Here is a 288,358-nt window from a genome sequence, read left to right on the forward strand (position 1 = left end):
AGGAATCAGGTGAATGCAATGTTTCGTTTTCGCTGGGTAGGTAGAGGTGGGCCTATGCCCTGGCCTCCTAGGTCACCAGACATAACATGTTTAGATTACCTATGGGGACGACTGAAATAAATTGTTTACCAAAATCGCCCTACAACGGGGGACGACATGATCGAGCGCATAGTTACTGCATGCAGGCAGATTAGTGAGGCAGAAGTTATTGCAGCACAGAATGATTTCAGTGTCCGTGTGCACAGGGACGGCGACAGGGGTGGGCACAGGTGGGCAATTGCCCACCCAAAAATTGCTGTTCCCAACCGATTGCCCACCCAATCAAATTCAACAAATATATAGACTTGGGAAAATGCGAATGGTTCAATAAATAAGTTGATTATGGTGTTCACTTCATGTATATTTTACTTGTGAATATTATCTATATTACAGACAAGTTCACATATTATCATTCAATAAAAAGCTTTGTTGTCCTTTGCCGAAACACTGATTTAGTAAATAGGTTTACGAAAGTCAGAGTAAATAATAAGTTGAATGGAATTAATTTAAGCTTTTCTTTCAACTTCCTTAACTTTATCATTGGAAAGCGAAAGGAATTTCCAAAGCTTTTGAGACAAAAACTAATGCCCACTTGTATGCTTAAGCAGCTAGTAGGCTTAAGAGGCTTTATGAGAGGCTCAAAATTGTGCAAAATATGATCAAGATTAGAACAGGATTATGGGCCTGAGGGCTGCATCTCCTGCTTTGAAAATGTGCCACATAATGAAAAGAAATAGATACTTGAAATGTGGCAAAAATATAGAAATATAATTAACTGTCTGCCATAACTTGGCCAAAAAGTTATAACTGAAACTGGGTGTAGAAGGGGTGAAGTGGAGTTGCTTGATGTTGTCAACTCCGGGCTTCCGGCCTGGGTATGATTAAGGTAATCTGTTAAATAAATAAAAACCTCTTCTTCGCGTTGCTTCCTCCAGCAACACATAAAGTTGTTTAGTTAGGTCTATATTGAAATACTAAGACAGAGGTAATTTGATATGTTTCTTTCATCATCACGATTTTATATACCTGTTACCTTCTAATTTCGATTTGGTATCCAAAATAAAGAAAACAACAATTTTATATTCGTTCTACTAATAAGAAGCAATCACAAAAATAGATTTTGATAAAACAGCTCTGTAAGTTTGAAAAATAGCTGTAGAATTATTGACTTGATAATAAGTTAGCAACCATATTTAGAAAATTTCTTATATGAGTTGTTGTTTTACGTCCACTTTATGCACAGATAATCGGGACTGGACCTACAGTTTAAAATGGGATCCGAACCACTATATGCCTTCACCGGTTATTGAACCCGGGACCCCTTGATCACAAGGCGACTACTCTACCACTATGCCATCAGGGAGGCAAAAAAATCTTCTTGGAGATACATTTTCCCTATCAGCTATGTAATCATGTGATTTTCCTTGTGGTTAACTAACATAGAATAGGGACAACATTTTAGAAATTTGTGCTTCATAACATAATACATACAATTTTATTTATTTATTTATTACTTTTCGGTGATATTTTGCCAAAATGTTCCTCTTTAGGTAAATATTATGCAGAATGAACTAAAAATTTGATTTATACTTGGGTTGCTTATTTTACATTTTTCTAATAAGACATTATCCATATTTATCTCAAACGCTGAGCTGTATTGGGCGCTCGGAATGCACACGCGATGTAGTGACACTTATCAAGAAATTTTGAAGGACAGGTTCCGTTGCCGACGAAAGCCGGCCTGGAAGACCAATGACAGCAACGGAACCTCCTGTCCTCTGAATTTCTTGATAAGTTTGGCCACGTTGTCATCAGTGGCGTATGCTGGTTCTAACGAGTAGTGTTGTCCACGGGACGAGACGGGACAGGCTTTTCAAAATTCGAGACGAGACGAGATTGACCATGTGTCATGAGACAAACGAATATTTTCGAGACGAGACAGCATTTCCACGAGACTTCCACGAGACGAGACAGGCCAAAGTCTCGTCTCGTGGGCAACACTACTAACGAGTGGGTAATCTCCGACCCTTGATCCTCAAACTCCAAACGTTTCCGTGCAATTTATGTCAGGATCCATATTGGATTTAGGAATATTGTGTGGGAATATTTGTCTTATTGCTACGACCACAATCAATTAATTCTCGTTATTGCAGTTTAATATACGTGTAGAATTTCAAATAATAAAACAAGACAGTATTATAGCTATAAAAAAACACCTGTGAAATATAATATAAGAGACGTGCACTAGTGAAATAAAACCCGCAATATTAATTTAAGTGCAAAGTTCAACTTACTCCAGGACCCGATTACTTGTGCCGTACCACATCCAAAGCACGCTGTTTGTCTGTGCGAAAGATTGCAGCTTAACAAAGGAAGTTATGTGACTTTTTGATTTTTCATGTTTGTCACAAGCGTTGCAAAGATGTTTAGATTACAGTATCCGCCACGCGTCCAAACATTCTTTTCAGCTCTGAAAAGTAAGCACGGCCAACAAAAAAGCTTATTAACACTTATACTTATACTTCCTGTCAACCATGGTGTTTTGTTATAATTTGCTTGCGAAAATGCCTCACATATTCCCGATTTTTGTCTTTGTGTGTAGAAATAAGTTTAAGCGATGGCACTGGCCTACCTGTATTAACAATTTGCAACTTCTCCTGAAAAGATCTTGTTCCAAAGGCACTATCACGACAAACACTAACACCTAAATAAATAATAAACTTGAAGCAAAGCACGAAGCCAACGACTACACGCATTCAGATTCACGTGCCAAACTTATGTTGTGTTCCTGGCTCAGAATGAAATACCCTATGAATGATAAAAAAAAATCCCTTTCCTAGCTCGAAATTACCTGCAATGACAGGTTTTAAAAGTTCGAATCATTGCAGGCCAGAGCCAGAATTTTATTTCGGGGTGGGGGTGGGAATCAGCCCTTACTAGCAGCCGCCACATAAAGTTGAAACAGTGGGGTTAGAAGTCCTGAAGATGAATCTCAGATTATTACAACGTATTATGCAAGGTGTTTAATCCTGCTAATGAAGTAAAATTAATTACAACTATACACTTTTTAAATTAGATATTTGTAGGATTTCAGAGATGGGGGTTTCAGCCCCCCGAGTTCTCCACCTGGCTACGTGCCTGGTGTGTTTGTTCCTTTTATGTTTAATTCGTTCATCTTCATCACTATTAATCTAAAGAGGCGGAATATAGCAACTTAAATTAACTAATATATATATATATATAATTTATTTTTTATATCTTTCCCTTTAAAAAATATTCAGTTCCGTGAAAGATGTATTCTCGCTGCTTTTGAAGATTAGAGAGAAGAAACAATCACTATTTTTGTAAATATAAGAATGCAGGGAGTCAACATATAGGTGCTTTAATTGCTTAAGATTTAGTTTGCTTCATCTTCAATATTTAAGCTTTTTCCTTTTGATAAATTTATGTTCAAGTAACAGACATCAGCAAGACAGAAGCAAATGTAAATTGAAAATTAGCGTAGAATTGGTTTGCCCATGTTATTCATATTTTCCTGTTCTTCGCACTCTACCGGGTATGTTTTCCCTATTTCCCTTACAGAAGGCAATTTGTGAACCCAAAATTTCCGTTCCTGAAAAATTTCCCTGCCATAAAAAACACAGCTTCTATGTTTAGCGACGACACAAAAGCAGAGTGCGACCAGTGGACTCTCACAAGAAGGAGGTTACCCTGGCCACGGAATCACCGCGCCTGAGAAGCAGTGTTTCCTCCCCCTCTTTCCTCTCTCCTCCCTCCTCGCCAAGGGTTGTAAGGGAGGGAAGCGGTTTGAATGACGTCTGGGTGAGATTCCCTAACGTCATTCCACCGGCTGGAGAAAGGTTCCCGGACATTCAGCGGCAAACTGTTGGAAGCATTCGCGCGCTGGAAGCAAAGAAATGTATGCATCGAAATTGGTTTGGAAGAATATTGCGAAGAAATGTATATATATATTTAAAAAAAAAATAAATAAATAAATAAAAAATATAGCCGGGTCATCTGCGATTACCTAGATGACCCAGAGTATACGCCGCTGGTTGTCATGGGTTATCTGCGTTCTGTGAGTTGCATTGAATGCACGTGCTACCTGGCGGGTGGTACCACTCCCAGCCAACAGAATGATGTCAATCCGTTCTTCCTTCTTTAGTGACATCTCTTTTTCATTGGTTCACCTGTCTGAAAAGAAAAAATAAACATTTGTCACAGTTTTCACCATTTGTATGGAGACTTATGACTCAACCTGTATGTTTGAATTTCACAGTTCATCGATTTCATCAACATGTCATACGTGAATCTCACGATTCACGATTATTGGTACTGCACGACACTCTAAACACGATGGGGACATTTTAGAATGAAGAGTCTTGAATTTCAGTCCGCATTTGTTGGAAATTCTTTGTCCTGGCCAGTTTGTAAATGCTTGTAAATACTTCTTACAGCCATAGGTGTGCGCACGGGGTTGCCAAAGGTACCTGGCTACCCCAAATGTCTTCTCAAAAAATAAAAAAATATATGTTGAAGTACCATTAAAATAATGAAAATAATATCCGTGGTAAAAAAGTAAGGAATTTTGTTTCATTTGAGATGACCAGCTCTCTCTCTCTCTCTCTCTCTCTCTCTCTCTCTCTCTCTCTCTCTCTCTCTCTCTCTCTCTCTCTCTCTTTCTCTCTCTCTCTTTCTCTCTCTCCACAAAACAATGTATGTGATATTCCTTTACTATAGTAATCAGTAATTACGCAGTAAATAAATTATTTTTTCCTTTATAAATCGCAGAGCCCCTTCACACATATCGGCCCCAACTTATTCTTTTTCCGAGGACCGACTTGTTTGATAATGCAACCTTCCAACATTTCCAATAAGACTTTCATGTTCAAGGACTTTCATGAATGCTCTCTTTCCCTTCTATTTCAATGACAAGTGTATCAATTTTCAGATTTTTGCTTGCATCTGAATTCTACGGTTTAAAATGATATATGACACATGCCATTAACTATCGAGTGACCAGGTACAGCAATATATTTTATGAAGTAATGTGCATTATAAAACGTGGTAAAGTTGAAACTTCCTGAAAATGATTCAGCTGATAGTACCTGTAGATATATAGCCTTGTATTGATCATTTTCAATAGTTTCATATCATTACTTAAAATATCGACAGAGTGATAATAAAACCTGTGCTAAAGTGATAAGAAATACTCATTCTCTAATGTTAAAATTTCATGTTCATATACCTAACAGTTTCTGTGAAAGGGAACATGAAGTTACGACTGTTAGGCTAGCCTTGTCCCGATAGGTAACTGAAACTTCCCTTAAGACACCCCAAAATAAATTATTCTGCGCACACCTATGCTTACAACGTTGCAAGTATAATTATTATTTTATATTTTGCCTAAAACTCCCAAGTTGTTGTTTTCAATTCAAATGGCAACCTTGCTACGCGTCCCTGCAAGTTACGTCAGAGCGATCGTTTGGTGAGTTGGGTTGCATACATACAGGTTAGATTTTCAGCGCTCATAGATCAGAAACTAAGCACTTTCGAGGTTGTGTGTATGAGGAAAACGTCCTTGTTTTTTTTATATCTACCAGCATCCAACCGTTCTTGAAGTTGTTTTAGGACACCCTGTATATGTTGGAAAAGGGGGGGGGGCATGAGTGCATGTAAAACTCACATAAGGTCTTACATTTTTACTGCCCACCCTAATTTATGAATATATAGCTTCTGCCCACTCGGTCGAAAATTTCTGGCGCTGCCCCTGCCCCTGTGAGAAAAGGACCTTTTTCGTTTGCGTAGCAGCCGTTAAACATGCCAACGAATTCCTTATTGTGCGTTACAGTAAACCATTCGTTGCAAGTCCTAAGCCTGGAGAAAGTTGCAGCTCAAACAAAGCTTACAGTAGTACGGTGTTTCAAGAGCGGACCCATTACCATAATTGTTTGTACAGGACCTCATGTACTCTGTCCAGTGTTTGTGTTTTGCTATTTACGTACGTAATTCCTCACTTTGAAACACCAATTCCAGGACTCGGAATTGTTTTGGTCGCCATTTTGAAACCGGTCAGTGGATTACAAAATCATGTTCGCATCCTTTTCACGTTTTCTGTGACCTTTAAAACGAGGCATTACTCGACCCCCCCCCCCTCGCCATTTGAAATATTCGAGTTTTTCCCTAACTGTAGATCCCCTTTTTTGGGTCTCGCGGTTTCATCCTTTTTTAGTCCCGCAGTTTTTTAGTCCCGCAGTCATCATGTGGCATATCGTTGGAAAGCTTGTGTCCTACACTTTCCGAAACTGTTATGGTGCTGCAGTTATCTTCATTGTTAAGCTCGGTACACTCTATTTGGCTCACCTTCCTTTTCTTGCAAAACCATTTTCTACACGGAAAACGGTAGGTGGTACAGACAAATGTTTCATATCACAATCGTATTTTCCCCCCGCCTTTCCGAACCTGAATTCCAAACATACCCTTCCAATTTGAAAATCGCACGAACGGGGCATGTGCCCCCCCCCCCCACTAAAACCACAAAGGGTGACTTTCAGACTGCTGCAAATACTTTCTATGGATTCTTTTGGCCCAACTTAGTCGTGCATTATTTTGTCTCAACTTTTACGATCTCCTGTTCTCGAGAAAAAGGTAGTGTCTGGGTCGCTCTGAAACACCCTGTATAAACTATGAGCGTACAATTGCTTGCACAGTATTGAACCATGTCCAGTACAATATAGTGAAACTATTTTCAACTCTCCCGTCTTGGCATGGCCTCTGTGGGAGACAGGCAATTTCAAATTTTGTAAAAAGAAACATTTTTTAAAAACTTCCTGTTGTTCTACCATCTGATGGAACAAAATTGTTCTCTAGTATCGTATGCTTGTAACCTGGTCTGTACTGAACAAAAAGTAATGATTTGTAATGCTACAATTACTAGTTACCGAGATATTAAATTTTGACAGTAGAAAACTTCTTACGTCACGTGCTGGCAACATATTTGTTAAAACACTAAATTGACACAAACAGCACGATGAAAAACACTTAGGAGTTCTTCCGAGCTTTCGACTCCTTCACGGAGTCAACTTCAGGGCTGGTCGAGGGAAGACGGGGTGGACGCGGTTGTAGTTTAAAAGCTCGGAAGAACTCCTAAGTGTTTTTCGTCGTGCTGTTTGTTTAAACTGTAGGACCAGTCCCGATAAGCCTTGTTGTGCATAAAGTGGACTTAAAACGCCAAATCAATCAATCAATCAATCGTGCTGTTTGTGTGTTACTTTAGTGTTTCAAAAAATATTAAATTTTCTTCATAGAAAGTGCGGACTCCCTGTTTGGTGCAAATACCAGGAAATCATTTCCCGTGTTGTTAAGGTTAAGCATATTTTTGTAACCACAAGAACTAATTCTCAAACCTGTCTTTCTTTCTTTTCAGAAAAAGTCAAAAGTGGCTTGGAAAAATTAATTATATTCATAATGTGTCACTAACTTCAAAAGGCGAGCCAAAGATTATTCTTTCTACTATTTATACATTTATGGTAAGTAAATTTATTCCTATATTTAGTTTTTTTACAATTTCTGTGTGTCAATATATGAAATTAAGGAAACGCAAGAGACTTATCAGTCAAGCTGAAACCTTTTATATGGCATGACCTGACCACAAGTTGATTGACAAAATGTATATAATTTCACCAGTTTTTAATTTACTCTTGAGTAATTGTGATACGATAACTATCTTGAAAATAGCTTATATATTTTTAAAAGTTCAAAATTATTTTATGAATATTGCTCTACAAGGTTACGCATTTTTTTTAAAAAAAAATAATTGAGAACTCTTGAGGTCTGTTCTAAAATGGAATGGCCCTTGTTTATACAGAGTGTCCGAAAAGTCACGCAACCCGCTGTTTACGACCGTATAACGGAATAACAAAACGGAATGAGAAGAAACGCTTTCTGCCAAGAGAATACCCTGTATATTGGGAACATTTAGAGAGACAAACATATGTAAGAACATGCATGTTTTAATAACAAAATAAGCAGAGTGTTGCCAAAGTCGTTTTTTTTTTTTTTTTTGCAAATCGTGTGTATTGATGCACAGAACTCACTGAGGTAAATTATTGCAACATTTCACAAAACCAACGAACAATTTGGATGGCCATCTACTGAATTTGACAGAAAAAGAACTTTGACGAAGTTTAAAAAACATTGCACAAGGGAATAAATGGGCTGTTCCAAAAATCTATGTTTTCACAATATTGCGAGGGATACTGGCAACACTGTTGCTATCACGTGTCACTAACAGACGTGTTTCACCCCAGGCTATCACACTAAGGCACTTTTAACGACAAAGGAGAAAGTTGGTTATTCTCGAACATATGCAATAAATTACATACACCTTGCAACCCTGAAATGTGGGTACAGAAGAACGTGTGTCAATTGTTATCTTTTCTGTGCTTTAGGTGGTTCCTGTTAGCCGCGAACGGCATTCCAGATGGTGTCTACTTATGCTGACGTCGTGTGTGTTTTCAACATGCCATATTCTACACAGGAAAGAGTGTTTATTGTTGAAGAATATATCCGAACATCTTCATATTCTGGCGTAAGAGAAGCATTTAGTGCCAAGTTTCCGACTACTCCCTCTCCAGATAAGTCGTCAATTTTTCGTCTTGTGCAAACTGGGTCAGTACATGACAGCATACTTTTCTATGATGACAGCAACGTTTAGGGTGCCCTTCTGTGTTAGGAGCTGATGTTCTGTAGCGTGTTGAACAAAGAATGGTGACGTCGCCACAAAAGTCTGTTTGTAAGCTCGCCTCAGAATTGGACTTACGCAAGTCAACTGCTCACAAGGCTTTACGGTAATTGAAATTTTACCCGTATTGAATTTGTGTTCATGAATTGAAAGCGGTGGATGTCCCGGCACGGTTGCGTTACTGTCATTGGTTTTAATCATTCGTTCGACAAGATGGTGTCAATGTACTGAATAAAGTTTTTTTTTAGCGACGAAGCCTGGTTTCAATTGGATGGGTATGTCAACAGCCAAAATTCCAGGCATTGGGCGACAGGAAACCCACATCAGTTGCATGAACTACCCTTGCACTCTCCGAAAATCGGTGTATGGTGTGGAATGTCGCGACGTCGTATTGTGGGACCGTTATTCTTTGAGACAAGAATGGATACCGCTGTGTACGGGGATCTCATAATGCAATTCGTTGCTCTCCTGGAAGAAGACGAACGTGATGCTTGGCTACAACAAGATGGAGCAACTTGCTATACATCTACTGAATCTCTTCGTATGCTGAGAGAATTTTTTGATGATCGTCTAATATCCAAGGATTTATGGCCCAGTCGCTCGCCCGATTTAACATCTGCAGATTTTTTTCTGTGGGGCTACTTAAAGGGGAAAGTATACCAAATGAGACCCAGAACATTGGAGGAGCTGAAACGAAACATTACACAGGAAATTGATAATATCGGTGCTGCAACCCTCAGGAAGTTATCTGAGAACATGATCAACCGAACCAACTTATGTATCCAAGAAAATGGTGGACAAATCGAACATTGGCTTTAATTTGTAGGGATACCCACATTTCAGGGTTGCAAGGTGTATATAATTTATTGCATATATTCGAGAATAACCAACTTTCTCCTTTGTCGTTAAAAGTGCCTTAGTGTGATAGCCTGAGGTGAAACACATCTGTTAGTGACACGTGACAGCAACAGTGTTGCCAGTGTCCCTCGTAATATTGTGAAAACATCGATTTTTGAAACAGCCCATTTATTCCCTTGTGCAATGTTTTTTAAACTTCGTCAAAGTTCTTTCTCTGTCAAATTCAATAGATGGCCATCCAAATTGTTCATTGGTACTGTAAAATGTTGCAATAATTTACCACAGTGAGTTCTGTGCATCAATACACACAATTTGCAAAAAAAAAAAAAATCCGCCTTTGGCAACAATTTGCTTATTTGTTATTAAAACATGGATGTTCTTACATATGTTTGTCTCTCTAAATTTTCCCAATATACAGGCAGGGGCGCCGACTTGTCAAAATTATTGGGGGGGCTCTGATCACTGAAATAAATTAATGAATGACTCACTCTCTCCCTTTTTTAAGTTTTGGCCTCAGTGTTCGGAATCTCATAAAAGCTAGGGGTGTGCGGGATACCGAAAAGTCCACGGAGAGTAAAACAAATCTCCCTAATATATCAATGATCTCATTCTGAATGTCATGTGAGAGCCATTTGTAGCCCGAACGTCCCATCCACAACCCTAGTTCATGCACATCGTCATTTGAAACTCTTTTTAGTAAAAATTTTAACAATACTCATAATTACATACTTATCTATAGTAATAAGTCATGTGTTTTGCTGTCTCTGGTCATAGCCTCCCCAAAGTTTATGGTTTAGCGGTCTCAACCCCCCAAACTTGATGGTCTAGAAAATTATTTGGGGGCTCTGCCCCCACATCGTTAATATTGGGGGGCTCGAGCCCCCCCCCCCAAGTCCCATGGAATCGGCGCCTATGTATACAGGGCATTCTCATGGCAGAAAGAGTTTCTTCTCATTCCATTTCGCTATTCCGTTATACGTTTGTAAAAACCGGGTTGTGTGACTTTTCGGACACTCTGTACAAGGTAGGATAAAAGTCACTTTCCCCAAAATCTTAAATTGCTAATTTCTTTGCAAAGTTTGTTCAAAATTGAGACCCTGCTTCGTGATGCACAATTCACAACATTTAGGCCCTGATTTACAGATTTTGGAATATAAATGACGATCTTTATCGATCTTCTCAAATGCCAGTTGGATCACTGTTGCAAGTAATGCAGATCCTTTGGTTTCTGAGAGTAAATGTCACCTTTCACGGTACCCCAAACTAAAAAATCACATGGCGTTATGTCATATGATCTGGGTGGCCAATTTGTCCTGCCATGACTACCAATTCATTCTAGGAATTACTGATTCAAGAAGTTCCTCACGAACTGCAAAATTTCTGTGTACTGCTGACATCAAAATTAGAATACATTCCATATATTTTTCTTTCAGGGTTATATTTATCCAGCATACAGTGTGCCAAAAATTTACAATGAACTACATATAGCTTTGAAGAACACTACAATAAAGTTGAAGATAAATGTGGATGAAATTAGCAGTTCTCCGAGCATCAGACCCCTGACTGTACATCAAAGGAAATGTGTCTTCAAAAATGAGATACCACTTGATGTCGCTCCGTTCTATTCATACCAGGCTTGTAGAATGCAGTGCAGGAAGAGGTTCATTGAGAAAATGTGTAATTGTACTCCTCATGTCTACCAAGAAATAGCAGGTAAATTATTGTGAAATTGTATGTGTACAAGCTAATTACATATTGGTAAGGTAAAGTTGTTTGTGCAGGTGTAGGGCCCCACACATTCTCGATCTCGGCCATTTTTGAGGTGATGTGATCAGTAGCATGCTCCAGCCACCTTTACCCCAGGTAGCTATTGATTTGAGGCTAGGTGAGCCCCAGAGCCCCTTTATGCGGGGACAAGGCTGGAAAAATTCCAACCTTAGATCACCCACCCCGGGGATCAAACCTGGGTCAATTAGATATTGATATATGGTTATTATTGTTAATTGATCCTGTAATGAGTGGGGGTGATGTGATCAGCATCACGCCCCTGACCGCCTTTACCCCCCCCCCCCGAGTTTCCCCCAGGTACCCATGTCATTCGATGCTGGGTGGGTACCGGGGCCGCTTCCAATGTTAGAAAAGTTCCCGGATTTGAACTGGCCGGGGATCGAACCCGGGACCTTTAGCATGGTAGTCGGATGCATATAATAATAAACATTCCTCTCAACTTTTTATGTCAATTTCATTAGCGAATTATATGTTCTTGCTATACCTAGGTATATATTGTATCCGATCGTGACTTTTGGTCCACGCTGAATAGGCTGATTTTGTTATCAGCACATGTACCCTCCTGTTACCTCACTAAATTATTAAAAAAAATAATCAACATCGCCTATTTATCAAGTCGCATAAATTGCAGATGGAAACCAAATGACAAGATTGTATGTATGGCAAGAACTTGACTTTCACCTGGACAAATGCCACTTGACACATAGTTCTCACATTGAATGTTTGTGAATTTTTGTGATGTACTTAAACGTTTAGAGTTTTCCTGTCTGTTGGTGCCTAACACATTATTCTATTATAAATGGTTCCCTTGTAACAAACACATACAGTTGTTTCGTTCATTTATAAGTACAGTAATACGTAACTTACGTAAATTCGCAGTTACGTAATAACTGTACGTAGCTGTCACAAGACATTTTTTTTATTTGAAAAATGGTATTTCAGTTTGTCATGCAACAATGACAATGTGTTTTTATTGTTATTGTAGTGTAATGAAGTGTATTTTTCAATTTTTACTTTGGTGTAGTGATGTAATGTACTACACAATGTTTCTTCTTTTTTGTTATGATGTACTAAACTAATTATTATTTCATTATGTATCTTGACGTTTTCCATGCCCAACGGAAGAAAATAAAATTCAAATTCTTTTATATATGCATAACTCGGGAGGTTACTGTATTCTGTACTTTTAATAAACAGAGGTGTACTGTGTAGTGTGTACTAACTTAGTCCCAAACAAATGCAGACAATATTACTGTTCATTTACCTTTAATTATTGTGAATGTTAAAGAGAAAGAAAAAAGTGTCCCTCTCTCCTCTGGGCATTCCATTATGCCATAAAGGCACATTGAAACGAGACTTACGTATGAGAAATATAATTAGACTTACTGTACAGTATTATATTTCAACAATTTGTACAGAGTATGACAGTAGAAAACTTCTTTTGTCACGTAACGGCAACATATTTGTTAAAAACATGAAAAAACACGATAAAAAAAACCTTTAGCGGTTCTTCTGAGCTTTCGTTTCCATCTCGGAATCATCATCAGGGCTGAACGAGTGGTGACGGAAGGGATGCGGTTGGAGTTTCATTAGTGCTACTCACTTTGTCTGTGTTTTTTTATCGTGCTCTTTGTGTGTTTTTTAGCGTTTTTAACAAATTTGTGGTTAGCACATCGCGCTGCGATGCCAAGGATCCCGGGTTCGAACCCTGGTCGGGCTTGGTTGTTTGTGAATGTCCATTCATCAATTTCATCATTTCATCACTCATCCCCATCTTCGCAAATTAGCCAAGAGGCACAAAACGCGAAGTAAAATAAACTAAATCAAATCAAATCAAACAAATTTGTGCAGACTTATAAAACTTTTTTTTAAATTATTTTTATATCCCTATTTTGTTAAAAGTAGAGAATTTGGTTTGAAATGACAATAAGTGTGGGAGCTATAATAGGCAAAATGGAGGAAAATTATCTAAGAGTGAAAAAAATAATTAAAAGAAACTATTATCTGTTAAGAAACAATCACTGTGTAACTATGAATAAAAAAATATGTTTCACTGAACATCTAGGTCTTTGTGAGTCCATTTCAATGCTCTTGGACCAATAGTTTTTCTTGTATGTACGCATTGCTTGCATTATAGAATTATTTTCCTGTAGTTTACGGTTATTACAAGCATAAGAAAACAGTTTTTCTTTGTGACGTTTCAGGAGAACACACGCTCCTTTCATCAGACATTTATGTCTGATGAAAGGAGCGTGTGTTCTCCTGAAACGTCACAAAGAAAAACTGTTTTCTTATGCTTGTAATAACCGTAAACTACAGGAAAATAACTCTTGGACCAAGCTTCCAAGCTATGTTCTGTCCTCCCTGCAATTTCCACAACTTTTCTCTGTGTGCTGTTTCATGTAACTAGTTCACTTCTAAGCTCTAGCCTTTTTGGCAGTATTGGTATATCCTGGTCCGTAACCATCAGAATATATTCCATAGGGATGGGCCGATATGAAATTTTGGCCGATACCGATAAAGTACCGATATAAAATTTACCGATACTGATAACCGATATTCTACCGATCCGATATAAAGTTAGAAATGGTCCTTGAAGAACCTGAAATGTTCATTGATATCCTTAATAAATGTGTGTTTTGAGATGACAGCAGTGCAAAAGAAGTTGAATATTTAGACAATTACTTTTTTAGAAAGTAGGACATTGAGATTATCCATAAAAATTACAACAAAATGGCAGAATTTTGCACTAAATTATAAGATATTTATCGATATATCAGATCGGTAAAATAATCGACAATTTTACCAATACGGCGATATCGGCCGGTACCGATAGACTACCGATTAATCGGTCCCATCTCTAATATTCCATGTCTGTATATTTAATAAAAATCAAATCAATTTAGTAATTTTTATTGTTCTTTGCAGGTGCAAAAGTGTGTGGAATTCAAGGTTTAGCATGCGTCAGCACTTACAAAGGTAACTTTATGCTAAGCTCAGGCAGTTGAGTTTAAAACTTGGCTCACTCCATGTGCCAATATCATAAAATATGTAACAAAATGTACTCACTGTAGCATTAAAAATATATGCTCATGGGAAAGTAACAATGATTGTAACACTACTTGTAAAGATGAAGGTAAAATTGTTGTTTTTTTTTCCTATGGAAGTGTGGCCTGCATTTTGCTGTCTCCCAACATGTAAGTTCTAGTGTTTCAAAATTTATCCCTGAAAGAGCCAAAGGAATTCAGCAAAATATGGGATAACAACTTTAGATCATGCCAAGGTGAGTACTTTTATTATACTAAGCAGTTGCAGTCATGTGCTTAGAGCATACTTCTCTTATCTGGAAAACAGACAGTAACATATTCTCCCATGTTACTTTTTAACATATATAGCAATTGCGATAAAATTTGAAGTTTTTGAACTTCTGTTTTGTTTTACTTGCATGGTGTTTTATTTCTATTATAGGGACATTCCACGAAAAGTGGTCCTACTCCATGTAAATAACAAAATGAATTAATTTGGAAATTATTATTTCATATATATATATGATATGATATTCATATGATAGCATGGACAGAACAAAGATTTGGAAGGCTCTAAGAGAGAAAGGAGTCGAGGAAGAGATAGTGTGTAGAGTGAAGAGCACATAGATGGCCAGCCAGAGATGTGTGAAGACATCAGTGGGAAGAGCAGAGCGGTTCAGTATAAGTCATGGACTAAAACAGGGAAGTGCTCTTTCCCCACTGCTCTTCATAATTACAATGGATGCAATTAAGAGGTGGGGTAGAAGATAGGAGAGGAAGAGATGAAGACCTGCTTTTCGCTGATGATTTAGTAATATGGGGAAACAGGGAAGAAGAATTACAGAGACAGCTTGATAGTTGGAATGAGGAAATCAGAAGAGCAGGAATGAAATTCGGTGCAAAAAAGAGCGAGGTTCTAATAACAACATGAAACAGAGCCAGAAATGAACCAAGAATAAAGATGGACACGGAAGAGTTGAGGATAGTGGAGAGCTTCAAATATCTAGGAAGCATAATTGAGAGAAGTAGAACAATAGATGAGGAGGTAAACAGAAGGAGACAAATGGGTGGTGGACTATATCAAAGCATTGGAAGATTAATATGGAACAGGGATGTACCCATGAAATGCAAGAAGGTAATATATATAACACATACTATGTGCCAATAATTACGTATGGAGCAGAGACTTGGACAATGAGAGAGAGAGACAAAAGAAAGATGCAGGCAGTGTAGATGAAATAAGGAATATATTGGGGAAGACTAGAAGGGATAGAATAAGGAATGAGGAGATCCGACAGACAGTGGATGTGGTGAAGCTTCAGGACAGGATAGATCACGTACAGATGAGATGGTTCGGACACATGAAGAGGGTGGATGCAGAAAGACTACCAGTAAGAGCTTACCATGTACAAGGAGTGGGAATAAGGCCAAGGGGGACCAAGATGTTGGTGGCGGATAGTGTTAGGAGAAGAGGACAAGATTGGAATACCGTGAGAAGAGAGGAGTGGTGGAAGACCAGGAAAAAATGGAGAGGCTTGACTTCTATGCCGGCCCAGCCAGACAGGAAATGGCAAAGGATGATGATGATATTGTTTTTAATAGCATTAAGGTTTATTTTCATATTACGGGAGAGAGAGATGCGGTAATAGATAATTCAGGTACTCACGTTTTCCGCGAAGCTGTTTTAAGTAATTTTCTATTAATTCCGGTACCCACTGACACCATCCTCGTTGGAATTCGAATTCCGACAAAACGAATTTCAACGAGGATGGCGGTAGTGGCTACCGAAATATGAGAAAATGACTTAAAACAGTTTCGCGGAAAACGTGAGTACTTGAATTAAGGTTTAAATGTGTGTTAATGCACATAGTTTGCACGTTTTACCAATAAAAGTTACTAGCATCTGCAGCCTATATGCTTCACAGACAAATTAAGTCAAAATTTGCTACATTTTTAAAGCGTCGCACACGTAAGCCACTTTTGTTAATTCTTTTCATGCATTCAGCCTGTGACGTGTCCTTTTGGTTTTGAGGTTATTGATGCCCACGAAGAATCGATATGTTGGAAGCAATGCTGGCGATGGTAATTGTCAATAACCTTGATTATTTTAAACCTAGGCAAAACGCCCAAAATAGATTTCTGCAACGCCTTTACCGCATGTGCATCCAACAGTTGCTTGATCCACACGCACGTAACGGCGAGCAAAGCCCTGTTATAGCAGGTCGAACGGATCACGCATTCAATACGTCCGTTAGGTACCAATTTTACCAACAAAAGATATAAATGATTAATATTTCTCCCCTGCCAAAGGTATTACCCACATCAAAAGCTAACCCCCAAAATTCAAGACCAGAATATATGTCAACGACTGAAAACAAACAATTTTAATTACACAAAAGGAATACACCATATATTTCAAATACACTTAAGATTACACGGTATGTGCGTTGCGCGACAAAATAACGTATGGATGGTTACTAAATTTACGTTAGTGCCTAGTGATGTGTAAACGTAAAGAAGGTACAAGCAAAAACGTTAACAATTGTGACTTTTATTTACTTCAAAACTTGTCACTCAACAATTAAATGTACACGTATATGTAAATATAAATATATTCAACACATCTCTCAACAATATTATTGTCATATTAAATAACAGACATTAATTTAACCACAATTTATGCGATAGGCCCTTTTTTTTTTTTGTGCATCTAGTAACATTCGCACATAAGGTTTTCGTCCGTTACGAACAACTTGGCCAGCGAGCCTGACATATCTATATTTGTATTACTACAATATTCAGGTACAAGGGTTTAGTTTAGTTACATATTTTTTTATCCCATCCAACAATTATTTATATTTTTTTGAGGATTTGTTCATCTGTAACGCGTTACTTACGCATGAATATATAACGTTACTATCACAAAAAGCCAACGATTTTGACGCTACTACTTGGAAGGAAAAACTTAATGGAAGGCAAAATTGCAAGAAGGGGAGGGGGAATTTGACGCATAAGAATTTACGTATGAGGCCCTTTTTGGTTAAATATTCTTTTGCAATCCCTCTTCAATATTCCACAAAGACGAATAATCTACACTGTAGCAAAATGGAGGTTATCTTTAGTCAGTTCCCTGTTTAATGACACATTCACAATTCTATGGCAGATGGGCAAAATCTAGAAAAATCATGCCCGTGGAGACGGCTTGACTACTGGGTAGCCGTTTCGCAAATTTTATGAGAGCATGCTCACAACGGTCGAACAGTAGGATATTGTTTCCGCTTAAGGAACAGTCAAAATTTCACCTTTTTGTGTCATGGTTTCTTTTCAAAAGGGAATGAATAAATTCGTGCTTCAAAAAAAAAAAAAAAAAAATAACAAAAAGGTTCGAAAGTAGATGGGTACGGCAAGCTGCACTAAGTTCGAGATTTTATGTTCACTTCACTATAGGTCTTTTTGGCCGCAATTTTACCAGAACTTTCCGATTCTACGTACCTTAAATGTGTATTACACAATCTGTCTTCGGTACCATGGCGAGTCAATTCACAATCCAGGATCTGGATCGTCTAAAGCATGCTTCTGTTGCTCGTCATGAAAAACCTCAAGTTCTATGGTACGGTACTATAGATCGACCACAAGGAAAAAAACCTTGGGACGAGAAGTCCCCGCGCAACTTTCCCTTCTTCCCTCCACCTCGGGCCATAAAGAAGCATGGTCAACTCTCCCCCTCCCTTACTCGCGGGGGTACGGTGCACATGACTCGCGGGTCTGCGCAGGTTGTTTTGCTCGTGGTTCCACTATAGAAGATCGGGCTGATAAAAGAGCGACTGCAGTTGCCTGGTGATAGTATGTCCCTTCAGGTTCCCATCTATGCACGAAGTGGAAGTGTGTGAAAGTACCAGCAATTTCCGCTTAAATTTTTGGGGAAGTACCAGGTAGTGTTGCCAGGAGGCAGCACGCCTGTATACAGCAGACAGAGGGAGCTACCCTCTGGCGGCGGACATGAGAACTTCGTTTTTTTTTATCTTCTTTAAACGAAAGTTCTTTCTATAAACTGTGACGATGCGGGTTTTTATATAATATATAATCGCATCGTCACAAGCCTATGCCATCATGCTCAAATTTTTGTCATTTGTTAGGAGCCACCACAAAGTACAGTGCAATTCAAAAGTCCCCAAACTCTGATTTCATTCTTTTTTTTAATGAAAATAGTGAAGGACAATCTAATTGAAATTATTTTATATTGTGACCCATAACTTTCTTGAAATTTGTGCTTACATATAACCACACAATATTTATGGAAGATGCTGGAAATGTCACGCGACGACACATGTTGGACCCCCACTTTTTTCAATATGTTACTTGGAATGTCCCTCACGGCTCTGATTATGTTGCTTTGCAGATCTTGCAGTGTCCTGAGGTTGTTGTAGTACACTGTATTTTTTAGATACCCCCCATAAATATAAATCTCTAGTACTCAGATCTGGTGAGCAAGGCTGCCATGATTTTTATGAGATCAGTCGATTTTGGAAGGAAGATCTTGCGGAGTATCTCCATTGTCTCATTCAAAGTGTGGCAGGTTGCACAGTCTTGTTGGAACCAACAAGAACATTCCTCTTCTTCAAGCATTGCATTGAAATTATGTATGATGTCTCCATACACAGCTCAATTAATGGTCACACAATTTGCAACCTAGAAATTGTGCACCACACTCCAGCTTTTGAAAGTGAAGTGGGTCTTCATGTAATGCGTGCGGATTTTCTGAAGCCCAGATGTGAATGTTCTGACTGTTAACATACCAGTCCAAATGAAACCAGGCTCCATAGCATCACAAAAAAAGCTTACAATGTATCAACTCTCTGTTCTTGCTCGAGACTCATGGTGCACGGGATTTTACTTCTTGCCAAATCCCGCACATGCACTGTCACGTGCAGCTATCCTGTGGTGCAACATGTTTCCGAGATCACCCACATATCACCATAAGCAACAATACTCCGAAATATTTTCTAGTTTTACGACAATGAATTTTAAAATGAGAGTTTGGGGACTTTTGAATTGCACTGTACTTCATAATTCTATGAAATCAGTTCATTATGAATATTTTAATCTAATCTCATGTGTAGAACCTTAAGTTTTGTGTGTTTGTATAATGTCACACACATAATGCTGGAATGTCCATATATCTAATGCATATACATATTACAAATATAGGGGTGTAAGGGGTGCTCCCTCCACGAGGCTCTGGCGACTGGCCTTGTGGCCAGTATAATTATGTTTGTGTTGTCCTGTGTTTTGTCCTTATTTGTGCTGAGTGCTCCTTTACATCCTCAGCTTTTAACGAAAGTCAGAAGATTTTAATATTTTATGATTTTAGTTGTGCAACGTTAGAGTTGTTATGTGTAACGATAAGGGGCTGGACCCCGTATAATGTGACGGGTGCAAAATAGCCTTAGTGCTGACACACCCAAAATTTTAAATTCAAATATTACAAATACATACGATAAATAACAATTGTTGCACTGAAAAGAAGGGAACATCTTGAACAGTATGAGAATGTTGAATATGACTGTAATACTTTCAATCAAATATTCATTCCATATTTGTATACTTGAAACTAAAGCCTGTGGTGGAACAACCCCTTGACAGTAAATGTGTACTCTGGAACTTTTTATTAGGTAACATTGTTGCATTATATTCCTGTAGTTTACGGTTATTACAAGCATAAGAAAACAGTTTTTCGTTGTGACGTTTCAGGAGGACACACACTCCCTTCATCAGGCATTATTTTCATTTTGACTAAAGATACAGTTATAACAATGGTTAGCAATTTTTTAAACAAAAAGAATCTGTTATATAATGGATGTTGTCAATGTTACATTGTTGTAATATAGCAACTTAACTGTGAAAAGAAGCAGTCTGTGTTATTTTTATTTCAGATAAAAACAATTTGATGGCTTTGAATTACCTGATGATATTTGGGATTCATAATTTTAAATAAAAAATAAAAAAGGTAAAGTGTTCCCCTGTGCTTAGCACCACGCCATGAAGGCGTATAGGGGGTGTGGGGGTAACACCCCACACTTTTTTGATCCGGTCGTGAGGGGGGGTGATGTGATGAGCATCACGCCCCTGACCGCCTTTACCCCTCAGGGTTTCCCCCAGGTACCCATGTTATTCGACGCTGGGTGGGTGCCGGGGTCACTTCCAATGTTAGAAAAGTTCCCAGATTTGAACCTGCCGGGGATCAAACCCAGAACCTCTAGCATGGTAGTCAGATGCATTACCGACTGAGCCACTGTGATAAAAAAAATTTTTATCGGAAATAAAAATAAAACAGACTGCTTCTTTTCACAGTTAGGTTGCTATATTAGAACAATGTAACATTGACAACATCCATTATATAACAGATTCTTTTTATTTAAAAAATTGCTAACCATTATTATAACTGTATCTTTAGTCAAAATGAAAATAAATGTCTGATGAAGGGAGTGTGTGTTCTCCTGAAATGTCACAACGAAAAACTGTTTTCTTATGCTTGTAACAACCGTAAACTACAGGAATATAATTCTACAATGCAAGTAATGCATACATACAAGAAAAACTAACATTGTTGTAAGTTGTCAACTTTTTCTAACATATTCATGAACAGTATTCTACTGCAACAGATTATACATATGTAGTGTGTGAACCTATGTTTTCTCTTTTGAACTGGAGGCAGTGCTTGTATTTCCCACCCTGAAGCTACTATAAACAAAGTTATACTGATGTAGACACTAGAGAACACTCTGGAAATTGATTTGAAATTAAGTGGTAAAACTGGAAAAGCAAGGAAACTTGTTTCTTGAATGCTAGTCTAGGTTAGGTTAAAATGCCAACCACTTTAATATTTTAATTGTTATTTATGTGTTATCGTAATGATATCTAGTTGTATGAGTTGAAAATTCGTGTTCTCACTATTACTTCATTGTTATTTATTTTTCAAAATACTTTTAATTTATCGCAATCATTCTATTTTACAGATCAGATAGTAAGAATTGTGTCTGGAGATGATGGCTGCTCATGCTATCCGACATGCGATGTGTATGTTTATTCAGAAGTAAATGGATTTGATTATAGGTCAAGGTAAGCCTGTAGTAGTAATAATAATAATGTGTAGTCATTTTAGATGGAAGTTTTTGAGCTATTTGATACTACTATCTGAAGTGACAGTAGGGTGTTGGTAGCCAAAATTAACCGGAATTTGAACCTAGTGTACATTCATTTTTTTATATACACTGCCCTCTTCCATTTATATGTTTTGGATTTTTGTGCCAGTCCCTCATTCTTGCAAATGAAAAAAATAAAGGTGCTGTGATTTGCCCCAATCCTCGTATAAAGGGGTCCAGAGAAAGATAAGATGATTGCTCCATCTTTTAAATTTTTTTTTATCGTTCAAAATAGGCCTATGTTGTTTATCAGTAGCAGCTATTTTGATTTTATTGCTATTTCAGGACTGAAGAAATTGGATTATCACAGCTGGTAGAAAAAGAAACACATTATATTCAGTAAAGTACAGCCTGCATTTCAGTACTACATAATTAACACAAATTTCAGTCTTAATTCTGAAATTATACACTAAAATCTTGATTCACATGTGCAAACAGAAACGCTTAAGATATTCAGTGTTAGTGAGTGTGCATATCTCTACTTGTATATTTACTGAGTTACATATTGCATTATATTGTCACTCTATAGATAGAGAGAAGAAAATTTTGGGGTATTCTACTCTGATATGGGTTGTAATTCCACTAACAATTATGGATTGTATATTTGGTACTCATCTAATGTTTCTTTCACTTTTTATATCAATAAATTATGTAATTACGTTCCTTTCAGGAACACCAGAACAAATACACTGGGATGCCAAATTGCTATGTTTCCTGTAACACGTTATGTGCGTGACATTCTCTACAGTTGGATTGACCTCCTGGGTATGTTAAGTAGTACTCAATCTTCTGTTTAATTTTTCTTAGACAGTTTTCAGTCTGAAATGACAAATGACATGTGCAGTCTGTCGTGTTACTTCAGTATGAAAGGTTGCATTTATTTCTGAAGGTTCATTTCCAAGTAGGGTGGAAAAAATCCAAATTTTTATTTATTTAATTTGGTGTTTTGTCTACTTTATGCACAGAAAGGCTAATTGGGACTGGACCTACAGTTTAAAGTGGTATCCAAACCACTATCTGCCTCCACCGGGTATCGAACCCGGGACCCTTGATTACAAGGTGACGACGCTACCACTGAGCCATTGGGGAGGCCAAAAAGTTTGTTGAGTGTGTTAATGAAACTACAATAATTTCAGTAGCTTTCTTTTTTCCATTTTAAACATTGTGAAATAAAAATGTTTTTTAGAATATTTGTAACTGAATTTTGGCGGGTTTTATTTTTATGATAGTTTGCAAAATATCAACTACCATGTTTATTTACAGCTTAATGATAATGACACCATTTGCATGATTAGTATTTTGTGTATTATTCAACACAAAGTTTTTGCTATTTTTGCCCATAAAAATTATTTGATTTTAAATCAAGAAAAATTTTAGTGTGTTTACAGTTTACTAATTACATTTTCCTTTTGTGAAATTTGCACCCCATCAGTACAGTGGCGGCGATTAGAGAGAGCATGTTGCCACTTTTGCCCCTGCACTATGGTAAACCTTATGTACCCAATTGCTTCCACTGCATCAGGACATGTATTTTTTCCCTCGCTTTTCCTATCTTAGACCCTAATAGTCATCATTGAATGATTACGAGATTAATGTAATTTCATCAAAAGTGTAACATATGGACTTTATATGTTGAAACAGAATTATGTTCTGGCAATATAAGTGATGTCATTGTAGGATCATGGCGACTTACATGTAAAGTAAGCTGCATACACAGTGTCGAATAAACAGCCTAAATTCTGGATAAAGCGTGTGTTATTACCAGGCGTGGTTGGCCTTATAGCGCACAGGATCAGTGAACCCCCAGTAATATATGGCATTTACTTCGAGAATGGACAATAAACAATGTCTTTACCTTTTGACAATTTTTCGCTAAAATTTCTGCACAAGAAGTTATGTATTTGTGTCCGTAACACGGCAAATTCTTTTGCTGAGAAAGAGAAACCTCGAATCGACCGCCCTCGTGCAGACCCTCAGCTGAACCCCCATAGGAAAGCTCCTGCCATAGTGAAGGTTTGGGCGGCAGGCAGAAGCTCGGGTTAGCTATATGGGCAAAATATATGGCAAAGAATACTGAGGAACCTCATCTCCACCAACAGTCATGCGCAGTTCGTGCTCCCTCAGAAGCAGCAGCAGAAGCCAGAAGGCACTGTCCTCGCTGCAAGTGAGGCCCAGCTGGTTCCTCCCTTCCAGTGTTGCCCTGTGAGGTTCAAGTTTGAAGCGCATTTGTTACATATTCTACCTTCTCTGTTGAATAATTTTTGTGCCAAACTTCTTGGCATAAATGCAATATTGTGGCAGAGAAGGATGATTAGAAATGAATGAAAGCTGGAATTCGACACGATGAATTAAAATAAAAGAAATACATTACTAAAATAACTCGTGCATGCATTCAGACTTTTTCCTTAAAGATGGAAACACTTCGGATATGTGAAAGTAAAAGAATGGCGCAATGTTAGACAAGAAAGGAAGACGTGACACTATACCATTCCATTTACAGAAGATATTCTTAGCAAACTGGCAGGAAAACAAGTGTGTTCAGTTCTAGACTTGAAGGATGGATTTTGGTAGGTCACATTAGATGGTGAAAGTTCAAAATTGTGTACGTTTAACACACCATTTGTTCGGTATTGCTTTAATAGATTGGCGTTTGGAATTTTGTCTGCTCCGGAAGTATTTCAGAGAAAGAACTTTGAAATATTTGGACATCTACCAGGTGTAGAGATCTACTTCGATGATTTAATTATAACAGGCAGAGATGAAAAAGAGCATGATGAGAATTTAAAAAGAGTACTAGAATGTGCCAGAAAATGTAACGTCAAGTTTAATGAAAGTAAGATACAGTATAGAGTGAATGAAGTGCGCTATCTTGGCAGAATAATATCAAAAACAGGTATAAAACCAGATCCATGTCATGTAAAGGCAATTGTTGAAATGGAACCACCAAAGGATAAACAAGCACTAAGATGATGTTGGGAATTTGTTAATTTCCTATCCAAATTTATACTAAATGTGTCAGATGTAACTGCTCCTTTACGGAATTTACTTAAGCAAAATGTAAACTTTGACTGGTATCCAGAGCATGCAAAGCGTTTTTTCATTTGATGGTAGCAAGAACATTACAATCCAGTATGACAGTAGCAAAGATGGACTGGGTGCTTGTTTAATACAAGAAGGACATTCATTATCATTTGTTTCTAGATCATTAACTGACTGTGAGAAATCCTATGCACAAATTGAGAAGGAATTGTTATCAGTTACTTTTGCGCTACAAAAATTTCATCATTTTGTGTACAAGATAGTACAAAGTGATCATAAACCATTGGAAGCAATAGTATGCAAACCAATAAATAAAGTATAAGCTAGATTGCATCGAATGCTTCATAAGTTGCTTAAGTATGACACGAAACTTAAATACTTACCAGGAAGTCAGATGGTCCTGACAGACCCATTATCAAGACCATTCATAAAAACAAATTCAAAAGAGTTGGATGAAGATATGCTAAATGTAGTACATTCAGTAATCACATCATTGCCTATGGGTGAAAGAAGAATTACGTAATTTCAAAAGGAAACTGAAAATGATGTAATCCTGAAGAAAATATGCAATTTTGTGACATGTGAAGAAAACTGGCCTAATGTCAAAAATGTTAATGACCCTGAAATTAAACAATACTACAAATTAAGACATGAATTACATGTAGAACACATTGAGAAAGGATATGCTAATGTTAATCCATGAAGCTCACTTCGGAATCGAAAAGTGCAAGGCAAGAGCAAGAGAAGTAATGTACTGGCCAGGAATGGGCAGGGCCATTGAAGAAGTTGTAGTACAATGTGAAGTCTGTAAAAAGTTTTAATGGGCTAACGCAAAAGAGCCTGTACAGCCACATCCAATACCTAATAGACCTATTATTTTCCTGTAGTTTACGGTTATTACAAGCATAAGAAAACAGTTTTTCTTTGTGACGTTTCAGGAGAACACACGCTCCTTTCATCAGACATTTATTTTCATTTTGATTAAAGATACAGTTATAACAATGGTTAGTAATTTTTTAAACAAAAAGAATCTGTTATATAATGGATGTTGTCAATGTTACATTGTTGTAATATAGCAACTTAACTGTGAAAAAAGCAGTCTGTTTTATTTTTATTTCAGATTTTTAGATTATTTTTTTTTTATTTTTTTTTTATTTTTTTTTTTTATTTTATTTTTTTTAAAAATTATGAATCCAAAATATCATCAGGTAATTCAAATTCATCATTGATTTCACAAAGTCTCTTGATGTTTTCTGTTACATTAAATTTTAAAGATGGTGGCTTACTCCATTTGTGAAAAAGAAAACTCCATACTGGATCTATGTTACCATTTTCATTATTTAATTTATTCCAGTGTTCTTCTGCAATGAACGAAGCTTCCCAGACATTCAACTCTGTGTTTCCCGTTAATCTTTTTAAAACCCTTCTCTTTTTAATCAAATGCTTCTCTTCGATGATATGACTTGACAAACCTGTTCTTGGGTTTAGGTTTATAATGTCCAAATCGTGTTCGTGCCATCTTATTGCCATTTTCCTTGCTGTTTGTCCCACATAATCTTTTGAACATGAACAACTTATATTATATATTCCTGTGGTTTCCACATCTGGTAGAGAGTTTCTCATTTTGAATTCATTAAATGTACATTCCAAACTTCTTGGTGATTTAAAAACAATTTTGAAATTAAAACTTCTAAAAATTTTTGCAATTTTATGTGAGAATCCCTTGTGGAATGGAATGCACACAAATTTCTTTTCAAAACATTTTTCATCTTTGTCTGTATTTCTCTTTTCCTTTAGTTTTCTTGCAACTTGTTTTTTGATTTGGTTTATTCTGTTAGTGTGAAAACCATTTTCTTTTGCTATATTAAAGAGCCTTTCTTCTTCATTTTTGATATCCTCATTATTAGAACATAGTCTTTGTGCTCTCAGGAAAAAATTAAAAAATATGTTATCCATTGTTATACGCGAATGTTCTGATTTGGCATGGATGTATTTTTCCCCCGCTAATTTTTTCCTATGGACTGATGTTTGAATTGTTGAGTTAGTTGTCTTAATTTGCAGATCAAGGAAAGAAATTACATTGTTATTCATGGGTTCACAAGTGAATTTTATGCGATGATGCGATTCATTTAACAATTTAAATACGTCCATGATGGTGTTCTCATTTTTAGCGATAATTAGCACATCATCCACATATCTGATGTAGAGTTTGATATCCGCACCTATGGCATTAACAATTGGAGATTCTATGTAATGAAGGAAAATGCTGGAGATGATTCCGGATACTGGGTTTCCCATTGATAGACCATTACTTTGCTGATATATTTTGCCATCAAATATAAAGTAATTGTAATTTGCACATACAGTAAACCATCGAACCATTTCCCATGATTCTACTGGGTTAACCTTCATCTCAATAAGCCATCTGTGTAATGCATCTGTGTAATGCAAAAAAAAAAAAAAAAAAAAAAAATCTAAAAATCTGAAATAAAAATAAAACAGACTGCTTTTTTCACAGTTAAGTTGCTATATTACAACAATGTAACATTGACAACATCCATTATATAACAGATTCTTTTTGTTTAAAAAATTACTAACCATTGTTATAACTGTATCTTTAATCAAAATGAAAATAAATGTCTGATGAAAGGAGCGTGTGTTCTCCTGAAACGTCACAAAGAAAAACTGTTTTCTTATGCTTGTAATAACCGTAAACTACAGGAAAATAATTCTATAATGCAAGCAATGCGTACATACAAGAAAAACCTAATAGACCTTTTGAAAGAAAGAATAGGGTGTGATATTTTTGAATTTGATAACAAATCATATCTTGTTGTGATAGAGAATTATTCTAAATGGATAGAAGTATTACCTTTACAAAGTAAATCAGTACAAGAAGTGATAGCAAAATTAAAGTTTGTGTTTGCCATGTTTGGTGTGGCTGAATTAGTAATTATCTGACAACAATCCGTTCAATAGTGCAGAATACAAACAATTTGCAGCAGAATGGGATTTTCAGTGTGTATTCTCATGTCCTCATCACCACAGAAGTAACGGTATGGCAGAAAGAGCTATTGGAATTGCAAAACAAATAATTAGGAAAGCAAAACATGTGAACAAGGACTATTATGTGGGATTTATGGAATATCGAAACACACAATTAGCAACAATTAGGTTATCACCAGCTCAAATTATGTTTAGTAGAAGGTTAAGAGCTAAATTGCCTATGTCTAACAAATTGTTGAATCCTGAATTGTTTAAAGGAATTAGAGATGTATTACACAAAAATCAGGTAAAACAGAAAAGTTGGTATGATAAAAACTCAAAATCATTAAAACTCTCAAACAAGGTGATCATGTATTTTGGAGCCAGGAAAAATGATATCTGTAGATAACAGTCCAAGATCATATATCGTACAGAAACAGAGTGGTAAGGTAGTTCGTAGAAATCGTGTTCACCTTCAGGAAAACAAATCAAATGAACAATTGTTAGAACAGAAAACAAATAATGAAAAAAATCAAAATTATGTCAACGGTAAACTTGATCAAAGCTCAAGGTCAAACCTTTGTAGCAAGGAGAATGTAAATAATGAAACTGTCAATGTAACTAATCCAAATGTACCTAATATTACTTCTGATGTCAAGTTTGAAAGTAATGGAAATGTATACACTAGATCAGGTAGACTTATAAAGGAACCAAAATTCTTGAAAGACTATGTAACTGATGTATAATTAATAATCAATCATGTTTGTAAAAGTGGGGAGATGTAACATATGGGCTTTATATGTTGAAACAGAATTATGTTCTGGCAACATTAGTGATGTCATCGTAGGATCATGGCGACTTACATGAAAAGTAAGCTGCATACACAGTGTCGAATAAACAGTCTAAATTCTGGATAAAGTGTATGTCATTACTAATTTATACTCACGATAAAATACAAATGATATATACAAGTCACTTATGTACATTATTCTATAAATTATTTATTTAAAGTGATTTCAATCCACCTGATTTAAATCAATCAATCTTTTTTCCAAGTGACATGTGTTGTATGTTGCTTGTCACTTGTCATTTGGGTCTAAAAGCTGCCTTAAATTTTCTCTGTATTTTGGTGAAGGATGTGTTCATGTTATTGCCATGACTAGGGCTCGGAAGTTGAGGAAAAATCCTTTTTTTCCCTAGTGTCCGAAGACAAGGCCCAACATAATATATGTTCATTTTTGGCTCATTGTAGGCCAGAAAACGGTGGGTTTTATTTGCCCTTTTTTGCCTTTTTCGGCGTTTTTTGGCTTATTGGTCCTTTTTATGCCTTTTTAGGGTCTTAACAGCCCTTTTTTGCAACTTCACCTTCTTTCGACTACATTTTTACTGCCCATTCTCAATTCGAATCATCATCAGTTCATCACTTCTTAAAGAATGAATGAAAGAAAGAAATATATTTGAACCATCCCTGAAACGAGAGAAAATCCTTTTTGGACTGAAAGAAGATGCATTTCATTAATATATTTTTTTCGCAGTGTGTGTTCCATACCACCAGAATTTTGTATTTTTTTATTAATTAAAAATGGAATTAAAACTGAAGTTATTAATTAATTTGGATCACATTTATACGTCTTTTTTTCTGTTTTTGGTCCTTTTTTTATATTTTTAGGTCTTCTTATAGGTCTTTTTTTTGGCAATTTATAGGTATTCAACTTCCGAGCCATAGCCATGACATACCATTTACCCACACCTCTTTAGCTTTTCATTAAAAATTCTTGCCAATGAATATACAACTTTACTTGATACTCTCAAGTAAAGCAATACTCTACTATCTTCATGCCTTATACATGTTCTTTGTAGTTATGCAACCCTAACTTGCACTAAAATTGCAACCCTGTTAGAATTACATTGCATCTGTTAATGAATTGTTCTTAACTATAACAGTGGGCTATATGGTTTGCAACGTTGCCCACACCAATTTGCGCAGCATAAACCATTATTCAATTTATTTAAATTTAGAAGTCTTCTGCTTTTCTAGAATTTCTTTCTTTTTTCTTGTTTTCAGCTTCTTTCGGTGGAACAGCATGTTTATTTTTGGGTTGCAGTCTCATATCTGCCATGGAAATTGTTGTTTACCTCATGTTTCAAATCATTCATTCCTTCTGGAAACTGTTTAAGAGAATTTGGAGAAAACATAAGAAGTTTCTGGGTGTTGACTCACGTCCAATCAAAAAATACAAATTCGCTCCTCATTTATCTCTGAAGAATTGCTTCATAAAGAAGAGAAAAGTTGAAACAAAGCAGATTCATTATTCTACTACAGTACCACAGATTGGAAGAATTCATCAAATTATTTTGCATCGTGACATGAAGAGGTAACTATTTTGTACTCACTCATGCATGCACTGCCGCTCACCTTTACTCACTCACTCACGCACACACTCTCATATATTCACTCACTCAATGGCATGCCCAGGAGTTTCCAAAGGGAGGGGTTATGTATACTTTTTCTTGGCAGACAGCCCACATTTTGTCATATTTTCCTACTTTTGACGTTCTTTTTTTTAGGAATACTGGACGAAAGGGGGGGTTATAACCCCCATCAACCCCCCTTGGGCACGCCACTGCACTCACTGTAACTGTTCAAATCTGTTTAATTCTGTTGACATATTGCTTGAAAAAAGATGGAAACTGCAAAAATAAAGCATAGAATCTCGAGAAATAAAGCCACATAAGATAAGTTATGGATGAAAAAATCACTTTTTTTTACCAATTACAGAAAATTGCCTACTCGTGCCACTACACTACACTACATGCAACAGAACTAGTTTTCTCTATTTTTATATTTATTTCATTTAATATACTGAAATGCCTAGTTGTGTTATTTTGTTATCTTTTACATGCCTTGTATGTATTTTACTCATAAAGTTTATGTTCTGTAACCTTTTACACCAAAATCTTATTTTTGTAATTTTGAAAAGTAATGGATCAATTTGGTACTGGTAGAATATGAAATTCTGACCAGGGTCATACAATCAATTTTTCCATCCAATGCATTTTTTTACTTCCATTATTTTTTGTGGAATACTAGTACTTAACTGAACTTTACTTTCAGTTATCAATTATAATTATGATAATAATAATAAGTTTTCTGTTTTTTCTCCTAATTTGGAAGAAAATTGCTAATTCTCAGTAAGGGTCATTGAACCAGTTCAACCCCCCTCCCCTCCCTGCCTTTCTGCCAATGCCCATGCTCTGGATATAAATTGAAAGAAATGCAACTCTTTTTCTGTTTTTCTAATTAGATTTGTTTTCCATACTTTCGTAATTAAATGTTATAATTTCATAGGTAAGAAAATTTTTAATTAAATTAAGCACACACACGAGATTACTATGTAGATATTTCAGCGCAAAATGCAGGCTCGACGAGGACTTGAACCCGTCACAACAGGCAATCCATGCCATTCCTCTACCACTGCACTACCGAGCCTGCCTGGGTTCACCTGATTTTTCACTGTCACTGTTTTACCTGTGCGGAATCGTCTCTGCAACAGGGTTGTTAAAGGTCCAGGAATTTTAAATAAATTCAATTCCAGTGCAGGAGAGAAAATCAGCAAGCGTAAATCTGTTCTGGACCGTAAAGAACCTTTTTATCTGTAACGTATTTCAATTCGGTCCAGGAACCTTTTTTCCTGATCAATTTAAATACAGTCCAGGAACCCTTTTTCTGAATTAATTTAAATATGATCCGGAACTTTTTTCTGAATGAATTTAAAGATGGTCCAGGAACCTTTTTTCCGAATGAATGTAAATACCGTCCAGGAACCCTTTTTCCAAACCAATTTAAATATGGCCCGGGAACCTTTTTTTTCTAATCAGTTTAAATAGGGTCCAAGTTCCGTATTGAAATGGAATAACACACAACTTGGATCGATTACGGACCTGACGATAAACAATTATCCACTTGTGAACATGAAAGACTAATCCAGGTGCTGGCTGCCTCGAGAATCTAAGGTACAAGGTAGAAATGGGCGAAATGCAACGCTGCAGTCATGTTACCCCCTCTCCATGTAGCCCCATTCTCTCGCCCACGTTCTTTCACTTGGTTGTAGCAGCACTGTCTTTCCCTGTTGCGATATCTGCTGGGAACACAGCAGCCTGGCGTTACCACATCGATGACTCCTATTGGCTACGGTTTCTGGGTTGGATGCCAGAGCAACATGTGATGGGTTTGTTTGAACTCCATGTGACGCCACACATAATATAGTCCATTGCGTTATGTACAGTAACTCTTTGACGAGAGTTTTTGAACCTGGCCCACGAGAGAACAACACTCCAATGTAAAACGTACTCTCAGAAATTTTTAGAAGGCAACTTTTAATCGGTCAGCCCTGGTCCAGGAATTGTAAATAAGTTCAATCCCAGATTGGGAGAGAAAATTAGCAAACGTAAATGAGTTCTAGACAGTGTAGAACCTTTTCATATTTAAAGCATTTCAATTGGGTCCAGAAACCTTTTTTCCAGATCAATTAAAATATGGTCCTCCAACCTTTATTCCAAATGAATTTAAATTCGGTGCAGGAACCTTTTTTCAAGAATGAATTTAAATTCAGTCCAGGAACCTTTTTCCCGTATCAATTTAAATATGGTTCAGGAACCTTTTTTTCAGGAACAATTAAAATATGGTACAGGAACCTTTTATCAATGAAACAATACGCATGTTGGACCGAATTTAAATTGTGCGAGAAAAATTATTCTGGTCCTACAGCAGAACCCAATAGAACCCATAAGAATTTATGGGTTCCTGGACCTTTAACAACCCTGCTCTGCAATATAATTATATAATTAATAATTATATAATATAATTATAATATAATATAAAAAATATTAAAACGTAAAACTATATTAAATAAGTGCTAACACAACGGGATCTGTAGCCTTTGAAACACTGTAGATGTCAATGTTGCCTGGTTCCTCCCAGCGTAGAGATGTCTATTCATTCAGTATATTATCGAGCCCCTGTGGCGGAATGGTTAGAACATCGCCTTATGATGCCAGAGGTCCTGGGTTTGAATCCTGCCCTGGGCATGGATATTTGTGAGTGTCCATTCATCAATTTCATCATATCATCACTCATCCCCATATTCGCAATTAGCCAAAAGTGTCAGAAAAGAAAAGTAAGATAAAGCATATCATTCAGTATATTCATTCCACACAGGTAAAACAGAGACAGTTTTTCTTGTATGTACGCATTGCTTGCATGATAAAATTATTTTCCTGTAGTTTACGGTTATTACAAGCATAAGAAAAACAGTTTTTTCCTTTGTGACGTTTCAGGAGAACACACGCTCCTTTCATCAGACATTTATTTTCATCGGACAAGGAAAATAAACCTGTCCTTATCCGAATTAAGGACTATAAAGAAAAAATGGAAGAATGTTTCAAATTAAACAATTTCACAGAAACCTCTCGAAACCCTATAACTAAAATAATAAATGAGGTAAAGAAAGTAATTGAAAGCAGTATCACGATACCAAGAGAAATGAAGAAAAAACTCATTGTCAAAAATTCAACCCTGCCGATTGCCTTTGGACTACCAAAAACTCACAAACCGGGAACTCCAATACGACCCATCATTGCAACTTTCACACATCCTGCATACAAACTATCCAAATATTTAGTTGAAAGACTTGCTATAATTAAACAACAAACACCATTCAGTGTTAAAAATGCATATGAAGTGAAACAGAAACTAAAAAATATTGTTTGGAATAGTGAGTATCGTATTGCAAGTTTTGATGTTGAAAATTTATATCCTAGTGTCCCAATAGAAGGTGCCACAGATGCATTACACAGATGGCTTATTGAGATGAAGGTTAACCCAGTAGAATCATGGGAAATGGTTCGATGGTTTACTGTATGTGCAAATTACAATTACTTTATATTTGATGGCAAAATCTATCAGCAAAGTAATGGTCTATCAATGGGAAACCCAGTATCCGGAATCATCTCCAGCATTTTCCTTCATTACATAGAATCTCCAATTGTTAATGCGATAGGTGCGGATATCAAACTCTACATCAGATATGTAGATGATGTGCTAATTATTGCTAAAAATGAGAACACCATCATGGACGTATTTAAATCGTTAAATGAATCACATCGTCGCATAAAATTCACTTGCGAACCCATGAATAACAATGTAATTTCTTTCCTTGATCTGCAAATTAAGACAACTGACTCAACAATTCAAACATCAGTCCATAGAAAAAAATTAGCGGGGGAAAAATACATCCATGCCAAATCAGAACATTTGCGTATAACAATGGATAACATATTTTTAAATTTTTTCCTGAGAGCACAAAGACTATGTTCTAATAATGAGGATATCAAAAATGAAGAAGAAAGGCTCTTTAATATAGCAAAAGAAAATGGCTTTCACACTAACAGAATAAACCAAATCAAAAAACAAGTCGCAAGAAAACTAAAGGAAAAGAGAAATACAGACAAAGATGAAAAATCTGTTGAAAAGAAATTTGTGTGCATTCCATTCCACAAGGGATTCTCACATAAAATTGCAAAAATTTTTAGAAGTTTTAATTTCAAAATTGTTTTTAAATCACCAAGAAGTTTGGAATGTACATTTAATGAATTCAAAATGAGGAACTCGCTACCAGATGTGGAAACCACAGGAATATATAATATAAGTTGTTCATGTTTAAAAGATTATGTGGGACAAACAGCAAGGAAAATGGCAATAAGATGGCACGAACACGATTTGGACATTATAAATCTAAACCCAAGAACAGGTTTGTCAACTCATATCATCGAAGAGAAGCATTTGATTAAAAAGAGAAGGGTTTTAAAAAGATTAACGGGAAACACAGAGTTGAATGTCTGGGAAGCCTCGTTCATTGCAGAAGAACACTGGAATAAATTAAATAATGAAAATGGTAACATAGATCCAGTGTGGAGTTTTCTTTTTCACAAATGGAGTAAGCCACCATCTTTAAAATTTAATGTAACAGAAAACATCAAGAGACTTTGTGAAAACAATGATGAATTTGAATTACCTGATGATATTTGGGATTCATAATTTTAAAAAATCTAAAATAAAAATAAAATAGACTGTTTTTTTCACAGTTAAGTTGCTATATTACAACAATGTAACATTGACAACATCCATTATATAACAGATTCTTTTTGTTTAAAAATTACTAACCATTGTTATAACTGTATCTTTAGTCAAAATGAAAATAAATGTCTGATGAAAGGAGCGTGTGTTCTCCTGAAACGTCACAAAGGAAAAAACTGTTTTTCTTATGCTTGTAATAACCGTAAACTACAGGAAAATAAAACAGAGACAGTAAAAAAAATATATTTGTTTATAAGTGTAAGTTTAATTTCATTCATATCTAATATCCAATATTTTTTTCCAGCTTGAAAAAAAGTCCTGTAAAGAAAGCAATATATTGGGTGAAAGAAATGCTTGAGGATTATGTGAAGAACACGTCCGTACATGGGATTAACCACATAAATGAAGAACATTCCAACATATTCCATAGGTAAGATTTATTAATAAAGGTTGAATCAGAGGTATAATAGGGTCCAGTGGCAGAATATGCTGTTAAACCAGGAGTTCTAGGTTTATGAGTAAAGCATGGACATGCTTTTCTGTTTAGGACTTATTGTTGCAGTAATTTATAGTTCAGAATATAATTTTAGATGTATTCTGATATTTCAAGATGTTATTTACCTGCCAGTCATCTAGGAATGTACACTACACTACTCACATGGTGAGCAAAAGACTCTGACCATCACTAGTTGTTGGAAACGAAACTGTTCAACCTTACTAAAGGGTTTATTCTTCTTGTACTCACAACAATTTTCTAACCTAAAGATCCACATCGTTATTATTCCAGATTTCTTCATACTTCTGTAATACCATAAAGTAAAGTAAAGTAAAAGTAAAGTGTTCCCCTGTGCTTAGCACCACGCCATGAAGGTGTATAGGAGGTGCGAGGGTAACACCCCACACTTTCTTGATCCAGTCGTGAGTGGGGATGATGTGATCAGCATCACATCCCTGACTGCCTTTACCGCCCAGGGTTTCCCCCAGGTACCCATGTTATTCGGCGCTGGGTGGGTGTCAGGGCCGCTTCCAACGTTAGAAAAGTTCCCGGATTTGAACCAGCCGGGGATCAAACCCTTTAGCATGGTGGTCAGACACGTTACGGACTGAGCCACCGCGGCCACTGATAAATCTTTCAGTTTGTAAATTTTGTAGCCAGGTTAACATCTCCAGGTTACTCTACTTGTCCTTCTAATACTAGATACCTGTGATACTAAACAATTGATAAAATAAAATACGAACAAACTCAACATTCCAACAAAAGAACATACAACTATAATGTATTGTCCAGAACATTACAAAGATTACATACAATAATGAGTGTTACACCTTTTGCATCAGGATTACTACTGCAGCACAGGAAACTACCCTAACTCTTTATGTCAGAGAGTGATGAGATTCTTGAGCCTTCCCAGTGGTGTGTGTGTGTGTAAATAATAACATTGCAGATGTATCATTTTCCTTCCTCTTGGATGTGCCTCTTTCAAGGCTGACTGTGGTGTCATTCGTTACCTATTTATATGATTTGAGTAGGGCACCCTTTGAATTGGGTTCTGTTTTGCTTTCAGGATTCCATGTAATATTCTACGTCCTTCTAATAATAATAACCCATGGTGCAACAGCCCATGAGAGCCAGGCCGTACCTACAGACTGCCGGCCTCACTCCCACCTGCTGAGGTGGAAGATTATCCAACCGGTTATGGGGTGACGTGCAGTCAGAACGACGAACCTGCAGTCGTCGTCGTACGTTTCCATGACAGGGTTACGCTACTCATTCGTAGCTTCCCAATTTTCCCACAATGGCGGGTGGCCACCGGTCCCATACACAGGCCGAAATCTCAGGAGAAAAGTTGTTACGCTTGTCGGAATCCAAAGCATGATGCCTTGGACCGCACAGCCATGGTGCAGGACTCTACATCCTTCTAATAGCTTCAAAACTCAGAAATAGAAACCAGTTCTGATGCAGAAGTACTTGTTATATCGACAATCTCATTATGAGTTTAACACAGGCTTCTTGTGGTGATCTGTTGTTTTCTTGTAGCAATCATTATTCTCAAGCATTTCATCATTATTACTAACAAAAATAATTTATATAATAATGGAATAATTTTAAATCTGTATTGGAATTAAATGAGTGAGTGAGTAATAGAAATTCAGTATCTCCAGAACAATTCATCCAATTAGAATGAAACTTGAAGCACTCTTGAACATAATGTTTCCTCTATCCATCCATGTGATTTATTAACTTTATCCAGTAAGAATAAATACCTTGTGATAGATTAAAATGATGTTCTGATGAAATCCAACACGGCATAACAAAACTGTTCATAATAGTTATAAGTATTAATACATAGTCATTTAATTGCAACTCCACAATACCAGTCTATTTGCATTAGGTATCTCTTGATTTGCATACAATATAATCAAGAAATTAAAATATTTTTCATTAATCACCAATCTATTTTCACTACACAATATTGGTACAGAATTAATAAAAATTGTACATCTTTCATAAGGACTGATAACAACAAGAATTTCATCATGTGTTTAACAACTGTTTTTGATTGGCATCATTACAGTTGGTTTGAGTCAAACAATTTTGGCATGAAACAGTTGCACATGTTCAATTGTCCAAGGAATATTTGGACTTTGCAAAATATCTGTTGGCATTTCAGTATGTTGCAAGTACCAAAAATATATTCAGGGGATGGACAAAAATATGGAAACACCTGCAGAAATGCACATTACTTTTATTAATATCGAGTAGGGCCACCTTAGGCACGCAGAACGGCCTGCAGTCGACGTGGAATGGACAAATACAGGTTGTCAAAGGGACGTTGTACCATTCTTCCTCCAAAGCAGCTGCAAGTTGTTGTAGAGACGATGGTGGTGGGTAGTGAGCCCTGCACCTTGGTCTCCAAAACCGACCACAGGGGCTCAATAATATTGAGGTCTGGCGATTGTGGAGGCCATGGCAGATGTGACACTTCATCTTCGTGCTCATCAAACCAGTCCTGGACGATGTGAGCTGTATGAACAGGGGCTCTGTCATCTTGAAACACGGCATCACCATCTGGAAACAAAGTTTGCACCATGGGATGCAGCTGGTCACTCAAAATGGTTACGTAGTCCCTGGCAGTGACATGTCCATGCAGGGTGATGATGGGTCTGTCAGAATACCAGGAGATGGCTGCACAAATCATCACTGAACCACCGCCATGCTTCACTCTCGGTAACAGACATTCTGTACCGTATGCTTGTTCTGGCGTTCTCCACACGTACACTCGGTCAGCAGTTGGAAATAATGTAAAGGATGACTCATCCAACCAGATTACAGTCTTCCACTGCTCCATTGTCCAGTTTTTATGGGTGTTGCACCACTGTCTCCATCTAGCAGCATGGTGAACAGTCACGAGTGGTTTGGGAATTGCAGATCTGCCATGAATACCCTGCTTGTGGAGTTCTCTTCTGACTGTTTTGAAGCTAACAGGGTTTGTAAGCACTGTATTCAGCTCAGCAGTGACTTTTGGAGCCATGGTGATCTTCTGCTTGGTCACAATCCTACCCAATGTGCGTCTGTCTCTGTCACGTAACAAACACTTGCGTCTACGCTGGTGCTTCGCTGATGAAGTTTTTCCGGAAGTCTCGTAGGCAGTCATGATCTTCAAGACTGTGCCTCTTGATACACCAAACATTTCTGCTACTTTCGTCACGGAAGCTTCCACCATACGCGCACCCACAATTTGCCCTCTCTGAAACTCTGTCAGCTCAGACGTGATTCACGATAACCTGCACGGACTGGTTGCTGAACTGTAACTGGCCCATCTGTCAGGTTGGCCAGAGTGTATACCTTGCAGGAAGTGCCAGTGACCACAGCACCACCTACCATTCAGACGCAAATCGTGTTTGAAATGGCTACCTGTTTTATACCAGGTGTTGCCATATTTTTGTCCATCCCCTGTACATTGCTATTGCTTTGTTAATTTGAACCAGTAGCCTCCCCAATGGCGTAGTGGTAACGTCGTTACCTTGTAATCAAAGAGTCCCAGATTCAATGCCCGGTGGAGGCACATAGTGGTTCGGATACCACTTTAAATTCTAGGTCCAGTCCTGATTGGCCTATCTGTGCATAAAGTGGACTTAAAACAAACAATCAATTGAACCAGTACTTTCAAATATAAAAAGATACTGATATATGTTGAGGCTAACGTAAAATTTGAGACAGTTGTTGTTGTGATTGTGCTTCAGAATTGTTTTTGCCTCAAAGCAGAAAGTGGCAAACTTAGGCTAATGTGAATTCTGCCTAACATTATGCAAATCCTTCTTTCACACCTTGACCAAGTGTACTTTTCCAAGGCTGTGGCTTGGTAGATTCATTACAAGTTTCCTTGCGAACACAAACAATTTCATAGTTTTCACCATGCACGTGTTTAACATCAGTAAATAAATTTAGTAATGACTGTTATCAATCTTTACATTCTAGGCTAACATGGATTCTAGTTTTCATTGTCTCTGTGACATCTGCTGGTTGGTTTTCTTTTCTGATGTGGAATGAATATAATACAAGAGTTTCTGCTTTAGAGGTTGACACTGACTATTTATCCTGGAATGTCACTCTTCCTGCTGTCACTTTATGTCCCCTGGTGGCCCCACCACCTGAGTACGGTTCCAGGTTTGTGTTTCAGTGTTCATTTATGTTATGTTGTAGTCTTAACTTAATTTCCTGATCAGAAATGAACCTGAATTCCCTTATTTACAAGGCAACAGCATTACCACTATGCAATGGAGCCTTGCCTGGGATTCAAACTCGGAATCTTTGGTAGTAACATTTTGAGACAAACACTCAGTGTACTTAGATACTGCAATTGTGCTGTCAATATGGTTGAGATGTTTCAACAACTATTCACTAGTGAAAGAATAGGTAAAATACTAGAAACATTTGGACAGAGTATAAAATGGACTTATTTCCTTTATCAATGTTATGACAATAAAGTTAATATATTGTCATATTAAAATTTGAAATGGTTAGGCTAAGTTCAGAGTTCCACATTTGTGCAATAATAATTATAATTTTGGTCATATGATTACTCCAAATGTGTCTAATGCAATTAAATGTGTCTGAAATTACTATTTGAACTAATTTTAATAAATATGATGTTTAAAAACGTCAATTTGTACAGAGTGTCCGAAAAGTCACGCAACCCGGTGTTTACGGCCGTATAACGGAATAGCAAAACGGAATGAGAAGAAACGCTTTCTGCCAAGAGAATGCCCTGTATATTGGGAAAATTTAGAGAGACAAACATATGTAAGAACATCCATGTTTTAATAACAAATAAGCAAAGTGTTGCCAAAGGCGGAAAAAAAATATTTGCAAATCGTGTGTATTGATGCACAGAACTCATTGAGGTAAATTATTGCAACATTGCACAATACCAACGAACAATTTGGATGGCCATCTAATGAATTTGACAGAAAAAGAACTTTGACGAAGTTTCAAAAACATTGCAGAAGGGAATAAATGGGCTGTTCCAAAAATCGATGTTTTCACAATATTACGCAGGACACTGGCAACACTGTTGTTGTCACGTGTCACTAACAGATGTGTTTCACCTCAGGCTATCACACTAAGGCACTTTTAACGACAAAGGAGAAAGTTGGTTATTCTCGAACATATGCAATAAATTACATACACCTTGCAACCCTGAAATGTGGGTATCCCTAAATGCATCTCTTACGCAAGAATATGACGATGTTTGGATATATTCATCAACAATAAACACTATTTCCTGTGTAGAATATGGCATTTTGAAAACACACACAAGATGTCAGCATAAGTAGACACAATCTGGAATGCCATTCGCGACAAACAGCAACCACTTAAGGCACAGAACACATAACAATTGATACACGTTCTTCTATACCCACATTTCAGGGTTGCAAGGTGTATGTAATTTATTGCATATGTTCGAGAATAACCAACTTTCTCCTTTGTCGTTAAAAGTGCCTTAGTGTGATAGCCTGAGGTGAAACACATCTGTTAGTGACATGTGACAGCAACAGTGTTGCCAGTGTCCTGCGTAATATTGTGAAAACATCGATTTTTGGAACAGCCCATTTATTCCCTTCTGCAATGTTTTTGAAACTTCGTCAAAGTTCTTTTTCTGTCAAATTCATTAGATGGCCATCCAAATTGTTCGTTGGTATTGTGCAATGTTGCAATAATTTACCTCAATGAGTTCTGTGCATCAATACACACGATTTGCAAATATTTTTTTTCCGCCTTTGGCAACACTTTGCTTATTTGTTATTAAAACATGGATGTTCTTACATATGTTTGTCTCTCTAAATTTTCCCAATATACAGGGCATTCTCTTGGCAGAAAGCGTTTCTTCTCATTCCGTTTTGCTATTCCGTTATACGGCCGTAAACACCGGGTTGCGTGACTTTTCGGACACTCTGTATATTAATACAAAATTATCAAATTGTGCAATATTTTGAATTCATATTTATAACAGTTATTTTTGACTGATAATATCGATTCTGCAACAAAGAATTACGCTGTGCTGCAGTGAAATCGCACCAGAAGTGCTTTTGCGAGTGTCTGCTGACTGGATTACGCGACTGGAGTTAGGCATTCAACAAGACGGTCAGCATATTGAACACATCATTCAGCCGTCCAGTGTCAACTTTGGATGCCAATAACACCTACACCATAACGGTTATGTGAAATCTGATTCCAGAAATGAATTCCTGGCACAATCTTAATGTGTTTTGATACCCCACATGACCCCATTCCCATTTAAAAAAATGGACGGCAATTCAAAATTGCAGCCATTGTTGTGTTGTGCCCCAAAAGGTATTCAAATGTTTCATTTTCCTTACAACTTTTGAAATAATAGGCTGTACTGCGACTTTTGGACCACCCTGTACATTGCAAAATAGCTGTAACAGAGCAAATATGTACATTACTTCACAAACATCAAGGCCGTTTAGCACTTAGTGACAGAAATATAAAACTAAAACAATTGGAGATGACAAATGCTAAAAAATCTTTCTGGAACTCATCACTCTGATACTAGTGGTCTGTGACAGTGGGAAAAAAATCTCATGATGGAATAAGGATAAGTACAAATGTAGCAATTTGTGATGGCTTTTTATTTGTACAATTATTTATGTATTTAAAAAATTATACTTTACAAGTTAATCTTAGTTTGTTTAAACTATATAAAGGCATTTTTTCTCATAACTAAATCTTGAAAGAACTTTGATAATGGCATACTTAAAAAAAGATTTGGAACTTGTGGAATAACCCAAAGATATATGAAAAGTGGCAAGTTTAATTTGAAGCAGGGAATTGTTATCTGCTTTCATCTGTATTGTCAAGCAAGCATACAAGTAATGCAATACCTCAAATGAATGTTTTGAAGAATAAGACATAAAGTGATACAAATATCTTCTACATTTTGGATGTGATTGAACCAAATGTGGAGTTTTGAAAATTGAAGGATGGAAGCCATCTTGTAAGGTACAATAAGATACTATTTATTTCATCCATGAATCTTTTATTTGCATATACAGGCAGTGTTATATGACATGTCAGTTTGTTTACAATATCATAAACAATGCACTATAATAAAACAATGAAATACAATTTATGGTTACAGTAAAATATAGTAAAATTATAATACAATAATATGATGTCAATACAATACATGGTAACTGTGGAATATAATAAAATATTATTGAGTACAACATAATGTAATAAAACTCTGCAATGAAAATGTTACCTTTTACCAGGAACCACACCATGTTTGGAACCTCTGATGCACATTGAGATGCCTCAATATCAGTATAGTATAATGTGGTTTATGTTTTACGATACCTATTTTTATTTTAATAAGATATAAATTAGCGAAAGTTGTGAAGAAAAATACACACATACGCATACATTATTGCAGGCTTAAATATTCATCAATTGAGTAGAAGCAGTGTTCCAGCATGTATTTGTACAGATCTTTCTTAAAAGCTTTGCAGGTTTCAATGTTTTTTATGTGGTTTGGAAGGTTGTTATACAAGAGAGTCCCTGAGTACTTAGGTCCTCTTTATAGGACTGTAGTGTGAACAGGTATTAGTAAGTTATTTCTATTTCTTGTGTTGTAATTGTGTATGTCATGGTGGCACCTAAACAAATCATAGAAGTTTGCTTTTACACAAGCATGAGAGTGGCAGAAAACCTAGATCCCTGAACAGCTTCCTACATGGTTCCTCTGGTCTTGCCCCCATCATGATTCGTAGAAATCCTGGATGAAGAAATTGACATATTGAGTATACACAAATTAGATCTGATGCATGCAAAAATATAAGAAAAAGACTTATTCTTCTTCAAGAGGGAATTTCAAAGAAACATTTTCTTTATTTAAATTACATTTATATGGTCTTGTTAACCAATGCATAATTTGATGTTGTAACTTTTGTTTTTTCTTTGTTTTATCAATATATTTTGCATAAAAATACTTATAACTGTTTCAGCATAAAATAAATGCTATTCCTTAGGTAAGCTGGTATTTCCTTTGTAGCATATGTCTGTAGCTTCCTACTGTGTTAACACATTAATTTGAATTCTGATTGGTTACTATCACACACCAGACAGGTATATATGTAAAATGATGTGCCGGTCAGGACTTCAGATTTAACCGAGGGCATTTACCAAGGTGATTAGTGAGATAGATTAAAAGAATTGGTTTACCACGCTGTCTTCTCTATTTACTCTGTCTCGCGGCTCATTTTTCGTATTAATGTACCATTATGATGTGTTCTTACCTGCTTTAAAATCATGATAAAGGAAGATACAAAAACATTTAGACTAAAGCTCTTTAATGATAGGGATATGATACTCTCGAATTATTGATATTCTATTAATTTTTTTGAAATTATTTTTTAATCTTGATTTTTTTAATCCTGATTTTAATTAAGTAATCTTTTTGTATGTGGCATATTCTCACATTTAAAACAATGTTTGTTTGTATTGTATTGCAGAGGTACCGATTTCTTTATGTTCGTAGAACAGTTAATGTATCCGGATTACTATTCTCGACAACGCTGTGACCATCCTAGATGTCCAAAAGAGATTAATATGAGACATTTGTATCAGGTAAGAATACTTGCTTAGAGCATTCAAAATCTCTGGACTCGCAGTTTTAAAAATTACTACTAGGGTATTTGAGTATTTCAGTAGGGAGTGGTATAACCTTGTTGTACTAGTTTCTGTTATTTTTAGAACTGTTTAGTAGTTACCATCTTTTGTGTGAGTTGCAAGTCAATGGCTTTTAAGGAGCAGATTGCTTCGTTAGAAGAATGTTTCAAGTGTTAATTTTATATAAGGTGTGCAGAGAAGTGGAGATGTCTATTTTTCAATGGTCCAACAACAGGTAAAATTTCTGTGAATGATCTTGTACACTATAAATGGTCTGCTCAGTTGTTAGCATATGCAGATGATGTAGACTTAGAGATCTGTAGGAAGACAAAGACGAAGATGGAGGATAACTTTGAGATGGACCTGAAGAAAATTGGTAAGGAATTTATTTTTTAATGTTTCGAGTTCCCTTATGGAAATTTTCATTACCTTACTTTAAAATAACGAGTAGGGTATGTGTTATTTAATGTTTGTGTGTTTTCTGTATCACATATATCATTCAATCAGAATAATAAACATGTCATTATTATTTTATTTTTTTTACTGTTGCTAGCCGAATTTTAAAATCTGTGCCAATATGGTAGTCAACCATATATTAGAATGTATTGCATAGTAATTCATGGTGTTACCAGTAGAGTCTGCAAGAATTAATTACTTTGCATCCAATCTTGTATTAATTAATAAATTAAATGTTTTAAGATCATATTTCAAAATGTGTATTTTTATCTTAGTTAGATTCTCACAGCTTTCTTACACCATATTTGCCAGAAAAAGCTGGCTCCAGAGAAAAAGGGGCTGGTGTGTGAATTAGTTTGTTCTTTCTGCCCCCTGTGTATAATAGTTATTTTATGAATTAAGAATGACTGCATTTCCTTATAAATTTAATTTCTTTTGCAGGACATATGGAACTGCTCAAGCAGGTTGTTTGTACAATGCGTACTGGATGGAATAGACTTAAACTGCTGCGAGATGTTTGACTACATCTTAACAGAAGTTGGCCCTTGTTTAACCTTCAACTCTATTCAGACAAGGTAAGCAGAAGTAACTCTCAGATTGTTACAAATGGTGTCTTATTTTAGGATGAATATTCATGAGTGAAAAACAGAGGTGTCTGCTCCTTGATAAATGCCTTCTTTGCTATAAAATATTTGAACTTTTCTATTTTTTGTCTTCAGCCCTCATGCACATCCTTGGTTCATCATTCATCTTCATATTTATGATTAACTTCTAATGTATGGGAGCCTCTCCAGATGGAAACTTTTCAAGCGTACAATTTTGAAACTTGCTCATTTTCAAGGTGTGTGTGACTTAATCGCGTTATGTATATTAAAAGTATATATAAAAATATATCATAAAATACTTACGTTTCGTGAGTACTTATCTGTTTTACGAAAGAACGATGTTCGGGATCCAACTGTTCCCTTCTTCAGGTTCTCATTCTAGGCCAGATGTTTTAATATTTCAAACTTGGCACAAAAATACAAAAAAAAATTATAACTCGAGAACTAATTGTCATAGAGATGATTTCCCTCCCTGAAATAGCAGAGCTTTTAGCAAAGGTGAAATTTATACACTACCTCCCAATAATGAAAGTTAAAGTAAGGAGAAGAAGATTTTTTTTATTTTAATTGGTTTTCAACATGCTCCTGTTGCCACTACAGTAGACCAAAGTGAATGAAAAGAATGTAGTATGTAGCAGTTGTACATTCCTACAACAATGCAAAGTTTCTCTGACAATGGGCTGATATCTCTTAGAGAAATGAATAAGAACAATGTATAAGAGTGTCAGTGTTGTCAGTTTACGGAAAGAATTTCCGAAATTTCACTTGTAGTGTCGGCCATATAGACGCTGCTTGAACCAAATTTACAGGGAAGCACAACAAAAGGTCACTCTTTTAGGGTAGTAATTTGTGATTGTTGAACTTCCTTAATCCTTGCACAGCTGTTACATGATATGGCTTTAAATCTAAACTTTGGCACATCCAACTGGTGATGTGTGTCTGTTTCACCAATGTACATGTTGACTTCTTTACACTTAGCATAATCCTTCAGTGGATGTTCTCTAGAGCTTTCAGCATGCAAACTGAAGGGGGTCTTTGTTTTGTAGTGTTGTGTACAGACCCATAGTTTTCGCCACTGGTCCTCTACTTGGAAACTTGTTCAGGAACATCTTGCAGGTTTCTTTAATTAAACCTGTTCACATGTATGCTTCCACAATCCCCATTTTTTCCTCTACTAAGTATGGTTTACAGAAACTTCAACGTGACTGCAGTGCTAAGAACAGTAAAGTAAAGTAAAGTAAAGTGTTCCCCTGTGCTAAGTACCACGCCATGAAGGCGTATAGGGGGTGTGGGGGTAACGCCCCACACTTTCTTGATCCGGTCATGAGTGGGGGTGATGTGATCAGCATCACGCCCCTGACCACCTTTACCCCCCAGGGTTTCCCCCAGGTACCCATGTTATTCGACGCTGGGTGGGCAGTGCTAAGAACAGACTGTTGATTACTTGTTCTCTCACTTCATGTGATATAAGTGCCACAAAATAACATTCAGATAGCAAATAGGGCACTTTTCCTGTATACCAGTAAGTGTATTTTTATTATTATTATATTTGTAACTGTTTAACTGTATTATTTGTATTTACACTATGCTACTGACCTGGACTAGTTTTTCATGCAACGCTCTTTGTAATCATCATCATCCTTCGTCTTTTCCTGCCTCTGACTGGGTTGGCATAGAAGTCAAGCCTCTCCATTAACTTCTGGTCTTTCACAACTCCTCTCTTTCCACTGTGTTCCAATCTTGGTCTCCCCTGTGACCTTGTTCCCATTCCTTGTACATTGTATTCTCTTGCTGGCAGTTTTACTGCACCCGTCCACTTAATGTGTCTGAACCATCTCATCTGTGTCTGATCTATTGTGTCCTGAAGGTTCACCACCCCCACTAATAATATACTCTCTGTGATCAGAAGTATCCGGACACCCACCTGAAAATGAAGTACAAGTTTGTGTGATGTTTGGCTTATGAACAGCTGCTCAGCCATGGAAACCAAGTTGCCGCACCTCGCACCGAACAGTCATGGTGCTTGGAGTAGATCCTGATGCAGTTTGGAATTCCTGTGTGATGGTGGCGATGGATGATTGACGATTACGCTGTACGACCCTCTTCAACATTCGACGGTCTCTGGCGGTCAACATGGGAGGTCGGCCTGCATGCTTTTGGGTTGTACACATCCCTTCATGTTTCCACTTCACTATAACATCGGAAACAGTAGGCCTAGGGATGTTTAGGAGGGTGGAAATCTCCCGGCACAGAATTCTTACACAAGTGGCAACCACCTAACCACATGGAAAGTCCGTGAGTTCCTCAGACCGTCCCATACTGCTGTCTCGCGCTGTCTGCAGACTATACTGAGATCACTGACCATGTGTTCCATGCAGTAGATGGTAGTACTCTGTTGCCCAAACACACGTTTCACGGTGTGTCTGGATACTTTTGATCACACAGACATGGGCGTCCGCAGGATTTTTTCCAGGGAGGGGCAAGGAAGGTATTTTTTTTCCAGGGGGGGCCAACATGGCATATTTTCCCCAGTAATAGTGTTCATCCTTCAAAAAACATTGCTTAAATTTGAATTTATCATGTTCGTGCAATAAGTAACGCACATTATTGTGGCTGAAATTAAATTATATGTGTAAAATATGTAATTTTTGGTTGACTTTCGTTTTCCAGGGGGGGCCACGGCCCCCCCTTGCCCCCCTTTCCGGACGCCCATGCACACAGAGTATAATAACAACACTGACAGCCTGGTAAGATTTAAATCACCTCACATATTGAAGAATTGATGGTACATGTCTTAGTCATACCTTATTTTTTAGTAAATTATAGTGATGGACTGATATGAAATTTTGGCCGATACTGATAAAGTACAAATATAAAATGTATGGATACAATCTTATATAAAATTCCAAAAGGTTCATCGACCTCTTTAATAAATGTTACCAGATGAATCAAGCTTTAGCAATGCAAAAGAATCTGCATATTTAAACATTTACTTAAAAAAAAAAGTACGAAATGGAGATTACATATTTAGACCCATAAAAATTATAACAAAATGGCACAATATTGCACTAAATTGTAAGATATGCTTGTAATAACCGTAGACTACAAGATAAATAAATCAGGATAGAACCTGGGTCCTTGGAAGACTGTAAGAATATTCTAACAAGGTACCAAAACAACCTCTGACCTCCTGACAATTAATTGGTAAAATTACCAATATGCCTATATCTTTATTTCTCTTGTACTTTACGGTTATTACAAGCATAAAAACACAGTTTTTCGTTGTGACGTTTCAGGAGAACACTTGCTCCCTTCATCAGACATTTATTTTTAGTTTGATTAAAGATACAGTTATAACAATGGTTAAGAATTTTTAACAAAAGAGAATCATGATGGTTACGGTAAACGTGGTTTAAAATTACTTATGTGAAATTAAGAAAATTTCGCACATCCGCATTGCACAGTTTAATGGTTAAATCCTATTAATTTTGAAGATCCACTGTCTTCATTCACAAAAGGTTACGGCGTTTGAAGCGGATGATAGCATGGGTTTCCTTTCCTGTCAAGGAAACCCATGCTATCATCCAACGGAAACCAGCACTGATCCTGGACAGTAGACAGGCACACCGAACTTGGCACCCTGTCCTCAGAAAGATCCCAACCTGAAAAAGAAAAGATGCGGTACACATACTCAACCCCCAACCGGCAACGCCACCTGACAACAGGAAGCAGACGATGCAAACCAGGATGCACACGCCAGCATCGCCAAATGGGAGAAATCGCAACTACCACCACCCGGGAACAAACAATGCAGTGACACGGTACCATCTCCGCTTCAAACACCGCACCCTTTTGTGAATGAAGACAGTGGATCTTCGAAATTAATAGGATTTAACCATTAAACTGTGCAAGGTGGAAGTGTGAAATTTTCTAAATTTCACATAAGTAAAAAGAGAATCAGTTATACAAAGGATGTTGTCAATGTTACATTATTGTAATATAGCAACTTAACTGTGAAACGAACAGTCTGTTTTATTTATATTTCATATAAAAAAATCATTAAATTAGGCACATACAGGAGATGTACTATGTAGATTTTTCAGCGAAAAATGCAGGCTTGACCAGGACTCGAACCCGGGTCTGGAAATCCGTGCCATTGCTCTACCACTGAGCTACCGAGGCAGCATGGCTTCACCTGATTTTTTGCTGTCGCTGTTTTACCTGTGTGGAATCGTCGCTAGTGCTACAACTTAACCCCCTCCTGCCCTCCCTGTCTTTCTGCCAATGCCCATGCTCTGGATATAAATTGAAAGAAATGAGACTTTTTTCTCTGTTTTCCTAAGTAAATGTGTTTTCCATAGTTTCATAATTAAATGTTAAAATTTCATATATAAAAAAATTACACACATTTTTTAAAAAAAATTACAAATCCCAAATATCATCAGGCAATTCAAAATCATCATTGCTTTCACAGAGTTTCTTGATGTTTTCCGTTACATTAAATTTTAAGATGGTGGCTTACTCCACTTGTGAAAAAGAAATCTCCATAGTGGGTCTATGTTACCATTTTATTATTTAATTTATTCCAGTGTTCTTCTGCAATGAACGAAGCTTCCCAGATATTCGAATCTATGTTTCCCATCACTCTTTTTAAAACTCTTCTCTTTTTAATAATATGCTTCTCCTGGATGATGTGAGCTGACAAACCTGTTCTGGGGTTTAAATTTATAATATCCAAATTGTGTTCATGCCATCTTATTACCATTTTCCTTGTTGTTTGTCCTACATAATCCTTTGAACATGAACAATTTATATTATATATTCCTGTGGTTTCCACATCTGGCACACATTTTTTTTTATTTTTGTATTCATTAAATGAACATTACATACTTCTTGGTGATCTAAAAACAATTTTGAAATTACATTTTTTTGAATGAATCCCTTGTGAAATGAAATACGAACAAATTTCTTTTCAACAGATTTCTAATCTTTGTCTGCTTTTCTATTTTCCTTTAGTTTTCTTGTGACTTGTTTTTTTGCCTGCTGATACCAATAGAGAACCTATTAATCTGCTCCATCCAGGGGTGCCCACAGGGGGATTTCATGACGCGCCTGCGTCATGGGAATTTTGGGGGGCACAAAATTTTATACCAATTCTATATATCTTCACACAAAAATGGGGGGGGGGGGATTGCATCGTTTGACTTGTTACTGATTTTTAGTTTTTCTTGTATGTACGCAATGCTTGCATTATAGAATTATTTTCCTGTAGTTTACGGTTATTACAAGCATAAGAAAACAGTTTTTCTTTGTGATGTTTCAGGAGAACACACGCTCCTTTCATCAGAATGGATGAATCATCTGTTCGTATTCCATCAGAATAAACCAAATCAAAAAACAAGTCGCAAGAAAACTAAAGGAAAAGAGAAATACAGACAAAGATGAAAAATCTGTTGAAAATAAATTTGTGTGCATTCCATTCCACAAGGGATTCTCACATAAAATTGCAAAAATTTTTAGAAGTTTTAATTTCAAAATTGTTTTTAAATCACCAAGAAGTTTGGAATGTACATTTAATGAATTCAAAATGAGAAACTCTCTACCAGATGTGGAAACCACAGGAATATATAATATAAGTTGTTCATGTTCAAAGGATTATGTGGGACAAACAGCAAGGACAATGGCAATAAGATGGCACGAACACGATTTGGACATTATAAATCTAAACCCAAGAACAGGTTTGTCAACTCATATCATCGAAGAGAAGCATTTGATTAAAAAGAGTAGGGTTTTAAAAAGATTAACGGAAAACACAGAGTTGAATGTCTGGGAAGCTTCATTCATTGCAGAAGAACACTGGAATAAATTAAATAATGAAAATGGTAACATAGATCCAGTATGGAGTTTTCTTTTTCACAAATGGAGTAAGCCACCATCTTTAAAATTTATAAATTAACAGAAAACATCAAGAGAGTTTGTGAAAACAATGATGAATTTGAATTACCTGATGATATTTGGGATTCATAATTAAAAAAAAAAAATCTGAAATAAAAATGAAACAGACTGCTTCTTTTCACAGTTAAGTTGCTATATTACAACAATGTAACATTGACAACATCCATTATATAACAGATTATTTTTGTTTAAAAAATTACTAACCATTGTTATAACTGTATCTTTAGTCAAAATGAAAATAAATGTCTGATGAAAGGAGCGTGTGTTCTCCTGAAACGTCACAAAGAAAAACTGTTTTTTTATGCTTGTAATTACTTATTTTTAGTTTTGGTTATTATGTTTAGTTTTTCTACCTACCTGTGGGTGATCATGACGATAGGGTTGAAATGAAACACCACCTCTTGTGGCTTTAGAATCGGTTTGGATGGAGGGGGGAAGGGCGTGGTATTCGCATTAATAATGCAAGGTTAGTCGAGCAGACAAACTGTGCAGAATAAGGTTGACGAACAGTGGCAGTGAGCCTAAACATATATTGCTTAAATATGTCTGTAATATACAGTGACACAACTACAGGGGGGTCATTGCTCCCCAAACCTTCGACAGAAGTCAATTCTAGGGTAGCAAAGGGGGCACAGAGGAGCAATTACCCCTTCGATTTCAAATTTTATGCAAATAAAAATTCATTTTGTAAAATTTTCTTCCTTGCTTCGCTCGCGTTATCTGCTTTTCTCATTTTCATCAAGTTCAGAGCTGTAGCTAGGGGAGGCGGGAGTCGGCCATGGCATTGAATGATCTAAAAGAAAGTTGTAAAAGAGAGAATGCCATGGCGTCCAGTGAAATTATTTGCACCCTATTAAATCAATATTGTTTTCAATTGCAAAAATTTGATCTAAAAAATGTTCTTGCTCGCTTCGCTTGCATTCTGCTTTTTTTGTGTAATGTAATGTACTTAAATAATATGTGTTGTATATTTGTATTAAGTGAGCTTTGAATATGTACACAATTTAGTGTTAACTTGTTGCATATGTATTTTCTATTTTATGTCGCTCCATGTTGCATATGTGTAAAACATATGCTGTACATGAAAGTTACACATGTATCTTCGAAATACATTTATCATTCATTTTCTGCCTTTCAAAAATACAGTTTGTCCCCTTGATTTCCATTATTAGTTAATGTGAAATTGATGGTGTTGAAAAAATATTTCAAATCGTTGTTCCAAACAAATGCTTTAGCATCGACTTCTACCCCCTTTTGCGTAATTTATGAGGATAATAACGTCTTTGATACTACGACTACTGGTAGTAGTAGTAGTAATAATAAAAATAAAAATAATGAAGCCATTATTAATGTTATTGTTATTATTATTGGTACATTTATCCTGGTACTCCCCCCCCCCATACCTCTGGTATTATATATTTCCACAAATTTTGTCTGACAAAAATAATTTGAGTAATTAATTTGGCATAAACGGGGGGAGGGGAATGTTCTGCCTTTTTGGGGGAGTGCATCATGTGCCTTGGGGGGATGGGCACCCCTGGCCCCATCCCTAGTCAATTATAGTCACTAGGACTGTATTATTATGAGGACCATTATGTGATTATTATTGAAGTGATGCCATGTATATATTTTTGCAGGGACGATCTAGAAAAGTTTCCTGTGGATCCAAGTAAAACAACAGTTAGGTTAGAACTCAAATTACCTTCACGTGAAATCAGCAACATTGAATATAAGGTATGTCAAACATTTTCAGAAACTTTCAGTTACTACTTCATATCAGTTCCTACATGCAGGGTTCCCACACACCTGGAAAACCTGGAAAACCTGGAAATCTCAGGGAATTTGAAAAAAATACAAATCTCAGGGAAATCTCAGGGAAAATCTTGTAATTGATTAATGGTTCCCAATTACTCAAAACTGAGGGATTATAATATGCTCCTGTCTGTGGATAGTCCAAGCTGTTGTAGCATTTCTCTTTCAGCAAGGAACATATCTATTTGTTTGTCTGTTTCTTGTTTTTAAATGTGATTCCAGGGCTGGTGACCAAGTGTATACCCTCATAAATTTTGCGATTTTTAAAATTTAATTAACCGATTTCGATCTTTTACATGACGTAAAATATATTTCAAGATGTGGAAAACGCATAATAAAGATAACCTGATGTGTAAAGTTAACCAGTGTTCATCTGATTTCCTTCATTTGAGAGTAGTTTTAAGTTTTTTCTTCCTTCTTTTTTTACAAAATAGTAAAAAAAGTGGAGTGTCCTGTTTAGGGAAATATTTATTTTCTGCCATCTTTTGTGTACAATATTGTTGATTGTGTATTTACTGCATTTAGAACAGAATTTTAAATATTTACTTTCTAGTGCCATATATGAATTATGTACTGTTCATAAATACTTGTTCATATTTTAAGTTTTTGATCATGTTCAACTATTGTTATAGTCTTGACATGACATGCGAATTTTTACAGCCTCAATAGCTCACATATGTGTAAAATGGAATTACTTGTAGAACCAGCAGATCTACATCAATATCATGTAGTGAAATAGTTTTCTCAACAGATATGCCAGAATGACATATTTGACAATGTTCCAAACCCCCAAACCTATGTTCCCATTTCTTCATGACTCCCTAGAAAGTGTTGTTAGAGATGTAATGGGGAGATTCATAAAAAGTGACATCTTGGACAACGCAAAAAATAGTTTTAAATTAATGCAAATTGATGTCAGGAATTCTGACAACTTGATTCCTTTGACAAAGATTGATATTGGAATTGGTGCCAAAGCTGCTTTGGAAGCTAAAGAGGTGAATGAAAAGAAGAAGCTTATGTTTTTTACTAGCTGTAGAATTTTTTTGCAACCAACAACAGAGAAGATTGTGGAACGTAGTCCCCTTAAGTTCAGGTTGGTGAGAGCCGCCAGTTGTTTAGTTCCGAAGCAAATGACTCAGTTTCCAAAGCGATGTGCTCAGTGCATGGAAGACGTCATACAGGAACTTCTCAGGAGAAAGAGAAAGAAGGCTGTAACTGGTGATAAAGTAATTCGCCAGTTTAAGACATTGTTGCACAATGTCAGTAGTGAAAAGGAATTGAAAAAGTTTTGTAACTTTTCAATCAAAACTGATGCACTAGATTCTTTTTTTACAAGTGTCATGAAGGGCAAGGATGACTTCTCTGAGTTATGGAGCACTGTTAAGTTCGTTTTGATTTTATCACATGATATTGCATATGTGGAAAGTGGGTTTTCTGTAAATAAGCAGGGTTTAATAGAAAACTTGAAAGAAGTTTCGGCAAGTTTATGATGCAGTGAAAGTGGTAGGAGCAGTGTAGTGTGTATGTAGAAGTAAGCAAAGATATGATCCAGAGTGTTACAGGTGCACGTATTAGATACGAAGAAGCATTGCAGAAGATGAGAAAGAAATGTGATCACAAAGAAAACAAAAGGAAAGAAATGAAACGTAAAGCAAGTGACATCTGTGCTTTACAAGCCAAACAACAAAAGATGCAAGAAGAAGCAAAGGCTATTGCAGAACAATTAAAAAAAACTTGAAGCTTCTGAGAAGTAAAGTTTCTTAATTTGCTGTATTCGACATTAAGTACATTTCTTGTTTTATATTTCAGTCTCAATAACTTATTATTCCTTTTTAAATTGCTACTAATAATTGTCACTTCATTTTTATATGTTTTAAAAATTCCAATAATTTGTTTGTCTTAACTATTATTGTAAGCATTACAGATTAATTGATATTGTATCCATTTATAAACATCTATGAAAGTGTGAAAATATTTCAATGTTCTAAATCAGATATGTTAGAAATTGTTTCAGAGTTGTTTAAAGTTCTAGAAAACTGGTCATCTTTGTTCTTAATTACATGCAAAGAAGTGTAATTTTATTTTATTATTGAACTAGTTTTGTTATTTGCATCAGAAAACAACAGTAATAAAGAAGGTGAGGATGGTATGGCTATGAGGGGAAATGGAGGAGGCCATTGTAAAATTATAGTAGTCATTTACTGTGCATTCAATACTCTGGAAAAAATATGAGGATTCTGGAAAACTCAGGGAAATCTCAGGGAAAATGGATTTGGAGTTTGCGTGGGAACCCTGTACATGAATCTAATGGCCTAGAAGTGTTTTACATATACTGCAAATGTTGGCAGTCAGATTTAACACACATATAGGCTGTTTTTGATGGTCATTTCCAAAAGTAAATCTAATACCTCTCAATTAATTCTTCACTCAGTGTACTGAAACTTGAACTATGTAACAACCTGTGCCAATCTATGTGAATTAATCATTTTGAATTAAAAATGGTTACTCGATATTTTCTTTTTTTTAATGTGTAATATCATCGAAGTATATGCTATTCAAAACTGATAGTATTTTATTTTTATCACATGTGCTTCAGAAATGGCAATCAGGTTTCCACCATTGGGTTAGGAAACCATATCCCTCACTTCCAAAGAAAAGATCTCATATTTCTGTGCTCGTATTTCAACCCTGAAGCTGGGCCTCCCCCAATGGCATAGTGGTAAGGTTGTCAAAGGGTCCCGAGTTTGATACCTGGTGGGGGCACATAGTAGTTTGAATCTCACTTTAAATTGTAGGTCCAGTCCCAATTAGCCAATTTGTACATTAAAATGGACTTAAAGAATTAGTTTTTAATCTATTACATTGTACTTCCAGTAGTACGTAACAGTGCTGATAATGCCTTTGCATTATATTTACAAAGTAAGTGTGGGACAGAGTAATTGATACTCTATCTTTATCAGCCAGTGTATCAACAATCTGATATATATATATATATATATATATATATATATATATATATATATATATATATATATATATATATATATATATATTAAGCTTGTATTTAGTGCACAGTTCTACCATTTTAATATTATTTGTATGGATACCAATACCATTTTTACTGTGAAGAATTTGCACACTTTCGAGATTTTTGAGTTTACACTTTCAATTTCTATGTTTACACAAGAGGTTGGTATGAGATCATACCTATGTGGGACTTCCGTAACAATAACATTTGTGTTTTGTATACTTTCGAAGCACTTTGTAGCACTGGTATCACATTTTTTTTGTTCTGGTTACTTGGTTACTGGTTACTTGGGATATCAGATTGACATAATATTGCCAACAGTAAGATTTATATTAGTACGTATTAATTGTAGAAGTCCTACAGTTGTGCTGATATGTATTTATGTTTTTGTCTCGTATGTTTTCAACTTTCAGTACTATGTTCATGACAAGTCAGATGTCCCTTTATGGTTCTCGGACATTAAGCATAATCTTTGTGGCTCCCAAAAGCTATTCGTTCCATTTGAAGATAAGGAAATGACGTACGATATTGAAGAAATTGCAAGCCAGGATGACTTGAGGGAACTCCCAGTAGAATCACGAAAATGCCGTTTCCATGATGAAAACAAAGGCATATCAGCATACAAGTACTACAGCTATAGTGCTTGTTTGGTGCAGTGTCAGTCGAAGGAGATGTTGAGATTGTGCAACTGTGTCTGGCATTTAATGGGAAATACAAGTAAGTGCATGGATATTATGAAGATTAACATGAATTAATGACAGAACAGTATAATTAATGTTAGTACCGGGCAGTCGCAATTAAAGTTACCATACTCGGAGCCCTCTGGGGCCTGTTCAAAGCAACGGGTTGTGCTGAAACTTGTGATAGAGGAAGTGAATGCTGACAAAAAAAGTAGTTCAAATTTTCATCACCAGGTCGAAATGTGGTCTCGAAATAAATTTTGAGATATTTGCATCCTTAATGCCAATCTGAATTTTTGTAACACTGTTTCTCAGGATGGAATATCTAATTTATTCTAATTGCAGTCATTTGTTTAACTGTCGACTCTTTATTATTGAAGGGAAATTTTGGTGAGTTGTTATTACATGTTTGTACTATGAGATGGGGCCATAATTATTAATTAGTGGGACTGGCAGTATACACCCAATTTCCTCAGTTACACAAAATTTACAATGTTTGCAAATAAATTACAGGATTTTTTTCAGCATGTAGTGACGAGGGTTTCATGTCATCGAAGTATGGTCTTTTGTCATGATTAGCAGAAATTTTAAGCCATTTGCCTCTATATGTCTGATCTAAAGCCAGTTCAATATCATTAAAGACCTTATCTTGAAAAAATTAACTTCTGTAGAAAGCATTTGTAGAAACCACTAACCATTACTGTATAGTTTGTTATTCTAGTATATCATCAAATTCAATGTACATGAATGAACAAAAAACAGAACTAAGATATCGTAAACTATTTTGGACATGTGACATGTTAAATGTCGGCATGTGGTGCTGGTCCACATTAGGGACCAAGTGCTCCTCAAAGGAGTATTCATTGATGGTCCACATTGTTTTCCGGCAGTTCACAAGGGGTTAAATATCCTGATTTGTTAATTGTTACATAAACATGCTCATTTTGTGTGTAATAATTACAACATTCTTTTTATTATTGTTTCAGATGGGCAAAAAGTGTGTGGCATAAGTGAATATGAATGTTTCATAACCCACTTTGGTATGTATTTCACTATTGAGGTTGTTTCTTTTGGAAACAAGGGAGAAATTTAGGTTGTAATGGAATTCCAACATGCAGTTTTACCAGACAAGACTAATTTAATTGCTAATTGCAAATAATATAATGGAACAAAATGTACAAGAATGAATTCAAATTAAAAGCACAAAAAAATATTTACTTGTGCACTTGTAACACATACTTACTCTTTTCGATTTTCTAATATTATGTCGGTCCATTTTCTGCCTCTACAGGCTAGTCACAATGAAGAGGATAAATGATTTAGATGAAATTGATGAGGCGACACTCAGAAGGTAATGCCCATGCCCAGGTCAGAGTTCAAAACCATAACCATTGGTTGTTAGATTGTGAGTATTATTCGATGCACTTCACACAGATACAGCATAGCACATTCTGACATTTTCTGTGTTACACATGCATAAATATTCAGTTGAGTTCCCATGTTTACAAATTTAAATATAAAAAATATAAATATAAATTAATTTTAAAATGTCATGAAAATGCCCCTGAACCAGTGTTGAGGTTCTATTTATAACTTTGCAAAATTATATGCATATCAAATTGAGTGTGAATCATTCATAAGTGCCTCTCGCAGATCAGCTACGTAATGCATAACTAGACTGCAATATAAGATTTCTGAGATTAAATAAACAATTCATACATAAGGTTGATTTTTCTATCTTAAAAATAACAATTACGTCTCTTGTAGCTTTCTGTTACATTTTTCTGATAATCTTGACATGGTCTTAAAGGTGACTTCAAATGTCTATAAGGCTCATACTTCCAATAAGGTTCACTGGAATTTAACCCATAAAGATAAAAGTAATTACAATTTTAATACCAAGAAGAACACACAGACACATATATTTGAATAATAAAAAGATTTGGTTTCAGTTAAACTCACAAACATAATAAATGTGAAAATTAATTATGACACGAATTGATAGCTTGGTCGACTACAAAACAAACAGTGTGTGCACATTTATGAAATTAAAATACCTCGTATTGATAAAACACCAAATATGGGTAGAGTCATTGGTATGGTTTGGTGGATCATATCAATTTGGACATTAGCAATCACTGATATACAGATTGCATGCACTATTTAGATTATCATCACTATGGATGTTTATTCATGGATTCAGCTATGTAATAAATATATGTTGGTTGAAATTAATGTTGTTTTCAGGAGTTTTAATAAAGCTGAATTAAACTGTGTATTTATTCATTTATTTTTCATAAATATTTTCAAGTAATTCTTTAATTTGGTTGCAAGTTCCACATTCCATTAAAGATGTCATAATTAATTTTCCTGTTGTTTTGTGGGGCATTCATTTCCATTACATCATATTGCAAGTAATCTACCCTTTATTTTCAGTATATTTTAGTAAAGAACTAGGGAGATCTGGTAGATGTTCCTGTGAGGAATCATGTTCGGATTCATTTCATCAGTTCAACCATAAGTGGGTTAGCAATGGGTAAGAAAATAGTTTTCTTTTCACTTAAAGGTAAATGCAGTGTATAGTAATTCTAAAAGAAATCGTACTGAAACTGTACCACTGTATATTTAAGCATATTTAATAGACCTGAGATTTGCAAGACACTTTTACAAATTTGTTGGAAATTGTACAGAATGCACAATGTTATTTAATGTTTTTGCCATCACTGTGTGATGAAAGTGAATTTGGGGATTATTAAAGGACAATTATTTTAATATTTTAAGTATCTCTTATGTGCACATATGAATATTTTTTAGAAAAACTTTAGTGTGGTGATGGAGTGTAGTTGCAATGGAATGCTTACATGTGTACTATTAACATTTATAAATATTCTGAACAATTTTAACAGTAGAAAACTTCTTACGTCACGTGCTGGCAACATATTTGTTAAAACATTAAAATAACACACAAACAGCACGATGAAAAAAAACACTTAGTTCTTCCGAGCTTTCGACTACTTCACGGAGTCATCTTCAGGGCTGGTCGAGGGAAGACTGAGTGGACGCGGTTGTAGTTCCATGTTATTTTAGTGTTTTTAACAAATTTTAACTAGTACAATATTCAAGTTGTGGTACTGGCCCAACGTTAGTAAAAGTACTTAAAGTTACAAAACTCATGGCTCAATGTGAGCTCAAACCTGGATGTTCAGCATTCTGTTCGACTGCTCCATTGCATCTCCTCCAATTCGCAATTGATTTACTTTTTTGAAAAATGTAGCACATTTTTCAACGTCTTTGTTTTTCAGTACCTGTAACCATCAGTGACATATTCTCCATGTTACTGCATTTTACGGCCAGTAAACCAACTTGTCTTATCTATTTTATTTTTTTTATTTAGCTTTAATACATGGAAAATTATTTATTATATGAAGGGCTCGATGCAAGAAGGAGCTAACCCTCAAAAAGTTTTTTCGAGATATTAGAATTTGAAAGTTTGAAAAAATCCATAAATCTGAATATTGTTTGTATTGTCGTATATTTGATTTCAAAAGCATGTCTGAAGTTTCCAGTTTACATGGACACATTCAATTGTGGTACTATTATTGTAAAGATGATTAAATTAGTTGTTTTTTCAGTTCATTATTTCCCATTGTTGGTTAGATCCTTATTGCATCACAATCTTTGGTGTCAGTTTTGTGGAATAACATCAAACAGGAATGTATAACCATTATATTGTGAACAAAAAAATATACATAAGAATGAAAAATCAAAGTTATTTTTGTAGGGAGAAAAAATGACATACACGTTTAATTCATATGCAGTGTCAGCCGAAATATTCTCAGCACTGACACCAAATAGTGGCAAATGATGCAGGTTGCACAAACTATTCTGAATTCAACTGATCCAGGCCCTCCTAATGTATCAGTCATCAAGTCCATCGAGAATTTCTGCACTCCCCTCGCCAGCTACTTCCGTCGGAACAAGGCTGAGATAAAAATTATGGTATATTGGAGGAATCCATTCCAACAGGGACATTATGTCTGAATATTTCCGGACATCTATGGGAATCTGTTCCTTGTACTTGCATGGCAAATCACCTAGGGGTACCTCTGGCAGTGGACGACCTCTTTTCTTTAGGGTGCACCTAGTCCATACTGGCGCTTCTTTCTGGTATGAATAACTCACATGCAAAATATGGGGAGTAGCAGATTCCATCATGAACACCACAGCCTCTTGAAACTTGAGCAGCTCCTTACCATCTGTGGTGTTTTTCTTGGTAATTGATGCCATAAGTGGTGTGAGATCCTTGAAGTCGGTTTGCTGCGTGCGTGTTACATGAAATTTCTTCTTTCTGTTTGCACTGCTGATCACATCTGCTCATTCATCTGTTGTATACACGATGGGATGATGCCTCCTTGCGTACAGCTCTATGCGACCAAAATCACGATCACAGGGCAGTTGTGTGTGTCCAACGACTGGGAAATGATGAAAAACTTTCTTAAATCATCCACAGCGAACCAGGGCATCGTATAAGCCAATCAAGGTCCAATTTTTATTTTGCCCTTTGGCAATTGTCACTAATAATATGAAGTTCTTTACCATGCACATGATTTCCCATTATGTAGTTCAATAGGCAACTGGAAATCTCTGAGGAACTGCGCTTCGCTGTATTTTCACTCCACAGAAACATGAAGCCAATGTCCAAGCCACAATCATGAACTGCGAAATTGTAACTCCAAAGTTTTGTTTTGTAGAAAGCAGGACCAACCGTTGTTAATTTTGGAGTTGGGTGGGTCTTTTGTAAATCAACACAGATGACATGATTTTTAGTAGTATTTGAAGAAGCAAGCAGTGAGAGATAGGTGAGTTTTTCCTTAGCGGCTAGCCAAGTCCTAGAATGTGTGAAAAATGAACTCTGCATCCCACTTAATTTTGTTCCAGTATTTCTTTGGACAAGTACATGGCTCGCTTATCTTTCTGGCTGAAACAACGTCCTTTGTGTGCCCGGATCTGTACTGCTCCCCTTTATTTCTTCTTCTCATACGTTTCACTTTCTCCCAGTTATCTTGGTCGCATCGTCCATTTCTGGCTGGAGGATGTTTCACAGGAGATCGCTCTGTCGTCCTTGTGATGTGAAGGTCATTCTGAAATGGATCAGAGTAACGAATTTATTTGAAAATGTAAACTAGCACGAAGCAATAACAGTCCAATCCATTGGACAAACAGAAATTTCCGAAACACATCATTTTTCCAAATAACAAAACAATTCTGATCATTTATCTTCACATTATTTCTACAATACCTATCCTGTTGATTGATTGATTGATTTATTTTTTTAAGTCTACTTTATGCACAGTAAGGCTAATCGGGACTGGACCTACAGTTTAAAGTGGAATCCTAAACCACTATGTGCCTCCACCGGGAATTGCACTCGGGATCCCTTGATTACAAGGCGACGACGCTACCACTGCACCATCTGGGAGGCCACCTTTCCTATTCTATACAATTTATCGCAATGTCCTTGATGGTATGTTGTCAGAATTTGTCATTAATAGGGAACCATGTATGTGTGTCATGTCGATTTCTTCGTGATTAATCATTTCAGCAATATGGTGCTAACCTACATTCATTATGTTAGCAGCAGTTGTCATCAGAATAAGTTCATGATTTTACTGTACCAACTTGCAAGAGGCCTGACGAATGCATAGTGAGCTGATTTGCACATTAACATGCACATCACGACGCACACTTACCAACAGTTTTAACCGTGCCCTAGTCTGAGACAATAAGGTGTTAACCAACATTTTCAAAAAATACAAAAAATAAAAACTTCTTTCTTACCTCAGAGTCGGTGCTTTCGCTGCTCGACACTCCACGCACATAGTCTGGGTCATCAAAGCTGTTGTCACCGCACAGAGGGCCATTTTCCTAATCAGAATCGCAAATATATGAGGAAGTGCTCTCCAGACCTTCCTCGTTATCCGACATTTTCCTGTGGCTTGACACCTTGTTGCACAGAACTTTCTGTTCGTACGTTCCTTTCGAAGAAGGGTACCACGTCATTGCGTGCAAATGTGACACAACACCAGCTCCACCGCTTGGTGAATGCAGCAGACGTTCATGCCGCACGTACTGCACGGTGTCTTTCCATTTTGACGGAAGTGAGGGTTAGCTCCTTATTGCACCGAGCCCTTCATATATTACACAATCGTTTAAACCAGAATTTAAAGAAACTATTATGAAACCAGTACAGAACGAACGAAGAACACAAACAGTTTGTGTGTGTTTGTTTTGTTAAGTTGAGAGTTCACGTTCCTGCCGCTTAGAGATACTCACATCATTTAGAGTGCTTTTAAGCACAAGATCACCAGACCTTACACCGTGTGACTTCTTTTTTGTGGAGGTTCATCAAAGACTGACACAAGACATTCGTCCCACTGATGCCATTCAATATAGTACAACGAGCTTATCATTGCAGCGATAGACACTCAGGCCCATGTTGATGCCAGTGTGGCAAGAACTTGACAATTGTGTCAATGTGTGCCCTGTCACCCATGGTGCACATATTTGTAGGTGTAAAAAAAAAAAAAAGCTCGTTCATTCTGGGCTGGTTTCGTGTAGTTTACTTGTAATAAATTTTTGTAACCCCTCAATTATTTCTGAAAAACCTGGTATATTCAGTTCACCTTTCTTCCCTTGAAAAGAAAATATGTATTTTATTTCAACAGTGACGATGATGGGAAAAGGTTAATTTTTGTCTTCAAGAGGCCTCTGCACAGGCTCAGAAGGAAGGTTATACGTGGCAGACTCGACACTGTTGGTAAGCTTTCTTGATTTTATTGAACTTCATTAAGAGGTGACACTATCCATCAATTTCAGTTCATCATTATCAACATTTTGTCAACTAACTTTAATTATGACATTAAAAAACTTCTTAAGCCGCGTGCCAGCAAATTCACATAAAATAAAATTTCACATAAAAAGCACGATACAAGTTTGTCCAAGTTTACGACTTCATTTCAGAGTCATCATCGGGGCTGGTCAAGAGGTAAAAAAAAGGTAAAGTGCTCCCCTGTGCTTAGCACCACGCCATGAAGGCGTATAGGGGGTGTGGGGGTAACGCCCCACACTTTCTTGATCCGGTCGTGACTGGGGGTGATGTGATCAGCATCATGCCCCTGACCGCCTTTACCCGCCAGGGTTTCCCCCAGGTACCCAATGTTATTCGACGCTGGGTGGGTGCCGGGGCCGCTTCCAACGTTAGAAAAGTTCAAGAGACGGTGAATAAGACACATCGTGATTCCGATGACTTTGCATGAGCAATTAATTATATAGAGAGATAGCTGAGTACATTTCTAAAAGCTATATCTTCACCCCTAATAGATATTTGCTAAAGGCAGTGGCATCGCATGTGGGTCACATGCGGGTGTTCACAATTTATACTGAATGCAGATTTACTCCTCTTCCTTATAATTCCATCCTTAATTGAAAAAGTGAGAATAACAGTTCAACTTATTTTCAACAATTTACCCCAAAAATCACACTATATTTGAAGTAATAAAATATTTTTTTATACAATTAACACCTTCTTAATTATGTTATTTATAATTAGTAATGGCTAGTCCAAACTAATTAGTATAACATGCAATCTTAGGTATGTACAACGCAAGACTACCATACTTCGCAATCTACTTTTTATTACACGGACCAGATGTTAACCAACAACATTCATTCAGCATTGAAAGCACGTGCATCATAATGTATTATGTGTATGTAAGATATTTGGGTATTATACAGAATGCCCCCCACCCACAATAACTCACTTGCGATGTCAATGTAACATTGCTCACATTCCTTCCTTCTCCCATGTTTTGTATGTCTCCTCCTAGCATAATTTTGCCATGGTTCCGAGAGATTGATTTTTGACTATTTAAAGCAACGGTTCCCAAACATCTTCGCTTCACGATGCCCATAGTGTTTCAAGATTTTTTCGGTGGCGAATGTAGGCGTATACAACACTTGCAACGCTCAGTAACTTGTAAACTATTTAGGCCATAAGGTCCCATGCTATTCTGACTATAGTTACTGGGAAAATGCACGTTGAATTGATGTAAATATAGTCGGCACTTTCCTTTGCAATTTAAGTTGGTGAGAGTTAATTTCTTGGCATGAAAGACATACTAAAAAAAGTTGCACAGTCTGAATGAGCATTAGATGCACATGTGCAAATCATATAAACCTCGAAAGATATTATGTAACTTCTTCAGTATAGTTTCTAAAAAAAAAGCGCTTGTCACTCTTTTGTGCATTTTACCACTGCCAGGTTTAGCGAAGTTTGCAACTATGTAACACAGATTTTTTTGAGTCCCCCTTGACACGCCTTGTATGTGTTTAATGTAAATGTAAAGTATTGTCGCTTACATCAGTGTTCGCACAGTGAAGTGAACATCTTCGGGATATAGTAACCAACAGCCCCTTAGCTGTCAGTTTTATGCAACATGCACAGCAATTGTGTTTAAAGCCCTCCGATGAACACCGTGGAAGTCAGTGTTACCAACTATCTAGAGTTGGTTATCAGATGTGTGGGTGCATTTAATATGTACATAATTTAAAACATACGCATGAGTGTTCATGTTCTCGTGCGAACATTATCAGGTGACGTGCCTGCCTGAAGGCAATGCATATCTAAAATAAAAAGCAATAACCTTACAACACATATAATAGAAATTTTACTGTATTTCTCGTGAAAGTTCTGAGTGAATCTTTGAGAGAGAGGCATGGATGTTTCATTGTGTCCATTCTTTCATTACTTCATAATTCATCTTCCTAATAGACATTTATCAACAAAGAAAGGCAATACAATAACTAAAGTACAAAGTAATCACCTTACAAAATACACAGTAATAATGTACATATATTTTTACTGTACAAGGTGATTCAAAATTCAGGTTATATAGGGATTTATAGTATATATTCAATGTGTGCACCTTGAACATCAATGCCTATGTGCACACAACAGTACCAAAGTACAGACAGGCATAAGAAGAAACCTCAGTGAGGATGATCCTACCCGTCGCCTACAATTCTGTGAGTGGGCACACGACCGCATCAATGAGAACTCTATGGGCATCCCCGATGGCACAGTGGTAGCGTCATTGTCCCAGGTTTGATACCTGCTGGAGGCACATAGTGGTTCGGATCCCACTTTAAACTGTAGATGCAGGCCTGATTAGCCTTACTGTGCATAAAGTGGACTTAAAGCACCAAATTAACCAACCAATGAGAACCCTGACTTTTTCATCTACTGTTTTGTTCAGCAACAATGCGTTATTCTTTCTTAATGGGAAGTTAACAAACAAAACTGCTGTAGCTGCAACCACATCCACCCTTTTGTCTTTTGTCAGCATCTTCCTTCACTCACATTGATCTGAAACGAGACAAGGAAAACTTCCTATGTAACCTCACTCAGTCATTTATATGAATCTTTGAGACACATGAAATTCGTCAGAATATTGAGAAAGAATGAAACAGTCAATGATGTATTGCGATTAAGATCTTGCAGGAAAAATAGTGTGTTTATTACTACCGACAATTACATCAATATATATTCTGTAATGTACTTATATAAAATCAAATCACATACATGAATATTAGTCATAATTTTTCATTTCAGTATCTCTTGGAGGTCTTGTTGGCCTCTTCGTTGGGGCAAGCATGTTGAGTATTGTTGAATTTATGTATTACGTCCTTCTCAGAATGGTGTGCTGTGAGCAGCGGAAGAAGCAATCAACATAAAAAGTGTACTCTTGCACATTTCTTGTTGTTACAATCACGTTACCTGTAAGAAATTATTAACGTAGTGTGACATATTTGGCACAATGCAAAAATGAGTCCTGAAGATGTGTGTTCTTTTGAGTTTTCGTTAATTTACTTCATCAGTATCTGAATTGGTGTCGGCTCAGCCCTAATTATTACTAATATAAGTCTTTATTTTGTGTGGTTCACCTTTTGTATTACTTAACCGCAAGAAATCAACACACAAATACTTTTACAATAAGTTGTACAATTTGGCTAAATGTAGAATCATGAAAATAAATCCTTAATTATTGTACTTAGAAAGTTTTTAAGCTAATCACTAACACCATTTGTGCTAGCTCTATAGGATGTCTGCAAAATCATGTTGCTTATTGATGAATTATGTGATTTAATTACATGTACTAATAAAGGGAATTTATGATGTATATCATGTAAGTGTTTACATACTTTTCGTCTGTGTTTATTCTTTGTTTATGCAGTTACTGAAATGGTAGTGTAAATTATATTTTTCCCTCTAGATCTACGAGTTGTAGCATTTTCTAAAACACACAATAAAATCTAGATGATGATGATGATACAACTCATAAATAAGACTTACATTTTTTTTTTTTTTATATTTGAACACTTGGCAATGTGCCTTTGTCCAGTCAAAAATATTAGAACACGCATGTCTTATTCATTGTATGAATAAGACACAATCAGGATATCAGTCCGGAAATCCTGGAAAAGTCATGGAAATTTCATGGAAATTTAATGTGTTTCTGGAAAAGTCTATATTTTTGTAGTAGTGCAGTAACAGTAGGTTTATGAACAAAGAGAGAAGTTTAAAAGTTTTTGTTGACAAACTGTACTTCAGTGTAATATACTGCATATTACCAGTAGTTACAATAAAAATGTAGAAATCTTCTACAGTGTTGGAATTTACCTCTTTCTTGTTTCAATTTTTGGTGGGTATTTGGTAAATACGAGGTAGTTATTAGGATTAATACAAGTTACTAAATGTTGCTATAATCTGTATTATTCATGCAGTAATTTATGATTTTTTACTAAATTATAATTATTATTATTATTATTGAGTTTTCAGTATTGTTATTGCCTTTTCATGTGAAGTAAATATTCCCAGTGCTTGGTTAAGTGGCCTTTAGCTAAAATATTGTGAATTTCGTCCAGACATATTCATGTACACAAATTGCCCTAGCGATTTGGTGTGGAAAACTTTGGTTCTTATTCTGTAAGAGCTGGAAAAGTAAGGCAATTTTGTTTTTTCAAAATTGTAGACACCCTGCTGATAAAACTGCTTATTCCAAAATTAGTTATTTATATATAACTAAGTGTCTTGTGGATAAAGTAAGTGCTTTGTAGAAATTTGAGCAAAAAAATGCAGGCTCGGCCAGGACTCAAACCTATGTCTAACTGGGCATATATTCTACGTTTACTAGTCTTATATGTGAAGCCTGAAGCGTGGAGGGTAAAACATGAAAAATCGATTAGAAATTTTGAGTTAAATTACTCATTTCAGTAAGATGATTGTTGATCCTTGAGTTAGAAATCTGATGATTTTTTTTAGAAGTTTGCAACCTGTCCCATTGGCATGGTAACTTGGCTTCCTTGAAGACGTCGAGAACAAGTAAATTTAAGTGTCTAACCCCTTATATGAGGGCCTAAGATCACGTGTCATAGTGAGATAGTCCAGATCAGTGGTGTATTCTGCCATGTGGTAAACGGTGTATACTAGGGATGGAACAGATTAATCGGTACTCTATCAGTATCGGCCGATATACACATATCAGTGTATTGGTACGAGGGTCACTATTTATATTTTGAGCCTTGGCAACACTGATTGAAGTTAGGCACGATTTGACGTTTGCACGGAATCGTCTGGCATTATTGACCATAACGTACTTCAAATGATTTGTCAATAGCTTCATTTGTGTTGTTTATGTTGCCTTGGAGATTGCGCGACAACAATAAAATGGAATTAACTCGAACATTTTCGTGCGATGATTTTTTACGATTTTCGACGTGGATTATCAAGACAAGAGTGCATCGATCAACTTACTTTCACATTTGGCGATGAAGCCCCATCCTTTGCCACTGTGAAATGCTGGTATAACGAATTTAATCGTGGCCGCCATTCGCTCACCGACGAGATTCGCGAAGGTCGTCTAAAATCAGTTGTTGTTCAAGAAAACATTGATGCTGTGCAAAACCTAATACTGCAAGATCGTCATGTGACATATTGTGAGATTGAGGCAACCATAGGTATTATTTCCACCAGCATATATAAAATATTACATGATCATTTAGCTGTGAGAAAGGTATGTTCTCGTTGGATCCCACACAATTTGACAAAAACTCAAAAAGACGCTCGCGTCAATTGGTGCAAACAAATGCTCAATAAATACAATCGTGGTGCTTCAAAAGACGTATATAAGATTGTAACAGGTGACAAATCATGGATATATGCATATGAGCCGGAACGTAAACAGCAGTCGACTTTATGGGTGTTTCAAGATGAACCCAATCCAATAAAAGTTGTTCGCGCTCGAATCACATCGAAACAAATGGTCGCCTGTTTTTTCAGGAAAACTGGTCATGTGGCAACTGTGTTTTTAGAGGAACGTAGAACGGTCAACTCTGAATGGTACACAACAATTTGTTTGCCAGAGGTCTTCGGTCAAATACAGAAAACAAACAAACGCCGTCGGATCATTCTTCATCAAGACAATGCCAGCTGTCACACATCTCGTCTAACAACCGACTTTATGAACAGTCAAAAAATCGAATTGATGGGTCATCCGCCGTACAGTCCTGATTTGGCACCCAATGACTTCTTCTTGTTCCCGAATGTCAAGAATAAATTGCGTGGACAACGATTTTCGTCGGCGGAAGACGCCGTTGATGCGTTTAAAAACCATATTATGGAGGTGTCTCAAGAAGATTGGAAAAACTGCTTTGACAAATGGTTCAAACGAATGCAAAAGTGTATTGACCATAAAGGAGAATACTTCAAAAACAATAAAGCAGTTTTCAATGCCAAATTCCTGTTTTTTCATTGTTAGGCTCAAAATATAAATAGTAACCCTCATAGACATCTCCAGGACGTCCAACAGGCAAGTAATTTTTTCCAATAATTTCTTTTAAGGACGATGCTAACTGTGTATACTTTTGCAACAAATGTAGAACGCTGTCGGTGTTAATACATACGTATTTTATATGTCTGGTACTGCTCGCACTCGATCCAGAGGAAGCAAAGTGCATCCCACAAGCACTGGATGCATGCCAGAAAGAAACTGTGCAAAGCCAATTGGCTTTCGTAAATGCACACTTTGCATCCCTCTCTTCGATTTTGACGCAACTGGAGACAGAAGGAATGTCTTTGTGTTCTGCTCTCACTCTTTGGGAAAATGTCAAGAAAGAAATTGTATCCGTTCCAACATCAGGGTGGAGAATTATTGCAGAAAAGGCAGATAAAGTGACTTCCAAGAACCCAGGTTTGAATTTTTTGTGCAAAGTGAAAGCTGTGCTACAAGGTGAATCAGCAGAACTAATACAAGATCTCACGCCAGAGGACATAGCTGCATTGAAATATTGTCCAGTGACAAGTTGTAGTGTGGAGCGCACCTTTTCTTCATACAAGGATATACTAACTGATAAACGGAAAAATTTCACTCTAACCAATTTAGAGAGATATGTTGTAGTGCACTGCAATTTACATAAATTCAAAACCACTTAACGATTTTCGTTATATTGTGTTGAACAACTGGAAATAGTAAATTCAATTTAATACAAGATTTTGCAACCTTAATTGACATGGAAGCTGTTGTTACTTCGTCTTTACCTTGAATGGTCACTATGTATATGTAGTACTTTAAAAAATAAACGTAGTTCCAGGAATTTTTTTGTGCATATATTTTTCCTTTAGTGCATAATTTGCATATTTGAGTGCATATTTTACTTGTTTTTAGTGCATAGATGCATGCATATTTTCCACTTTTTTAGTGCATATTGATCCGCACTTAAGTGATCAGTCAGCATCCTCTGGTTGCTTTATAAGATATAGTGATTCGAAAATGAAGACATTGACTACAGTAGAACTTCCGGGGCCTCAATGTAGTGCTAGTTCGGGTCGAGGGCCTGCCCCCCTCCCTCTCTCCCTCCCCGCCTCTCTCTCATTCATAAAATATCAAGTATTAGGTTGTACCCAAATTTTGTGACTGCATTGAAACTATTTTTAACTCTACCTTTGTCTGTTGCATCTTGTGAAAAGAGTTTTAGTAAGCTAAAGCTTATAAAGAATCACTCCCCTTCTTCCTTGAGTCAAGGAAAGCTGAAAACCTGGATATTTTGTCTGTTGAAAAGTACAGAGTTCAATCACTTGAGTTCGATGATGTTGTTAATGACTTTAGCCTACTGCTCGAAAGGCAAGAAGAGAAACTGTAGCTAGTATGTTCGCACAGGAGAATTGTCAAATAATCGTGTACTGATTGTAGTTCTTAATAAGTTTTTGTTTTTATTGTTGTAGATTTCAGCTGATCAGTATAACATTTTGCAATGTAAATAGGTTTTACTTAGTTTATTTCACCTCGCGTTTTGTGCCTCTTGGCTAATTTGCGAAGATGGGGATGAGTGATGAAATGATGAAATTGATGAATGGACATTCACAAACAACCAAGCCTGAGCAGGATTCGAACCCGGGACCCTTAGCATGCAGCGCGATGAGCTAACCACTCGGCCACGGTATTTGAAATAAAAAAAAAAACATTACATTACATTAATGATCTTAGAGATTTTTCTGCTGCCTAAGAAATATATATGCTATTCATATGGTAAGATATTTTCTTTTTGCATGGATTAGTTTCATTTCTAGGATTTTTATAATTGCACACCGAGAGGTCAATGATGATCCTTCATTCAGAAGAATATGTGTATACGTACAAACAACTCGATACTTGTAATTGCTACAATTATTAGCATAAATGGAACATCAATTTGAATGAACGCCACTATTTAAGTAAGGCACAACAACAAATGCTTCTATCCTCCCTTAAAAGAAATGGTAGAAGTTCGACAAGACGAGTGTAGGGGGCGCCGAAATTTATTCTCGCCCCGGGCCCAGAAATCTCTAGCTACGGCTCTGTGCAGCAATGGTTAATTTACGTGAACAATGCAGCACACAAGTTGAATTACCATTCAAATTTCAATTATAAAAATAACCCTCCCCCCCCCCCCCAAAGCTCCAAAGTTGAGTGGACACAACATGCAGTGGCGTACGCAAGGGGGGTTACGGTGTTTAACCCCCACCCTTGACCTTTTGAAATATTATGAAAAATGCTGTGAAGAAAATTAAAAATGGCCAATTTATCACAGTCAAAGCTCTGCGGCAATACTGCTACTAACTTACTACTACTAATAATAATAATAATTTGAATTGTTATTCCCATGGAGAAAAGCACAGAATTCCAAACACACGCGTCTTTCAGAGTGAATGCCTTGAAAATAAAATATGAGGGCACCAGTGATTTAAAAGAGAAAAAAAAAGTTGTTTTGTATCTCAGCTACAATAGTGTTCAATTAACACGTATTTTTTGTGTGCGAACGATGAGCATTAACTAAAGAAAGTTCTTGGTTCGTTGTAAACGGGTATGTATAGACAAAAGCTAGGCGGACAAGAATACACAGCCACCAGTCCGCCTTCCCATTGTTTACCCTGGCACGTTTAAATTTCTGATTTCAAACGACAATACGATTAAGTATTGTAAAACGTTTTGTTGGTAAGAACAGCGAGACAATCCAGATATCAATTATCGGGGACATGAGCAGAAAAATTCCAACCAATTCCGTGAATCGTACCCTGATCACCCGCGTGGTTGTCAGACTCCATACCGACCAGACCGCCGCAGCTCCTTGGATGACTTCCATACTTCGATTATTTCAATTTATTTTAATATGTTTTGTTTTTGTTTTTACGGATTTTCTTCACACTTAAAATGCCTCACCTCGTTGACTAGAAAATTAATTCGTAACAAAGAAACAAAAGAACTCTCCTAGAATCTATCAAAATCGAATTACTAGAAAGTAATTTCGTTCTATTCCTTTCATAAATACTATATTTATGTAGATCTCTACTACTTAATAGTAGTAGTGGTATTAGTAGTATTAATAATAATAATAATAATAATAATAATAATAATAATAATAATAAATTCTTTATTTCCGTAGACCCATATCCATGGGTGTGGAAAACGTCATATAATACTAAATATTACAAATGGAGTAAGATTATAATAAAAAGAACAAAATACAAATAAATCCTATTTGTTCTCTCCGCGCTGCCCATTAGTAGTAATTCAACTAATTAATAAATTATAAGTATTATTAATTAATTATGATTATTATTATTTAATTAAAGTATAATGAAACAATGGTAATGCGCATTTGGATGAAGCTTTAGAAACCCCCCCCCCCTTGATGAAATCCTGCGTACGCTACTGGCAACATGCATCCAGAAACCCACCTGTGGGCACCCCTACCCCTATATACTTTATTTTCTTCGTCTAATGGATTCAATATGGTGGATTTAAGGTGTAAACGTTTTACATATATTTTAGAAAAATATATAAATGTTGAATTTCATATTATTTGAAGGTTAAAAAAAATCCCACCCAAAAATCTCGATGTCGCAGTCTGCGCCATAATACCCCCCCCCCTTTCCTGTGGGCACCCCTGGGAGCTGGGGTGTTTTCTGGTAGGGTATTATCACTGGTATTATTTCTATGGTATTATCTTAGAGAAGTGTTGGCGCCAAAGAAAAGACAGAGGAGAAACGCGAAGAGTGCAGTGATACGTATTTTACGTTTATTATACCCTTACATTTTCATACAACATACAAAAGTTCTGCTTTTAGATCTCGCACAATGCCTTTTTCACAAAATGGGCAATCCCGCATTTTTTGCGTGAATGTTGTCTATTCGTTTACTTAAGGAATTATCGACGGTAAAGCTTGATATTTTATATCTATTCCTTTAGTGTTCTGATAATAGTTTTCACATTTTTCCATAGGCATGATTTCAGTTGACAATAACAAAAGAATCTCCTTTGAAAACATCCAGCAAAAATAAATCCAACGCCCTATCATGGGCAGCGCGGAGAGAACAAATAGGAGTTCCTTTGGAAGATGATAAATCGAAAACTATTGGGCACATTTGAATCAATTTTGTGATTCAAATTGATTAGAAAGGATGAATCTTAACAGTAAAAGTTGTAACTTTTCCCCTGCTACTATATTTTAGAAGATATTCGTTGTCAAATATCTCAATATTTGCGTAAGGAACCAGCTTTTTCCGTGCCTAGCTTTTCAGCGATGACGTAATGCATCCATGGACAACTGAGCATACGATCTGCGCCGCCGAACGAGCAACCCCTGAGTATTACTCACCAGATGGCAAAATGATAATTTTTTAGATAAATTGACTCAAGTTGAGCAATTTTTTCGAGATATTTATTTTTGTAGGACAAGATTAATTGTAGAAAATATACCTTCCATTAGTTTTTAATAGTTTCCTGTTTTGAAACTTGTTTATTTCATAGTTTATATTTTGTAGACCCGTCTTATCTTTATATTATATCGATACGTAAGTATTTATAATATTTAAACTTCCTTGTTCCTAATAACCATCAATCAGGATTTTCTTTAAATTTTGACGGGAGCAAATTAAGGTTATTTTATGACCAACCAAGCTCTCTAAATTGTAATAATGAATCTAATTCTAATAACTGTTATATATTAAAAATTGTAAACTAATACATCTCTGATATTGCTAAACCTGAAGTTTTACCTTACCATGATAAATCGTCTCTTCACAATTGGTGAAAATTCTATCTTGCGCCGCCCCTGCAAAAGGTTACAATCAAAATTCTAAATGACCTAATAATGGAAGTTATTCTACTCACCCCCTTACAGGGCCAGATTTCTTGTAGCACTTAATAGTTCGTAATGTAAAGCTATTGAGTTTTAACATTAATATATGATTCGTATCACACAAGAACCAAATTAAACCATAGCGATGATGACAATCCAAGAATTTATTTTTTCCATGTTAGGATTTTCCTCGATGAGCACTGTTGCAAATGTTAATTGTTGGTTTTCCAATTCAAATTTCTATCAGTCTTTGTCGAAGTTTTAGTTTTGTTTTATGCCTAGACAGGCTAATCGAGAGTGTATCTGCAGTTTTAAGTGAGATCGACCAGTGTTGCCACATGTGGGGAAATTTCCCTAATTTTAGTTGAAAAACCAAAAGAGAAATGTTCATGAAAAAATATCAAATTTGAATATGACGTTCAAGTTTGAATTTTTCTACTTTCAGAAGCATTTGTTTGGCCTTCGACAAAGTGGAAACGTTTGATTCGTGTAGGATTTATGCCATTACTATGTCAATTATGCTTCATATGAAGTACATTGAAGGTATTTTGTATGTTGAATAGGAAACTTAATGGATAATTGTGTTTTATTTCCTTTAAGCTAGACATTAAAGTTACAAAACTTGTTTTATATTAATTATTAATTAAACTTTTAACTTTAAAGTTCTTATGTTACTTAGCTCAGTTACAGTTGAATTCGAATTGAACCGAAACACGATTGTTTGAGGTGATTATACTCCAGTAAAAGCGGAAAGTAACAGAATCAAGCGTGAATCAAATATGAGTATTTCCCGTTTTTGCTATTTTAGATGTTTCTTCCCCTTTTCCTGTAAATGTTTGGCTACAAAATCCCCCGTTGTCCGTCAAATGTGCATACGTTTGCCGTGACGAGAAACTTTAATTTCATTAATTTTTTCTAACATCAAAGTCTGTGTAATTCAAAAACATCTTGCTCTTACGAAAAGAAAATGTAGTCATGAGAATCTAGCTATTTTGATTGCTTTTCAGGAGAGAAGGTAAAGGAAATACTATTGTGGATAAAATAAAATGGGAGGAGAAGATAGTGACACTTTTGCTGTTTTATGTACGTGACGTAATTGTTTCGTACAGTCGTACCAAGATAAGAAAGTCCGCGGACAACTGTCGAACTAAAGTAGACAACCATTTGTTTCCTCGTCTCGCAGTCACTGAAGACGAAAGTGTTCCCCTTCGCTTGTGCCCGACTGTCCCCGTGTTGCCAATAACGTTTAACATTACGTCTCTTATTTTGCTGTGTACGGTTTTCCCCCACCGTGATGATACAAAATCTTAGCGAAATGTAAAGATTTTGTTATATTTCTGTTTCATTTGTGCCAGATTGATGGAATCATTATTAATTTTGCCACCATAGGTCAATAGAATCGGTTACGCAATGACGTAATAAGGAAGCCTCGGTGCAACCTCGCAGTTATATATGATATATCTATATTTGGTTTCTTCCTAGAAATTCAAAAAATTATAGAACTTAAAATTTTCCCTACACATGATGTTCTTGTTTTATTACTAGACAAAGTACACGAACGTTTAGTTCCTAAGTGGTTGAAGCATCTTCGAGAAGGTGTACAATGGCAGCAGCTAGTAAATTAGGCAGGAACGAGATTATCCAGAAGTATGTGCTGTGCAAGCAATCAGTGAGGAATCCCCACTTCAGTTTTTCTTAGAGAGAAAGCGTTGTCCGTTGTTACTGCAAGTGAATTGGACAGAATCCCATTTCTTTGAACTTGTGATCGAAAGGCTACTCCCAAATGTGTCAGAAATATTATTGTTTCTAGATTTTCCAAAAATTTATGCTCAATTCGAGATAATACGTACTCGAAAAAACTACAAAAGCACCTCACGGTAAAAAGTGACTTTTACCGAAGTTTCCAACAACAAAAGGGAAAGGGGGAAGAAAAGAATGTAACTTATTTTAAGGAAAATATCCCCAAATTCTGTTATAAGTGTGGTACAAGACATACAGCCTCGCAAAAGTGTAACTACGGTTCGCATAATGGACATTTCCACTCAATTTTTTTTACAACAATTTAAAAAACTACACCTTGGAAAAATAACCCCTGCAAGTTCTCGCGTTTCTCTGCGTCCAGTTCAAGGCAGAAACGAGACTTACAAAGTTGCGAGGATAGCGTTGCGCTGAAAACACGCCGCCGCCATGTTACTATACACTCCTTAGGGAGAGCTCGTTTGTCGTCTGTTTCGGATGGGTAGCCCACGGTGAGCGAACACGTGCAGCAGTTTGACAAATTTGTACCGATTTAAATAATGGAAGAAGGAGCGATAGGAGAAAGGAAAGCAATGCTTTGTAATGATCATTCTTCTATGAAATATCCGTGCTGCTCACGTGCAAGATAAATGAAAGGGTTCAGCTGCGTGTGTGTTCTCAGGCCGTGCGAAAAATATTGCTTATAAAATTGGTTGCTGACCAGACACTCAAAAATATTTTCTAAACTTATATTTATCGATATTTACCGTAACCTATGTAGTGCAAAATAGGAATTTTCACATTCTTCACTTTATTTATAAAGCCTATTTAACTTTCTTCTCCATAAAGCAATTTCAGTTTGTGTTCCATTTCTGTTGTGCAAATTATGATCAAATATTTTTGTGCAGATAAGAGAAAATACACTGAGAAGATTACATTAGTTGCACAGTACATATCTATACTTAGTTTATGTATAATCATTACAAGGAAATAATGTGTATAACCATGGGCGTATTTAAGGGGGATTCAACGGGTCCAACCCCCCCTCTTTTTTTGGTTCACTAAAATTACAAGTTTCCTTGTTCTATCCGCTTGTTCATAAAAAATTCCTTCGGACTTATTTCATTCTCTTAAATTAGAGACGTATAGGACGGGATACGGATGGGAAGGAAATTTCGTAATTCCACACACCAGATGGGACTGCAGACCAATATCTGCAATTTCCTGATAGTTTCGGAATTTCTGCGATAAGAAACTGCATTGAGACTGTCAAATCAGTTATTTTTCCCCCTCGAAACATATTAAAGAAATTTGGTTCTTAAAAACGTAGTGACACAAGATGAACAGAAAAGTATCAATACTAAGTAGCGTGACTTCCTGACTACAAACACACAACTTTGTCGGGTCCAACATCCCCTCCCCCCATGCTGCCCAACAAGCTTCCGGCCATCAGTGTCCTGGATTTTCACTTATGAAATAAAGCAACCCTAATCATACCAAAAGTTGATCCATCCCTTCCCCCCCCCCCCCCGTGAACTATATATACACGTCCATGTGTATAACAATATCTCATACCATCATGTCCCATACTGAAATGGTACGATATAATTATTTTGTACTGCGAAAAAAGCCGCCTCATCTCGTTACCCCGAACTCATTAATTGGTTGGTTCACAACTTCACCACTAAGGATCCTATCGAGACGAGACATGGCAGCCTTGGTCTCGTTCTCGTTGAGAGTTGTAATTGTCTGTCTCGTGTTTATTTGTAAATATCTCATTGACAGTCTCGTCTCAATTTATAAACATCCATCTCGGTTTGGGAGGGTAATTCTCGTTCTCGTCTCTTGTCTCGAAAAATATAGAATTAACAACGTATGCAAAGGCTTATCATTATAAATACAAAAAAGAAACTTTCTTATTTTTTTGGGGTGGGGCGACTCCTCGTTTCGACGGTACAGCCCTCGAAAACTAAATATTATCCTGCTTATGCCGCGTGAGACACCTAAAAGTACCACCTGAAATAGCGAAGAAACCAGAAACAGTAGCGATGTGAGGTTTGCGGGAAACAATAATATCAAATGGGGCTCGTAAATCTGCAGATTCAGAATTACCAGGAATGAACTGGCGTTGTAATTATTATACACAAAATTCATGATTTATCTGAGGAAGTCGCATGTTCCAGGTTTGACTCTCGACCTGGGCATGACTGTTTCCTTGTGAGTGACATTTCATTGAACTGGAAATTATTACATGGGAGGATGTTTGCTCGAGACTTTGGGGACAGCTAGAGGGATGCTTCTATTGTTAATGTTAGTGTCGCTCACGAGACGAGGCATGTTCCGTCTCGTCTCATAAAAGGAGATGGGACAAGTGAATGTTTTCGAAATGAGATGCGACAGAAGAAAAAGTTCGTCTCTTATCATGGCAGCTTGGGCGATACTTAGATTGTGCAGTTGGTGGTAGTGTGTGTGTGTGGGGGGGGTGTACTCCTGCTTCCCGACTTCGAATACTGCTTGTAGTTATTCATCTTCATTGTAGCGATTAGCCAAAAGTGGGAAGAAATGTGATGTTAGAGATGATACATAATAAATTAACCATGCGTTCTCATCGTTGCGGTTAAACAAAGTGAACGGAAAAGTGACGTAAAAGTAGGCTAAATACAAAAATTTGCAATATATATATATATATTAACTGAAGAAAACTGTCATTTACTGCAGGAAATTTAAAAACTCACCGTACGTTTTTATACCGTATCACCTCTTATATTGTAGAAATTAGCGTGTAAACCAGTGTGTTCTAAAAGCATTATCTTAAAATTTGTGAAGAAAATATTATGACGAAAATAATTGTAATTCCAGAAAAGGCGTTCCTATAACATTAAGTTCTTGTCAGTCAGAACTAACCTATGTATTCGCAATGAACAGCGCTGTTCATGTGTTCAGCCATTGACTGTTACAAGGTTTGCTTTGTCACCCTAATGGGAAAACTCTCTACCGAGTGGCTGAATTATGGTAAATACTACTATACTGCTAGGGCATAATTCATCTCCAAGAAATGGAGCACAGATTTTTGCACTGGAAGTTGTAAGATACTTTGTTTTACACAGTAACAAGTGAATTTGCTGTCGATTCCGCGACTCATGCTAAGTTGACGGGACGAGCAGAAGCTCCGCCTACACGCATTTCTAAGTGATGACGTCAGAGGACCTCCTGTCTGTGGAGAGGACGTTTTCAAATCCGTGACGTAGTAGGTGCATTTCAGCGGTGTTTGAATGTATGTTTCTCGAGAACCGAAACAAATATCGCCGAGATATTTTGCACGTCTCATGTTTGTGTCATTATCTGTAAAATGAATGGGTTTAAAACGTTTTTCATGTCAAAGTGGAAATGTCCATGCTAACTTGCTACAAAACATGCGTGTTCAAGAAACGCCAGAAAAAAGTGAAAAAGCCACTGCAGTTTTTGTAGATACTACATTAAACAAAGTGATGAATGTTAAAGAATGTCTTGATACCGGAAGCACAGAAAACTTAATTAGTAATAAAACATTTCATTTGTTACGTTCAAAGTGTCCAGTTAATGTTCAAGATTGTTATTTAAAGATAACACAAGGAGAACAGAACGTCATCCTTAAAAAGGTAGTGCAAATTAACTGTACAGCTTGAAACATTGACTTGGCCCATATGGGCATATTTATATGAAAACCTTCCAGTGGACATAGTACTTGGTGTAAACTTTATGAAAAACAATAATCTTCTTCTTGACTTTCATCAAAAGTGCGTTACGGTTCCGTACTCTAAAGTGAAAATACCGATAAGATGGCATTTGAACAGTTTGTTTACAGACTTTAATCGTTACACACAAGTTATCCACAGCAATATTACAGGCATCAGGAAGTCCCGTGTACTACGCCTCCAAGGTCAACTCTAGCGGGGCAACGCTACGGAACAGGTGGTGGAAGAAGAAGAAGACAGCCAAACATGGACCGGGGAAACTTTCGCTTTCATCAAGCTACAACACCTGGACAGGCAAGTTTGAACTTCGAGACTGAGTCAGGAGGACGATGTGAAGTAGGCAGCACCAACCTCCAGGCAAATCAGGATGAGGACTACTGGAAAGAAGAACTTGGTGAATTGTTACATTCTTATAATACGGTAGTGACTGAAAATGTGGGATGTTTCAATGGGTGGAAATATACGATTCATGTTACAGACACTATTCCTGTGCGTAAACCTCCTTGTTATGCACCGAAGGAGAAACAAAAGGAAATAGACGAATTGTGAATTAATAGACGCCAAGCTGGTTGAACCGTGTAATTCTCCTTATGCGAGTTCTGCATTTATAGTTAAGAAGAAAGGTTCCAATAAACGATTAGTAGTAGATTATTCTGAACTGAATAAAAAGATCGTGTAGGATTCATACCCAACACAACCTATGCAAGAATCTCTTTCGTATCTCTCTCGGGGAAACGTATATTCGATTCTCGACGTCAGAAAAGCTTTCACCAAGTTTTATTAGATGAAAAAAGTAGAGATCTTACTGCTTTCCTTACGCCAACGCAACAATTAAGATATTGTCGGGTTCCATTTGGTATGACCATAGGTACAGCTTGTCTCGCAAGAATGATGGAATGTATATTAGGAGATTTGCGAGGCAAGTGCCTAGAATATTATGCTGACGATATTATTGTCATAACTAAGGATTTTGAAACTGTTTTTGAACGTTTGAAAAAATTCGGGGTAACAGTTTCAAAAAAGAAAAGTACATTTATGACTAAGGAAATTAAATTTATCGGTTTCTTAATTAAAGATCACAAAATAGAAATAGATCCTGAAAGGATTGAAATAATTCAGAATTTACCACGTCCCAAAAATTTACGTGCATTGCGACGTTGTCTGGGATTTTTCAATTTTTTTCATACGTGGCTCCCAGGGTTCGCTGAAATAGCAACACCACTGTAAGAGCCTAGTTCATCAAAAACACCGTTCCAATGGGAAACTATTCATGAAGATAGTTTTAATCAAATGGGTATAAATATTTTGCAGGATTCTTATATGGTAATGGTATAAGATATATCACCATCAGTGCTTATAATCCTCTTGCAAATTTAGCTGAAAGAATTATCAAGAATTTGAAAACTTCCTTGAGATATTTTTGCTATGATGATCACAATTCATGGTTCAAATATTTAAACTATATTCAACTTGGACTTAATTCTATTTGGCATCAAGCCCTTAATCTTACTCCATTTGAATTATTCCTGGGTAGAGCTCCCTTAGATCCCTCATAAATAATTGGAGTTTAACTGAACAAGAACTCTTGCAGGATAAGGTTAATCTGAGTGAAAAATGGAATAAGGCAATTCACAAGATGAAATTAGAATGGAATAAAAGAAACAGGCTATATCGAAGAAAGTTTCAAATACCGAAGTATAAAATACATGCTATAGTTTTGGTAAAAACTCATCCAAGGTCTTGGCCTCCCCGATGGCGCAGTGGTAGCGTCTTCGCCTTGTAATCAAGGGGTCCCGGGTTCGATACCCGGTGGAGGCACAAGTGGTTCGGATCCCACTTTAAACTGTAGGTCCAGTCCCGATTAGCCTTACTGTGCATAAAGTGGACTTAAAACAACAAATCAATCAATCAATCATCCAAGGTCTTCATTGCTATATAATAAGACAAAGTCATTGTCATTAGCTTACGAAGTCCCATACAAAATTGTTAAAATGCTAACCGAAAATAGTGTTCTTCTGGAAGGTCCTGATGATAATACTAACATTTCCGAAACATGTAGAATTTGTGTATATACTCGTACATATAGATAACATTTGCTTTGGGTAAAGTTTTCTGCAGTACATAATAGTTACTTTCTTAATATATTGTCTTTCAAATTATGAAGATAAGACTCTGTCCATTTTTGTCTCGACCTTAGCAAAGGAAGTGTTTATCAGAAATGCCAAGCATAAACATGCCCGGATTTTCCAATAGGCCTGCCTCATAGGCCCGGGCATAGAACGGCACTTTGGTAGGGGTGGCACGATTGTTTGTTTTAATTCTCGGATTGCCTCTTTTTTTTCAGCCCACACACGAATGACTTAATGTAGTTGTATTGTAAATATAAGTTAAATAAAGTAAAAATAAAAGTCTTCTCTGAAAACAAGGTAAATGTTAAAATGTAATTTATATAATTTATGTCATATCGCCTTGTTAAATTTTTTGTACAGTATGTAACATTGTTATTCGTACACACAGAATTTCGGAGGGAAAAATCATATCTACTAGTAAATATAATCATTTTCATATGTACCTGGAAATTAATGTTAATGAAGGTTTCGCCAACAAATGTCAATAAAAATGTATGTTCAAAGTGTATAAACAGAGCATATAATTTGTGTGAAAAGAGGAAGACACGCTGTTTCATGCAACATTGTTATTCGTACGTTCAAGAGTATCAATCTTCCTCGCATACAGCGCCACCGCTATTCGGGCGATTTCGTGCAGTTTGCAACTTCGTAACAAGTTTGAACAGGCAGGCGCGCTCCCCGTCAAGCGGAATGCTGGCGTAGGTATTGTTGTAGGCCTATCATCTATCTATCAGCGTGTTCGAAATGGGCAAGGTGAAGGAACTTAGTTCCGATCTGAAGGATGTTATTATAAATTTGCCCCTTAGAGGTTATTCGTTAAGAAAAATTGGACAAACAGTCAATAAATCACACTCCACAGTTCAATACATAGTAAACAAATTTAGAGAGGAAGGTTCAACACAGAATGTGCCGAGAAAACCAAAAGAGAGACGGTTGAATAAACGTGATGAACGCTTTATTTTAAGTAGAGTGCGAGAAACCCCCCGAGTAAGTGTTCCTCAGTTACAACAGTTATTAGAAAATGTTGCTGGCAAGATGATGTCCGATCAAACTGTCCCGACGTGCCTTGTGGAGCATGGATATCATGGCAGAATACCACGAAAGAGGCCGTATGTAAATAAGGTGAATCGCAGGAACAGACTTTCATTCGCGAAAGAGCACATCCACAAGAACTAGAAATTTTGGGATAGTGTCATATGGTCCAGTAGCGTACGCAGGATTTCATCAAGGGGGGGGTGTTATTTCTAAAACTTTTTTCCAAATTCACATTATCATTGTTTGATTATACTTTAATTAAATAATAATAATCACAATTAATTAATAATACTTATAATTAATTAATTAGCTGAATTAATACTAATAATACTACAAATACCACTACTACTACTATTAAGTAGTAGAGATCTACATAAATATAGTATTTAGTCATTCGATTTTTATCAAATCCTGGGAGCATTGTTTTGCTTCTTTGTTACAAAATAATTGTCTAGTGAGACATTTCAAGGTGAAGAAGATCCATAAATACAAGAAAATATATTAAAATAAATTGAAATAATCAAAGTATGGAACTCATCCAAGGAGCTGCGGTGATCTGGTCGATAGAGCGTCTGACAAGTGACAATCACGCGGGAGATTCGGATTGGATTCCGGCAATTGGTTGGAATTTTCCCGACTTTTTCACCGCATAAATGTCCCCGATAATTCACATCTGGATTATCTCGCTCTTCTTACCAACAAAACATTTTACAATAGTTAAGCTTATTGTCGTTTTAATAATTGTCTAGTCAACAAGGTGAGACGTTTTAAAGAGAGACATTCAAACGAGCTGCGGTAAACAATATAATGGGAAGGCGAATTGGTGACTGTATTCTTGTCCGCCTAGCCTTTGTCTATACATTAGCCTCTTACAACGTACCAATAACTTTATTTAGTTAATTCTCATTGTTCGCACACACAAAAAAAAATACATGTTCGTTGAACACTGGCGTACGTAGAGGGATGGCCGATGGTGTTCCAGCCCCTACCGAAATTTTGATAAAATCAGAATTTTCAATCAAAAATCCGTTAAGAATTTTAAAAAATCAAAATATGTAAATGCGAAACCTCTTTTAAAGTGAATCCCGATTACCATTTTTGTCTTTGAATACAATTTTAATAGACTGAAAAGCTCCAAAAATACGAAATATTTTATTATGCATCCTGCCCTCCAAATCGAAGCCATTTGCTATCCACATTTACTATTCCAGCCCCTCCCGAAAAATAAATCCTGCGTACGCCAGTGTGTTGAAGATTGTTGCAACTGAGATACAAAACAACTGTTTTCTCTTTTAAATCATAGTTACCCTAATCTAACCTCATAAACTCGTGGTTATTTTCAAGGCATCACTGAAAGACGCGTGTGTTTGGAATGCTGTGCTTTTCTCCATGCTGCATGGAAATAATAATTCAAATTATTATAATATTATTATTATTAGTAGTAGTAGTAGTAATAGTAATATTATTGTCCCAGATCTTTGACTGTGAAAAATTGGCTATTTTTTTTTCCACAGCATTTTTCATATAATTTCACAAGCTCAAGGGGCCCTCCCCGATGGCGCAGTGGTAGCGTCGTCGCCTTGTAATCAAGGGGTCCCGGGTTCGATACCCGGTGGAGGCACATGGCACAGTGGTTCGGATCCCACTTTAAACCGTAGGTCCAGTCCCGATTAGCCTTACTGTGCATAAAGCGGACTTAAAACACCAACTCAAACCAAGCAAGCTCAAGGGGGGGTTTAAACCCCGTAACCCCCCTTGCGTACGCCACTGATATGGTCAGACGAGTCCAAGATTAATATATACGGGTCAGATGTGATAAATAGGATCTGGAGAAAATCAAATAAAGACAATGATCACATTAACACAGTCCCAACGGTTAAACACGGTGGTGGGTCATTAATGATTTGGAGCTGTATGTTGTCCAAAGGTGTTGGTACCATTCAGTTTATTGATGGTATCATGGATGCATATGTCTATTTGGACATATTGAAGAACAATGTAAAGCAGAGCGCCTATCTACAGATTCCAACAAGACAATGACAGTAAGCATAAGGCGCGAGTTAGCATCAATTGGCTAATATGGAATGTGCCCAAACTTCTACAAACACCAGCTCAAAGTCCAGACTTAAATCCCACTGAGCATTTATGGGCAATTTTGAAGAGGCGAGTCCATAAAGCAGGCGTCAAGTCCAAACAAGAGTTGAAAACTGTTGTGCAAGCCGAGTGGAATAAAATAAGCTCTTAAACATGTCGGAAACTGGTTAATTCTATGAAGAACAGGTGTCAAGCAGTAATTAAAGCCAAAGGATAAGCATCAAAGTATTAGAACTGTTAGTCAATTTGCTCTGAATATACTTTTTCTTTTAAATTATTAAGTGTACGAATAGAAAAGTTGTACAAAAAATGGTATGTTTCTCTTTCAGTTTCATTTAATTTATTAATGTCATTGGTTATACAGAATTTGCGTAAGATTTTATGTTCCTAATGATATTAGTTTTTGAATTGTAAAGAAACAATTTCAAAAGAGTGTATTTCCTTTCGGATATTAAATCATTTTCTTTGAAAATCCATGTGTACGAATAAGAATGTTATATACTGTATGTACCTATCATTTAATTAATCCTGCATGCCGTTAATAGTAAACAATACAGAAAATAATGATTTTTTTCATTCTTGATAAACCGTATGTGGGTGGGGGGGGGCGGCAAAGAGGTAAATCTGGCCCTGAGCATAGATAAATTGCTGTCGAGGATCATCCAATGTGGAAGACTTATGGTGGCTCGCCTAGAGGTTATTCCACTGAAGGCCTTTTTATAGGGCCCATTCACATTTATTGTGTACGCGAATGCCACAAGAATTAAATATTTTGTGAAAGTGTTTGATTAATATATTTTCCCCCTTTATGTTTGCCGAGGCGAAATTGATGGACCAGTTAATCTATAAATGGCCTCGACCCCTACACCCTCTTGTATCATTGACACAGGCTTGTAATGGAGATGAATTTAAAAGTCGAGGAAGTAACTTCCACACATACATGATGAATGCCTCATGCATGTGTACTCTCTTTGCTTCTACATGTATTGCTAAAATAAATATCGACGACACTTCATTCATTTTTATCGTATATGGCTGTCTTGTAAATAAAATTCCGCCATTTTTGAAGTTGCTTGTATGCCCTCTCAAATCTGATTATTCTGTGGCAGCAAGGGAAGCCCAAGCCACTTTTTTTTTTGTTGGTGCCAAGCGAAATCAGGTAACATTCGTCCTTAATTATTGAAGCATAAGCCATTATTCGCGTTTACATAGATTACAATCACTGTATTTTATCTGATCGTCGATAGTTGTCACTTATTTCTAATTAGCATTTCGTAAGGGCAACTGCATTTATGATTAGTTGTAAAGTATGATTAATGCAACCAATCGAACTTCTCAGTTATGTAAAGCGCGGGAAAGATTGTTTGGTAGCTTGTGGGTTGATAGTACGAAAGCTGTGATTTTGCAAAGCATGGTTATAATTGTTTTTCACTGTAGAATGTGAAACTATTTCTCATTTACGTGAACCCAAGTTCAAGTGTTCGTGTTTTTGTTGAAAAAAATGGAGAACTTTATAAAAATAGAAAAGATCGGAGAGGGAACTTATGGGGTTGTGTACAAGGCCAAAGACAAAAAGACTAACAAGCTGGTAGCGTTGAAGAAGATCCGGCTAGAAACGTAAGTACCGGTAAATTATTATTTGAATCTCATGTCGTAATTGATTATTTTTTTAATAGTAGTCATGTCGAAGCTCTTAACATTTACACTATTAAATTGTTTGGGCGGGAAGTGCAAATTTTTTAAATGCGTGGAGAACCTCGTGTATAATTGTACATAAATAAATATTTTGGTCTGTGTACACGTTTCAAAGTTCCACTTAGAATTGTATTGCCGAATTATCCTAGAGCTCATATTTGTGCAAGGCCCTTATTACCAATCTGGATGGTGCTCGTCCGTGAAATGAATATAATGAAATGGGTTAAATTGACTGAATAATAACATAACGTAATAATTAATTTCAACAAAATATTACAAACGATCGGGTCAAATTTTTCATGATAAAAATTTCGTATGTATGCATAAATTTTGCCAGTTCTATATAAACAGAAACCATGTTAAATACATTTTTGAGACCCATGGTCTGGCAAGCAGTTTTTTTTTTTTTTTATTGAATGTTTTATAACCAGCAGATCGAGTCCCATGAACACTATTTTGTAGCTTTCAATTGGAGCCAGATACTTCAACTGCAAAATTTGGGGGATTGAACTCTGAACAACCTACACCTGCAAGATGTGCACAAGATAAGTGCAACAGTATATTCGGAGCGATTTTACAATACCGGACACTTCCCCAATTTCGTTCATAGGTAAATTTCTCGTATCGGACAAACAGCTGAAATTTCCTACTTCTTTTCATTTCAATATTCGTACTTACGTATTCTGCATTGACAAACATTGCTGAAGGTGACATTTCGCTAATTTCACCGAAAATAGCTATATTTGCGACATATCGAGTAAGTTTTCTTGGTTGCTTCTTCCCTTCCGTAACACGAGAAATGGCCGTCACAGTTTCACCACCATAGTCCATATGCAATGTTTCAACCCCACCACGCGTAGAAAGTGCAAGATAAGCGAAATTGAGTGATCCGCGATCGGCACAATTGCTCATTATTTACCGGTGAGGAGGAATGTCGGAAATGTGTTCGGGAATGTAGTTTTGATCCATTTTAATGCGAATGCATGTGGTTTTCTACGAAAATCTATTTCCGACGAGCTATTGCTGCTGCCGCTATTTGCTTTCTGCACGAGAGCACAATACACGCTATTGCTGCTGCTAGAAGCCGATGTTGTCCGAATGTGGGAAACGTGTTCGGGAGTGAAGTTTTGATCCATTTTAATGCGAATGCATGTGGTTTTCTACGAAAATCTATTTCCGACTAGCTATTGCTGCTGCCGCCATTTGCTTTCTGCACAAGAGCACAATACATGCTATTGCTGCTGCTAGAAGCCGACGTTGTCCGTATATGCTAAATTGAACGAAAGGAATGCTAATGGAACCTAACCTAACCTTGTAGGCATACCTCGTCCCCGTGATGGTCCGTGGGGCTATCGTGAATTTTTAGGCTAACGTCAATGGTTTTTGGGGCTACCCGTGGATGGTTTGAGAGAAATAAAGAACAACAGTAAGTACTCGTTAATGTAAGAAATATACATTAGTTTCGTTACAAATTCATTATTTCACCTAAAGAAATGTTCCGCAATGCAGAATGTTACGTTAACTACATTAACGAGTACTTACTGTTGTTCCTTATTTCCCACAAACCATGCACGGGTAGCCCTAAAAACCATTGACGTTAGCCCAAAAACTCACGATAGCCCCACGGACCATCACGGGGACGAGGTATGCCTACTAGGTTAGGTTAGGCCTGTTCGGTTCCATTAGCACTCATTTCGTTCAATTTAGCATCCGCGCATCCTGCACACGTCATTTTCAAAACGTTGATCACGTTCAACTGATCATACGTATTTAAACGTGTGACCAGTTACATAAACGTATGTTTGGAAACACTGGCCCAGATTACGTCATCATGCACAGGCTACATCCACCTGGAAGTAAATGGATGCAAGAGCTCTCGTGCAACGGTCACACATTTATATCGAAAAAAAGATGATTAACCAGCAAAATTGAATGAACGATGCGAGAAAACACTTCCCCGAACTTCCACAACTATAAAAAAACTGCATTCGGTAAGTAATTTCTCCTGTAAATTTGATGAAATCCGTTTGTCCGATACAAGAAATTTACCCGTTCATATTTCGCACACTCAATAATTTAGGGCTCCTAATCATGAATCTGCAGTTAAAATTTGGCGCTCACGTGTGGAACTTACAAAATAAGGGGGTCCGTGATTGCAACCAACAATGCACAATTGCTCATTATTTATCACAAGATTTTGCGTTTCGAATACTTAAAGAACGAAATATATATTCCTGATATTACTACGACCCCAAATTTTAACTATGTTTACCCCTAACCTAACCTTGCCATGCATGGTTCGTGGGGCTACGCGTGCATGGTTCATGGAGCTACCCCTGCATCGTTAGAGGGGTTTAAGGCTAATTGCGACCAGGCACTGTCAAAAAACGTAAGTTTCATAGCACTTGAGCGACAAATTTGAACCACAGAATCATGATCAAGTGTCCTAAATTAGTGAGTATGCGAAATATGAATGAATGCCCCCGTATTCGGATAAATACCATTGTTCAGTTAATGCATGTTATGTTTGAATGATTTCTACATCTAAGTTATGAGACATAGAAGTAGTAGCCCAGAAGCACAACATAGGAAAATAATTACAAGTTCCTGAAATTCCAGCACTTAAATCATTCCGTTGTGCATGAAAAATAGTCCATGTATTATCTGTGGTAATAAGTATTTTTATTTCGTATTTATTTATTTCACCTATAACAGAGCTTTAGCTCCAATTACAATAGGCTTACATATATATTTTAAACAATTAAAAAATTATAATTCTAACAATACAAAACAAATGAAGAAGAATGAGAGCAGAACTACAATAATAAAGAACACCAACACAAGTGTTCTAGAGAACATAAATCCAAAAATCATATTCACTGTGGTAGAACAAGATACATATCTATATACAGACTGAGACATTTATAACTATACACATGTAAATACTCATAAATGAACAAATATACACACATACAGGCATAATTGTATTCACAAACATACCCATGTACACAGAAAACATCTATAATTATTTATTATTTATTCATGATATTCTTCGAAGGACAGACAGGAATTGCATGAATGGCATAGCGAAATCCAAGTCTCCACCGTTTCTGACTATTTCATTATTTTCTATTCATTTCATTCTGACTGTTTCATTTCAATTTTTTTTGTTTCGTCAATTTTTGACATTTGTACTTACGTATCTGCTTCGCGGAACATTCCTGAAGGTGTTTTGACGTTGTTTTGATGAAAGTAAGAGCAATTTTTCACATTACCAGTACTTCTTTCTCCTAGCCTTTCCGCTCGCCTCACACACAATATGGCACGTACACCTTCCTACATAATGACGCATCAGGCTTGTCTTTTCTCGATTTTCAATTGTTATGCAGTGTTTCAACCTTCGGAACCCAAGAAATGCCTGTGAACAAAGTTCATCAGATCTATTTCTTTTTTATTTTTTTTTCGCGTTGTTTTACGAAGAAAATTGTAATCTTTCGTGGTGCTATCCGTGAATGGTTTTTGGGGCTATCCGTCCTGGAATAAGTGGGAAACATGCAGAAATTGCAAATTAAGCTAAAATAAGGCGTTAGTTTTCGGAATGGAAACTCGATTTTCGCGAATTTTTTTGTTTCACAACCAAATATATATATTCCTGATACTACCACGACACCAAATTTTAACTATGTTTGCCTAACCTAACCATGCGTCAATGGTTCGTGGGGCTAGCGACACGCCATCCTTCTAACTCTCGTTGCAAACGCAGACAGTTCGAAACACTGGATACCCAATGAACATGAACAAAACACAATCATGACGTGTCATGATACAGTCACGACACGTGATGGTGTACGAAGGTGTACGTGCCAAACGCTATTCTCCGTCGGAGAATTAATTTTCAACGAACAAAATGAATTTCAGCTATGAAACATCCCACATCACACAAAACACCTTCCCGATGTTCAACAATGCTACAGGAACTTATTACAGTAAGTAGTTTCTTCTGTAAAAATAAATAAATGTGTCCGAAGGATAGTAAACTAGTCGCGGATTTACTGTAATAAAAAGGCTGCCTGAATCGTAACATGTCCTTCTTAGCATTAAAGTTTAATGTTTGGAGGAGCCTTGGACTGTCGACGAGCCCGTTGACTAAGTTATACAACCTCTGACAATAAAGTTTGGTGAATGATCCTGAATATCGAAAGTAGACGAATTCTTAATGAAACCTACCTTACTGTCCTTCGAAGTAGTCCCCTCCCATGCCTATGCACCGTTGAGAACTGCTGTACATGTCCTGGAAACTTTTAGAAAAGTCTTCTTTCGGGATGGTGTTCAAGACCCTCGTCACGTTCCGTTGGATGTCCAGAATATCCTCAAATCTCTGACCTATCAATGCAAATTTTGAGGCGTGGGAAAAGAAAGAAATCTGGAGGATTCAGATCCAAATTTCTTGCAATGAATTGCTACAGTGGATGAGAGCTGGTGTGTGAGGTACGAACCTGAAACGAAACGCCAAAGCATGGAATGGCATTCTCCTGCATCACCCCGTCGGAAGAAGTCCAAGGCGGAAAAATTGTTGTTCCCTCCAGCAGGAATTCCTTGTAGATCATGCCATCACTGTCAAAGAAAGTGATAAGCATCGTCTTGATGCGTGATTTTTACTCCTTGACCTTCTTCCGACGAAAGTGATGCAGGAGAACGCCATTCCATGCTTTGGCGTTTCGTTTCAGGGTCGTACCTCACACACCAGCTCTCATCCTCTGTAGCAATGCATTGCAAGAAATTTGGATCTGAATCCTCCAGATTTCTTTCTCTTCCCACGCCTCAAAATCACTTTGAAAGGACAGAGATTTGAGGATATTCTGGACATCCAACGGAACGTGACGAGGGTCTTGAACACCATCCCGAAAGAAGACTTTTCTAAAAGTTTCCAGGACATGTACAGCCGTTCTCAACGGTGCATAGCCATGGGAGGGAACTACTTCGAAGGACAGTAAGGTAGGTTTCATTAAGAATTTGTCTACTTTCGATATTCAGGGTCATTCACCGAACTTTAATGTCAGAGGTTGTATAAAAATAATTGTTGTGATACTACTCTCCTTTTGTACAGTGGTGTAACATTGAATTCTTTGAGTAGTTGTTTAAATGATACCAGATCCTGAAAAGACTATCTTTTGTGTTTTTTTGTAATATAAGTAACGAACAAATTTCTTCTGAATTCTTTCTATCTTCTTGCTATTACATTGTGTGTAAGGTGACCAGACTACACTTGCATGTTCTAATTTGGTTCGAACAAGGCAATTAAACAGGCTTGTCAGAGCTCTTTCATTATGCATATCTTGTGAACTTCTAATTAGGAACCCTAACGTTCTATAAGAATCATTACAAATCTGATCAATGTGTGTTCCAAAAGATAATTTATTATTTAATGTAACTCCTAAGTCGTTTATCTGATTTACTCTTTGTAATGCACGATTATTCATTGTATACTGATAAATATTGGGTTTGATTTGCCTGGAAAAAGTTATTGCAAAACATTTTGTGACATTAAAGTTTAATTTATTTTCGATGCTCCATCTTTGTGCATTTTCCAAGTCTTTTTGCAACTTATGTGCATCGTTTGGATCTTTCATTACTTTATACAATTTTAAGTCATCAGCAAAAAGTAAGCATTTTGAGTGTTTAAAAATTGTGGGTAGATCATTGATGTATAATAGAAAGAATAATGGTCCAAGTTTGGAGCCTTGTGGTACACCAGAACAGACTTTGTAAGTGTATGACTTAGCTTGATTGTATGTCACAAATTGCATTCGATTGCATAGGTAAGAGGATATTAACGTAAGAAAGTTATGAGAGACTAAACTTAGACAATTTACTCAACAATACATCGTGATCAAGAGTATCAAAGGCTTTGGCAAAGTCCATATATATTGCATCAACAGAATTCCTATCATCGAGGGAATCGGATATAGTCTGTGTGAAATTGACCAGATTAGTTGAAGTAGATTTTCCAGGACAAAAACCATGTTGATCTATTGATATATAAGGTTTAATATGGTTGTATATCCTGTCATATAATATACAAAGACTGTCGCAGAGAAGGTGAGACAGATTTTTACCTGGCTTGTCAACGCTGCCTATGGTTTCGGCACTAGTTGCGTCGTGTAGGATGACTCATTCTGTTTCCGTAGCAAGTTGTCACGTGTTGCAAAACCACGTTAGTGAGCAGCTGTGTTGATTTACGTGGAACATGTTTCGTTTACCCCTCCAGGTTTTTGTGTATAACATTGCTTTTCGCAATGAGAATTCAAGATGAACAGCGACATGCCATAAAACTTTGTTGGAGTTTAGGGAAAAGTGCTGCGGAAACATATGCAATGTTTAAACAGGCATATGACGATCAAGACAAACTGAGTAGAGCCTCAGTATTACCAAGGAGTATTTGAGACTCTGCCCCTGCACGTAGCAAAAAAGGGGCATAATTCAAAGAACTCCATCATATTGCACCACGATAACGCACGCCCACATACCATACGGGCTTTTCAGGATTACGCGATTAAGAGAAAAATAGGAATTTTCCCAATCCAGCATACATCCCGGACCTTGCACCCTGCGACTTTTGGCTATTTTCACTTTTAAAGGCCGCTTTACGTGGTCGTCATTTCATGAGGAACAAAGAAGTGATCAACGCAGCGCAAGTTTTCTTCAGTTTGCTACCTGACGATGAATTTTCAAAGACATTCACAAAGTGGCAGGAGCGTATGGATGCTTGCTTAGCTGTCAATGGTGCCTATTTTGAAAAAGATGTACGTCTACTCGATATGGCTGATTCTGAATAAAAATTTTGTGGTTTGTAATTTTTTTGTTTCATTTTAATGATTCTTGGAGGGGTCCATGTACATGCTTGTCTTTTAACTGCTACGCAGTCATGACTTTTTGACCTATTGCACTCATTTTGGTCTCAATTGGCAGCTAATGAACCAAATTTTCACCCTAGTACATTTGCTAGCCAATGGAGATATCTGTTTTCCTATACAGGAATTAGTCTCACCTTCTCTGCAACATCCTTTGTATATTCAAATATTTTTGAAGGAGCTGAGATTAGTGAAATGGGTCGGTAATTTGTAATTTCGCATGGGTCTCCCTTTTTTAAAACAGGACAAATTTTACTGATTTTCCAAAGATCAGGAAAACTTTGCATTTTTAGAATAATATTGTAAATATAACACGAAGGGGTGCATAATAATTCGGCACAACCTTTGAATATGTATGTTGGCAATTGGTCGGGACCACTTGATTTGTTGATTTCAGTTTTTTTATGGCTTCATTGCATTCTGCATTGGTGATAGAATCTACCACCAACGACTGAGATACTATCATGTCGGAGGATTCAATGATGTTATACGTTGAAGGATTTGAAGCATACAGTGTTTGAAAATATTCAGCAAAACCATTAGTAATTAATATGTTCGTTTACAATCTATTACCCTTATACATCATATGAGCTAGTTTCCTATTTGTTTTTTTCTTGTTTCTTATAAAATTCCAAAAATGTTTGATGTTGCTTATTAAATTGTTCTCCATTTCTGATACATATGTTTTATATGCTATATGTATCATTCTTTTTAGTTTTCTACGTAATTCAACAAATTTAGTTTGATAATAATCTGAATATTTCAACTTTCTTCTGTATGTTTCTTTTCTTCCAACATGGATAAGAACGTTTTTTACATATTGATATTTTCGGCACATATATGTCTATCACACCATTAATTACCTTGTAAAAATAGTCTAAGGCTAATAGCAAAATTGTCCCATTTTTCATTTTCCAAGTGTTTGTACATATTGTAGAAGTCTGGCCTTGCATAATTGTATACAGTAACTGGATTTGATTTAACACAAGTAACCTTTTTGTTTACAAAGACCTGAATAAGTAGTGACGGGTGGTGGTGGTCTTCCTCAAGCAACGGGTGTAAATTTCTAGTAAGAGTCATGCTATCACTTATGTTTGTCAATAATAAATCAAGGGTTTTCCCATTTTTATTTTTAACATGATTGACAGATTTAAGATTTCCCATTGATAAAAAAATCAGCAAGAGAGGTATTAATAGGTCCACCTTCCAATAAATTAAATTGATCATTAAAGCTATGCCGGTTAGCAATCTCCTCAACAAATTCAGAAAAATCTTGATACTTCTTAATTGGTGATTTTGGTGGAAAATATACTGATATAAAAAAAATAACTTGTATATTCAAATATAAATTTGATACATACTATTTCTACATGTTCTATAGTGATTTTAAATTCCTCAACAGAATATTTGTTTGCTACAGCAACCAAGACACCTCCCCCTCCCTTATGGACCCGATCTTGATGATAACCATTGTACCGTTTATCTATGAACTCTCATCATATACACTTACATTTAACCAAGTTTCCATTAGTATGATTACATCATAATTTTCGATGGATATACTAGAGTATAGTTTGTGTAATTTTGTATTTAACCCTCTAACATTCTGGTAGTAGGCAGATAGTTCATTACATTTTTCCGAAGCCATTTATTGTTTCAAGTTATCTAAGTCATCAGTTGTTCTTACTACATATACATCCTTGTCACCCTCTCTCTTCCTCAAGCTTATATTTCCAGAATTGTCAACCCATACATAGGCATAGTTTCTTTCCTGTTTAATTGACCTGGCTTCGCTATATAATTTCCTTCTAAGGGGGGGGGGGGGTGATACTTTGGTTAATGTATACCATATCATTGCTAGTTAGTATAACCCAAATGAAGTCAATTTACATTTCTTTTTACTTTTCTTCTTTCCATAAATTTATCCTTATCTACTCGCCTAACAAATTTAACAATGATGGCTGCAGATTTTTGTTGAGGAGGCTTCTTTAATCTATGACAGGTGTCTATCATTTGATTATGAACTTCAATATCTAATACTCGCCCTACATTTTTTACAACTTCAAACAGATTTTCATTCTGGTTAACAGGAACACCACATATTTCCAATGTGTTTCTTCTCCCATATTGCTCTAATTCATCTAATTGCAATTGTGATTCGTTTAATTTCTTTTTTATAACAATATTATCTTCTTTTAACTGTTCTATTTGAAGCAGACACGTTTCATGCTAATTAATCAAATGAACGTTTTAAGCAGCAGACAGGCATTTGTTGAATTTTCTAAACTTGAACACCACTATGTCTAGTTCGTCAAAGAGCATTTCCTTGCACCAACCTGACACCGGAGTTCACCTGCACTACACTGAGTGTCAACAAGTGCAGCGAACTAGATGGGGCTAACGTAACTTGGGTTCAACACCAAAGAGTTAAATATAGTAAGATGCAACATGAATCTGAAGGAAATAAGGGAACTGTACGTTTGAACTAAAGCTGAATCGAATTCTATTTGTGTAGGTATATAAGTACACATTGATGAACTTTTATGTATTTGAGTGATTTTAGCATTATAATTATGCTCCTATGTGATTGTTGTAACAATCGGTACATTTTAAGTGTGATAGGTTTCATCGTCTAAATATTGGTAGGTTTCATCGCCTAAGTATTTACAAACTTTCCATGATCTCTTAAAGTTTATAATGTTTTCAATGTGGAAACAAAAAATCGAAAGCAGCAATTAGGAGCACGAGTAATCGCGCAACATACGATTCAATGCATCATTAGTACTCACACATTACAATTTTCTGCATCTTTAACATGGACAAATTGTTTTTCTGAACTTTAAAATTATTTCAATGGTGATTTCCAGTATTCACGATGCCTTCCTTTTCCTGTGAAACTTGTAAATATCATTACATTACACAATCTGCGCCATTACCCGTTCACATATATTAATCAACATATGATACGCATATGATCCCATTGACAACTTTTCCCAATAAACAAAATCATTTTTACACTGTAAATACACAGGCCCCACATAAGAGTGAGCACAATTCATAACTAACTAACCTTTCAAGATTTCCTTTATAAAGATCAGCTCTGAATTCCCCTTCTTGGATTAGAACGATGCACAGATAGCAAATTTTAGTTGTACTTTTTATTTCCAGTAATTCTTGAAGCTTTTTATTTCAAGTTCGTCAATTTTTCAATCGACATCACATTCGTATGTGATGTCGTGTATAAATAAACAGTGACTACAAAACACGATTTTTCTTATAGCCTACATGTTTAAGAAGTGAAAGGCGAGGAATAAAATATAAAATCACGTCCAATTGATTATTATTGATTAATAGAGACTTAAATACATTTTTAATGAGAAATTTAGGATTTAGCATCGATGGTGGGAAGTAACCACCAGATTTAGCATCGTTCATGCACAGACAAATTAATTCTGAAATTTACCTTGTTCGGCTTTTTGCCGCCGGTGCAAGGGACCTGGTTTCATACTTACATTTAAGAATACAATTTTTTATCACATAATAGAAATTCAATCAAATCAGAAATAATTCTGAACTTGCTTCTAATCAAGCAAAATATGTTTTCTTTGTGCGTTTTTGTGTATCTGTGAGATACTGTTTTCTGCACCTTAAATTATTAAGGACCACAACTGTATTATGTTAATGTTTTTGGATACAATGGAAGAGCTACAAATTTTGTAGTGTTGGTATTTATGGTGTTCTACTGTAGTATGTTGAAAATGATTATAACTTGTATTAAGAAAATATTCTACAGAGCGATCCATTGAGGTATAGACTGCCGCATCAGTGTTTTCGTGCTCGGCTAGGAACACACTCAGAGCACTGTAGGCTGTGAAACATGCAAGTTTCCATAACTAGTTTAAAGAGTGATTTATTTGCAGCATGGAACGTTTACACCTGGGAATCTAGTTTGAAATCACCTTTGAACTAACATGCCAGTTGAGTTACACATACACAGTCCGTCCAGTGGGAAAGGTGACTGATTTTTTTTCCATGGAATCACCAGTGCCATCTATGGAGAAGTATATGTACTACGTAGCGACACATTTCGACAATCCACAACCAGGACTCTCAGTGAGTATGCAAACTGACAAAAATGTCCAAAAAATGGCGTAGATTGTACGCAAGGATTGTTGTGCATCTGCAAGGCTCTTTGGGGATCTCACTGGAATTCCGAAGTCACAGTCCATGTCATTCTAACCGAACATTTGGGCAAACGGAAGGTCTGTGCACAGTTTGTGCCACACACACACTCGGCGACGAACAGAAACATTGCAGAGTGGAACACTGCAAAGGCATGAAACAAGCAGCTGATGGGGATCCAGGATTCATGTCAGGCGAACCACTCACATAGTGTCAGACCTCAGAATGGAAGGGTCTAGGCTCTCCAAAACTGAAGAAAGTGTGCATGCAGAGGCAGGCACGTATCCAGGAATTCCTTTGGGGGGGGGGGGGGCCTCAACACCATTTTTTTAAGGGGTATAGTAAGAACCTCACAATTGTATGTTTAAGACCAGCGGTGGCAATTGGGTTCCAAAATGGGGGGGGGGGGGCAGGGGGTGGAGGGCGTTGCAAGGAAAGTTGACTTTCTCTTGGTAGCCAAGGCTTAGCATTAAGAGGTCATAATTTTGAAGCAGAAAAATAAAAAATGGGGAGCAACTATCCCTTAAATCGTTGCCACTGTAAGCCTATCATTTTAATCAGAACGTGACATCGGAACATTTTTTACCACTCGACTCCTCTGTTTCCATGCATTAATAATGTGTGCCGGAACCATCTCAGTATGTGTGTTTGTCCATTTCTTCTCATCAGGTATAAAAACATCTATGGTATCTTTGAGTGTTTCTACGAAGCTGTTACACATGCACGGGATGGGCAATCCACTCGACAACGCTAGATTCAAATTGTGGGTTGCGAACTGGACACAGACAGCTCTCGAATATTTCTCTCTGATTCGAGCCTGAACACCACTAACGTGTCTTGTCCTCCCATTTTTCAGCTCTTATTAAAGCCGAAACCCACCAAATTGTTCAGATTCAGGCCTTAGCACTCACAAGTGTTCAAAAATGCCTGTCACAGCTTCCGCTGTCTTGTTATATATCGGCACGAAACAAAGGAAGTCTTCTCGAATACAGGTGGATCACGAAACAATTAATGCATAATGAAAACCCTTCATTTCCCAACACATCTAGTGTTTCGTCTCCCAGTATGATCAAATGCTTACTCATTTATCTCCAGTGACGTGCCCAAGGGAGGGTTGGTGAGGTAATAACCCCATTTGACCCCGTATTCCTTTTTTTTTTAAAAAAAAAAAAAGAAAAAGAAAAGAGGAATGTCAAAGACAGGGAGAAAAATGGCAAAATCAGGACTGACTACCAAAAATAGTATGCGTAACCCCTCTCCCTTCCGAAAATCCTGGGCATGCCTCTCTTTATCTCGGACACATTTTTTAAAATGAACTCACCAGAAGCTTTTATTATCGTATTGGAGATTGGAGTAAGATGCGTTCTTCCTGCAGGTTTGAATATGGTCCTTTAGGGTGCTGTCGTCTGCCTGCCTTCACACCTAACCTTAACAAGGCCCTAATTTTCCATCCTTGTGACTTGGATTTTCAAGACTTAGGAATGTTTCAGACCTAAGGGACACGCGATACATGTCGATTCGAATGGGCCAATCAACAGCAACGTTTCACACCGTAGTGACACAAAAGGCTGCACAAACCTAATCTTCAGGTGACACGGTGTGAAATCTCCCTTATTAGTCCACTGTCATTGTCACCTCAAAGTAGTAGCTCTTGTTGACCACAGAAAAAAATTATCCTCAACCGGTGATAATGCTCCTCAGTTTTCTTCTCTCTCCTATATTTTCTGTGCTTGTTCACTATACAGGCAACACCTTACGATTTGATATACACAGGACATGTACTATGTAGACATTTTAACGAAAAATTGGTTGAAGTCAAGGATGACTAGGTGGCTCAGTTGGTAGAGCCCTGATTTGTGTCCTGGTAGAGCCTGCAATTTCCACCTAAAATGTCAACATATGCAACATCTTCCTTTCTGTTCTCGACATTCATAAAATTTTCACTGTCTCTTTGTGGTAGTTAAGTGTTTGAATGTGTTTCGAACCCAGTAGGCTTAAACAAAAGTATTTTTTTATATCATGAAATTCTCAGACTGCGAATACGAAATTTAGTTCTGGCAAAACTAAATCATCACTCAAAACTTTGATTTTCAGTTGATCTATGCAGTTTAATATCCGGCACTGATAAATATTCACTTTAGAGAGAGAGAGAGGCCTTGATCTCTTCAGCCCTCGAACCGAGCTAGCACTACTCTGAGGCCCCGGAAGTTCTGCTGTCGTCAATGTCTTCATTTTCGAATCACTATATCTTATAAAGCAACCAGAGGATGCTGACTGATCTGATCACCAATCGACTGTATGAATTGTCACACTTACCTCTGAAATCTCATTAACCGATTCTTTGTACAGATCAATCGAAAAATTGAATCGGCGTATTTATATCCTCATTATATTGTAGAACGTTCCGCAGATAAAACGATTCGTTAATATCGCCAGTAATTGACTCCTTCTCTCATTCAAGAACGTACCCTCTCCCGCCTTCCAGAGATTAGAAATTACAACGAATCGCCCTACGTGTGGCTCTACCTTTGTTGTGCAGCTTCCAAATGCTGACAAGTCTCTACATAGTCCTCAAGTGCGCTGAGACATCGCCGAAAGCGCAAGAAAAGTGTACGTGCAATATTACCAACAACAGGGTTATAGAACATTCTCCGTCTTGCCTCGATACTTGTCTATCTCCTTAAATCATCGTCACATTATTCAAAAAGCCAAAAACCTAATTTCATCTAGTGTAAAATAAAAAAAAAATCCTGGGGGGTCTCGAGCCACATCAACCCCACCTTGGATACGTGCTATAAACAATAATAGGGTTATAGAACATTCTCCATCTTGTCTCGATAATTATTTCTCCCAAATTATCATGACATTATTCAAGAAGCCCAAATCCTAATTTTATATAACGTAAAGTGAAAAATTTCCTGGGGAGAGGGTCGAGCCCCCTGTGCCCCATCTTCGATACATGCTATTATCAATAACAGGGTTAAGGAACATTCTCCGTCTTGCCTCGATAATTATTTCTTTCCTTAAATTATTGTCACATTATTTTATTTCACACCACAATAAACAAAAAAAAACTCATTTTATCTAGTGTAAACCTAAAACTTTCGGGGGGGCCTCGAGCCCCTAAGCCCCCCCCCCTCTAGATACGTGCCTGTGCAGAGGAGCCAAATCAAAACTCTGCTCACTGTTTTCTTTGATTCCAAAGGCATCATCCACAAGGAATTCACTCCAGAGGGTCACACTGTGAACACTGAGTAAGTATTACGTGGGTGTCTTGCATCGTCTATTAGCCAGGATTTGTAGAGTTTGGCCTGAATATCGGGAACAAGGCTCGTGGTTTCTGTTGCAGGACAATGCACCCATGCACAAGAGCAGGTTGGTATGACAGTTCTTGGCCAAAAGAGGGATAGTGGAGCTCGATCACCCCCTTATTCTCCAGACTGAGCTACATGCGACTTCTGGCTATTTCCAAAACTGAAATTGGCATGTAAGGAAGGCATTTCGACACTATTCCAGACATCCAAAAGGCTTCCTTCAACCGCGATTTTGGAGGAAATTCCGAAACAGGAGTAGCAAGACTGCTTTACAAAGTTCTACAACTGCTTCAGTGCATGTATTGTAAACTAACAGTCCACAAAGTCTTGTCTTTCATTTCTCATTAGTCACGTTTCCCTCTGGACGGACTGCGTATGAATCAAATAAATACATGCTGTGCAGTAGAAGACATTTGCTGAGCCATAACAAACTGTCGGCCTCCCCGGTGGCACAGTGGTAGTGTTGTCACTTTGTAATCAAGGAGTCCCAGGTTCGATTCCCGGTGGAGGCACATAGTGGTTTGGATCTCACTTTAAACTCTAGGTCCAGTCCCGATTAGCCTTACTGAGCATAAAGTGGACTTAAAACACCAAATCAATCCAATCCATAACAAACTGTGGGGTTGAATACATTAGGATGAACACAATATGTAACAGGCACCCTATCACTTCAGTCACCACACTAATAAAAAGGCCACACAGTACAAAACAAGGACACATCACTTTACAGTCTCATGTCTATTTTCAGGACCTCAGTTATTGTGTGTCTTAATAAAGATGTATCAAAATTGTGTGCGCATTGTATTCATCTAGTTTGAACAGCTTCTTTCATAGATCTGGTAAGTAAAATAATTACAGAAACTGTTGTGCACTTGTTTCATCGACATTCTACGATCCCGACAAACAACCGCAAGAACCTTGCTTGCAAATAGCTCAAACACTGACACAGCTGTCTACACTTCAATGAATCACTCTGTATATGGCAACTTGATGTTCCTAGCCATATATATATATATATATATATATATATATATATATATGTATATATGATTTTCATTTACCCTTGCAGGACAAAGTCTGCAGCTTTTCCTTACAGGTAAGCAAGTTACTCTGATTTCAAAAACCTAAAATTTGGAATTCAATTGACTATACCAAATTTATTATTGGACTAACTGATTTACTTGTGTAGTTTTAGTACATAATTTTTTTCTTCTTTACAGGAAAATGGATTTTATCCCAGTACTATCAGCAATATATCAACTAATTGTTTCATGAGTTCATGAGAAATATTTATTAAATCACTGGAAATTATTTTAAGAAACCTTTACATTTCTGATGATTCTTGCATAATTTTTGTTAAACGGTTAATGATTTTTTGGTGGTGGCCTCTATAGATTGGTGTATATTTAGTTGATTCTGCAAATATATGAACATTGCCCAAAGAATTGACCTGTTCAGTTAATGTTTATCCTTGCTTGGTGTAGGGCTGGTATTTGAATTTTAGTAATGCAAGAACTACAGATTTGACTTTTTATCTGAAAAAGATCAATTGTACAGGCACAAGATGTGTTTGTTTGCAGATGCTGTTGATCCTTTCAACAATGGTACGGAGAACTTTGGCAATAGACAGCAGCTGGTTTGCCAATATCCTTGGTTTTCACTGACCAACCCCACTGTTGTCTGATCTGTTGGCAGAATGTCAATGGTTTGGCATTTTCCCATTTGACTGCACATTGAAAAACTGATATTTTCACTAACTTCTGTTACATGCTATAAAGTGGCCACAAAAGAAACAACCTTCGGCAAGAAGCCTTCGTGCATCTTCTCTTTTACCTGGTGCTGGTTTAATACTGTACATATGTTTCATTCGAGTTAGTGGTAATGTCAACTGTATGTGACTATAGAGCGACCACAAACAAAAGAACCTTCGGTGAATAGTCTCCGTGCCCCCCCTTCTTCCGCTCATCTCGGGCCATAAGGAAGCATGCTCCACTCTGCCCCTCCCCTCCACGTGGGAGTAGGGTGCACAGGAGTCACGGGTCTGCACAGGATTTTTTTGCCTGTGGTTCCACTATAATTGGTAATTAATAGCATAGATCGAGAATGCATGGCACCTTACTTCGACATCCTCCGATGAGCATTCGTGTTTGAGTGGATTTTTTTTCTTTCCCTCCTACATTATGGATGCTATTACCAGCTTAGTTTGCAGCAAAAAAAAAAAAAAAAAAAAATGTTGAGAAAGTGAAATAAATTGCCCAAGAGTTCCAAACCCGACCTTATAGAACAAATTAGAATATTACTACCTACCCTGAATCAACTCTTCCCAGGAAACCTTGCATCTGTTTGAAAGTATGACAGCAAGGTTCATCATGTAACAAAATCACCACCATACTTGCCAAAGTGGTGCAGTGCTTGCCAAGGAAACAGTGTGATATTAACTTGTCTGGATACTTTTCATCATATAGTGTATGTACATAAAGTCTGAAAGTGAATATGCAAAGAGGTAGTTCCTACATGGAGAAGATGCTCTTCTTGATGGGAACGTCTGCATGCAAGGCTGTCAGATGTAGGAACTCACACTGTGGTATATTAAATTGAATTATATCACAGTGTTTGAGTTTCCTATATCTTACAGCTACAAATCTGCCAGGAGCCATTTTCTTTGTATTTGTGAGCTCATCTGTGAAGAATTTTCCAGTTCAGACACTCCATATTTGTTTTCAAGAGAGAGGTTGACGAAGAGCTTTGAAGACAACCAAGATCACCGTGTGTCCTGAAACTGGAAGCTGAAGAAACTTCTTGGGGACAAGATTTTTTATCTATTCAGACGAAAGTATTTTTCTTAACATTATGCCATGACCAAAATGCTATCATGTTAAGTGAAAAATCTTAAGGCATTTTCCAAGGATAGAATCAGTCCTATTTCCGTAGCATATAACCAATCAGAAGCGAGCTCTATGTCACTAGTGTAGATGTAATGGCAGCTGCATGGTATATAAATAATGTATCAGTTCACTTTTTAAAAGTGTGTAACCATTCAGCCGAGAGGAATAACATTTCCTCCAAAAAGGTATTAGCTACAAATCAATGGTGCTGCTTAAATACATACACCTATTACATGTATGGAAGAATAGTTGTTTTAATTGTAAACACTGGGCACTGGCTCATCTCGTATACCTTTTGTGCTGTATAAATTATCTAACATTCTCTGCACGTTTCACATTGCATATTCTAACCCGAATGTTACAGGAAATGCTTCTGTGTAAAGTATTGTCTGCTATAAAACAAATACTATAAGTTTTTTGGAAGCATTTATTCTAGCAAAAATGCTAAGGGAAATTTCCGTATAAAGTGGGCCTTAAGATTACCCAAAGTTTTTTTTTTTTCAATATATCCTGTATATTTGATTTATAGTTGAGATGTGTGTGTTTTTTAGTCCTCTCCCGAGCTTAAGTATATTAAACAGGAAATTGTTGACTGCCCCTTCCGCTATTTTCAGTGGAAATGCATTGTGAAGATAATGATATTGTACATTATTAATAATGGAAACCTTATGCCCTGAATCTTGCAATATCTAAATGCATTTTACATGCACTATAATCTTTTGCCACAATTTCCATAACTTAAAATTTATCAACATTATGTATGGCTGATGGTGTGAAAATAAAAATTCAAGCTAATGAATTCTTTACATATGTATTTCTGGTTTCAATGAACAAATGCTAATTATAGGATTTCAAATTTGAAAATACAAGTTTTAACACAATGCCATTAACAGGGGCATATAATCCTATACTTCTAATAACCTTGATATTATCCTACCAATAATCTAGAGAAGAAATATGTATAAGTAAGGTATTGGCAAAATGAGAGAGAATACCACCATGAGCATCCACAAGGGAACACTTGCCCCCCCTCTGAGATTTCTGGAAAGTGTTAATGTAATTCGAATGGTGAAATTGTAGATATATTTTATTTAAAAAAAAGTATTCTTTTCTGTAACTTACAGGCCATAAGTTAATGCATAGCAACTAATATTATTATGAGAAATAGGGTTAAATTTAAGCTTTGTCTAGGGTGACCAGATATTTTTTGACCAAGAAGAGTATAGTCTATAGGTTGAAGGTGGGCATACATAGAACATAAAAAGAAAACGAAAATAAGGGTGGCTAGTATTTGTTATTGCTTCTATTATGGCCCCTATAAAATAGGCCTACACTCTACAGATTCAAATTACTTATGGGTCTAATGTAATTAGCTAATTACAAATACTTCCTCACCAATGGGCACCATCCATCATTCATACTTCTGGGATGATTTTGCTTGCTTGAGTATGTTCAAGTCGTCCTTTATTGCCAGTCCAAACTTTTATAGGTCATGTCCACATTGAATTTCACTTTCATTACTTGTTCAAGTGTTGACACCAGGAGTGTACTTTTTCCTTTCGCCAAAAAGTTTTCATAACACTGAAGAGTCTTTCACAATCAACATTTGTACCAGGCAGAGTAAACAAGAATTTTATAAGAGGCACAATCACTTTTAAATTTGACTCAGCCTGTACTGACCTCCACTTACCCATCATTGTTTCTTTTCTTTCTGTGGATTTTAAGGCATTTTTACGCGTAAAATAATGGATGAAATTAAATAGCAAGGAAAATAGTATATTTGGGGATTTTTGCAAATTGAAAAGAGTATAAAGTATATGAACCTCTAAAAGAGTATAATACTCTTAAAAAGAGTATGTCTGGTCACCCTACTTTGTCTATTTTACGCTGATTATCTAACTAAAAAGCCGCTTTTTGACCTACATGAATTAATGCTAAGTTTACAGTTATGCAAATTGTATACAGAATATGGAAATTACAAATGTTTTTTTTAAAAAAAAACATAAGTAGTAGTCATGTAATAATAATAATAATATTAATACGTTTCTGTGACTGCACCCCCTGATAAGAAATCCTGCGGGCGCCCTTGAATACCCCCACCCCTCCCCAGTAATTCAGAGATTGGGACGCTAATATTTTTTTTTAAGTGTCCGAGAGCCAACTGAATACTTTCACCAATCGAGTTTTCGGTGAAATTGCCAAACAATGACTCCTGAGTGTCAGTTTTTATACCCTACCCTAAACAATCGAGGAAGACAGCAGTAATAAACTCTTCAAACGAGAGAGTATTTTCTGTTTTGAATAAATCATTTTTCCAATAGGTTACAAGATGTACCCTACTCGTTGCATTTTCCATTGTTATTCACGAGAAAAGTAGAGTGCTCTATTTGTTTAATTAGCCATTTTTTTCGCGTTTTTTAAAAGAAATACTTGAAGCGAATCCCAGATCGCATTGAACCTAACTTCGTGCCTAAATTGATGATTTTTATGTAGCGTGGTCTTTGTACCACTTTCGGCTAATCGTGACCATGAGTCATCTCACCCGTTTCCCGGCCTGGATTCGAACCACGAACCCCCTGTCGGCGTAGCGCGCTGTGCTAAGCCATCAAGGCCGGCGGTTGAATCGCGACCATTAGGATGAGCGGTGAAATTGATAAAGCGACACTCGCAAAGATCACTCGGGCCGGGATTCGGACCCGTTACCTCTGGCGTCGTAGCGCTATGCTAACCACTCCACCATGTAAGTCTACCTAGTTCTGGTCCTTTCTTTGTACATAGAAAAGTTGGTTTACATTTGTCTTCAAGGCAAAGTGGCATTTCATTAATTTTAGTTTGTAAACTAATTGTAAAGAACTTTTTTTTAACAATAAATATTGAACTATTATCTGTGAAGCATTGACTGTTGGTAATAGGTAAGCGGTAGGCAATTATGTCTGACAATCGCGAAAGATATATTTTTCCGTCAATCGCCAGAATATTTGTATTTTATTCAATACTAGTAGCATGGACTTCCGCAGATTATTTTTTTTCATTGAGGGGAAAGGGGGTGGACGTAGCGTGTCTTCCTCCATACTTTGTGCAGAGGTATTCGCAGATTGTTTGGTGTTTTGTTTCAATTCTTGCACTCATTGCGTAAAATAATGAGAATAAACATGTTGATGGACAATCTCGGAGACCCCGCTACAAGGAGAAAATTGCCAATCTATAACATGGAATGTTTATTTTGGGGGAAGGGGTCCTAAAAAAAGAAGTTAGCTCTGTGGCTAAGGATGTTTGTTGCTAACTTGAAGAGCAACAACAAGTTTCTAAAGAAGTTCATGCTGTTTGATTCTGCATAACTGGTTCAACGGCGTCGTTTTTGAAAGCAACCCAACACCGTCCCATGGTACTGTTGAGTCGTTCTGGTAACATTTTCAAGTACGTGGCGGCAATATTGAGTGCGTGAACGTTTGAGAAAATGGAGGTAGTGTTGTTGTCGTTTTCCTTTGTCTGTCGAAGTATATCTAGTTTACGCGTTGTTATATCTTGGCTCCAAGTTGTATATCATCAGAAACATGTAGCGAAACCAGGTTGTTCGTTCAAACAGTATGGTATCGTCATACAAGTTGCATAACCAATGTATTGAATATGTTGAATAATGATGTTTACATGAAAAAACATACTTATTATCGAGAAAAACTCGTCTACGTGTATAACATAACCTGTTTACATTCTTTCTTTGCAAGACAGATTGATGTTGAATAAAATTAGTTAATTTTTAGGTTAGGTAACTTTTGTACTTTACATGTAAACATTTTTGCATGCTTACGTTGTTATGCTGACACATACTGGTTGGAACGAAAAGTTCTGTAGAAGTGTGTGACAACAAATTCCCGCCATACGAATTATGGTATTGAGTGATATGATCGTGTAATTATTTCATACGTGTAGCGAATATAGTTTGGTCATTATTTTTACATGTTACACAATATGTTCCACCAGTGGCGGAGCGTGACCTTTCCAACAGTGTAAGCCTATCATGATGAAGGTTATTTCCCGTTGTGCTTATTTTTGGACTGACATGGTTAATGATTTATCCACACACATCGACCCCCCACCCCCCATTTTTTCAGAACACTTCCCTAGAATTTTTCACCAAATTAAAAATTCTGGATAAATCTCTGGGATTGGTGTTTTCTTTGCTAGGCTGTGTATCTCCTACATTTCAACTGATAAATAAGTCAGTCTTTTTCCTATCACAATGAGTAACGTAACGATAAAAAATATGCAAAGTTAGATAAAATGAACAATAATAATAATAATAATAATAATAATAATAATAAAGAAACGGAAACAGAAAAGTGCAGAATACTTTTTACAACCGCATAACCAAGTATCAGCTTCGTACCCTGAATCACAAAATCGGCGCACTTTATTTTTCGTTTCTGTTACTATGCCTGCTAGAGAAGGAAGGGGTGGGCCTACCTACATCCACAAGTTTCTTCTTGGCAGCAAAATCCTTGCTGGATAACGGCGTCTGCACCAAGTTCTCCACCCCACCGCACAATCACACTCGTTTTAATCCATAATGCACTTCACTAACACACAACAGCACAGGACCGACAGTCCACTTTGAATAGATGGAATTCGCAAAAGCAATACCTCGACAACAAGAACGCGGAAACAAAAAGAAACCAGATCCAAAATTGGTCATTGCTCAAAGCAGTGATCTTTCGGACTGTGAGGGGAATATCCCTTTCGGATATAAATAAATTCCCTCCCTTGCCTTAAAATTCCCTATATTTAGTAAAAAAAAAAAAAAAAAAAACAATATTAATTGTAAAAGAAATGCTCACTAATTGTAGGGACATATTCAGAAATTTCTATCAAAGGACATGTAAGTGCTTTCTTAGGATAATGTAAAAGCAAATCTAGCACCTAAAAGAACATAAACAGGCTTTTCGAACGCTGTTCGAAGAGTGTTTGAAGCACGGACTACGTAATTAATAATATTTGATTCACATTTGACATGAGATTTGTAAAATTGGTTCAATCTTCAGCTTTCATTAACATTTATTTATTTATTTATTAATTTTTGCACTTTTTAGCTCAATTATTACCAGCTGAGTTCATACATAAACGGAAAACAGAGATCTTAATACTTCTGATGTGTATGCTCTCCTACAAGCTAAAAACAGAAACAAGAATTAGGACATCAATGTGTATCTAGTTTTCCCGTATCCCGCTCATTTTTAGGTTTCTCCTTTTTTCCCTTCCTGTTAGATTTTTGCTTCAGAATTCCCTGTTCCTGGAAAAAAACCTCCTTGAAGCACCACCGGCTCAAATTTCCTTTGCCGTCAACCATTCATACCCGACAACGCTGGAGCCCCTCCTCTTGCAGGACCTGTCTCTCGCTGACGCGTATTCAGTGAAGCCAACCTAAGCATAATGGTGCTAAATCTCGCACAAGTTTAAAAAGTCGTTTGTAAGTTTGGGATATAAATAAAACAAGAGGGCCAATTTTCGTTCTGGTTGAATTTTCTCAAACTTTTCACATAGAACGCCGAACCTGGTCGAACCCATGCCGTTGCTTGAACCATTCGAATTTGTATTTATGTTTTTGTTATAAATTAATATTAATAATATGAAAATCACAGAACAATTTAGTAGTATGTAGCACAATTCGGAGTTTAAAAGACACCATCGATGTCCAGAAGGGACAAGGCAAGGAGACTTCCTGAAAAATGAATGTCAACCATTTTCACACATACAATTTCATTTCAGTCACATCAAATTGTTAATTATTGTAAGGGCGTTGCAGAAAAATGTTAACTTCAAATTGAATTAGTATATTTTAATATACCTAGTTTACCCCAACCCCTAAAAAAAAAAAAAAACTGCTTAATCCTCCCTGGTGGAAATACTGCGGACGTCCATGAACAACACTTTTTCTAAACATGAGGTTTGCAACGCTGCTGTAAGCCTGTGGCCGTAGGTTTACAAACGTAGGGTTTGGCCCGCTCTTCTCCCTATATTCCTTTACTCCTCTTCATCCAGATACGGTAGGCACCGCTCCTTCGCGGTCAGAAATTTGTAAGGCAACGTTCAGAGGGCTTACAGCTTTCCACAAGCAGAAGGCGGGAGATCCCATGTGCCGCCTGGTGCTGAAGTGTTGCAATCTAACAAACAGGATCTCGAAGACTGGTATCGGACCGAGTTGAACTTTGAAGTTTTTACTAATTTTGCCATATAATTTCATACATTTTACTAGAACTAATAAAGTGTAAGCCCGGCTTACACGGCTTACATGGACGCTCCGCGCCTGTGTTCCACCCATCCTATCCGTGTTGTCGACTTAATTTGTAACAATACACCTTTTCGATTTTTAGTTGTCAGAACTTTCGGTGTATTAACCTAGTAGCCTACTAGATAGCTGTTAATAACTTGACTCATTTTCTCTTTGTTTAGTTTATTTCGTGTGCAGTGGTTATCATAACGTCATGTTTGTTTTCCTCCCAATACTGCCCCCATTCCCCCCTGAAAGAGTTTTTACCGAATTACTGAGGAAGATTATTGAACTTGATTTTTTTCTGTTTACACAGTGCATTATGCAATATGCTGTGCTGGATATGGTAGAGAAATTAGGTAAATTGAATCTGATATGTGACTTCCTCTCAAATTTCCGGAAAAAATGCCCCCATTTAAAAAGTATCTGTTTTTATAATGATAGAAGTTTTCGTAGTGTGAAATTTATATTTAGTGTCATTGGGATTGAAATGTTCAGTAAATTCTTTGGTAAAATTTTGATAGTGTCCCAACACCTCACTCGATTATTTCGTCATTTTTAACTTTCGTACTTACCTATTCTGCATTGTGAAGGATTCTTCAAGGTGCTATTTTGCTTTTTTCACGAAAAAATGTTCATTTTTTGACAAAGAAGAATTATGAAACCATTGACGTTAACCCCAAAAACCATTGATGTTAGCCCCACGAACAATCACGGGGATGAGGTATGCCTATGAGGTTAGGTTAGGTTCCATTAGTACTCATTTCTTTCAATTTAGCATATACGGACAACATTGGTTTTTCTCGAAAGAAAATACGGTAATTATGCGATATCCCCCGAACACCTTTCACTCGTTTATTTCGTTAATTTTAGCATTGATACTTACCTATTCTGCATTACAGAAAATTCCTTTAAGGTGAAGTTATGCCTTTTTCCATAAAATAGTGTCAACTTTTCATATTACGAGTCATTATTTGTCTTCCTTGTTCCGCTTGGGTAACAGACAATATGGCGTGCACTCGTCATGGATCATCGCACGTCGTGATTGTTTTGTCGATTTGGAGTGGGTATGCAATGTTTCAACCTTCTTAACTGAAAATACCTACTTTCGTGTTCATTATGTCATTACAAACCATTGACGGATAGCCCCAAAAATTATTCACGATAACCCCACGAACCATTGCCAGATAGCCCCAAAAACCATTCACGATAGCTCCACGAACCATTGACGGATAGCCCCAAAAACCATTCACGATAGCTCCACGAACCATTGACGGATAGCCCCAAAAACCATTTCTGGCAAGGTTAGGTTAGGTAAGCATAGTTAAAAAAAGACACGTTTGGAAACACTGGCGAGACCGCATGACTTTCGATACTCGTGCCATCTGCAGGTACATAATGGAAACAATGGCATAATGTTGTCGCTTTACAGAAAATGCAAGTTCCTTACATAGAAAGTGATTATTTCTTGTTCTGCAGCATTCTATGGTGAAGTTTTCAGTTTCCGTGAAAGAAAATACCTCCCAAGAACTTCGACAGTGCTACAGAAACTCATTTCAGTAAGTAGTTTCTTGTGTAAGAATGAAGAAATCCGTTGGGACGCTATCGAAGTTTTACCAATTTTTTTTTATAATTGTCGCAAGCCACTAGACAGTAAAAATCACTTATGTTATATGTAATATGATGATTTCAAGTGGCAGGCTATGAACCAAACACCAAAGAGTGTTTGAAAGTTTTTCCACCCCATTCACTAGTTTCAGGTTAAGTTGGGAACAAATGTTTTTAAGGGAAGTCTTGCAAAAGTGTGTAAAGTGAGAGTTGTTTTCCATAGCCCTGAGAGTACTAAATGTGATCAGCCCCCTCAACCCTAGTGTTGGAATTATTAATAGAATGTGTAAATTTTATGCAATTCTTAAGTTAAATGGTATTGTCCTCTGATGTGTGTATCGTATTTATCATAAAATTATTTTAAAATATACCCATAATTCGTGTACAGTTAATTGGTTCCAAACTTCTAACCACCAAATGTATTAAAGAATGAAAAGAAGAAAAAAACATTGGTAATTACATGTTTTTATTACTTTAAACCAAGTAGTTGTGAATTTATTAAACTGTGAAGAAGATTCTAAAAGTAGTTTTATGAATTGACCAATTTTTATGTCAATTTTCATAGTCGTGTATCATACTTATGTTCTCTTCCAACATGAATTGTGTATCAACCCTCTAGTTTCCTTTTATTTCCTATTATGCAAGATTCTATGCATTCGTTGCCACATACAGTTTTTGTTATTTCATTTTCATTAGTAAGTTTTTATTGCACCATGTGATAAAGCCATTAGTTCCATTTATATTATATGACTTAACTTTAATCCAAGTAATTATAATATAAAGCTAGGTACTTAATTGCTTTTCGAGAAATAATTTCCTGCTAGTATATTAATCCAGTAATGTGCATGTGAATGTTTACTAATATCTATATAACTTACATTTGTGAGATTTTACTAGTGTCTCAACACAGGTAAGTTGTATTTTTGAGTAGCTATAAGTGTCATGGATATTCAGAGGGGAGAAGGGGGTTATCCTCCCAGGAAGATGAATGTAACTAAAATCATATATTTTACTTGCATAAATTTGTTTGTCAGTAATTTACATTAATGATAACGGACTGGTACAGATTGTTGAAGAAACATGGTAACTTCAAACTGACACAGTGCTTTGGCACAAGTACCTTGCTTGCCTCCCTCCCCCCCTCGGAAAAATAACCTGTAGGTGCCACTGAAAGGTTTTTAATGTAATATTTCATCTGTATTATAATTTTGTGGCTAAGGTATTGTTTAAATAAGTCGGAAGTTCGTTTATTTTGTAATATTCCTCCTTTGATAGTGATATGATTAACTCTTGAAGATACGAATCATTTTAGATCAACATCTTGTGTTAATGATATGAGCATTGCTATTGGTGCAGGCAAATAATGTGTGGGTTTCCCCCCTATATTTAGATTTGTAGTTTTGACATATTCCATTAAAATATACTTGTGACGCACATGTACGTATCACATTGTATTATTATTATTGAGTGATAGTTATTTCTGATATACTTTCATCCAATTAACATATTTAATGTCAACGAAGTATGCTTTGTTCTGAAGTCATATCCTGGGCAACATCAATGCCAACTGCTAAATAAAAATGCAACCTTTTGGTGATTATAATATGAAAACTGAAGAGATATTCACAACAGGTTTTCTGCATTTTAAAACCCTCAATTCAGATACTTTTGATAGCCAGTATATTTCATACAGTAAGTTCTTCAAACTCGGATTACTTAACTACTGTCACAAAACTTCGAATTATATTCCTTCGACAATTTTTGATCACCCTTTTATTCACAATGGCTAACGTTCTTCATATAGACAATATTCCTTCTCTAATAATGATTCTGCTGTGAGCAAGTTGGTTGTTATTCTTGAAGTGCAGAAACTGGGTGTGATTCTATTTCACTCTTTTCATGTTATTCTCTCACCAAGTTAGGATTGTGGGACTTTTGAAACACTTCGTAGAAAAGTTTTAATTGCCCTTCTTTGACAAAGAGCTTGCTTGTTATTAATTGGGGGGGGGGAATAGCCAACACAAATGTGGTCTACTTGGCTTTATAGTAGGGATGGGCGGATACCAATAAAGTACCAATATAAAATTTACCCTGGATATTTTACCAATCTGATATAAAATTGCAAATGGTCCTTGAAGAACCCGAATAGTTTATTGACCTACTTAATAAATGTTTGTTTCCAGATAGAACTTGCATATTTAGACATTTACTTTTTTAAAAAGTAGGTCATGGAGATTATCCATATAAATTATAACGGGCTCAGAAGTTGATTAAAAATTTTATTTTTTACTGAGCCTTGAAAACATTGTTTTTAATTTACATTTTTTTCTGCCTTGTAGATTACTTTTCAGTATATTTTGCCATCTTTATTGCATTTTTCATATTCTTCTCCCCTGGTGTTTCGTATATTTTAAATACACTTGGTAGCATATATATATTTAAATTTTCCGACATAGTATTTTTAGCAAGTTTGCCATTCATCGAAAATATGGTCAAGCAATGGATTAAATGATTAATTGTGGTATATTTATTTTTCCTTGAGCAAATTTAAAATACTTTGTGTGATGCCTACTTTGAGGTTTCCTTGCTGGCCACTATAATCACTCCAATCTGTGATTTTAGTCGCAATATAAAAAAAATATAATTGGATGTATGTGAAACTCAACTGTACTTTGACCAGCAACTGTATCGTGTAAGGCCCATTCTGAAAGGAAATGAATGACAGAGAAAAACCTTGAAGTGAACAACAGGTTTTGTCTTATTATGCAACCACTCTCTTGTAATTTATGAAAGAATCAAGCTTTCATTTTAGAGCGAAAATTACACTAGCCTGCGGTATGAACCTCAATAGGTTTTGCTGGACCCTGTGGCCGAGTGGTTAGCACATCGCACTGCGACGCCAAGGGTCCTGGGTTCGAATCCTGCTCAGGCTTGGTGGTTTGTGAATGTCCATTCATCAATTTCATCACTCATCCCCATCTTCGCAAAGTAGCCAAGAGGCACAAAACGCGAAGTAAAATAAACTAAATCAACCAATAATTTCATTTTTGTTTCATTCAAGATCTTTGTTCATATTGAGCATAATGTGGAGACATGCGGTAGTATTACTATGCTGCGCATATAATGTAACACTATAAAAGGAAAAACTTACATTGTGCAACAACTGGATGTGATATACAAAAACTGTTGTTATTTTCGAATTTAGGTCATGATGTCTACTGAATCACCTCTTTTCATTTTTACCGCAAAACCATTGCAGGCTAGTGTTATTTTTAGGTCATTTTTTGTTACTACTTAGGTCAACTTCAACCCCCCCTAATTATAACAAATTTGTGCACTAAATTATAAGATGTTTATAAATATGTCGGATCGGTAATTTTACAACTACCCTAATATGCCTACATCGGCCGATTGATCTGTCCCATCCCTAGTTTTTAGTAATATGAGTTGTACAAGTGTTGATTATTAATGGAATGGTCTGACAGTATTGTTATTTGCAATTTTAACTGTCCATTATTAAGTCTGTATGTGCAGGGTTCAGTAATTAGTATAATATAAACTTGGAATCTTATTTGTTTGTCTTATATGAATGTTGTGTTTCTCAATACAAAATAACTATTCAAATTTACTGGTTCCCTTAATTTTATTGCATGTGATGAATGCACTAACTGATCGTGCTGCGTTAAATGATATACTATTTTTGATGTAGTTTATTATTGTAGCTAATCACCAGTGGTTACCACAGAATATTGCTTGTTAAGAAACTCTTAATTCATCACGGTGGGATTTTATGCATGCAAATCATTGGGATAGTATCCTCATAGGGTTGCAGCAGTGAGGAAGTTTTATTGACAGATCAAGAAACACGTACCAAAACTTTGGTGAAATATTGTTGCAAGTTGAGTTCACGTTCTTACACTCTCAAGTAAAGTCTTGTCCACTGAGTACGAGAGGTATATTCAATAATTTGTTGTGCTCCTCACCAACAAGATTCTGTGATGCTCATACCAAATCTCACTTTAATTCAATCCTTAACCTCTCTATGCATAAAGTGGGCTTAAAATAGAAACACACTTTCATGAAAGCCTCTACAAAAGTTTATCTTCCTTTTACAATGGCTAACATCCTTTATTGTATGTACAACAGACAAAATGTGACAAAGTTTGTAATTATTCTTGGAGCTGGGTCTTCATGATGCTATCACCTTGTAATCAGGGAGGCATGGGTTCAATTGCTGGTGGAGTCACATTGTTTCAGAATTTGTACTGGAAGTCCAGTCCTGGGTAGGCTCTGTGATTATAAAAGGGACTTCTGTGGGCGTATAAATTTAAGATTATTCTTCCCATTATTCCTTTTATCTAATATCCTGCTATCTTGTAGTAGATTCTTTGTAATAGTAACGGTCCACTTATCATATTGATACCTTTATACTGGTTACATTTCTAGCTGGCAGTTGTAAATCAGCAATCAGTTGAATTTCCTTCGACGATTATCAGGCATTTTCAGAAGGCATCAAATATACCACATAATAGTTTTCCTTGTATGTACGCATTGCTTGCATTTAGAATTATTTTCCTGTAGTTTACGGTTATTACAAACACAAGAAAACAGTTTTTCATTGTGACGTTTCAGGAGCTCCCTTCATCAGACATTTATTTTCATTTTGACTAACAATGGTTAGCCACCATCTTTAAAATTTAATGTAATAGAAAACATCAACAGACTTTGAAAACAATGATGACTTTAAATTACCTGATGATATTTGGGATTCATAATTTTAAATAAAAAAATAATGTGATCACATTTTTTTATCTGAAATGAAAATAACAGACTGCTTCTTTTCACATTAAAGTTGCTAGTTTCCAACAATGTAACATTGCCAACATGATTATTTTTGTTTAAAAAATTGCTAACCATTGTTATAACTGTATCTTTAGTCAAAATGAAAATAAATGTCTGATGAAGGGAGCGTGTGTTCTCCTGAAATGTCACAACGAAAAACTGTTTTCTTGTGTTTGTAATAACCGTAAACTACAGGAAAATAATACACCACATGTTGCCAAATGTACTGTATTGTGAGAAAGGGATTTTTCGACAACAATATGGTCAGTCAGCACCAGAAATGAACAGGGGTACACAACATGCAAACATAGTACACACTACATAGACTCAAACATAAAACAACTGTCAAAAACAGGAGTACTTGTGACAACGTTACTTCAGAAAAACGATGTTACCCCTACACGTTTTACTTCGCACCTGAGGTTGTGGACATCCATCGGACCATGCCCCCGAAGAGGATTGGTGGATAGAAATAGCCATGAAGGTCAGCTACCAGCTGGAAATTCAACCAGTATAATTCCAAATCTCATAGAGGGTTTCATATAAGTTTTGAGATCTTTTAACAGGTCTAAACTTTTGTACATGTTACTTGTATGTAGGGGAGATTTCTTTATGCTTGAATGTGAATATAAAAAAAATCACCCACGTCGAAAAATTTTTGCCAGAACATTTGTCATTATAGTCTAATTTTACAATGTAGTCTCGTGTACTGTGGATAAATGTCCATTTTTAATTCCTATTTCATTAGGTTGAAAACTCAACTTTGGATTTTAGTACAGTATTATATTCATTTGCATGACGACTTGGTACCCAGCTTCTTTTAACCCTGCCGTACAAGTCTGTTTTCAAATCTCAATTTGCAAACAGCTGTTGACCATTCCAAAGACTGAATCAACTCTCTTACACACTATAATGCTCATTCTAATAACATAATCCTGCTTTTTATTTAACTGAATTGCTTAATTAGATCCAGGAAGGAACCTTTTTTAATTGCATGGCTGTAGGAGGAAAAACTTTTGATCCGCTGCATGACATTTGCTTCGTCTTGGGTCTGCTACTCACTACCTGAGCTTCAGTCCAAGTTGCATCTTGTGGTGTTTACGTGATATGAGGGCGTAGCACCACATGATTCAGCTTAGTCTGCAGCTGTCTAATCTGCACAAGGAACTGCTGCCTCACTTATTTACTACAGTTTGTTGTCTGCATTGCGAGGACAAATGCTCAATTAGTTTTTGATATGTGAGAATTTTATCCTTTGTATGTTTGTGTGAGTGAGTGCAACTGCCAGTAGAGGTTTGCTTGTGCCTGTATTAATTCGGTATTGTATTACTTGGGTTTAATATATTGTGGTTCTCCTTTTTACTAATGAATGGCTAACTGTTACTAATTGATACAGCATAATTCTAAATCTGTATTATATGTCTAGCAAAAATTCATGTATGTAAAGTTTCCAGGTCATTACCACTTCACATGTTCTTGTAGACATATATTGCCTTTCCTGAAAGTGGTCTCTGTAAGTAATGTGCTCCAGAACGTAAAAAGTTATAGCAGTCTTAAAATTAACCACATCTGAAATAGAAGCATCGAGGAAGAAGTACCCTTTGCTAACAATGAAACACATAATGTAACTTACTTGATTTGTAAACTTTATGATGTAAAGTAGAAGCTGTTGATGAGTGGTTAGTCTTACGGATTGACGTTCACTGTGTGTTAGGGCCTCCCCCAAGAAAGTTGCTTTCATTTTCACTTGCCAATGCAATGTACAAAGTTGCACGTTTGAATCTGCACTGGGATGAATATTTTTTTAAAAAAATTTACGTAATTATAAATATCCTCAAATGTCAAATACACAAATTTTAAAAATATATCTTCAATTTCTTACCATAAGAGAACCACTACTTATTAGAACGTCATTGTATGTATATCTACTGAGTGGAAACCAACCCCTCTTAGATTTCTTTCAAGTTCATTCACATAATAATGTAACATTTGATTCTCTGTTTTCTGTCGGTGGTTTTTACATTGACATGTATCATGTAAATTTAACTATTGTGTTTTCTTGTAATGGCAGATTGCCGTAAGGTGATGATTAGTTCTACCATTATCATATGCATCTGTGTATGGATTTAGAGGCAAGATTTTGTAATATATTTACATCAGTAAACTGATAATACACAAAGCAAACAGTATTGTGACATCAATTCTAGCTTTGACATTTATATTTGTCTAATTTCATGGCCTTACAATGTTATTAAATTAAAGTAGTTTGCTATTGAGTAGCTTAAAAGCGATTGCCATTTTATTGGAACATATTTGTCCTTGAATATGTAATAATATTTCAGTTACATTAGTTAGGCATGCTACCATTGAAAGAAAAAAGCTTGTGCAAGCCCAAATAATACCACACAGATACAAGTTGTGGAAACTGAGAAGGCTGGACCCATGATTTGCATGCAACTCTTCAGTAAGTTATATTATTCAAATTACTTGAAGTAAATCTTCCATTACTTTGTAATTTCTTATACGTTGGTAAAAGACTGCTTGGTATATTTAAGGCATCTAAGTGAAAAAGGGGGATGCGTCTTTTACCTATACACACTGGATACTGTACTGTAAGATATTTATATTACCTGGTTCCAAGTGTATTGATGAACTGAGTTCCATACGGTTTCATGCTCAGAATACGGAACTTAGTTCTTGGCTTTACTTCAGACAGCAGATCTCCATCCCAATAGTATTTAGTGTTTATCAAAGAATTTTAAAACAAGATATGATGTGAATTAGGGCTGAGCCGATACCAGTGCTGTGGGCTGATACTTTTCCATCATTTTGGTGTTTCACGAGCTCCACAAAAATGCAATGCAACACTTCGGCAGAGTCTAATTTTCATGGAAATTATGCAAAATTCAAAGTTCCTTTTTATTCTACGCCAGTTTTGTGTGAAAAACTTAATTTTGTGATAACATGTACTTTGATAGTCTGTAATTCTTGAATATTTTAAAGCAAGAACATTGGTAAATTGATGTGCGTAATTGGAGTGGAATAGTTGCAAACCAGTATTAATCAAAATTTTGAAAAACTTTAAAATTTTCAAGTATGAGTATCAGCATCGGTTCAAAGTAGTATTGGCTCAACACTAATGTAAGTGTTTTGTCTGAAAATGAATACCTGATTATTTGGTCATTATTCTTGATTCGATACTTGTGGTTTGTGTAACCTTATAACTTATACAGGCTTCAAGACAGGTGGTGATAATTTGGTACAGAGGAAAGTTGTGTGTGTAATGTTGACGAAACATTGTAAACTGGAAACATTTATGTAAGAATTGCAAATAAACTGTTATATATTTAAAGTAATTGTTTTTTAATTGCACTTGAGTTATATATCTGTGGCCGCGGTGGCTCAGTCGGTAACGCGTCTGACTACCATGCTAAAGGTCCCGGGTTCGATCCCCGGCCGGTTCAAATCCGGGAACTTTTCTAACGATGGAAGCGGCCCCGGCGCCCACCCAGCGTCGAATAACATGGGTACCTGGGGGAAACCCTGGGGGGTAAAGGCGGTCAGGGGCGTGATGCTGATCACATCACCCCCACTCACGACCGGATCAAGAAAGTGTGGGGCGTTACCCCCACACCCCCTATACGCCTTCATGGCGTGGTGCTATGCACAGGGGAGCACTTTACCTTTTTTTTTTTTTTACTTGAGTTATATCTGAAATGGTCAAGTGTTCTTGTGCTTTTTCAACTAATTTCCAAGTTCCCTCCGTAAGAGTAAGTAAATATTATACGGGTGTTCGTGAACTCCAGCAAAGTCAGCCGAAGCCGGCTACATCTGTTCTAGAACTCAATCCAAGTATGGCTAGAATAATAGTTATGAAAGACCTGTGTAATGGAAAGTGTAAACTGATGGCACTATCAAATTCTATAAGATATTAGTATTGATCGACAGTATTGTTCAGATTGCTGTAGTAAAATTTTAGATTGTTTGATATTGCAACCAACATGGTAGGCATCTCATTAGATATGTACGAGGGATGATCAGAAAAAGAGAATGAAATGCCTGTTAATTCCAGTAGGTATTTATTAGACGAATACAAACGGACTCACGTGAAAGGATACTTCATACGAGGGTCACTATTTTTATTTTGAGCCTAACAATGAAAAAACAGGAATTTGGCATTGAAAACTGCTTTATTGTTTTTCGAAGTATTCTCCTTTATGGTCAATACACTTTTGCATTCGTTCGAACCATTTGTCAAAGCAGTTTTTCCAATCTTCTTGAGACACCTCCATAATATGGTTTTTGAACGCATCAACGGCATCTTCCGCCGACAAAAATCGTTGTCCACGCAATTTATTCTTGACATTCGGGAACAAGAAGAAGTCATTGGGTGCTAAATCAGGACTGTATGGCGGATGACCCATCAATTCGATTTTTTGACTGTTCATAAAGTCGGTTGTTAGACGAGATGTGTGACAGCTGGCATTGTCTTGATGAAGAATGATCCGACGGCGTTTGTTTGTTTTCCGTATTTGACCGAAGACCTCTGGCAAACAAATTGTTGTGTACCATTCAGAGTTGACCGTTCTACGTTCCTCTAAAGGCACAGTTGCCACATGACCAGTTTTCCCGAAAAAACAGGCGACCATTTGTTTCGATGTGCTTCGAGCGCGAACAACTTTTGTTGGATTGGGTTCATCTTGAAACACCCATACAGTCGACTGCTGTTTATGTTCCGGCTCATATGCATATATCCATGATTCGTCACCTGTTACAATCTTATATACATCTTTTGAAGCACCACGATTGTATTTATTGAGCATTTGTTTGCACCAATTGACGCGAGCGTCTTTTTGAGTTTTTGTCAAATTGTGTGGGATCCAACGAGAACATACCTTTCTCACAGCTAAATGATCATGTAATATTTTATATATGCTGGTGGAACTAATGCCTATGGTTGCCTCAATCTCACAGTATGTCACATGACGATCTTGCAGTATTAGGTTTTGCACAGCATCAATGTTTTCTTGAACAACAACTGATTTTGGACGACCTTCGCAAATCTCGTCAGTGAGCGAATGGCGGCCACGATTAAATTCGTTATACCAGCGTTTCACAGTGGCAAAGGATGGGGCTTCATCGCCAAATGTGGAAGTAAGTTGATCGATGCACTCTTGTCTTGATAATCCACGTCGAAAATCGTAAAAAATCATTGCACGAAAATGTTCACAAGTTAATTCCATTTTATTGTTGTCGCGCAATCTCCAAGGCAACATAAACAACACAAATGAAGCTATTGACAAAACATTGCCAGACGATTCCGTGCAAACGTCAAATCGCGCCTAACTTCAATCAGTGTTGCGAAGGCTCAAAATATAAATAGTGACCCTCGTACACTACTTCTCAACGTAGTCTCCTTCCCGGTTTAAGGCATTTATCCCAGAGGTTCATGATGCCTGTCTCATAGAACTCTTGAGTTCTGTTGTCAGATTTCAACTCTTGCTTTGTGCTTGACATCATCATCCAAGCGAGACTGGCATCCTTTGAAATGCTTCTTCAAAGGAGGAGAGAGGTGTTGGTAGGTGCAGCAATGACGCCGATTTCACTCTGATGATGTACAGCGTGAAGTAAGTGTTGGGCTCCGACAACAGGACACAGAGTTCTATGAGTCAGGCAGGCATCGTAAACCTCATGAAGTGTTGGGATAAATGCCTCAGTCGGGGAAGATACTATGTTGAGTAGTAGTGTATGAAGTATCCTTTGATGTGTCAGTTTGTATTCATCTAATAAACACCTACTGGAATTTACAGGCTTTGTATTTCTTTTTTTCCGATCATCCCTCGTACACAAACTGCCTTCATTTGATAATTGAGCCTTTTGAACATGACTTGTTTACAGGCTGGTAGTAAGGTCCATCGAATAGTAATCTTCCCTCTTTGGTAACGAGGGTGGGGGGAATTTCTTCATGGATCTTGGGTTGGTAGCATAGTACTTGCTAGCAAAATTGTATGTGTGTGTATATATATATACATATATATATATATACATACATACAGGGGATGGACAAAAATATGGAAACACCATGACATTGGAACGGGTGATATTGACGCAATTTTTCCACTTGAAATCGGACTAGGTGCAACATTCTTTTGTTTTGTGCCATGAGATAGGACCCTGTCGGACTGGTAGAGTTGACAGTTGTGCTGTAGATAGCGTGCAGTGCAGTTGATACTGAATCATGTCCGAGCTGACAGTGTTTCAAAGAGGGCAAATTGTTTGTGCCCGCCTTGCAAGTGTCTCTGTTACCAAAGTAGTCATGTTATTTGGCATATTGAGAGGGACTCTATCCAAGATCATGATGACATAATAATGTGTCCGGAAAGACATCATCAGATAAACACCTGCGTGGATGAAAAGATGCACTGAGTGATTCACTTTTTCGTGAAGTCTGGTCAAAACCTCAATGTAGTAGTGCTGATTGATTGTACGCCCAGTAGGAACCCACTCAAACATAACAATTCCAAGAATGTCAAAGAACACAAGCAACATTGCCTTAAATTTTGAGCATGACATGCGTCTTTGCATGGATTTCCACTTAGTCTCTGGGTCATAGGTAAAAATCCATGTTTTGTCAACAGTGATCACAGATTCCAACAAGTGTGGTTCATTTTTGATTCCTTGTAACATGTCTGTATGCAATGCTTGACGACACTCTTTTTGTTCCTGCGACAGCCATTTTCCACCACAGCACGGTTATACGTGTTCACAGCATGATGCCTCACTCAGAACTGCTAACGTTGGAGGAGTCCATACTTCATGCAGACGGAGGGGAGGTATGGTGCTTCAACACAACACTAACCAATTTACTGCAACTGTTTTCATTTATGAAATATAAATTCAGTATGGTTTTATTTGTGTCAAACCTGGTATTTAATTGAAAAATATAAGGTTCAAAAGCAAAAATCATGATGATAAACATGTCTGGAAAAATTTCATTTTTGGACTGGAAATGTCAGGGAATTCATAATCAAAAAATTGTAGCAACCCTGTCCCTGAAGAGAGATTCTCACAACACCTCAGCTTGGAAAGCTACCAAATGCACTATGCACATCTGACTTTGCCTCCAAGTGGTATGCTTCCAGCTGCTTAACCAACACACTCACACTGTGTGTGTATTATGTACGTAAAATGTAAAGTTCCCCATGCCATTAAGGCACATTTGGAGAATATGGAGCTTGGGCTCCACACATTCTCGATCTGCCATTTTGGAGATGATGTGATCAGCAGCATGCTCCGGCCACCTGGCACGAATGGGAAGAGTTTACAGGATTTTTCTTGGAAAACCTGATGGTAAGAGACCTGTAAGAAGGCAAAGACTAAGAAATGACGTTGAGATGGACGTAAAGGCAATCCTGATGTTGAGATGGACATAAAGGCAATCGGTAAGGATGGGAAAGATTGGATTGATCTTGCAGATCGGGGCAGATGGAAGGCTTGTGTTGCTGTGTCCATAGAACCTTCAGGTTTAAAAAGGCTAGAGAGTTAGTAATCTTTTGAAGTAATTCCATAGTTTTAGATACATAAAAAGTTGCTTCCACTTGCTCTACAGACATGAAATCTTGTTAAACATGAAAAAATTCTCTCAAATTTACAAGGTTCTGAGACATACTTCAATTTAAACAATAGTCCGGGCATTCCAGGATTATGTATGTCATGTTTTTCACATAAAATGTAAAGTTCTCGACGTGAGATTGGATTAAAATATTCCTAAGGAACTGATTTCATAGAATTATGAAGTACTTGGTGGTGTCTGCTAACAAATGAAAAATAGAAAAAAACTAGTATGATGACAACCAGAATGCATTAAAAGCATTGACAAAAATGTGTTCCGTGTGTGATGCTTTAAAAATGTGGCAATGTTTGACTTCATTTTTCTGTGAAGCGCACGGGTTAGTCATTCCATGTCAAATCAAGAAGGTTCTCAACCTTACATTTTTTGGTTCATTTGAAATTTGCCATGCTGGAAGTGCCACCTGATGTAAGAACATAATGCCAAGTTGGAGATCCATATCTGTATTTCCGAAATTACAGGGGTGCAAAATGTCGGATACAACCTTTTTTTTCTACATCTTGTTAACTGTAAATTGTAATATTTAGGCAATAAGGGCACCTATAGAAGTGATTCAAGCACGTTGGAAAGGTCTTGAAGGGCTCTTTCTCATGAGATCGCATGCCTATGTCTGGGTAAAAAAAAATTGAAGGTGGTGTAAAGAAAATTTTGATAGCAGTTTTCTCAAAAAACTGGTCTTTCACACACTAGTACTCAATAACTACAAAATTTTAAAATGCCAGGGAGAGAGAACATCCCATGGGATCCGGAGTTATCTCAGATTTAGGTTAGGTAATGCATGGTAATATATTTTGATAGACAAATTCCTATAATTCAAAAAGCAACAGAAATGAAGTAAAATATTATTTGAATTAGTGTACATGAATCTAATTTTTCATTTCTAGTTATTAGGAATACTAGCGAATCAAAAGTCTGGTCCCAAAGGCAACTCCGTTATTATTGCACATAGCGAAAAATGGAAGGAGGGGATAATTGTTGGGAAATAGATAAGTTTCAATCTATAGTGCTTAAATTTTCAACGTAGCATGCACCGTTCAGGCTGCACACTGGTACGAGCCTCATTGGTAACCGAAAATGTCACATGCTTGTCCCAGAATGCTGTATGCCATTACATTACCACACTGTACTGGGGAAATTAAGAATTGATGGCTATAATTACGGTCAAAGTAAACAAGGAAAAAATGTGAACATGTGAGGTGCATACTAGAAAAGTTTGAGGCGCAAATGATAATCAGGTTACAATACGTACTTCACACTGGGCCACTGCAAGTGTCGCACATTCATGCTTTTTACTTTTATTGTGCCTGTATTTATAAAAGAAAAATTGTCAGCCTCACTGTCATATTCAGTTTATCTTCTACATTGGCATATTCATCTTCATTAGATTCTCCCTGCACACTTCCCTATGTTGCTTATTCACCTTTACTAACCTCATATTGATTATCAACACCACTGATATAATCAATGTCTGTTAGGGGATCATCCGAGGTTGCAAGGATGCCTTCTTCGTTCACACTCACTACTCAACCTAACCTGGTCGTTGTAACACATGCGTTAAGACAAAAATTAATGCTAATGGCACTCCTGGCTTCTGGGGACCCACTTCTAGCTGCTTCTGGCATAGTAAGACCTTTCGACCTTAACCACTCTACTGGCTTGACGAGAATAAAAGGCCAGGAGACTACTGTGTCAGTTATGTCATTGGGGCGGGGAACCTTTATGCTGCCAATCCATGCTGCGTCTTTTGGTCTCTGGGGTTGAATTGTGCAACCATGTTTCATCACACGTGATGATGGATTGCAACAATTCATCACCTTCTGCTCGAAACCGATTCAGAAGCTGTTCACAGACCGTCCTGCGTTTCCACTTCTGATCGAATGTCAGCTGGCGGAGAACCCACCTTGCACAGATTTTGTGGAAGCGTAAGTGGTCGTGAATGATTGTCTCAACACTACCGACACTGATATTCACCTCGGCAGCAATATCCCGCACTGTTACTCGCCGGTTCTCAAGAATCATTTGCTCAACACGTGTGATATTCACTGGTGTGACTGCAGTCGGGCGAATGTGTCCATGCGCTTCATTTGTCACCAGCTCCCGTCCTTTGCGAAACTGCTCACACCATTCGTACACTCTTGTCCGCGACATCGTTTGTTCACCATATTGCTTGCAATCGTCTGAAAATCTCAGCTGGTTTCACTTTCTGCTTCACGAGAAATTTGATTACACACCGCTGCTCCACAGCAACAGACACACTGCTTGCCGCCATGTTCGCTGCAACTGCTGCGCATGCGCGAAATACGTCATGCCGGGCACTAGTTACTCGCGAAGGAATACATTACGTCACCCGCACGTTTCATCATGATCCGGCTATTCATCGATTTTTTACGTACGAAAATCCCGGTCAACCTTGAACGACCATTGTACTTATGATTCTCCATGAAAAAAAGCTTCCATAATCACTTATTATGTATTGTGGCAGATATATGGATTACTTTCTTTAACAAACTGTTTCCATCTTCCAGGGAAGCTGAGGGTGTCCCAAGCACAACAATTCGTGAGATATCACTATTGAAGGAACTTCAACATGAGAATGTTGTTCAGCTGTTAGATGTTGTGCATTCCGACCAGAAGCTGTACCTGGTGTTTGAATATCTTCATGAAGATCTTAAAAAGTTTCTGGATCGCACAAAAGTCCCATTGCCAGAATCTCTGGTCAAGGTATGTGTTTCTTCCTCTCTCTCTCTCTCAATATATACAGCATGTAACAAAAGTCCGGGAACACTTTAAAAAATTTATTGTAGCCAAACGAGTAGCATTACAAAGTAACAAGGTACATCATCAAAGAGTAAAGTTGTAAGTTTTTTCTTATTGCAGGTGTTACGTGTAGTTCCATATATCGTCGCTAGGTAGTGTCATAATCAAGATGGTGCTTTCTGGAGCTGGTCTTTGTCTTTAGGATATAACTTTTCCACTAACTGTAGTCTGTACAGTTTCATGTTTAATTTTTTACGCAAAACACGCCACACAGTCATTGTTGACATTTTCCAACTCACGTGAAGCGCTGCGTATAGATTTTCTCGGACTCTTGTGAAAGCTTCTCTCACTCACTCAATGTCATTTTCACTCACACCTGGCCGACCACTTCTCTTCTTGACCCACAAACACCCAGTTTCAACAAACTTTACATGCCAATTGTAGGTTGCCTTCCTGGTTGGTGCTGCTTTCCCGTACTTCATCCTAAATTTTCGTTGGACATCCGTTGCACTCTTTGTTTTGTCAAATTCTAGCATGCAGAAAGCTTTCTCAGCTCCAGAAAGTGCCATCTTGATTATGACACCACCTAGCGACGATATATGGAACTACAGATAACACCTGCAATGAGAAAAACTTACAACTTTACTCTTTGAAATGATGTAGTTTGTCACTTTGTAATGCTACTCGTTTGGCTACAATAATTTTTTTAAAGTGTTCCCGGACTTTTGTTACACGCTGTATATAATTGTGTGTGTGTGTGTGTATGTACACTGTGGCAGCGATTGGGTTCATGTACACAGTGGCGGCGATTGGGTGGCAAAGACAGTATATTTCCCTTTGCAGATGAGGTTTAGCATAGTGTGGTGGGAAAAGTGGAGAGCACTGCTGCACTGCTCACCCTAATCACCGCCATTGTATGTACATATAATTATTTGGGATGTTCATTTTTTACAATGGGGGCCTCCTAAAAATGGCACAGTGATAATATTACCTTGTAATCAAGTAGTCCCAGGTTCGATGCCTGGTGGAGGCACGTAATGGTTCAGATCCCATTTTCAACAGAAGTCCAGTCCCAATTAGCCCATCTGTGGACATAAAACAAAAATTCATAATTTCTGACTATACCTTTATAAGTAGTATTATTTTGTTTTATAATAAGCAATTGTAATTTTTCTGTTCCTTCATCCACATTATACCAAGTGCCTTCTGAACTGCTTTCTGGAAATTAACAAATCAGTGGCATTTGGCTGCCATTGTTTACTTTTGTGCCCCAGTGTGCTGAAGGTCGCTCCTTGTACGAAGCAAATTGAAAACTGAGAAACGGCATTTTGCCTAACCTATTGTAAGCACAGGGGAAAATACCAGTCAGAAGACTGCTGTGCAGCCAATGTTGTTCCTAGAATGTTTGCATCACAGCTAATATTGTTTTCCGCACCAGCGCACATCTCAAAAAAACAATTGGCAGACAGATACAGCACCTGAAGTCAGATGCCAGTAGATTTGGCATAAGTGTAACACTTAGTTTATTGAGACTTTTATGCTTGCCTCTGTGAGATATTGGTTGTAGTGGAGCCACAAGAAAAAAATACTGTTAAGCCTTCCATGTTAATAAAACATTAAAATACTGACCAAGGCAGAATTTATTGTATAAAAAAATATACACTAAATAGGTAATGTTTCCACAGTCTAACAGGATCCTGTTAGAGGGTGAAAATGTTACTTTTTTAGTGTATATATTTTTATACAATAAATTCTGCCTTGGTCAGTATTTTAATGTTTTTAAAAAAAAAAACGTGCAGACCCGTGACTCCTGTGCACCGTACTCCCACGTGGAGGGGAGGGACAGAGTGGAGCATGCTTCCTTATGGCCCGAGCTGAACGGAAGAAGGGAAAGATGCACGGAGACTTTTTGTCGAAGGTTCTTTTCCTTGTGGTCACTCTTTAGTGTAGCATATTGTCATTTTGCAGGTAAATAGAAAAGCACTTTAAAATAACTCGGTAGTAAGTCTAGAGCCAGCCAAAATTACTCGAATTGGACAGCAGACGTATTTTTTTCTTTGTTTCACATGTGAAGAAAATAGGTGCAGTGTACAGATGCATACTGTGACTAGCGCAACACAAGCTGGCTCCAAAGTTCTTAATTGTGAGGACTGGTGCAAGCAAGAAACTGAAAAAAGACGTGACTTCAAACTTTGACAGAACTTTTCATATTGATCTGGGACAGAGTCACTCATAAAGAAAACTATCTCTGTGATCTCTTTTGCAAGCTCTAGAGCATCACAACTGTGCATAAAGCTCTGTCCTTGTACATTTGTTAAAATGTAAAGTTTGCTATGTTCATTGAACTGTGTCATGGGAGGGTAGGGTCTTATAAATTTTTTGATGTTGGTCCTTTTATGGGTGTGATGTGGTCAGCAGCATGCACCAGTCATATTTACTGCCAGGTAAGGAGACTACCTCCTACATTCCAAATGCAAAACTACAGGACACTGTATATTATGAAAACTTTGAGTGTGTCTCCATCAATTGGTGAGGTTGTAAATGCCAAATGTTTCATGACCTGCCCAGAAAAAAAAATATATTGAAACCCCAACAGTGATTTTGAATGGCCCTGTATTTTACAAGTTCGTTGTGTATCCATTTTATAAAATTATTCCGTGATTTCATTTCCAGAGCTACCTGTTACAGCTCCTTCATGGGGTCTCGTACTGCCACTCTCATCGGGTACTTCACCGGGACCTGAAGCCCCAGAACCTACTGATCGATGAAAAGGGAAACATCAAGCTGGCCGATTTCGGATTGGCCAGGGCCTTTGGCGTTCCTGTGCGAACTTACACCCATGAGGTTGTGACACTGTGGTATCGTGCCCCGGAGATCTTGCTAGGCAGCAAGTTCTACTCCACACCTGTAGATGTGTGGAGTCTGGGTTGCATCTTTGCAGAAATGGTAAGCATTCAAATTCATAATACTATGTTTTTTTTTATTCATCAGGAAGTTTTTTTCCTTTACTCCTCCCTACTTCGGCTTCTTTTTTCTTGTGTTAGGAAATTTCATAAATTAATCTCAACTCAATTATGCAAGTTTATTTTCAGTAAATAAGGTAAAAAGACCTGGAGTTTGACTATTTTTTCGTGGGTGGTTGTGTGTCCTAATTTTATGGATTCTTCTAGGAGGGATTTGGATGAAAATCTCATTTTTCCCATTTTTAGGATTTTTTTTGTAAATCACTTGTTTATAAAGCACAGTATTTCCAAATGCTTGTAGTTTGTTCCAAGCTAGGAACAAGAAACCATTTATTTTTTGAAGATAACTGTTTGTCAAAAGAGCATTTCAAAACCTTTTTGACCAGCGTGTAAAATGTTTAAATTTGTATATCAATGAAATCAAATTTATGTTGCTCATTTCTGAATATTTTGAGTTTCCATGTGTCTTCTACATCATATAAAAAAATTTCTGTGTATGGGAGAAAATGCATTTTGAAATTCGCATGTAGGGTCTCCAACAGTTTGCATTTATGAGCAATTCATTCTGAAATGCAGTTTTTGTAAGTTTACAGATAATTTGAGTGAATGCGACACCACTTCACATTCAACTCCTTATTCTCGGACTTCCTTTCACTACTTTCATGTATATTTAGTTTGTAAGTCGCACAAGCACTAAATATTAACATTTAGTTTGTGTAAATGTAAAAGTGATTTATCCGCACACACCATAATCACCCCTCAAATTTGTCACTACACCCCCTAAATGGATCTACAATAGCGTTATTTATGACAATTTTGACTGTTTACCTTTCCAACCATTTAGACACATTATCATACTCCCTAGAATGGAAATTCTGAATAAATCCTAGGATCTTAACTTGAAAATTCATGCAGAACTTGAGTAGGTTGGGGGTGTGGGGAAACAACCCAATGACAACTACTGTATTTCACCGCATAATGGTTGCACCCTGTTTTCTTGTCCAGAATTTGTTTTATAACCTTTCACCCCTTAATCGCCAAATCAGCGCATCAATAACGAAACAATTGATAGTGGCGCAGAATCTTCGGACACAGAAGACTAAATTTTGTAGGTCCGCACTTTGCAACATTGTAGTAAATTTTCTAAAGTGTAATATTTCGACTGACTATTTAACCAGAAAAATGTTCAGTAAACTGTCACGAAGAGATGATTTGCCTCGATTGGACTATATTAAAATTAAAAGTATATTCACAAGTATTCCGAACATTCTTATTTTGCCAAAAGACAGATTAAGTACCAATAATATCAGTACTTTTTTTGTAAACTTGGCAGGAAGAGTGGGATGCGGTCACCGAGAACAAGCTTCATGCTATCAAGCCCACCATAGTTGCTTGGTGCTCCTCGTCCTGCCCCTCTCACCAAGAAGATTCTTGTAACCAGGATACAAATTGGACACATGGTTAAGGGCAGGACCATCTGTTGTGTTGTGTTTGTAATATGGTTTTAAGTTTTCGTGTAATATGGTTTTAAGTTTTCGGCATATTCTTGTTGAATTTGCTGATCTTGCTTACCACTGGCAGACTTTTAACCTTTCCGGCTGTTTGTTGTCCCTGTTGGGTGATGATAACAGTATTTTATGAAGAATTTTTAGCTTTTTGCGAAGAGCTGGTCTCTTCCACTGTCTGTGAGGAAGCTTTTAGTTGTTTTTTTTCTGACTTTATCATTTGTTGTGTTTGTCTTGTGCTGGTTCCTGTATGGCCTTGCATTTTTAATTTTCCAAGGGACTTTTTACATGCCTTGTTTTAATTTTTTTAAGTCAGAATTTTAGATCAGGTAATATTTTCCCTCAAACAGTGAAGGGTGCAAAATGGCCTAAAGTGCTGATGCACCTAATACTTTTACTTCATTCATTCATTGTTGTAAATACCTTAACATAATGGTCGCAAATAATGGCATAAAATCTATGATGATTATGCAGTGAAATACAGTACATTATTGGAAGTTCTTAGCTCATTATTCCACTTCATGTTCTCTTTATTTCTCCATGTTGGTAAGATGGAAGTAAAAAGGACGAAGAACAATATTAATAACTCACTGTTTCTTTCCATGCAGTTGACCAAACGAGCACTTTTCCCTGGAGATTCTGAAATAGACCAGCTCTTCAGGATATTCCGAACCTTGGGTACACCAGACGATAAAACATGGCCCGGAGTTTCCCAGCTTCCTAACTACAAGTCAATGTTCCCACGCTGGGAAGCCCAGGAGTTTGAGGACCTTTTTCCAAGTCTGGATCCTGTAGCCTTAGACCTCTTCTCAGTAAGTACCTACCAAGTGCTTTAATTTACATTAATGTGTTATAAGTTTTCCCATGGTAATCTCAGGGTGTCTACCAGTCAGGAAATGTCTGGAAAAAATCAACATTTTGTAGTAGTGCACTAAAAGTAGGTTCCTGAACATACAGAGGAAGAAAGGACATGTAAGAAATTTAAAACTTGTTGACCAACTATAATATGCTGACTATTACCAGTTCTTACAGTAAAATTTGAACTGTTTTCATGTATATATCTACTACAATAGGTGGCTATGGGAATTTACCATTTCTTGTTGCTTTTTTAGTGTCCGATAGTTATTGGGAATAATATGTGTGTTATTAAATTGTACTATAATTATATATTATTTATGCAGTAATTTATGATTATTTTTTTAAAAGAATAATTCTTTGTTAATCATTAGTCAATGATTAAGTCAAATATCACATAAGAACTCACCCCCTGATACTTACTTCCCTGCCCATATCCAACAGTCAATTGCTGTTGAGTTTCCCTTTTCGTTATTACTAGGGCCCGGTACTTTATGTCATAACATATTTTTCAATTGGCTTCGGATCTATTATTGGGGTGAGATCTTTACATATCTGATGAAAATCAGTCGAAATAGACAAACTTGCCAAAGCATATTTTGACATATTTCACCAATTTCGCTTTTTTACAATATATTTCTTCAATTTTGTTGTAATAAGACATATTTCTGTATAATTTCATAATTCTCTTGCACATAATCGGTTATTTCAAAAGAAAATTCTTTGTAGCTTTAGCACAACGGATAGTTCATATTGTCAATGGCAGGATATGGAAATTACGGAGGAAGAAAGGTGCCGTCTTTTCTTAGTACAGAGCAATATAATACCACACTCTTTTATCCCACCGACAATCGATAGCCATGCAAACATTATTGAGGCAAAATGTTCTCTCTCATTGTTGCAGAAAATCAGAAAATACAGAAAATCTCTTGGCTTACGAGGTCTTAAGATCATCCTCACTTCGGCTTAGTTGGCATACTGCGAGATAAAACCATGGCAGCAAGCACAAGCACAAAAATACATTGTGTTAATACTGACAAGTTAACTTTCAACTTAAATTAAAAATTACATATATGAGAGGAAGACAACGCTGGTTACTTGTTTTATGTTCTGCCAACACAGCTATTAATGAACTGCCATTTGGCTAGCGATGTAAAATATTATGTCCGAGTTGCAAGACAGCAGTTTATCTGACAGCGTTTCCCACTGGCCTGGAAAATAATTCATGCACATTTATTGATTGCATTTAATTGTGAATATTTAAGCTCGTACTGCCACAACAGGTATTTTCTATTTAGAGAAATATATGCATTCAGTGTGGTTTCAAATCCATTTTATGCTCATATAAGCTAGTAGGCACTAGATGTATAGTTTATGATGGTTGTAAATTAAATGGTGTAAATGTAATTCCACTCACTTTTAAAACACACTGACATTGCAGGAACAGTAATATTTCCTGCCAACCCTCTTTTCCTCCACATCCTGTCATAGGTTACAGCTGTACCAGAAAGGAGCTAAATGTGAATATATCTTATTTCGTTTTTTTCATTATGAGCAGGGTGCGGATGTTTGCCTATTTGCCTTTTTTGTTCCTTTGTAGTAAAACGTAGGCTTTAATGTTTAAAGTTCGTTTCATGGTGTTTCTAGTCTGAAAATACGTTTTTATATTGCCTATAAATGCCTATTCTGCCATTTTGGCTTACTTCATCTTTTTTAATGATCCTTTGGCTTTCCCTACATTGAGAAAGTAAGCCTTTGTTTATGTTGAACTGTCTGAAATCTGGTATTCACGAGATTTGAGGGTCTCAAGGGATGTCAAATGTCAGAAATACCAAATGTCATTGAATCAGGGTAAGCAAACTGGACAACTGGTTGGTGACTCATACTTGGACAAAATTATTTTAGCTTTATTGTGTGTGTGAAAGGAAGTAGGTAGTTATCTGTCGAGATATGTTTCAAAATGCCAAAGCACAAGGCAGCCAAGAGTGTATCAATTAAAAAATGGATTACTGTAAAATCTTGTTTTACTACTGGCGAGAAATTTGATTTTTGTTATTTAGTGTTGCTGTTCTCTACGTTTGGCTAATCGCAACGACGAGGATGAGTGATGATGAAATTGATGAAGGTTCACTCATGCCTAGGCCAGGATTCGAACCTAGAATCCCGGGCATCAGTGGTGGTGATTAGGGGATGTGGGGCCAGTTGCTCCCGCACTATGGTCTCTTAATGCTAAGCTTTGTCTACCAAGAAAAGCAAACTGTCCTCCCCCTCCCAGTTTTAGCACCCAATCGCTGCTACTACCTGGGATCGTAGCCATGGTAACCATTCTGCCATGGAGGTTGGCCCCACTGACAGTGACAGAACAGCAATTTTCTGTCAAAGCTTGTACGAAGTAGATAGGTTTAACTGTTAAATTAAAAAGGTAAAGCGCTCCCCTGTGCATAGCACCATGCCATGAAGGCGTATAGGGGGTGTGGGGGTAACTGTTAAATTGCTTTACAAATATATATTCCTTTCCCACATGGAGAATACTACAATGTACATGTATAGTTTTATATAATGGCCTTGTTCAAAACTCTCAGCTGCTGACGTAATTTCCCACTCGTTCGATTCCCGGTGGAGGCATACAGTGGTTCGGATCCCACTTTAAACTGTAGGTTCAGTCCCTATTACCCTTTTTGTGCATAAAGTGGACTTAAAGTAATGTATGGCTCCTATGAAAATGTTTTTCTACCTCTACCGTTATTCAAAACAATGACGAATAGTGAACAATGCTCACTGTGTCAAGCCATGATCTTACATTACCTCAGTTATGAATACAATAATGCTAAATTGTGTAAAAAACTTAGTTTAGTGGCCTTGTGTTGCATCAGAGAATTACACTATTAAGCAGTGCTTGAAATGGAGTATGTTAGCTGAAGATATGTTTGGTCAAGTTTTGGGGTTAACTGGGAGGATGATCCTATGGTTTATCATGGTGAAAATGAGAGAACTATTGGGATGACATCCTCCCTCATCCCCCCCCCTTACTTTGACAACTGACAATAAGTCAAATTATCTTATATATTCTAAAATTTCATGCGCATACACAGTTAAATAGCTTATATACTTGTGCAAAAAATATATGTTTATGCAAGTGGTTTAAACTGTTTCCTTTGTTGTTTAAAATCCACTTTATACACAGAAGACTAATCGGAACTGGACCTACAGTTTAAAGTAGGATCCGAACCACTGTGCTATGTGTCTCCAGTGGGTATCGAACCCGGGACCACTTGATTACAATGCAAAAGTGCTTTAAATTAACCGTGTTGTGTTATCCTAGCTTTCCTGCAAATGAGGATTTCATTCAAACTATTGCCAATTGATTGTGAAACATTTGTGTGCAATAGTACAATGGTAACACAATTTTATTTCTTCAGATAAATGTTATTTGGAACATCCTACAAAATATATATTTTCTTTTAATGGTACAATTTGTTTTTTCATGACTTGTTAACAATTATGCATGCAACAGACATTATCACAAGTTCTTTTTGTGAGAGTTACTGATGCTTCCCCACAAGTGTGAATTTCAATCAAAATAGTATTTATAATTTGTGAATCGTTTTATATATAAACTGTAATGCTAATACGGAATAACTGTGAACTGCAAGAAGAAAATTTAAATAAGTTCATGTTCAATGCCTATTTTAATGTGTTTTTAAATTTAGGGTGCCCTTTAAAGTGCCTATTTGCCTGCCTATTTGAGAGGTTTTTAGTGCCTATAAATCCGCACCCTAATCATGAGAAATTCAAAGTCCGTCCAACATCAATCTGTTCTCTATCACCATCAGTACCATCTATCGTACACTTCGTAAATTATTTCTACTCACAAGCCTATTGTGCATACACAGCACCTTCTATGCCGTGTGTTAGCACAAAGGAATATAACACAAACAATTTCATCATATGGCATCTGGTCATATCATAAAAAGCAAACCATACGTCTAGTTGTGCTGTATAAGTAAGTGAAGTATTTATATAATTTTCCATTTTGTTCCAGAAACTGCTTACTTATGACCCATCAAAGAGGATATCGGCGAAAGTAGCAATCCTTCATCCATATTTCGACATTGTGGAGAAGGTCCGGCCGGCCTTATGACTGAAGTTGTGCCATTCAGAATGTGTTACACACTGAAGATAAGAGAGCGAGAACACTACGAAAGCAAGATACTACATACTGTAGTTTGATATTCTTCATTAACACATAAAGTGAATTGATGTGTAACTGTCTTCGAATGTACATATGAAAGAAAAAAATAATTCCAGATATTCTGTGATATTTTTAAGATGTTATTCTGCAAAGGTCTTATTATCACTTCATGCATTGATATTCTTATGTTTAGAGGTCCGTGTAGTTTCATGGTACTTTAGTTAAAAATGGAGTACTTTGACTTATTTTAGTCTCCTGTAGTTTATTCTGCATTGTATAATTTCACTATTGTATGCCATATATATTGAGCTGTGTTTTGTACTGTACTATGTATATAAAAATTGATGGTTTGCATTAATAAAAGTTTTTTATTTTGATTTTTTGTCTGAATGAGTGCATGGGTCTTATTAATTTCTTAAATGTTGATTTGTGTTTGTTACAGAACAGTAGATGGCAATTGTCTTCTTCCACATCTAAAATTAAGTGATTATTGCTCTCCCAAGATGTCTAAAATTACAAGATTGCTTCAAGACATGAAAAACTAAGTATAAATTGTCAATTCAACTTCCTTTAGAGGTGCAATTATCACTCCCACATTGACACCTAAGATAAGAGTCAATCCCCCCCACCAGAAGAATTAAATATCAGCCTCAGAGATGATAGGTATATTTGTGAAACATTCCTGTTATAAAAGTATTCAACGTGCTTTTTATACATATTTAATAGTGAAGAACAGCAGCTCATGTCATCTGCCCCCATGAGTTCTTTCAAAGAGGAATCTATTATCGCCCTGAGCTTAAGAATTTCTAGCTAGGGTTCTGTAATGTCTCGTGAAACAGAATCGGTCATGCGGCTGGAGCATGTTATTTGGTTTGCCAAGGTTGAATTTTCTATCTTTATCTTAAGTTGTGGAACAATTTGTGTTAAATACTCAAATTATGAGTTTTATAAACCCACTCACAAACACTATTTATATGCATATTTACATAATTTAATTTACTACATTTAACCAATCAATGTGCTACCTTTTTAAGTTTTTTCGAAAATCGAACAAAAAATAAATTATGGACAGTTTAACATGGTGTTTCATTCAAATAAACATAATTTATTATGTATTCAACAAAAATATTGTGTGGGGATTATGATGAACGATTTTAGGGCCAGTCTTGAGTGATGGGCACCCCTATTTATGGAGGAGGGGCAGATCAAGTTTGTTCAGTAAAGCTGAGAGAAAAGTTACTTTCGGTAGACACGCTGTCATAATTAAATACTCTGTGGGGATTGCGATGTGGTTTGAGGGCACGAATGATATGATTTTTGGGGTGGGGGAGAGACATGATATGATTTGGGGGGATTGCGCCGTTGGCCTTGGCCGGGGCTGGGCACCCCTGTTAATACACCATTGTGCATGATGTTTCATGGAAAGGGAAAGGGGCATAGTTAATGATGGAAAGCAAAACGTTCGAAGTTGTGATAACTGCATTCTCTGTGCCTTACCAAAGATGTGCTAGTCACAGAAAACTTGAAGGATTTCTCTTTCTATTTCACTATTCAATTTCATTACAATGTAATATGCACAAGATCCACCATATTGCACAACCTGTATTGATTGGGCCAAAGGTCACGATCTGACATTGATATTATTTTTGTGAAAGAAGTCCATGCAAAAGCTGTATTGAATTGTAAAAGATACATTAAAGAGTCAAATGTGACAATAATATGTGTTATAGAGCGACCACAAACAAAAGAACCTTCAATTAAAATCGTTCGTGCACCTTCGCCTCGATTCATCCAGCTTGGGCCATAAGCAAGCATGGTTCACCCTGTCCCTCCCCTCCTTGCGGGAGTATGGTGCACATGAGTCGCGGGTCTGCGCAGGCTTTTTTGCCTGTGGTTCCCCTATAGATTAATGTCTGTGCATGTCTAGTGCACCAGCATTTAGACCAACCTCTATTGGGACATTTCATGAAAGTAGTCCCAACTCCACGTAAGTAACAAAATTAATTAATCAGAAAATTATTAGTGTTTTTAATTGCATTTAGGTTTAAATGTTTGTGAATGCATATAACTTGCATGTTTCACCAACAAAAATTATTAGAATCTCTATCCTATATGCTTCATAGGCAAATGAAGTCAAATTTTGCTACATCATAATACTCAATTTTTTCAGTTAGCAGACACCACCAAGTGCTTCAAAATTCTAAGAAATCGGTTCATTATGAATATTGAATATTTTAATCCAATTGCACATCTAGAACCTTACATTTTGTATGTAATAAATGTCTTGCATAACGCTGGAATGCCCCTATTGGAAAACATTATTACCACACAACGTATGTGAGGATAAACATTCCTCTCAACCTATGATAACTTTTTGGCTTCAATTTTGTTTTCAAATAGTACATTCTTGCACTACAAATAGTAACCAATCGTGACTTTTGACTTGCACAGTGCATTCTTTTTCAAATGTAGTTCCATGTTGGTACATACTTCATACATATTTTCTTTGGCTTTTTCATTATGCATATTGCATAATAAGCAAAAATGGTACCCTCCTTACAAATATTGAATATCACCAAAAGTGACATGGACATCAACTGAGGGAGAGATGCCAAAGGACTTTAGGAGCAAGCGCAGATAAATGGTGGGGTGATGGGGGCGATCTCCCCTCCCAACTGCCAGTTATTTTGTAGGTATATTATGATGCCTGATATTTTTAAACAATGTTCTGTCTGATCACCATTTTTTTCAACAGGATCAAGAATATTTTTAAAAGTTTGATTTAAGCTTGCAATAGGCTAATTGGAACTGGACCTACAGTTGAAATTTGGACTCTAGTCACTGTCGAATATACTTCAAAATGAAATCGAACGTGGGACTCCTTGAAATAATAGGTTTTGTTTTCTTTATTTGCTTTACTACTCATATCTGATCGTTTGGTTTACCATGAGAATGGGGGATGCAATAATAAACATATATTCCAGCCGTGGACCTTATTTTTGCAAACTAATACCGTAATCTCTAAAACATGGAAGCCAACTTGGTTCTTGTTTAAAGCACTACATATTGTTTATGTAAAATCGTGCAGGTATAGCGTAGAGATTATTCTCGGTGAGGTCATGTACCCGACTGAAATTTACCCCTCCCAACTGTATCTTCTGGATCCGCCACTGTTTAGGAGTGGCCTATTGGTGAAGCTGCTGAAGGAGGGGGATAATGGAACTAGAAAGAATAGCACTTCTCTCCATTCCAAGGAGTTCTAGAGTTCTAAACAATCAAGGAACATGTTAACTTGAAACTTGTAAGAGAACAGGCAGGATTCAACCAAATTGCTCGTGCATTGATCATTAACACCTTGTGGATAATTTTGGAGCAATGTATAGAATGGTCATCTCGTTACTATACAGTTTTCATTGACTTTGAGAAAGGACTTAGTCAGCAGAGAAACAGTGTGGAAAGACGTTATGGAGGGCTGAGAGAAATCCTTGCTCTGTGAGAAACTTATCCGGTACTCGAGAGCTGTGTATTTTAATCAATAAACATAGTCGAGAGTGCAGCAAAGTGGTATGCTATCACCCACAATGTTCCTGGTTTAAGAGGGAAAAGATGTATATCCAATGGAGATTGAATAACACACTAGAAGACTGGTTTTGCATACTATTTGTGCTTCTTGTCTGAAGCACATGGCGATATTCAAAAGAACCAGAGCAATTGATAGAGAATGCAAAGAAATAGGACTTGTGATTAACTCAAAGACCATGCCTAACACACCTGTTGGTATCACTGAAGAGATTACTTTACTTACATAGGTAAGTGTGATGGCCAAGGACAGTTGGGGCTGGACAGTAAGTATATATTGCATGTTCTGCAAGAATCGTGATTCCTTTTGAAGGATATCTTGGATTGACGGCAGTGCTCACTGTGGAGAGGAATGGTATGGTATCCCTTCTAGGAAAATTACACTGGACAGACATTCCTCCAGTAATTTTTGTTTTTAGCATTGCTTTTCTGCCACTTTTGGCTAATCTTGACAATATGGTTAAGTGGTGATTAGATGAAATTAAGGAAGGGCCACTCAAGAATAACACCCACACCTAGGCTGGGATTTGAACCCAGTGAAAAGATCCAAAATCGATTACTTAATGTACACTCACCTCAATTAGTACTCCGGCAGTTTGTTTCTTTATACAACGTATTGGCAGAAGATGCAATTCAACTTACAAGGGTATCAATATACGCTGTATAAGACACAACTTTACTAACTTTGTTGACCCTCTACATGACCACACAGACCTGGTACTGTCCTCCATGTTAAATCATAGGAGCAACCCTCCCCAGCTTGCTCTAAGACTAGCAAACATCACCCTCACCTAACAATTCCACATCAAGCTCTGAAATGTATTTCCCATATACATTAACAATAATTTGCAGGCATTTCATGATTTTTCCCATTTACTGCATTACGAAGTATAAATGCACAAAGTTTGCCACCGTAACAATAAAACTTAAATCATCTGTGGTAAATGAGATACAGTTTAGAACATAATATTCTCGTTATGTGTCACGATCCTTTACGTGGCAATTATTTCATTAATTTCAGGCACCATTCTTACCAGAATAACCTGTTGTAACGATCCTATTAGCTTGCTATACGATTGTTGCAACCCAGAAATGTCCGTGACTGTACGTCTAACTGCAATTCTACCATGACAATGGTGATCATATCCACTACATGCACGGTATCTCCCGGCTCCCATTCACAGCGCAGAACGGTTATTTTGAGAAAATCATGTTTCCCTGCTCAGGCACGTATCCAGAGGGGGGGCTTAGGGGGCTCGAGCCCCCCCCCCGAAAGTTTTAGGTTTACACTAGATAAAATGAGTTTTTTGGTTTCTTGTGGTGTGAAATAAAATAATGTGACAATAATTTAAGGAGAGAAATAATTATCGAGGCAAGACGGAGAATGTTCTGTAACCCTGTTATTGATAATAGCACGTATCCAAGATGGGGCACAGGGGGCTCGACATCTCCCCAGGAAATTTTTCAGTTTACGTTAGATAAAATTAGGTTTTTGGCTTCTTGAATAATGTGAAAATAATGTAAGGAGAGAAATAATTATCGAGGCAAGACGGAGCATGTTTTATACCCCTGTTATTGGTAATAGCACGTATCCAAGGTTGGGATGAGGTGTCTCGAGACCCCCCTCAGGAAATTTTTCAATTTACACTAGATAAAATTAAATTTTTGGCGTCTTGAATAATGTGAAGATAATAAATTTATAAATCTGAGAGAAATAATTATCGAGACAAAACGAAGAGTGTTCTATAACCTTATTATTGTCAATAGCACGTATCCAAGGTGGGAATCAGGAGGCTCGAGACATCCATCAGGAATTTTTTCTGTTTACACTAGAAAAAATTAGGATTTTGGCTTCTTGAATAATGTGATGATAATTTGGGAGAAATAATAATAATTATCGAGACAAGACGGAGAATGTTCTACATCCCTGTTATTGTTATAACACGTATCCAAGGTGGGGTTGAGGTTGCTCGAGCACCCCTCCCCCAGGAAATTTTTTATTTTACACTAGATAAAATTAGGTTTTTGGCTTTTTGAATAATGTGACGATGATTTAAGGAGATAGACAATTATCGAGGCAAGACGGAGAATGTTCTATAACCCTGTTGTTGATAATATTGCAAGTAAACTTTTCTTGCGCTTTCGGTGTTGTCGCAGCGCACTTGAGCACTATGTAGAGACTTGTCAGCATTTGGAAGCTGCACAACAAAGGTAGCGCCACACGTAGGGCGATTCATTGTAATTTCTAATCTCTGGAAGGCGGGAATGAGAGGAGTCAACTATTGGCAATATTAACGAATCGTTTTATCTGCGGAACGTTCTAGAATATAATGAGGATATAAATACGCGGATTCAATTTTTCGGTTGATCTGTACAAAGAATCGTTCAATGAGATTTCAGAGGTAAGTGCGACAATTCATACAGTCGATTGGTGATCAGATCAGTCAGCGTCCTCTGATTGCTTTGTAAGATATAGTGGTTCGAAAATGAAGACACTGACGACAGCAGAACTTCCGGGGCCTCAGAGTAGTGCTAGCTCGGTTCGAGGGCCGAGGAGATCAAAGCCTCTCTCTCTCTCTCTCTCTGAAGTGAATATTTCAGCAGTACCGGATATTGGAGTGGTTTATTAAAACAGAATTAAGCTGAATGGATCAGCTGAAAATCAAAGTTTTGAGTGATGATTTAGTTTTGCCAGAATTAAATTTCGTATATGCAGTCCGAGAATTTCATGGTATAAAAAAATACTTTTGTTTAAGCCTACTGGGTTCGAAACACATTCAAACACTTAACTACGATAAAGAGACAGCCGAAAATTTTATGAATGTCGAGAAAAGAAAGCAGGAAGAAGTTGCATATGTAGACATTTTAGGCGGAAATTGCAGGCTCTACCAGAACCCAAATCAGGGCTCTACCAACTGAGCCAGAGTCACCTAGCCATTCTTGACTTCAACCAATTTTTCGTTAAAATGTCTACATAGTACATGCATGCCCTGTGTATATCAAATCGTAAGGTGTTGCCTGTATAGCGAACAAGCACGAAAATATAGGAGAGAGAAGAAAACTGAGGAGCATTCCCACCGGTTGAGGAGATTTTTTTTCTGTGGTCAACAAGAGCTACTACTTTGAGGTGACAATGACAGTGGCCTAATAAGGGAGATTTCACACCGTGTCGCCTGAAGATTAGGTTTGTGCTGCCTCTTGTGTCGCTACGGTGTGAAACGTTGCTGTTGATTGGCCCATTCCAATCGATATGTATCGCGTGTCCCTTCGGTCTGAAACCTTCCTAAGTCTTGAAAATCCAAGTCACAAGGATGGAAAATTAGGGCCTTGTTAAGGTTAGGTGTGAAGGCAGGCAGACGACAGCACCCTAAAGGATCATATCCAAACCTGCAGGAAGAACGCATCTTACTTCAATCTCCAATGCGGAATGATAAAAACTTCTGGTGAGTTGATTTTAAAAAATGTGTCCGAGATAAGGAGAGGCGTGCCCAGGATTTTCTGAATGGAGAGGGGTTACGCATACTATTTTTAGTGGTCAGTCCTGATTTTGCCATTTTTCCCTGTTTTTGACGTTCCTCTTTTTTTCTAAAAAAAAATGAATACTGGGTCAAATGGGGTTATGACATCACCAACCCTCCCTTGGGCACGTCACTGGAGATAAATGAGTAAGCATTTGATCATACTGGTAGACGAAACATTAGATGTGTTGGGAACAGAAGGGTTTTCACTGTGCATTAATTGTTTCGTGATCCACCTGTATTCGAGAAGACTTCCTTTGTTTCGTGCCGATACATGACAAGACAGCGGAAGCTGTGACAGGCATTTTTGAATACTTGTGACTGCTAAGGCCTGAATCTGAACAATTTGGTGGGTTTCTGCTTTTATAAGAGCTGCAAACATGGGAGGACAAGACACATTAGTAGTGTTCAGGCTCGAATCAGAGAGAAATATTCGAGAGCTGTCTGCGTGCAGTTCGCAGCCAACAATTTGAATCTCGCGTTGTCGAGTGGATTGTCCATCCCGTCCATGTGTAACATCTTCTTAAAAAGACACCATAGATGTTTTGATTCCTGATGGGAAGAAATGGACAAACACACCTACTGAGATGCTTCCGGCAAACGATGTTAATGCATGGAAATAGAGGAGTCGAGTGGTAAAAAATGTTCCGATTTCACGTTCTGATTAAAATGACAGCCTTACAGTGGCTACGATTTAAGGGATAGTTGCTCCCCATTTTTTTGCCTCAACATTATGGCCTCTTAATGTTAAGCCTTGTCTACCAAGAGAAAGTAAACTTTGCTTGCAAAGCCCTCCGCACCCCCTTCCCCCCCTGTTTCGGAACCCAATTGCCGCCACTGGTCTTGAACATACAATTGTGAGGTTCTAACTATACCCCTTAAAAAATGGTGTTGAGCCCCCCCCCGAAAGGAATTCGTGGATACGTGCCTGTCCCTGCTAGCTGCTTCGGGGAGGTGGGATTCTAAGGTGCAGCGGCACGCCTAATTGGCTGTTTGACCTTAAGTTTCATCGTATACAGACAACAGCGGGCGACTGTCATAAAGACGGGCGCCGCGACGGTTGTTAGCGTGGCGTGGCCACACTATAATATTTCCAACAGTATTTTCGGATCTATTTTTTTCCACATTTTAGGATCTGGCCCTCTCCCTTCAATAAAGAAGGGTCTGATTTCGGAGACGCGAGGTCCGGTGCGGTGGCTTCCTTGGCCATAACGGAAACCCTGTACCACATAGAATGTGTACTCGTATTGTTGAGCTAAAAGTGCATTTATTAATTTCGTTTTCCTTTTTTCGTGGAGGCGGCCGTCGTTATTGTTATTGGCACTTTCGCTCCGTTTTAATTTCGCTGTATTTGAGAGATTGATTGATTGATTGTTTTGTCCACTTTGTGCACAGTAAGGCTAAACGGGACTGGACCTACAGTTTAAAGTGGGATCCGAACCATCGTGCCGCCATCGGGGATGCCCCTGTATTTGAGAGAGAAAAACACACACGACCATCTCGTCAACATCATTATACTACTATTGCACTATATAGTACACACAACGGCAAAAGTAATAGTCTATTTTCCACAATATAATGAATTGAAATAGAAATTTCTGTAAGAACAGGAGATTTGCTTCGCATCAACAGAATTATATTACTTAAAACAACACGGGAAAAGAGTGAAAGTAGCAATGAACAATTTCAATACATCTGGGTAACAGGGACGGCGACAGGGGTGGGCACGGGTGGGCAAGCGCCCATCCAAAAATTCCTGTGCCCACCCGATTGCCCACCCAAACAAATTTAATAAGTACATATACTCGGGGATATATGAATGATTAAATATTCAAGTGTAACCTGGTGTTCATAACATGTACATTTTACTTGTAAATATTATCTACGCTGGAAATGTTCACATATTATCAACCCATAAAAAGCCACTTTTGTCATTGTTGAAACAAAAACTGTGATCAAATTAATACTTCCATGTTTAAAAGCAGCTAGTAGGCTTAGGAGGCTCAAAATTATGCAGGGTATGATCAAGATTAAATCAGAATTGAGGGTGAACTTGAGGGCTGCAGCTCCGGGCCTCCACTACGTATATATATTCCGGCCTGGCTATGGTTAAAATAATCTCCAAATAAACAAATCTAAACATCATCTTAGCGTTACTCGTACTTCCACCTGCAACACAATAAATTATTTCGACTTTTTAATTAATATTATAATAATTTAATCAAGAAGACTTAGTTAGATGGGCAGGGCATGTGACACGAATGGCAGAGGAAAGAATAGTTTACAGGATTCTTGTTGGGAAACCTGATGGTAAGGGAACAGTAGGAAGGCTAAGACGAGGATGGAGGGATAACGTTGAGATGGACGTAAAATAAATCGGTAAGGATGGGAAAGATTGGATTGATCTTGCCCAGGATAGGAACAGATGGAAGGCTTGTGTTGCTGCAGCCATAAACCTTCGGGTTTAAGTATGCTATAGAGCAGGCATGTCCAACGCGTCAATTGCGATTGACCGGTCGATCGCGGGGCGTTTGTTGGTCGATCGCAGTTATCTATTGTAATTATACGAATATACGTTATTTGAATTCAAATTCTATAATGTATAGTGGCTGAGTAGGTACAAATTTTTGCAAAGATTAACGATTAATAGTAGCTCACTGCCTGTTGTGACAATAAAAAGTAGATAACTGCTTGATTAAAGTTGGATATGCCTGCTATAGAGTATAATATAATTTTAATTAGCTCTGCATTGAAATTCCAGAAGTGTCCCTTTTTTTTAATACAATTTTTATATACCTGTCATCTTCAAATATCAATATGATATACGAAATATCAACTTTATATTCGTTCTACTAATAAGAAGGAATCACAACAATCACTACAATACCGAAGTGAATAAATTTTAATAAATCAGTTATTATATGGAAAAAGCTACATAATTATTCAATTGCTAATGAGTGGCTTATCCTATTTAGAAATCCTCGTTCCACACATAATTTTTGTCACATGAATCAGCCGAAAATGTAAATAGAATCTGTAGATGCAGCTGAAGTAAAGAAAACAAAGTTATGTCACGAAGTATATAGAAGACGATTTTGTTAGTTTGTTTCTAAGCCCACTATTATGCTCAGATAGGCTAATCGGGACTAAACCTACAGTTTAACGTGTAGTCCGAACCCGTGTGCATTGTGCTTCCACCAGAGGAGGGGGAGTCGAGACAGGACCTCTTCATTATAATGCGACAGCGTTATGCCATTGGGGGGAAAATATACAGAAAGAACTCGCACCAAACGTGGCATTTTATCACCACAGAAGATGCGTCTATTTTAAGAGAGTGATTGCCTGAGACAAGTATTTGAGACTTTCGGAAAACAACGTCATTGTTCACGGAATTAGCTGCCTTGATCCACTAATGAAACGCCGTGCGATTGAAATTACCACCTCAACTTTCAAAGAGGTATAAACTAATGAAACTTCAATTTTGGAAGAGTAAGTCGTGGTTGATTTGTTTTATTGTAAGTCATTTTTCTGCTAATTTTAATAATGACGACGTTATAAGGTTCAATGGTGATTAGATGGAAGTAACGAAGTGGCGAAAACAAACACACGCTGACACTCAAAATACAAACCCTCATAAATTATTACTTTGACAGTGGTTCCAGGCGCCAGGGACTCGTTGCCCTGCAAGAATAAAGTTTCCAGGGTATGCTGCACAGGATAGAGGTTGACATGCTAGTGTGTTCGAAATGGTCACGCCATACAACCCAGTGAAAAATAGATGAAGTATTACTGGTACGATGATCAACTTCGATGAATTTCTTGTCCTAAATCATTTTGTTACCTCAGAAAATATGTTCATGTAACCATACGTGTATTGCTTCTCCCGCATTAGTAATATGACAGTTCTTCAGAAAACGAATAGCAACTTAGCTAATAATCTCTTAAATTCTGAACAGATTTCTCAATCTTACTTGTTTATTACTTATGACGAGTGATATTTTGTCAAAATAGCCTTTCATTAGCCTAGAGATACTTAATGGACAATGAACAAATAATTTGTTTTCCGTGTGTGTTTTAAATCATTCCTAATAAGACGTTCATTTTAATCCAAACAGTCTGTGGCGGTGATTAGGAGGAGCGGGAAGTGGGGGATGCAGTTCCCCAGCCACATTTTGCCACTTCCTGCCCCCGCACTATGGCCTCTTTATGCTAAGCCTTTTCTACCAAGAAAACGTATATTCAGGGGTGCCCACGGGGGGGATTATCGCGCAGGCTGCACCATCTAGATTCTTTGGGGGATTTTTTCCCTTCAAATAACGTAAAATTGAACATTTATATATTTTTCCAAAATACAGGTAAAAATTTTACACCGTAAATTCACCATATTTAATCCATTAGATGAAGAAAAGAAAGCGTTTAAGGTCATTATTGAAGGTGCGAGGGGGAGGGGGGATAATATCCAACTCTTATATATTAGGCCTTAATTGACACGTGGGTTCTGGGGGCAATTCTGAATTATACGTTGGCGGGGACAGTATTCAACTCTAAGTCTTAGATTATGGCGGGTATTTTAGTTAGAGGGGCATTGAGCATTAAGGTATCCAATTCTTGTGTATTACTATTGTCTTAGAATGTTGCAGAAATTCTGGTGTGGAGACCGAGAATTAATTTTTTGGAGGAGGCAATATCCAGTCTTCAATATCAACAGTAAGTCTAAAATTGACATGTACATTTTTGTGGTAGGATTGAGTAAGAAATTTAAAGGGGGAGATAGGAAGCTCTTGATAAAGTGTTAAATCTTAGATTGTCAAGGGATTTCTGTAGTGAAGAGAGAGTTTGAATATTAAATTTTGGAGACTGTATTTAGCGATATGGTATCCACACGTTTTCGACCACGAACGTGACAAAACAGAAGTTGGAAAATACTAAATATCCCGGGATCCTTTCCTTAACTTTATCCGTCACAAAGGAAAGATATATCAGTTTGGAGATAAAAATTACGCGGAGGAATCAGAATCATTTCAGCAGAACGAGTATGTACATTAATATTTAAGTAATAAAGTGTCATTCAATGGCGTGCCCGGGGCGAAGGGGGGGGGGCCTCCACGATGGCGCAGTGGTAGTGTCGTCGCCTTGTAATCAAGGGGTTCCGGGTTCGATACCCGGTGGAGGCACAAGTGTTTCAGATCCCATTTTAAACTGTAGGTCCAGTCCCGATTAGCCTTACTGTGCATAAAGTGGACTTAAAACAACAAATCAATCAATCAATCATTAAAACATATTCTTGTGCTCATAATATGCAGAATGTATACGATTTACTTCAATGCCATGTACAAATATCAGTAGATAGTTCTTTCTCAGATAGCTTTATTTTCACCCCAAGTTTTATTCAAAAGCAGTCAATTTATTGATTGTAAAATTTGTGAAAGAGCTCACTTGAATTACTGCGTAAATAATTTGGCAGTTGCAAACACTGGTAGCGGTCAACACTTCTGGCGTAATTTGAGCTGGACCGACCAGGAAGCAGGGTGCAGGACCAAGGTTCGTCCAATCTTCCCTCCCTCCCTGAGAAAACTCTTCACGGGGGTGCAGAAATTCCACTGCCCCAACTCCCAATGTCAACTTTTTTTACGCGTTTTACATTTCGCGAAATCTAAAATAATTTGTAATATAATATGATATATATGGAATTTAGAACAGTGATAATAACTTCTTTTAGTTATTTTATGACTAACAATTATTATTATATTTGCGATCTTGTTTACGTGTTCATGAAGACAAATATTCGTTACTAGTTTTTGCTGGCAACGTACCCATAGATGAATCCTTCTGCTTTCGGTTGAACTCGGCTATTTTCGGGAATCACGCAAGCTCGGAAAGCACAGCTTTTTGTAGAAGCTTTGTGGACGGGTTCCACCATAATTTCACGCTTCGCCATGTGACTCCTTCGGAGGCCTTATTTTCCCGCAGAACGGCTGCAAGCATTGAGGCTGGTGCTTGCTACAGAGCTGCTGGAGGAGTTTGCGGCCGCATTTTTTCGCGAAATCGAGTGCGATGGAAACTAAATACGGTTAGAACATTAAGTACATTAAATTATATTCGAATTATGCAAGCAGTGCTTGCATTGCTTGTACTATATCTTCGCCTCTGGTGATAACGAAGTCTTGAAACTGTGTATTTCGTTTTCTCTTTCTTGTGGGGTGCTCAACAATCTCGTCATGAATTCCATCCTCTTCTAGCAGTACATTACTTTCTTGCAGAATGCCTTCGTACACATCTTCCTGACGCATGCTCCTTAATGTTTCTATGGCAGCTTCAATCATCTTTCTACCAGCATCCAAATGAACATTACGTGCTTGAAGCATTTTATCAATTGGGCTTAATATTTCAAGGATCTTTTTCATGAACACTAAGCAAAACCGAAACTGAGGTTTGCTAATGACTACAAGCAAACCAACACTTGCTGCTACGGCATCCCCGTTAAAATTTCCATTTTTCACCAACTGCAAAACATGAATTATATCTCTGTAGTTTTCAAATATTGTTCTCGTCATTTTTAAATGTCCTGACCAACGTTGTTCTAAAAGTCGCGAAAGACTTCTCCCCTCGTATAAAATGGCAACTTTTCCGTTTTTTAGAAAATTGTGCAACATGGAACTCTGTTCGAAAAAGTGTTTAATTGGAGAAATTTCATCCACACATTTAACAATTACCAGATGTAACCGGTGGTTAAAACAATGAACGTAAGGAATTAGACGCCCAAGCCGTTGCTGGATTAAAGCTTGCACACCCCCTTTCTTCCCACTGATAACTGAAGCCCCGTCAAAACACTGGCTGAGCAATTTCGCACTATCCAAACCATATTTCTGAAAAATATTTAGTGTTAGATCTGCAAAAGACTCTGCATCAAAAGCTGACAGTGTTTCTATGCACAGAATTGATTCCACGACTGTCCCATTCTTTACATAGCGGATTCCTATGGCTACGTTTTCTCTGTTGTTTTTATCTCGCGTACCATCTTCAAGCAAAGTATACAAAGGAACATCTGCACTATTAATGTCACTAACAATGTTTTCACGTACGATGTCAGCCATTATTTCAATAATGTCATTTTGAATTTCAGGGGACAAGTAAGATGCGTTTTTAGGCACCTGCTTAAAACAGTCTGCCAGTTTCTCATCTTTTCGAAGCGTGAACTCGAAAAGATTTCGAAACAGGCTTTGTTCCTCATGTTCTTCTAAGTGGTACGTTCCCCTAAGAGGCAATTCGTTTATTGCAAGGAACTGAATAACTTCAGCAATGCTCTTGACATAATATTGATTCTTTTCAAGAACATTCTGATTGACTAGTGTAGAGATAGATTTTCCTACCAACGAACGGTTTTGCTTTTCTGCCCACCTTGACATTGCTTCTATGTGTGTAAGTGTCGCATCATGTTTCACTAGCCCTGCTTTGGTTTTATCGAGAGCTGCCTTCCAGTTCTTAAAACCTTTAGATGTAAAGGCCACTTTGCATCCGAAAGGCCGATATTGTCTACAAGCATAGCAGAATGCTGCATCTAAAAATTGTGAATACTCTAACCATTTGAACCTTTTAAACCAGTCACTTTGAAAACACCGTCCATCAGCATTTCGGGGGTAATGTTTGAGTTTTAGCTGTTTAATTTCCTCACCTGGTTTGGAAATGTCCTTTACTTCTGTAGGCAAGAAATCCTCTTCTTGATTGGAGGCAGCCGTAGATGGGGAAAGAGTAGGTACGGTGGTCGCCGTGGTCAAAGATTCAGATGTTTTTTTACGAATTATAAATTTATCCATGGTGCTGGGGAATCGTTAAAATATCACAATACTACACACCAAGGACGAAACATGGTTATATTATTCGTCACTAAAACCACTCACTATCACACGAATCAGTTTTACGAAGATACGAAACACAATAACACCCGCGCAAACGCGAAACCTTCTTTACACGAATGAAGAACTCAACAAAGTGTCTTTGTCAATGTTTTTCCCCGACAGGGCATGGGCAAGCCCTTATATTCCACCCCCGACCGGGCAATAAAACTTCCCTTCGCAAAACTTGGGAGCCTATGACCTTTGATGCAGATGGAAAGGACCTGCTACAAGGGAAAGCCGAAAGAGGGGGAGCGAAGGTGCATAGATCCCCTGTGGAAGAAATTTGGAGAACCTTCTAAATACTTCCCGTTACTTAAACTTCGGTTTATAAACAAGATGAACAAATGTGATAGCTGCTCTTCATGTTCTGTGAATTTATCCTTCTATCAAGTTATGAGCAAATAATATCCACACTCTACATTTTCACTTGTCACGGCAAACAAATTATGCAATAGTTTTACCTAATACCAGGGGGCTGACGACAACGCCAGGGGGGGCTGACGACAATGCCAGGGGGGGCTGAGCCCTCCCTGGCCCCTGCCTAGCTACGGGCCTGTTTCACTGTATTAACATGCATGAAAGAATGTGATTAGAATGTATGGCTGGTGTATGGCTGCGCATGTGTAAACACTTCCTTGAAATAATTGTTCATCAGAGACAAAACGAAAGGAAATGGAACAAGATGCGAGAATAGATTAGAAAAGAATAAAGAGGAAAACAAGGAAAGGGAAAAGAAGTAAGAGGAAAATCGGGAGTGTAAGAGAGAAGGGGATACATATGTCTTACGTACACATACATGGTCTTACATTTACGACCCACCCTAATCTATCACTTTGGAGCTTCTGCCCACCCGGTCGAAAATTTCTGGCGCCCGCCCCTGCTGGGTAATCTGAATATCGTCGTTTATCTTTGCCGTTGGCGCGCAAACTCGAAATTTTGAGAAGTTTGTACAGCGATCAAGAACATCAACAGCCGGCCCCCATGGCGGAGTGGTTAGCACATTGCGCTAGGACGCTAGGCTTCCCGGGTTGGGCGTGGATGTTTGTGAGTGTCCATTCATCAATTTCATCACTCATCTCCATCATTAGCCAAAAGTGGCACAAAAAGCGAAGTAAAATAAACCAAGTCAAAGAGAACATCAACATCACATGATTTTCCTTTAGCCTACCAGTCTCCCCGATGGCGCAGTGGTACCGTTCTCGCCTTATAATCAAGGGGTCCCGGGTTCGATACCCGGTGGAGGCACATAGTGGTTCGGATTCCACTTTAAAGTGTAGGTTCAGTCTCAGTTAGCCTTACTGTGCATAAAGTGGACTTAAAACACCAACTCAATCAATCAATCTACCCTACCAATCACGCAAGCGTGGAATTGCTTGTAGAGTGTACTTTTAAAATAAGTGATGAAACTAGATTAATATGTAATTGTGAATTGTGATTACATTTTTTTATTATTTTACAAAGCAGCATGTTTAATCTGACGCGCCTGCTATAACATTATTATTTTTGCGATATTTTGGTGCTATCCCGTACGTTATAAAGAAAAATACCATTCTGCATCACTTGTTTGCGAAATAAAAAATATTATTAGTAATATAAATACTAATAAAACACTACATAACATTTATTAATCATTAGTTTTGACAGAGGAACGAATTAAAACCGGTTTGCAAGTGGAAATGCGCAGTCCACTGTTTTCTACTGGTACGCTGAACTTGAGAGAACCGCGCGCTACCTTCCTCCCCTGTTGGAACAGTTCAAGTCTCTCTGCTTTGGCTGGCTGCTGCAGGAGTTTGTTTTCCATCCTCCATCAGTGGACGTGCAGTTAGCGAGCAACAGAGGTCGAAAGAATGCAGGCAGTATGTCGAAGTGTTTGTTAGTGCCAGTTTGTGAATGACTTCGTTCCAGCTTCAAGTGTTTTTTTTTATGATGAAGCATGTGAATCGTAATAGTAGTGATTACTAGTGGTCAGTATGTTGAATACCTCAAAGAAGGAGAGAGATAATGTGCATCTATGAAATGTGAATTTGTGATTGTGTTTGGAAAATGTGTGGAAAGTGTGTTGGCTGTGCGTGCAGTGTTTTTCTTCGGTAAATGTAAAAGTCGTGACCCCAAATGCGCAATAATAACTTTGTTTCATGTTCATGTTCCGCAAGAAACGGAACACGCTAGTTAGACGTCTGTTGAAGGCTAAACTTACAAAAGACTATGAAACCAACGGTACGGCTGAAGAAAGAGAGGCGGAGATTGAATTGAAAGATTTTGCTCAGGCACTCATTAAACGCCTTAAAGAGAATCAACTAGAAATGCTGCTTCATGCAATCGAAAGTGGAGGAGCAGATTTTACAGCTTGTGTTCTTGTTTCTAGTATGGACTTCAATCATCCAGCTATCTCTCCACACGTGCTTTGTTGTCAGCTATGGAGGTGGACAGATTTAAAGCATCCGTGTGAAATCAAAAGACTCCCAAACTGTAGGTCAGCAAAGGATCAAGTGTATATATGTTGCAATCCGTATCATTGGAGCAGGTTATGTAAACAAGGTAAGCACGTGTCATTTACTATTGTTGATTTTGAACTAGTACAATAACAACAACGTAAGCAATTATGCAAGGAATAAAATAATGAAAGGGAAGATGGTACCGGTATACACTTGCATGCCAGAGGAGGCAAGTGTCGGTACTTTGGAATAAATGTAGGAAGCATGATTTTATGGCAGAACCCTCGCACGTTTTCATTGCAAAGTGAGGTCCCCCATTTTCAGATGCATATAATGAAGACTGGGTGGTGATTCAACAAGCTATAGAAGTTTTTGTCAAAAGTAATTCACCCTACCTTAAATATGTTGCATTTCGATTAAGTAAAGGTAAAAGTTGCAATTGTATGAATTCCATTAGAATACCAACAATTCCAAAGCTACACACATTGTTAAAAATATGGAAAATCCATATAATTTGTTACCTCTGGAATCCTTTTAATTGTATCATTTCGGAGGCATTTCTATGCTTTGAGTTGGTTGGTGTTTTAAGTCCACTTTATGCACAGTAAGGCTAATCGGGACTGGACCTACAGTTTAAAGTGGAATCCGAACCACTTGTGACTCCACCGGGTATCGAACCCGGGACCCCTTGATTACAAGGCGAGGACGCTACCACTGCGCCATCGGGGAGGCCCGCATTTCTATGCATAAGACACAGTAGCTATCCTTAGAAATCAGTAGAGATGCATGTATTTGTTGCCATAAACACTATGATATTCCTCATGTATCATTTTCTATTGGAATATTTCTAATTACACGAGTTTACAATACCGGACCACTCTCCAATTTCTATAAAATTTCGCCTACTTACTAATGTCGGTGTCCTGATGACGTATCTGTAGTTCATATTTGGCGGTCACTTGTTAAAATTGTACATTTATGTGTAGAACTTGTAAAATAACCTTGCGATTTACCACAGTGATTGTCCATACACAGCAATTCAGAACCATCTTTCTTTCGCAATTCATTAATGGTCTTCCTTTATGCACAACAATCTGGCTACCTTGAATATTGTCGTCAGACGAGGAATGCCTACGAGGTTAGGTTAGGCCTGTTAGGCCAGGTTCCATTAGCATAAATACAAAGAAAAAATAATATTTTCGCTAAGAGAACTATACCTTGTCTTGCCTAACATGAAAAAGATCTCTCCCGTGACGTCAGAACACAATATTGCTCAAGTGTTGTGCGATAAGTGTCACCCATTCGGGGAAAATGGCGTGTTCCTTGGAGCTACTGTTCATATGGTTGGGTTACGTTAAGAAAACAATAGTTTATTTCGTTTTTTCTCGATTTCCATACTCGACCGCCAATTATTACATGCAGATTCGTGATTTGGAGTTCACAATTAGTGAGTAGGCGAAATTTCATAGAAATTGGAGAGTGGTCCGGTATTGTAAACTCATTCCTTTCTAATTGCATGCATTGCAATTCCACAAATTTCACTGGTAGGCCTACAAGGTTTTATGCATCACAGGATACATTGTAGTGAAGGGAATGAGGTACTGTTTCACATAGGATGTGCATTTATTTAGATCTGAGAATGTAAACTGGTGCACGTAAAATTAAAACATTATCCGTATATTGTGTCAGTTCCAAACATACTATTAATCAATTTTTCAATGTATTCTTGAAGTTAGAATGAGAGAAGATTTTATGTTATTTCTCTACTGTTTAGTTGTAATCTGCCATGTTATCATTAGCAAGCAACACATGATAGACACCACATATTAAGGGCTCGTTCCGAAAGTCGCACGAGTTTAATGTGTTAAACGAGTTATGGTAACTGGCTGTCCCATAAGTGCTTCCGTGAGTTTCATTATGCTGTCCCAAAAGTCTCATTCCGTGCGTTTCATGCAAGAACGAGATTCACCAAATGCACGGGCCAGGAGGCTGGTTTGTTCGGTGAGAATCGTCTGCTGCTTTCAGACATCACGCATGGCTGATGGATTCAAACTGCCCTATTTCGGAAAATATATTATAATTTAACAGATAGCGATATGGAGCGACATGCACTAGATAAGCATGCCTTAACCGTTCTTAGAATGTGGTGAAAATGAGTAAGAGTGTCCACAGTAGAGTTTATTTTTGCCGTAAGGATATTCTTTCCGCTGGATTCCATGTGGAAGTTTTCTCTAAACAATAAACTGCACCTGCGCTTTTGCCTAGTGTTCCATAAGTCTGTAAAATAGCTGCTTTCATCAGATTCACGAGCCCAGTTATTTTTGTTGAATGCGTTTGTTTTGTTAAGATGAAAGAATGAAAGTAGAGATAGGCCTACTATTTTCTCATTAACCCAGGGTTGTTAAAGGTCCAGGAATCCATAAATTGTAATGGGTTCTCTTGGGTTCCGCTGCAGGACTGGAACCTTTTTTCTCACACAATTTAAATTCGGACAAACTTGCAAATTATTTTATTGAAAAAAGGTTCCTGGACCGTATTATAATTGTTCCTGAAAAAAAAAAAAGGTTCCTGGACTGAATTATAATTGTTCCTGAAAAAAAGGGTTCCTTGGCCGTATTTAAATTGATGTGGGGGAAAAAAGGTCCCTGGACTGAATTGAAATTCTTCCGGAAAAAAGGTTACTGACCGAATTGAAATTCATTCTGGAAAAAAGGTTCCCGGCTTGTATTTAAATTGATCCTGAAAACGGTTCCTGGACCTAATTGAAATTCTTTAAATATGAAAAGGTTATACATTGTCTAGAACTCATTTACGTTTGCTGATTTTCTCTCCCAGTCCGGAATTAAAATTATTTACAATTCCTGGGCCAGGGTTGACCGATTAGAAGTTGCCTTCTAAAAATATCCGCAAGTACGTTTTACATTGGAATGTCACACTGCTGTTGTAGAAAGTGTAGCACAGGGAATAAATAATAACACTGTTGTTCTCTCGTGGGCCATGTTCGAAAACTCCCTTGTCGAAGAGTTACTGTATATAACGCAATGGACTATATTAGCGTGGCGTCACATTGAGCTAAAAAAAAAAACAGTTACGTGTTGCTCCGGCATCCGATCCAGGAACTGCAGCCAATAGGAGCTGCCCGGCAGATATCACAACAGGGACAGGTAGTGTTGCCAGAGGTGTTGCTACAACCAAGTGAAGGAACACATGCGAGAGAATGGGGCTAAATGGAGAGGGGTAGTGTAACTGCAGCGTTTGAGTTTCGCTCTTTTCTACCTTGTACCTTAGATTCTCGAGGCAACCAGCACCTGGTTTAGTCATTCATGCTCACAAGTGGATAATTGTTTATCGTCAGGTCCATAATCGATCCAAGTTGCGTATTGTTTCATTTCAATATGGAACTTCGACCCTATTTAAACTGATTCAGGGGAAAAAGGTTCCTGGACCGTATTAAAATTGAACCTTGAATAAAGGTTTCCAGACTGAAATTTATTTGGTTCGGAAAAAAGGTTCCCGGACCATATTTAATTTCATCGGGAAAAAAGGTTCCTGGACCGTATTTAAATTGATCTGTAAAAATGGTTCCTGGACCGAATTGAAATACGTTACAGATAAAAAGGTTCTTTACAGTCCAGCACCCATGTACGCTTGCTGATTTTCTCTCCTGGATCGGAATTAAATTTATTTAAAATTCCTGGACCTTTAACAACCCTGATTAAACCTAATGTTCACTACACTTCAATGTTAACAGTGCGAGAAGAATTGCATGCACATGGTCTGCTAGGTATCAGTACACAACTGCCTAGGAACAAATACTTAAATTTCTGCATAAAATGTATCTACTATAATGTGTAGATTTATTTCACGTTTTTAAGTAAGCTGGTAACGTAATAGATTGAGGCAGGTGCTAAAGAAACTGTAAAGGGTCCGATTGTTTCATGATCTTTTCCAAATTGTTCTAGCAGACAGACTAATTATCGTAGAATTTTGGAAATCATTGTCACACGAAATTTGAACCTTCCTTGAAATAATGAGCACTGGTTGGATTCAGAAAAAAAGGTATTTAATTATGTTGAAAAAAACCTTAAAAATTAACTTGCGCAAGCATGCATGCTTCCCATGGACAAGGTATTCTCCGTTGACAAGCAGCAGTAAGTATCGTAGACTAGTGTGAATTAATGTAAAGTAAAGCGGAACCTTAGTAGAATGCATCTATGAACTTTATTTCAATGCTAAGGGAACGAAACCTAACCTGCCTAACCTAACCGCAAAAGCATACATTGAACAAAATCTTAAGTAATCACTAAAAGTCTGCAGTATGTGTTAACAGATGTAAATCGAAATCGGACCATGTAAAAATTACATTCGCATTCGTAGCATAATGAAACCACTATAAAACAACAGGAACTTGGGCCAAAGAAACACTTATCAGTCGCACATTGTTTCCATGAATAAAGTAATGTTAGCATAATGGTAGTAAGAGTTAATGTAATTGAAGATTTGGTTTATTTTACTTCACTTTTCTGCCACTTTGGCTACCTGCAAAGCAGTGGCGGCTGGCCAAGTGCAACAAGTGCAGATGTTTTCACCTAATTTTCAAATTAATATTGACATTTTTCATTTGCTTATTAAATTAAACTATTTCCCAGCAGAACGCACACGATAATACTCAAATAACACGCCGCTCGGCGCTACGCACGTATTGAGTTCGTCCCAACCCAAGAGCAAACACCGCTAGGTTGCGGAAGACTTAGCCGGTTGTCATGGCAACGGTGACGTCACCTAGCGTTGGCCTTGAACATGGTGTCGCCCTCTACGTGAATCAGTTCTCTCGTCGGAGAAAGCATCGCATCCAGTGCTTGTGGCAAAATCTTCGCGTTCTCGCGAGATCTTGTTCCGCGTGTGTGTTTCGCGTTTCCTATCGTGTGTTGTGTTCATGTGTTGAGCTGTGGTTTCTACAATGAACCCAGTAAATGACTTAGTGTGTAATTTGTTGCAGACACCATTTTCCAGATGGACGGATGAAGACAAAAAAGGCGTTTTAAATGGGGGGGGGGGGGGCACTGGCACTTACTATTTGTTTTCATTGCCTATAAATATACTTCTTCACCTGTTATTTTAGGCACGAGCCGCTACTGCTGCAAAGGTGAGTGATGTGATGGAATTGAGTAAGGGTGACTCAACAAAACACCCATGCACGTCCTGAGATATGAATTCCAGACCCATGACATTGTTGTGTAATAACCATTCCACCACAGAGAAGTGTTAGAGAGTGCACTGGAGTATTTCTGACACTCCATTGACCTTTGCAGTGCCAACAGCAAGCTGGTAAAAATAGAAATAATTATGCTGATCTGGTACATAATACTCTGTCAAGCTTTCAACTGTGCTGTTTGGTCTCCAAGCTTCGAACTTACTTCCACAATCATTTCCAGTGTTGTAAAGCACTTCCTAATAATCCTTTCAAACTTGTGATAAATCGGTATACATTTCGGGCAGTGACCACAAGAAGTTTTGGTTGGCAAGTTTAGGAAATATACTACTGGCAGTGATCATTTGATGGAAAAGTGTGCAGTGAAATACCTTTTCATCATGAGTCTGTTACTTGTATGTGTATTTTATGTTCAAATTTTTGTTTTTGATGCACAAAATATGTATCTTTTACCTGATACTTCTTGATCCTGAATTAAAAACAAAGAGTGCAGTTCCCTTCAGTGATTACAAAAGAACTGAGCAAGCGGAAGATAGATTCACATCATGTCTCAATGATGCTAGAGTTTTGCTTGAGAAACATGTTTCTTAATGTAACTGCATGAAGTACATAACCAAGCCTCCGTGGCTAAGTGTTTAGTACAGGATGCTATGGTCTATTAAATATTAATAGATGTATGTTGCTCTATGAAGGATCTGTGTGTTCTCTCTAAGGAGATAAGTGGATATCAGGTGACATCAAATGTGCATTGAAAGCTAAATTTGGATGTAAAATGCACTGCCACATGACACTATATTGCACCTGCGAGTCATTGGCCCAATTGCAGTCCCCTGGTTGTCCCATTTCTCAATTAATTTAAATTTTCAGATTCTACTTGCTGTATATACAGAAAAACAGTTTTCCAAGCAAATACAAATTTCACCAAGATTCAAAATCGAGTCTCACGTTCAAAAATGTGAAGAAAAAAACTCATGTAGTGCCTGTCTGAAATTACAAAGTTGACATTTTTGGCAATTACAGAGTTATTAGCTTATACAAATTGTTGGGAAGGTTTAGTTGTATAAATATAAGTTGATTTGCAACATTCACTAGTGTGTGTGTACGTGTTACACCAAAAATTTTAGTTTTTAATGCACAATATCTTTTTTAAGTGATTCGACATTTACTAGACTTCCTGAGTGATGCATTTATTCTTAGAAAAACTGAGCAAGGCAAACTTATATATATATATATATATATAACATTTCCTCAGACCAATAACCAAATTAATATGAGAAATATTCTCTGTCTGAAGTAGGCCCTGATATAGGGTGGAAATGTGTGTGTGCGTGGTGTTTTTTATGTAAATAAAGACTGCGTCGATAAGCATATTTAGTGCTTTTCTAACATGGAAACGAGGCTTTTCTTGAATATGAGTGACATAACAAATATTGTATATTGAGGCATTTACAACTTTTTGATCAGAGTAACCATACATTGTTAATGTTCTTAAATATACTTTTATGCTGGTTTTCACAACCGGACAGGTTGAATAATATTTCATTTTGCCCAAGAATAGTTAAATTGTGTACATTTCAAACCATATCAGAAGGTTATTTTGCATTCAATTATGCATCAGTCATTATTGAAGTTTATCATTGAATTTCATGTGGAGATTTAGACAAGAGACGAAATATGTAAAATACAGTAACGATGCCAAGGTTCCTTTTTACACTCAAAGCAATCTATTGATGTCCATAAACTGAATTATAGGTAACGAGGGGCTCCTAAATTTATTATCTTACTACTTTCTAGAATGTGTATATAATCACTGTTTGACAAGAAGAAAAAGTAATAATTTAAAATTATTTATCCGGAATTACTATATAATGTAGAAACATGAATAAACAAACGTTTTCCTTGAAAGCCATCAGAAACCCTCAACCATTCTCCCACACTTGTTTGAAGGGGAAGAGGAGGGGAAAATAACAGGTGGAACACCCAAACACACTTCGTGGGGGTCTCCTAAGAATCAGCAATGTTGGTAACACCTATCGTTTCTCACTTATTCTGGTAGGATGCATGCTTTGTGAATTTTATATAAAAAAAAGGTAAGGTAAAGTGCTCCCCTGTGCTTAGCATCATGCCATGAAGGCGTATAGGGGGTGTGGGGGTAACGCCCCACACTTTCTTGATCCGGTTATGAGTGGGAGTGATGTGATCAGCATCACGCCCCTGACCACCTTTACCCCAGGGTTTCCCCCAGGTACCCATGTCATTCGACGCTTCCAACGTTAAAAAAGTTTCCGGATTGGAACCGACCGGGGATCGAACCCGGGACCTTGAGCATGGTAGTCAGATGCGTTACCGACTGAGCCACCGCGGCTACTTGTGGATTTTATGCAAGAGCAAAATTGGTTTGGAAATCTCAATTATAATTTTTTACGGCATGTAAATAATAATACATTCATTGATTGCTGTATTGAAAGTTCTATTATATTACACAATTGATGAAGATAAGGAAAAGAAACAGTAGAATGAGGGCACTCTGCCAGGACAAAAGGATGTATGGTGGGTTTACTTTACTCACAAGCAAAATTACTTCTTTATGATTGCTTTGAAGCATTTAAATAACTGTATTTCTATTGATTAAACTAATGTTATTAATTTCAAACATTTTTATTGTATTACACATTTGATATAATTGAGAAAAAAATAACATGTTGATATACCAAGCTGAAACGTATGAGCGCATGTTGGTGAAATTTACCTAGGCAGTGTTTCTAAGGCTCAGCAAACGGAACTAACAAAGCCTCACAGCTGATTCAATGTCCCGATAGTCAGACGAGTTAACTGGAAAGTTACTGAGAAGAGTTGCCTGCCACAGTAATTTGAAATTGTTTACCCATATGCACATTCTGGTTCAACAAGATTGACAGGAACATATATTTTTAATTGGCAAATCAGCCTGAATCCTCAATATGTTGATGCTCATGCATTTATGATTAGTTTTTGCTTCTGCATTTTGGGGGTTGTATGATATTTTATCAGGGAAAACCAAACACTTGACGGAAAATAACATTATGCCGTTAAAGTCGGTGCACAGCATGGTAAAGAGATACTGAAATAGCTCCCGAGCTTTTAACTTCTTGCCGAAGTCATCATCCATGACTGCAATTTCTTATCTCGGTTAATATATTGTGTGATATGGCACCTGTTTGCTTCCAATTAGGAACCCTCAACATATCATACAATGTTTAATTGTCTAATAAATCATACATATTAATTTTATACAACACAGGGTGCAGATATATGCAATATTAAATATACTATGGCTTCATGATTTATTCAGGGTTGCTACACATCTGGAAAACAGGGAATTTTGCAAATCATCTGGAATTGATGCTGAATTTGGAGTCTGCAAGAGAAAAGTTGCAAAATGAACAAATGGTTCATTTCCACTTCCGTATTTGGTTCTTGTAATTGCACTCCCCAAAAAGATTCAGTTCAGAAACTTGTTCCTCTCATTCTTATGTATGGTACAAATTTCAGTTCTACACAGATTCGTAGAAAGTGAATAGTGTTTTAAATTATTCTTCTAATTTTCATGTTTTTGTGCATGTGGAATGAAATTTGCTTTTAAAAAAGTAGTGGAAATAAATATTCATAATAATTAACAGACCTCTATGTTTGCATGGGTGCATTTACCTTTACCACTTTAATTTTCCAAATGACTTACATTAGGAACTAGCCTATAAGCAGGGCTCGAAAAATTCCCAGTCATAGCGACTAAAAATTTCATCCTGGTGACTGTGATCTTTTGCTGTAATATTGCCCTTTTTTTTAAGTTTTTATGTACGAAATTTTGAAGATTCTAAGTTCAAACTGCAGTACAGCGTAAGTTAGCAAATGATTTTTTTATCAACGTTGTGAACATTTCATAGAATCAGTAACTATTCCTTGCTCCTTGTCCCCCAACCCCTAATTTTCTGTTTTCTCACATGATTTAGCAATGTTTTAATACAGTGATGCTCAACTTCTTACAGTATGCACAATTGCCAGTAGGTGGCACCTGAATTTCAGATCTGGTGCCTAGCTCTGAAGAAGATTTCTTCGAGCACTGCCTATAAGTGCATCATACAACATTGGACACTGTAAACATGGTTCCACTGTGGCATAAAAACGTGCATAAAGTAGATTTTTTGTTTTATGATTTTTTTCAAATTCTCCTAGCAGGAAGATTAATTATCGTAGAATTTTGGCAATCATTGTCACACAAAATTTGAACCTTCCTTAAAGTAATAAGCACTGTTTGGATTTCGAAAAAAGTTAAATTTATGTTTAAAAAAGCAACTTAAAAATTACCTTAACCAAGCATGCGCGCTTTCCATGGGCAATGTATTTTCCATTGACAAACAACTGTAAGTATCGTAGACTTGTGGGAGGTAATGTAGAAGTAAATCGAAACCTTACTAGAATTCATTTATTGACTTTATTTTAATGCTAAGAGAACCAAACCTGGCCTGCCTAATCTAACTCCGAAGGCATATGTTGAACAAAATCTTAAGTAATTGCTAAAACTCCGCAATATGTGTTAACAGCTAATGTAAATCGAAATCGAACCATGTTAAAATTGCATTCGTAGCATGATGAAATCGAAATAAAAAAAAGGAGCTTGGGCCGGATTTTCGATGATGGAATGCACTGTATTGATAAATTGCTTATTTAACTTTGGTAATAAAATGCACTTTCACCTCTTTAAGATGTTCAATGCAGAACAGGCAATAGAACATCCACATCGAATTGCCATTGACTTGAGATTTTATTCTCTGTTTTTTGTGAAAGATATTCTGTTCAGTTGATTGGTTGTAGACGTGTGTTCGAAAGTTGCTTTGAGGTAGTGTATATGATTCTGGCCACAAACTTCTATTAGCAAATTTTTCCTTTTCTGTCTGCGAGTACATAACAGACTCAGACTGTAAAAGTCCCAGAACCATGATACTAATGTTTCTTTCTTTTTATCCTTTAATAGTCAGACAGGGCAATATATAAATTAAAGTCGTGTTGGATTTGTACATGTGAAATCTTTAACTGAATAAATTTTTGAAACTGTCATATGTTTGATACCCGGTGGACGCACATAGTGGTTTGGATCCCACTTTAAACTTTGTCTAGTCTGGATTAGCCTTTTTTTGCAAAAAGCTGACATAAACAAATTGTGTCAAGTTTACTGGTTTCTGAGGTTTCAACAAATTACTTAAGGCTGTCATTCCACGTGAATATACTTCTGGTAGTTACTGGGATTTCGATAGTTAATATCGGTGGACATGCCTGGTGCATAAGGGTCCCTTTAACACCTTTACATTTAAATTTGCTCTTTTTTTTTTAAGTGCGTGGGTGATCTTCAATGTAGAGCTCCTTACAACATAATGCATGAATACTTGTGGTTGCAAAAGTTTTCCTTCACATTGCCACTACCTGTATATGAGTCTATATATTCTAAATCTCATTGCATACGAGATGCCACAAAATGTGGTGCAATTTTCTGATCAAAAAATTAATTTTCTTGTTCCTCTGTGCACACATAATCACATTCAAATCTTTTCTGTACTGAGGAGCCCACAGTAAAAGGGAAAAGTATTCCTACAAAAATATTGCATTCGATGTAATAACTATCAATAGATAGCCATGTGTGTTTTTCTTTGAGTGAATTGTTTGGTTATCGATCAGAAAATAGATGAGTTTATTATTTAACCTTACTCTAAGTTGTACTTGCTAACTTTTGGTCCCGATTAGCCTTACTGTGCATAAAGTGGCAAATCAAAAGATATAGTATTATAATAAGACTATTCTTATGGAGGGATAATGATGAAAATTTACCATTGTTGGCGGGGACACATTGTTTCAGTGGGGGAAATAATCTCCATCACACCCCTTATGTGCATACAGCTGATTAAGTCCACTGTGCATAAAGAAAATGTATTAGGGAGAAGGTAATTGTAGTGTTGGGTGATATATCGCGATATTGAAAGAAAAACCATCCAGGCAATATCAACTAGACCAGGGCATGAAATTTCAAGCGTGAAATCAGTCGCCGGACTAAAATCTTTGGTCGCCACTCTTTTATATTGATAAATAATGAAAATATGAGCAATTATTAAAAAGTTAGGAATTAATGTTTGTGTAGCGCTGTCGTTCTGCACTGAAGTACCTCTTATCAATCGGAGCTGATGGGTCAATCTCTGACAGGAGGGATGGGGGGGGGTCCGTTTACGGAAACTCTGAGCAAATCATCAAGTGTCTCAGTCTTCAGAGAGTTCCTGTAAGTAGTCTTGAGTCTGTTGTGACAGCTGAAACCTCCCTCACATGAGGCTGTGCTCATTGGTAGAACAGCACAAAATGTCAAAATCTGGAGCAAATTGGGGAATCTTGCTGAACACTCCTCACTGTGAATCTTCTCCAGTGTCTGATTCAAAGTCAGAAGAAAACAAAAGTTTGTATTCTGTCCACTCTGCTGACAGAACATCCATTTTCTCATTATAAAGGCTCGGGTTTAAGTATATGTAGAGCTTCTTTATTTCTTCTATCCCAAACTGAATAAAATTTTCTTTGGGAGGCCAACCCAAGGTGTCGAAAAACATGCAGAGATACAATCGCATCTGTTGACATAGACGGCAATGTTTCTGTGATGTACACCTTCGCATTGTTAATTAAGTTTCCTCTAACAGTCTGAAACTCTTGCACATCCCTGATCTTCCCTGAAATGGATACATGGTCCAAGAAATCTTGTTCGCTTGGTCCAACATTAGATTCCAGGTCAGCCAAAACTGAAATACAGTGTTCAATTCTTATTTTCAGAGATGAAATCAAAAGATTCTTATTTTGTAGTTCCACCCTTAAAGGGTTCAATTGCCCTGCTTCAAACTTTTCAGCAAATCCTTAGCTTTAGCGCCGCCATCATTGTCTCTTCTATGGCCCACCTGCTCAAGATGGGTCACAACAGCTTTCCATGATTGCAAGAGAGCTCTTATTGCACGTTCTTTGCTGGCTAACCACCTAATAGTGTGGATGTCACTCAGTTTTAGAATTTCTTCTATAACTTCTGCCGTTTCTCTCAAGAGGTGAAGTCTTGAAGCGTGTTTTACACACATTTGAAACAACGAAATTTTAGTCGCCAGCCAAAAACTTTTGATCGCCAATGGCGACCTGGCGACCGAAAATTTCGCGCCATGAACTAGACGATGTATCGTCATGATATTTTGGCGATATTTATCGTGTAGGAGATATATCGTCTCAATATTTTGGCGATATACGTGTATCGTGGAGACGATATATTGCCGATATCACGATATTGAAAAATTATCGTATCGTCTGACGATATTTTCTTGATATATCGCGATATCAAATTTCCAATATCGTCCATCCCTAGTGGGCATTTGTATTATTTCACTATAAAAGAATGCGCAATGCTGAGCAAGTTTCAAGAAAGCGTTGCGAAGGGGGGGGGGGGGGAGTTGTTAAGAGCGGATACCGTAATAAGCTTGCGTCGAAATTTGGGTTTGAGTGAGGCGAAGGCATGTCGGGAATGCAAACACTGAAGTTTCGCCATTCTTCAATAACTTTGCGATTTCTGGACAGGAATGCTTCTTCATTTACAGAATTAGAGAAGCGTTTTTTCTTTTCGTTCCGGCGGAAAAGAATGCATGCTCCGAACGGTTCATTGGCAAGGCGACAGAACCTGGGCGCCAAGTGTCTGTGGCGCCTGCTCGTTGCAACAGTATTTTATCTATATTTGGTTGCCGCCGATTCGCGTGTTTGATATTTTAACTTTTCAGCATACATTACAAGGCACAGCATGCGCTATGTGAGTAATGGCTGCGAACGATCTAGAAAAGTCGGGAATTCGTAAAATGTTGCGGGAAGCCACGAAGATGTTTGTTACACAAATCGTCCATCACTGAATTCATCAAGGATAGTGCACGTGAAGAGTTGAGAAGGAATAATGCGAACGGTGTACAGTGGGATTCGCAAGTATTGCTCAGCAAATTATCCGCAACTATTTTCGTTAATTTTTTGTCTTGAATCCAACGAATATATTTTTTATATGTGTTGATGCTGACTTTGTTAGCTAGGTTGTTTGTAGTTTTGTTTCAATTTCTGAAGCTTCCATTGTATGAAACTGACAATAAACATGATGATGGACAATTTGTTGATGTATACGATTCGGCCGATGTAATGAATTGATTGGTTTTAAGCCCACTTTATGCCCAGAAAGGCTAACCGGAGCTGAACCTACCGTTCAAAAGTTGGATCCGAACCACTATGTGCCTGCACCGCCGGGTGTCGAACCCGGGACCCTTTGATTACAAGGCGACGACAACCGCTGTAATGAAACAAAATGGGAACAGTGTAGGAAGAAATTGGTCTATATAGTTTTCATGCCACTTTTCTGGTCAGTGGCTGTAATACATTTTGTGATGATACGCACTAATATGAAAGCATGCGGAAGTAGAGCCCGTTCATTTCTCGATCTGGGTTCCTATTGAGGTGATGTGATCAACACCACGCTTCAGCCACCGTCACACCCAGAGAACACATTTATTTAGAGTCTGGGTAGACGCCCAGTGAGTGTTAGAATCTACTCATATCTCGGTCGCGGTTCCTATTGAGGTGATGTGATCTACCCCACGTTTCTGCCACCCACTCCCACGGACGCCCCACAAGCTGGATCACAAAAGGGATGGTGTTATTTTGGTATCTTGGAGGGTTGCTGCCCTTCATAAGCCGAAGGTAGGAAGGGATAGAAAAAATAGTGTTGGCTCGTATATTGCTATTCTTTTGTGTCGCCATTGTGCCACTTTTTCGCTGTCTGATATGAAATAACGTTCCTGCATTCTATCATCGGGTTTTAATTTTATGAAAAGTGGCGACCATATGACTTTCAGAAAGCGCCAAACATAAAATTGTCTCTAGTTTGCGACCGGTGATTTCAGACATCAGTTACCAGTATGTGCTCTGTGCCTGCTATGTAGAACTGTATTTTTATTATTATTTTATTTTCGTAGCTCTGCTGCGCTTCCTGAGATCGCTCTACTTCAAGCTAAACGCGTAACAATGGTATTTTCCAGGTTTGCTGATTAGAACAGCAAATCCGTTTATATATCCTTCTGAGCTGACACAACTGGATGAATGTTTGTGTGAATTTCACTACCTGGACTTACGTAACAGCTTAGTGGCGCCACATAAGTACTTTATCTGTTGTGAGAATCCGGGTATGAGGCGCGTCGTTCGTACGAAGCTTTCGCCAAAAGGAAAACAAAAATATTCTGGTTAAATCTTACAACAACGCGTATTCAGAACTGAAGTTGTAAGCGAAACAAGCTTGGTGAAGCAGAAACTTGTTTTCCACTTACGTACAGATAGACTGGCTACCTTGAAGGTTCCGAGTTCGAACTTTGGCCTGGCTATGGGTGTACCTTTGCTAGTGTTACTTCAATACTTCCTTATTATGGTCATGATTAGTCTGAGGTGGCTTGAAGAGATAACTATCTCTCTAGCCTTCTTAAACCCGAAGGTTTATGGCTGCAACAACACAAGCCTTCCATCTGTTCTTATACTGGGCAAGATCAATCCATTCTTTTCCATCCTAACCGATTTGCTGTAGGTTCATCTTCATCTTGTCCTTCCTACAGGTCTCTTACCATCAGGTTTCCTGTAAACTCTTCTCTCCTCTCCCATTTGTGCCACATGGCCTGCCCATCTGAGTCTTCATGATCTACTGTATCTGTGAGAAGCGAAGATAGATTCGTGAAAATCTTAGCCAACGCAGATCTTTTTTTAACATAGTTTGTCAACTCAAGAAATTTTTAAAGTCCTTTAATGAACAAAACAAATACAAAAATTAATCGTCGGGGCTGTACGTACAGTATAAGCCAGTATGCAATCGAGTGACTGTAGGAGATTCCCCCTCTATGTACTAGTGCTTCGCAGGCACTGAGAACATGGGCGTAACGTAGGGTAGGGGGGGGGGGAGGGCGAGGATAGAAAAGTTTCTCATCCCATAAAAATAGCATCCGGGACTACGTTAGCGAAATATTTAAAGTTACCCTTTATTATTTTCTCAGGTCCCGTGTCATGCTCAGATAGGTTATTTTGGGACTGGTTCTACGATTTAAAGTGGGATCAAACGTAACATGCTAATATTTCTTGCAATCTCTCTTTAATTAATAGAGCAAAGTGCTCCATCTCGTAATATTAGAGAATGAAAATTATTCGTAAAGACGGGTACGCACACTACATGGCTCTCGTTGATAAGTAAGCCGAAGGTCACTTGGTAGAATTCTTTGTCGATGACGTCATCCGATTTTGATAGTCGAATGAGGCCTTATTTCCCGGACAAGGTTGGGCTAAGGCATTCCTAGCACAATACCAATGGCGTAAATTATAGGTGAGGATAGATGAGGCACAATGCAAGTGCATAAGTATGTTGGCAGCCGCCTCAGTGTCAGAGTGCATTGAGGGTCCAGGCTCAAGTCACGAGTGTCCGTCCATTCATCAGCTTCGCTATTAGCCAAAAGTTGCAGCAGAGTTGCGAAATATATTATATTTGGGTTATTTTACGTCCCGTTTCTACCTCGTGTGTTAATCGCGATGATGAGGATGAATGATGAACTGGGGAAGAACAGAAAAGAGATTTTCATACAAATCGCGTGTTTCGGAATTTTTTGTTTAAGTGACAAGAATTTGCAAGAAGCCAAGCGTGCAATCACAAAGAGTGATTGATTGCATTAGGTTCATTTACGTCGCTTTTGTGTCACTCTTGGCTAATCGCGACGATGTAAAATTGATGAAGGGCATTCACAAAAAAAAACCGCTGGAATTCGAATTCGGTACCCCTGTCGTCGTAGAACTAGGGGTGGTTCAAGAAACAATTTTCACCCGTCAAGGTGGATTTTTGGCGCTCCCTACTTTCCGCCTTCCTCCAATAAAAAACAATCATGTTATGTATTTACGCTTTTAATGACGAAACATAATAGCCTTACTTTAAAAATACTTTGATGTTTCTTGTACTTTTGTGTTTATTTAACACCTGCAAAATAACAGTAATCTCTTAGCTCAAAATTGCTACATATGTTACGCAACAGTAATTTCAATTAATTATTGTGAATAATAAATCCAACGCTTAATAAAACAAATAGGCATGCAACCGATGAACGCACTTGGTGGTTCGGATCCCACTTTAAAACTGTAGGTCCAGTCTCGATTACCCTTTCTGTGCATAAAGTGGACTTGAAAATAAACTCAAACAGTCAGGCTTATGTACTCAGAAATAAGGTTTGGCGTTAAACAAGGGGCACAAATTCCGAGATTAATCCCGTAAGAAAAAGAATCACACAAGACGCTAGTAGATTGCTGACGAATGAATCTACGCGCGATATTTTTCCTTTCCTGATTATATAATCATCGGCCCATCGCGATTTCCCGCGAGTCATGTTTGCCCAAGTACTCGCAGGCTCCATCCATTCCGTAGCTTTTTAAAATTAAACAGTCTCCTTGAATCATGAGCAAGCACTCGAGGGAAGCGACTTCGAGTCGATGGCTGGCTGACCCTGTTCTGTGTCGTCGCCTGGTGCCTGCCGGCTTGGCGCGCCGCTGATATTTATTGAGAAATACTTGACGCCGGCCTCGGCGGGGAGATTTGTCACGTGCGTTGCGCCATGCTGATTGAGCGCTCTGCTAAATACACTCGTTACGATGCTGGTTTATTTGTTTCTTACAAGGGGTTGCTTTTCCCGCAGTGGTGGACGACCTGCCTCTTCTCGTTGCTTGTGGTTTCGGATTCGATCCCCGGAGAAGGCATAATCCACAGAACTGTAGGCCCAGCCCCTATTAGCCTACGTGAGCTTAGAGTGTTATCGAAACCAGTGGCGCCGGCTTCACATCAGCATACACACACATGAGCGTACCTAGAGTTTTTCCAAGGGAGCTAACAATCCTAGGGAAGGCATTTTTTAAAATACGTACAAGTTTAAAAATTAATATTTTTTTATTTGCTAGCAACTACAATTTTAATGTTTGAGAAAAAAATTGTCATCCAAATGAGCAGTCATCATTGAAGCAGTGTTAAAACTTTTGCCATTTCACGAAATAATGGGAAAGTAATTTTCCAGCGGGAGCATGCCCTTTTTGTACCTCCGCTGGATACGTATGTATTCAAAAATATTAGTTTGCTTACAAAAACGCAGGTCCAATAAAGTAACTGCTTTAAAAGTAAGTGTTCTAAAAAAAAAAAAAAAAGGTTAGTGATCCCCTGTGCCATGCATCACGCCATGAAGACGTATAGGGAGTGATGGGTTAGGGCTCCACACTTTCTTGATCACGGCTGAAGGTGGGGGTGATGTGATTAGCACCACGCCCCTGGCTGCCTTTACCCCCCAGAGTTTCCTCCAGGTACGCTGTTTGGGGGGGGGGAGCCGCTTGAACAGGTGGGAAAAAATCCCGGTTCTGTCCCGCCGGGGACCGATCCCAGGTCTCTCGCATGGTAATCAGACGTAGTGTTCTGCAAAAGAAAAATTCCTTTGATAACTAACGTCTGCAGTTGGCGTCAGTTGCCTGTTGTGCAGTGGCGTGTCCAGGGTTTTCGAAAGGGAGGGGGATATGTATACTTTTTAAAGAAGTCAGTCCTCATTTTGCTATCTTTTCCTGCTTTTGTCGTTCTTTTTTAAGGAATACTGGCCTAAAGGGGGGGGGGGGTTGACACCCCCACTAACCCTTCCTTGGGCACACCACTGCCGTTGGGTTCCAATCAGGCTTTGTATGACTAACGTCACAAAGATTATTTACTAGATAATCTACAGAATGAAAGCTTGCCCTTGTTTGATGTATAGTAAATCTCTAATTGCCCATTTAAAATAAAAATTCCTAACTTAGACGGGGGTGGGTGCAAAAATTATTCCTTTTGAGGTATATCGGTTGGGCAGGAAGTGTCTTGCCTCGCAAAGTCGATACTTACGCTTGAGCAACATTTGACACGATTGTGTGTTGGATTTCACAGACACAGACGAACTCTGTAATGGTTTCTATCTTCTTTTAAACAAAAACCAGACTCGTACTATTGTTTATTTGAACCGTGCGAACAGATCATTCGAACGGTTCCTTGAACATTCCACGCGAACGATTCTTCAGAATAGAAAATACACGATTTCGTTGCTGTTTGTGAACTTTGGGAAAGGATGAGGCTTCCCCGTTAGCCGAACGAAATGGACATTATTTAGCGGACGCCGAGGAAGTCGCATTATGACCTGGAGCGGAAGTAAGTTGTTCTGTGGCGACAGACAGACCCCACCTGGGAAGGTGCGGAGAGCGAGCGGAACAAGGCGAGTGGCTTACAGACGCCGGCCTTTCTTTTATCCCCCCTCCTCTCGTCCTCGCGGAGAATTACTAGTCTGATGCAGTGTTGCCAACCGTGGCGAAATTGAACTATACTTGGCGTCCAGGTGAGAAATGCCATTTCGTTGGCCAGCAGTTTAGTTTTAGTATATGGTCCAAGATCTGGGCTATGTCACGTGGTCCTAGGCTATGAATAGAAATAAATTTACCAAGTCCTAAGAAATCTGGTTGCCAACTCCTAAGAAATCTGGTTGCCAACTCCTAAGAAATGTGGTTGCCAACTCCTAAGAAATACGGGTTGCCAGCTCATAAGAAATACGGGTTGCCAGCTCATAAGAAATACGGGTTGCCAGCTCATAAGAAATAGGGGTTGCCAGCTCATAAGAAATCAGGTTGCCAACTCATAGGAAATCAGGTTGCCAACTCATAATAAATCAGGTTGCCAACCCCAGAATCGGCATCATCGTCTCACTGATATGAATAATAATATTTACAATTTTTGATCGATTTTTCTCCTGAATTTTATTCTCTAGACTTCACGCTTCGCAGATAGCCTAGTCAGCCCAGAGTATACGCTCCTGGGTATAACAACGACCCTAATATGCAGGATACCACAAATTGATAAAACGATATAGGAAATGGAAGATGACTAATTCGCTAGATTGATTGGTTTGGTTTATTTTACATCGTTTTTCAGGACCTCCCTGATGGCGCAGTGGTAACGTCGTTGCCTTGTAGTCAAGGGGTCCTGGTTTTGATATCCAATGGAGGCGCATGGTGGTTCAGATTCCACTTCAAGCTGTAGGCATGGGCGTCCGGAAGGGGGGCCGTGCCCCCCCTGGAAAACGAAAGTCAACCAAAAATTACATTTCACACATATAATTTAATTTCAACCACAATAATGTGTGTTAATTATTGCACGAACATGACAAATTCAAATAATGTTTTTTGAAGGATGAACACTATTATTGGGGAAAATATGCCATGTTGCCCCCCCTGGAAAAAATATCTTCCTTGCCCCTCCCTGGAAAAAATCCTGCGGACGTCCATGGCTGTAGGGCCGATCCCGATCAGCCTTTCTGTGCACAGAATAACTCACTCATTTCCGGGGTGGTTAGTAATGATTGCGTGCATTCTGCGTGAATTTTTCTCCGTAGACGTGCAAAGTTGTAACTTTTAATAATCCAGATCCCATTGAATTTATTAAACATATTTGTGAATGCCATTAGGCACGTTTTTCACAGTTTAGGTTTTATTTTTATAGAAGATGGAAAAGAAAGCTGCGTGGAAAGTAGCACAGAATTCTCTGTCCGTTTCCTTTTTTAGTGTCCTTTGCAGAACAGTCTATGTGACAGATGGAAGATAAGATATCTTCAAAGTTGTTGAGTTAAATTTGAGTTTGAAATTCTTATACAATTAACATTTTTTAATAGACTAGTATATCCCGTAGCTGTTCGTAGCTGAGTATGTGAAATGGGAAATGTATACTCCGCACCGTAAATTCAATATTTTAAACTTATATACCATTGAATTGAATTAGAATTTTTGGATACATTGGAGTCACATAGACCCTTTATAATGTTAATACACGTATATTTGTGCGAGTGTGGGTGGTGAGAGGCGAGAATGAAGCAGAGGAAACATCTACTTGTACCCTTGAATTTTTGGAAAATTCGGCTTGAAAACCGGGAATTATACTTGAATTTTATCATGGGTCAAGACTGGCCACCCTGATTTCGATTTCTGCCACTTTTGGCTAACCACGAAGATGAGGATTGGTGATGTTATGGGACACTCACAATGAACACCCATGTCCAGACCATTTCGAACCAGGACCCCCGGCGTCGTAGGGTGCTGTGCTAACCACTGCGCCACGGAGAATGGCTGATTGGGATTCTTCTTTATCGCGTTGTTGCGGCAGTTCACAACCACATTCGAAGCCAGTGGCGTTCCTACAACCCAGAAAGTGTTCGTGGCTGTGGCTCTCTGTTTTCATATTCGATTTTGTTCTTGGTCGTGACAAGATATACTCTTTCGAGAGTACTTAATGAATGTGAGCCTTGATTTAATATTTATGCAAACCTATGTTGAACTTCATATGAACCTTTAACCGGAAAATTAGATTTGAAAACAGAATCAAACATACTGAATGTATGGTTTTTCTTATGCAGAGAGAAACAAGTTTTCATTATTCCGACTACTGATTTACAATTTGTAAATATTTTTTTTATTCTCCAACCCCCCTTCATTTATGTGCTTTTTGGCGTATTTTGAAATCTGAAAAATAAATTATAAATCAATTTAAAATCGTGTTTCTAGCGGTGCCCTGTCTTGCACTAGCTATCTTGATTTTAAGATAGGGAGGGGAGATATTTTGAAGTTTTTACCTCTTCCTACTGATGATAGATTTTTCGGTCGCCCTCGAGCGAGTCGTTTGTCTCGCGAGTTGACAACACTGCTCTAATGCCCGACTCCCATTTTTTTTTCAGCAAGCGGGAAGGGAAGGGAGACAGACTGTGGCTGAACTGTTTCTGATGACAGGAATTTCTTGATTTCTTTTTTTTTTGTCTTCCTGTGTCGGGAGTTTGCGTCATTGTTTCCAGCACTGGTTGTGGATACTGCTCCATGATTAACTGAATTACCCACAAATCGCACAGACAACAGGTGGCTATAATTCGCTCCTCTGGACCTTTTGGCGGGGGAGGGGATAGATATGGGAGCGGGGTGGCGTCGATATCCAGTTGCGTGCAGCGCATTTTCTTTGTAAAACAAATTACCAACGAGAGAAATGGTAACAATTCGCCGTGTTAACTTGCGCGAGACTATTTTGCTAACTTTACAAATTGGATGTGGTTTTGGACGCTCGTAGATTACACTGCGGTAATGAATCGTATACAATGTGATATTTATGGGACTTTGTTCAACCTTATGTACTGTCGTCCAAATAATATTTTAAAAGAATACGGTTTCGAGTTCTAATCACAGCGTGGGTGTTCTTTGTGAGTGTCCATCAATTTCATCATGTCGTCAATCATCATCATCTTCGCGATTAGCCAGAAGTGGTAGAAAAGTGAAGTAAAATTAACCAAATCAATGAAGTAAGTACGGGGTAAAAGCTTGTCTACCTCCAAGGACTGTTGATTAACACACAATTAGTGTCCATCTTGACACGTTCTTTCAGTCAAAAGAATTGGATTATTTAACTAAAACATAATAGAAATGATCACATGAAGACTCGTAGCATTCACGTGATGCCTCTCAGGGTATTGGGTAATAATATCTCTGTTCCTTCGTCAAATAAAAATCAAAGTCAAGTTTTCACTAAGAGAAAGGAAGTATATTTTACTTCTTAGCAAAAGAAATACTTATGTACATAAAATCCATTTCACTCAAAGAAATAACACATTCTTACAATTCAACTTGACCACTCTTTTCAAACTCAAAACCCCGAACTAAAAATAAAGACAAAACACAATCGTAATCCATGGCAACTGCTCGTACAAGATATGTACATAAAGGTCAGTCACTATCCTGACATTATCAGTGATGGGTTTAAATATTAAATACCATAAGAATTACAAAATAAATAACAGAGATTAAGATAATAACAATAAACATTTGTACAACGAGGAAGGTAATTATAAACGATAAATATTTGTACAAGAGGAAAGGACGTGTCAGTCTCTGGAAAAATAAGCTCTTTCTATCTTAATGTGCGTAAATATATAGCTTGCAATTATAAATGATACTGGGAAAGAACAGAAGTATGGAACTTCGTTGTTCCTTACTTCATACAGAAAGCTAATATACCTAACCTACTTATCTTTTTGTACGATAAATTTCAAATATTTTCTTTCATCTGGCAATTGATTGAATGACATTGTTGGGTATTCCTGGTACTGTCCCCTGACATAACCAAACTTGCCAGTACACCTCATAATTTTGAAAAGAAACACATTTTATGAATAGACCATAACTAACTCCATAAGTCATCAGTACTGCATAAAATGCGTAAAAATTATCGGTTTTTTATTCTGATTCAACAGACACCCACCATAGATGCATATAGAAAAATTTTGCAACCCACTCTTTTATCCATGTTTGTTTTTACCCTTTCCCCATACTGAACGTTCATGTAGAAATACTTTTCTTGCTTAATGTTTCAAAAATATCCACATACACAAAGTTAACACCAAGTGTAAATTTAACCTCTCATTGTTTTTTCTACTATAGTAACGTACGTTCAAAGTCTCAGTTGCGTGACTTTTTAGACGCCCTGTATTTGTATTTATCCATGGGAACACTGGAATTTAAAACAAGATGTATGCAGTAAAGTCACTAGGTAAAATGGGGTGTGTAAAGTGAATGACTGTGATATTTTGTGGAAGGGGCTTTTCTCCTTAACCCATTCGCCGGTACCATTAGATTTATATTTTTTTTCATAAATTTATACATTTTGGTAAAATGATTGCATTTTTTTCTATTTATAGACAATTGTAGTCAAATTTTCACATGTGTTTGTCTGCTATTTTAAATTGTGATTATTGTGATTTTGTTGCGGATTTTTTTATGTGTGAATTTTTCAGGCTCCTGCCTCAGTATTTCGATCTATATCATTGTGTTTTATTTAGAAGAAGAAATACGGGATCTGGAATCGAAAATGTGTCGCTTGTAATGGGCGAATGCATTTTAAAGCGAAGAGCGTGCAGCTGTCTAGACAAGCGTTTCAGCTGTTGCGTGCGGTTTTGCGGAATCTGCTTGCCAAATTCTTAATGTATGCGCTGATTAATGTATAGCAGTTGAAACGGTTCGACGCTCGACCGAAATTCAACGCGAGAAGGGGCAATCGACGTGCGTGCTGGGGTTGAGGTAGGTCGCGGCGCAGATACAAGTGGCACAATGTGTTCTTGCACTTCAGGTGTTGCCGTTGGAAGAAACGCCAAGAGTTGTTCAAGGACCCGTATTTCAATGGAATACATTCGCGTTTTGAAATCAATGACCAGCTTCTGTTGTTAGGTTAAGGAGGCTTTAGGTTCGAATCGTAGCTATGCCTCGCGTCGTCACCTATTTGTTATTCAAGGGTGAATCATGTTGTATGTTCACCGAATAGGACACTCCGCAGAGGCAAAAAAGCTGACTGATTAACTAAGTTGGTAAAGCTTCAGCGTGGATGTGCGGGCTATGGCCCCACATATTCTCGATCTCTGCCATTTTGGAGGTGATGTGGTCAGCGCTACTCTCCAGTCGGCTTTGCGCCCCAGGGTTGCCCCCAGGTACCCATTGATTTGAGGCTGGGTGAGCACCAGATCTGCTTTATGCGGAGACAAAGCTGGAAAAATTCCAACCTTAGATCACCCACCTCGGGAATACAAGTTACCTTCATACAAAGATAGCAAAACGCACTGCAACTCCAGGGTTCGAATCCCAGCTTAGTTGTTCTGTGTGACTGCCCTTTAATCAGTTTCAACATATTACTCATCTTCAGTGTTGCGATTAGCCAAAAAGTGGCATAAAATCGAAGTCAAATAAACTAAATAAATCGATCGATCGAAACAAACTTTCCAACTCCTCATATCTCACCAAACAAGGTGCAACGCGCGATGACACGCATTGAGTACATACTCCGGGAGTGACTGTACTACCAAAGAAATTAATGTTTGATGGAATATTTATTTATTAGATACAGCTGAGCAAAGGTAAAGTCCCTTCTCATTATTTTTATGTGTATTATTATTAGCAGTAGTGGTACGCATAATTTTTCAAAGGCACCGTTATATTCATAATCTCATGTTTACTTCTGTGTAAGTTATGCGAAAATGAATGAACAACGTATTGTATAAGTTATGCGAAAATGAATGAACAACGTATTGTACAGCAACAACAAGTATTGTGCTTATTTAATTTTGATCTTAGTGTTTTCGAACGGTCAGTACCCCGTAGGTTAGTCTGTAGAGGGGTCCGAACCCCCCGAAATTAGGGAGGGCCACAAAATCCGGATACCGGATATCCAGATGCAACGGATCAGGGTGTGTACCTGTCAAGAAATTATGCTTGTGGTCAAGAATTTTTGCTATTTTTTTTTACAGTATAGTGAATTTATATTGTTAACACCTGTGCTGAGATTTGATAAAATTGAATATTTGGAAATGTAAAATTGTATTATTCAGTTGTGGTTAATATTTTTTTAGTTGTGTTTTTTAAGAATGACATTCTTATGGGTGAAGTTTTCTAAAAATATTACAGTAATATGGTGATTCACGCCACCCAGGTTGAAATCTGAAGCATTAATGTTGACATGCATTAATAATTAAAGCAAATCTAAATCCCTTGATAAAGTATAGCTCCAATTTTCATCACGAGCCTTGTGGTAGGGTTTTTCATTCAATAAAAATATGTATTTTCTTAATTTCAAACTATACCTAAGTAGGGGACGACTAAATAAATGTTAAGAAAAGGGGGGGAGTTCAAGAAAAAGGAAAGAAAGGTCATGAAAACGTCAAGAATTTTGGATCCACCCTGTTGTAGTTTCCGTCCACTGAAATACGAACATTGGGGGGGGGGGGGTTAGAATATGTGGATAGCCCATAAAACGGGTGAACGATAAACTGTTCGGATAATAATTTGTATGTCCGGATTGTGCTTGTAATTAATGTAATCGCGATTAGCCAAAAAAAAAAAAAGAGTGCAAGAAAAATAGGAAATTTTACCATTCAATTAACGGAAGGTTAAATGAATGACGTATGCGCTCTTGCCGTTACTTATCAGTTCTTGAACCGAGATAACGAAGACCCTCGACGATGAACAATACAATCCAATGGAAGGATTCGTCATTCCCTGCATCCGTCTGGAGACACATGAAGAGCAGTCGGTCGCCTGCATCGTACGTGGAGGGGAGGGACTTTTTGATTTCCTAATCCGTGGCGACGAGGTACGGGAAAAAAATGAATTTTTATCTTTCCACCGAAAAAGTTTTGTTTCTTTATAGGTAATGTCGACACCTGGTTTGGCCAGACTGCCGAAGCGGCGCCGTGGCCCGCAGGCAACAACTTCGACCAAATAGGGTCTCTGTCAGACGGGCAGCCTAATTGCCGAGTGCTGGCGACAGATAAGCTGGCTCGGGGCCCCTGTTGGCGCCACGGATCTAATTGCGTCTGTTTCCTTCTTTACTTGCAGTCGCCTGCACGCGAAACGCGAAAAGCTCTGCCAGCCGGCGCAGTGTTTCCACCCAGTGGGAGACTACACGCCCAGTAAGGGATATTTCCCACCGCGAAGGGGAATTTCTTTTGGAACTGACAACTTCAAGGAAGGTTGTTTTTTTATATAATAATAAAAGGTGCATCTTGGGTTCGGTTGGCCTTATTTTGTAATATTTTATGTTGTCCCCAACTACGTTTTATTAATCATCCACTGAGACAAAAAAAGGGGGTTTGTTAAAGGTTCAGGAATTGTAAATAATTTCAATTCGGTCCACGAACTTTTATCCGGATGAATTTAAATACGATTCAGGAACCTTTTTTCCGGATCAATTTAAATTCGGTGCAAGTTCAGTATTGAAATCAAACAATATGCAACTTGGACCGAATTTTACATTGTGCGAGATAAAAGGTTCCGGTCCCCATATAGGCTAATCGGGACTGGACCTATAGTTTAATTGTGATCCGAACCAGTATGTGCCTTCACCGGGTATCGTACCTGGGACCCCTTCATTACAAGGCAACGACGTTAACAGTACGCCCTCGGGAAGGACAATTATTTGTTCGTAATTTTTCAACACTGAAGGATGAATACTACGCCCCACTCCGCCACGGATGTGTCCAATCATTGTGTTTGCCTCATCATCATTCTTCCGCACCGCACCGCACGAGGTAGAAAAGTGACCGAAGTAGAAATGGAACCTTTGCAGAGGGAAATAATTTTACGTAAGGGAGTAAGGCTGCGTGGCAACACTGAGTCGATGTTTCACGGAACGGTTTGCTCTTACTGACATTGAACCGTGCGGCCGATCATGTATGAATGGATTCATCTTGAAACAACCAGCGATGAAAGTGGTGTCAAAAATCCAGTCTTTTGGTGATCCCGGCCCGGAAAAAGAGGCGACACACCGAGCATTGGGGGGAAAAAGAAAACTGCTCTTGTGCCTAAAAAAACGCTAAGTTTAATGCGCGGTAAAATTGCTTAGAGGCTGTGCAGGGGCGGTCCGACTGACTGTCGCCGCTACATATGACTGTTCCGTTGCGGTCATGGTTGCTAACCAAGTACGTTTGTAACTAGACAGAAACTGCGGCAGCATTCACATTCCGAAGGTTCTGGGTTCGATTCATGCCATTTTTTAATTCAAGAGTTCAGTATTATAGTAGAACCCCTCGATGGCGTAGTGGTTACGTTGTCGCCTTGTAATCAAGTGGTCCCTGGATCGATTCCCGGCGAAACGACATTGCACAGTGGTTTAGATCACCCGATTAGCCTTACTGTGCATAAAGTAGACTTGAAACACCAACTCAATCACATCTTCGCTCCCAGTTTTCTGGGAGAGACTAGAGTTAAGGCTCTCGCCATACACGAAAGTAATCTGATCTGCACGTTGGCTATTAATTTTATGTTTGATCGGCAGACCATTATGTGCGGACTTTTAAGAAATATATTACACCTCGCAGACATTTTATAGATGCAGTGTAGGGATTGTTGATTTGTATTGTTGGCAACACTGGTAGCGGTGGATGTACGCATGGATTCAACAGATCATAGCACACTGCGATGCACGCGTTTGCAACGCACCGATGCACGTGGGATATCTTCGAATCCATATGTAAGCTTTGTTACTTTTCAGCTACCGGCGAGACGCACCCCTCGCCTGTACATGCTTCCACGATAACCTGAACCCAGGAATTCGCATAGGTATAGAGCGACCACAAGGAAAAAAATCTTGGACGAAAAGTCCCCGCGCAGCTTTTCCTTCCTCCGTTCAGCTCGGGCCATAAGGAAGCATGGTCCACTCTCCCCTTCCCCTCCAGGCGGGAGTATGGTGCACAGGAGTCGCGGGTCTGCGCAGGTTTATTTCCTTGTGGTGCCTGTTGTAGGTCGTTTCAGGTCAGGGCTCGCTGAACCCAATAGTTCTGGTGTCAGGTTCCGGCGAATCCTAGAAACGTGGTTAGTTCCGGCTTATCCTAGGAACGTGGTTAGTTCCGGCTGATCCTAGGAACGTGGTTGGTTCCGGCTGATCCTAGGAACATGGTTGGTTCCGGATGATCCTAGGGACGTGGCTGGTTTCGGCAGATCCTAGGAACGTGTCTGGTTTCAGCTAACCAGCTAGTACAGGATCTGGTTTCAGCTAATACCAGCTAGTACAGGATCTGGTTTCAGCTAATACCAGCTAGTACAGGATCTGGTTTCGGCTAATACCAGCTAGTACAGGGTCTGGTTTCGGCTAATACCAGCTAGTACAGGATCTGGTTTCAGCTAATACCAGCTAGTACAGGATCTGGTTTCGGCTAATACCAGCTAGTACAGGGTCTGGTTTCGGCTAATACCAGCTAGTACAGGATCTGGTTTCGGCTAATACCAGCTAGTACAGGATCTGGTTTCGGCTAATACCAGCTAGTACAGGGTCTGGTTTCAGCTAACCAGCTAGTACAGGATCTGGTTTCGGCTAATACCAGCTAGTACAGGATCTGGTTTCGGCTAATACCAGCTAGTACAGGATCTGGTTTCAGCTAATAACAGCTAGTACAGGATCTGGTTTCGGCTAATACCAGCTAGTACAGGATCTGGTTTCGGCTAATACCAGCTAGTACAGGATCTGGTTTCAGCTAATACCAGCTAGTACAGGATCTGGTTTCGGCTAATACCAGCTAGTACAGGGTCTGGTTTCGGCTAATACCAGCTAGTACAGGATCTGGTTTCGGCTAATACCAGCTAGTACAGGGTCTGGTTTCAGCTAACCAGCTAGTACAGGATTTGGTTTCAGCTAATACCAGCTAGTACAGGATCTGGTTTCGGCTAATACCAGCTAGTACAGGGTCTGGTTTCAGCTAACCAGCTAGTACAGGATCTGGTTTCGGCTAATACCAGCTAGTACAGGGTCTGGTTTCGGCTAATACCAGCTAGTACAGGATCTGGTTTCAGCTAATACCAGCTAGTACAGGATCTGGTTTCGGCTAATACCAGCTAGTACAGGATCTGGTTTCGGCTAATACCAGCTAGTACAGGATCTGGTTTCAGCTAATACCAGCTAGTACAGGATCTGGTTTCGGCTAATACCAGCTAGTACAGGCTCTGGTTTCGGCTAATACCAGCTAGTACAGGATTTGGTTTCAGCTAATACCAGCTAGTACAGGATCTGGTTTCGGCTAATACCAGCTAGTACAGGATCTGGTTTCAGCTAACCAGCTAGTACAGGATCTGGTTTCAGCTAATACCAGCTAGTACAGGATCTGGTTTCAGCTAATACCAGCTAGTACAGGATCTGGTTTCGGCTAATACCAGCTAGTACAGGATCTGGTTTCAGCTAACCAGCTAGTACAGGATCTGGTTTCGGCTAATACCAGCTAGTACAGGGTCTGGTTTCGGCTGGAACAGTGTCTGGTGTCGGCAAACTCTATGAACTACCTTGATTTTTAGAACCCTACAGTCGTGATCCAATCAACAAAATCCTATGATTGTCACCGGATGGTGGGATGATTACCCAACCGATCAAAGATATATCTAGGATCGGATCCGATTAGCGAATCGCAGAAGCGAGCGAGATTCCTGGTAGAGGGATTTTCATCGAATTCCATCCGTCATAATATGGTCAGTTAGAGCAGTCAGATTCAATGTCGTAAGTTTTGATCAGGGGAGGACCAAAGGAAACACCTGCGTTGTTCTCCATGTGAGGCCGTTGACTTTTCACTCTTAGCATAAATTCCTTCTCGGTGGCGCCAGGAGAATGGCTTTCACATCCTCGTTGTTAGAATTTTGTTGGCATTGCTTCTGGAACATAAAACGTAGCAGGTCCGCGAGCAGCGTGAAAGGTTACACCAGGATATGACATTCCCTGCATTTGTTATATTCGGGACTGTTCGTGTACTTTTAACCACGATAGTCAAACGGCAACCCCTTACGTTCTTCAGTTCTGTCGTTGCCAACTAGCAGGAATAAGCGGCGTCAAATAACATCAGCAAGACAATAAATCAAGAAATTATTACTGTGAAAAGTATATTATATGGGTTTGAAATTATTTTTATCGTTAAGAGAAATTCAGTATTCTCTCTCCGAACAATTGAATGGTCATTATCACAGATAGATTGATTGTAACGAATCGTGTAATATTCGATTTATTTGAACAAATCGTATAAGTAAGAGTTCGATTAATTTGAATGAATCGCATGGTAAGAGTCCGAAGTCGATCCTCTTGTGTACTCACCTCACTTAGTAGTGCAAAGTTAATTTCTTTATGCGCCATTTTTGTCCAGTCCCTGTGGAACAGCACCTTGGACAGAAATGTTGAATAAAGAAGCTAATTAAGTATTTGTATTTATCCTACTTTGCGTCTTTTTTCTGCCACTTTTGATCAATCCCGATGGACAGAGAATATCCATCCCAGAACTGTCAGGGGCGATATTTTGTATTCAGTTGGACGCATTAAGGATCATACATTGAGAATGAGTTTTGTCATGTGCGATTATACCCTGTACCAGCTAACTGTAGACCAGGCGTACGAGAAGAAGTCTCTGCGCAAGTAGTGACGCGAGACGGCTCCACCAATGAACAGTGAGAGAAACGGGATTGCGTGAGGAGCAACTGGAGTTACCCGATTTCCCTGCTTCGCTCTGGAAGCGTTACGTCCACCCACCTTTTTTTTGTCTCCAGGTCCGTACGCTTGGATTAAGAATTTCTTAGGGAAATATTAGGGATATAACAGCAAGTGCAAATTTTGAGAAGCCGTACAATTAGCGTACGGACCAAGGTCTGGACTGTAAGTTCGTACATGCCATGAAATTTCCGTACATGTACAGAAAGGACCGTACGGTTGGCAACGCTGCGCTTTCACCACTTGATTTCCCTCCTGCTCCACGGTTAGCTGGGACAGGATTTAGAAGCAATATGCAATGCAAGAGAACTGAAGAAACAACACCCTGCGGTGGCAGATTGGCGTGCGAACAGTCTCAAAGTCTCCAGAAGTGTTTTGAACCTCGCCTAGTTCAATGTCGCAGGCGGTAGGATCGACAGTCGGAAGACGCATGCCCCTGTCTCCCCTCGGCCCCGCCCATCTCTGAAGGGGGGAGGGGGCGCATCAATCCCTCCCAACTTGCTCCGGCGAAAAATACGCTTTCCATCCGCGCGATAGATATCTAGGGCAACCTTGAATGTTTGTGGTGTTCGATAAATAAGGTCCACGGAGCCGCGTCTCTTGGCATTTCGCTGTGCTGACGCATGGAGCGGAGCGCCTGTCTGCCGCCGCTTGCGACTCCCAACGAATAACAGGAAATCTGGGTGGATGTAATTGGCGGCCTGCGTCATTGGGAAGATGTTTTTCGGCGGAAAGTTTCCCTGAAATGGGGAATTTTCGACTGAGAATTGAAGAGAGGGTGTTTGGGTGGTTGACATGTTGACAATTGAAGGAAGCTGTGGACTATAACGTATAAAGCACGGAAGATTGAAAATGTGTTGATTGAGTTGGTGTTTAAAGTCCACTTTATGCACTAATCGGGACTGGATCTACAGTTTAAACGGGGATCCGAACCAGTGTGCTGCCGCCACCGGGAAGGCTAAACGCCCGCTTTAGACGCGGGATTATGGGGGGGGGGGTTCCTTTTTGAAGGCACACCAGTTTAAAGCTCCCATCCACGAAGTACATCCTGGACTGCATTTCTCATACAAGCGAGGCTATGGGGCTCGCGTTGTGTTGTCCATGCATGTTTGCGATTGTCCCTTCATCCATCTCTGCAGTGTCGTGGGGTCTGCTGGATTTTACAGTTGAACTTCTATGGTACTGCCTCGTCTTCTAGTTTTCGCCTCGCACGATATTTGTTACCTTACTTGTCGGTATACTTTGTTCCCACAAGGCATTGCGCAGAACAGGCAAGCTAAAAAGATGGACGAGTGATTTGAAGAACGTAGGAGAATAGTTACTGCTGTTATTAAAAATTAAAATTAAAAGAATTAAAACAAAAGTATGTGCCAGAAATTAGCTCGAAAGAAAATATGGTAATCAAGGTAATTTCAAAAAGGTTTTTAATAATCTGCGGTATGTATACATACATGAGATTCGCAGGATTCATTCATAAAAAAAATATGTTGTTCAACTAAAATTTAATAATAAGGATTTTCATTATCGGATAATCACATTTACGTGTACAAATCTCATCACTTTCGATAAATTCCTAAATATTAATAAACACGAATACATATGTTTTCTTTTATCGAGCAACGAACAAAACAAACAACACTCAGAAACTACAGAAGAAATAAATAATTTTCCTTGCGAAACTCTTTAAGATTATCCTCACATGATCAAACTTTCGCTGCGATTGGCTGTTCGACAGAATCTATCAGAGAAAGCTGGTTGCAGTTAGATCACGGTCTAGTGAACTAGCCTGGCAGCCATCATTTCCAGTCATATAGCCAGTCCAGCTCCAACTAGGGCATTCCTACTGGGAATCCAGTGCCATGTGATTCGGCACTTCCGGACCAACCCTCAGTTCCGGAGTAATGAAGCAATTCCAGGGAACCCTATTGCGGTCGTGATCGAGAGCAAACTCCCAATACCCCCCGCTAGTTACGCCAACGGACAAGACAGAGTTCTTGGCCAGTACTCATCCTTGTTAGATGAATACACTTTCATGGTCAAAGGATTTTTAACTCTGCTTGCTCAGTTTGAAACAGGGGTCAAAATTCGCGCTCGTTATCGGAGGGAATGCATTGATCCCAATTTTTTTCTATTAACCATTCCATCGATGTAACTCTTCAAGATTTATCCTGATACAACTGGCCAGTTTCGAGCACAGCGCTGTAATTAAAGAAGGAAATAGGAGATATAGTCACTTGGTTAAATAGAAAGAGCTTCGAAACTGTGCCCACCCAGCGTCGTATAAAGTGGATACCTAGAGGAAACTCTGGGGGGTAAAGGCGGCCGGGGCGTGGTGCTGATCACATCATCCCCAGGTTGGCCGAGATCAAGAAAGTGTGGGGCCCTAACCTCACACCCCACGCACCTTCATGGCATGGTGCAAAGCCCAGGTGAGCACTTTACTTCCCCCCCCCCCCCGAAACTGTGACACCGTTCAGAAGTTGAAAGATACATTGTTGTGGCAACTATATGTAAAATTAAGGCTCCATTGATTGTGCCGTAAAACTACAGCTGTTCCACCGCAAAAATAACATTAACTGTAAAATCAGCAAGAAACTAAATCATAAGAACAGAAAATCAATGGCTCATCATTCATCCCCATTCATTTGTTCTGATCAAGGGTACCCCGATGGCTGTACTTAAGTACATTACAACAGTTCTAAATACTTTTTTTTTCCTATACGGTATTTGTAATTTAGAAATTGGATTATTTATTTTTAAGGGCAGGAAGAACAGTTTGTGTCCAGTCAGACGCGGAGAGGTCTGTTCGCTGGATAGGTGTAGGAGGAGGAAAAAACTTTGCATTAGGCTTATGGGAGTATTATTTCACTTGTTCTCTGGGAATATCTAACTTCGGATGGCACAGGCAAACACATGAACAGAAAGAGCACAGGGTAACTTGAAGTTGTTGCTTTTTCTTCTCCAGAAGGAATACGAGGAATTCTGAAAATTCTTATCACATTTTTTCAAACATCGTGTCTAGCTTATTAATCAATATAATAAAACACTTCCACTTGCAACATGGGCAGAAATTCATACTCTCTTGTTCACCGGTTTGCAAGGGATTATTGGCATTATTTATTGTTCGCAGAGATATTATACACCGATTAATATGCAAAAATGTTATTTGTTTTCAAGTAGATGAGAATATTTTATGAGGTGCAATCCAATTACATTAACACTTTAATATGCATCTTTTCCATGTAAGGTAACAGTTCATTTATAAATGAAAATTTGTCTCGTGGACGAGGGAAGGCCCATAGGGATGGACGAACTGACCCCCCCCCCCCTTCCTTCTTCTTATGCGGATAGTGTGCTTGAGTGATTGTTTGATTTGTCTGGCTGTGAGTCCAGACGCCAGAGCCTCGTTAGTCTTCAATAATGCAGTATGCACTAACTCGAGTCCCCACGATTGTACCAAAATTACTATGCACTCGAGCCCCACGTTGGTGTTGTACACCAGTCGTCAGAAAGTTAGTCCGCTACTCCTTTAGTCGGGAACATGGGAATCTTTGCAAATCATCAGGGCTTGCTGGGTAGAAAAGAAACACAACACAGTATTCAAAGTTAAACGCAGTTTTATAATCACTTATATTTCCTATCGTACGTGGACTTACAAGCAAGGTACAGATTTGCTTACGTTTCTGCCTGAAGAAGAACAATTCTATAGCATATTAAATCACATCACAATAACTAAACACATTTGGATATAGAATTAAAGTTGGACAAGACAAACGTAAATACACGAAAGTTTCTGTACTTAATTATTATTTCCGAGTATAGCCAGAATGAAACTAAAATAATTACCAATTACAATATTCGGGCATTTCATTAACCGTTACCACGTTTCTGTTGGTTTCTCACCTTCATTCTTCTTCTTCTTTTTCTGACCCTATCAACTGGCAGTCGATTTTAGTCATCTTCCTGAGTTTTTTTTTTATTTATTTTTTTTTTTTTATGTATTTAGTTCGCTATTCACTTATATTTCACAAGAATGAAAAAAAAAAACATCTATTGATATTTATTTATACTGTTTGTTAGATCGTCAAATTACATCTTCTTGCATATCCATAAAGAAGCCATATGGTAGGAGGAGTAGGGTCCGTGAGCAGGGCAGTAAGAGATGTAGGGAATGGAATTCTATTTCGACGTAAACCACTATATAATTTATCTCGTTCTCTGTCAAAATTGGGACATTGTAAAAAGAGATGTGTAGCATCTTGATTATCTTCTCCACATGCGCAGGCTTGTTTTGTTGTAATATGTATTCGTGATAAATGATCATTAGTGCGAACATGACCTGTACGTAGACGTATTATAAAAGTAATAACTGATCTTGGAAAATTATATGGGTAGTACCAAGGTTTGTTTTGTGAATGTTCTGCAAACCATTTATATGTGTTGCCCGTGGAATGAAATTGTTCTATGCACCACTGTTTCCATTTTTCTTGAAGTTTATATTTAACTCTTGGAAGAAGGTCCGTGTATGGAAGTCTCGCAAGTGAGGTAGTTTCCGATGATCGAGCGGCTTTGGCATATGTGTCCACACGTTCATTTCCCGTGTTTACTTGGTGAGCCTTTACGTAACTAAACTGGACGTTGATATTTCTTCCATTAGCATACTGAGTTTGTTGGATTATAAGTATGATGAATAAAGGATGTTTACAAATCTGAGGATATGAGGAACTCAGCGCCATTAATACGCTTAAAGCATCTGTTATGATGAGAATTTTTGTGTAATTATTATGGATAGCGTAAGTGAGAGCTTTATATATTGCATAACTTTCTGCAGTGAAAATAGAAGTGTCAGGTGGTAAACGGAATTGTTTGTTTATATTTTGATCTGGAATGAAATAAGCACAACCCACACCTAGGCGGTCTTTGGATCCATCAGTATAAATGATTAGGTGTGTTGGCCATTTCTCTTTATACATGATATGTCTTCCTAAATCCCTGAAATGGATATTGCATTGGGTATATAAGGGTATGTCTAATTCATAAATTAAAGGATGTTGGAAGGTAAAAGACTTTGCACGTGATTCCAGGTCTATGTATTGGCAATATACAAAATAAAAGAATGTGTGTTTAGGATCTATGGCTTTATTTTCTGTCCATTGTTTTTGAATTTCAAATAATTTATTGAATGGGTGCGTATGATTTTCCCAGGTTTTGAGCAGAAATTTTATTGTTAATTGGATCCGTCTATGTGTCAAACTAGTTTCTCTGCTTTCCATATATACACTGACATTAGGACAGGACTGCATGAGACCTAAGCAGGTCCTCAAAGCTTTTCTCTGTAGTATGTCTATTTTGTCTAAAAGACTTAATTTTGCACCCCCATAACTAAAGGCTGCATACTCAAAGTTTGATCGAAAACAATTCCTATAAAATAGCAGTAAGATTTTTGGGTGGCCACCCCATTTAATTGTTGTGATACTACGGAGTATATTTATTATTTTACGGCCTTTATTGATTAAATGCGTGATGTGTGTATTCCATGTGAGTCGCCTGTCAAAATGTATACCTAAATATTTATGTGTTTCTATTACTGGGATATTAGAAATGTGTGGTATATTGTTAGGATGAGTATCCAATCGTTTATTATTAAAACAAATAATTTTTGATTTTGTTTCGCTGATGGATAATCCTTCTTTGAAAAACCACGCTCTTATGATGGCGATTAAATTCTGCATTGCTATTATACCTTGAGTAGCATCATCTGTAATGTTATAGAAACAGAAATCATCTGCATACTGAAGGGGATGAAATGGTAGAATTGGTAATGCATGTATCTCATTCGTATAGATATTAAATAAGAGAGGGCTCAGAGGTGAGCCTTGAGGTATGCCGATTGAAGTGGAACGAGGATCGCTTAGTTTGTCGGCGAACCATCCGAATATAATCCTGTTGGAATATAGATTCCACACAATTGTTGAAAGTTTTGGGTGTATATGAAGATTCTCTAATTTATGACAAAGATTATTTAAATTTATAGAATCATAAGCTTTTTCAATATCTATAAACAAACTGAAACAGTAGGAACGTGTAATTTTACTATTTTGAATTGCTGCTGTTAGAGTGGCTATAGCATCTTGACTACTAAGATTAGTTCGAAATCCAAATTGTGTGGAATGAAAAAAATTTTCACGTTCTAATAACCAGGATAGTCTATTTTTCATTGTGCGCTCAAATATTTTTTCCAAAACTGAAATTAGTACTATTGGTCTGTATGAGGATGCATGGTCCGGAGATTTGTTTGCTTTTAAAATTGGAACAACTACATGATTTTTCCATTCTAATGGAACTATGCCGGTTAGATATATATTGCTGTAATGTGAAACAAGAATATCTGTTCCGGTATTCGGTAAATGTGTTATGGCCTGGTACGGAATACCATCAAGACCTGGTGCTGTGTTTTTCACATTTTTAAGAATTGTTGTTAATTCCTCTCGGGTTACAGGTGGAAAATCTTTTGTAAATTTTGAAGGGAGATTCTCGTTATTATCATAATGTAGGTGAACAGATGGTGGAGTTAATTGGGAGAGAAATTGATGTTGCCAACTGTCATCTATCGGTCTTTTTTGAGGAGAACGTGGTTTGCGTAAAGAATTGAATTTATGCCAAATATTTCGGGATGATTCCTGCATATCTATCGAATTGCAGTAGTTAATCCATGCTTGTCTTTTGGTTTGTAAGTATATTTTTCGTGCTTGAGCTACGGACTTTTTCCATGATATGAGGTTTTCAGGATTGGGACATGAGGCATATTGTTTTTCTCTGATTTTTCTATTTGATTTTGCCTCTTCACATTCTGTCGTCCACCAATGTATCTTTGGAAACATTGTTTCACAATGAGTATTTTTACGCGAGGTTAGTATATCTAAAGCTTTAGTAATATATTGAAGTAGCAGTGAATAAGATATAGGCTGGGATGAAGTAAGATGTTTTCTTAAAATAAAGGAATCTATTAATATTTTATATAATTCCCATTTTACATTGTTAGTTTTCCAGCGGAGAATTGGTAATTGGACGGGGGGAAAAAGTTGGCTTGGTAAAAATTGGGCACGAATATATATGGGAAAATGATCGCTACCATGGAGTTCATCCTCTATGAACCACTGAAATTGAGGGAATAATGAGTCCGATGTTATAGTTAGATCAATTGATGTTGGATTACTTCCATTTCGAGGTATATGTGTTGGTGATCCATCATTTAAAACGATGAAAGAGTTGTCGTCCATCCAATCCACTATACTAGTGCCAAGTCTATCTGCTGTATGCATACCCCAAGCATCGTGATGCCCATTAAAGTCCCCGACAATTAAATAAGGACTGGGTATGTTGAATGTTAAAGCTTGTAAATCAGTTTGTTTTATATTTTGAGAATTGTAATTGGAAGGAATATACACATTGATTATCGTAATTTTATATCCTGCTATGTAAATTTGGATTGCTCTTGCTTCTACTTTATAATTCTGGAATAGTTTTTTATGTTTATGTAATTGTATTTCCTGGTAGGCTACCTTTTCATGGACATATATACCAATTCCTCGTTCCGTATCTTTGTATGGAGGTCCCATACAATGATAATGGGAAATTCTATATATTTCTTGCTGACGACCCTTAGTTTCTTGTAAACATAGTATTAAAGGGTGTCTTTCCGTCACTAGTTTTAGTAGATCTGGTTTACGTGCAGAGAAACTATTGACATTCCATTGAAGTAATAATGTCATATTAGTCAACTTTTATATAATTGATTTATTATGAGGTGAGATTCTGTAAAACGGCCAGCAGGTTTGTAGATAGGGTATTAATATGTTGTAAAAGAAGTTTCTGTTGCTGTAATTCTTTTATTTGCACAAGAGTAGACCATAGAAGCGGTATTGTCTTTAATAATGAGGTGTAAACCTCTTGAATATTTTCAGATGGGAGATAAGAGGATGGTTGTTCTAAGTTTTTATCTATTGAATTAGCATGCTGTACCCTTGAGGAACTAGAATTAGAATAAGCATTTTGTGCTATATTTAAAGAGGTCTTGGGTTCTGATTCAGCAGAAGAAGTATCTGTAATTGATGTTGTGGAAGGGTTGGAATGAGTATGTATCCTTGGTTTCCTACGATGTTTCCTTTTTTCTTTTGGTGTCACTCTGATATTTTTATGTACTTCTATCGTCTTCCCTGATGTATGTGGAATAGGATGATGAAACGTTAAAGCAACTGGAGTTAAATTTGATCCAACAGAATGATTTTGCCATTTATTAATGTTGGGGCTGTGATTTGCAATTAAGGTAGGTTTAGATGTAAGGGTAGGTTGTGCATTATGATTTGGAATTTTTGAGCCTCTAGGTGAAGTATTTAGTCGGGCACGAAACTGAATAGGAGGAAAATCTGTTTTGTTTACAATGGGATTCAGAATTTCCTCTATAGATGGTGGTTGTATATATGTGCCTTCAATGATTTCTCTAACCTCACGATAAGAGAGATTATCGTTCGCCATTCGCTCCTGTATTTGTTGTTCTCTTTGCCACATTGGACAATTTTTATCAAGAGCTGAATGAGCTCCTTGGCAATTAGAGCATTTTACTGGTAGGTTACAGGAGGAACCATGCTTAATGTCTCCGCAGGTTGCGCATTTTGGTTGGGAACGGCACTGAGTTGCCGTGTGTGCATATCTGAAACATTGTCTGCACTGAAGAACAGCTTTTTGCCTTGGATTAACTTCATATATCATGCTATTTATGATTATTTTTTGGGGAATTATACGCCCCAAAAATGTCAGACATATAAGTTTTGTATCTCGTAGCAAAAATGTTCCATCATTTTTCCACAACTTCTTTTTCATGCGTTTGACGTCAATGACTGGGATAGGCGATTGAACGCCATCAAGTACATCCTGCTCGCTAACATCATATTCTATCCCGTAAACTAGTCCTTCTCGTTGAAGTAAAGATTGCGGTATACGAGATTTGATCGAGAGCTCAGCTTGAAATTTTGTATTTTTGACGAATTTGTTTGCCTCCAGAGCAGATTTAAACGTAATTCTAACTCTATTACGACCACATTGATCAATATGTTTCACTGGTATTTCTGCCTTCCTAAATTTATTTCCTAGGCTTCCCCCAGCTAGATTTCCAATATTTTTCCCTATACCCTCTATCAAGACAATGTATGGGCCACAGCTGTCGAGTTCATATAAATTCTGATAGGAGATCCTTCTGTTCTGAGATTTGATACAATTTTCTGTGTTTTGAGACATTGATCCTTCTTGTGAATTATTACATTGATACTCCTCACTATTGATGTTATCCACTTCGATATATTGCGCCGGAGAAGGAGGAACATCGGGATCCACATAACTAACTTGAACACTAGCATTTTCATGCATTAATGCAGCATTATGACAATCGTTTGAGTCTTCTTCCATTTGGACTCTGTTTGTAGACCTTAAACGGCCTTTTACTTTACTTCTTACTTATATTCTTATATATCTTCTCGAAGATCACACACGCTTAATTGACACAAATTAAACACCACATCTTGCTCTTCACCTGTTTTCTAACTGAGTCTGTCGTCAGGTGAAAAACATTCAGGCGGGTTCACTTCCTCTGGTGAGATAAGAAAGTGACGTCAACACGAACAGATTATGACGTATTTATAAACATATGTACAAGTTGCAACCACAACTGTATCAATCTAACTATAGTTGTCTGTGACAACTTGCACATTATTTGAAGTAACAAACATTTAAAAAATATTAACTTCTTTCAAATATAAAACCTTAAATTCTCAGGTTCGTTACAAGTCCATGGTGTATTACGTGGACGGAAGATTGGCATTTTGGTGAAAGTGTCATCCGCAAGTTTTGGAAGACTGTGCAATACATGAGTTAGTTTTAAGTTACATGTGCTGTGGCGTGCCCAGGATTTTCGAAAGGGAGGGTCAGTAGTCAGTCCTCATTGTGCCATCCTTTCCTACCTTTGACGATTTAATAAGGAATACTGGGCCAGGGGGAATGATCTCAACCAATCCCCCCTTTGGCACGCCACTGTTTGTGTGGTTATGCTATTTGCCAGTGATGCCATTGAGGCTATGTTGAGTCACTTTCCATCACCTCTGGTTTACGTACGCCATTAACCTGTGATTCGAACCTAAATTAGACAATTTTGTGACTTTTAAAAGAGATGCCTTGTTGTGAATCGCAAACAATTGGTATTGCATCTCCAAATCGTCGGCTCCAGCCACTGCCCCACCTACAGCACCAGCTCCTCCTGGGCTACGCATGAAACCGCAGAATGAGGAAGATGGCTTCCACGCACCAAAAGCATCGCCAGAGAACGACGTCATTCCTGAAGGTCACAACAGTCCGCATCACCTCGACTGCGCGAAGAGGGGGGGGGGGGGGAGAACCGAAACCCAACTCGATATCCTTCACAAGTAGCTTTTTCACTGAGAGTTAAGGGGGGGAGGGGTGCTGGCATTTTCGCCGCATGGTCACACACACACACACACGGCTGGCCATGGGTGTATAGGAGTATATAATAAACTATGATTTCTTCAAGACATCTTGCTCTTCGCAGTTGTAGGCTTCCCTGATGGCGTAGTGGTAACGTCGTCGCCTTGGAATCAAGGGGTTTCGGATTCGATACCCGGTGAACACTGGCGTATAGTGAGATCTGGGCTATGTCACGTGGTCATAGACTTTGAATGGAAATAAATTTGCCAACTCGTTAAGAACTGAGGTTGCCAACTCGTAAGAACTGAGGTTGCCAACTCGTAAGAAATGAGGTTGCCAACTCGTAAGAAATGAGGTTGCCAACTCGTAAGAAATCAGGTTGCCAACCCATAGGAAATCAGGTTGCCAACTCATAAGAAATCAGGTTGCCAACTCATAAGAAATCAGGTTGCCAACTCATAAGAAATCAGGTTGGCAACTCATAAGAAATCAGGTTGCCAACTTTAGCATCATCATTTCTCTGATATGAATAATAATATTTACAATTTCTGATCGATTTTTCTCCTGATTTTTCTCTAGACTTCTGGCTTCGCAGATAGTCTAGCCTAGAATATACGCTCCTGTCGGTGAACAAGGACGTATTTAGCGGGATACAGGGTGTCAGGACTAGGGATGAACACAAAATCCGGATAACGGATATTCGGATAATCCAATTGTCCTGAGAATTCGGATATCATGATAGAACAGACATGAAGAAAATCCGTACAGTGAAATACGAGAATGGCGAATAAAAGACATGTGAATAGCCCGTAAAACTCATAAACCTTAAACTCTTCAGATAAAGAACACGTTCGGATTATTCGCACATCAAAATATCCGATATCGGGATATTTGAAATCCTGATAAAAATTATCCGTTATCCGATTAAAATTTTATCCGGATTTGGCCATCCCTAGTCCAGACCTCCCCCCTAAAAGATTTACCAATTACAAAGTTAAATAATATACTTGTTTAGTATTCGTGGTATAATCGAGGGTAATTTTCTTTCCACCGAACATACTTGAAGGCAAAGATTAGGTTGGTATCATTCGGCTTTGATGAACATTACCGAAGAAGATTTATGCACACTACTTACGATAATATGCATAATATTAATCTCGAACTTTACTTTTCGTCAATTGGATCAAACATCCTTTTTTTGTTCAGTAACTTTTCAATTCTCTATCTATTTTACATTAATTTCCTTGCCAGGGCAATTGGTTTTATGGAAACTTGATGGATTTTACGACTTGTAAGATAGATAATTAATACGTGCTGTTATATATTATTATGCCGTCTTTTTTACCTAATTAATTTTTAATTAATGTTTTATAATATTTTGTTGTTATTTCTGAGACACCCACTCCCTTTCATATTCCTAGATAAGTGCCTGCCGCCGAAGGTACATAGTGATTCGGATTCCATTTTATCCATTCCCGATTAGCCTTTCTGTGGGACGTGGGTGGGGAATCAAGTGTGATATCATTGAATAGCTTTCTTTCACTTATTCAACACGTATTTTTTAGTTTTCCGATTCGATGTGTATTTCTCACGATATTTGACCGTTCCGGGACTTTTGGACCACCCGGTATGTATCAAACTTCATGGAACGTGTCTGCTCTGCTCGAACGTATAAACATTGTGATTGTCTTCTGCATTCACGTATAACAATATTTACTTTATTTCTGTTGTACACAAGTTTATAAAATTAACAGGCTAGCATTGAGATTAAGAACGCTGTATCAATGTCGATATATTTTTTTTAAGTTGTTGATTTCGATTCGTTTTTGTTTTGTATGAAGATTGATTTAAAATGTCTTGTGTCAAAAAGTTGCAAGTAAGTTTGTATCGAAATGTTTATTATGAAATGATACTTTATGAAGTTAAATTGTGCTCTTTTAATTCTTGCAACTTAACCTATCATATTATGGAAGCCCAGTTGAGCGCTGAAGACTTGCCGTTTAATTTTTAAATTGCGTAAGAGTCCGCTAATCCTTCGCATAATGTATTCCGTGTAATGTATAATTGCAACATTGGAGACGAGATCCTGATTACAATTCACAGTCCATTCATCACCAAGGCAGTTTTTGTAAAAAATAATTTAACCAACCTAGTTGCCTCATCTGCGACTATTGTAACTATAACAAAAAACTTTTATATGGCTTTCTGGGGATAGCTACATTATATTGTTCTAGACCTAGAACTGTAGTCACCCCTCATAGATAGAAGAAATAATACCCATGTATTAGATAAGTAAATAAGGATCGCCACTTTTTAAAATGTATTAAAGCATATACTTCAGCAACTGTAGTTAACATAAGTTATTAAATACGTATAATTTTGTGTTTTCAGAGTTACCGCCGCCTCCGTATTGCAGGTTTTCAAGGGAGAGGTTGAGACCCGAAGGTATGTAGCATTATTTATTGTCTCTTTTTTAAATATTAATATTTGCAACTGAATATTAATCATTGCGTGTTTTGATTGAATAAAAATTATGCAAAAAAGTATTTCGGAGCCATCCCAAAACACCAAGAACATATTTTCCTTTTTTTTTTTACACAATTTTAATGTAATTATAAATTAAAATTCACATGCAAATTATACTTCACTCTTTTAGCGTACACAAAAGCGTGACGAGGCATGTTTTCCCCTCAGATGTATCTGTGTGTAAAAGAATATCTGATACAGTACAGTATTTTTCCATATCACGTGTATTTGGATTTTTGGTATTTGTTATCGCTTTTCTGCCACCTGTGGCTATTCGCAACGATGAGTGATGATATGATGAAATTGATGAATCGCAGGATTCGAACCCGGTAAAATCGGTGGCTAGGTCGAAAGTCTATCATTTAACACGCTCAACCGCGAAGCAGGAATTAACACTAAAGGGCTATTCGGAAAGGATGTTGAGGTTTTAAAAAAAATCTCCGAAATGTTTGTTATTTTGATAATAATAGCAACAAAATTCATTTAATTAGTATTTTGTCAGAATAACCGAATGAAAAACTATGTTAAGTGGAAAAATTTAGGCGGAAAAAGCAGGAACCAGGAGAGAGAATGTTTTTTATTCAGTCACATAGCCAGCCGGACCCTGTGGCCGAGTGGTTAGCACATCGCGCTGCGACGCCAAGGGTCCCGGGTTCGAATCCTGGTCGGGCTTGGTTGTTTCTGAATGTCCATTCATCAGTTTTCTTCATTTCATCACTCATCCCCATCTTCGCAAATTAGCCAAGAAGCACAAAACACGAAGTAAAATAAAATCAATCAATCAATCACATAGCCCAGAGAATAACGTTTCTGTGTGTTCCAAAATTCAAATGTGACTTTATTATTTTTATTAAACTGTACAACTAAGGGAAGTCAGTTGTGCTGGGTATTCAGTCTTTTCTTTGGTTCATTCTTCTTCGCTTTTCTGCCTCTCGAGTTAATCGCGACGATGAGTGATGAAATGATGATGATAGGAAAAATACGCTGACCACTCCGCCTTGGAGGCCGGCTGGATTTTCATCTGTTGTGTATGGTAGATGAGGATATATTAATAATAAATTGACAATAACGTATTATAATTCGTTTACTTCTAATGTGCATTTTATAACAATAGCATACCCACTACCCTCCAAGAAAAAATTCTGGCGAAGTTCATGAATCTTTTGGCTCAGTTCGTATTTCTGCAAAACTGGTGAATCTTTTCTCTATTACCGCTGTTCCTTTATTCTTCTGTGTGAATAATTTTTGTTGTTGTTGTTGTTGTTGTTTTAGATCGGGCGCCTAGCGAAGCGGATCCAGTTAGATTAAGGGGATCTTCTCCATATGGGTCGCTCACTACGAATGGTGAAGGTAAGTTGACATTCTGAGTGTTATTATTTTTCTTGTGTTGACATTTTTTTCTGTTATTCTTTCAATAGCAAACATTACAAACATAAAAAATTATACTGATAATATTTTTAATTAATTAATTCAGTGGGACTTAGATGAAAACAACAGAATATAGCAATTTGTGTAGGGACGTGAATTTTGAATTTTTGAATTTGAATGAAAATTTCTTGGGTGCGTCAGCACTGAGGCTATTTTGCACCCGTCACACTATACGGGATCCAGCCCCTTATCATAACAAAAAAAAAACCGTGTCTGAAAGCTAAAATTTCCTTAGCTTGGTTAAAAGCTGAGGCTGAAAAGGGCGCTTAGCACAAATAAGGACAAAAGACAGAATTATACTGGCCATAGGACCAGTCGCCAGAGCCTCGTTAGTCTGCAGTCCAGGGTGTACTACGTGGAAGTGAGGTTGGCTATTGGGTGCACTACGTGAAAGGAACACCCCTGTAGGGACGTGAAGTTTTCGTTTTATTTCCACCTAAATGTTGATGTATTTTTTGCATTTTTACTGTTTCTTTTATGCTTAAGATTTTCACATTGTTTTAGTTTGGAAAATTGAGACACATTTTAGTTCCATTTACAAAAAAAAAAAAATATGGCTTACCTTTGTGAGAAATCACCAAATTTCTTCCATTTGGAAAACTATTTCATCTCATCAACCACTAAATAAATAGTGGCTGATTAAATATTTATTGAATGATAACACCGAATTATTTGAACACAATCATAAGCATCACATTTTCCTAACAATGTCAAAAAATCCCTGCGACCTCAAAGTACCGTTTTGTGTACACAAACATACAAGCCCCCCTCGGAGACACGACAGGCGCTTCTCCCTGAAAATTTTCCCATTCCTACGAAATTTCCCTTCGGGGAAGATACTCCCTCTTCCCAGGCGGATTTCATTTTAGGACGAGGTTAAACACTGTCAGTCAAGTCTGCATCAAACTGCAATAAATGAAGCATGACAATCTCTTTTGAATCGAACTTTCATTAGCTAGACTAACAATAAGAGAACTCATAGCGCTTCAGGTAGTTCTTTTTGAACAGAATAAGTGTTATCCATAGTTTATATTGAGTGTAAAATTCGGTGTTATTCTAAAAAAAAAATTGCATAAATCTCGTTATTTCGCGATTTCGAAAAACTGAAAACTTGCCTCTTTTACCTTCTCAAGTACATTTTAAACACTTTATTTTGCTTTCCTCAACTTTTCGTATGTACTTTGTATGGAGTGTAGCTCTGTATGGTGCGGAAACTTGGACACTGAGAACAAGTGAGAGAAAGCGACTGGAAACTATGGAAATGTGGTTATGGAGACGGGTGAAATGGACAGATAGAGTGAGAAATGGAACACTGCTAGAAAGAGTTGGGGGGAAAAGATCTATGCTGAGATAATCATGAAGAGAAAAAGAAATTGGGTGGATCACTGGATGAGAAGAAACTGTATTCTAAGGGGTGCTATTGAAGGGATGGTCAATGGAAAGAAAATCCGGGTGAGAAGAAGATACCAAATGATTGACGACGTCAAAATAAATGGGGTCCTAGGATGCTACAAAGCGAAAGGCTCAAGATCGAACACCATGGAGGTTGCCCCTGGGCAGAAAACAATGAATGAATGTCGATGCAAAACCGATTCATCACAATAGAATGCAATCTTCATGCGCAACACAGAGGATTCAAATATTTTATTTTGATTAGTTTTAATGTTGAAACGCCTATTTAATTTTAGGTAACAAACATATAATTTTAGTTGTTAAAAGGGATTCCGACCTTCCACCCTTTTCTACAATTATATGCACATGTTTGTGTGTGACATTTTGAGCATAGGCAGTACCGTCCCCCCCCCCCCTCCTTTCAAGAAAGGATAAAACACGTGTCTCTTTGAACCTACCAATCATTCCATACCAACATACAAAAAAAATCTAGAAGTAACTATAAATGAGAATTAAATTGATCAATCCATGCAAAAAAGTATTGTTGTAAAACTTTGTGCACTCAGGATAATAAAACAAACCCCAATTCAGGTATATTATGCAATGTTTCATTCACTAATGAATTATGTAATAGAATTTTGGGGGAACTCGCTGGCAAGTTTAGAAGCATTTAGAAAGCAAAAGCAAACAATTAGGATTTTAGCAGCACTAAAGATTAGGGAATCGTGCCAAACGTTGTTTAAGAAACATGATGACATTATATGCGAGATTATGCCACGAAGCTCAATAGAACATACATAGAACACCCGAAATAAGCAGCTTCTAAAGCTATACGTCACCAGACTAGCATTAGTTCAATAAGGACCCGAACAGATTGTAAATAAAATATTCAATAATCTACCAAATGATGTAAAAGTAGAAAATATAACAAGGTTCAAAACCAAATTGAAAAAAAAAAAACATTGTTAAATCAGGCATATTATAGGTAGCGTTAGTGAATATTTAAATTGTAAATTATAGAAATTTTGTAAGTGTATATTTTTTGTCTGAACTGTACTGAACCCTCCAAATACAAATGTATATTGTTTATATCCAGTAATTTAGATTCAACTTTAACATGATCTTCTCGTGAGTTCATGCAGCGGCTCCGTAGCTCCTCCAAGATCCGGCGGTTTCGCGTAACCTTTGTATTGCTTATGAAGCGCCCACGCGCACCGCCTTGACCAAGGACACCTGACGGGGGAGAGGCGAGGAGTGTTGGAACATATCCCATTCAGATTATTCGGGTCGGGATTATCAAGGCTCGTGCACGCCAGGAACGACTCTACATTGTTTTGGATTCGAGAATGAATCGATTCTCCTGAACGGGTCGTGCGAATTGATTCACGCGTTTGTGAAACCATCCAAACTCGAGTACTGTCTTTGAGAAATTAGTAAGGAACACTTTGTTTTTCTGGCATGATTGAACTGTCTAGTATTTCTAAAGACAGCTGCTATGCATTTGCTTCAGTTTGGTGAAGCGTTGCTTTGGTATGGAATTGTACCGTACCGTTTCAATCTCGCATTGCGTCAAGAAACCCAGAGAACATGGTGATGGGTAATTTGCATGGTAGTATTTATACACCCGACTGTACAGTTATGTCAGTTTCTGAAGTGTTTTCGTTTCCCGACAAGTCCTGCAGCCATTTTCCCCAACGTAGCGCGTTGCCGAAGCGAAACTAAGTAAATACTTCATGTTACCTTGGAAAGTGGGTATGTTCCTTACAGCCCAAGCTTCTGCTAGCAGCAGCCAAACCTGTGAACCGATGTTACCGAAGAAGGCGCGCTAACCAGAGAGCCGAAAAGAAGCATGCCTATGCTGTGATGGTGGTTTCCATATATGAGCAACATTTGGAAGTTGAAGATGTCATCTTTTATTTATTTATTATTGTTTACAGAACTTGAAGATGATGTTAAGCATAATAATAGTCGGTTTCCCTTAATTTATAACAAGATAACATTGATTTTATTTTTTTTTCATTTTTTGATTCTTTAACCTTTGGGGGGGGGGGGGGGTTATTGGGCTTTTCGGCATTTTGGAAGATTTTTATTGCATCATTTTTCTAAGCTGCTGCTTTTTTTTAACAGTTGCAGTAACAACCAAAATAAAAGTGTTGAACCTTACTCAAAATTGCTGAATATATTTTTCAAGAATGCGGAGTCACGAAGCAATGCAAATGCAACAGATCACGTGACTTTTAGAATTTGTCGCAAATTTCTGCTAAGTGAGTTTTCGATGACATTCCGGCAAGAGTGGCTGTTCCTGTATGCTGCAAGTTGTCATTGCAAGTTATAAGTAGAGCCCGGAAGTTTAGTAATTTATTTTGGATAAAATAGGCAGAGGCATGTGGAATAATATGGAAAATAGGAAAGAAAAAAAAAACAATAAATCGAGAAAAGTGGCAATTCAAAGTCATTCAAAAAGTTAAAATCTGCATGGAAATAACTTTTTTACTTTCCTTTTTTGCCTTGATTGCACAGAACCACTAGTTTCTATTTTAAAGTACATTTATAGATAGCCGTCTTTCGAAAAGAATGTTTTTGCATAGCAGAGAATGTTGTCTCTACTTCGACAGACGTAATTGGAGCAGCATACATGAACAGGCTATTGTAACCAACCGGATTGAGGATTCACATCGTCAAGAAAAGAATTTTTCACCTTTAGGAATATCACAAATTGTTTTGAATTTTTTTTAAAGTCCATATTTGCACTCATTGTACGTCTGCACATTACTGCGACAGCTAACTCCCCTCCCCCCACCCCTGCCACTTCAATCAGCTGTTGCACCGATTCCTCGAAGACTTTCATTGATGCTACAAGAGTTTCACCCTTTTTTCCAGCGTTGGGATTGTCTCTGGAAAAACCGTAACGTGCTAATAAATAATATTTTTGTAAGAAAATTAAGTTATATGCAAATTTTTGAAAACCATGCTAAAATTCCATTGAAAATAGCATTAAAAGTAATTAAAATTAGAAATAGGCAAAATGAAAAAAAAGCTTCTAAAACGCTACCAACAACACAAAGAGAAAAATCTTGTCAATAAATGCAGAAGGGAAAAACGTCCGGGCTCTAGTCATAAGTTTCCGACACAATTTTCTCTTTTATCGAAGGTTTTCGAAAACCTTCCGAAAACATGATACCGCTACGCTCCTGTAGATGAGCAAATACATTCCCATGCCTTTCCCTGGATTGGAACGAGGAAAGCGCTACCACAGGGGCTGACATTCAAACTCTCGGCGTTGGTGCGGTGATCGTGTATCGAACTTGTGGACGTTTAGCCTCTCGCTTGCACAACAGAGAGTGGAAATCGGATGCAAATGTGGAAGGGGGAAACCGGAGCAGCGCGGGTGTGCACAAGCCACTGAGCCGACTCCCACACGGAAGAACTTTCTTCTGCCGATTCATTTGGTGGAAGAGCGAGCTTAGGCGGCCGCAGAAAGCAACATGGAGACCGAAATCCGTTCGTCGAGCAGCCACAGGCATGTTTCATAGCCCTGAAGTGGAGTCGTGACGTTCCAGCAGGGTTACCAGTGCACGCTAAATCCTGTGATGTTCTCGGTTCATACTTATTCTTGGCCTTTTTTGCACTCTGTGCAGAATTTGGCACTGCTTGTGACTTGAAAAGACCTTGTTAATAATACTAATAAAGAAAGAGATCTTTTGTTATATCGCTCCACACACAATTATATATATTTATTACTTCTTGTTTTTCGTGACGAAGTTAAGGCTGTGGAGCCTCGAAATTTTTGTTTATGAATTCAGCAGACAGCATTTTAGTCATTGCATAAAGGGGTCCCGAGTTCGATACCCGGTAGAGGCACATTGCACGGTGGTTCGGTCCTACTTTAAACTGTAGGTCTATTTCCGATTAGCCTTTCTGTGCATAAAGTGGACTTAAAAAACAAACCGAAAGAAAAATGCATACTAGAATAAAAGTTTAACCCACACACACCCTCTGACAATAATTTGAAAGTTGGAATATTGTATTGATTGATTGATTGATTTGGTGTTTTAAGTCCACTTTATGCACAGTAAGGCTAATCGGGACTGGACCTACAGTTTAAAGTGGGATCCGAACCACTGTGCCATGTGCCTCCACCGGGTATCGAACCCAGGACCCCTTGATTACAAGGCGACGACGCTGGGAATATTCTATTGATTTATGGGTTATCCAGAATTTTCGTCTGGATGGGAGGTGTAAATTCAAACGTAAGGGGATGTAAGTGTATATTTAGAGCCAAAATGATCATATATTAGCCTTTGTAAAAAATAATTGGGGGTGTTGGACTGTGTAGTAAAATCACCACTATTCATCCCCATTGTCGCAGTTTGACAGAAAAAGTGGCAAAAATGCTATGAAAAACAATTGAATTTCTTTTTATACATTCTTGGCGATCTTTCGGGTATTATTTTGCCCCCCCCCCCTCCCTTTTGAACCTTTTCTGGATCCACCATTTCGGTGGCAGATTAGCCAATCTATGCAAGAAATGAACCTCTAAACGAACCCTCATGCCTCCGTGGCGTAGTAGTTAGCACAGCGCGCTACGACACCAGAGGGTCCCGGGTTCGAATCCCGGCATGCGTGTTCTTTGTGATTGCCCCTTCATCAATTTCATCCTACCATCGCCGATCCTCGTGTTCGCGATTAACTAAAAGTGGCAGAAAAGCAAAGTACAATAACGCAAATCAATCCGTCAAGCACCAGGCTGTCTTCGTCCTGGGTTACAAGTTTTTTTGTAAGCTTCGCTTCTCAGGCACTTGGTCAGTTAAATAGCTGCCATAGTGGAAATTTTTGCCGAGCTCTTGGCAACACTGTCCTCTTGTTTTCGAGCGGTTGGGTTAGTTTATACCTCACAGGGCCTCCCCACGCCTGTTGCGTAGCGTAGTCGGAAGGCTATCTTTGAAATAGCGTCTCTTGTCATAAGCGGAAAATGTTGAACCCTTCTGCAAGTATTCTCGTAATGGGTGAGTTTGGCACGTGTGCGGGTTGTGTTACTCCTTTGTTATGTTAGCAGTTCGTCAATAACGTAGCACAGCTTGGTCATGCCCCTGAACTGTTATCAAGGGGTCAAAGGTGACTTCACGGGAATGTTCAGGTTCTTCCTAGTTTTTGTGCTATTCGCTATTCCCGGAGGAAGGGTGTGCGTGTATTCGATTAGCGTTGCTTTTCTATACATGTATTCGCAATGAGGAAAATGATTCGTGATTTTTCTTTGCACCATTTAGGCCCGCTTTAGACGTGAGCTTTCTCCTTGGCATTTTCTTAACATTTACGTCATGACCAAAATGCGACCGTGTAAAGTGAAAAATCTTATGGCATTTCAGATGCCATGGCATATTTCATGGCATTTCTCAAGGATAGAACCCGTCCTATTTCCGTAGCATTTTTCGTAGCATAACGAATCAGAAGCGACCTCTAGGTCGCGAGTGAAGTTGTAATGGCGGCCGCGTGAGATGTAAACAATGTATCGCTTCAGATTTTTAAAAGCCGATAACTATTCAACCGAGAGGAATAATGTTTCGTATAAAACGTTATTAGGTACACAACAATGGCACTGTTTAAATACATACTTTACAGGGTTTACTGTACACGTTAGTTGTTTCAAATGTAAACACTGTGTACTCAGCATAGATGGCGTAACTCGACGTGCATTTCATGCTGTATACTGTATGTTATACATTGTAATCGCAAAAGCTAGCCAAAAAGTTACACGAAATGCTTGCGTGTAAAGTACTATGTGCTATGAGATTTTTGGAAGCTTTTACGTAGCATTTATGCTAGTAAAAATGTTAAAGGATATGCTTCCGTTTAAAGTGGGGCCTTAGAGTATGCAGCCAGTGGCGTATCCGAGGGGAGAGGTTGGTGGGGGTTATATAACCACTCCTTTGACCCAGTATTCCTAAAAAAAAAAAACTAAAAAAAAACATGGCAAATTGAGGGCTTACTAACAATAGAATATGCAACAGTGTCCTATTTACATTTTTTTTCTGTGTGCCGATTCGAAATTACTTGTAATGAGTACCAACTTGAGTGCATTTTAGCATGTTTTCTTCTTGAAATTTAATAAAATGCATTTGATTGTACACTTCTGTTCAGGTAAACTGGCATGTTCTTTAACTGTTGAAGATTATAAAATGTGCCACTTTGTTTGGACAGGAGTGCGCCTGCTCACTCGACAGATTCACGCTGGGCCTTTTGATCTTACCACCGAGGTTCTTGGGTTCAAAGCCAGGCCTGGGTGTTCTTTGCGAGTGTCCCTTAGTCAGTTTATTCACCATTCATCCTCATTGCCGTGATTAGCTAAAGTGGAAGAGAAACGACGTAAATTTAAAATATTCACGGACGCATGCTGTACCCAAGAAAAATCATAAATGAATACATATATAAATGTAGCTATACGGTGCGCTTATGTGTATTGTACGTATACGTTCATTCCAGAAGCGTATATTCGAAGCTATCTGCGAAGCCTGAAAACTCGAGAGTAGAATACAAAAGAAAAATCTATTATAAATTGTGAATAAAATTACTCATTTCAATTAAATGATTGTGATTCTGCAGTTGGCAACCTGATTTCTTATGAGTTGGCAACCTAGCCGCCGTTGGCATGGCAAGGATACTTCTTTGACGCCGAGAACGAGCAAAATGTATGTGTGTGTGTGTGTGTCCATTTATAAACGGTGTTCAGGTCCTCCACCTTCCAGAGCAATGTGTCTTTTTGTGAAATAGCCCATATCTTGGACTTAGCATACGCCACTGGTTCATTCAATATTATTTTTTTGTATGTATGTATAGTGTATTCAACTTAAATTGGATATATATTCTACTGAACCAATAAATAATACTATTGGAAATAGTGTTTCGTTTCGATTTTACAACGAACTAATATATTTTGAACATAACGTGCGAGTTGAAATTAAGTGCAAACGAATATTTCAAACTATTGGCATTATTTAATACTGCTGCAACTTGATACATTATAAAACAATGCTCACTTGTTTCTTCTGTTTGTGTTGGGAAGCGAAAATCGAATGTAAAGGCTCCTCACGAATCTTTGGCGCTAACCTAAAATACGATGATCCTCTCCCTGGCAGTGATGGTGTGGCAGCTTGCAGAGTTGCCAGAAGCGTGCGTTCAAAAAATCAAGGACGAATTTCTCCCCGATATTTCGGCCAATGTATGGGACCAGTGGCCACCCACCATCGTGAGGAAATTGGGGAGCTACGAATGAGTAGCGTAAACCGGTCATAGAAAACATACAATAACTACTGACGGGGTTGGTTCGTCGTACTGACCACACGTCACTCTCTAACTGGTTGGCTGATCTCCCGCCTCTGGTGAGAGAGAGACCGACGGTCGGTAGGTAGGCACTGCCCCTCACGGGCTCCACGGTTTATTATTATTATTATTATTATTACCACCATATTTTTACGTACAACCATAAAGTTAATACTAATGAAAATTGTGATTTCTTATGTCTTTCGAGTAAAAAAATAGAGCCCAGATATATTTTTTTGCATGTAACATGTTATACGAATTAATGTTTAATCCGGAACAAGTAACTTTAAGAGTAACTTGGTAAATATAACAAATGAGTAACCATGACCGTACCAAAAATTACTATGCGGGTTCTTATGCTAAAACTATTCACCGGAAACCAGTGCCGGATTATCGTGGGTGCTATTGATGCTGCAGCATTAGGCCCATTCCTGAAATAGGCCGAGATGAAAACAGACGAGAATTTTCCGAAAGCTGAACAGTTTTCTTTTTCTATATTAACCTGAAAATAAATCTTAGAATGAAATTTGTAACCTCAATTTCGGACGCCTAGACACAGCGTTACTTACTATACAGTTACTATTATTCTTTGCGCTGTGACGTAACTATGACGTCGTTGTGTTTATTGTTCACCGAAGATTTCAACATCAGGCCCCATTTCGTCTTAATCCGTCCCTGCCAGAAACCTGGTGTGCCATAAAAACGAAAAAAAGAGATGATATATAATCGTGGAATCATCCATATTTACCTACTAATACGTTCTGTAATTAAGGAATTTCTTTTCAAATCACTATATGCTTAGGTAACATAACCAGGACTGGACCGATAAATTAAATTGAAAACTATGAGAACTTCATTAAGTCAGGTGCCTGGACCCACACAACCAGTTCAATCCTCTTTGTGGATTGTGTGTTGCCCCTTGTCGTCGTCGTCGTGTGCTCAGTGCCCCTCTACAACCTCAGCTTTAGTCAAATATATGAAAGTGATAAACCGCAGATATGTTTTGGATTTAGTTTGGATACGATGCGGGTCTGTGAAATGATGCGTATCGATTATGTTTTTCTTCATAAGGAGTTTGCTTATTTCCGCAATAAGTAGCGGGTGCACCGGTTATCGAACCCGAGACCTCTTGATTACAACGCGACTCCATCGAAGAGACTCCATATTCGGGATTCTCAGTCGGTAACGCGTCTGACTACCATGCTAAAGGTCCCGGGTTCGATCCCCGGCCGGTTCAAATCCGGGAACTTTTCTAACGATGGAAGCGGCCCCGGCGTCCACCCAGCGTCGAATAACATGGGTACCTGGGGGAAACCCTGGGGGGTAAAGGCGGTCAGGGGCGTGATGCTGATCACATCACCCCCACTCACGACCGGATCAAGAAAGTGTGGGGCGTTACCCCCACACCCCCTATACGCCTTCATGGCGTGGTGCTATGCACAGGGGAGAACTTTATCTTTTTTTTTTTTATCATTTACCTGGAAAAGTCACGGAAATTAACGTACGGCCAAAAAAAAGTATTGAGAATTCATGGAATTTGTACACAATGTCGGGAAATGTTAAGTGTACATGCTGTACTTGCAGTGACTATGGATTTTGTGCATATTTGTAACAGTGTTGTCACAATCTGAGGGCATAATTTCCCATTCCAAGGGACAATTTTTTTCCTTTTTGCACACGTTGCCTTCACTAAAAACCTTTAAAAATAATAGTAATCAATTGTACATAATCTGTACTATTTTTTAGGTATTTTTCAACCCATTTCGTTCAAAATTTGGTTCGAATTTCCCTTCCTAAAGGGAAATTTCCCTTCATGTGGCAACACCGATTTGTAAACCCTATTTGACAGGGGCGCCAACTTTTGAAGACATTGGTGGGCTCAAACATCCATATATCGTGATATTAATACATCCTTACTTACATTTTTTTTTAAAAATATTATTTACTGTTTTCAAGAAGCAGTGCACCACGAATCACAATAACAAGTATAATAATAATAACACGACAAATTTTTGAGTGTTCTCGACCCCCACGGGCCCTTATACAGTGGCGTGTCCAGGATTTTCGAAACTAGGGTGTACGCATACTAGTACGCCATCATTTCCTGCCTTTGACGTTTTTTTTTTCCCTAGGAAAACGGGGCCAAGGGAGGTAAGACCCCACCACCCCCTCTTGGACACGCCACTGTCATATAAGTTTGCGCCACTGCTATTTGATACAACAGGTGTTTGTAAGAAGCAAATACTTAAAATATGGAATTTCTCGCAACAAACTATTTTCGTATTCCCCTTTAAACAGCGTTAAAAGTTAAAACGGAATTGAACATTGTAAGATTCTGATTGGAAAACATTTGAGAACCCTGATGCTGTTATTCAGAGCATGCTTCCATTTTTTTCCTGCTGATTTATATATTTCCATTTTATTCCAAATATAAAGTTTGTCTAGTTGCCATTTTCTACCTAGCGTAATCCATCCACTGTTGGGGTTAATGTAGCGGCGGAAGTAATGCGACGTAAAACTTCACTGAGTAAACAAAGTAACAGAAACCCTGTATGTAGTGATAAATTAGTGGCCCTGACAACCTTGGAAGCGCGGTGCTGGCGGCTCTGAATGGAAGGGGGGAGGAGCAGACGTACGGGAGTGGGGGAAAGGCGCCAGGGGCTTTCTGGCGGGCGGCGACTGCCTGTCGAATGGCATTCTGTGACGTCAGCTCCTCTAAGTTGCCGTTCCGAGAACAGTGTTGCCACATGTAGGGAAATATTCCTGGGTGCAGGGAAATTCGACTGGTGCTTCCATGCTTTCTTTGTCAAAGATACAAGATATAATATTTTTTTCTAACTGTAGTAAGATCATGCAGGAAAATCATGTCGTATACTTTCTTTCCGTGCCTCTATATTTCTGTAACAGCTTAGGATTTGACTCGAGAAAGTTTTGAGAATTCTTTAATACAATAAAAATTGTTCATGTAATGCCTTGATGAGGATTAATGTGTCTTCTTAACATTTGTTGTAATATTGTTTGAAACGATTTCTCCTGAGTCGTATTTGTCTAACTCGACCTCCGTAGCGGAGTGGTTAGCACAGCACGCCACGACGCTAGTGGCCCAGGGTTCGAATCCCGATGTTCTTTTTTGACGTTCCTTCATCAAGTACATCATATCATCACCCATACTCATCGTCGCGATAAAACAAGTGACAGAAAATACGGTAAATGACAAAAATAAAATTGTCTGTGTGTTGAATGACGATAGAAGTGATCGACAATGATCCCATAGCTACGACTTACGAATACACGTAACTTCAATTCATTTGATAATATTTGGTCTGGAGGTTACACCTAGGTGTTGTGTATATTCTATACTTGTGAAAATGAGTTATTTTAATCGTCTAAGCGACATCGTTCTTGTAGGGATTCCATTCATTAGACATAAATAGGTTTATGGGATAATCCCCATATTGCAGCTAAATACGAATACTGTTGGTGTGTTTTGGTGTTTTCCTGATCATTTATATTATTTTTGTTTCCATTATTTTGCAACTGTGGACATGTGCAGTGTTTTTGCATGTATTCAAAGTGAATGATCTCCAAATGCTGGTCTGTGCACTGACACGCTGTGTATATTTATGCTGCCAAAGTATTGTGCCTGTACAATCCCTAATTACTGTGTAAAAGAAACTTGAGAATCTAAAGTATTACGCTGTAGCTTATGATTTACCACTATGATCAGTCGGTCATTTTAATTAATTCGTTATCACTGAAAAGAATCATGACCCTTATGTAACCGACAAGGTATTACTACTTTCCCAAGGGAAGAAAGAGTTCAATCGACTTAGGGGCACACGCGTGACCCATGTTTATGCCAAAGGTTACATTTCATAATATAAAATCCTTATTTTGTGCAATGAAACAAATTATTACATTATTTGCAAGATCGTTGAAGCTATGTAAGTCATGAAAGAACTTCAACGTTTGAATCTTCGTTTATGAACAACACTTGATTCAGTCTTTTTGTTCAAACCACACACACAAAAAAGTTTAATTAGAACAACATAGTTTTTGGAAACCAAACATTTGTTTCAGTAGGCTGCAAACAAAAGAATTGTTCACCAAAAGCAAATTATTTTATTAATCCTTCACATTTGTTAAGAGTTGCCAAATAATTTGGTCAAAATTACAGAATTTAATAGTGGCTACCAAATGTTTTTGTTTGTCGTTACCATAAAACTCAACCAAACGTGATTCATCAGTTGTAAGAAATCAGATTTTTCTGTGCACAATGCTAAAAGCAGTTGCGTGAATGTCTTATATTTACTTTTCTTATTTATTATATTTAACTGCAGATCACAATTTTCAAAGGTTATTTATGATTTAATTTAAAACTACTTGCATTCTATTTCAAGTATCCGCGAGCATGCAGTTTGTGCCCTGGTGAACCGTGCAGGCAAACTATTTTGACCTTACTTTGAAGCGACTCTTACGGTACGAAAAGGTAGAATTCGGATGAAGAAAGTGATTTTGTTTACTTGGCGATGGGTAATTTTCCGTTCGAGAGCGTGGCAACATTGGGCGAAAGTCGGTGCGTGTTGTGTCTGCTTAGGAGATGAAACAAGCAAGTCACAAAGTGAAGAGAATCGGCGATACATCAAGAGAAGGAATTTATAGTCGCTGCTCTGTGTAGAAGAGTGTTCTATTTTTATTTTCCCTTTTATCTTGCGCAGAAATAATCCCTCCCATGGCTTGGCCCACGTAGAAGTCAACCCAACCTTCTCCGAGAAGCTTGCGTCCACATAATATCGGGAGGACAGAGAAAATTGTGGCGACGATGTCCGGAATCCGCCGAGGCGCTCCGAGGAAAATAAATATAATTTGAACGTTACCTTACCCAGTAATGACCCCAGTCGGGCGCCAAACCTAATTTCGCCTGGCGACAGTAATTGTTTTCAGTTGTGTCGAGTAATTCTTGTCTTCTTTCTTTTCCCTCTTTCGAGATTATGCACTCTTGTCCCTATCGGAACATATTGGAGGTGCATAATGTGCACTTTTCGCTTGAAACGTGTTGCACCGGTCTGCTTTTCTCTCTTATTACGTACCCCCCCCCCTTCCCTTCGAGATGAAAGAAGAGAAGGGGCCGCAGTCAAGGACGTATTTAGGGGTAGCCGGCCCCCCTCCGAAAACCTTAACTCAGTACTAAAATTGAACATTGAAAATATATACTTGTTTAACATTTGTTGTACAGTCATGGACACTGCTGGGTTGTAACAATCCCATTGAAAGCGAATGGTATCGTGTCTGTGACTGTACAGTGAGGTCCATGAGTATTACCGTACAAATTGTCCATGACTAGTTTCATTAATTTTTCATCACATCCTGTCCGTTTTTAAGCAATGATTTTTTATGTATGCTGATGCAGAAGTTGTCAACAGCTTGTTTTGAGTTTTCTTTTAATTCTTGAAACTCTTATTGGGTCAAATAAAGTGCACGAACATGGTGATGGACAATTTCTATGGATCCCACTGTACACCGTGTATCATAATAAACAACTTATCAGGTTTATTGTGAGGAAAGTATCTGAAACATAACAATGAGAAGTTTTGTATGCATGTGCAAGACTTTTGAAAACACGGTCATTGTGGCTCTGGTGTAGTGGGACTTTGTGAAAGACAAAGTCTATGTGCCACACATGGCATGTGCAGCAGCTAAAGGAGAGAATATGAAAGGCCTTTGGTTTGGTGGACTAGGAGTACTTGGGAAAAGTGTGGCTAGAACTCGAATTTCGATGCTAGTGGAAACCACACTCAACATTTGTAGACATTTCTAGCCATTGGTAGACATTCGTATAATCCTTGAAGTGTTACTGATTGATACATAACAAATATCATTGTTGTATTGCATATAGTTTAAAGAAAGTTGTTTACTCTATTGTGATACACCCTGTACAATCGGTGGGTATTAACTTAAGAAAGTTGTTTACTCTTGTGATACACCCTGTATGATCGGTGGTTATTAACTTATTGGAAAGCAATGATTATATTGGGATCATACTGCTTTTGAAGGACAGTACCAAAGATGTATGCTTGCACACTGCTATTTATGTTAATATACATAAAACATTAATCAGGAACTTTTAGTTTTCGCCAACTGGATCTAACATCCTTTTTTGTTGTGCAATAAATATTCAATTCTTCATCTATTTTACGTCAATTTCTTTGGCAAGGCACTTGTTTCCATACAAACTATAAAGTAAAGTAAAAGTGTAAAGTGCTCCCCTGTGCATAGCACCACGCCATGAAGGCGTATAGGGGTGTGGGGGTAACGCCCCACACTTCCTTGATCCGGTCGTGAGTGAGGGTGATGTGATCAGCATCACGCCGCTGACCGCCTTTACCCGCCGGGGGTTTACCCCAGGTACCCATGTTATTTGAAACTGGGTGGGCGTCGGGGCCGCTTACAACGTTAGAAAAGTTCCCAGATTTGAACCGGCCAGGGATCGAACTTGGGACCTTTAGCATGGTAGTCAGATGCGTTACCGCCTGAGCCACCGCGGCCACTGCCGATCGTAATTATTCTATACTGTAACTGAAATAATTAAAATGTAATTTCTCAAAAAGTGAAATTATTTTGAAAGATTTTTTCGAAAGGTGGAAATAGAAATATGAATATTGATATTAGGTGCACATTGCTACATACAATTATTTATAAGGAAATATTTTATTGATTAAATGTCAAATGTTTAATGATGAACATATTTATTATCAGCCATTTATCAAGCAGTTTATTATTAACGGTCTGTAACTGTTAAAATTTTACTATCCTTAGCCTGTTGAAAGATGAACTTGATTTCATTGTATAAATCATCGTGATTGCTAAGTAATGTTTTTTGTATATGTATTTACGCATTTCCCTTTGCTTTCCAGGAGAAGGGGGAGAATGGTGCAAGCTGGCATATTGGGAACTTCAGAAACGGGTTGGTCGTCTCTTTGCTGTGGATCTACCATTTTTGAATGTCTTTACCTCACTACCTCATGGAGATGGTCTTTGTCTTACCACACTCACACAGGACATCTTGCCACCCTCCGACTCCGTCCGGAGAACTCGGGCCAAAATTGGTCTTGGTAAGCAAATGGTTCATGCAATAACATTGTTCATTGGTGTGCTCGAATTACTGGCTGTATGTTATAATCAGTGTTAGAATCGAACAAGTGCAGGTTGGGAAAGTTCAGAAATCCCCTTTTCCACATTTGTATTTTTTATTACCTAATTTAGCATACTAAAATTCAATTCAAACTATATTTACATTATTCCTCTTGTAGTTTATGGTTGTTGCAAGCATTTAAACACATTTTTTGATGTAATATTTAAGAGGAACACACACTTCCTTCTTCAGACATGTAGTTTTAGTTTCATTAATGTTACACAAAGTGGACCAATCTGTATTTACAGTTACAATAGCAACAAAGAAGAACATGCAATTTTGTATAAATTACATTTATTAATATATATTTCCTTTTTTGTTACAAATATTTGATATGTCAATAGTACAATTATCACTTTCCCACTGTAAAATACTAAAAATTATTAATGAATATTGGAAAAAATAGTCATGATAAGAATAATTTAGAAATGTTGAGACAGGGTGAGGGGGAACCGACTCTCTCTTCAATTTGAATGCTGGTTTTAACCCTTCCCATTTGCAAAATTTCCTCTGAGGAAATAGAAACAGATAGAAAAAAATATGACGCATAGAGTGCGTTTGTTTTGGCTTTGGGCCGAGATAGCATGTGACATGGCGTAGATGCCGGCATTTTTGTCCTGTAACGTGTCTCTTATTTACACATATATTTAGCATGTAGACAATTACATTTATATTGCATATCGAGTTCTAACCTGTGTTATAAGAGTTGTTCAAAGTTGTTCACGTGCTATCTCGGCCCAGAGCCAAAATGAACGCACTGCAGTACAGTACAAAAACGAAGCCGTAACTCCACTTGCAAAGATTGTTGCATGCCACATTATTATAACATCTTTTAACAGGTAAATTAGCTCCTCATATCACTGCACTGTTTTTAGTAGCTGTTTAATTATATTCGCATTATATATGTTTCTATACAGTATTTTTCAAAAATCAGTATGCCCTGTGATGGGTATTCAAAAACTGGAAATATTACACCATAAAATTGATTCTTTGCTTGTCTGTTATCTGGTAAACAGTAGTTCAATATAGTCCAAAAGAAATTTGTGCAATTTTGGTGTGAATTCTGCCTTGGAGAGTTACGATTGCCACTAAGAATTCTGTTATTTCCAAAGCTAATGCGTGTGGGTAACAGTAACAGTTTGTTCAGGAGAGATTTGAAGAGTTTACCTTAAGATTGTGACAAACTGGATGACTTTTTAAAGTTTTAAGAATACATATTTTTTGTTTTACTTTTTATACTTTCACATCCAAGGACATATTTAAGGCTTATCAAGTACTAAAATTAAATAATTAAAAATTTATTCGTTTAGCCTTTGTTGTATAATTTCCTTTGGACTTATTGAAAGACAAGGATTATATTGGGATCATACGGCTTTGAATGACATTACAAAGAAGATTTAGGTACACTACTACTCAAAATAATATGCATAAAATATTAATCAGAAACTTAGTTTTCTCCAACTACATGTAACATCATTTTTGTTATTCGATAAATATTCAATTATTCATCTATTTGACATTAATTTCATTGAAAGAGCACTTGTTTTTATGCAAATTATTCCGATCTTAACTACAGGTAAGCTACGTAATGAATATGCGCTGTTATATCTTTATTCTTATAGTCTTTTTATCTATTTGTGTAATAATAATATAATATTAGTTTATGTAATGTAATTAGTGTTAATTTGATTTAATATAATTATTTTAACTTAAACATTATTATTCCTGAGACACTTGGTTCAGACCCCCCCCCCCCCCAAATATATTTCTAGATACGTGCCTGTACGCATCCTATATATCTAAGTTGTTCTCAAGGATTCTCATACTACTTTTGTATATTACAAAATAGTGCACTAAATATGCAAGTGGATTTTACTCTTTTGGCTACTCACTACCATTTGAAACTGAAATTTATTGTATAATTTTCTATTGCTTTTTATCTAGACATCTGGTATATTGTTGAGAAAATTTACACAGAAAACTGCACTATGTCAATGGCTGTTTAGTTTTTGTGGTTTAAAATACTACATACTTCTCTGTAGTGAACATAGAAACATATATAAGCAGAGATTATGCAAACTATAATCCATCAAAGACTGTGTACAAAATCTGTGCATGCACAAACTTATAGTATACGACATAATTATTTCAGGAGTATATGTGATTAATATCCACATTATGTTATATTTTCAGGTTTTATTTTGAGTCAAGAATCTGATGGCGTGTGGGCCTACAACCGATCTGAGAGTCCAATTTTCGTGAACTCTCCTACTCTCGATGAACCAGAATCACGAACACTCATAGTATACAGGGTACCTTCAGGTTATTGCCTCAAAATATTCGACTACGAAAAGGCCTATTTCAATCAGCAGCTTCGCAATTGGGACCTTTCAAACGGCCCCATTGATCCAAACTCTGTTCGAATCAGTTTCGCGAAAGGATGGGGTCCAAAATATTCTCGGCAGGAGGTGACATCGTGTCCGTGCTGGCTCGAAGTACTTCTCGCTCCGTGCAGATGACACTGCAGAATCTCAGGTGTGCCGCAGCACAGGAAATACAAAATGGCGTCAACCTTTCTGAAGGCAGCAGAAAAGTGGGAAGGATATTTGAGCGCTGACTGAGCAGAGAATGTTCGTGTTGTGAAGTACAAAACGATAAAAATGAATTAAACTGCGAACTTAGAAGGAAGGCTGGGACCGTTATCATCTTTCAAAAGACATGCTTGGGAGAGTATGAGTATTTATATAATTTCAAAACAAAGCAAAATATGTCCAGAGCAGAAAAGCATATTTCGTAAGGTACTCAGTTTCTAGTGATAGTGCTATGCTGCCACTTTCTAATCAATGCAGTTCTTCTGTACAGGGTACAAAACTTTGACTGATATCTGGTAAAGTCTTGATTTAAATATATAAAGATAAATTAACTTATTCAAAATATTTTGTATTAAAAATTGAGAAAAAAAAATAAGGGAAAAAAATTCTGCTAGAATAAATAAACTATTGTTTGTTGTAGGAATCACTTCCTAGAATAACTTAATGAAAACCAGTGCATTTTTTTAAAAAAATGATAAAAACTTATATATATTATATATGTATATATAGTTGTTGTTCTGAATCTATCTTATCCTACATTTTTATATGCTAAAATGCTGTTACCTTGTGAGTTTCCTACAAATTACTATTGCAAAACTTTCCATAATGTCTTGAAATATTGGCCAACTCTTGTTTAGTAAACTTGTAATATCAAGGCCAGTTAGTGCAGGGTACTGGTGTTTCAGAAATTGTGTGATCGTAAGAAGAAAAGAAAAAATGTGATAATATAGTCTTGAACTAGCTACAATCTATATTGCAGGGTATGGATGTTGGTTGTATGAATCTTTATATAAACTGGTCTGTTCTTATCATATATTTTATCATGGTAAAATCAATTTGTGAAAAGAATTAATAGTGCCTTCATAAACATTCGTGTTCATTAGTGGTGATGTTCCACTACTCTTATCTATCAACCTGTTGAGATTTTTTAAAAAGGGAAGTGTATGTACCAATCGGAATTTGTGGTGATGCTTTTCATTACCATAGAATGAAGATTTCTTAACTGCCAAGGTAATTTATTTACAGGTATGTTTAAAGTATCAGTCTGAACATGTTCATGAAGTAATTTTAACACACTGACATCAGATGTGTCACTGCTAATTTTTGCTGAGAAGTAAAGAGGCTGCAACTATTCGTGCATCTATGGAAAATTTTAATTTCCGTGCCCCTCAGCTATGGCTGCAGCTCAGATACCTTTGTAAAGTACTTTATTTGGAAATACTTTTACAGGAAACATTTACGAAATTGTGGTGGTAATAATTGCTCGAAATCTTTTAGTTATGTGAATTGACTTCGAAGTTTAAATTTTTTATTACTATTTTTCATGTGTGTTCTTTGTTCTTGTAGTTATTATTATGAACCATGTTTCTGATGGCTGAAAACTACAAGCTCTAGGTCAATGTACAAATGAAACTTTGCTTTCTTGAAATTTTTCCATTTTGAAACAATTCCACTGGTAATAAGCAAGAGTTGGGCAAGTTGCTGGAAAAATAGCATGTTACAGTTACCATTACTTTGTCAGCACTGATAAAAAAAAGGCTAATCAGGTCTGAACCTACAGTTTAAAGTGGGATCGAATCAAATGTGCCTCCATTGGGTATCAAACTCTGGACCACTATGCCATCAGGGAGGACATGTTCTTGTAGTGTAACTTTACATGCACAAGTATAGGTAAATAAGTTCTCCCAATTGTGAATTTATCAAAGTAATGCAACTAAAGTAACGCCGTTACAATTATTGATGTAATATTGGAAACTTGTTACTAAAGCAAGTACCTACAAAGTATATTATTCATGCAAGTAACGAAAAACTAATACTTGTGTTACATTAATACAGTACTATGATATGGACTTGTTTCAATATCAAAATAGTTGAAATTTTTACCACATGAAAATATTTGATTCATTTTTAATTCAATACAAAACTGCCAGTGCACATTGTGTGGTACTATAGCAAAAACATAGGTATTTTGGCCCATTCTGATGTTTGCCATCAGCCTTGTATAGCCAGCCAGATTCAAAATTTCCAAAGAAAATTCACATATGACGGTGGATGTATAGACAATACACTTCAAGTATAAATACCATGTTGATAAGTTTGTATTTTAATCTATACTAAGTTGCGTTAGAAGTTGGAAAGAGAGTGTTGCAGAAAATTTTATGATAAAAACAACATATGAGTATTGCCAGAAATCATGTTTTAATATGAAGCTCGGGAAGAGTGCTCACTCATTCTCAATAAGAATTTGCAATGAAATTATGTAATAAGAATTTGCAATGAAATTATGTTACCTAATCAGTAATACTAATAATTATTGTAGTATCAGCGTGGAGAAGATTTATTGCATTTGATTTAAATTTATATGCATATTCCTTCCTTGAACACAGTGTGAGATGTTGCAGTTATGTCCTTCCATTACTAACAGTGTTCACCATGTTTTGTGTAAATCACATTTATATAAGAGCAGCTTTAACAGAATTGTAAAAATGTAGAAATTTAATCTAATTATAAATTAATATTTTGTGCATATTTGAGAATAATGCTCCAAGTACAATTTGAAATTTTAGCATATGGTATACCAAGCTTTGTGAATGTAAAATGAATATACCTTTGTACACTCTTGAAATTGAAGGAATTTCTAAATGTGAAAATTACTTAAGCCCACATCACACGGAACTGGATTTCCAGTAGGTATGCCCTAGTTGGTGTTGGACTGGCTACCATTTTGCTAGTTTTCGCCTCACACGATACTTATCAGCATACTTGTCTGTAGACTTTTGTTCCCATACGAGGGAGGTTGTAATGGCGGCCACGTGAGATGTAAACAATGTATCACTTCACATTTTTAAAAGCCGATAACTATTCAACCGAGAGGAATAACGTTTCGTGTAAAACGTTATTAGGTACACAACAATGGTGCTGCTTAAATACATACTTTACAACGTTTACTGTACACCGTGTGCTCAGCATAGATGGTGTAACTCAACATGCCTTTCATGCTGTATACGTTATACATTGCTGGAGTAACACTCGGAAACCACAGACAAAAGCGCTCCTTTGCACAGTCACAGATTATCTTCACATGCGAAACTTTGCTCTGATTGGCTGTTCCACAGAATCCAGTCTAGGGAAGCAAGTAGCAATTAGAACATGTCCTATTCCTCCAAACCAGTCAAGCAGTCTGTCAGGCGGCCATGATGCTACCTAGAAAGTTAGTTCAGCGCCAACTAGGGCATTCCTACTAGAAATCCAGTTCCGTGTGATAAGGGCTTTACACTGAAATTTTTAAGCTTGTGGGAATAAGTTTTAACTTTCCATTTTTATTGCAATTATTTGAAGCTAATGAGTCTAAATTTAACTTTACTGGCATAATATTTGTACAAGGAGAATTTATCATAATTCCGCATAAAGATTCGAAGAGGAAAAAGGCAAAAAATCAGTTTGATGCACGAGGATTTTCATCATACGTGATTTCTTGTATACTTCCATAACGATGTTTTCAAATTTATTAGTATGTACACGAAACAGGCTTTTGTATCCATACACACACGTTACATGTGCATATTAATATCTTACTAAATTCCCGTAACGTGAGAACAATGAGAATGAATAATGTTTTTGGTTAAACATTCTGCTGGACCTTGGCTTGTGCTAGCCAAGCTATTCTCGAAAATTCCTCTTCTTTCAATAAATTTCAAATTCTGAAAAATTACATCTGTTGAGAATTTCTTCTTTTTTCAGTCTTTGACTCACCCTGAAGGACATTAATTACACTTTATGGGGCCCATAAGCATGGGCACTGGTAGGATTAATTGTAGGGCTGTGCACCCAGTTTATAATCAAATTTTTGCTAACATCGAGTAGATTAAGAAGCCATCTTTTACGTTTGCTGAAACAAATTAAACATACTACATTCTAGAAAAGTAAATGTGTAATTTATAAGACAAATTTACTCTAGTCTAACATATAACACCGGTTATGTTTTACCAAGATGCCGGTAAAAAGCAATGGTAGAGCATGAATAATGGAAATGTAGAGTTTATTCTACATACAACATGGTTAAATTTAAATTGTTAAAACAATATGTCGTAGTAATTGAAATTAGTAGTTTTTTAAGACAGTAAATAAATTTGCGAGCCCTACTTCACGACCCACCAAATGCCCCCTTGGACCCAGCAGTGGGTCGTGCCCCATAGGTTGAGAAATGATGTTCTAGAGTAATCTCATGAATTTTCATGTTTCCTTTCACTCTTGTCTTGATATCTGTGATGGAAAATATACTTACGTAGCAACGAAACTAGTGAATATCTAGACAACAGTGGTTAGCACAGCATGCTACAAGGGGTTCAATGTTTGAATCCCAGTCTGGGCATGTATGTGTGTTGTTTGCGAGTGTCCTTTCATCAATTTCATCATCATCACTCATCCCCATCTTCAAAAGTATACCAAATGAATCAGTCTAGACAACAGCAAAAGCAAAGTACATGGAGATTCACCTGAATGCTCTAGAAGGAATTCTAAGCAGATATATTTTTCAGAATTTGGGATATCATAATGTTTTTTACGCGGCCAAAACATTGTGATGATCACATCACCCCCAGCTCGGCCGAGATCAAGAAAGTGTGGGGCCCTAACCCCACATCCCATATATGCCTTCATGGCATGGTGCAAAGCACAAAGGAGCACTTTACTTTTTTTTGTTTTTTTTTATATCAATGTTTTTTACAAAGGAGAGAGATTTTCGAACACACCTTAAAAAAACTCAAGGCTTGCCCATTGTTTCATGTTTCTCCACCATTGGCAAGAGCACTAAAAAATTGAATCTGTGAATGTAATGTTTCAGTTAAACATCGATACATGTGAAACGTTAAAATAATTTAATTTTGCCATGTTCATTTGGAAGGGGTGTGTGGTTGTCTATATTTTTTGAACAGGCCCTGAACTGAAATACAAACATGTCATCTTGTAGTGAAGGCATCCATTATTTAAAAGCACAACTAATTTAGCAGGAAAACATTATTAATTGGTAAAATTTGCATTTGATTATCGTTAGGTGTTTGTGGTGGAAGCAGGTGAACAACATTATCCAAACGTTTTCTGCAATTTTTTATCGTGGGATCATATAAATGATCAGAATGGTACTTCAAGGCTGAACTGCAGCTACTAATACTAATATCATCGCGAAAAGATCATTTGGATATGGTACATTTTCGTAACATTGAAAATTTACTGACATTTTGAGATGCCTTTTTCAATAGCAAAGCACACATTCTTAAACTTTATCTCCAAGGTTCGTAATAGCCTATACTTGACATTAGAACAGTTATACTCAAAGAAAATGCATGACCTATAATGAATCTCAATATACGGGTTGTTAGTTATTAAAAAAAAAACAAATGGCTGCTTTTCATTCATACTTGGTGTGCAAAAAAAGAAAATTGAACATTTCACCATATGTTCTCGGTCCATGTATGTTTACAGGTTGTAGACATTTTAGTCTCTTGTCGTATACAATATTTTCTGGCAGCATTTATCGTATCACTCATAAATGAATGTATCTTTTATATAAAATAAGCAAATTAACTCCTAGATCCACATAATTTTTTAAGGGAAAAAAACTTAAACATTTCTGACTAGTGATTTGGAATAACTGTTGAAGGGTTGTGGTCAGACATATACCGTCCATTATTGTAACTGAATGTTGGTTGTGTGTTCAACAAAATATCAATGCTTGGCAAATGAAAGTTTGAAGGCACTAAGCCACTGCGTTCGCATGTAGATCAGATAAAAAAAATCATTTACTGTGTGTTGCATAATGAGAGTATACTGGTGCTGATCTACTAATAGAAATAAATAATGGTTACCAGTTTCGAATTTTCGGCTTTTCGCTGCCAAATATCTTGCCTTATGAAGAGAATAACAGAAAGGTTATTCGACGAGAAAAGAAACATATTTTCTTATGCTTCCTAAATAGACATATTATGGCAGTGTGAATCATTTTCCTTTTTTAAAAAATGTGCCAAAAATGAAACAAGAAACAGCTTGAAACTGCCTTAGCGTCACCATTTTTACATGAGATTTGGAACAGAGTGGTTGTAAATTAAAGCGAGATCTAATTATGGGATAATAAGCTCCTTAAAGGTGTTATTATTGGTTATTTATTTGTATAATTTTAAAACTAGCTGTGTGTGTTGCTACTGTGTTTAAGCATGTAAAAGGTATTTCCTTTCTTGAGAGTTCCTCATAAAATCTATCCGCCACACTTCTTATTCAAACACTGATAATTAATATTTTTTGTAGTTGTTATTTATGTTCTACTTTTTTCTTTAAAAGAACTTTAACATTATTAACCACGACAAGTTATTTAACCCAGTACTGTTGACACTATGACCATGGCGGACTAAAACTAGCCAAAGTGTAGTTCTGTTGGGTGTACACACACCTATTACATGAATAAATATTTCAGTTTGTGTTACATAATATTTGCATACCTTACATGTGTATAAATACAGCAGTAACATTCATAGACTATTGTAAATTAAGAATAATTTTTACTACATGTGTATGTAATTCGTAACTAATGAACAAAATTAATTGATGTTTATAAAATTATTGTGTAAAGACGACAGGAGAGAAATATGTGTGTTATATTTACATTATTCATAATTGAAAATTATGTGTTAATTTGTGAACGTTAAGTGATATTATATATGATATGGTACCAACACTCTTAGTTTGAAAAAAATAAAAATACTCATCTGTACAAACATCGAAGCATATTATAAGTTCCAAAGAATGTCTAAAGATTACTTTTTCTCTACAGAAATAAGAAAACACCTTGCTAAGTTGTACTAAGTGAAAGGTAACAGTTGACAATCAAATGTTTCTGGGCATAGTGTAAAATGCCATTTGTATTTAATGTAAATAGTTTACTTTAAAAAAGAAAAACAAAAAATATAGCTGCAGAATGTTGTAATTTATCTATTCTTAATAGAAAAACTACAACTAAAAATGTATATTATGTATGATTATATTAGAGAGGACAACTGTCCACATTTTTATTAAAAAAATAAAAATGATATTTCTTTCTTTTATTTCGCAAAACACTATACCTCATGCTCTAACCATAGCATAGTACTTTTTTTACTACTAGTCTAGTTTTTGTGCTGTACAATATTTAAAGATAGTGAATTGAAAAGTTGTAGTGTAAACTTACATGAGATGTATGATGAAACCAATGGTTTGTTGTTTGCAAGGAGTAAAGGTTCATATTTTAGTCAATTTGCAATTTTCCACAAATTTTCAGGCTGTGATTTTTGATTGTACTAGAAATCAGTGATGATTCAAACAATGAGGTAGAAGTATATTCTGTCCGCACACAGTGGCGGATTAAGCTTCCTCGCCGCTCCTAGGCACAAACTTAATGTGCGCCCTTCTCAAAAGAAAAGTAGTAACTTATTTGCAGTATTTTTACAGGCTAATATAAAAATTAGTGAACATGCTGAAATAAAAAACAAAGGATAAAAATAAATAACAAAGAATTCATTTTCTGTATGTGCTATACCTAAAATTATGTAATGTATTGAGAAATTAAATTCACCACTCAAAACTTTTCGTGTGATGCTACAATATTTGAAATGCTTTTCCAGTCTGAAATGCCGTGAGTTGCGATGTTTGTCTTGCCCTTTAACAACCAGCATGATGCACAATAAATGGCACCGGTATTGCACGAATATACCAAATAATTCCGCAGAATTGATTCGCCATTTACAAGTTTACGAAAAAAAACACTATTATTTAAAAATCTTGTCTTACCTGCTATGAGTCTTTGCGATTTAGAAAAGTCGTTTTCAGCATTCTGATTAATTCCACGTCTTAGAAGAATGTCAATTGTAGACTCATTCAGACACCGCTCTGCAGGATCGTCACTAACGAAATTTGCACTCTTCACTGTCACAATCAGGAACTCCTACGAACTGAGGGGACACTACCTAAGGTGGACTTTCTTCCTCCACTAAACCCACAATATTTTCGACATTTTGCGTTTCACAGAGTTCACTCGATGTAGCCGCTTCCACTTCAATTTTTGAACTGCTTTCGGAAATCACTTGTTCCTTTCGCCTAAAAAACGTGTCCGCTGTACCAAGCTTTTTCTGTAAGGTTGCTCCTCTTTCACGCTTTTCGTTTGCAAGTTTACGATAAGCCGCCCCACTTAACTTTGTTCGCTTCATGCTGCCTGCTGCATTAAAAAAAAACAAAAAAAAAACAACACCAAATTGCAAATGCACTAGTAACAAACTGAATGCATCAGCCAGAGAATACATTAAGACAAAAACTAGTTGCTGTCCACGCGAAAGCTGCACTCACTCACTTATCAGCAGTGTTTATGTGTTTATTTTTTTTTAAGACTGGCATTGTTACAGGTGCGAGTTTCAAGCAATCAGTCTTCTTTCCTGCCTGCCCATTAACAAAAGCTTAGTGGAAGATCGAGGTGTATGTATTTACAAAAACAAACCAACAAAGGCTGGGCGGCTTGCAAACAAATTGATTGGCGCCTGAAGGAGGCACAGCAGACCAAACATTTATTGATAACATAAATCTGATACATCAAGGTTTCTTTCGTATGAAGCGAAAGTGTTGCAAACCGTTGATTTGAAACATTGGTTTCATAGGTCTAAATTGTCACTGTGTACGTAAGACACTTTTTATTATTCTTGATATTCTGGAAAAACGATTTGCTGCCCCTAGGCACGTGCCTAGTGGGCCTATTTGGTAATCCGCCACTGTCCGCACATGATTAAATGAACCAAGATCAAAAGTTTAATTCCATGCTTAAAGGAGGTGACGTCAAAGTACATGTCACGTTGGTTCTTGAATTCATGGTTAGGTAAAGTTCCCTGTCCATATTGCACCCTGCCAGAAGACACATTTAGGGGATGTGGGAGTACAGCCCCACACCTCAATCTTGGTCATTGGTTTTTTAGGTGATGTGATCAGCACTATACTCCAGCCACTTTACCCCCCAAGGTTTCCCTTAGATACCCATTTATTTGAGGCAGGGAGAAGAAAAATGTCAACCTTATCTATCATGGGTATCGAACCTGGGTCTTCCGCATGACAGTTAGACTAGACATCCTACTGACGACCACTTGATTTCATGGTTAACATGAAAGAATTTCTAATTATGAACAATATTGACAGTGTGAACAAGTAGCATTGTTGTATGTTCCCCATACATTTGCCCAGTGGCGTGTCGTGGAATTTTTAATTAAAAGTGTTACCGGTTATCAGTAGGACATTTAAGATCATAAGACTTGCGCCCCCCCCCCTCCCCAATGTCTTCCAAGTAGTTTGTATACTATTATTCTGGTACGTCTGCAATTCAATACTAGATTTTGGTAAAGTTATTAATCAGGAAAAATAATGTTGGCATAAGGACTGAAGTGAAATCGCACAAACATTGGTTGTTGACACAATAAACATTAGCCTAATAAACAAATTAGATACTTACAGAAACATCGAAGGCTAATTATAGAGCAGATCAATCAGACTACTCTTCTTTGAAAACAGTTCTATGATGCTGGGGTCCCGGGTTCGAATCCTGGCTTGGGCATGGACGTTTGTGATGTCTATTCATCAATTTCATCATATAATCACTCATCCCCATCTTTGCAAATTAGCCAAAAGTTGCTCAAGCGAATTAAAATAAATCAAACAAAATGAAAAAAGTTCTGTGATGCTGTCATAAAATGATTTTTTTCATTTGAATTTTAATTGTTGGGTGCGTCATGATCCTGAAGTTTTCCATGTTATCCACACCTGAATTCCACATGCTTTTTTAACCCAAAAATTGAGTACATGGCCAACAAACAGTTTCGACAACTAGATACATCCACATAACCACGGATAGTCGTTATACCACGAAATATTGAAATGTCGGTCATATCCAGCAGACAACTTGGTTTTTAAATCATTCAAAATAGGTGTTGGTCTTCCTTTTGTCACAATTTCGCTTTTTTTCTGCCAAAGAATCCGAACCGAAAGATTGCTCCAAATATCTTCTATTGCACAATTACTAGAGGCACATATTTTTGGTAAATAAAAAGGCAAAATTTCGGTACAAAAACTGGGTCAATTTCGGGTTCAAAAGCGGTAAATAAAATAAAATATCGGTGTTATAGCGGTGAAAAAATTGATAAAAAGTGGTATATAAAAAGACATATTGGTTTTAAAATTGTTAAAATAATCCTAAATTTGATTTAAAAACTACATTTATTCCACAGAATTAACATTTCACTTCTAATAGCACATTTATGTAGTTATCAGAGTATTAAGTTTATTTCTGTGTAAAGGAGTTCATTTTTGCTTCTCCAATATTAACAGCAGAATTAATCAATTTTCCGGGAATTGCATAACTCTCAGGATAATTCAGACCTCGGAAGGTGTCGCGTCGGTGAATAAACCCTGAATTTCGTGTTTAAGAGTTAATTTCGCTTTTTGCAGTTCATTTCGCATTATTTCGTGACAAAATATGGTCACAAAATGCACCTCACACCTTTCAAAAACATGAAAAATTAACACTACAATGTGGTTTTTCAAATTTCGTTTTTTCGTCAAAAACGAAATATGCATGCCCCTAACAATTACATACACTGTTCAGATAGGATGAACCCGCCACTTCAGAGCAAGCTCCATTCCGCTTGTTAATTAATTGACAATGCCCGAAAACAACACAAAGACGAAAAACACCGCTCACAAAACTCACACTGCACAGTCCCTCCCGCCAACCATTGTTTAATTTAGTGACACGTGAAGCACCCTCCTGCCCCTTACACTACAAGAAGTCCAGTTCTACTACTGTTGCCATCTTAGTTCTTTTGAAACCAGATTTGCCCAAATTGCGAAACTTTTTGTTTCAAATGAGACGTATGTAGAGTAGATGTACAGGGTAGGCAGAAAGTAACTCCCTGTTTTTATTCTTTTTTTTCTCTCCTAAGATATTGTAGGTAGAAACTTACTTTTTTGTACACATGTAGTTTATTGTATACATACCATTATCTTCCCTCAAGTTACAACTCAGTGTGTGCTCCAGTATTTTCTAAACACTGTCTTAAACGAACAGGTACGTTTGCTACGACCTTCCACAAGAACTCTGCAGGAACACCATTCATGACCTCACGTATCTTATTCTCAAGTTCACCAAGAGTTTGAGGTTTGCTGCGATACACTTCTTCCTTAGCCCACCCCTATAAAAAAATCACATGTGGTGAGGTCTGTACTTCGCGCTGGCCATTGTGTGGGACCTCTGCGACCTATCTAGCATCCTGCGAAGCGCTCATGAAGCCATTGTCTAACAGTCAAGGTGTAATGGGAGGGGGGAGCTCCATCTTGCATAATAACAGTTCATGTACCTCGTCCCATTCAGAAATTGTACGCCATACAAAATTATCTAACATTTCCAGGTATCTTTCAGCGTTCATGGTGTGTGTCAACAGATAGGGTCCAATAATGCGAGAAGAAGTTAATCCACACCACACTGTCACTTTCGGCTTGCCCTGCATTTCTTTCAATTGTCTCTTTGGGATCAATTTCTGACCAATAATGGCTATTATGACGATTAACAAATTGATGCTATTTTTGCTCTCTTCAATGCTCAATCGTACTGCCATCTCTTATCTTCAATGGCACTTCAAAGGAACTTCAAAGGCTTCAGAGGATGTGGAAAAAATATTCAACAAATGGCATACTTTAGTCTATAAAACAAGATAACTTTCATTGAAATATGTACACAACTTCAATAGAAATACAAAATTAAAAATAGGGAGTTACTTTCTGCCCACCTTGTAGTCATCATCTGTTTCCTAACTACTCCCACTCCCATGTTTTGCTAAATCCACAGAAATCTCATTTCTGACCCCACTACTATTTCGTATATTTTACGTTCCTTGCTACCTTTAAGGCTTTCACTTTATAGGATAATCGTAATCGTGACTATGAGGATGCATGGTGAATTATTAAAATAAAATTATTATTATTTTGTGTATGTAATTATTAATTTTTATAATTATGTAAGTAAAAGAATAACAACAAACACCGAAATAACCATTTCTTGCTGAGAATTCGAACCTGCAACACCTGACACTTTAGAGCGAGATAATAATAATAATAATAATAATAAAATCGCCTTTATTGGAGCGGGCGTGTTTCGGCCTCTAGGGCCGTTCTTACAACAGACCCTTGTCTGGAAGATTAGTACAATGGAATAAAGAGTACATTGAGAAAAAAATACATTCAGAAAAAAAATAAAAATAAAAGCATGAAAAGGATTACATATCAATACAAATAAGAATAATTAAATATATAGGTATATACGCTTAGGATATATATATATAGATAATGAAAAAGAAAGACAGATTTACCTATAAATTGTTGAACATAGGTATCTTTTTTTTTTTTTTTGCTTTTGTTTTAGTACACATTCATATATATTCAGTAATCTGGAAAAATAGAAAATATAATAGTAATAATGAAGTGAAATAAAATTATGAAATTATAAGATTTATGTGCACACAGTTGCCAAATGTTACAATGCGTATTTTTATGAATGAAAAGTTGCTCGTGATTAGGTATTTCGCTGCCTTGCCAGTAGATACTGTTTTAGATTCTTTTTAAATAGCTTATGGTTGTTGATGGATGTTAGGGAGGTTGGGAGGGAATGCCTACAATATTTTTCAAGTGATGTAATGCTCGAAGAGATTTGTTGGCTTTTTTCATCTGCTCTGAAATATGACCTGACCATTCTATGTGGGAATCCATGACAATGCCAAGGTTATTTACAGTATTTTCTAAGTTTAACGGATGGCTATTCAATTTGGGGAGAATCATGTTATCCGTGTTTTGGCTAAGCTTTTTTACCAGAAATTTCGTTCCCATTATGACAAATTTTGACTTGGTTGGGTTCAATTTTAGGAAGTTAGTTTGTGCCCATTCACTTATGGCGTTCAGGTCTTTCTGTAGTTGTGATGCTGCATTTGAGAACTCTTCTATCCTTGTATGTATGTATATCTGAGTATCATCAGCATATTGGTGATACTGCGCATGCGAGAGGTTCTTATGTAAGTCCATTACATAAATGGAGAAAAGGAGAGGTCCAAGAATGCTTCCTTGGGGAACTCCATTTCGAATGTTTAACCACCCAGAGGAACAGTTATTTTTGCCTCTGATTTGTACACGCTGCTTCCTGCCAGAAAGGTACGATGCAAACCAATCAAGGGTTATGCCGTTTACCCCAATGCTGTGTAATTTAGCGAGTAGAACTTCATGGTTCACGCAATCGAATGCTTTAGAGAAATCAAGGCATACAAGTAAGGTGATTTTGCTTTCATCGATAGCTTTTTGTACATCGTCAGCAACTTTCAGAATGGCTGTTGTGGTGCTGTGATTTGGCCGAAAACCAGATTGATGCTTTGGAAAACTAGATGTAGCTGTTACGTGTGTGAACAGCTGCTCGTGTACAATACGCTCTAAAATTTTCGACATTATGGGCAGTATACTTATTGGGCGCAGGTCATTCACATTTTTAACAGGCTTGCATTTTGCGAGCGGTAAAATGATTGCCTTTTTCCACGCTTCTGGGAAGATACCCTGTGCTAGGGAGTTATTTATTATGACGGTTATAGTATTTACGCAAAATGGAAGTAATAATTTTAAAATGGTTAAGTTTATGCCATCGTCTCCACATGCTTTACTACGTATCCTGCTGAATGCCTTCCGTATGTCTTGAGATGTCACTCTAGTAAAGGTAAATGAATTTAGGGATTTGAGGGTCAAAAATGTTTTGCAAATTTTTTCCAGGCCATCCTGGTTCGCTTCACTTTGCGAAGCTTGTATAAAATAGTCATTAATGCTATTTGGATCTAGTATTTTTTCGGGAATATCTTGACTGACATATTTGCTACCTATTAGGCCATGTTTACGCAGGTTCGCCCACATTTCTTTCGCATTATTTATGTTCTTATCGATTGCAGATTTATAATAGTGAAACTTGCTATTTCGCACTATCTTTTTAGCTCTGTTTTTAAAGTATTTGTAGCTGAGAAGGCTATCGTTATCGCCGGTGTTTACGTATTTCAAATGATAGTAGTCCCTAAGCTTCCAAAATTCACGAACGGTATTGTTTATCCATGGCGCGGGAGGCTTTGTCACTCTGCGCGTTTTAACAGGGATGTGTTTGTTCGCCAGCAATAGTATTTCATCATTTATCATTTCGACCTGGCTGTTTACGTCCTCACATCCCTCTATATCCTCCCAGGCTGAATTTTTTGCATCCTCATTGAATTTGCTGATATCTAGTTGTTTGAAGTCACGGTAACGGACAAATTTCGTTTTCGATTTTTTTACACTATTATAAACTTCAAATACTGCATACACTGTATCATGATCAGATATACCTGGCAATGACTGTTGATTTACGTATAAAACCTTTGTCTTTTTAGAACAGATTATAACGTCTATTAGGGACTCCGACGTGGCAGTTTTCCGCGTTGGCTTTTTTACAATTTGAATGCCGTTTAGTTCTTTAATTATACCCGACAGTAATTTTGAATCCGGTTCTTTAGGTTTTAAAAAATCTGCGTTTACATCGCCGATACAAATATAATGGTCGTAGTTTACGAATGTAAATTGTAATACATCGTGCAAATTATTAAATGTGGTATAAGATATGTTTGGCGGCCTGTACACCAACACAACAGCTACTTTCTCTTTATTGCAACAAATTTCGACTACTAATATTTCGATTTGTTCGTCTAGTTTTAAAAAATTGTCAATTTCTATTATTTTCCATCGAATATTTTCTTTGATATAAAAGCAGATTCCACCCCTGTTGCATCGAGTTCGATCTTTCCTTACTATTTCGTAACCATGAAGTTCCACAACGTTATTACTTATCCCGGGCTTTAGCCACGATTCAGTGATACCTATTACATCGAAATTAGCAGGTGACATGATATGCTTAAATTCATCGAACGAGTTCAGTAACCCTTGAGTATTTAGGTGACATATTTGTAAACCTCTGCTGAAGGCGTGAATGTCGTCTGCGAAGCCATCTGTGCTGGCTGTAGAGGGGGCCAATTCTTGGAATGCTGCCTCAACTCTCCCACCCTCCTCCAGGTCACTCCTTTCCGCGTAACGGTAAGCCATTGTCATCGGGGGGGAGGGGGAGGAGTCTTCTAGCATCGGCCAGCGGACAGCGGACCGTCACGAGCAGATAACAATCGGGAAATTATGCTTGTAAGTAATGTTTTCACCCAAAAACAGTGCTGCTACCTGAAAAACATTGCTTCAATCCGAAATTATTGCATTCATGCCATAACATATGTCAATCTCAATCGGCCCGTTCAACAATTATCACAAATTTCTGTAACCGAAATAATAATATATGTGTGAAATATAGAATTTTAACCTGGTGGAGGCACAAGTGGTTCGGATCCCACTTTAAACTGTAGGTCCAGTCCCGATTAGTCTTACTGTGCATAAAGTGGACTTAAAACACAAAGTCAATCAATCAATCAATATAGAATTTTTGGTAGACATTTTTAGAAGGACAGCGGACCCCTTGACCATCCCCGTCCCTCTCCTCACCTATGATGTCGAAGAAGGACAAAGAGGACTTTCGTAATGGCTGATATTTAGTGTAAATACAAAATATCACTTGGTAGTTTGTTTTTCCCCAGTGTGATTTGATTTTCTTAAATTTTGATTTGGCGTTTTAAGTCCACATCATGTACAGTAAGGCTAATCGGGACTGGACCTAAAGTTTAAAGTGAGATCTGACATAATTGTGCCTCCACCGGTTATCCAACCTGGGATCCCTTGATTACAAGGTGGCGACGCTACCACTGTGCCATCGTTCCCCAGTGTGAGTGGACACCTTGGGAGTAAGATAGACCCGATTAGGCAACTTAGCTCTTTTCTGTCAATATAATATGGCAACAGTGATCTGTATCCGGTAAGTATCACCGGCAATTGTGGATGCTAAACAGGCATGGCAATAACCTGCCTCCTCCTCCCACTGTACCAGTCTTTGCCGCGACGCAAAGTCTTCCTTGCCATGCTCACAGCCATGTTGCCTCAGGAGGGTACCGGAACAGTCCTCCTCTTCGCTTTTGTCTCTGGAATACATCCTAATAGTAATATACTATTCTATTCAAACTGTTGACTACAATAGACCTATTAATTTAATTCATTCAGTAATTCCAGACCAAGATTCATTAGGTGTGACACCATTGGGTCCATGAACGTCCGGAGGGGGTTTCAATAGGAGCCCCCCTGGAAAATTAGGGTTCACCTGAAAGTCTATATTTCATACATAATTTCATTTTAGTCACAGTATTTATGTTCAAGAGTTTTGAAGGAACATGATAATTTCAGACTGAAGCAGTGTTGTGCGGGAGCATCACTATTATGGGGAAAAATATGCCTCCTTTCCCCCTCCCCTGGAAAAAGATTAAAATTGCTTTCCCCTCCCTGAAAAATTCCTGCAGACGTCCATGATTCTGTCATGTTTTCCAGTCTGGCATGGTAGTTCAGTCCTGAATTCTGGATAAATCTGCAGCTTTCATATTTCAGGTTCATGTGACAGCTCTCTTGTTCTGAAGTCAGAATGTAATAAATGTCCTTAAAAAACAAGTCCATTCAACTTCCATTCAGGTTGGTACTTTTCAAAGACAAGCAACTGTTCTCCCATTCATGGATGTCCCCAAGGGAGTGAAGGGGGAGGGGGAACGAAGGGGCCATGCTCCACATCCTTTGGAACAACAATTTGGTATCAAGGAACAAAATTGTGGAAGGTTAATTTTATAAGCATTCCCATATTCAATGGGGAATGTAGCCTATAAATGGATATGCACAATATGAGTTTGAAGTTATTTATTTGTTTTGTACAGTATGTAACATTCTTATTCATACACACGGATTTTCAAAGAAAATGCTTTAATATCTGAAAGGAAATACACTCTTTCGAAATTGTTTCTTTACAATTCAATAACTAATATCATTAGGAACAAAATCTTACCCAAATTCTGTATAACCAATGACAATATTAAATGAAATGAAACTGAAAGAGAAACATGTCATTTTCTGTACAACTTTTCTATTCGTACACTTAATAATATAAAAAAAAAAAGTATATGTAGAGCAAATTGACTGACAGTTCTAATACTTTGATGCATATCCTTTGGCATTAATTACTGCTTGACACCTGTTCTTCATAGAATTAACCAGTTTCCAACATGTTTCAGAACTTATTTTATTCCACTCGGCTTGCACAACAGTTTTCAACTCTTGTTTGGACGTGATGCTTGGACGTGACGCCTGTTTATGGACTCACCTCTTCAAAATTGCCCATAAATGCTCAATGGGATTTAAGTCTGGACTTTGAGCTGGTGTTTGTAGTAGTTTGGGCACATTCCATATTAGCCAATTCATGTTAACTCGCGCCTTATGCTTACTGTCATTGTCTTGTTGGAATCTGTAGATAGGTGGCATGTCCATTTTTTGGGCACTCTGCTTTACATTGTTCTTCAATATGTCCAAATAGACATATGCATCCATGATACCATCAATAAACTGAATGGTACCAACACCTTTGGACGACATACAGCTCCAAATCATTAATGACCCACCACCGTGTTTAACTGTTGGAACTGTGTTAATGTGATCATTGTCTTTATTTGATTTTCTCCAGACCCTATTTATCCCATCTGACCCGTATATATTAATCTTGGACTCGTCTGACCATATGACACTATCCCAAAATTCCTGGTTCTTATGGATGTGCTCTTTCGTGAATGAAAGTCTATTCTTGCAATTCACCTTATTTACGTATGGCCTCTTTCGTGGTATTCTGCCATGATATCCATGCTTCCTCAAGGCACGTCGGACAGTTTGATCGGACATCATCTTATCAGAAACATTTTCTAACAGTCGTAACTGAGGAACACTTAGTCGGGGGTTTTCTTGCACCCTTTTTAAAATAAAGCATTCATCACGTTTATTCAACCGTCTCTCTTTTGGTTTTCTCGGCACATTCTGTGTTGAACCTTCCTCTCTAAATTTGTTTACTATGTATTGAACTGTGGAGTGTGATTTATTGACTGTTTGTCCAATTTTTCTTAACGAATAACCTCTAAGGTCCAAATTTATAATAACATCCTTCAGATTGGAATTAAGTTCCTCCACCTTGCCCATTTCGAACACGCTGATAGATAGACGATAGGCCTACAACAATACCTACACCAGCATTCCACTTGAGGGGGAGTGTGCCTACATGTTTAAATTTGTTACGAAGTTGCAAACTGCACGAAATCGCCCGAATAGCGGTGGCGCTGTATGCAATGAAGATTGAAACTCTTGCCTGTACGAATAACAATGTTGCATGAAACAGCGTGATTTTCTCTTTTCACACAAATTATATACTTTGTTTATACACTTTGAACATACATTTTTATTGACATTTGTTGGTGAGACCTTCATTAACATTAATTTCCAGATACATATGAAATTGATTATATTTACTAGTAGATATGACATTTTTTCCTTGGAAATTCTATGTGTATGAATAACAATGTTACATACTGTATCTGTTGAGACTTTTTAATGTGAATTATAGCCATGTGAAAAGCATGAACTCCAACACCTTAGTTTTGTTCATTCAAGTGTATTTTCCGAAGGATAATAAACTACTTTTAATGCAAGCAAGTCAAAGAATGATTTTTTTTATTAATATTTTGATAAGAATGAATTCTGAGATTAGACATGTTGTTGCCTTCCATTAGCTTTGGGAAAATATATTTCTAAAACAAATATGAATAATTTTATGCAGATTATCTAAAATTATCCATATTAGTTTTAGAAATATGTATATTTTTTTCCAAAACTAAACACAGGTAACAAGTATATTAGTTTTAGAAATATGTATATTTTATCTTTTATCTAAAACTAATCGAAGGTAACAAGGTGTCAAATCTCAGAATGCATTCTTACCAGAATTGAATTTGAACAGTTATAATGAAATGCAACATTGTTACATTTTAAGACACAAGGGTGAATCCAAGGAGGGTGGAGGAGACCACCACACCTCATCGAAGATCGTGAGAGATAACTGATGAGGGACAGACTCACAAGAACCTTATTTTTTTCTCTGTTTAGACACTGATAAATAATTTGAACAGTTGAAACGAAATGCAACAATCGTTTTGCATTTTAGTATACACACAAATAGGTAGGTAACCTGGGGGAGCAGGGAAAATTGCCATGCATGCTGAAAATCGAGGGTCACAAAACGAACATTAGGTGAAGGACTAGAAACCTGAAAGGTAGATTAAAGGAGTTTGGGTAGGATCTGCATTCTCAAAGGACCTTGGGAATTATGCAGGGACTCATTTCTTCAAATATTGTTGAATAATTCATACAGGTGGGATAAAATAAAGCAAAGATTGAGGCATTTTACAACAAACATGCAAAATATTAACAGTGCCTTAGAGCAGGGAAGAAACCCGGAAGTCAATCAATCCTACCCCTCACCTCCACTTACCCATCATTGATTCTTTTCTTTCCCCCCAATCTTCAAGATGTTTTTCAACGGCTTTTGAAATTGCACAGTAAGTTTCAAAAATATCATTATTAGGGCTGAGCCCATACCGATACCGATGTATCGATATCGGCCGATACCAGTGGTATTGGTTGGAATTCAGCTACCGATACCAGCCGATACTTTCCGGCATTTTGGTCTTTCACGGGGTCCGCAAAAATCCCGCGAGACTTGTTGACAGTCTAATTATCCTGGAAATTATGCAAAATTAAAACTTCCTTTTTACTTTACACTAATTTTGCACGAAAAACTATATTTTGTGAATACATAATATCTATTTTAATATTCTGATGCAATTCTTGAATATTCTAAAGCAAATTTGAATATGTTGATGCATATAATTGGAGGAGAATATTTACACACCAATATTGATCAATATTTTGAACAAATTTTAATTATTGCAATTTTCAAGTATCGGTGTGGGAATCGGTAAGAGTATCGGTATCAGTTCAAAGTGGTATCGACTCCGCCCTAATCATTACCATTAAATTACAATTAGTTTGAAATATGTTTTGCTTGTTGATGGAATATGAAAATGACTCTTGAAATTGTTCATAGGAAATTCTTGAGTCAAGGAGTAAATACTTCAGTTTGTTGACATCTTGACGTTTTCCGTTCTGTGGATTTTAAGGCATTTTTACGTGTAAAATAATGAATGAAATTAAATAGCAAGGAAAAGAGTATATTTGGAGATTTTTGCAAATTGAAAATAGTATAGAGTATATGAACCTCTAAAAGAGTATAATACTCTTAAAAAGAGTATGTCTGGTCACCCTATATTACAATATATCGCGATCTGTAAATCCATGGTATTTACACAGTTCAAGAGCTCTGGGCGAAGTTAAAAGTGGTTCGTATCGTAAAAATTTCAGATCTGACAAGTCGAAAAACAACGTGTTCTACTCGCGTTCCTTCTAAGAGCGAAGACTACACGGTATAGCACTGGCGTACGCAGGATTCTTTCGGGGGGCCCATATAGCTGCGTTCAGTGAGGTAGGAACGTTTCTCAATTTCAGGTAAAAAATACAACACAAGCGCGTGCACGCAAACGCAGATTTCTATTCTTTAATGGAAAGTTTGCATAAATAAATTTTATTTAATTATTTTTTAGAATTTATTGTTATTTTAAAAACAACTTTTAAAAACAGATAATTCCGAAATATATTATTATCTTAATATTAACCTTTAGGTGCCCAAGCGTCTCGATCGAGATACCCAAAAGTAACCCTCAATTGCCCAAGCGTCTCGATTGAGACGCTGAAATTTTGGAATATTGAAAGTTAGCCCCCTCCCCCCCGCCACATATACGCCGAATTTGAAAAAAAATCATATAGTCTGAATCTGGTTCATTCCGCGTACAACGGTATATCACTCACCTCTCTAGGGCAATTAGCTTCCGAACTACACTCATTTAATTGAAACTCTGCATTTTGATCAAAATCGGCTTGGGCAACCGAGGCTTACTATTGAAAAAGGGCTTGGGCGTCAAAAGGTTAAAATTAAGCCATAGAATCTCATTTAATGTAAATAATGGTTTGATTCCCTGTATATAAAGCTAGAAACCTCGTTCGGTGCTAAATTAGAATGTGGCCAAACGAAAAAAACAACAACAGAAGTTTGCCATGTGGAAATAGCGAACATAAAGGCATCTATTTCCTTTAATGGGCAGTGCGATTTGAAGGAGATGATACGAAGGATTCCTTCCTCTGTTTTGAACTATTAAGCCTTTGGTTATGAATAACACATATCAAACCAGGGATTGTTATTTCCAATCCACATGTGTGCGTCCCAAACACATTTCTACCTCAAAGATTATGTGCACTAGATCGAAATTGTATATCAATATCTATCTACATCTGAATGTAAACGCGGTGGCAATCCCATGAACCTAACCTTTACTGGTCAGCAGGGGCGCCGACTTGTCAAAATTATTGGGGGGGGCTCTGATCACTGAAAAAAAATGAATGACTCACTCCTTCCCTTTTTAAGTTTTGGCCTCAGTGTTCGGAATCTCGTAAAAGCCCATGAATTCCTCAAAAATATTAAATTTTTTATTTACAGTTCGAATGCAAAATGTCAATTGTTCACGGATGGATATGTCACAAGTTTCGTCAACAATAATAGCAAAATATTCCCGACTTTTAATATCTGCTACCACGGAGCGCAAAACAGATCTCTCTAATGTACCAATTATCTCTTTCTGAATGTCATATGAGAGCCATTTGTAGTCCGAACGTCCCATCCACTACCCTAGGTCATGCACATCTTCTTTTGAAACTCTTTTTAGTAAAAATGTTAACAATACTCATAATTATATACTTAGTATATAGTAATAAGTCATGTGTTTTGCTGTCTCTGGTCATAGCCCCCCCAAAGTTGATGGTTTAGCTGTCTCAGCCCCTCAAAGTTGATGGTCTATAACATTTCAAATGTGTATTTAAAGTTAAGTTCATGTGGCACAATTCAGAGTAAACTTTACAAGAGAAGCAAAATAATACATTAGATCCTCTTAAGCAAAATTATTTGGGGGGCTCTTCCCCCACATCGTTAACATTGGGGGGGGGGGATCGAGCCCCCCCAAACCTCATGGAGTCGGCGCCTATGCTGGTCAGATAAAAATCATTTAGATGTTACAATACTTTTAGAATGCACTGGACCTCCGATCCGATTCAAACTTATTAATGATTGACTTGGTTTATTTTACTTCACTTTTTGTGCCACTTTTGCTAATTTGCGAAGATTGGAATGAGAGATTATATGATGAAATTGATGAATGGACATTCACAAGCATCCATGCCAAGCTGGGATTCGAACCCGGTACCCCTGGCGTCGTAACCCGATGTTAGGTTCGAGTGAAGGACATGGTAATGCAGGTTAATACTAATTATTATACAAGATGAAGACCAAATGTTGAACAAACAACATATTTAATTAAAAACTGGACGTGTGTCCGAAACATTCATGTACAATAAAGCCCGATACAGAAAAGCTATAATATGGGCGTCCGGAAGGGGGGGACAAAGGGGAGCCGTGGCCCCCCCCTGGAAAGTGAAAGTCAACCAAAAATTATGTATTTCACACATATAATTTCATTTTAGCCACAATAATATGTATTAATTATTGCATGAACACCATAAATCAAATTTAAGTAATGTTTTTTTAGGAAATAACACACTATTGGGGAAAAATGTGACTTGTTTGCCCCCCCTGGAAAAGATAATACCTTCCTTGCCCCTCCCTGGAAAAAATTCCTATACACAGAATATATCTGCATATGATTTCTCTTCTTCTGGCCGTGAAGGGCAAACCTAGTAGTCATGCACTAATACCTGTACCGTAACACGCGATGTGCTAACCACTCTGCCACAGGAGTCGGCTAAATTTTTCAAGTTAATGGTACTCTTAATACCTGACAGTTATTTAGGAAAATATTCCTGGACGATATTTTTGTGATAGAAAACTTTTTCTATTCTGTCGCCCCCTATCCCACACACATACACACACACAGAAGTTAGGTTCCAATTTACGCCCATGAGCAACACTCAAGCGTAGGTATCTCCTTCATGTCCAAAAACACTGGGCGCTGAATTAAACAAATTTCAGTCTTTTGTATTCTCGCCATCCAAAGTGGAAGAGTACGTTATTTTTACCTGTCAAGCCGCTATTGCATTGAAAGCCTTAGCAACGACGCATTCTCCTTTCATTTGTTTGATTGAATTCTTGTTTTAAATTCGCTTTACGCGCAGACACGCTGATTGGGATTGGGCCTACAGTTTAACGTGGGATCCGAATCACTGTGCAATGTACCTCCACCAGGAATGGAACCCGGGACCCCTTGACTATATTGGTAATTATGTACTTATGAGAGCTATTCAGAAATCAACTTTCGATTAGCTCGTAAAAAGGAATACGCTGGTAAAGTAAACGTCACTTCCGGCGCTGTCGCCATAGTACAGCGCCTTGAATAACGTAGTGTGGAAAACGGCACTGTTCTGGCATCTCTGGCTGGTTCCACTCGAAAATGATACCGCTAGAGGCGCTGATGTTGGTCTCGGTGCATGGTATTTGTCTGCTTATAATGGAAGTAAATGAAGTTTTCGCTGCAAAGTCTGATTCTTTTACATGAAGCATTTCTATGAATGTGATAATTGCTATGATATTTGGTACAGTGGTCGCTAAGATATTAACGAACATTCTAGACAGTCGACCATGTCCTGTTATCGTCATACTTTCGTTAATAATACGGGAGAAAAAATACGCGTGGAATGCTCTTGGCAACTAAATTTTTGTGTATGAATTAGGGTTCATTATTATTATTATTATCATCATTTCTTTTAAAGATATACACATTGAAGCATTTGTATTTTTTATATTCTGGCTCTTTTCTTCCGATTTAAACTAATCGCGGCGATGATGATAATGATGATTGCATGAAACGACAAGGGCAAACCCACAAAACGTCCTTAATGCCATCGACATGAGTGTAAGGAAACTTTCAAACCAATGGGACAAGCGACACGGGATGTTCACACTGTCACACTAGTGACACACACTTCCAGACTGTAAAATAGCATTCATTGCACATGAAGGGCCCAAACAGCAAACGGCACGTTCATATGGCGTATTCGCGTGCTACTTGTTACTTCGGTCGGAAAGCTCCTTAAAGGAAGGGTGCTCAGACGGAAGCGAAGTGCTACAGGGGGAGTTCCCAACTAAGTGACAAGCGGCATGGTGCCTTCAGTCTATTGGCAAGCGTTCGCTGCTAATTGTGTGAACAACAGATAGGCGACACGATAAACCGCACATTACAACAACAGATCTAGGCGACACGATAAGCCACACGTGTCGCTTTGTCGCTTGTGCGTCGCTCAAACTGGGCCATTTCCTCAATACCTTGTAACATGTTGCCGTGGTTTGTTGTTCGCGCATGCGCGATGCAATGAGTGTCTTGCTTTAGGGAGATTGCGCACCAAAGCGACAAGCGGCACGCGACACTTATCGCTTGAGGATTTCACCAACCGAACGCTGGCCTGTGCTTCTCGTCATGCCGCTACGATGTGAAATGTTGCTCTTGATTGGCTCGGTTCCAAGCAACATGTGTCGCTTCGGTATGAAAGTTGCTTTGGACAGAAGGACCCGTGTCGCTTTGGTGTGAAATCCTCGTATCGTTTGTCGCATGTCGCTTTGGTGTAAAATCTCCTTGAGGAAACGGTGCAGTCAGAGCTTGTGTCCCTACGGTTCGAAAGGCTGCATTGATTACGGACTGCTCGCTTCCAAGTGACACTTTTGGTTTGTCGCCTCGGTATGAAATATCTCTCAGGATACTATTTATATTCTAATAACATAGAAAAATAAAACTCTAGTACACAATTTAACACCTGACGTCCGGAATCACTTTGCGATGTTTCTTCTTGTGTTACGCATGCTATTTATTTATTAATTTTATTTTACTTTTCTTTCCAAATTAATGTCATTTCGTGACTGCAAATCACTCCACAAATATAACTGTTTCCATCAATTCACTTACCGCCTTTCTAGACAAACAAATCTACACAATATAGTCCAAAAACTAACTAAGCCGCATTACTTTCATAACAAAATTAGCACCTGTTCCGATCGCACTGCCATCTATATTTTCATCGTTTCGGGAACCAGTTTCTTGGGTCGTTTTCCACACTACGTTATTCAAGATGCTGTAGCCATAGCAACGGAAGACCTGGCTTAATACAACGCGCTCCCCGTACTTTCCCAATGCAGTTAGTATGGAAACGGATCGCGAGGGATACCTTTTGTTGTAAGTAACAGCGTGTATCAAAGAAAATGTACTACGTATCTTACACCATTGGAAAGATAAGATTCAGAAGAATACGTAGATAAAATACAGGTTGCTTACAGGCGACAAGTTAAAGAAGAAATGGAGAAACAAAGAAGGCATTTTCCAAGAAATTGACCGACAAACAATTGGCCGGAACTTAAGATTTCTTCGGTTAAGCTACCATAGGCTTGCTGGCGAGTAAAGGAACGTGACGTTACATGGTTCTTTGTCTGCGGTCAGATATGTATATTTGCTTTGTGTGTGATTGCAAACCTTAGGCACATTTCCTGCCTTCTACACCACTGGGCATTAAAATAAAGTACAATGCATTTTCTCGCTCAGAAGAATATATGTGTAGGGCTATATTAGTTCATAGTCAATGGATATCCCCAGAAGTGTTTGTATGGGTGGTTAGGCCATTTACAAATTTGATTAGTAGTAGTAGTACTACCGTGCGTCCATTTCGATCTGCAGCCGAGAGATCGGGAGAAGCGTGGCGGGCGGCACTGACGGAGATGCCGACATTTGCGGCCTGAAATGCCCGCTTATTTTTATGGACATATGCAGACATTTATATAAATATTGCAAAACGAGCACTAACCTGTGTTATAAGAGTATGGTTTTAATTTTAGTAGCTTAGTGACTGTATGTGCCGATGATTTTGACACGCCCACCTCTTGTGAAACACGGCGTAGAGGTTTGTTTGGAGAACGTTCTAACGCTGCACCAATATCATCGAGTTTTGCTTCGGTTAGAATCCGTCGTTTTTGCTTAGGTGTTTTAAAATTTAACGATACAGTTTCTCGTAATTTAAGGACAAGATGTCTAACCGTATCTCTGTGTGGAGTTGAAACGCATGGGAATTTCTGTACAAATTACCTACACACGTCTCGACACGAGTTTGTTTTCACGTAGGTACGTGTCATACATAAAAAAATCTTTGTTCTAACGTGAATCTTGCGGCTGGCATTCCAATCGTCTCACTGACACGTCACACATACACACTACAATAACACAAACAAGTAACTGCAAGTAACCAAGAATAACACTCTTGCGCACAGTACGAAATTAACACGCTCTTGGTTTACATTGCTCGCCACTATATTTACAACTCTGTCTTCATCTAGTCGCGAAGGAACAAAAAACTCGAGCTCGGAGATTTCGGATTGCAAGGAAGCTCACGAACACTATTGACTTTTAACGGTTTCTTCTACAGCGTAATCTTGATACAGTGTTGCACATTCAAAACCTCCAAACCAGGCACGTATCCAGGAATTCCTTTCGGGGGGGGGGGGCTCAACACCATTTTTTAAGGGGTATAGTAAGAACCTCACAATCGTATATTTAAGACCAGTGGTAGCAATTGGGTTCCAAAACGGGGGGAGGGGGGGCGGAGGGCGGTGCAAGGAAAGTTTGCTTTCTCTAGGTAGACACAGCTTAACATTAAGAGGCCATAATGTTAAGGCAAAAAAATTGGGAGCAACTACCTCTTAAATCGTCGCCACTGTAAGGCTGTCGTTTTAATCAGAACGTGAAATCGGAACATTTTTTACCACTCGACTCCTCTATTTCCATGCATTAACATCGTTTGCCGGAAGCATCTCAGTAGGTGTGTTTGTTAATTTCTTCTCATCAGGCATAAAAACATCTATGGTGTCTTTGAGTGTTTTTACGAAGCTGTTACACATGCACGGGATGGACAATCCACTCGACAACGCGAGATTCAAATTGTGGGCTGCGAACTGGACGCAGACAGCTCTCGAATATTTCTCTCTGATTCGAGCCTGAAGACCACTAACGTGTCTTGTCCTCCCATGTTTGCAGCTCTTATAAAAGCCGAAACCCACCAAATTGTTCAGATTCAGGCCTTAGCACTCACAAGTGTTCAAAAATGCCTGTCACAGCTTCCGCTGTCTTGTCATATATCGGCACGAAACAAAGGAAGTCTTCTCGAATACGGCTGGATCACGAAACAATTAATGCACAGTGAAAACCCTTCCGTTCCCAACACATCTAATGTTTCGTCTCCCAGTATGATCAAATGCTTACTCATTTATCTCCAGTGACATGCCCAAGGGAGCAGTGGCGCAGGAACGTTTTTCATTTGGGGGGGTACAAAATTCAGCCTCCCATATATATATATATATATATATATATATATATATACACACACACATATATATATATGTATGTCCAATCAAGTGTAGCAATAATAATAATTAGGATAATTATATTTAATTAAATTAGTATATTAATTAATTAAATATGTACATTAATTAATATATATTGTATTGTTATTATGTTATTATTACATGAATAGGTAAAAGATAGTAAAGGAATAGAAATATAACAGCAAGTATTCATTATCTAGCGTACGTGTAGTTAAGATCGCCAAGATTTGTACAAAATCAACTGCCCTGGCAAGGAACTTAATGTCAGATAGAAAAGAATTGAATATTTATTGAATAACAAAAAAAGGAGTTAGATCCAATTAACGAAAAGTAAAGTTCCTGATTAATATTTTATGGATATTATCATTAATAGTGTGCATAAATCTTTGGAATCCTTCAAAGCCGTATGAGCCAAATTCCTTGCCTTCCAATAAGTTCAGCGGAGAAAACCATCGAGTATACAGGTGCAGCAGAAATAACTCTCGGATTTCAAAGCAACGATCGATGTTATGCAAAATTTTATTTCACAGTTGAAAAGAACAAGGATTACCATTTTGTTTCCCATATGTACCGAGACAACTCCATGAGGAAGACGGCCCGCAGTTAATGTAACGTCTGGCCGTTATGTATGGTATGGATGTTACGCAACTTCCTGCAGCCGCAATCGAACGAACGTGGCAAATTGGCTGTGTTGTTCCAACAGGATTTTGCCAAAGCACACAGCACGCGTATCGATGAACGTGCTACGTGAAATGTTTCCAGGGCGTCTGATCTCACTTCGAAGTCACCTTCCATGGCCAACTCGTTCCCCCGAGCTCGCAACCTGCGTTTTCTTTCTGTGGGAGTACCTGAAGGCTAAAGTTTACCAAGGAAGGCCGAGGACATCTGAAAGATTGTATCAGACAGGAAAGAGCGGCAATACCGACCAGACATGACTAGGAGGGTAATGCAGAACTTCAGAGCGAGACTTCAGAAATGCGTACACTGTGCAGATCGGCATTTGAACGATATCATTTTAAAACAAAGTCAACTATGTCACACAAAATGGTGACTTGTGGCAATTTTGATAAAAAATAATTGGAACATTTTGTTCTTTGGAAATGTGCAATAAAATGGTAAACCTTGTTCTTTCCAACTGTGCAATAAAGTTTTGCATAACATCTATCGTTGCTTTGTTATTCACAAATGAAATCCGGGGGATATTTCTGCCGCACCCTAACTTTTAATTGTTACGCTGTTCAAGCATGGTATTGGCATTGATGGAAATTGAGTATAACAAATGCTAAACAATTATATTTTGATAAATTACTTTCACTACTTGGTAAGTCTTTCGGAGGGAAAGGGTCCGGACCCCCTGGACCCCCACAAAAACGTCCTTGATACCTAGGTATAATGTGAAGCCATGAAAAATATTCTCTTTTTAGAACAACACACACGAATGTCCTGTTATTTAATGCAAAATATACATAAATATTCTGAATCATATAAGGCTAAGCTCTGGACCTCATTCTGGGCTTCTTTGGATTTCACGGAACGGAAAATCAGGAGTGAGGGGGATCTTGAGCCACCCCAACCAGCAATAATATCTCCCACCCACTGGATATAGAAACTACATTATATAGAGTTCCACTTCAGTTCCGTTCATTCTAATTTTAAAAGTCCCATAGCTACGCATAAAAATATATTTAAACAATTTATGGCAGATGTGTACCACATCCAATGCCTTTTAGAAGCCATGTATTTGGTATTTTCTCAGACATCTATAGGGTGTTGTATTAAAAAAGAAAAAAATGAGTTCAGATGGTTCCCAATCAATTCGTAATAAGTCTAACTTTGAAATATTTGTGAAACATTTGACAAATCATTTATTTGTAATATAATTAGCTGTACCTAATGACGCTCTTCAAGTACTGAAAGTAATATCATTCGGTACATTTACATAACCGAAATCCTTCAGCTCTCAGAAGTAGCAAGGAAAGCCATACGCTCAAAAGTTTATTCTTTCTTTTCAATTTTTGGTGGACAATGTGAAGAGCCGGCCAAGGTTTATTTTCGTATGTAGTGGTATTAAATGCAGATACATGCGTATGTTTTAGGATGACATGTCAATTTATCGTTTATGTGAAAAGGTAAACTTTAATGTAAGCAGAAGCATGTGCGCGTCACAGTTAAAGATTTTCGCATCTACAAAGAAAATCCAAAACACATTCCCACCTCGCCGGACTCCGTGGCGGAGGGGTTAGCATAGCGCGCTATGACGCCTGAGGTCCCAGGTTCGAATCCTGGCCTGCCCATGGGTGTTATTTTTGAGTGTCCATCAATTTCATCATATCATCATCACTCATCCTCATCTTCGCGATTAGCCACAAGTGGCAGAAATGCGAAGTAAAATAAACCAAATCATTCAATCAAATATTCCCATCTTACTCCCAGAGACCTTGTAAAATCCAATCCAAAATCTACCAATAGAACCTGCAGTGAGTCTCATTTATCTCGTGCATTCATCTGACTAATGAAATTTTCTTACAGTTTGACTTTAGAGTTTAACATAAAATGGCGTTGTGTTTGTGTTGCATTCGATATCACAATTAGATTTTAAGCAATTTATGTCCAATTATAAGTATCCTAATACATAGGTAAAAAATAGTCCCCCCTCTGATAAAATCGCAAATTGCACCCTGTTTAAATGTCTAGGAAAGATTTCATTTCACCTAGGAATGATATCGCGATGCGATGAATCGAGAATTGTCACAGCCTCATCTCGTCTCCTGTGTTGTGAGGTCCTTCTCGTTCTTGTTTGTGCTTATTTTTCTTTCGGTTTCCACTCTGAAGTTATGAAAACTTATTCCAAATTCACCTCATTAACAGATAGGCTAATTGGCACTCTATTATTTAAAAAAATATATATATATCTTAATATATAGGTTTAAGTATAGTTTTCCCAACACCCTCTTACAAATTTATGAAAAATATGGGTGAGGTACAGGAGTGTATTGTACCCCTCCCCCACCCCCAAGTTGGGTCTGTTGTGTCTCGTCTCGTTCGTGTGTGTAAGTGTTCCGTTTCGGAAAATTCCATTATAAATATTCAAAAGAAAATCGGGTCAGTCATATACTCTTCTGATGAAGATTTGTATCTTATCTTCGAATCGACGCGACCACTGCTTTAGAAATGTGTACCCCCCCTTACGCAAAGCAGCAATCGTCTGCAGCGTAATGATTCCATCGTTCCACACACATTTTAAACAATTTTCATCTCCTTAAAGAGGTTTCCAAGAACTTAGGTCAATGAACTAACTAGTAGCAAGCACAATGTAGTATAATAAATTTACAATTTAATGTTTTGAATTTCTGTGGTAAGGACTATAATGCTTAAAATTTATAAACAATAATACATTTTTTTATGGCAGTGTCTGCTGCCACGTTCTTTTTCTGCTGGAACCTCAAAAAAGATGCGCGTGGCAGTAGACTCGGTCTTTGTTTTATCGTGATTTCATCATGCTATATATGCAATTATGTCTGTAACACATACTGTAAAGTTGTAGCGATTACTTTCACAAAAATGTTTTAAGATTAGGTCCCTCAGCATTCTTCTAATAATAAACCTAAATGCTCTCGTAGTTAGGTTAAGTTCTATTAGCATTAAAATAATATCGCTAAATGCTTTCTAAAGAAAAAGGTTCTAAATTACCTGTACATTCATTCCCACTAATCATAAACTTGCATTTCTCTCGTCTTAATCTGTTCTTAAGATTTGTAACATCCTCTTAGCAGACGAATTACGTGGCAGCAGCAAATTTGATGCTTATTCTTACTGCTGACACGTGCGTGGCAGCAGACTCGGCCTTTTTTTATTTGGCGAATTGATAATAGATAATTTTAACAGTAGCACCTTCCGTCTGTTACCAAAGGGGGGTACAGGGGGTACAACTCGATTTACGGATTTAGGGGGTACAGTACCCCCCTTCAAAAATTTGCGGGGGTACAATGTACCCCTGTACCCCCCCGTTCCTGCGCCACTGCAAGGGAGGGTTGGTGAGGTCATCACCCCATTTGGACCACCAAAAATAGTAGGTATGCGTAACCCCTCTCCCTTCCGAAAATCCTGGGCACGCCACTCTTTATCTTGGACACATTTTTTAAAATCAACTCGCTAGAAGTTTTATCATTCCGTATTGGAGATTGAAGTAAGATGCATTCTTCCTGCAGGTTTGGATATGATCCTTTAGGGTGCTGTCGTCTGCCTGCCTTCACACCTAACCTTAACAAGGCCCTAATTTTCCATCCTTGTGACTTGGATTTAGGAAGGTTTCAGACCGAAGGACACGCGATACATGTCGATTGGAATGGGCCAATCAGCAGCAACGTTTCACACCGTAGCGACACAAAAGGCCGCACAAACCTAATTCCGACTTGTGAAATCCTCAGGCGACACGGTGTGAAATCTCCCTTATTAGGCCACTGTCACTGTCACCTCGAAGTAGTAGCTCTTGTTGACCACATAAGAAAAAAATTCTCCTCAACCTGTGAGAATGCTCCTCAGTTTTCTTCTCTCTCCTATATTTTCTGTGCTTGTTCACTATACAAGCAACACCTTACGATTTGATATACACAGGACATGACTATGTAGACATTTTAACGAAAAATCGGTTGAAGTCAAGGATGGCTAGGTGGCTCAGTTGGTAGAGAACTGATTCGAGTTCTGGTAGAGCCTGCAATTTCCGCCTAAAATGTCTACATATGCAACATCTTCTTGCTTTCTCTTCTCGACATTCATAAAATTTTCGGCTCTCTTTTTATGGTAGTTAAGTGTTTGAATGTGTTTCGAACCCAGTAGGCTTAAACAAAGTTTTTTTTTATACTATGACATTCTCGGACTGCATATACGAAATTTAGTTCTGGCAAAACTAAATCATCACTCAAAACTTTGATTTTCAGTTGATCTATACAGCTTATTTCTGTTGTAATAAACCACTCCAATATCCGGTACTGCTGAAATATTCACGAGAGAGAGAGAGAGAGGCCTTGATCTCTTCGGCCCTCGACCCGAACTAGCACTACTCTGAGGCCCCGGAAGTTCTGCTGTCGTCAATGGCTTCATTTTCGAATCACTATATCTTATAAAGCAACCAGAGGACGCTGACTGATCACTAATCGACTGTATGAATTGTCACACTTACCTCTGAAATCTCATTAACCGATTCTTTGTACAGATCAACCGAAAAATTGAATTCGCTTATTTATATCCTCATTATATTCTAGAACGTTCCGCAGATAAAACGATTCGTTAATATTGCCAGTAGTTGACTCCTTCTCTCATTCAAGAACGTACCCTCTCCCACCTTTCAGAGATTAGAAATTACAACGAATCGCCCTGCATGTGGCGCTACTTTTGTTGTGCAGCTTCCAAATGCTGACAAGTCTCTATAGTGCTCAAGTGCGCTGCGACAACACCGAAAGAGCAAGAAAAGTTTACGTGCAATATTATCAACACTCCGTCTTGTCTCGATAATTGTCTATCTCCTTAAATCATCGTCACATTATTCAAAAAGAAAAACGTAATTTTATCTAGTGTAAAATAAAAAAAAATCCCGGGGGGGGGGGCTCGAGCCAGCTCAACCCCACCTTGGATACATGCTATTAACAATAACAGAGTTATAGAACATTCTCCGTCTTGTCTCGATAATTATTTCTCTCAGATTTATAAATTTATTATCTTCACATTATTCAAGACGTCAAAAATCTAATTTTATGTAGTGTAAATTGAAAAATTTCCTGAGGGGGGGGGGGGCTCGAGCAACCTCATCCCTACCTTGGATACGTGCTATTATCAATAACAGGGGTATAAAACATTCTCCATCTTGCCTCGATCATTATTTCTCTCCTTAAATTATTTTCACATTATTCAAGAAGCCAAAAACCTAATTTTATCTAACGTTAACTGAAAAATTTCCTAGGGAGAAGGTTGAGCCCCCTGTGCCCCATCTTGGATACGTGCTATTATCAATAACAGGGTTACGGAAGTTTCTCCGTGTTGCCTCGATAATTATTTCTCTCCTTAAATTATTGTCACATTATTTTATTTCACATCACAAGAAACAAAAAACCTCATTTTATCTAATGTAAACCTAAAACTTTCGGGGGGGGCTCGAGCCCCCTAAGCCCCCCCTCTGGATACGTGCCTGCTCCAAACGATCCCCATCGGCACAAAACTCTTTCAAGGATATAAACTTAAGCAGGACGTTACTGGTCAAAACTATGATTAAAATGTTTTATTATCTGTGGCTCTTAATATCGTTCCTAAAGCGTATTTTTTTGTGTATATAAGAGCAGAACTTGGATGAATTACAGAAGAACTTTTGCGTGTTATAAAACAGGTTAGTGATCGTTTTGCAATATTTATATAAATGTCTGCATATGTCTATAAAAATAAGCGGGCATTACAGGCCGCAAATGTCGGCATCTCCGTCAGCGCCGCCCGCCACGCTTCTCCCGATCTATCGGCTGCAGATCGAAATGAACGCACGGTAGTAGTAGCACAGACAAAGAACATACATCTTTGTCTGTGGTGATAGTATTAGCAGTGCTTAAAGTGGTTTCATTCAACAACCTGAACGCGAACTACAATGAATAGATACGACTACTGCCACTACTACTAATGATAACAACAATAATAAATGCATATTGAGGTAACAACGGTATTATTATTAGCATTAGTACTCCATCCAAAGTAAATAAATATACACACAAGCTCTGTCACGTCTGTTGTTTCAAGAAATTTGATTCCCATTTACATCTTAAAGGAATAGCACTTACCAAAATATATCTTTCTAAATTTCCGGAAATACTGAATAATCGTAACTCGTAAATAAGCAAATACTAACCGGAAATATTTACTTCCATTTATTATCAAGGACTGACATAAAATAATGTAATTGTTTGTAAGTGATTTTTTTTATCACAGTACACAACTGACAATGGTAAACTGACAGCAATAGGAAATAATTCTCCTCAAAAAGCTTATCTTCTGGGAAATTCACCCCTCTTCCAAGGTATGCATTTTGCTTTGGGCATTTCAGGACTATCCAAGGAAAGATTAAACATGTGACAAACCTGTCACCCTGAAATGCTGGCGCCCGGAACCTACTGACTGCTCACCGACAGGAGACAAATTTAATACAAGAACTGTTTCTGTTCCTATTCCTCGATTGTTTACAATAGGAATTCACGTCATAAAGAATTGACTCTTGTATTATTAAACAAATAATATAAATGTCCAATGCCGCAGCAGGAACTGATTTACTGGAACGGAGTTCCAATGCATTCGGTGCCCCGGGTATTAATAATTGTTATTATTACGATTATGATTGTTGTTATACAATGACTATTATAAACTCATGGATATGAACCAATTTTATTCAATAATAATTATAATTATTACTATTTTTATATATCCTTCGGAAGATTCTTCTACTCGATCCACCAGATACGTAAATAACTAGCACAACTGTCTTTCATTTTTTTTTACATTTCATGTAGTTGGTGTACTAGATGTTACTAATTTTATCCACAAAAATTAGGCTAAATAAATAAATAGAATGAGAAAACATAACCTTGTTTCTGTATTTTTCCAACCCAATGCAGTTATTCTGCTCTCTATTTCTCTTATTAACAAAAACCTTTCTCCTTTTTTTCTTACTTGAAATGAACTATGTCAATTTCCATGGGTGTCCAAGAACCAATTCCACTCCCCTTCCCCACGCCCATAATTCATGCTAATATTATTTCTTTTAGTCTAGCAATTTCATTTGCTCTATTTTTTTTTTTTTTTATTTACCAGAGAATTCCAAATACAGCCTTGGCCACTTTACATTGGAATGCAAACACAATGAAAATAATAACAGCAAAAACAACAATGGAAGGAACAATAAAGAAGGCCGTGAGTGGGGGTGATGTGATCAGCACCATGCCCCTGACCACCTTTACCCCCCAGGGCTTCCCCCAGGTACCCATGTTATTCGATGCTGGGTGGGCGCCTGGGCCGCTTACAACGTTACAAAAGTTCCCGGATTTGAACCGGCCGGGGATCGAACCCGGGACCTTTAGCATGGTAGTGAGAGGCGTTACCGACTTTTTTTTTAACAAAATTTTATTTTATCAGCATATATAAAAAAATAGGTCTGTTTTTCTTACATAAATTCTGTTAAAGTATTGTATAGAATTTTTAACATAGTAAGTATTATAGTAAGAGTCCCATTTTCGCTATCTGATGCAAGATTTTTGGCGTAAACATGCATTTGTACCTGTAATATAAATATACATTTCTTCATATATTAAATACCTGTTTACACTTTCACACCACAAGTACATAATGATTGTTTTCTAAACAACACTGAGGTAGTTTCCAAAATACTCATACATTTTTGGATATTGTAACAATTTCCATCTAGTTCTTTTTAAATAATGTGTGATCAAAATGCTATTGCTCTCATACTTTTTACAAAATACATAATATATTGTATTAGCTATTAACCAAATTACTGCATTGTTTTTCTTTTCTGGAAAATATTTGAAATCTGGTCTTGTACACATCGACGGTTGAAAGTATGGGGGTGCTGTTCGACATATTTGTCCTAGATATGTCGTTAGGCATTTCCAAATTCCCTGTACTCCATTATATGTTACTATTCTATGCTCAGTGGTGTCTATCTCTCCACATACGTGGCATTTATTAGTTGTTTGTCTCTTGATATTATGTAAGCGTTCGTTAGTATAATATCATGTATTACATTGTAGTACCAAACACTATACACTGATGTATCCAGAAATTTCATATTTAAATTTTTCCAAATATTTTGCCATCTGTTATTGGGAAATGTTTTTCAATGCGGCGAGTGGGTATCTGCAACTGTTTGTGAAACAGTGTATATAAGTATTGAGAGAGTTTTACATCTTCACCTTTTGGAAGAAGCACCACATAACTGAATTCTTCCATCAAACTTCGTAGATATATCGGTCCTTTTTGCAATCTGCGTAGATCTGGCGGATTTTGGGGGTGGAAATTCCTCCGTCCATAACTGTATCCATAATGATGTAATGGAATCTTCAATGCCATAGAGCGTATAGGATCGTGCCAGGAATAGGGATTTGCATTTGATTTCAATATTTGAGAGCTCCAATCCTCCTTTTAGTTTCATTTGCCATAGATTGGATAGTGGTATTCGAGAAAAAAATGTCCATTCCACATAAACCAACCAATTGCTGAATTCATTATTCTGAGGTATTTTTGATTGATTGGGATCACTTGGGAAGTATAGTTTAATTTACTAAACATATATGTTTGCAAAAACCACACTCGTTGTATCATGTTCAACTGTCTGCTTCGCATTTTATAACATTGTATGCGAATGTCTCTCACTATCTTTTGCCAATTGGATTCTAACATTTGTTCCTCGTCCCTGTGAAAAATTATTCCTAATATTTTAATATCCTGTACATATGGGATCCCTATATCTGGATATTTTTGATCCCATGTGCCAAAGGGTAGCGCCTTTGATTTTTCTATATTTATTTTGGCCCCACTAGCATGGCAGTATGTATGTATCGCTGCCATCATTTTTTGCATTTGCTCATTTGTGGTGATACAAGCGTATAGATCATCTGCGAAAGCAAACACTTGGTTTTCCTTAAAGGCGTGTATCTCGTCGGGAGTAGTTTTCCTGGTATATTGCAGCAAAGGATCCAGGGTTAAAGCATACAAGAGCATACTTAGTGGACATCCTTGCCGAATTGATCTTGTTATATTTATTGGGGACGACAGGAATCCATTGACCATTATCGGAGATGTTTCCTGTTGATAGAAACCTTTCAAAATATTAATAAATTTATCACTGAATCTATATGCCTTTAGCACCTCAAACAGTTAGTCATGCGACACTAAATCAAACGCTTTTTTGAAATCAAAAGCAAGCACACATGCATCAAGTTTCTGCACCAGATAATAGGATATCAGATCGCGAATCCCTCCAACTGCACTGAATATGTTATGCTTTTTGCAACTGCACGTTTGTTTCTCGCTGAGTATCCGTGGTAAAATTAACTTTAACTTATTTGCTAAGATCTTTGCCATTATTTTATAGTCACAATTTAGTAATGTTATTGGTCTGTAGTCGTCTACTTGTTTTGCGTGTGGTTTTTTCGGTATCAATACAGGGTGTTCCAAAATGAATATCGGGGTTTCAATGAAGTGTATCTTCTATTACATATACATTACAGAAATGAAACATACCTTCAAAGAAAAGGTAACTCAAACAGTTTTTGTTTCTACTTCGCAGGTGATGTTTCGTAACTCCGCCGCAGCACGGCGCTAGTAGTAAAGATGGAGATGACTCCTGAGCGTAAGGTCTTCTGTGTCTTGGAATTCACAAGGTGTAACTCAGCAATTGGAGTGCAACGTGCTTTTCGGCGGAAATATGGATGTGATCCCCCATCGGATAACAACATCCGAAGATGGTACAACCAATTTAAGAATACGGGATGCCTGTGCAAAGGGAAGAGCTCCGGAAGACCACATCTACCAGATGAGCAAGTGGAACAGGTCAGAGCAAGTTTCGGTCGGAGTCCAAGGAAATCTGTAAGGCGGGCGAGTCGAGAACTGTCAATGCCGTCCACGACTGTTTGGAGGGTGTTGCGAAAGAGACTGCACATACATCTGTTAAAGGCCCTAAAGCCTGAAGAGAATGTGACCCATGTCAACTTCTGCGAAAATGTGCCTGACATGGAAGATGATTTTCTTACACGTGTGATCTTTAGTGCTGAAGCCTCATTTCATCTTAGTGAACGAGTGAATACGCTTTATGTGCATATTTTGGGGTCTGAAAATCCACACCAAACAGTGCAGCACATGAGGGATTTGCCAAAAGTGAATGTCTTTTGTGCTCTATCCAAAGAACAAGTGGAAAACACTGTCACTGGTACTGCTTATTTGGACATGCTCCAGCAATGGTTCTACCCTCAACTGGATCGTGAGCAAAAAAGGAACATCATCTGGCCCCCTCACTTTCATCGTGAAGTACGGAATTGGTTGAATGCTGTTTTTCCCCAGCGATGGATCGGTCGTCATTGTGAGGATGACGTGGCTCTTCTGCAATGCCACCCAAGATCTCCCAATCTCACCCCCTGCGATTTCCTTTTGTGGGAGTATGTAATGGATAGTGTATACGTGCCCCCGCTACCTGTCGACCTCCCTGAATTGCGACGCAGGATTGATGCAGCTGTGGAGTCTGTTACACCAGACATGCTAGCTTCAGTGTGGGAAGAAATTGCCTACAGACTAGATGTGTGCCGTGTCACAAGGGGATCCCACATTGAACACTTGTAACCTGTGATAATAAACTGTTTGAGTTACCCTTCCTTTTAAGGTATGTTTCATTTCTGTATTGTATATGTAATAGAATAAACACTTAATTAAAACCCCGATATTCATTTTGGAACACCCTGTATGATGATGCATTCATTTTGTAAAACTTTTCCATTTTTAAAGGCATCTTGTATGATTTTGATTAGTTCATATTTTATAATCTCAAAAAACTGCAAATAAAACTTGTAACCAATACCATCTTTTCCTGGTGCTCCTTTAAGGTTGCATGTTTGTAACGCTTCATATACTTCTTCTATTGTTACTTCAGTATCTAAAAGTTGTCTATCCTCTTCTTGCAAACCATTAGTTAGAGAATTCAGTATTGTCTCTCTTGCTTCTGATTCCCCCTTCCCGGTCTGATAAAGCTCCCCATAATAGTCATAAAATGTTTGCATGATTCCTGGCTGACTCACATGCGATTCTCCACCTGAATCCACAAGATTGTTTATCATGAGTGTTTTTTGTTGTTTTTGCATCTGTACATAGTGATACATCGAAGTTCTTTCATCTTGAATTAAATTCTTGGAATTGGTTCTTATTGTTATGCCTTCCATTTGTTGCCTCTGGAGTGTTAAGAGTTTGGCTTTATTCTGCTGTATGGCTTGGTAATTTTTGGTGACATCTCTCCCTTGACATGCCTCGTGTAAACACTGGTAATAAAAGTTGATCAATCCGTTTCTGTCTTTTGCATTTTCTTATCCATACCAGCAGAAAAAAGTTTTTAATTTTGGTTTTACATATCGAACCCACCAGTCATTATGATTACTGTAATGCTTTTGTTGTTTACACCATTCGGCCCATTTTTGTGCAAATATTTCACTGATATGTGGAAGCTCTAATAACTGTATATTTAGTAGCTTCAAATATGAAGGACACCTGACTAGTTTTGTTTCTTCCAGGTTAAATGCCATTTTTACTGCCATATGATCAGTAAAGGGCGCTGGTAATGCTTCTATGGATGTTATATTTTTTATTTGATCTGCATTAGTGTATAACCTATCGATTCTCAATCCAGATTTATTATTAAAATATGTAAATATTATATCCTGTCTCTTCTGTAACCAAATATCTTTCAAATGCAATTCTTCAATTAATGTTGCAAGGGCTGGACTCTTTTGATAAGCTCCTAAACAATCGCTGGGATTTAATACCTGATTAAAATCACCTTTACAATTTTTGAAAACCAACTTATGAAACAAGTTAAAAATTAATGCTTTTCCTTAAATATATATTTTAAATCTCTTTACGCAGAACATTGGATAAGTTGTTTGTCCTTATACAAAATACCGCCTTAATGATTAATTGTGGAATGAAGGAGACAAATTCCGATGTCAAATTTGAGGGAATATACATCATAACTGAATTGTCAATGTTGCAGGAGATTCGTATGATGTATGTATTAAATTTTTCTATTTTTGCATGAAGCAAAAATACTATCCACCTATTTAAAATTCTAGATAAGGTTGTAATGACAACAGAATATTCAATCATGAGAACTGACACTGGTAGTATCACAGTGTTAGAATACACATGTAGTAAGTAGTGGAGATGATATAATAATGAACGTCACGGTAGTTCTGAAAAATATAGCTTCTCATACTTAACGAGTGCCCAATGAAAGGAAGACAGAGTATTGCTATGTAACCTCCCACCCACCCCCTCCGGGCTACATAGTACGAGTTAGAGACACATCGGCTAATAGAACTCTACAGTTTCCCGCATAGTTTCCTCAATGATAGGTGGTAGTTTATGAAATATAGTCCAGCAGAATCAGAGAGATAGCGACACAAGTTTTCAACTTTGACATTTAAAGGGTCAATAATAAAAATATAAAATGCTCATTCGGAAGACACAAATATGATGTTTGACATCATGAACATTTAGAATCTAATTGGTCATCTCAGACTACTGTTGCTCTATTCTTGTAATTCAGATATTAAGGAAGTTCGTATTACATGTTTGGAAGTAAGAAACGAATGGTACGAAACAAGGGAATATACTTTTACAATTTTTGAAAACCAACTTATGTAACAAGTTTAAAATTAATGCTTTTCCTTAAATATATATTTTAAATCTCTTTACGCAGAGCATTGGATAAGTTGTTCGTCCTTATACCCAATACCGTCTTAACTCTTTCGCTGCGGAATTCTCTGGCACACAATATCCCTTGGCTGCGTAATTAAATTAAAAAAATATTTTTTTTATAAACAAATAGTTTTCACAATTACATTGCGTTATATATGAGAGAGAACTTACAAAATTTATTCATGCACTGGAATACCATTCTGTAGTCCCTGGTGGTATGATATTTTGAAAAATTTTGAAATATTTTGAAATTTTGAAAAATTTTGGAATTTTGAAAAAAAAAATTCTAGAAAGAATAATTTTAAAAAATGACATTGCAAAATATGTTATAGAGAAATTACAAAAGTCATTCCTTGCACTGGCAAACCATTCTGTAGTCCCTGATGGTATGGTATTTCTCAAAACATGGGATGACACAGAGTGGTGGAGCGGCGTGGAAATTCATAAGTAGTATCAACTGCAGTTTGTTCTGCTGTGCGTTCAAATACTGAGCGGGGGAAATATTTGATAAAACAAGAATCACTGTCACCAATTGAAGTCTCATAAAACCTGTTGCTATTATCGTCACAATTTAATTTACCTTCTGATTCAACAGTTGAGTAACATCATTATCAGACAAGTGTCGACGACTTGACGAAGCCATCTTGTTTACATTCAAACATGTAGTTGAAACAGACATGTCAGAGCACTCAACGCTCGTATTCTAAACGGAGGCGTAATTAGTGACATCATACGGATATAAACAAAACTACAAGTTCCAATAGTTCCAAATAGTATCTACACATGTCTGAAGGCTACTAAAAGCGACGTACTGCGGAAATGCGACACCCACAGCGAGTGGAAGTATGAACTCGCAATAATGCGACTTCCGCAGAGCAAGGCACCTGGCGTGCTGTGCATAAATGCGACGACCACAGCGAAAGAGTTAATGATTAATTGTGGAATGAAGGAGACAAATTCCGATGTCAAATTTGAAGGAATATACATCATAACTATAATTGTGAATTTGAATCTTGGGTGCAATTTTATTGTGAATGTAATTCACGAGGGAAGCAGTCTTTCAGTACCTCTCCAAAATATGATTTTGGAACGTTTCATAACCACGGAACATAGAAGTCATTTTTAGATTCTTCGCAAACTATCTCCTTTCCACAAGTAAATCAATACAATGAATAGATAAAAGAGTATAAGAACTACCAAATGACAAATGTGAGTGCAGAAGACAGTATATAATCCGTAATTTGGGTGCTGAGATTTGAAATTCAGTACTTTCTTATAGCGGAAGAATTTCCTTGTCATTGTCATGTTATTTCACATTTGTCGTACGCTTCAAATGATACTGCTGAAATGGGATTCCATGTGGTAATTCCACAAATGAACCAAAAATTAATTTTCTTTCAAGAACTAAAATACAGTGATCTCACATGAAAATTAAGAGATTTCGTTATTTTACTGCATTTTGAAGTCAAGGATTTTGAAAGGTGATAACTGATGAATTTCTTTACATATCTGGGCACAAAGATTCATTGCATAAATTTCAGTAATGTTAGTAATTTCATTTGAAAAACTAGGCCAAAATCACAGACATTAAAGATTGTTAGGAAATTCAAATAATTCGAGAAAATTGTTAATAGTCACAAAAGTGAAAGTTCTACTTAGGTCATTATCTCTGAAAGTTCTGCTCTACGAAGAGAAGAGAATGTAGTGAATCAACGTGTTTCTGCCCTGAGCACCTAGAATAGTGCATGGCTACCCAGCTACTCTAAGAACAGGATCGGAAGAAAGCGTGAATGTACCTCTGATCCCATATTGCTGATGTGATCAGAATTCACATAAAATAGAGAAATATAGATTGGGCCATCGTTTCATGAGAATTTGAAAATATTTTGGATAGCGATGATATGAAAGTAATGAATATCCAAAGTTTGTTTACTAATTAGAATAGTATGTATTTTTGAGGTTTATCTGAAATAAAGTAGTACATTTGTGAACATAAGGAGTGAAATTAACTAAAACATTCTGAATTGTCAATGTTGGAAGAGATTCGTATGATGTATGTATTTAATTTTTCTCTTTTGCATGATGCAAAAATACTATCCACCTATTGAAAATTCTAGATAAGGTTTTAATGACAACAGAATATTCAATCGTGAGAACTGACACTGAACTAATTGCAAATGTCTGTACACTCTATTGTTTTTGAAGGTAGTATCATAGTTTTAGAATACACATGTAGTAAGTAGTGGAGATAATATAATAATGAACGTTGGGTTAGTTCTGAAAAATATAGCTTCTCATACTTAACGAGTGCCCAATGAAAGGAAGACAGAGTATTGCTATGTAACCTCCCACCCACCCCCTCCAAGCTACATAGTACGAGTTAGAGACACATTGGCTAATAGAACTCTACAGTTTCCCGCATAGTTTCCTCAATGATAGGTGGTAGTTTATGAAATATAGTCCAGCAGAATCTGAGAGATAGCGACACAAGTTTTCAAATTTGACATTTAAAAGGAGAATAATAAAAATATAAAATGCTCATTCGGAAGACACAAATATGATGTCAAAAACATTTAGAATCTAATTGGTCATCTCAGACTAATGTTGCTCTATTCTTGTAATTCAGATATTAAGGAAGTTCGTATTACATGTTTGTAAGTAAGAAACGAATGGTACGAAACAAGGGAATATACTTTAACAAATTTTTGAAAATCAACTTATGTAACAAGTTTAAAATTAATGCTTTTCCTTAAATATATATTTTAAATCTCTTTACGCAGAACATTGGATAAGTTGTTCGTCCTTATACCCAATACCGGCTTAATGATTAATTGTGGAATGAAGGAGACAAATTCTGATGTCAAATTTGAGGGAATATGCATCATAACTATAATTGTAAATTTGAATGTTGGTTGCAATTTTATTGTGAATGTAATTCACGAGGGAAGCAATCTTTCAGTACGTCTCCAAAATATGATTTTGGAACGTTTCATAACCACCGAACATAGAAGTCATTTTAGATTCTTCACAAACTATCTCCTTTCCACAAGTAAATCAATATAATGAATAGATAAAAGAGTATAAGAACTACCAAATGACAAATGTGAGTGCAGAAGACAGTATATAATCCGTAATTTGGGTGCTGAGATTTAAAATTCAGTATTTTCTTATGGCGGAAGAATTTCTTTGTCATTGTCATGTTATTTAACATTTGTCGTACGCTTCAAATGATACTGTTGAAATGGGAATCCATGTGGTAATTAATTTTCTTTCAAGAACCCAAATACAGTGATCTCACATGAAAATTAAGAGATTTCGTTATTTTACTGCATTTTGAAGGCAAGGATTTTGAAAGGAGATAATTGATGAATTTCTTTACATGTCTGGGCACAAAGATTCATTGCATAAATTTCAGTAATGTTAGTAATTGCATTTGAAAAACTAGGCCAAAATCACAGACATTAAAGATTGTTAGGAAATTCAAATAATTCGAGAAAATTGTTAATAGTCACAAAAGTGAAAGTTCTACTTAGGTCATTATCTCTGAAAGTTCTGCTCTACGAAGAGAAGAGAATGTCGCTAATCAACATGTTTCTGCCCTGAGCACCTAGAATAGTGCATGTCTACCCAGATACTCTAAGAACAGGATCGGAAGAAAGCGTGAATGTACCTCTGATCCCATATTGCTGATGTGATCAGAATTCACATAAAATAGAGAAATATAGATTGGGCCATCGTTTCATGAGAATTTGAAAATATTTTGGATAGCGATGATATGAAAGTAATGAATATCCAAAGTTTGTTTACTAATTAGAATAGTATGTATTTTGAAGGTTTATCTGAAATAAAGTAGTACATTTGTGAACATAAGGAGTGAAATTAACTAAAACATTCTGAATTGTCAATGTTGGAAGAGATTCGTATGATGTATGTATTTAATTTATCTCTCTTCCATGTTGCAAAAATACTATCCACCTATTTAAAATTCTAGATAAGGTTGTAATGACAACAGAATATTCAATCGTGAGAACTGACACTGAACTAATTGCAAATGTCTCCACACTCAATTGTTTTTGAAGGTAGTATCATAGTTTTAAAATACACATGTAGTAAGTAGTGGAGATAATATAATAATGAACGTCACGGTAGTTCTGAAAAATATAGCTTCTCATACTTAACGAGTGCCCAATGAAAGGAAGAAAGAGTATTGCTATGTAACCTCCCACCCACCCCCTCCGGGCTACATAGTACGAGTTAGAGACACATCGGCTAATAGAACTCTACAGTTTCCCGCATAGTTTCCTCAATGATAGGTGGTAGTTTATGAAATATAGTCCAGCAGAATCTGAGAGATAGCGACACAAGTTCTCAACTTTGACATTTAAAGGGACAATAATAAAAATATAAAATACTCATTCGGAAGGCACAAATATGATGTCAAAAACATTTAGAATCTAATTGGTCATCTCAGACTAATGTTGCTCTATTCTTGTAATTCAGATATTAAGGAAGTTCGTATTACATGTTTGTAAGTAAGAAACGAATGGTACGAAACAAGGGAATATACTTTTACAATTTTTGAAAACCAACTTATGTAACAAGTTTAAAATTAATGCTTTTCCTTAAATATATATTTAAATCTCTTTACGCAGAGCATTGGATAAGTTGTTCGTCCTTATACCCAGTAACGTCTTAATGATTAATTGTGGAATGAAGGAGACAAATTCCGATGTCAAATTTGAGGGAATATGCATCATAACTATAATTGTAAATTTGAATGTTGGTTGCAATTTTATTGTGAATGTAATTCACGAGGGAAGCAATCTTTCAGTACGTCTCCAAAATATGATTTTGGAACGTTTCATAACCACCGAACATAGAAGTCATTTTAGATTCTTCACAAACTATCTCCTTTCCACAAGTAAATCAATATAATGAATAGATAAAAGAGTATAAGAACTACCAAATGACAAATGTGAGTGCAGAAGACAGTATATAATCCGTAATTTGGGTGCTGAGATTTAAAATTCAGTATTTTCTTATGGCGGAAGAATTTCTTTGTCATTGTCATGTTATTTAACATTTGTCGTACGCTTCAAATGATACTGTTGAAATGGGAATCCATGTGGTAATTAATTTTCTTTCAAGAACCCAAATACAGTGATCTCACATGAAAATTAAGAGATTTCGTTATTTTACTGCATTTTGAAGGCAAGGATTTTGAAAGGAGATAATTGATGAATTTCTTTACATGTCTGGGCACAAAGATTCATTGCATAAATTTCAGTAATGTTAGTAATTGCATTTGAAAAACTAGGCCAAAATCACAGACATTAAAGATTGTTAGGAAATTCAAATAATTCGAGAAAATTGTTAATAGTCACAAAAGTGAAAGTTCTACTTAGGTCATTATCTCTGAAAGTTCTGCTCTACGAAGAGAAGAGAATGTCGCTAATCAACATGTTTCTGCCCTGAGCACCTAGAATAGTGCATGTCTACCCAGATACTCTAAGAACAGGATCGGAAGAAAGCGTGAATGTACCTCTGATCCCATATTGCTGATGTGATCAGAATTCACATAAAATAGAGAAATATAGATTGGGCCATCGTTTCATGAGAATTTGAAAATATTTTGGATAGCGATGATATGAAAGTAATGAATATCCAAAGTTTGTTTACTAATTAGAATAGTATGTATTTTGAAGGTTTATCTGAAATAAAGTAGTACATTTGTGAACATAAGGAGTGAAATTAACTAAAACATTCTGAATTGTCAATGTTGGAAGAGATTCGTATGATGTATGTATTTAATTTATCTCTCTTGCATGTTGCAAAAATACTATCCACCTATTTAAAATTCTAGATAAGGTTGTAATGACAACAGAATATTCAATCGTGAGAACTGACACTGAACTAATTGCAAATGTCTCCACACTCAATTGTTTTTGAAGGTAGTATCATAGTTTTAAAATACACATGTAGTAAGTAGTGGAGATAATATAATAATGAACGTCGGGGTAGTTCTGAAAAATATAGCTTCTCATACTTAACGAGTGCCCAATGAAAGGAGGAAAGAGTATTGCTATGTAACCTCCCACCCACCCCCTCCGGGCTACATAGTACGAGTTAGAGACACATCGGCTAATAGAACTCTACAGTTTCCCGCATAGTTTCCTCAATGATAGGTGGTAGTTTATGAAATATAGTCCAGCAGAATCTGAGAGATAGCGACACAAGTTCTCAACTTTGACATTTAAAGGGACAATAATAAAAATATAAAATACTCATTCGGAAGACACAAATATGATGTCAAAAACATTTAGAATCTAATTGGTCATCTCAGACTAATGTTGCTCTATTCTTGTAATTCAGATATTAAGGAAGTTCGTATTACATGTTTGTAAGTAAGAAACGAATGGTACGAAACAAGGGAATATACTTTTACAATTTTTGAAAACCAACTTATGTAACAAGTTTAAAATTAATGCTTTTCCTTAAATATATATTTAAATCTCTTTACGCAGAGCATTGGATAAGTTGTTCGTCCTTATACCCAGTAACGTCTTAATGATTAATTGTGGAATGAAGGAGAAAATTCCGATGTCAAATTTGAGGGAATATACATCATAACTGTAATTGTGAATTTGAATGTTGTGTGCAATTTTATTGTGAATGTAATTCACAAGGGAAGCAGTCTTTCAGTACCTCTGCAAAATATGATTTTGGAACGTTTCATAACCACCGAACTTAGAAGTCATTTTTAGATTCTTCCCAAACTATCTCCTTTCCACAAGTAAATTAATATAATGAATAGATAAAAGAGTATAAGAACTACCAAATGACAAATATGAGTGCAGAAGACAGTATATAATCCGTAATTTGGGTGCTGAGATTTGAAATTCAGTACTTTCTTATGGCAGAAGAATTTCCTTGTCATTGTCATGTTATTTCACATTTGTCGTACGCTTCAAATGATACTGCTGAAATGGGAATCCATGTGGTAATTCCACAAATAAACCGAAAATTAATTTTCTTTCAAGAACTCAAATAAAGTGATCTCACATGAAAATTAAGAGATTTCGTTATTTTACTGCATTTTGAAGGCAAGGATTTTGAAAGGAGATAATTGATGAATTTCTTTACACGTCTGGGCACAAAGATTCATTGCATAAATTTCAGTAATGTTAGTATTTCCATTTGAAAAACTAGGCCAAAATCACAGACATTAAAGATTGTTAGGAAATTCAAATAATTCGAGAAAATTGTTAATAGTCACAAAAGTGAAAGTTCTACTTAGGTCATTATCTCTGAAAGTTCTGCTCTACGAAGAGAAGAGAATGTCGTGAATAAACGTTTCTGCCCTGAGCACCTAGAATAGTGGATGTCTACCCAGCTACACTAAGAACAGGATCGGAAGAAAGCGTGAATGTACCTCTGATCCCATATTGCTGATGTGATCAGAATTCACATAAAATAGAGAAATATAGATTGGGCCATCGTTTCATGAGAATTTGAAAATATTTTGGATAGCGATGATATGAAAGTAATGAATATCCAAAGTTTGTTTACTAATTAGAATAGTATGTAATTTTGAGGTTTATCTGAAATAAAGTAGTACATTTGTGAACATAAGGAGTGAAATTAACTAAAACATTCTGAATTGTCAATGTTGGAAGAGATTCGTATGATGTATGTATTTAATTTTTCTCTTTTGCATTATGCAAAAATACTATATACCTATTTAAAATTCTAGATAAAGTTGTAATGACAACAGAATATTCAATCGTGAGAACTGACACTGAACTAATTGCAAATGTCTCCACACTCAATTGTTTTTGAAGGTAGTATCATAGTTTTAGAATACACATGTAGTAAGTAGTAGTGATGATATAATAATGAACGTCACGGTAGTTCTGAAAAATATAGCTTCTCATACTTAACCAGTTCCCAATGAAAGGAAGACAGAGTATTGCTCTGTAACCTCCCACCCACCCTCTCGGGGCTACATAGTACGAGTTAGAGACACATCGGCTAATAGAACTCTACAGTTTCCCGCATAGTTTCCTCAATGATAGGTGGTAGTTTATGAAATATAGTCCAGCAGAATCAGAGAGATAGCGACACAAGTTTTCAAATTTGACATTTAAAGGGAAAAAAATAAAAATATAAAATGCTCTTTCGGAAGACACAAATATGATGTCAAAAACATTTAGAATCTAATTGGTCATCTCAGATTAATGTTGCTCTATTCTTGTAATTCAGATATTAAGGAAGTTCGTATTACATGTTTGGAAGTAAGAAACGAATGGTACGAAACAAGGGAATATACTTTTACAATTTTTGAAAACCAACTTATATAACAAGTTTAAAATTAATGCTTTTCCTTAAATATATATTTTAAATCTCTTTACGCAGAGCATTGGATAAGTTGTTCGTCCTTATACCCAATAACGTTTTAATGATTAATTGTGGAATGAAGGAGACAAATTCCAATGTCAAATTTGAGGGAATATACAACATAACTATAATTGTGAATTTGAATGTTGTGTGCAATTTTATTGTGAATGTAATTCACAAGGGAAGCAGTCTTTCAGTACCTCTCCAAAATATGATTTTGGATCTTTTCATAACCACCGAACTTAGAAGTCATTTTTAGATTCTTCCCAAACTCTCTCCTTTCCACAAGTAAATTAATATAATGAATAGATAAAAGAGTATAAGAACTACCAAATGACAAATGTGAGTGCAGAAGACAGTATATAATCCGTAATTTGGGTGCTGAGATTTGAAATTCAGTACTTTCTTATGGCAGAAGAATTTCCTTGTCATTGTCATGTTATTTCACATTTGTCGTACGCTTCAAATGATACTGCTGAAATGGGAATCCATGTGGTAATTCCACAAATGAACCGAAAATTATTTTTTTCAAGAACCCAAATACAGCGATCTCACATGAAAATTAAGAGATTTCGTTATTTTACTGCATTTTGAAGTCAAGGATTTTGAAAGGTGATAACTGATGAATTTCTTTACATATCTGGGCACAAAGATTCATTGCATAAATTTCAGTAATGTTAGTAATTTCATTTGAAAAACTAGGCCAAAATCACAGACATTAAAGATTGTTAGGAAATTCAAATCATTCGAGAAAATTGTTAATAGTCACAAAAGTGAAAGTTCCTACTTAGGTCATTATCTCTGAAAGTTCTGCTCTACGAAGAGAAGAGAATGTCGTGAATCAACGTGTTTCTGCTCTGAGCACCTAGAATAGCGCATGGCTACCCAGCTACTCTAAGAACAGGATCGGAAGAAAGCGTGAATGTACCTCTGATCCCATATTGCTGATGTGATCAGAATTCACATAAAATAGAGAAATATAGATTGGGCCATCGTTTCATGAGAATTTGAAAATATTTTGGATAGCGATGATATGAAAGTAATGAATATCCAAAGTTTGTTTACTAATTAGAATAGTATGTATTTTTGAGGTTTATCTGAAATAAAGTAGTACATTTGTGAACATAAGGAGTGGAATTAACTAAAACATTCTGAATTGTCAATGTTGGAAGAGATTCGTATGATGTATGTATTTAATTTTTCTCTTTTGCATGATTCAAAAAACTATATACGTATTTAAAATTCAAGATAAGGTTTTAATGACAACAGAATATTCAATCGTGAGAACTGACACTGAACTAATTGCAAATGTCTCCACACTCTATTGTTTTTGAAGGTAGTATCATAGTTTTAGAATACACATGTAGTAAGTAGTGGAGATGATATAATAATGAACGTCGGGGTAGTTCTGAAAAATATAGCTTCTCATAGTAAACGAGTTCCCAATGAAAGGAAGAAAGAGTATTGCTATGTAAACTCCCACCCACCCCCTCCGGGCTACATAGTACGAGTTAGAGACACATCGGCTAATAGAACTCTACAGTTTCCCGCATAGTTTCCTCAATGATAGGTGGTAGTTTATGAAATATAGTCCAGCAGAATCTGAGAGATAGCGACACAAGTTTTCAAATTTGACATTTAAAAGGAGAATAATAAAAATATAAAACACTCATTCGGAAGACACAAATATGATGTCAAAAACATTTAGAATCTAATTGGTCATCTCAGACTAATGTTGCTCTATTCTTGTAATTCAGATATTAAGGAAGTTCGTATTACATGTTTGGAAGTAAGAAACGAATGGTACGAAACAAGGGAATATACTTTTACAATTTTTGAAAACCAACTTATATAACAAGTTTAAAATTAATGCTTTTCCTTAAATATACATTTTAAATCTCTTTACGCAGAGCATTGGATAAGTTGTTCGTCCTTATACCCAATAACGTTTTAATGATTAATTGTGGAATGAAGGAGACAAATTCCAATGTCAAATTTGAGGGAATATACAACATAACTATAATTGTGAATTTGAATGTTGTGTGCAATTTTATTGTGAATGTAATTCACAAGGGAAGCAGTCTTTCAGTACCTCTCCAAAATATGATTTTGGATCTTTTCATAACCACCGAACTTAGAAGTCATTTTTAGATTCTTCCCAAACTCTCTCCTTTCCACAAGTAAATTAATATAATGAATAGATAAAAGAGTATAAGAACTACCAAATGACAAATGTGAGTGCAGAAGACAGTATATAATCCGTAATTTGGGTGCTGAGATTTGAAATTCAGTACTTTCTTATGGCAGAAGAATTTCCTTGTCATTGTCATGTTATTTCACATTTGTCGTACGCTTCAAATGATACTGCTGAAATGGGAATCCATGTGGTAATTCCACAAATGAACCGAAAATTATTTTTTTCAAGAACCCAAATACAGCGATCTCACATGAAAATTAAGAGATTTCGTTATTTTACTGCATTTTGAAGTCAAGGATTTTGAAAGGTGATAACTGATGAATTTCTTTACATATCTGGGCACAAAGATTCATTGCATAAATTTCAGTAATGTTAGTAATTTCATTTGAAAAACTAGGCCAAAATCACAGACATTAAAGATTGTTAGGAAATTCAAATCATTCGAGAAAATTGTTAATAGTCACAAAAGTGAAAGTTCCTACTTAGGTCATTATCTCTGAAAGTTCTGCTCTACGAAGAGAAGAGAATGTCGTGAATCAACGTGTTTCTGCTCTGAGCACCTAGAATAGCGCATGGCTACCCAGCTACTCTAAGAACAGGATCGGAAGAAAGCGTGAATGTACCTCTGATCCCATATTGCTGATGTGATCAGAATTCACATAAAATAGAGAAATATAGATTGGGCCATCGTTTCATGAGAATTTGAAAATATTTTGGATAGCGATGATATGAAAGTAATGAATATCCAAAGTTTGTTTACTAATTAGAATAGTATGTATTTTTGAGGTTTATCTGAAATAAAGTAGTACATTTGTGAACATAAGGAGTGGAATTAACTAAAACATTCTGAATTGTCAATGTTGAAAGAGATTCGTATGATGTATGTATTTAATTTTTCTCTTTTGCATGATGCAAAAATACTATATACGTATTTAAAATTCAAGATAAGGTTTTAATGACAACAGAATATTCAATCGTGAGAACTGACACTGAACTAATTGCAAATGTCTCCACACTCTATTGTTTTTGAAGGTAGTATCATAGTTTTAGAATACACATGTAGTAAGTAGTGGAGATGATATAATAATGAACGTCGGGGTAGTTCTGAAAAATATAGCTTCTCATAGTAAACGAGTTCCCAATGAAAGGAAGAAAGAGTATTGCTATGTAAACTCCCACCCACCCCCTCCGGGCTACATAGTACGAGTTAGAGACACATCGGCTAATAGAACTCTACAGTTTCCCGCATAGTTTCCTCAATGATAGGTGGTAGTTTATGAAATATAGTCCAGCAGAATCTGAGAGATAGCGACACAAGTTTTCAAATTTGACATTTAAAAGGAGAATAATAAAAATATAAAATACTCATTCGGAAGACACAAATATGATGTCAAAAACATTTAGAATCTAATTGGTCATCTCAGACTAATGTTGCTCTATTCTTGTAATTCAGATATTAAGGAAGTTCGTATTACATGTTTGGAAGTAAGAAACGAATGGTACGAAACAAGGGAATATACTTTTACAATTTTTGAAAACCAACTTATATAACAAGTTTAAAATTAATGCTTTTCCTTAAATATACATTTTAAATCTCTTTACGCAGAGCATTGGATAAGTTGTTCGTCCTTATACCCAATACCGTCTTAATGATTAATTGTGGAATGAAGGAGACAAATTCCGATGTCAAATTTGAGGGAATATACATCATAACTATAATTGTGAATTTGAATGTTGGGTGCAATTTTATTGTGAATGTAATTCACAAGGGAAGCAGTCTTTCAGTACCTCTCCAAAATATGATTTTGGAACGTTTCATAACCACCAAACTTAGAAGACATTTTTAGATTCTTCCCAAACTATCTCCTTTCCACAAGTAAATTAATATAATGAATAGATAAAAGAGTATAAGAACTACCAAATGACAAATGTGAGTGCAGAAGACAGTATATAATCCGTAATTTGGGTGCTGAGATTTGAAATTCAGTACTTTCTTATGGCAGAAGAATTTCCTTGTCATTGTCATGTTATTTCACATTTGTCATACGCTTCAAATGATACTGCTGAAATGGGAATCCATGTGGTAATTAATTTTCTTTCAAGAACCCAAATACAGTGATCTCACATGAAAATTAAGAGATTTCGTTATTTTACTGCATTTTGAAGGCAAGGATTTTGAAAGGAGATAATTGATGAATTTCTATACATGTCTGGGCACAAAGATTCATTGCATAAATTTCAGTAATGTTAGTAATTGCATTTGAAAAACTAGGCCAAAATCACAGACATTAAAGAATGCTACGAAATTCAAATAATTCGAGAAAAGAGTTAATAGTCACAAAAGTGAAAGTTCTACTTAGGTCATTATCTCTGAAAGTTCTGCTCTATGAAGAGAAGAGAATGTCGTGAATCAACGTTTTTCTGCCCTGAGCACCTAGAATAGCGCATGGCTACCCAGCTACTCTAAGAACAGGATCGGAAGAAAACGTGAATGTACCTCTGATCCCATATTGCTGATGTGATCAGAATTCACATAAAATAGAGAAATATAGATTGGGCCATCGTTTCATGAGAATTTGAAAATATTTTGGATAGCGATGATATGAAAGTAATGAATATCCAAAGTTTGTTTACTAATTAGAATAGTATGTATTTTTTAGGTTTATCTGAAATAAAGTAGTACATTTGTGAACATAAGGAGTGAAATTAACTAAAACATTCTGAATTGTCAATGTTGGAAGAGATTCGTATGATGTATGTATTTAATTTATCTCTTTTGCATGTTGCAAAAATACTAACCACCTATTTAAAATTCTAGATAAAGTTGTAATGACAACAGAATATTCAATCGTGAGAACTGACACTGAACTAATTGCAAATGTCTCCACACTCAATTGTTTTTGAAGGTAGTATCATAGTTTTAGAATACACATGTAGTAAGTAGTGGCGATGATATAATAATGAACGTCGGGGTAGTTCTGAAAAATATAGCTTCTCATACTTAACGAGTTCCCAATGAAAGGAAGACAGAGTATTGCTATGTAACCTCCCACCTACCCCCTGCTGGCTACATAGTACGAGTTAGACACACATCGGCTAATAGAACTCTACAGTTTCCCGCATAGTTTCCTCAATGATAGGTGGTAGTTTATGAAATATAGTCCAGCAGAATCTGAGAGATAGCGACACAAGTTTTCAAATTTGACATTTAAAAGGAGAATAATAAAAATATAAAATGCTCATTCGGAAGACACAAATATGATGTCAAAAACATTTAGAATCTAATTGGTCATCTCAGACTAATGTTGCTCTATTCTTGTAATTCAGATATTAAGGAAGTTCGTATTACATGTTTGGAAGTAAGAAACGAATGGTACGAAACAAGGGAATATACTTTTACAATTTTTGAAAACCAACTGATGTAACAAGTTTAAAATTAATGCTTTTCCTTAAATATATATTTTAAATCTCTTTATGCAGAACATTGGATAAGTTTTTTGTCCTTATACCCAATACCGTCTTAATGATTAATTGTGGATTGAAGGAGACACATTCCGATCCAAATTTGAGGGAATATACATCATAACTATAATTGTGAATTTGAATGTTGTGTGCTATTTTATTGTGAATGTAATTCACAAGGGAAGCAGTCTTTCAGTATCTCTCCAAAATATGATTTTGGAACGTTTCATAACCACGGAGCTTAGAAGTCATTTTTAGATTCTTCGCAAACTATCTCCTTTCCACAAGTAAATTAATATAATGAATAGATAAAAGAGTATAAGAACTACCAAATGACAAATGTGAGTGCAGAAGACAGTATATAATCCGTAATTTGGTAAAAGGTAAAGGTAAAGTGTTCCCCTGTGCATAGCACCACACCATGAAGGCGTATATTGGGTGTGGGGGTAACGCCCCACACTTTCTTGATCCGGTCGTGAGTGGGGGTGATGTGATCAGCATCACGCCCCTGACCGCCTTTACCCCCCAGGGCTTCCCCCCGGTACCCCTGCTATTCGACGCTGGGTGGGTGCCGGGGCCGCTTCCACCGTTAGAAAAGTTCCCGGATTTGAACCGGCCGGGGATCGAACCCGGGACCTTGAGCATGGTAGTCAGACGCGTTACCGACTGAGCCACCGCGGCCTTCGTAATCAAATTACGCAATCCATAATTTGGGTGCTGAGATTTGAAATTCAGTACTTTCTCATGGCGGAAGAATTTTCTTGTCATTGTCATGTTATTTCACATTTGTCGTACGCTTCAAATGATACTGCTGAAATGGGAATCCATGTGGTAATTCCACAAATGAACCGAATATTAATTTTCTTTCAAGAACCCAAATACAGTGATCTCACATGAAAATTAAGAGATTTCGTTATTTTACTGCATTTTGAAGGCAAGGATTTTGAAAGGAGATAATTGATGAATTTCTTTACATATCTGGGCACAAAGATTCATTGCATAAATTTCAGTAATGTTAGTAATTGCATTTGAAAAACTAGGCCAAAATCACAGACATTAAAGAATGTTACGAAAGGCAAATAATTCGACACAATGGCTAATAGACACAAATGTGAAGGATCTACTTAGGTCATTATCTCTGAAAGTTCTGCTCCACGAAGAGAAGAGAATGTCGTGAATCAACGTGTTTCTGCCCTGAGCACCTAGAATAGTGGATGTCTACCCAGCTACACTAAGAAAAGGATCAGAAGAAAGCGTGATTGTACCTCTGATCCCATATTGCTGATGTGATCAGAATTCACATAAAATAGAGAAATATAGATTGGGCCATCGTTTCATGTGAATTTGAAAATATTTTGGATAGCGATGATATTAAAGTAATGAATATCCAAAGTTAGTTTATTAATAAGAATAATATGTATTTTTTAGGTTTATTTGAAATAAAGTAGTACATTTGTGAACATAAAGAATGAAATTAACTAAAACATTCTGAATTGTCAATGTTGGAAGAGATTCGTATGATGTATGTATTTAAGTTGTTTTTTTTTGCATGATGCAAAAATACATTCCACATATTTAAAATTCTTGATAAGGTTGAAATGACAACAGAATATTCAGTCATGAGCATGGGCGTCCGGAAGGGGGCGGGGGCAAGGATGGCCATGGCCCCCCCTGGAAAATGAAAGTCAACCAAAAATTATATATTTCACACACATAATTTCATTTTAGCCACAATAATATGTGTTAATTATTGCATGAACACCATAAATTCAAATTTAAGCAATGTTTTTTTAGGGAACAACACTATTTTTGGGGAAAATCTGCCTTTTTTGCCCCCCCTGGAAAAAAATACCTTCCTTGCCCCTCCCTGGAAAAAATCCTTCGGAAGTCCATGGTCGTGAGAATTGACACTGAACTAATTGCAAATGTCTCCACAGTCTGCTGTTTTTGAAGGTAGTATCATAGCGTTAGAAAAGACATGTAGGAAGTAGTGGAGATGATATAATAATGAACATCGTAGTAGTTCTGAAATATATAGCTTCTCATACTTAACGAGTGCCCAATGAAAGGAAGACAGAGTATTGCTATGTAACCTCCCACCCACCCCCTCCGAGCTACATAGTACGAGTTAGAGACACATCGGCTAATAGAACTCTACAGTTTCCCGCATAGTTTCCTCAATGATAAGTGGTAGTTTATGAAATATAGTCCAACAGAATCTGTAAGATAGTGACACAAGCTTTCAACCTTGATATTGCAAATATAGGAATTGCTCATTTTAGAGAACACAGTAATCCAATGTCAGTGAAATGTAGAATGTAATTTGTGGAAAACAGTTACCGTTTGCCATTTCCCTATGTGATTTTGTAGTAAAATGTGATAGCAAAAGATAAGTTGATTATTAGATGTTTTCTTATTTCCTATTGTTAATTTGGTTATTTTACATTCTTATCTACTTCAATGATTTATTGCCGTGATGAGGATGAATGATGAAATAACAAATGTCGATGGAGCAAACATGTCTGACCAGAGTTCGATTCTGGATCTTTTGTTTTGTGGTAAGTTACATTCACACGTCCTTTCAAAGATGCTGTAAAAGTGTGCTTAAGGGTGGCACTCTTTATGCATTGTACAGCGTATAAAAAGCCACATTCGTTTCCTGTAAAAAATTAAGGTTAGTCGTCCAAGTTAAACTGCATGCAGCAAGAGCATTTTCATTTTGTGAACTATGTGCTTTAATGTTGTTTTTCATTAGGTGACGTGTGGTTAGCATGCTGGGCCCAAATAGCCACTTACTCAATTGTTGTGGCGAATCTAGGTGATTACCAATTTTTTTTAGCTCCAACTAGATATTAAAGTGGAATGGCGGGTGGTCAGAGTGGTGCAACAGAATCGCTCCATAAAAAAGTTAAATTTGTAAATGATTTCAAATGTTATAAATGTCTGAAAGTGGTTATGAATGGCATATTATGTGATGTTTGTGATTTATGGTATCACTTTGACAAGTGTTGTGATATTAAGGAAGACAACGTTCCAATGAATGATTGGATTTGTGAAAAATGTACCGCCATCTTGGTGACTGAATCAGACCCATATATTTCGGATCCAACAGGAAGCCTTAATGTAAATCAAATTCCTCCAGGTAAGATTAAAGATGAAATTGTTAATCTCAAGAAAATAGTGGAACTTTTAACAGAAGACTTGGAAAATATGAAGGCTGAAAATAGTGAACTGAAAATCAAGCTATTAAACCATGAGGCCACTGGACACGCAAACGATAGTAATAACGCAAATGAGTTTACTTGGAGCAAAGTTGCTCAAGGGAGGGCAAATAGACTCAAAAACCTAGAAACAAAAAAGGACTTTACTTCAAACAACCTCTTTGATTTCTTGGAAGTGGAAGAAAATAAATTAGATATTTCAAAAACTGACCATGTGCCTTTGATAAATAGGACATCTAAAAATCCTTCATCACGGTCTAGATGTGCAGTGAATCGCAAAAAATCTAGTGGTAAAGTGAACCTAATTAGTGATAGTCATGGAAAAAAGTTAGCAGGTATAATGAAGGACAATCTAAAGGACATGCATGTGACTGGAATGGTAAAATCAGGGGCAAAACTAAATCAGGTTATGGAAAGCATTGACCAATCAAGTAGAGGAATGAACCTAAATGACTTTACAGTGATAATAGGGGGGAGCAATGATGTCGCAAAGAATTTAGGTGATGATGCTACAAAAACTCTCCAAAAAAATCTGGCAAAGCTAACCCACACAAATGTAGTAGTGGTCAACTTACCATACAGATTAGATTTACCTGAATGGTCTGTAGTTAACTATGAAATAAGTCGAGTAAATGAGAAATACAAGACCATCTGTAAGCATTTCAAAAATGTATCAGTCGTAGATGTAAGTAAATTTAATAGGCTAGAGCATACAAGACATGGTCAACATTTAAATTGGGCTGGAAAAAATAGGTTAAGTAAAGAAATTAGTGAGGTAATACTGAGTATAATGAATAGAAATATGTATAATAGGAAGGAAAGCATAGCATTACCTGATATTTTATCACAACAGGGAAACGACTAGATTTAGCTAGGTCATGTAATAAAACCTGGCCTAGCTTGATGAAACAATCGTATAAATCTAATGCTAACAATATCACGTCCTTAGATATTAATGGACAATACGCAGTTGATGATGGAAATAGTGAAATGAAGATCAATAAGCAATTCAAACAAGCAAGCAATGAAATAAATTCCAAAAATAATGCCCTAAGCTTGCTACACCAAAATATTACTAGTGAAACTTTGCCTATAACTATATCTACAAATCAATCTAACTTAAGTGTGACTAACAATATCATTAGTAAACCTGAATGTGCCACTTCTTTATACCCTGAACGATCAGGTGTTAATTTTAGTTTTGAGAATTCTCATGGGGAAGTTAGAGCATGTTGTTCTAACTCCCACACTCCATTGGATTTAAAGATAGGTTATCTCAATATACAGGGATTCGGCAAAAAACATGAAATTATTAATGATTTTGCTAATGAAAATAGCTTTGATGCGGTTTGTTTAAGTGAACATTGGTGCCATAAAAGTGAAATTTCCTTCAAAATACTAGATGACTTCTATCTGGTTAACAGTTATAGTAGGGAACAAATTCAACATGGTGGAGTGTCTATATATGTAAAAAATGCATTTGTACATGCTAGTCATAAGTTAGATCTTGAATTCCTCTGTAGTGAATTAAACTTTGAAGCCACAGGTTTACTTATTAGAGACCTCAAAATTGTAATAGTTGTGCTTTATAGATCACCAAATGGGGATCCTACTGTTTTTCTTGAAAAACTTGAGGAAATGTTAGATTTTTTCAGTAAGTCTCAATGGAAACACTTTAGTATCGTAATTGGTGGTGATCTAAACTCTCATTTTGATGTAACAGAAGATAAACAAAGCGTAACTGGATTTAAAAATCTGCTTAGGCAGTTTGACCTTAACTATATGAATAATAAACCCACTAGGGGTTCGGCATGCCTGGACAATATATTCACAAACATAAAAACATCTCGTATAACATGTGATGTAACTGTATTTGCATACTCAGATCATGATTCTCCTTGGCTAAAAATACATAACTTAAAACCCTGTGATTGTAACTGTAAGGAATCTAAAATAGTGATCTCAAGACCAATAACGGATGATAAAATATTAAACTTCAGGAATTTGCTTTGTAATATAAACTGGCTAGATCTGTTAAGTAAACCTCAGTCCTTGGATACAGAACACACATTGGCTGATGTAACATTTGAAAAGTTTCTAACGGTATTTTTAGATATTTATGATAGGAGTATTCCCCAGAAAAGGTGTAAAGTTAGTCTCAAAGTTAATAAGAAGAAAATACAAAAAAAGAATGCTGATTGGTACACTCCTAAGTTAGCCGGTATGAAATGTAGGGTTTTACTTTACTTAGATTTATTTAAGAGGGATAAGACAGATCTGGCTAAATCAATCTACCTGAGGGCAAGAAAGGAATACAAATTGGCTATAAATGAATCAAAGAAATTGTATAATCTAACTAATATTGAGGCATCCAGGAATAAATGCAAAACTGCCTGGAAATTAATTAATTCGATTGCCAAATACAGCAAAAGAGATGTTATAGAAATCTCCCCTAATGACTTTAATAAGTTTTGTATTAATTCTGTTGAGGAAATTCGTAACAACATTGTACGACCCTCTGAAACAGTTTCTGACTTACTTGAACAGTATAGCGTAAGACATTCTGAAATAAAATTTGTTTTTTCTGAAATAACTCCAGAGATAATTATAGATGTTGTGAAAAAGCTGAAACCATCAGATAGTGTAGATATCTATGATTTATCCAGTAATCTTGTGAAAAAAATCATAGATTCTATAATTCTTCCACTGACCTTCTGTATAAATATATGTCTTAGGGAAGGAACATTTCCAAATGTATTGAAATTATCAAGGGTTGTACCAATTTATAAAAAAGGTGAGAAAAGTTGTTTAGCCAGCTACCGTCCCATCTCACTGATTCCAGTGTTTTCAAAAGTTTTAGAATCAATTATGCATTCTCAATTATGCAATTACTTGGACCACAATAACTTAATTTGCAAATCACAGTTTGGTTTCAGGAAGGGTAAGTCAACCATTGATGCCATGGACTCACTAGTCAAAAATGTACTCAAGGCTTTTGAAACTAAGAACTTTGCTCAGGCCTCTTTCTGTGACCTGAGCAGGGCTTTTGATTGTGTAGAACACACTTCACTTTTAAAAAAGATTAAATACTATGGCATTGGTGGTACAGATCTTAAACTGTTTCGTTCATACCTTCAGAACCGTAAACAAATTGTCTGCATAGGAATGGAGAGGTCAAATGTAGCCGAGGTCAAATGCGGTGTACCTCAAGGCTCGGTTCTTGGGCCTTTATTGTTTGCTCTCATGATGAATGATTTACCATTTTGCGTCACTGCTCACACAATACTATATGCAGATGATACTACCTTCTTTAATGCCAGCTCTGACCTTAACACTCTTAAAGGCATAACTGATAATACCCTCTATCAATCTTCTTTATGGTTCAGAGCTAATGGTTTTTTGCTGAATGAAAGTAAAACTCAGCATATGTTTTTCAGTCTTAGAGGCATCCCGATCGACAATAGCTCAGACAATGTGAAATTTCTAGGTATTGTCATTGATAATAAATTATCATGGGAACCACATATTAAATACGTAACTGCCAAGCTATCCAGGGTTATATATTTGTTAAGGAATCTAAACAGTCATGTACCTGAAGATTACGTAAGATCAGCTTACTTCGCTTTCTTTCAAAGCATTATTTCATATGGAATTTTACTTTGGGGGAACTGCAGTTATGTACAAGAAATTTTAATACTGCAGAAAAAAGCCGTGAGAATAATTACCAACTCACACAAATTAGTTCATTGTAAGCCACTGTTCATTAAGTTAAAATTTATGACTGTGATAAATCTATATATTTACACTGTGCTGTTGTATGTAAAGAAAAATTTGCCACAGCTACAAAGTAGACAAGATGTACATTCCTACACTACAAGAAACAGCAGGCGTATAAATATACCCTATCACAGACTCTCAAAATCCCTGAATAGTTATGAAGCTCTAGGATTAAGACTATTTAATAAGCTACCTCTTGATGTGACAAATATGCCTATGAATGTATTTAAACATAAACTGTATGCCTGGTTAGTTGCTACACCATTGTACTCAACTCAAGAATTTCTTGAAATTAAAAATATTGTATTTTAGTGCAACTTAACATAAAATGGGTTATAATTTTATATTATTTTATAATATATTTCACATGTATTATGTTCTTGACGTTGTCTATTGCTGTACAAGCTTAATGACAATAAAATATTATTATTATTATTATTATTATTATTATTATTATTGCCACTACAACCCCTCACACCCAAGGATAGAGCACTACTATTAGCTACAATGAATATATGTTATAGACAATGTCATTAAATATTCAGTTTTATACACACAAAATAGTTTTCAATAAATTGGACCATAAATGTGCATAAAATTTCTTACCCAATGCCATCAGTCCATAATCAGCTACACATTCTATTTCTTGGCTAGATGGGAGATGAAGTGACTAGCACTACACCCTGTCAACCTTTGTCCCTAATGATTGCTCCAGGTACTCTTTATGATAGACTGATCAACTTGTGCAGAGATATTGACTGAAAACATTGTCACATGAGATCAAGCACTCTGAAAGCCGAACTTTGGCTTCTGTGTGGTAGTCATACATCCTTTTAGAACAGACAAATATGTGATTTTGAAAATTGACGGTGCTTCTTTGCAAAGTTGTCCACAACTTAATCAGGAGTGACATCTATGTCTTTGTGAATATAGTCGATCCATCGATATGATCCATTGTCTCGGGCTCAAGACATGCAGGCATCATCCTCGACGTTTCACTTGCAATGTATGAATCCGAGATCACATACGTGCTGTGGTTTTACCCTATCATATTTACAGAAGCTAACCATAAACTTTGCTCAGAGCGAAGTTCAGTCAATAGTTGTCCACCAAATGAACATATTAGGGTACAAAAGAGAGAGATGTTTCTCGGAAAATGTGTGAGAATTTACAGTACTAAAGAACAATGTGATGGTACATTACAAAGCCGCATTACTTTAGCTTAGTATGAAACTGTAAAGAAGACTTAGTTGAAAGACAGTGGTACCTAATTCGAAGCAATAAATTCCAACCCTCAAGTGAATATCACGGAAGCCACATTTCAGGTAACTATTATTGACTATGTAACTTAATTATATTGTCACCATTAGACAAAAGTGGTAGAAATATGACATTAAATAAACTAAAGGGAACAAATCAATGATTAGCTATATTTGTATCTCTAAATATTAGTTTAACAAATTTGCCACCTAAGCAGCAGTTGCAAGTGCCTCATTTACTGCTAAAAATGAAGAAAATCCCAGAAAGTCCGAATGACATGCAGGATTTTGAAAGTTAATGTTCCTAGAACTATGTAGATGATAATTCAAAGTTCACTACATACCTCGTTTTCTTCCTTAAGAGAGGGGTGACAGACATACTCTTCATTACAGCACATGTGGTACTGGCAGTCATCTTTCTCCTGAAATTCTATCTTACAACTTCTATCACACAAACCTAAATTATGACAATCTCCGTAATCCATATACACTGAAGCAAGAATTAATATGTATGTGCAATTTGGATGGGTCAAAGCCACTCTTGCCAACCAAAATTTTCAGGTTTATTAAAATTTACATGTTGTTGATACTTTTGTTAACATCCTGGGACCTGGGGAACAAAGTAATGAATAACTTTTATGATTTCGGAAATATAACAGCTATTCATCAAAATAATCCTGGATGCTATTTGTATGTGATAGAAAACATTATGATTTTCTTATTTCTTGAAGAATATGATTTTGAATATGAAGAATATAATTTTGAGGATGTAACCAAATCTTATCACATTTACAATTTGAGTTTTATTTTCATATAATGACAAAAGCACCACTATTTTTAATTTTGGCATAGAAAGAAAACTTTTTCTACAACATTACTGAGAAATTTAGAAAATTACCTCCATCAGTATTTCATTTACGAAAACTGATTTTTAGAACACCTTAGCTTTGAGTTATAAAATATATACATGTACTTACCATTCAGCTGAAGTGCTTTGATGCTAGTTCACATTTGCACAATGAACTGTACCTATAAAACTCGAACCCCAAACATAATGTCGCTAAGAGATGCTACATGATTAACAACAAATGGTGTTACATGTTTTTTCTTGGCAACATCATCACAATAGCCATTTCATGTCAATGATAATACAATGTTGCAAACATTTGTAATTGTTATACAAAATTTATTGTTTTGATTTATCACCCCGTAAACATTATCATTCCAAATTAGGGCCTCCCCGATGGTACAGTGGTATTGTAGTCACCTTATAATCAATGGGTCCCAGGTTCGATACCCAGTGGAGGCACATAGAGGTTCGGATCCCACTTTAAACTGTAGGTTCAGTCCCGATTAGTCTTATTGTGCATAAAGTGGACTTAAAATACCAACTCCATCAATCAATCAATCATTCCAAATTTGATTGAAAAATTGTTTCTCAAAATATCGTAATTAACAGTCTCATTTCAGACTAGGCAAAGGCAGGCCCGTAGCCAGGAATTCTTAGTAGGGGGGGCAAAGTCAATTCTTGAGGGGGCAAATTTTTAATATATTGTGTCGCATTGGCAGATATAGTGAGGTACACAGGAAGACATGTTGCCCCCCCCCCCCCCCACAAAGCAATTACTAACCGGAAAGGGATGACATCGCGAAACTCCAACGAACAAAAAAAATCGAACAACATTAAATATCAATAAAATTTAAGATAAATAGGCTAATCTGTACTGTATCTACTTTAAATTTAAATGTGCTGCCACTGAAAATTGAGGTCGATAATGTTAATAGACGATTAAGACATGCTTCATAATGTTTCGTTCTAGTTTCCAGTATGCAAGATTTGTACGTAGGAACAAGAATTCAATAACAGCAATGTGTTGTATTAAGCAATAAAAATCGAATAAAGTTAATAAAAATGGTTACATATTATCTACACTTTGATGAATACTGTAAAAATTTGTAACGTACAACGTCTGTTACGTTTTTTGTACATTAAAACATGGGTCTCTTAGGACTACCACGGATCCTATTTGCTTCAAAGGGGAGACTCTAACATCACTACAGAAAATGTTGGCTTACTGGTTACGTTAACCAATTTGCAAAATATTGTGTGAATTGTATTATTTTATTGTTGAAAACACATTTTTTTGACACCCGACAAACAAATGGGAACCCCTTGATTGGTCAATGACTTCTTGGCTTACGGTGTCATTTCATATTAAGTTGCATACAGGGGAATCTTGTATGCTCTTTACATTAGGAAAAATATGATTCTTAACGACTATAATATGAAATCAACTATACAGTGTATAAGGGGCCTCCTTCACCTTACTCCTTCCTGCGTTAAGGTCTCATGGATGCCTGTCACCACCAAAGTGTACAAACCCCAAATATCAGAGTTTTTTTTTATACTGATACTGATTTCTGTGAGTTACAGAATGGCTTAAGATGAGTAAAATTAGGAAAATCCACTCCACAGCAGAAGCGTTGACAGAATGTTTTGGCAAAAAATTAGGTTTATAAAAAGGCAAAGTTTCCTGTATATAGCACCGTGCCATGAAGACACATTCTGGGGATGTGGGGATAGATTCCCCACACATTGGTGACCTCGGCCAAATTGAAGGTGATGTGATCAGCACCATGCTCCGGCAGCCTTTACTCCCCAGGGTTGCCCCCAGGTACCCATTTATTTGAGGCTGGATGAGCCCTGGAGCTGTTTTATGCGGGACAAGACCGGAAAAATTTTGACCTTAGATCACCCACCCCAGGAATTGAATGCCACCCACGTGGCATTCAAACACTGTACCGACTTTTTTTTTATTTTTTAATGGAATACCCCTAATCGGTAGTATGCCCTGTTATTAACCTTTTCTCAGGTTGCCATTTCTTACTACATTTTCTGTTTTTCCCATTTTTGGGCACACACACACATCCATGTCCAAACCGGGATTCGAACCCGGGGCCTCTGGCAACGCAACATCATTTTCTTGAACCTATATATGCAGGGCAATTTTTACAGTGTGTAGAGGACATCAAGGCGAACAACTTTTCTTACATTTGCTTGTCCAGTTCTTGTTTCGATGCTACAATACAAGCCATCGAAAAATGGCATCATCTGCTATTCTTAATGTATGCAATCCCAATTAGCTTCACGGTTTCAAATGGCATTTTTTTTACTGCTGCTTAAAATTCTAAAAGCAATAGAATACTATGGAAATGATAGCATTCCAACAGTAAGTCAACACTTACCCTTTCCTTTATAAAATGCATTTATCATAACACACACCTATGTTGCTTTATCATATTTGATGCGTTTGAATAAGAGAAATAATTTACAAGCTTTGAAATTAATACAAAGTGTACTAGTAAAGTTTAGCAATATGGTGCAACAGAAGGTCACACCTTGTGACAAGTTGAAGTGTGTTGAGGAAAATGCAACATCTCGCTACGTCAACAGCATCTAACCAGGCGATGAAACCTGGCTTTACCTCAGAAAAAAGGTGGATTTTCGATTATGAAAACGCGCTCGTGTCTGTGCAAGAATCTCGACCAGTAACTGTAAGGGGAGTTGTGGAGCACGTGGTGCTATTAACACAGAAGACCGTCACTGCAAAGTGGTACACCGAGGAGTGCCTGCCCAGAGTAGTTCAAGCTATCAAAAACACTCGTCCACGCTCAAAGGCAGACGCTTAGTTTTACCACCATGACAACGCTCCTGAGCACCGCTCCAAAGTTTGCATCGATTATTTGGCACGTACGGGACTGAATGTGCTGGAGCATCCTCCCTACGGTTCAGACCTCGCTCCATGCGACTCTGCACTGTTTCCTCACGTCGATAACAGGCTAAAAGGAATAGGTTTTCCAATGAAAAGAAGCTTCTAAGGGTGTGGTATGACGAGTGTACCCACTTCCCTGAGGAAATAGAGAAGAGTTGGTTCGACGAATGGTTTTGAAGGATGAAGAAGTGGTGGAAAGTATTTTCAAAGATTTTGAAAATGAAAGGTGTATTGCATAACCTTCCTAGAAACTTTTCTATTTACGCTCCAAAAGATACCTGGTGTAACCCATATCACACAACGCACTGCGATGACAGGGGTTGCTGTGCAAACCCCAGCCTGGGCATGGGTGTTGTTTGTGAGTGTCCCTAAATCAATTTCATATCATCATTCGTTCCATCGTCGCGATTAACTAGAAGTGGCATAACAGAGGCGTTAAGTAAGAAAAATCAAATATCCACACTCTCTCTCCCTACCACATGCATCACTATTACCAAAAGGTATATGTGAGAAACAAAACAAAATGAGCATTTCAAACTTCATAGAAATCCAAGAAAACACATCCAAGCACATTACACACCCTTAATAATACAAGACCATTCAGAATTTTCCAACTGTTCTAGATACTGAAAATCTGGATCTTGAAAGGGATTTTTTCCCAATTCTGTTATGACAGTACAGAATCCAACACACCTTCCTTAATAAATAACCAAATCAATGAGTGTCTTTGTTGTGTTGCTAGAGCAATATAGGATATAAGAATAGTGAGAATTCCGGATAAGAATGTGTTCTATATTTTCATGGGGGGGGGGGGCAAGTCAGGGTCTCAGGGGGGGGCAGTTGTCCCCCCTCTAGCTACAGGCCTGGGCAAATGCCAGTAACTAAGTTCAACAGGGTTTTGATTACTTTGTTAATTCACGAAATAATTTTTTGTAAAGTATTCAGGTAATGAGTGGTAATAGCACACATATTGTTGATGATTATTTTGCTGGCAAAGAGGGGAAAATCGTATCCTATGCTGCCAATAATATACTGCTGAAGTTTAACATGTTCTAATGCCCATTTGCACCAACTAACTCGGGCGTTCGAAAAGCCATGGGTCAGGGTGGCCCTTGAGTTAGGATCATCTTCCATTGCCTCACTCTGAAAGGCATGGCATTTGTTTTATTCTGCAAATTTAAAATGTATTAACAAAATATACATGAATATCTTCTCTCTTATTGCAACTCACCTTGGTTGTACCTCGGCAATGTCATCTCACGTATTTCTGAACTGAGACAGGAACTACACTCTTATCTTGTAGGAGAAAAATATGTCTGCTGAGAACTTCATTGATAGTGCCTTTTTACTGAAGTTTCGGTATTGCTGTATATTTTACACAAATTAAATGTCCAGATACTGTACTATGTAATGATACCCAAATTCTGCATATATCAGACAAGGTGTCAGCTCTCAAAATGATTTTTTTTTTCCTTTGGAAGAGAAAGATTGAAGATGTAAACATTGCTGATTGCTTTCGTTCTACATCGAGCATGTTGTTAGTTGATGAAGAAATCAAATATATATGGGCGGAATACTTGTCACAACATTTCAAGTTTGAAAAGTACTTTCCACAGGACACACAGCACTATTGGATCAGGGATCAATTCAACGCAGACCTTCCACCAAATTTTACCACAGCAGAAGAGAAGCAGGCTCTTGATTTTCCTCAGACAGCACAATGAAGATTGTTTCTTTCTGCAACACTGCCTGAATTTTGGAACTCTTGTGAGGAATGAGTATCCAATCTTAAGTAAGAAGGCCTTGCAAAATGTGCTTCCTTTGGCTACTTTTTATCTGTGTGAATGTGGATTTTTCAGCCATGGCGGTGATACAGATCAAGAGTAAACATGCAGAATGAGATGTTTACTCCATCTTGCCATTTCCAAATATGTGACCAGATTCGATAAATTGTGTGACACCATGCAAGCTTACATATCTCACTGATTTTGCTAAGCATTGCAACATGCCTGTTATTAACATCTATTACCCAGGTTTTGTTCTGCCTGTATTTGTCCCTTTTTTCATGAATATAGTATCATTGACTAAATTGACACCAGCTTATGAACATTAAAAGAATTGTAGCTACATCACCTTTATTCAGTGTGGTATTTGTAGGGGGATGGGGGAATTCCCCCTCTCTGCTTGATAAATTTTATCCCCGGGGGAATGTTTTGGGTGGGGGGGATGAGAAATTATTGGCAATTTAGTTACTTTTTCCTACTTTCACAATTGCAACACTTCCTGTCAGACAACTGCAACCTCCATTTGGCAAACACAGATGTGGCCTCAAGCACTACTGTATTCCTGGAACTGTCACACAAGTGGCCAGTGTTGAAGACCACCTCCCTCTTCCCTTTTCTTTGTCCATGGAATTTAGCAGGAAAATGCCACCGCAATCAATGTCAAAGTTACAAATGAGTTGTCACGTGACTCAAACGTTTCACCACAGAACGTCTGTATTTCTATGAGTGGAACAATAGTACACAAATATAGCCTTCATGGAATTTTTGACGTGAGTGTGATAGCCCTTTACGAAGTAATTTTTTATAGAACAAATGTGCTCTTTTTTAGAACAGTGGACTAGATTTTTTTGTGAAGCTAGAATGCTAGTGCAAAAAGTTAGCATTACGAGTTCCAGACTCTGCAATATCAGGAATTTGCCTTCAAAATTAACAAAATCTGGTGGCTGTGTTGGTCAAAGGATGGGTTCTGAAAATTTGCAAGTGGATCTTCACAAGAAGGCAGGAGTATTAAAGTGGTGAGTTCCTTTTGATTGCTGGTTGCCTATACGGAAATCACCTGTAATGGCAGAGGGTTCTACGTGCTGACCCCATGTCACCCCATTACTGGTTGGAGTTTTCCACACCTCTATGTGGGATTGTGGGAGGGAGACTTGCAGTTGGGAGATAGGCCAAGGTCCTTCGAGGGCTGCGCCATGGGTTATTTATTTATTTTAGAAGGAAAAATCTAAGGTGCTTTTCGAAATTAGCAGGTGAAATCATGGATTAAAAATGCATATGCTGTGGTTAGATTTTTTAAAAAAAATCACTAAATGCGGATTCGAACACACACATGTTGGTGCCTCGTTGGGAAGAAAAAAAAAACTGTAACCGTGCTCGAACACGCATCCTTCAGATTGAAGCCGTAATACTAACCACTCCCCTACACCTTCTGTTGGTAGGTATTTAGTTACTTATCATGTAAGTTTTCCAATTGTTTCACTACTGGCGACGCAAATTTCTTTTCACTTATTTTCTTTCAGATGTAGTTGTTTTTCCAGATCGATACATTTCTTTTATATTCTGCCAGCCATGGAGATCCTTATGGAATACATTATTGGAATGCAACTCACAGAAAAGAGAATGTCTTAGTTTGAAAAACTTGAGGTGGGAATGATGTGTTCAGTCACACATTTGACCTCAAAATTTTTCATCTTTGAAGTTTTGCTTGCAACGCCACCGTCAACCGAGCATTTATATTCTGGAAATATAGTACATGCGTACACACAAACACATGTGCATTTCTCTGGGTTGATTGATTTTGTTTATTTTACTTATCTTTTCTGCCAAATTTGGCTAATCTTGAAGATAGTGATGATATGATGATGGGGACATACAAAGAATACCCATGCTCAGGCCGGGATTCGAACCCAGGATCTCTGGCATCGTAGGCATTTCTCTTGTTAAAAAAATGTTATTAGTCCTCACCTATAATAAGGTGCCAGTATGGAGTGACGTTGACTGCCAG

At 37.3% G+C, this 288,358-nt stretch overlaps 4 protein-coding genes across 6 annotated transcripts in view; all 4 read left to right on the forward strand.

Annotated features, from left to right (window-relative positions):
• Window positions 1–21,999, forward strand: part of LOC145992534 (uncharacterized) — a 22,656-nt gene extending 657 nt beyond the window's left edge. Inside the window, exons 2-7 of the mRNA XM_083128920.1 lie at window positions 7,466–7,568; window positions 8,490–8,549; window positions 11,074–11,353; window positions 14,357–14,407; window positions 21,471–21,573; window positions 21,942–21,999. Coding sequence (XP_082985046.1) covers window positions 7,466–7,568; window positions 8,490–8,549; window positions 11,074–11,353; window positions 14,357–14,407; window positions 21,471–21,573; window positions 21,942–21,999 — 655 coding nt within the window. The remainder of the gene's footprint in view (window positions 1–7,465; window positions 7,569–8,489; window positions 8,550–11,073; window positions 11,354–14,356; window positions 14,408–21,470; window positions 21,574–21,941) is intronic.
• Window positions 22,000–39,298: 17,299 nt separating this feature from the next.
• On the forward strand, window positions 39,299–67,076 carry LOC145992535 (sodium channel protein Nach-like). 2 transcript variants are annotated; one of them, XM_083128891.1, is made up of 9 exons: window positions 39,299–39,484; window positions 43,852–43,966; window positions 44,906–45,039; window positions 52,662–52,758; window positions 56,278–56,581; window positions 57,531–57,584; window positions 58,981–59,080; window positions 63,270–63,361; window positions 66,215–67,076. In XM_083128891.1, exons 1-9 carry the CDS (start codon window positions 39,357–39,359, stop codon window positions 66,334–66,336), a joined length of 1,146 nt encoding a protein of 381 aa, XP_082985017.1. In that variant the 5' UTR covers window positions 39,299–39,356; the 3' UTR covers window positions 66,337–67,076. The 2 variants fall into 2 exon arrangements, with proteins under 2 accessions (XP_082985017.1, XP_082985021.1); XM_083128895.1 differs by lacking the exon at window positions 63,270–63,361.
• A 19,087-nt stretch (window positions 67,077–86,163) lies between these two features.
• Window positions 86,164–136,988, forward strand: LOC145992548 (cyclin-dependent kinase 2-like). Of its 2 annotated transcripts, XM_083128904.1 has the most exons (6): window positions 86,164–86,624; window positions 102,179–102,205; window positions 126,865–127,060; window positions 129,770–130,042; window positions 132,173–132,376; window positions 136,462–136,988. In XM_083128904.1, exons 1-6 carry the CDS (start codon window positions 86,509–86,511, stop codon window positions 136,558–136,560), a joined length of 915 nt encoding a protein of 304 aa, XP_082985030.1. In that variant the 5' UTR covers window positions 86,164–86,508; the 3' UTR covers window positions 136,561–136,988. The 2 variants fall into 2 exon arrangements, with proteins under 2 accessions (XP_082985030.1, XP_082985038.1); XM_083128912.1 differs by lacking the exon at window positions 102,179–102,205 and having other exon boundaries at window positions 86,167–86,624.
• A 16,373-nt stretch (window positions 136,989–153,361) lies between these two features.
• Dad (Daughters against dpp) lies at window positions 153,362–224,094 on the forward strand. Its single transcript, XM_083128924.1, has 5 exons — window positions 153,362–154,141; window positions 197,289–197,342; window positions 198,696–198,773; window positions 214,475–214,672; window positions 216,946–224,094. The coding sequence occupies exons 1-5, from the start codon at window positions 153,739–153,741 to the stop codon at window positions 217,269–217,271; spliced, it is 1,059 nt and encodes a 352-aa protein (XP_082985050.1). The 5' UTR covers window positions 153,362–153,738; the 3' UTR covers window positions 217,272–224,094.
• The last annotated feature ends 64,264 nt before the right edge of the window (window positions 224,095–288,358 follow it).

This window comes from Lepisma saccharinum, chromosome 1, assembly GCF_977018435.1.
Source record: "Lepisma saccharinum chromosome 1, izLepSacc3.1, whole genome shotgun sequence".
In the NCBI taxonomy this organism is placed as follows: Eukaryota; Metazoa; Arthropoda; class Insecta; order Zygentoma; family Lepismatidae; genus Lepisma; species Lepisma saccharinum.

Bases quoted from the DNA above. Each gene is read 5' to 3' on its own strand.
- LOC145992535 (XM_083128891.1), top strand. From the start codon at position 39,357: ATGTGGAATGAATATAATACAAGAGTTTCTGCTTTAGAGGTTGACACT. The intron at 39,485-43,851 runs GTTTGTGTTTCA...ATTGTATTGCAG, and splicing joins CCACCTGAGTACGGTTCCAG to AGGTACCGATTTCTTTATGT. The intron at 59,081-63,269 runs GTAAGAAAATAG...TTATTTCAACAG, and splicing joins CATAAGTGGGTTAGCAATGG to TGACGATGATGGGAAAAGGT.
- Dad (XM_083128924.1), top strand. From the start codon at position 153,739: ATGTTCATGTTCCGCAAGAAACGGAACACGCTAGTTAGACGTCTGTTG. The intron at 154,142-197,288 runs GTAAGCACGTGT...TTGTGTTTTCAG, and splicing joins GAGCAGGTTATGTAAACAAG to AGTTACCGCCGCCTCCGTAT. The intron at 197,343-198,695 runs GTATGTAGCATT...TTGTTGTTTTAG, and splicing joins GGAGAGGTTGAGACCCGAAG to ATCGGGCGCCTAGCGAAGCG.
- LOC145992548 (XM_083128904.1), top strand. From the start codon at position 86,509: ATGGAGAACTTTATAAAAATAGAAAAGATCGGAGAGGGAACTTATGGG. The intron at 102,206-126,864 runs GTAAGCAAGTTA...TCCATCTTCCAG, and splicing joins TCTGCAGCTTTTCCTTACAG to GGAAGCTGAGGGTGTCCCAA. The intron at 130,043-132,172 runs GTAAGCATTCAA...CTTTCCATGCAG, and splicing joins GTTGCATCTTTGCAGAAATG to TTGACCAAACGAGCACTTTT.